Source organism: Nomascus leucogenys, chromosome 18 (genome assembly GCF_006542625.1).
Source record: "Nomascus leucogenys isolate Asia chromosome 18, Asia_NLE_v1, whole genome shotgun sequence".
NCBI classification, from domain to species: Eukaryota; Metazoa; Chordata; class Mammalia; order Primates; family Hylobatidae; genus Nomascus; species Nomascus leucogenys.
In genome coordinates, this window is record NC_044398.1 from 30,106,259 (window position 1) to 30,393,480 (window position 287,222).

At 46.1% G+C, this 287,222-nt stretch overlaps 2 protein-coding genes and 1 pseudogene across 5 annotated transcripts; 2 read left to right on the top strand and 1 right to left on the bottom strand.

The window, feature by feature from the left end:
- The first annotated feature begins 11,475 nt into the window (after nucleotides 1-11,475).
- TSPAN14 (tetraspanin 14) lies at nucleotides 11,476-78,269 on the top strand. 3 transcript variants are annotated; one of them, XM_030797978.1, is made up of 10 exons: nucleotides 11,476-11,579; nucleotides 25,842-25,981; nucleotides 44,596-44,693; nucleotides 60,389-60,439; nucleotides 62,888-63,034; nucleotides 64,969-65,139; nucleotides 67,757-67,882; nucleotides 69,657-69,701; nucleotides 71,836-71,955; nucleotides 73,521-78,269. In XM_030797978.1, the coding sequence occupies exons 3-10, from the start codon at nucleotides 44,613-44,615 to the stop codon at nucleotides 73,590-73,592; spliced, it is 813 nt and encodes a 270-aa protein (XP_030653838.1). In that variant the 5' UTR covers nucleotides 11,476-11,579; nucleotides 25,842-25,981; nucleotides 44,596-44,612; the 3' UTR covers nucleotides 73,593-78,269. The 3 variants fall into 3 exon arrangements, with proteins under 3 accessions (XP_030653838.1, XP_030653837.1, XP_030653839.1); XM_030797979.1 differs by lacking the exon at nucleotides 11,476-11,579 and adding an exon at nucleotides 19,888-20,499; XM_030797977.1 differs by lacking the exon at nucleotides 25,842-25,981 and having other exon boundaries at nucleotides 73,521-77,394.
- A 12,842-nt stretch (nucleotides 78,270-91,111) lies between these two features.
- On the top strand, nucleotides 91,112-194,616 carry SH2D4B (SH2 domain containing 4B). Of its 2 annotated transcripts, none has more exons than XM_030797980.1 (7): nucleotides 91,112-91,725; nucleotides 120,179-120,341; nucleotides 121,456-121,603; nucleotides 136,081-136,228; nucleotides 151,063-151,279; nucleotides 156,940-157,064; nucleotides 192,066-194,616. In XM_030797980.1, the coding sequence occupies exons 1-7, from the start codon at nucleotides 91,542-91,544 to the stop codon at nucleotides 192,152-192,154; spliced, it is 1,074 nt and encodes a 357-aa protein (XP_030653840.1). In that variant the 5' UTR covers nucleotides 91,112-91,541; the 3' UTR covers nucleotides 192,155-194,616. The 2 variants fall into 2 exon arrangements, with proteins under 2 accessions (XP_030653840.1, XP_030653841.1); XM_030797981.1 differs by lacking the exon at nucleotides 91,112-91,725 and adding an exon at nucleotides 94,018-94,126 and having other exon boundaries at nucleotides 156,937-157,064.
- Nucleotides 194,617-262,741: 68,125 nt separating this feature from the next.
- Nucleotides 262,742-266,098, bottom strand: LOC100593608 (annotated as a pseudogene).
- Nucleotides 266,099-287,222: the final 21,124 nt, after the last annotated feature.

The window sequence follows — 287,222 nt, forward strand, 5'->3', positions numbered from 1 at the left end:
TATGTGGCTCTAAATTTGCTTCTTTATTATTTGCAGTTAGCAGCCTTAGCAGCAGGTGGCAAGACATTATGTGCCCAGATGTTGCTGTCCCATCCTGGGGACCTCAGAGTTGGCCATGCCACACCTTCCATTGGAGGCACCCAGACTCTCCACGGTCTGCACCACAAACCCCGATCCTGGGCACATCGACTGGACCAGGGGTGGACCCTGGACCCTAACTCAGGCCTCTGTGAACTAGCCAGGGATCTGTAAAACCTGTACAAAGTTTTTCCCTAGAAGGGGCACAGATGGTGACAGCTGACCGGCAGAAGGCAGGGAGGAGCCCTGAGGGGAAGCTGGCCAGAAGTTGCTGGCACCGTGGAGATAAATGAGATACCAACATCTCAGCGAGAATAGAGAGTGGGTGACATGGAGGCAGTACTAGATCCTGACCTCTGCTGGCCATTTCTCCTAAGGGCCTGGCTGTGAGGTTGTGCTGGGTGGCTTTCTACTTCCTGTGCTCAGACAGGCAAAGGAAAATAACTCGAAAGCTGTTCTGAGCCAAAGTGATGGCATGTGCCAAGTGCACAGGAAATGGAAGCTGGTCCAGAAATGTGTATGCAAGAAGTGAGGGGAGCAGGACTGAGTGGAGGGTGACATGGAGCTATGAGGCCTCAACTGATCCCACAGGAGCTCTGAGTTGGGATCACCCAGCAGATGCCCCGAAATGAGACAAGGGGGCTTTGTAACTCCCACCCATCACTCATTTAGTGGACATAGGCTGCACCCTGCACCAGGGATGGGGGTGGGGCAGAGCCCTGGCCGGGGGCAGCTTCCTTCTGCCAGGGGCAATTCCAAGTGAGTGATCTAATCTAACACAGTGGGTCCTGAAGTGTGATCTAGGTGGTCACAAACCAGAGGTGACAGGCTAGGTCACTGTGTGTGAGGCAGGCCTGTGGTCAGAATATGGTTGGAGCAGCCCACTCAGAGGCCAGGCCTGGTTAATCCCTGTAGAACAATGGAAGGAGCTGTGTTCATGAAATGAACCTCTAAGGGTTTGCAGGAGAAGGACTGATGGGATCAGATTTTCTTTACTGTGAGGGAGGGGGAACCGGAGCTCAGGAGAGGGATCTGGCCATAAAGATGGGTGGGGCCAGTGCACAGAGGATTCTTAAAGACACAGAGTGGCACAGAGGGCAGAGAGCCTGTGGAGATGAGAGGGGGAAGAAAGTGGTGTTAGATCTTCCCAGCATCTGGGAAAAGTAGCATTTGCAGGAAATGAGCAGGATCTGCAAAGAGACTGAGGAGGAGCTGCGTGCAGGACACGTGGTCCCGCGTGGGTAGAGGAAGAGAGCCAAGGGCTCCAGGAAAGAGAGAATCAGCAGTGCCAGACAAGGACTGAAAAGCCCTCCCTTCCTCCCCCAACACACAGAAAGACAGACAGACACACACCCCCGTGGTTTAATAAACTTGGAGTTTCCTCAGACTGCCTCTAGGTGGCAGTGTGTGCACGCGGCATCAGCTGCTGCGCAGCCCTCCCCTGGGACTACCAGATTCTCCCATGGAACCAACTAAAAGTCCCCAGAGCTGTGACAGGGACAGGGAGAGGTACCTGTGATGTTTGCAACATCCATCTGTTTTCTGCTGTGTGTCAGATGAGTCTAGGTGTGCCTCTCTCCCCTACTTTATAGTGGTAGGGGGAACTTTCAGTGGCTTTCCTAGCAGTGTCTGCGCCTAGAGGTCCCAGGGCCTTAGCCGGCTCTCAAATCTCTGGGTGTGAGATTGAGACAGACTGGGGACTCAGGTGTGGTCATAAAGCTGACAGTTCTGCTTCTACCACTTATCAGCTAGGTGATTCCCTCTGAGCCCCCTTTCCACATTTATGTTACTAAGTCAGAGCTTTGTGAAGGTCAGTTTGCATGACATTATTCCAGAAGTGACACTCTGTGCTGTCAAGTGGCTTTGACGTCTGCACAGATCCCACAGTTCCCTGGGTAGACATGAGCAGCTCTCCAGCCTGAGTGGACCCAGTTTTCAGGGGCAGAGTTGGGACTTAGCCCAGGCAGTCCAATTCCTGGTATTATACTTGCTCTTAACATCTAGGATCTGCTCCCTCCCTTGATGTCTTATTTGGCCACATCTGGGGTTTTCTTTGGCAAAACTTTCTTCTCCCATGTGGAGTCATTACAGTGTGGTCGATGCACAGGGCTGAAAGGGCCGTGGGATGTCACCTGTTGAACAACCTTTCTTTCTCTGCCACCTTCAGTTTATGAAATGGGACAACTGAGGGCAGAGAGACGATAGGACTCCTTGTCACCACCATCTGCTTAGACAGTCTTAAATGCCATAATTAAAGGGTGTTCCACTGTGTCTTGTCCTCACACATGGGCTCCTATCACAAATCTTAGTCCTAACTCTTTGCAAGGGACACCGCTGGCAGGCAGAGGTCCCATGGCTGAGGGTGTAGATGCAAATAAGAGTAGGAGCCTCCTAGAAGTTTGTAGATTCCTTAAAATAGATTGTTCTGGAACAAATAGGCCAAGTATGGAATGACAGGCCAAGAAATAAATTTCCTTTCTGTTCTCTTTTCCCCAAGGCTCCCTGACCTCTTTCTTCAAGAAAGGCAACACCAGTGCAAAACTAAGCTTGAAGTAAAAGTTCTACCAAAGATGTTGGCGCTGCCTGCACTCCAAGTCCTGCCATATACTGATGGAGTGACCCATCTTCCCACTAGCTTCTTGGTTCTGACTTCCTCACCCTCAGGGCCACTGGTTTCTCCGTTTCTTCCATCTCAATCACCTGGTCCCATGGATACACGCCTCTGTCTGACCACAGCCTTGTGTCACCATATCTCCCTTCTTCACATGCTGAGGGCCCTCCAGCCCCAGCCTCATCTTCTTTCCCCCTATCTACTAGCCCCTCCAGCTGTCACTTCTCTCCCCTAGTAGCCAAGACTCAGGATACAACACCTCAACTGCTTTATTTCCAACCTTCTTGAATCCTTTGCACCATTGTTTTTCTATCATGCTCTCCTGGCAAACCCCAAATTTTGATCAATCCTGCTGTCTGTGCTCTCTGCACTTGCACTTACTCCAGCAGCTGAGTACTGATGAAAAAGGTCATGTAATCTGAGATGTGTGTCACTCTCACTCTGGGTCTCCATTTGCAGCTGGGCTTGCAACCCCTCCCCAAACATTCCTGCTTGCCCCTGCTCAGAGGTGTCTCTCATTCTCTCCTAGGTTTCTCTGAAATCCTTGGATCCCACCCAACACCCACTTACCTTCAGCAGGTGCCCATTCTGTCTACTTCCAGAGAAAGTGGACCCCTTCCTTTAGGAAGCCCCACCAAACCCACAAACATCTGCCTCCTCACCCAGCTTGTCTTCCTGCTTCCTGTCTCTACGAAGGTCCTGCTGTCCTCCAGTTTGGGGCTCTCCTCTTGTTCTCAACACCAATCCTTCCCACGTTCTCCAGCAAGCATTTTCTCTCTTCTTTCAGACTCTCCTATCTCCCCTCTTCTCTTGCCTTCTCCCTTCATCATTTAAACATATTTGAGTCTCTCCTTTGTTTTTCTTGTTATTTTCTTTTAATAGAAACAGGGCCATCCTGGCTGACACGGTGAAACCCCGTCTCTACTAAAAATACAAAAAAAAAATCAGCCGGGCGAGGTGGCGGGCGCCTATAGTCCCAGCTACGCGGGAGGCTGAGGCAGGAGAATGGCGTGAACCCGGGAGGCGGAGCTTGCAGTGAGCCGAGATCGCGCCACAGCACTCCAGCTTGGGTGACAGCGAGACTCCGTTTCAAAAAAAAAAAGAAAAAAAAGAAACAGGGTTTCACTATGTTGCCCAGGCTCACCTGGAGCTCCTGGACTGAAGCGATTCTCCCACCTGGGCCTCCCAAAGTGCTGGTATTACAAGCATGAGCCATCGTGCCTGGCCCAAGTCTCTCCTTTCTTAAACAAACACCCTCCTGCAACTGCTTATCCTCATGATCTTCCAGTTAACAACCTCTAATTTTCCAGTTGCTGTTCAGCCCACTGTTAACTGTCTTTGACCCAATTCTCCACTGAAACAGTTCTCTGAAGCTCTCAATCCCATGGTTGCTCTTCAGCCTTGTTTCACTGGCCCTCTGCAGCCCTGGAAACTAGACCACTCCCCTCTTCTTGAAACACTTGTTGCCCCTGGACTTCCATCCATTCCACCCTCTTGGCTTTCCTCCTACCTCACTGGACAGTCTTCCTCAGGCTGTTTTGTCCCTCTGCTCTCTCATTTTCCAAAGATTCTGTCCTTGGTCCTTTTCTCATCTCCCAGTACCAAAATAATCTCCTCTACTCTGATGATTTCAATTATCACATGCTGCTTCCTCAATATCGATTCTCCCTTCTTTCTTTAAAACAGGAGTTAATTTTTTAAACATTTCCCAACCTCCTTTGGAGTTAGGGTTTGTCATGTGACTGTACTCGGCGAGTGAGGCGTAAGCAGTAGTCTGGGGATTTCTGGGTAAGTTTTAGGTGTTGCTCCTTTATTCTTTTTGCTCTTTGTTCTGTCTGGAAGCTGGAGCTGGGGCAGCCATTGTATGACCACAAGCCAACTCTGCCCCATAAGGAGAGCCAGACAGACCAACAGAGAGGAGCTGGGACCTGATGACATTGTGGGGCTGCTGACCAGCCTTGCTCTGCTTACCTTTAGACTTCTGGTTGTGTCAGAGGTTTTTCCTACAACTACAGCAAGAAAGCCGAATGCAGTTAAGGCAATGTAGTTGTGTTGCTGTTTTCTCTCCCCTCCCTCCCTCTCTTCCTCCCTCCCTCCTTTCCTTCCTTTCCTCCTCCCTCCCTCTTTTCCCTCCTTTCCCTCTTTCTCTTTCTCCTCTGGTTTTTTATTTTTTTTCCTAAAGAGATGGGGTTTTGTTATGTTGCACAGATTAGTCTCAAACTCCTGGGTTCGAGTGATCCTCCTGCCTCAGCCTTTCAAAGTGTTGGGATTACAGGTGTGAGCCACCGCACCTGGCCTTGGGTTATTGTTAGAAAAGCTAAACACAATTCCATATGGATACAACTTCGAAATTGATAACTTCTGTTTAGCTGTCTCTCTTAACTCCATACAGCAAATTGCACCTCTCCACCCTACCCAGGAACACTTCAAATGGAAGAGGTCTAAGTCATCACCTCTCACCAAACATACTATACATCCACACAGGGTCTCTTGTGTTCCTTCTCAGTGAATAGCGCCACTGCCCATGCAGCCAGAATATGATGTCTCTTTATTCCTCATTCTCCCATGCAATTAGTCACTTGTCAGTTCTAGCTCCTAAATATATCTTGATTCTGTCCACCTCTTTCTATTTCCTCATCATTTCTTTCCTAGCCATTTTTTATTCCAATCTTGCTCCCTCCCACCTTCCCTTCCCACTCCAGCCTTAGGGATCTTTCTAAAGCACAGATTTAACAATGTCACTATTCTGCCTAAAACCTGCCCAAGGCCTAAAGAATACTTGGTATACAAGACTGCTAAAAATGATGATGTTGGCCCTGCACACACCACTACCCCTTCTTCTGCATAGGCCTTGCCCTACTGATCACAGGCCTGGGCATGTGACCCAGACCTAGTCCAGTTACGTACAGTATCTCATCTCCCTCACCACGCTGGGTGTGTCAGAGTTTGTTTGGCTCTCTCAAGCCACTCCATATTGCTGTAAGAATGGGTCTAGGAGTGAACATGTGACCAGAGCTGACCCAGTTAGGATCCCTTTCTTTTCTTTTCTTTTTTTTTTTTGAGACGGAGTCTTCCTCTGTTGCCCAGGCTGGAGCGCAATGGCACAATCTCAGCTCACTGCAACCTCCATCTCCCCTGTTCAAGCACGATTCTCTCACCTCTGCCTCCTGAGTAGCTGGAACTACAGGCACGTGCCACCACGCCCAGCTAATTTTCCTACTTTTAGTAGAGACGAGGTTTCACCATGTTGGTCAGGCTGGTCTGAAACTCCTCACCTCAAGTGATCCGCCCGCCTCAGCCTTCCAAAATGCTGGGATTACAGGCGTGAGCCACTATGCCCAGCTGATCCTTTCTTGAGATTTGTTCATACCAACTTAAGAGCGTAGACTTACTCAGTCACATACCTGACATGGCAAACTCTGAGAACTAGGAGAAACAGAGGGTAGGGACCCTGGTCTGGGACGCTGTCAGGATCAGCCCCGTTTTATGTCACTCTGGTTTCAAGTTCTTCTTTCAATTCTGTAAGCGATCTGAGGCTCCTTCCAGTATCTCCCCTTTGATGACCTAAGCTAGTCTGAGTGGGGTTCTCATTTCCAACCAAAATGTCCTGACTAATCCTTGGTAGTCTGGTCCTAATAAGATCTTTCCTGGGTAACAGAGTTCTTTACAGCTTACCCAGTGTTTTTCGAAGTTTTACAAACTTTACCTCTGGATTTTTATTACAAGCTTGTGAGGTGGGTTTTAGCATTACCTTGACTTTACAGATAAGAACAGCAGGGCTCAGGGATGTAAAGTGGTTTGCTCAAGATCATGCTGAGAACTAGGAGAGCTTGGACACCAACTCCCTCTTTGTTCAATCTCACCGACCTGCCCATTGACCTGTAAACACACACAGAGGCTGCACAGTGGAGCCCAGGGTGGGCAAGTGCAGCACTGGGGACCGACACAGACGGCTATAGAAGAAGTCAGGGGAAGACAAAGGACAAGCTCTACCACTTAAAATTTTATCTGTGGCAGCTTCAGGTCCAGGAAAAAGAGGAGAAACTCTCAGCTTCTTTCTTTTTTTTTAGACGGAGTCTCGCTCTGTCGCCCAGGCTGGAGTGCAGTGGTGCAATCTCGGCTCACTGCAAGCTCCGCCTCCCGGGTTCACGCCATTCTCCTGCCTCAGTCTCTCCGAGTAGCTGGGACTACAGGCGCCCGCCACCACGCCCGGCTTTTTTTTTTTTTTTTTTTTTGTATTTTTAGTAGAGACGGGGTTTCACCGTGGTCTCGATCTCCTGACCTCATGATCCGCCCGCCTCGGCCTCCCAAAGTGCTGGGATTACAAGCGTGAGCCACCACGCCCGGCCTCAGCTTCTTTCTTTTCCTCCTTCCTGTACTGTTTTTTGTTCCCACAGTCCATACGTTAGGCTTGCAGTCTGCACTACAATTCAGTTATATGCTTGGCAATTATGGTTCTAGGTGCTAGCCAGAAAAGTAAACCACTGGTTACAATACAACCCTTTTATGAGTTGGGGCTGTCTATATTGAATTTTTTATTTTTTAATAAAGGAGAATAAAATAGACCTGTTTTGCATTTTGTGTCTCTGAGGCTCTCTCAAGCCACTCCATGTTGCTGTAAGAATGGGTCAGATAGGCCAGCCGTGGTGGCTCACGCCTGTAATCCCAGCACTTTGGGAGGCCAAGGTGGGCAGATCACGAGGTCAGGAGTTCAAGACCAGCCTGGCCAACATAGCGAAATCCCACCTTTAATAAAAATACAAAAATTAGCTGGGTGTGGTGGCATGTGCCTGTAGTCCCATGAATCCAGGAGGCAGAGGTTGCAGTGAGCCCACGCCATTGCACTCCAGCCTGGGTGACATAGTGAGACTCCGTCTCAAAAGAAAAAAAAAAAGAATGGGTCAGATAAAGTTTTGTGGGTCTCTGCTGCAGCCGGGAACGGCAGGTGAGTGTCAGATGTGACTGTCTGGGGCATGGCAGGGAAGGCCACGCTGGCTTTGTGGGTATTCCCACCACACTTTTCATAGCCTGCAGCAGTGTGGCCAACTGTTTGAGAAAGGACACGTCTCCCAGATGCTGCTCAGGCCAGCAAGATCTCCAAAACCACTCAGTCCATGGTTTGCAGCAGAAATCACCAGGTGCGAGTAATCATCTTCCCAATCCCAGCCTTTACTAGAAACCTCTCCTCAGCTTCCACACTCCTCTCCTTAATAATGGTGGAGGTGTCCATCTGTAGGAGGTGACCCTCATTAGTGCCCATACCCTATCTCCTTTCACCTGCTCTTCCTATCATGGCTCCTGCCTTCTTCTTAGATCATTCCTATCAGTGTGCAAGCCTGCTTCAGTGACTCCCATATTTTAACAAACCCCTCTTTACTCTAACAAATGTTATAATTAGATGTGGCTACATGTGCCATAAAATAGAGGCTTAAACAAGACAGAAATGTCCTTCTCCCGCTGAGGCAGGAGAATGGCATGAACCCGGGAGGCAGAGCTTGCAGTGAGCTGGGATCGCGCCACTGCACTCCAGCCTGGGAGACAGAGCGAGACTCCATCTCAAAAAAAAAAAAAAAAAAAAAAAAAAAAGAAAAAAGAAATGTCTTTCTCCCATAAAGAAAGTCAAGAGGTAGTAGTCCAAATGTGTGGTGGCTCCCTACACATTAGCATCCACATTTATTCTCACTTCCACTAACATCCTCAACACTTTGGCTTCCACTTAAGATCCAATGTGGATGCTTGAGCTCCAGCTATCTATTAATATATCCTAGTGGGCAGGAAAGAGTAAAGCACATGACTTCCCTTTAAAGCCAGTTTTGAATTTGCACATGGACTCCTACACTTACTTCCTATTGGGAGGAATGAAGTGTAGCTGCAAGGGAGGCTGAGAAACTTGCCTTTATTCTGGGAAGCGATGTGGCCAGACAGAATTAGAAATTCTATCGTGAAGGGAAGAGAGAATTACTACTAGGGGCATCTAGCAATCTCTACCAAAGCATCCTATGCTTCCATATCCTTTCTAGATCCCTCCCAGTTCTCCATTCCCTGTCAGACAAGTTGTGCAAACATGGTAGCTCCACTACAGCGTGGCTTCCACCACTACTCCAGGAACACTGCCCTTATCATGTTCACCAATTGCCTTCATGTTGCCAGAGCCAACAGGTCCCAGTCCTCATCTTACCTGATCTCTAAGCAGTATCTAACACAGCTGACAACTGCTTTCTGGAAACATTTTTTCAGTCTCTGGGATACTCCTGATTCTCCTTCTGCCTCCCCAGCCTCTTTTTCAGTCTTCTTGCCTGCTTTGGTTCCCCTGGGTCCCTCCTGAACTCTCTCCTCTTCTGCATCTACTCCCTCACCCTGTGTGTCCTTCTCAGATCCCATGGCCTTGAGCATCTTTATGCTGATGTATCCCAAAGCCCCTCTCCAGCCCTGGCCTCTCTTCTGAGCGCCTGCCTAGTGATGAGATAATCCCAGTGGTTCTCTAACAGGAATCTTAAGCTCCATGTGGCTTGAACAGAATTCCTGATGTAACTCCCTGAGATGTGGTTGGTGCTTTTTGATCCAATAAATGAAGCACTGTCCACCCACTTACCCCAGCCAGAAACTTGAGTTATCTTTGGTTTCACCATTTCCTGCCCCCATGTCCTTCCTATCAATGTGTCCTGTTAAGTCCAAAATAGTATCTCTCAGCTACTCATCTTAGCATGACCACCACTTTGGTTCAAACCACCATCATCTTTGGCCTGGATTGTGGCAAACCTAATTGGCTCCCTGCTTTTATTTTTGCCTGACACCCACACACAGCCTTAAATCAGAACATGTTAGTCTTCGGCATAAAACTCTTCCAAGGCTCAACAAAGTCTCCATTCTTTGACACAGCCCACAGGCCCTGCATGCTCTGGCCCCCGCCCACCTTCCCACTCCATCCTGGGCCTCTTCCCCTAGGCTTAAAACTTCAGCCACACTGATTTTCTTTCAGCTCCTTGACCCATCCAGAACTCACCCTGAAAAGGCACCTATTGCTCTCAGCGAGGAATGTCTCTGCCCAACTTTTCCCAAGGCTAACTCCTTACTCTTTTGACTTCAATTTCAGCATCACCTCCTCACTTTCCCTGACTGCTTCATCTAAGGTAGCTTTTATTCTCTATTCTAGCCCCTTGTTTTTGTCCCAGCCTTTACTTCAACTTGTGATTATGTATTTGTCTTCTCCACTAAAAATTAGCTTTATTGGGCAAAAGGCCTCAGCTGTCTTGTTCACTGAAGTCTCCCACCATGCACACAGGCCCTGGCATATATTAGGCACTCAATCACGCACTCACTATCTGCTGAATGAATGGACAGGTTCCCAGGGAGGTTCCAGAGCTGCCTGGGGTGTCACAGACAGGTTGCATCCCCCTTAATTAAACAAACAAATAAAATTAGCCAGGCACAGTGGCTCATGCCTGTAATTCCAGCACTCTGGGAGGCAGAGGCGGAAGGATTGCTTAAGCCCAGGAATTTGAGACCATCACTGGCAACAAAGCAAGATCTCGTCTCTACAAAAAAAAAAAAAATATATATATATATATATTAGCTAGGTGTAGTGGCCTGCACCTGTGGTCCCAGCTACTTGGGGAAGCTGAGGCGGGAGGTCGAGGCTGCAGTGAGCCACGGTCATGCCACTGCACTCCAGCCTGGGTGACAAAGCGATACCTTAGCTCAAAGAACAACCCAAACAAACCTGGGAATGGACTGAACAGTCTCCATTTCAAGATTCCCTCCTTCCATTGGAATTAACCTGTTGGTTGCTTGTACTGGCATGTGACAACCAGTCTTAGACCAGTTTTAATAGATCCCTGTTTGGTGTTACCCAACAGAGCAGACCACTCGGCCCTCAGCCACCGAATAAGTTTAAGAAATAGAGGTGTGGCATGCTTCATTCTACAGGTAGGGAGGCTGAGGCTGGGGAGCGGCCCCTGGCTATCCCTGGAAACCCCTCTACCCCACAAGAATCGTCCCAGCCATCTTTTAGCGTAAAGGTGAGGAACAAATCTCAGCCACGATCCAAAGAGGGGCGCCACCCCTGGCTGTCCCTGGAAACCCCCCTACCCCACAAGAATCGTCCCAGCCACCTCTTTAGCGTAAAGGTTAGGAAGAAATCTCAGCCACGATCCAAAGAAAGCTTGGTATTTTTAGCACCAAGGCCAGAAGGAGCGTGTCCTTACTCCTTGGTTTACAAAGAAATAAAAACCTTTTCTCCTTCCTTCTTTTGAAGACTACCCCCGCCCCCAGGCTCCAAAGCCGTGCAGGAACGCCTCTTATCTCCACCACAGCCATTTTCCTACTCCTTCGCCCGCTCTCCACGGTCATCCCGTGTATCCCTCGAGACGCCGCCTCCCACAGCTCGTGCTTCTCCCAGGTTCGGCTCCGACAAGGCCAGAGTGGCGTCTGCGCAGCGCAACGGCTCAGAGCGCTCCCGGCGGCTACAAGTGCCCGGCCCCGGGCCAGGCCCGGCCTGCGCCGCGCACCCACTGGGAGGGCGCAGACCCGGGCCGCCCCAAGCCTCCGGCACCGCCCAGAGCGGGACAAAGGGGCGGGCCGGCGACCCGGCCTCGCGGTCCCCGGTGCCGCGCGGACCGGGAGGCGGGTTGCGGTGGGGGAGGGGCGAGGCGGCGGGGGGAGGGGCGGGGCCAGGGCGGGCCCAGGCGCGCGGGGCCGCACCGGGCGGCGCAGGGAAGCGGCGCCCCTTCCTCGGCAGCCGGCAGGCGCCGCGCCTCCGGCCCCGCCCCTCCGCGCCCCGCCCCCGCCGCTCGGACGGCCCGAGTCGCGCCCTCCCGCCCCGCGCCGCCGAACTTGCTCTAACTTCCTCGGCCGAGCCGGGCCGCGCCGCCGCTGCAGCCGCCGCGCGCGGGTGAGTAGAGCGCGGAGACTCGGCTGGGGCGTCGGGCCCTGCCCGTTTCTTTGTCTGAGGCCGACTTCCCCGAGCGTTCTCCGGGGGCGAGGGCTGCTCCCTAGGTCCCTGTTTGGCCCCTCAGCCTCCCTCCCCGCCTGCCCAGGAGCGGCCCCGCGGGCGGCGCTGGCTTTGTCTGCGAAGATTGCTCGCTAGAGGTTGGAGGCCTCGGCCCGGACCCCGCTGAGCCGAACTCCGGCGCCCGGCGGACGAGAGCCGCGGCGGTCCCGGGGCCGGCACTCCTGGTTCGGTAGCCCTCGCCCCATCCGCGCGCCCCGGCGAGTGCGTGCCCGTGCCGGGCGGGGTGAGGGCGACGGGAGCCTGGACGGCTGCTGCCGCTCGGAGCTCTGCCTCTCGTCCCCAGCAGCGAGCTCGAAGATGGGCCACCCTTTCGGCTCAGTCACCCACCCTCGGTCCCCCGGAGCTCGGGTCCGGGGTGGGGGTGGGCGCAGGCCGGGGCGGGCCTCCCCTTCCTCCTGCCCCGCAGTGGTTGTGCTCAGTCTCCCACGCCGCCGTGGGTCCCACTCTGCCCGGCTTGGGTTTGAGACGGCCGGAGTTTGAGTAGGCGGTGACCCAGCTTCTCCGCGTTAGTCGTGTGGGGTTGTGTTTGGGAGCAAAGCCTGACGCCTGACCTAGCTGGAGTTCTGGTAGAGTGAGGTTTGTGGCTGCGGAGTGTGCTGGTCCCGGGCTGCTGCTGCTTCTCCACCCCTAGGGGTGGGGTGCGGGTGGGTAGGAAGTGCCTGTGTGAGGGTGTGTGGAGGGACTTTGGCCCTGGGACCGCAGGAGCACTTGTCTTGGGGACTTAAAGTTGATCTCTGGCGAGAAGCAGTCCGTGCTAGGGGGAGTCGGGGGAAGTCGTGGGCCCGGGTACTGGCCTGGATCTGGGCGGAGAGCAGTGGTGAGTGCGGCGGTGTCACACACTCGTTGGCTGTCCTGGCGCTGCTATCCAGGAGGTCAGGCGGTCTTGGGCGGCTGTGCAGAGCATTGTATTGGAGCTTCTGCAGGTGTACTCTTGGCAGTGGTCTGCTCTCCAGGGGATCTTCCTCCCTTCCGAGAGGGGGTTGCTCTTGGGCTAGTGAGTGGCCTGCCAGATCCTCGTCCCTTGACCTTGAAGTCCAGAAGCAGTTAGTGCCTGCTGAGTGCTGCGGCCACCCTTCTCTATTTGTGAAGGGAAACCTGGGGACAGGCCATCGGAGCACCCCTATGTCCTTGCCACATTTCAGCCAGCCGAGTGGTTGGTGGGGGCGGCCTTCCTTCCAGGGATCTTCCTGGGCCCTGGCATCCCCAGAATGCCCAGACTCTACCATCATGGCCCTGTATGCCCTTCTATCCCCTTAGCTGCCGGTGTGATCATAGCCTCAAATTGCTGGGCTCAAGTGATCCTCCCACCTCAGCCTCCCAAAGCACAGGGATTACAGGTGTGAGCCACCACGCACAGTCTGATCCCACCCCGATCCCTAACGTTATAGTGACAGGACCTGGAAACCTAGGGCCACCAGATGTATTTTCCCTTTCCTTCTCATTGTGTTGCACCCCAACTTCAGTTGGGGACTTTCTGGATATATCCATCCCCACATCTCTGAACTCCACTGCTTGGACCACCTAATGTCATCCTCAGTTTACTTAACAAAGCATGGTTGAGATTTCTGTGGGGTGCGAGGCATTGTTGCAGGCACTATTCCGAGTCTGGAAAGTCCCTCACCAGCTATAAACTTGGTGTGGTCTTAGAACCCAGGCTGGACGTGGCATTAGGTGCTCAGTAGTGTTTATTGATCTGAGCTTGATCTCAGTGTAGCAGGATCATTCAGGGAGACGGGGGGGTCTGAGCCCATGGGTGCTTCTGAAGGTTTGTGGCTGCCCCAGGAAGAAAGGGCATGGAGCTGCAGAATGGTTGGCTGCTCAGGGAAGTGTCCCCTTCACCAGCTGGGCAGCTGTGCTAGTCTCTGAGGACTGGTGAAGGTCCTTCTCATGTAGGAAGTGGCAGGATGAAGTGGGAGAGGAGATGGCTTTGTCCTGAAGGTTGTGGCGGCAGTGAAGTGAAGTTCCCACGGAGGCCGGGGAGCAGGAAAGCCCTGGGTTCTGGAACTATTTCCTGAGGCCTCACTCTAGGCCACCATGTGCTCAAGAATTTGACCCATTTAACTTCAACTGAGGTAGAATTCCTTTTAGCAGTGCCTGCAAGGTGGCATTGTGCCAGGCCTGGGAAACCTTTGCTGGTTTAAAATTTAGTGAAGGACAAGATTATTTCATAGTGATACTAATAGTGAGTTTATTGAGACTTACACACTAGAAGCTTGATTTGTAATAACTTATTTAATCCTTGAAAACAACGGTGATGGCCAGCCGTGATGGCTCATGCCTGTAATCCCAGCACTTTGGGAGGCTGAGGTGGGTGGATCACCTGAGGTCAAGAGTTCAAGACCAGCCTGACCAACATGGTGAAACCCTGTCTTTACGAAAAATACAAAATTAGCTGGGCGTGGTGGCACATGCCTATAATCCCAGCTACTTGGGAGGCTGAGGCAGGAGAATTGCTTGAATCTGGGAGGTGGAGGTTGCAGTGAGCCGAGATCGCGCTGTTGCACTCCAGCCTGGGCGACAAGAACAAAACTCCATCTCAAAAAAAAAAAAAAGAAGAAAACAACCGTGATGTCAACAGCTCCATTTTACAGATGAGGAAACTGTGGTCCCGAGAGGTCACAGAGTAACTTGCTTGAGGTCTCAATATGAGCTGGGTTTTCTAATTTCTTTTTTTTTTTTTTTTGGATACGGAGTCTTACTCTGTCGCCCAGGCTAGAGTGCAGTGGTGCGATCTCGGCTCACTGCAACCTCAGCTTCCCAAGTAGCTTGGACTACAGGTGCGTGCCACCACACCCAGCTAATTTTTGTATTTTTAGTAGAGACGGGGTTTCACCATGTTGGGCAGGCTGGTCTCGAGCTCCTGACCTCAAGTGATCTGCCTGCCTCGGCCTCCCAAAGTGCTGGGATTACAGGCGTGAGCCACTGTGCCTGGCCAGGTTTTCTCATTTCTAATTTAGACAATATGTTCCTCTCAGAGGTGATTAAAACGGATTCATATACCAAACAAGTCTGGCCCACAGTGGAACTAATGAGTGTTTTCAGTGAAGGTGCCCTTGTATCCCTGCCTGTGAACACATCTCATCTGTCCAGCACAGCCTGGGCACATAGCAGGTACCCTGGAACCCCCGCTGATTGGTGATGTAGCTTCTGTCTCCCTAAGGCCAGGGAATGGGAAGACCAGCACTGCCACATGCAGAAGATTGGGGAGCCACTGCTTGTATTTGTCTGGATAGATCATGTTTTGCTGTGGTAACAGCAATCCCCAGGTCTCAGAGGCTTAAAGCAACAGAGGTTTATTTCTTGTTCACACTGCATATTCATCACTTATCTGCTTTATGTCGTCCTCACTGGGGGGACCCATGGTGATCAGTGGGAACACCCCTGGTGGCTTGGACAGAGGGACAGAGAACATGATGATCCTTGTTTCCTGCCACTGAGTCCTGGTGGCCTTTAACACGCCTATGGGAAGGGGATTAGGCTCCTGCTGCCTGTCTCTGCCCTGCCTTGTCAGTCCTTGGACATCTTGCATGTTCCATCCCCTACCTGGATGTGGCCTGTAGGGGCAGCCACCTATCCTAGAAGCAGGAGCAGGTAGCGATACCCAAGCAGGCCTGGTCCTCCCCACCTTTGTGGGACTCAGGGATTGAGCTTGCAGGCATAGGGGTGTGGAAAGCAGTAGTGGTGAGGTGACTGAAGATGGACTCCCACTGGGGATGGGATTGAGTGTGGGGCCAGATCCCTGGTCTGTAGAAGGGAGTAGGAACCCTCTGTTAGTTACATTTTCCCCCTCAGGCCACCTTAGCAGGATTTTGAAGAGTCAGCCACACTGTGGCTCTTGATTTTGTGCCTGGTCACCTGCTTGGTCTCTGGTGATTTCCCTCGGGGCCAGCAGACACTGTTGGAGGTGGTGAGGCGTCAGGTTCTTCTGCCTCATGGTTAACTCACTCTCCTTAGGCATATTTCCACCTTTTCCAGGGCCTCCGTTTTTCTGCCAGTGGATTGAGAGGTGGTGGTGGTCTCCAGCAGGGGTCTCACTCTTGGCAGGCCATCAGAGTACCCAGGGAGCTGCGTAGAATGAAGTTTTGAGAGTCTTTGGTCTAGGTGAATGCCAGCGTTTCAGTTTGCTTATCTTCCATTATAGCAGTGTCCTCTCTAACTGTGAATCAGGGAGGTTATTCATAATATCTCCACATCCATTTTCTCCCTTAATTGCGTATGCTTTTGGTTTAGACAGGGCAAGTAGCCATGTTGGTGGAGCACAGGCCCTGGCAGGGGGGCAGTGTCCAGTGCCTCTCTCGATTAAACGTGAAGATGTGAAGATGAATAACACTGTCCAGCTTGCACAGTGGACGGCGGTGAGGCAAGCTTTCAAGTTGCACCTACTTTCTAGTTGAGTGACCTATACAAGTCTTTGATTTTTTTTTTTTTTCTCTTCCTGGAAAAAAAAAGTTGTCTACTTTTCCCATCTGTAAAGTGAGAAGATTCAAGTCTGCCTTTCTTGTCTCACGGGGTTGCAGTGAAGCATTAGTACAATGAGAAGCAAGATCCAAAGTCCCTGAGTTAGGCCTGACACTGGTGTGAGACAGCTGCCATCTCTGGCGGCACTCAGCAAGTGCTCACCAGCAGCTGATTCTGGAAACCTCACTTCCTCTGCTCTTGGGCTTGGTGGGGTTGGGTAGGGTTGGGTGGGGCTGTGGTTTTCTTTTAGGAGGCAGCAGGCCAGGCCTGGAGACCAGAGCTTAAGTGGGCCTGGGCAGGCTGGGGTTGAAACTCTTCACCCCTTGCGGTCTGTTCTGCCTCCCAACTGAGCAGCCAGGGAGAAGGCCTAGAGCCTGTGCCTTTCAGCTAGATAGCTGGAGGAACTGGCTCCTCCCTTCTTAGGCTGTGCTGGCCTGAGCTGGGAGCCTGAGAGCTGGGGCAGTTGTCTCTAAAGTGGCTTCTGGGATTCTGGTAAGAGGTGAGCTCCTGGTGCTGCCTCAGAGTCTTTGTGTTTCCTGGCATTTAGGAGAGCTGGAGTTGGGCTGTCCTGCATGGGTAAGGTTTGGGGAGGGACCGGAACAAGGGGCTAGTGAACCTTCTCTGGGTTTTTCCTGCCTGACTATGCGTCCCAGCTGTTGAGCCTGTGCTCCTGTATACTGCACGGCGTTGAGAGGAGTTTGGAGCCCTAACATCCAGGAGAGAGGCCCCACAGCAGTGGAAGGAAATGGGTCTCTCCCGAATCTCTTTTGTTTGTACCTCAAGGTCTGAGTGGTGATCCTGGGGATGCTGTGGGACTCTCAGCAGTAGGAGTGTGTCTGTCCCCAATCTGGGTGCCCACCAGCTGTGCTCAGGGTCCTCTCCTGTGTTCCTGGGCCAGGCAGACAGGGTCTTTTTCTGGGGCTTGGTAGGGGATGCCAGCCACAGCCCCACACCAAGTAATTTACACACCCTGGGTGAGGGGTGGGAACAATGGGTCCAGGAAGACTTAGGGAGCTGGTGAAAGAAAAACTTACTCTGGCACTTGTTAAACTGGTAAGGTAGACTGTATTCAGGACTATTACAATAGGTGTAGGAATTATCGCAATGGATTTTGCAGTAGGGGGGAAAGAGTGGGCCAACTCCAAATACAACAAAGAAAAGTGGGAACTTATAGCCAAGGAGTGGAGTGTGGGGGCTCCTGAAAATTTCTAAGAGGGTAGGGAAATTTTTACTAAACTTAGCTAACTGAATTCTTGCTGCAGGCAGGCCAGGGTGATCAGGTTTTACCTGGGAGATAGTAGAGGATGAGAAATACGATCAGATATCCAGGGTGATTAGATACTGAGGGTGGGGGATTCTGGTTAACAGGATTTTTGCTAAAACTAAGCTGTTAGAGAGAATGGAGCTAGGAGCCCTAGGTCAGGACCAGGTGAGTAGAGAGCTCAGAGGAATAAAGTTTGGTCAGGGACAGAATCTCTGTCAGTATCCCGTGGCTGGCAGTGTCCTGTCCATTCTTCTTGCACTGGCCTGTCCCTCAGGAGACAGGTGTGAGTGTTCCTGAGCTTGGGCCAGTGCAAGAATAGGGGACAGGTTTCTCTCCTTGTAGGTGTCCCTTCTTGTAAGTGTAGGTGTCCCTTCTTGTAAGTGTCACTCTCTTTTTTCCCAGAAACCTTGGTCCTTTTCAGCATCTGCTGGCCCCTTGTCCCGTGGCTCCCTTGCTCTTGGTCTGCTGGATTTCCCCTCTGCACCCAGGAAATCGCATGGACCTGGGTCCTTAATTCCCTTCAGCCCACCAATTTTGCTGTTTATAACAGCTATCCCCCTCTAGCCTTCTATTGCCAAATCTGTTGGCTGTCAGACCACAGCCATGTTACTTTGGACTATTTTTTTTGCCCCCTGAAACTGAGCTCCTGCTGCAATTTGTATTTCCTGCTCTCGCTGTCCTGGGCAAACCAGTCTGACAACTTTGTGGTTCTCACTCCCGCCTCCATCAGCCTGGGGATTGACTGTCCCATTTGTCTGAGCTGGGCAGAGGGAGGTGCTGTGGGGGATGGATCTCTTCCACTTGCCTGGACTGCACACTCCTGTGGCCTTCTAGCTGGAGCTCCTGGGCATTTTGCCTATGGGAGCTTCACCAGCTTCCTTCTGTCTGAGGCCTTCAGGTCCCTGCCTCCAGCCTACCTTGTTCCTCCTTCTCCGTGAGTGAGGCTCCTCCTTTTCTCTGTGGCCCTCCTGTCTACTTGATCAGACTCTGCCTCTCTTGAGGGCCGGCTCCCTCCAGCCTCCCCTGCACAGGTGACCCTGTTTGGCCTGCCTCCTTTTCTTGAGGCTGATCTTGTCTCAACAGTCAGCTTTTCAGGAACCAGGCCCTTGCTGTTGTAAGGAAAACCTGTCGGCTGTGGATGGGGCCTTCCCTCCTTCCTAGAGGCTCTGTAGCTAGCTTCCACCCTTGCAGTGGAACAGTGGTGGTGACAGAACCCTGCTGTCTGCAGCCATCCTACCTGCCACAGTCATTGTGTTTTGTAACTCTAGTAGTTTCCTGTGAAATACAAGTGATGGTATAAATGTAGATAGGTTTTTGAGGGGGGCATGCCAAAATCAGAGTTGGTGGTAGTGGCGGGGGATTTATTCCCAAGGGCTCTGGGATGCTAAGTGTGTGAGCGAAGAGGAACAAGTGGCATGTGCCCAGGATGGGGTGGGGAGGGCAGGTTTAGTAGAGGGCTCCTCTGGCGTAGCGTAGCCCTGACGCTCCCCTCCATGGCATGACTGATGAGGTGGCAAAGGCAGGTGCCAGGATTTGGTGCGTTGAGGATTAGTGCCTGAGTTGGGCTCTGCTCACTCCTGCAGAAAGACCGTTGGAGAGGGGCTGGTCTTGGTTTCACAGAGGATTGTGGGATTACAGGCAAGACCTGCTGAGGGCTTGCACTGAGCCACCTGAGAGGAGCAGAATGAGATATGAGGGCTTCAGGTGCCAGTTTGATTCTCACTGTTGTGAGATCTCATTTGTGCCTTTTTTTTTTTCTTCAGACAGGGTCTCACTCTGTTGCCCAGGCTGGAGTGCAGTGGCCCTATCACAGCTCACTGAAGCCTCCACCTTCCTGGCTCAAGTGATCCTCCCGCCTCAGCCTCCTGAGTAGCAGGGACCACAGGCATGCAGCACCACACCCAGCTAATTTAAAGAATTTTTTGTAGAGATTGGATCTTGCTATGTTGCCTAGGCTGGTGTCAAACTCCTGGGCACATCATTTGTGCTTCTTAATTCAGGGGCTACTTATTGAACATATTTAGCAGTCTTCAGAAAGCATCTTATTCTGTAAGGGGAACCAAATATACCCATTCCCCCCCTCTGGCCTTCTTTCCCTGTGGTCTGGGCAGTCATTAGGAGGTGTTTATTTCTGTCTGCTCTGGTGGCCTAGGGGGTAGGAATGGGGTGGGATGGGATGGGATGTGATGGGGTGGGGTGGGGTGGGGTGGGGTGGAGGAGTTATTCTACATAGATAGAGTTCTGTTTGTGAACCACTCCCTGCCATCCACATCTCTCACTCAAATGGTCTGGCCAGTCCTGGTTCTAATGGTCATTGTGTCATTCCCCTCAGCAGCAGGAAAGGCTGAAATGGTTTTTGTATTGTTCCTTAGGGGGAAAAATCACGTGGAGGAAGTATATCAGTGCTTCTGAGTGCAGAGTATTTATTGACACGTCAGTTAAAGGAAGCTTTTAAACAACATATATGTATTCCTTTAGTGAGGAATAAATCTACAAGTGCATCTCACAGCTCCATTTTGCAGCTTCCATTTCCTGGAAGGTACATGGAGTTTAGTGGTTAGGGAATGGGGTTTTGAGTTGGGATTTTGGAGAAACTGTTTTTAGCCTGTCCTTGGAATTGGGCCAGGCCTAGAAATCTGTTGAAATAGCTTTCTTTAGTTGCTGAAACTGGGATGTGTTCATAGCACTAGGACCTCGAGCTCCACTGATGACTGAGTGGGGAGGGCTCAGAGAAGGGTCCCTGTGGATGCCCGGGATGCCTGGGTTTCAGCCCCGTCTCCTGCATCGCCTACATTGCCTGAACCTTAGGGTCTTACAGTTTTATCATGAAGTGGGCTTGGCAGCAGATGGTCTGGTTTGTTTTGTGCCTTTGTCAGAATCTGCTCTTGCTCTTCTTAGGAAAACTTTCTATTTCGAGACTTGGGGTGGAGTCGTAAGCAGGGAGCCCTATGAGTTGGTGAGTCTGTATCCCTGAAGCTGCCACTGCCTGACCCCCTCCTTCCCCTTGATTCCTTTCCCCTCCCCGTTACTCTGCCTTTTTCTAGGGAAACATCAGAATCTGCCTGCAGACAGCTACAGGTAAAATTGCGTGTCCAGCCACAAACTTTAGGCGTTTTAAATATTAATGTAGGTTTAACATTTTTATTTACAAAAATGTATACATGATGAAAAACACATAACAAAGATACACGGTGAAAACTCCTATTTCTATCCCTGACCCCTTCAGTTCTGCTCCCCTGAGGCCGCTGTCACCAGATGTTCAGTGCCTAGTCAAGCGTGTCTGTATTCCTCTCTTGTTTATTACCCCAGTGGTATACTAATTATGCTGTTTTGCACTTCCTGATTTTTACTCTAAAAATTTATCCCAGGATTGTTCCATTTTAGCACACATAGTTTAGTCCGTTCTTTTTAACAGCAGCGCGTGATTCTGCTGTACAGTGAATGATGACTCACTTTACCAGCCCTCTATTGATGGATTTTGAGGTTGCTTTCAGTGTTTTGTTTCTATAGGCTAAGCTGCAGGAGTGTCTTATGCATGCTGTAGGTCTGTAGTGGAAATGACTAGATGTGGAGTTACTGCATTAGGTGTGTAAAAGGAAAAGAAACATGCGGTTTGATTGCGAAAGGGGGAATGAAACTTTACGAAGTTTTCTTTTGGAGGGATCTTGGCCTTCTACAGAGACAAGAGCTAGAGAAACTACTGGGAAGGCATGAGGGGTGCCAGTGTGTTGGTTCCCACCCAAGTCCATCTTTGGTTCAGTTCAGGCCAGCCTGTCTCCATGAGCTCCATATTTACAGCCCTTGGCTGGCCCTCTGGGTCATGCGGCCTGTGCCCCTAAAAGTGTGAGGAGTCAGCCAGAGCGAGCTGGGGTGTAGGGACGGGGGGAGCAGGCTTCCCATAGTGGGTTCCAGCAGCCTCATGACTCTGCAGGACCTATGTGGGGTGAGAAGGGGGAGCGTTGGTTGCAACAAGCTGGAGCTGGCATCAGCTTTTAGGGGAGCAGATTTTCTCGCAGTGTCAGGGGTTGGTGTGAGGATCGGCCTCCTGCTCTGGCCTCCCTTGGCCTTTTGCTGCTCTGCAGACCTCCCTGTTCAGGCGACCTCCCTGTTCAGGCCGTCTTGGGCCTGATTGCCACCCTGTGATTTTAAAAGCCTGCGTAAAAGGCACCTGGTGAAAATAATAGATGGGTTTTGTGTTTTGAGCGGGCGCTTCCTTTCAGAACAGAAACGGGGTACGGTTCTTCCTGGGATGGGTGGGGAAGGAGGGACAGTCGTGAGAGCATGTTGGAGGTGCCCACTCCGTGTTGGGAGCTCTCTGGTTGTTTCCCTGTGTGGCTCTCACTGCCCCATGTCAAGGCAGGGTGGGAAGCAGGGAGACTTCAGGGCTGGCTGGCAGATAGACCTCCTAAATAGACCCTGACCTGGTGGGTCTGAGGCCTGTGTCCCTGCCATGGCTCTCCCACCCTTCTTCTCAGAGAACTTCTCACCATTGCAGTTACATGCAGTCCCCGTGAGAAGGCCAGAGCTTCCCATGTGCAGCTCATTGTCTGGGCCAGGGTCCTTGGTAGCACAGAGGTTTCTATTGTGGCCTGGTGGCAGTGAGGGCTGACCTGTAGGGCTGAGGAGGCGGGACCTGGGGCCTCACAGTGGAGCTATTCAGGGGCTCTGCCCTGGTTTCCTGCTGCTTTCCATTGTAGATTTTTTTGGGGGAAGGGTGGGAGGGGACTAGAGAAGGAGGAGAGTGGGAGAGGGAGTGGTCAGTGCAGCTATTGTTGCTGATAGCAGGAGCCCATTATGCTTAATAGAGGTCCATTTGCAGACAGCCTTGAGCTACTCCAAGGCCCATCATGTGTTCTCAGATTCTAGTTTCTGCCCCTGTCAAGATCCCCCTTTGCCCTTCTCAAGTCCCTGTGCTTGCCTGGAACACCTCTGGGTAAGAGTTCTGAGCAGCTGGGCAAGGAGCAGCTTGTGCCAGGCTTGTCGGCCACCTGCCCACTGCTTTGGGGAGTGAGTTCTGCCGAGTCTTCCCGGCCCAGCTGTGCCCTTGGGTGGGGGCCAGGCACGTGCCTGGGTTGCTATTAGTCTCCCAGGCCCCCCACTTGCTTTGTGCCTCAGTGCTCAGCCCAGTGCCCCCTGTTCCTCACGCGAGCACTCAGCTGCTGAAAAGCCTGTGTGCTGGCAGCTCAGCCTGCAGCCACCCCCACTGCAGGAGCCACAGCCATTTTCCTTTGTTCTGCCATCTCCAGGCTCTTGAATCTCAGGCTGGCAGTGGGCAGCAGGCAGCCAGCACACAGCGCTGGCGGGGTGGAAGCCCTTGTGACATGAATCTGCCCACTGAGCCAAAGGCATGGCAGCCCCCTGGCTGCACCCCTAATTCCTCTGGCTGTACCCCTATCTCCCAGCCATGCTGAGAGAAGCACAGAGTATCCCCTCTTACTGGATCAGAAAGATAGTGACACCTATCTTTCTGATAGGTGGGAAGCATAGTTCCCACCTACAGTGGGAACAGAGAGAGGTCTCACCTGTTTTGGGCCACCGAGGTGCACACTAAAGAGAGAGAGAGTTAGCCTCCGGGTCTTTGGCAGAAAAAGCCACTCTCAGGCACAAAGGATGCTCGTTCTTAATCTCCTGGTCTTTGTTGAAAACAGAGGCAGGATTGGTTAAGAATATTTTTTATTTTGGTCCCTATGGTTGTGAGGACTTTTCTCTAACTGAGGGGAACTGTCCCCTGCTCCTTCACATCTGAATCTCTCCCTTCTGTCCCCCACCACTTTTTGGTGGGCAAAATGAGAGCATTCTCTCTGGGGGTACAATTTCAGCTATGTGTGGGGTTGCAGGCAGGGTGAAGGCCACTCTCACCCGCTGTCTGACTTCTCTATCTGAGGTGTGCCCGCCCCAACCCATACTGTCTCCTTCCTAACCACAGACAGAATCTGTGAGGCACCTGCCTTTGAAATAGAGTTGTTTTGTATAGAACTCATAACTCCCACTAGTTTTCATGTGTTTAGCATTATATCTTACCCTTTCAAAACCCATCTTGGCTGTCTTATTTGATTCTCTTATCAGCCAAGTCTTACAAATCAGGAAGCAAGCCTCAGCCCCAGATAGGGTTGCACCTTGGAGTGTCCTCATTTTATTTTTTGACATGGAATCTTGCTCTGTTGCCCAGGCTGGAGTGCAGTGACATGAATATGGTTTCGTGTAGCCCCCACCTCCCAGGCTCAAGTGATCTTCCTGCCTCAGCTTTCCCAGTAGCTGAAACCATAGGCATGCACCACCATGCTTGACTGATTTTTAAAAATTTTTCATAGAGATGAACTCTTGCAATGGTTGCCTTGGCTGGTCTTGAACTCATCTCCTGGGTTCAAGCTGTCCGTCCGCCTCGGACTCCCAAAGTGCTAGGATTACAGGTGTGAGCCACAGCACCCAGCCCTCATTTTAGCAAATGTAGCACCTACAAGACTCAAAGTAAAAAGAGCTGGTGCGCATCGTGAAAGGCATTGAAACACAGATGCCACTTTGGTGGGGGGTGGGGTATGTTAACAGAAAAACCAAAGTCTCTAAAATATTTTAAAGAGGTTTATTCCGATCCAGTGAGTGTCTGCGGCCTGGGAAAAGCACGGTCTCAAGAGTTGCGGGGAAAGGGTGCTCGAGGCCATCGGATTACAGTTTTGTTTTATACATTTTAAGGAGGCAAAAGTTACAGGCAAAGGCATAAGTCAGTACATGAAAGATATGCATTAGTTAAGCCCAAAAAGGTGGGATATCATGAAACAGGCTTACAGGTCATAGGTGGGTTCAGAGATTCTTTAATTTGTAATTCGTTAAAGGAGTAAAGCTTTGTTCAAAAATTTAGAGTCAGCAGAAAGGACTGGTAAGATAAGGAAGTCTGTTAACCAATGCACACTGGGTTAGAGCTGTGGGGTGAGTGACTTAACCCTTGTCTGGCATGGCCTTCGGTCCTCTTTATATTTCGGTATCTTATTGTCACAAAGAGCCTTGTTTCTTAGTCTTATAATCTCTATTTTAATATTAATGATGGTCAGTTTTTCTGTCTAAATCTCAAAAGGAAGGAGGTATGTAATGAGGCCTTTCCAACCTCCTCCTTGTTGTGGCCAAGAGCTGTTTTTCAGGTTTCTCTGGGGTCCTCGTGGCCAAGAGGGTCTGTTTAGTTGGTTATGGGGCTTAGAATTTTATTTTTAGTTTACAGGTTGTTGGACCCAAACAAGACTGGGAAAGTCACGATCGAGGCAGCTCAGTATTCTTTCTGGGAAAAACACAATGGATGTAGAGGCTGGGGTTTGAATTCTGGCTTACTGGGCGACCTTGGTGGGTCACTTGCTGGGGTGTAGATTCTTACTAGAAAATGGAAGTGTTGCTCAGAGGAACTTTGGGAACATTTTAGCTGTAACCCTTGGAATTCTATTAATTTAACTCCAAAATGGTTCTATTAATCTAACTCCAGTACCTGGAATCTCTCTTGCCAACTCAGGATCCTTTGGAAGAAAATGTCATCAGATGGAATTAACAAAGGGCCCCTCTTTTCCTGGGCATTTCTTCCTCAGGTTCTTGAGGGGTGGTGATGATCACCTCAAAAGATGCCTGTAGTTTTCAAATGGAAACCGAGCCACCCTGAGCCCAAACACACACTCCCAGTTCTCAGGCGCTGCGTATGGCCTCTGGAGCTCACTGATGAGTAGTCTTACCTTGAACCTCGCCTTGGCTTTTCTTGGAAATGGCACATTACTTTTGTTTATTAGTGTAGCCCCTCTGTTGTGAAGTGGAATCCAGGGAGAGGGAAGTAAAGCTTTTAATTTTACCTCTTGCCAAAGTGAGGCCAAGCTCTTAAATGTAAAAACAAACTTGTTAAAAGTAAAAACGAAAACAATATCCCCATTCCTCTTCTTTGGGGGTGGAGACTGGGTTTAAATTTTGCCTCTATTTTGTCAACAGGTTCTGGGAGACAAAATGTTCTTTTCCTGGTGACCTTTCAGGCTGGGTTTCTGCCCTTTATGTGCCTTTCCTGGCCCAGCCTCCATCCTCTGGGCCCACCAGCCCTAACCAGCACTGCCTACCAGGCCCCCCTGTGCCTGCTGCCTGTCTGACTTCCCCCCATTGTCTTCGGGGCCAGCCTGTGTCCCTGCTCTAGGCTGTGTTTCTGCCGGGCACGACACAGGAGGGCGGTGGTCTTGGCGGAGGCAGGTCTCTATCATTTGGTTAGAGTAGCTTTTATAGCTGAGAAATGGGAATAAAAATAATCTGTGAAGATCCAGTGGGATGCAACAAAATCCCGAACAAATCCCAAAATTAAAGCATTCCTCCAGGGAAGCTGATTGCATCCTTGTAAATCAAGCACAATAAAGATGGGTGGCTTTCTTCCCATGACTTGCTTTAATGGTTGTTTTCCTTCTCTGTGTCAGTGTTACATCCTTACTATTCAAAGTGCCATCCACAGACCTGCTGATGGGCAGAATAGGCATCACCTGGGAGCTTGCTGAGCTATAGAATCTTGGGGGCCTCCATCCAGATCAGCTGGATCAGAATTTGCATTGTTAACAAGGTAACCCAAGTGATTTGAATGCTTTTTCAATTTTTTTTTTTTTTTTTTTTTTTTTTTTTTTTTGGTGAGATAGGGTCTGACTGTACACCCAGTGGTACAATTAAGGCTCGCTACACCCTTGACCTCCTGGGTTCAAGCGATCTGCCAAAGTGCTGGGATTACAGGCCCAAGCCGCCGTGCCCGGCCTGAATGCACTTTCATGTTTGAGAAGCACAGCCTCAGCCAGCCGCACTGTCATGCCTGCGCCTTCGCTTTGTTAGCCTGTTTCGTCTTTACCCACTTGCTTTCCTGAAAGTTGCTGACTTTAAACAGGTTTGGCAGCCCCTGCTCTGCAGTCCTTCCCCTCTGGGTGTGCAGTGTACAGCAGTTATTCCTTGGTGCCGGGGATGTCTTGGAAATGGAGCTAGTTCGAGAAAGCCCCCTTGGTCCAGAGCCCTGCTGGTGAGGTTATCTTTGGGACATGGGGGTGGGGGTGGGGACGGGGGGTGTAACTGGAGCCCTCCTGGGTGAAAGGACAGCCCTAAGCCTTCCTGGCCATCTGGTGCCACTTGCCCCGCCCTGTTCCAGCTGGAGAACAGGATCAGAATCAGGTTGTAAATATCGTTTGCTTTTGGAAGAAACACAAAGCATTTTCTATAAAGATGTTTTGGTGTATATTGCAGATAAATAAATAATCCAGAAGAGGGACTGTAAATTTGTATTTTGTAGTAGTTTTGCAGCAGAAAACAGTTTGAGGTGCTCTCCTGATTTCACTTTATGCCTGCACATCCCCTGCATTCTGGCGAAGGTTGGGGCTTTGTGGGGAAGAGCTTGCGTCCCTGGGAATGAGACCCTGACTGTCCTGCTCAGCTACCCAAGGGGCCCCTTGCCTTTCTGGCTCTGGTTTAGGGGATGATCTGCTTTCTCCTGACTCTTGATTTCCTCTCAACCTTTTCCAGCAGTTTCTCACCATTGATTTGCAGTTTAAAAAATTCTGTCCCCTTGACATTCACAAGGCACACTTCGTTTTATTTTTCCCCACTGGGCTTCACTTTTCATGGCTTCTTTGGAAAGGATTTTTGTTTGTTTGTTTTGTTTTAGCTCTGTAAATCTTTTTCCCCCAGGCTGGGGGAGCCAGGCCCTGGGGTGGGCTGGAAAGTGTCCCACCCTAGACTCAGAAGTTTTCCGGATTGCCATCCTTTGAGGTGGGTTTTTTTGTCTTAAAACACAGTACAGTTGTCCCTTGGTGTCCTGTTTCCAAGGGAGATTAGTTTTAGCCCCCATACTTAGTAGTATTTGCATATAACCTATGTACTTCCCCCCATATACTTTAAGTCATCTCTAGATTACTTATAATAACTAATACAATGTAAATGCTATGTAAGTATTATATAATTTAAAGCATTTGTAATTTTTTTTTTTCTTTTTGAGAGAGAGTCTTGCTCTGTTGCCCAGGCTGGAGAGCAATGGCACGTTCTCAGCTCACTGAAACCTCCACCTCCCAGATTCAAGCAATTCTCCTGTCTCAGCCTCCTGAGTAGCTGAGACTACAGGTGTGTGCCACCAGGCCCGCTAATTTTTCTATTTTTATTAGAGACTGGGTTTCACCATATTGGTCAGGCTGGTCTTGAACTCCTGACCTGAGGTGATCCACCTGCCTCCCAAAGTGTTGGGATTACAGGTGTGAACCGCTGTGCCCAGCCTTTCCTGAATATTTTTGGTCCTGGTTACTTGAATCTGAGGATGTGGAACCTGTGGATATATGGAAGACTGACAGTATATTCTAGCTGACTGTGCAATTTTGTATAAAAAGATTTTTAAGCATCTTACAGCCATAATCTTTATGCCTTTCAGGCATGGAAACATAGAGAATGAGGAGTAAATATAATTCTAAACTCTCTTATGTAGTTTCTTTGTGACCTGTACAAAGAGAACACTTCAAATCTACATTAGGCATGTAGGTCAAATCGCTGCAGCCTACTGGAGCAGCTCCTGTAACAGCCAGCTTTTAAAGACTAAGTTATTGGAGCAAAGTTTATTTCTCCCCAAGAATGGGCCACTCATCACTTGGAACATCTGTGGTGTTCAGGAGTGGCTCCCACCCCAATGGTGTCAGCCCTGCAAGGATGACCATGCTGGTTTTGTCTTGGTATCATCTGCAGGACCCAGCCTGGAGCCGGGGATACACTGAAGGCTCTGTTAATAATCTTCATTGGAGGGTCAGTCTCGGGGTGAGACAGTTGCCTGCTGCCAGGATGCGTTGCAGTGTGTCCCTCCCTATCTTCGGGCACAGCTCTCGATCCCAAACTGGGGAGCTTCTAGATGTGCTGCCCTCATCTAGTACACATTTAAACTAGCTGCTTTAGGGAGGATTTCCTGACCAGCTTGCCACCACCACCACCTCCTCCTCTCTGCCCTCCAGCACCTACTTGACTGCATTTAGTGAAGGGAGTCATGTTCTGAGTCCCCTGAGTCAGGCACAGGTCCCACTCTGAGTTGGTGTTTGTCTCCACGGCCTCATTCTCGTTGTCTTGCATGCAGCAGTGCCCTGAACATGTAGAAACAAGTCTTTAGGTGCTTGTCTCCCACAGCAAAAGCCTTTTCACCCCATGGGCTTGGCAGGCGAGCCTGTGCACTGATGGATTGCTGGGTGGGTTGCTTCAACCTTGCTGATCTAGGGAGGCCACAGGGCCCAGCCCAGTCCTCCTGAGGTGTGGAGGCACAGCACCTTGGACCCCGTGGGTTCTTGTTCACATTGGGAATACTAGTGTAGACTGGGCCCAGACTCTCCACGTTTGTTTGCAACTAGCTGAGGAAGAGGCTCTGATGTGCTCTTACCAGGGGCATGTAAAAGGATTCTGTGTATAGACATTTCATGTAGACTTAGATTTTCAGAAGCAGGCCTGTCATGATGATCAGGGTATGGATATAGGACACATGCACTATGCCTGCCTTGGCCTAGCATCCTCCCGTGAGTGGGCAGCTTCACCTTCAATGGCAGAGGGAAGTAGGTTGGGACATCAACTGGGAAGCCAAGGTGCCAGACCTCCTTTTGCCTCGCCATTTGAGAAGTGGGGGTGGGGTGGGTGGCAGGTGTAGGGTGAGTGGCAGGTGTGGGTGACCAGGCCCTGCCTCACCTGGGTGGGCAGGTGTTGCCCTGAGGCTGCTGGTGCAGTTGAATGAGCTGCCTGATGAATCATTCTGAAAATCTCTAATGGATGCTGGGCGTGGTGGCTCATGCCTGTGATCCTAGCACTTTGGGAGCCTGAGGCAGTAGGATGGCTTAAGCAGGAGTTTGAGACCAGCCTGGGCAACATAGGGAGACCCCATCTCCCTGTGTAGCTGGGACTGCAGGTGTGCACTGAGGTAGGAGGATCACTTGAGCCCAGGAGGTCAAGGCTGCAGTGAGCCGTGATGGTGCCACTGCACTCCAGCCTGGGTCACAGAGTGAGGCCCTGTCTCAAAAACGTAAAAGTGAAAATCTCCAATGGGGCCCAAGGTCTGAATGTTTTGTTTGCTGTTTTTTTTTTTCTCCAAGAAGGACCACAAACTCTATGTTTCAGTTACTTGAAGCCAGTTATTTTGTAGTATCTGCCTTAATTTAAGTTAGTTTGTTGTTTCCTCATGGTTAGATGCAAGTTTTGCAGTTTTGTCAGGAATACTGCAGAAATGGTGAGTCCTAGGTGCATCCCCTTGGGAGGCACATGTTGTGGGTCTGAGTCATTACCGGTGATATTAACAATGATCGCTTGCTTATGGTGATGTCTGCTGGGTTTCTCCCCTCTAAGTTACTATTTTCTTCTTTGTAAGTGTCCTGTGGGGAGATACTTTGAGACTATGCAAATACAGTGTGCTATTTCATGTCAAACTCATGACTGGTTTTAGGAGCCATTGCAGATTCTGGGCACAGTCGGTCGTTTCTGTCATAGGTATTGAATGCGATGATTTAATTCCATAATTCCTCCTACATTTATCGTTTAACTATATGGAACTGCTGTAGCTATGTATCGTTGTGCTACACATAACTTTTCCTTCTCTCCTGTTTATCTCTGTGTGTGTATTAGAATGGGCTCATGAATTCTTATTTTGTTCAATGAGTTAAAATCCATTGTTATTATTGTTTATTTTGCTGCTCAGATTGTTCCAGATTTGGCCAGTGGGGGCTTTGCTTTTTCAAGCTGCTGTGAATGACAGCTCTTCAAAACATGCATTTCCAGGCCTATCACAGTTCTGTTGAACTAGTTGCCATAAGATTCTGGAGGCAGCTCCTTGAGCCATTCTGCTGTCCTGTGGAGTGTGGCATCAGTCGCACTAGGCCCATGGTTTTTAGTGTGCACCTTGTGAAGCCTTCCTTTCCCCCAGCCACCTGAAGATAAAAGTGTCCTGCTCTGCCTGCCTCCATGTTGGGTTTCTGGGTCAGAGTTTCTTTGAACAAAGCCTTCTGTAGCTTAAAAAATAATAAAAATAGTAAGCTTAGAAGTCACTGGACTAGGTGACCTCCATTCCAGGCCCAGTGCTTCTCCCACTGAGGCCTCCCCTGACTCACATCCACCCACTCTGCTGCTTTCCTGATGACAGCACTGAGGTAGACAGAGGCCTCCTCTCACCAGGTTAACGAGGAGGCCCCTCGGTGTCCTGAAACTCGGCAGGTTTTGGGTTGTGGGTTTTTGGTGGTGGAAATTCACAGTGCTTCAGTTGCTAAGATCAGGGTTTTTACAAGATGCCAGGCACTGAGACCCTCAGACCCGTTGGAGAGCCTGGTGGAGCTCAGAGCTGGGGCCCAGCCTCTCCTGCACCTCCACGTGGAGGCCATCCAGGGCTGGCGGTCAGGGACTTGATGGCCTTGGAAGCCGGGGGCCCACCTTCCCCACCCTGTGCCAGGGCAGTGTTTGTCACCCTGCGATAAAGGAGGGGATCCAGCCCCCCCGACATTGTGTAGCTGTGTAGTGACTTCCCACAGTAAAGAGTCAAACTTCTTCACTCCAGTGAGTGGTTGCTGTCACCATGGTGGGTTTTTTTTTTCTAATTAAAGTTTTTTTTTTCATTTTTGATATAATCCACAGGTTCACATGCCACGGTGTCTGATTTTGCAGTGTTTCTGGTGGCCCCTGGATGTGGCATTTGGGTTAATGAGGGAATGGGTCAGGGATGTACATGAACAGTTCTGGCTCTAAGGGGTGAGTCAGAGAGAGCTGAGCCCCTCCTTCTATCCTCAGAGGGTGAGATTCTTGTGGGCAGCTGAGCAGCCTGCCCTGGCCTGCCTTAGTGATTCTCTCTCCTACTGGGGCCCATTCCCTTTCATATTCGCCTGCCCCCTCCTAGGCTTCTCTCCCTGGGTCTGCCTGTTCCTTTGGCCTGTGAATGTTCCCCAGCACCTAGCGGGCTCTAGAGACCCCCTTCTCAGATGGTAGGAATGTCCAGGCCCCAGGTGCTACTGGAGGGGCAGCAGAAACTCCACCTTCCTTGGGGGATGTGGCTGCCCTTCCTTGGGATGGGCCTGTGATCAGGTCAGAGGCCAGTTCTGGGAGCCTCAAAGGCCAGGTGGTGTTGAAGGATTGGCTTTGGAGAATGAGAGGGAAGGAGAGATAGCAAGGATAATTTGGGGGCATGGGGTGTAGCTCCGGATATGGGTGGTGGGTGTTGTCATTGTCAGCTGGGTCCTTAGAAAAAGAGGGGCCAGAGGAGGGGTGGGGTTGAAGGTAGAGAGCCGGGTAAGAGACCTTCAGACCTTCCCTGTAAGGTCATGAGGAACTGACCTGTGCCCTCAGGAGGGGAGGGGAGGGGAGTGGAGGGGAGGGGAGGTATTGGAGTGTGAGGAGTTTAGGAAAGCTCCTGAGTGTCTGAGTGGGTGAAGGCTGAGGGATTCCGGGTGGGGCCCCTTGGTCCATGCTCTGTCTGGTATTTGTGCCTGGTGCTTATGTGGAAAGATGCAGATCTCTGGAACCATCAGCAGAGTAGTGTTGGAGGCTTGTGAGGCATGTGATTATCCCATAGGAGGGGCAAACACTCCAGGGACATCACTCTCGGGAAGCCTGGGGAGCTCACAGTGCCTTTGTGCAGGGTCAGGCCACATGGTTTGAGCCAGACCTTCCCAACACTCAGTTCACTTTTCTCCACTGTCATGTCATCCGGCTTCCTTCCCTTGGGGCTTCTCTCCCCTCTTCCTCCCTCATGACCCCTTATTTGTATATAAAAAATGAGCCTGTTGTCTCAGAGCTTCTCAAATTTTCATCTTATTCAGGATCTTAGTGAAATGCAGATTGAAGGGAATTGAGATTCCACATTTCCAGCAAGCTCCTGAAATGGGCATCGTCCAAACAAGGCAAGGCAGAATCGGGGGATGCTAAAGAACTGGAGGTAGAGGACACCCCATTGGAGGGGTGCAGGCGGCCATCTTCCCCCTCTGAAGGTCCCTGTGGGAGGAGCCAAGGGCCTGGCTTCTTTGCGGCTGCCAAGCACTGGCCGGAGTTTAATCTGGATCCAAGGCTCACAAACAGCTGGTTCTTAAGGGAGTGCCAGTGTTGCAGTGATGTTTGATAGAGCTAATCTGGCAATACGAGAGATAATGAGCTTTTCTGTAAATCTAATAAAAGTTTTGGGCTGAGCGTGATGGCTCATGCCTGTAATCCCAGCACTTTGGGAGACTGCAGAGGGAGGATCTCTTGAGCCAGGGGTTTGAGACTAGCCTGGGCAACATAGTGAAACCCTATTTCTACAAAAAATTAAAAAATTAACTTGATGTGGTGGTACACACCTGTGGTCCCAGCTACTTGGGAGGCTGAGGTAGGAGGACCACATGAAGCTGGGAGTTTAAGACCCTGTCTCTAAAAAGAGAAAAAAAGTTTTAAGTTAAAGGTCCACTCTGTTCTGAGTTGATGTTCTTTTTCTGCCCCCTTTCCCCATCCTTTGTTGTTGTTGTTGTTGAGACAGAGTCTCGCTCACTGCAACTTCCGCTTCCTGGGTTCAAGCAGTTCTCTGCCTCAGCCTCCCAAGTAGCTAGGATTACAGGCACCTGACACCACACCCAGCTAATTTTTGTATTTTTAGTAGAGACAGGGTTTCACCATCTTGGCCAGGCCGGTCTTGGACTCCTGACCTTGTGATCCACCTGCCTTGGCCTCCCAAAGTGCTGGGATTACAGGCGTGAGCCATGTAAAAAGGATGGCCTCCCCATCCTTTTTATACAGTCATCCCTCCACTGTCCAAGGGGGTTTGGTTCCAGGACATACCCCCTCCACGATGCCGAAATCCATAGATGCTCAAGTCCCTAATATAAAATGGTGTAGTATTTGCATATAACCTTCACACATTCTTCCCTAAACTTTAAACCATCTCCAGATTACATAAAAATATCTAATACAATGTAAAGGCTGGCTGGGTGCGGGGGCTCACGCTTATAATACAAGCATGTTGGGAGGCTGAGGCGGGCAAATTGCCTGAGCCCAGGAGTTCGAGTCCAGCCTGCGTGACATAGTGAGACCCTGTCTCTTAAAAAAAATTTAAAAATCAGCTGGGCATGGTAACACACTCCTGTAGTCCCAGCTACTTGAGAGGCTGAGGCAGGATTGCTTGAGCCTGGGAGGTCAAGGCTGCAGTGAGCCAAGTTTGCACCATTGCACTCGAGCCTGTCTCAAAACCAAAAGTAAATGCTGTGAATATAGTTGTTTTACTGTTTTTTTTTTGTTTGTTTTGTTTTTTGAGACGGAGTCTCACTCTGTCTCCCAGGCTGGAGTACAGTGGCGAGATCTCTGCTCACTGCAAGCTCCACCTCCCGGGTTCACGCCATTCTCCTGTCTCAGCCTCTTGAGTAGCTGGGACTACAGGCACCCGCTACCACACCCGGCTAATTTTTTGTATTTTTAGTAGAGACGGGGTTTCACCGTGTTAGCCAGGATGGTCTCCATCTCCTGACCTCGTGATCCACCCGCCTCGGCCTCCCAAAGTCCTGGGATTACAGGCAGTTTTACTGTATTTTTTACTTGTATCATTTTTTGTGTTTTTTAAAAAAATATTTTTCAAATATTTTTCATTCCCAGTTGGCTAAATCCATGGATACAGAACTGTGGTTGCAGAAGGCTGACTGTATTAAATCTCACAATTTCTGTAGGTTAGAGGTCCAGGCCCAGCATAGCTCAACTTATTCCCTCCTTAGGGTCTCAGAAAGCCCAAATCAAATTGTTGGCAGGGCTGTGCTCCTCTCTGAAGGCTCTGGGAAGAATCCATTTCCAGGCTCATTCAGGTTTTCAGCAGAGTGCAGTTTCTTGCTACGGTAGGACTGAGTCCTTGCTGACTGTCAGCCAGGGCTACTCTTAGCTCTTAGAGTCTCTCACTGGTCCTCGCATGTGGCCCCTGTACTCAGATCCAGCAACAGTGCAGCAAATCCTGCTGCTGCTTCTCTGCCTTCCTCTTCTGCCCTCAACTGGGAGGGAGCTCTGTTTTAAGGGCTCATGTAATTACATTGGATAGCTCAGATGATCCCCCTATGTTAAGATCAGTTGATTAGTAACCTTAATTACATGTGCCAAGTCTCTTTTGCCCTTTCTTTTATGTAATAATAGACTATACTTCCTGATTTTTTCACTTTGCTAAATAAAAAGGTGGCAATTAAAAATACTTTGAAATCTTCCTAGAGGTCTTCTGGGTAAAAAAGAGTGGTTTGAGTAGACACATCTAATTTTGCTTTCTCCCAAAACCCCACATAAGATAAAGGGAGTTGTAAAAAAGAAACTGATGCATGAGGACAGGGAGAATGAGAAAGAAAACAACAGCAAGAAAAATTTTGCAAGCAAAGAGTACATGAATGATTCAGTTTAAAATGTAGGAGTGGATGGCATGAGATTTTTTTGTGGGGGCGGGGGAATGTGGGCATCAGAGGTTGCTGAGTAGGAGAATAGTTTGAAAGCAGCTGATGCAGTTATATCCTTCCATCCCTTTCCTTCCATCATGATGCTGGGTGATGGCCTCCGACTTTAGCTGCATGTTGCACATTTCTGCAGAAGGAAAAACCAAGGGCCCAGGAGCCTCCAGGTATTCTTGGGAGTTAATATAGAGACCACCTCCATTCTCTAGTCCTCTAACCCCTTTTAGCTTCTAGAACATTGACAGCCAGGCCCTTATAGATGAAAAGGGGCCTCAATGTTTAGTCTAACCAGCCTAAGATGGGAAAAAAATACAAATGATGCCGACAACAGGGATTTCCCAGCAAATGGCCCAACCAGATCATCCTAGACAGAAACTTAGCTGCCCAAGGACTCAGAGCTTCCAGCTAGTTCCTGAGTCATTCACTCTTAGTCATGCGGACTGCCAGGGATTACTAGATGGCTAAAGAAAGTGCCTAATATGAAGGAAAGCAAAACAAATGAAAAAAAGCAATTTGAAAGGAAGTCTATTTAGAGAAAAGAACATTTTGAAAAAAATTCTTGTACCCATGAAATAAGAACAGGATACAGTAAAAAGGAACAGTTAGAAAACAAAGTTATCAGAAAATTTTTAAAAAATAAGGGCAGAGCAAAAATATCAGTAGTAGTATTAGAAAATAAAGTTCAGGGAGTCTTTCAGAAAATAGAGCAAACAGATGAGGAGATGAATAATAAATAAGGCAGAAAAGGTAAGAAAATTAAAGGCATCAGCCAGGCTTCCCACATCAATTGACAGGAGCTAACCGAAAGGGAAAACAGAGAAGAATGCAAGTGTCAAAATCATTGAGGAAAATATTGCCTGAAATAGGTTATTAGCTTCTCTATGGAGGGGCCTATGGAATGTTGAGCCAAGTAGATGAAGGCAGACCCAGACTAGTACCCTCAAATGTCAATATGCTTGGGAGAAAGGGATGATGCTACAAGTTACACAGAGAAAGAAACAGGTCAAATACCAAGATCAGAAATCTGAGTGGTTTTGGGCTTCTCAATACATCTGAATATAGGAGGTGGGGGGAGTGATGCCTTCATCATGCTCAGTGAAATTGATCCCCAGCCTAGAACTCTGCACACAGCCAAACTCATTCAAGAGTGAAGGTATCCTGTAATCCCAGCACTTTGGGAGGCCGAGGCAGGCGGATCACTTGAGACCAGGAGTTCGAGACCAGCCTGGCCAACATGGCAAAACCCTGTTTCCATTAAGAATATAAAAATTAGCTGGGCATGGTGGTGCATGCCTGTATCCCAGCTACTCCAGAGGCTGAGGCAGGAGAATCTCTGGAACCCAGAAGGCAGAGGTTGCAGTGAGCTGAGGTTGTGCCAGGGCACTCCAGCCAGGGTGAAGGAGTGAGACTGTGTCTCAAAAAAAAGAGTGAAGGTAGAAAAAAGAAGTTTCAGACATACTGGATGTGAAAAACTTGCCTTTCACATTGAAGAAACCCATGAAGGTGAACAAAGAGTAGATCTTCTTTAGGGTGTATCCCAAGAGATGTAAAGGGAATTCTGTGCACTGGTCCAGATGGAAGGATCTCCGGAGGCCCCAGGAGGATTTCTTTTTGAAGAAGAAATAGAAATAAAACATCAGATGTGAAAAAACTCACTGAGGGTAGATTTAGACAACTGATATTAAGTTTTTGGTTAAATATTGATAAATTCATAGAAAATTAAGCAAACAAAACAAGAAGTTGTACAGGAAAAGAAATGAAATCATGTGTTACGTTGCTCACTCTAATAGCTCACATGGTCATAATAAGGTCAACTATGAAAATTACTCCAGCCAGCACTGCAGTTTAATTAGTGGAGAGGTGAGGGGTGGCTTGCAGGGAGAGGGATTTATGGGGAGTAAAGGGTTAAGTCCTCCTCTTCCAAGATAGAAAGCGGATACATAATATGTAAAACTGAAAAGCTGGGGAATTGTAATACAAAATGGCGCGATTTCGGCTCACCACAACCTCCGCCTCCTGGGTTCAAATGATTCTCCTGCCTCTGCCTCCCAATTAACTGGGATTACAGGCATGGGCCACCGCGCCTGGCTAACTTTTTTTTTTGAGATGGAGTCTCGCTCTGTCACCCAGGCTGGAGTGCAGTGGCAGCGATATGGCTCACTGCAAGCTCTGCCTCCTGGGTTCATGCCATTCTCCTGCCTCAGCCTCCTGAGTAGCTGGGACTACAGGCACCTGCCACCATGCCCGGCTAATTGTTTGTATTTTTAGTAGAGATGGGATTTCACTGTTAGCCAGGATGGTCTCGATCTCCTGACCACGTGATCCTCCCACCTCGGCCTTCCAAAGTGCTGGGATTACAGGCGTGAGCCACCGCGCCCAGCCTATATGCAGACATTTCTAAGAGATAGTTGGGTGTAAACATCAAGAGTCAGCTAGAAGTTGGAAGTGTCACCTAGAAAGGGAAAACCTGACTTAAGGGCTGGGATCTGCTGTTTTCTCAACACGGTTTTTACAGTAGTTGATTCTTATGCAGTTATGATTTTGAAAAATGAAAAGAGAAAAGCAAATCTACAATGCACAGCATGTGATAAGGGGACATATTTCACAAAACTCATTTTTATTTTTTTGAGATGGAGTCTCACTCTGTGGCTCAGGCACAGAGTGCACTGGTGCAATCTCGGCTCACTGCAACCTCTGCTTCCCAGGTTCAAGCAATTCTCCTGCCTCAGCCTCCTGAGTAGCTGGGGTTACAGGCACCTGCCACCATGCCTGGCTAATTTTTTGTATTTTTAGTAGAGACGGGGTTTCACCATGTTGACTAGGCTGGTCTCAAACTCATGACCTCAAGTGATCCACCTGCCTCAGCCTCCCAGAGTGCTGGGATTATAGGCATGAGCCACTGTGCCCAGCCTCCACAAAACTCATTTTAGTTGTGCATGTGAGTGTGCATATGCACTGGATTGACTTTTGTTAAATATATTTCCTACTATGGGTCGTGATAAGATTTGAAAACCCTTGTTGAGTGGTTTCTCATTGTCAGTTCACTTTTCTTTTCCTTTTTTTTTTTTTTTGAGACAGAGTTTCACTCTTGTTGCCCAGGCTGAAGTGCAATGGCGCGATCTTGGCTCACTGCAACCCCCACCTCTCTGGTTCAAGCGATTCTCCTGCCTCAGCTTCCCGAGTAGCTGGTATTACAGGTGTGAGCCACCACACCTAGCTAATTTTGTATTTTTAGTAGAGATGGGGTTTCACCATGTTGGTCAGGCTGGTCTCAAACTCCTGACCTCAGGTGATCCACCTGTCTCGGCCTCCCAAAGTGCTGGGATTATAGGCGTGAGCCACTTTGCCAGGCCAACCAGTTCACTTTTCACACTTCTGAATTGTTGAGATATTTTACAGTTGAGAATGTGTTACTTTTTTAATTTAAAAAAGGGCAGGAGGGAGGAATGTTAAAGGTGAGTACAACACTGTAGCCGAGGAGCCCTGTTTATGATGACTGCCAGCCTTATCATATTGTAGCCAGCATTCTCCTCCCCAGCAGGGGCACCTCCAACCAGCAGTGGCCCCATTTTCATTTATAATACAAAGGTGGTAATGGTAAGTGTGATGCTGGAAACCTTTTTTGGAAAATCACTTGTAAGTCCACCACCACCACATGCAGCCATTTTCATGCTCTTACCATTCCACTTTGGCCTTTAAACACATGCTTACAATTGTCTCATAATCGCAAACCATGAGGTTCATGTTTCACTTAATGCATATTTTTCTGGAGGCAAATTCTTAGTCATTAGTTTATTGATTAAGGGTGTGACCTTTTTTTTGGGTGGTAAATGTAACCATATTGCTACCAAATGGTAGTAACCGTTTCATCTGCTGCCAACAAGGAATAAATGTGTTTGCCACAATAGTGGTGGCAATTTTGTTAAATTAAAAAGTGTAAAGTAGGCCGGGTGTGGTGGCTTATGCCTGTAATTCCAGCACTTTGGGAGGCTGAGGTGGGCGGATCACCCAAGGTCAGTAGTTCGAGATCAGCCTGGCCAACGTGGTGAAACTCCTGTCTCTACTAAAAATACAAAAATTAGTTGGACATGGTGGTGGTCACCTGTAATCTCAGCTACTCAGTAGGCTGAGGCAGGATAATCACTTGAACCCGGGAGGCGGAGGTTGCAGTGAGCCGAGATCGCACCATTGCACTCCAGCCTGGGCAACAAGAGCGAAACTCCGTCTCAAAAAAAAAAGAAAAAGTGTAAAATAGGCCAGGCATGGTGACTCACACCTGTAATCTCAGCACTTTGGAAGGCCGAGGTGGGCGAATTGCTTTGAGCTCAGGAGTTCAAGACCAGCCTGGGCAACATGATGAAACCCTGTTTCTACAAAAATTAGCCAGGCCTGGTGGCATGCACCTGTGGTCCCAGCTACTCCAGAGGCTGAGGCTGGAGAATCACTTGAACCAGGGAGGCGGAGGTTGCAGTGAGCTGAGTGCACCATTGCATTCCAGCTTGGGCAACAGAGTGGGACTTGTTTAAAAAAAAAAAGTATAAAATAGTATGTCTGGATTGTCTTTAAGTTTTATTTCTAGTGACATTGAATATTTTTCCTTTTTAAAAAAAATTTTTTTAAAGACTGGGTCTTGCTCTGTCACCCAGACTGGAGTGCAGTGGTGTGATCACTGCTCATCACAGCCTTGACCTCCCAGGCTCAAGTGATCCTCCTGCCTCAGCCTCCCAAGTAGCTGGGACGTCAGACACCACACCCAGCTAATTTTTGTACTTTTTGTAGAGATGGTGTTTGGCCTTGTTGCGCAGGCTTATTTTTCCATTTGTTATGTTATTCTTCCCTTTGTTATGTTACTCTTTCCTTTGTGTATAATGTTCATATCCTTTGTTCATTTGTGTACAACAGGAGTCTTTTTGAAGTATGGGTCTCTATAGGTTGCAGATATTTACTGTGTCATAATTTTTTCAGCTGCAGGTAACATTTGTGTTTCCTTTTTTATTTTAATGTTACTTTTAATCATGGGGATTTTTTAGATTTGTTATCTGTTCAGGCTTGGTAGTCTTGTGCTTTGAATTATTTTTTCCTGTCACCTCAAAAGTTGAAGGAGGGTAAAATGGACTTGAAAACCCTGTTCTCTGGGTGTGGTGTGTGCGTGTATGTGCGTATGCCCTTTAAATCTGTAAGTTGTTATTTGATTATTATTTAACTCCCCTCAAGTTGCTAACCAGTTATCTCACTACTGTTAAACAATTCTCCCTTTGCCCCGTTTTGAGAAGTTGTTTTTTTTTTTTTTTTTTTGAGACAGAGTCTCACTCTGTCCTCCAGGCTGGAGTGCAGTGGCGCAATGATCTCAGATCACTGCAAGCTCTGCCTCCCGGGTTCACGCCATTCTCCTGCCTCAGCCTCCCAAGTAGCTGGGACTACAGACGCCTGCCACACGCCCGGCTAATTTTTCGTATTTTTAGTAGAGACAGGGTTTCACCGTGTTAGCCAGGATGGTCTCCATCTCCTGATCTCGTGATCCGCCCGCCTCGGCCTCCCAAAATGCTGGGATTACAGGCGTGAGCCACCGTGCCCAGGCAGAGAAGTTGGTATTTTGATAAACATGTGCCTCCCTCCTGCCACACTGATGCTTTATTTTCTATCACGTTCTTAGAGTTGAGACAGTATGAGATCTTAATTTTTTTTTTTATGCACACAAAATAGCTTTTGGAGATTATTCTCTGCTGGAATGGTACTTAACATTTGTGAAAAGTTTACCCATCTCTACTTTTAGGGAGGTTCTTAGTCGTGCGTGTGTGTGTGTGTGTGTGTGTAAGATAAATGGTGTTCGTGTTCTTTGTGGATGCATCTTCTCATAGAGGGCTAACTTCTGCCTTCCTTCAGTATGATGTGGTTTAGCAAATGAGGTGAGATGCTAGGGACCATGGTCATTTTGGGAATCATTTTAGGTCAGATCTGGGTTCTAGTTTCAGCACTACTGCCTTTATCAACCTTCCTGCATTTTTGTGTAAATGCCCTAGTAGCTCCATTGGTGGCTCAGGAGCACTCAGTCCTTTTTTCCTCTCTTGGGGTTCTGAAGCCTCCAAGTCACATCTGTTGTGCAGCTCCATCATTACCCCTCTACAGATAGAAGGCCACCTTACACTGTGTAGGAGGATATGGCTTAGGCTGGAGTCCAAATGAGTCTCCCATTTACCTTCCTCAGCTTAAACTATGTGGAGACCAGGATCTGCCAGCCCCACAGAGGGTCAGGACCTGCTTTCCAACCCGCTGGCCAACACAGCAGAGAGGGACAGAGTGAGAGGTGCCTTCCCTCCCTGTCCCGAGGTTAGGTGGGTGGCAGGGGTGGGGAAGGGCGGGGTGGAGAAGGAAAACTGAAATGTTTCTTTTCAACAGTTAATTGCAATAGTTTCCTCTTCTGTGGATTGAGGATGGGGGAAAAAGTGTCACTGGGACAGCCCTACCCCTAGACCTCATGGGGTTATCCTGGGTTGGCCAAAAACGGCATAATACTGGCGGTGCATGTGCTCTGGGTTGTAAGTGGCACGAGCATCAGGATACGTTGTTTGAGCGTGGCACACCTCTTCTTGGATGAGGGGGGTTTCTTCCTAGTTATTCCGCAGTGTGGCCCTGGCTAGTGTAGTTTCGAGTGTTGATGTTACCAGGGGGGATGTGAGGACTTGGAGTTTAGGACATGGCTGTGAGAGTCTCTGATGGGTGTAGGTGTGGACCCCAGGATCTGAAGGCAGAATTGTTTTCTGGTTGGTCATGCGTGTTGGGTGGAAGGTGAAGCAGCAGATGGTGAGGGAACCCAGGCGCCCCGTGGATAATCCTTGCTCCAGAGCGCTGGCCTCCCTGCCAACTGCATCCCCATGAAGTGTTCCCTGTAGCCTTTCCATGTTCTGTACACTTAATGGGTGCGAGCTGCAGGAGACCAGGGACCGTCAGGTTGAGATTCCCTGTGTTGCCACAGGACAGTCATTTTGCAGGGGAGCAGAGATGAGCCACCAACACTGTGGAAAGCACACAGACACGTTTGCTAATGAGCTGGTTTCTTTGTGGAGCTTTCATCAAGGAGGAAGGGGGAAGTTTGGCTTTCCTTACTGCTTCTGGAGAGTTCTTTACAGGGTTGGGTTAAATGAGGTCAAAGGAGCACTCTATAGGATCCCAAGGCATTGGATTCCATGGCTCACAGCAGCCCTCCTTAGTTCCTGAGGCACAGCTCCCTGGAGGGCACAGCTTTCTACTTTCCAGGCTCCTCTAGGAACCATGAGGAAGAGAGGTGGCAGGATTGTCTTGTCCATAAAAAAAAAAGAATAGAGTTTCTACCGCTTAGAACATTTTTCTGAATTGACAGTTCTCTGTGATAAATGTACTTGAGTTTTAGGTTAAAAATTTTTTTTCATCCTATATGCATTAATCCAGACGTGGATTTATGGTTGGGTAGCCCAACGCTCCCCTGAAGGGAAAAAAAAAGAACAATTAAAAAAGCCAAACCATCGGCTGGGTGTGGTGGCTCATGCAGGTAATCTCAGCAATTTGGAAGGCCCTGGCGGTTGGATTGCTTGAGGCCAGGAGTTTGAGACTAGCCTGGGCAACATAACATAGTGAGACTCCTATCTCTACCTACACAAAAAATTAACAAACCAACCCAGGGCTTTGGGACCCTGTAATCTGAAACAAGCTGGTGAATGTTAGCTATAGCTACTGTTAAGTTAGTTGCCTACAAGGAGCCCCTCTCTGCGAATCCGTGTGCTGCACCACAGCTCAACAGGCCCGTCTACCTTTGTAAGATCCCCAAGGGGACTGCTGCAGCCCTCGGTGCCTAAGCTGATACCTGATCTGCTGGGCATGGGTCTGCTGGCATGTCAGTATCACAGTGGGGGTGGGGGACTTGTCGGAAATGCAGATTCAGGGCTCCAACGCAGACCTCCTTACCAGAACCTTGTGTTGGGGGCTGGGATCTGTACCTAAAATAAGTGATTCTGATGCTGCCAGCCAGGCCCCTCATGCCAGTGACGTTAGGGGCAGGTCACTAAGAGCCCCACTTTAGTTGAGGATGTTGAGGTCCCGAGAGAGCAGGGACTTGCATGGGCTGAGGTCACGTTGCTGAAGGAAGGCGCCTGTGTCTCGACCTGAGAGCTCCTTTTCTCCCTGCAGCCACTCTGTGTGGCCCAGACAGTGTTCAGGCCTTGTGTGTATGCTTGTGTCCTGTAGAGTTCTTGGGCAACAAGTGGTTGTGTTCACACTCATTCTTGGAGGCAAGTTTTATGGACGTGCTCTTGTGATGGTGGGGCGGTGGTGGGGGGGGGGAGGTGGGGATGGGGCAGCTGGATAGCTGTCTGCCTGTCGTTGTCCACAGCTGGTTTCTGAGGTCAGACAGAAGGAGGGGCCGGTGGGTGAGTGGTGGTGTCTAGGCTGTGCCTGTCAATTCCACACCGTGGGAGAGGTGGAGCGGTCACAGGTTCCCTTTCCAGAGGAGTGTGGTTTCATGTCCCGTCTTGGCACTTCTTGCTCAGAACATTGCAGACTAGCAGCCAGCCTGCCGTGGCTGCCTTACAGGAAGGGGTTTTGCAAGTAGCCACTCCGTGGAAACTGGTTTCTCACTGGCGGATGTGGGTGGGTCGCCTCCTCACCTCTAGGGTGGCCTTGTCTGCTTTCGTCTTGGGCTGTGTTACTCTCCTCACCTGGGAAGTGGGGGGTGAGCAGGGGGCTGGCATGGGACCACTGCCCTATGGGCCTCTGATCCTGTCCCTATCTGTGCACTTGAGGCACTCCCTCCTTCCTCGCTGTTCAGCCACTGCATTGGGGGCAGGGGACCGTGGAGGACTTAGGGGTCCACCTGGATTGCCACTGGGGTTCAAAAAGGAAAGCAGTAAAGGTAGGCCAGGCCCTCAGAAAAGTCCCTCAGAAATAGCACCCTCCTGCGGTAGGATCTCTGAGGTTGCTTTGAGGGTTAGACACAGATAAAAAACAGTGGCCCCACCCTTCACTCTGTAGTTCACAGGGTCTTCCCACATAGGCTGTGTAGTCCAAGCTTCATTACAGCCCTGGAGGACAAAGCTTATGGCTATAGTCTGGGATAAGGTGGAGTAGGGGGTGGGTGACAGGGGAGGGAGGAAGCAGGGGGATGGCTGCTGGCTGCAGTGGCCTTCCTCACCTCTGAGGGCTGAGCTTCAGAGGTTTTCAGAAAACGTTGCATGAATGAGTATGGAGCCCTCATCTTGGCTTTTCTTCACTGGGCACAGTTGGATCATGTCCAGACCTGCCTGCACGTTCATGTCCCAAACGTGGCTCTTTGTGGTCAAGCCCGTTTCTTCTGTTGGCTCTGGTGGGTGGAAAGAACTGTGAAGTCCCCTGTCCTTGGTTCCAATCCTGGGCTGTCATTGCTCTCTTGTCCTTGGGCAAGTCATGTGACCTTTCTGAATGGTTTCCTCAACCATGAAGTGGAAAAAAATCAATTCCCAATCGAGAGGTGATGAGATCAATATTTGGGAAGGCTCCAAGCAGAATTTCTGGTACTTAGAAGACACTTAAAAAGCATCTTTCTTCCTTTCAAAAATCTCCCTTATCCTTTCGTTTGTTTTTGGAGAGCTGATTTAACCTGAGTTTTGCATTACCTATACCTGGCCTTGGTATCAGGCCTGTTCTTGGACCGGTAAAGGGTCATGAGAGAAAATGATCAGGAGCTTTCTAGAATCCGCATATGAGCAGGTTTGGGGGAGAGGTTTTAACGCTGAGCCTACCATCTCACTAGTCACACATCTCTCCGCAGATTCGGCTTCTCAGAAGATGCACTATTATAGATACTCTAACGCCAAGGTCAGCTGCTGGTACAAGTACCTCCTTTTCAGCTACAACATCATCTTCTGGGTAAGTGGATGAGAGCGGCCACATTCCCTTGTTTAGTCCTTCATTCAGTAAATTATGGTTTTCCACACACTCTTGATTTGCCAGACACTATGTAAGGCTCTGGGATAAGGTGGTGGGCAGGGTCAGTGACCCCTACCCTCACAGAAGCAGTTGCAACTGTGGAGATGGGGGAAGGCCAAAGGCCGAGGTGATTGAAAGCCAGAGTCAGGCCAACCCAGCCTTGGGGGTTCAGGAAGCCTTGGGGCTCTGGCCCAGATGCCTGTCTGTCTCCCCTACCTGCCTCCTGTTCCGATCCTGGGAGTGCCCCAATGAGACATCAGCAGCAAGGTACTTTGTGTGCATCTGCCTACGGGCCAGGCCCTGCTTTAGGTTCTGGGAGGTGATAACAGACAAGGGCAATAAAGTCCTATCTTTGTAGTGCTTATGTGTAACCAAGAGCCATGTTAGCCTCCTGAGCAACAGGACAGTGAGGGAGAAGCTCCTTGGCTAGGGTGGCCAGGGAAAGGCGTTCTGTGGAGGTGACTTGCGGGCTGAGAACTTGAGTACTAATGAAGAGGTGGCCAAGCAGGGGTCTGGGGTAGAATGCTGCAGACAGACAGAATGGCAGCTGCAAAGGGCCTGAGGCAGGAATGAGCTTTGTGTCTGCAAAGGACAAACAGAAGGCCATGTGGCTGGAGCTGAGTAAGTGGGAGAAGGGACACAGGTGGGGACAGAGGCATGCAGGAGCCAGGTCACAAAGGATCGTATGGGTCTCAATAAATAGTTGGAATTATTTTCTACTGCTTTAAATAATTATTGGAAGGCTTGTAAGTTGGGTAGTGTGATCTGATTTTGGAGTGACTGCAGAGTGAGGGGATGGATGGTGGTACCAGGTGCTGAGATGGGATTTGGGGTAGAAGGGGTACATTTAAGTTATCTCATAGCCAGCCTCAGGGAGATACTATTTCCTTTGTTGTTGACTGTCCTGGAGATGGAAGTCTTGGCCAGCCACCATCAGAGGAAGGGCTGGACCAGATGAGAGCATGGAAGATGGGTGTGTTGACTGAGAAGAGGAGAGGTCTGAATATTGAGCCCTAGGATGCTGGGGGTTGGGTCGAGGAAGAAAACCCACTCCCAAGTTGGCTGAGAGCGAGTGGCCCGTGGTAAAGGGAAGACAAGGAGATTGTGTGTTGTAGAAGCCTTTAAAGTAGAAAGGCACAGTCAGCTATGGTGCAGGGAGGTGAAGAAGGATGAGTAATGGCTTAGACAAAGTGGAGGTTGTTGATGATGTTGACAGGACCACTGTGAACTCTGGGTAGGGGATCGGGGTGGGTGGATAGAAACCCAGCTGGAGTTGGCTGAGGAGCCAATGGGAAGTAAAGAAGTGAAGGGGATGACTCTTGACAGTTCTTCCAAGGATGCTTGCCTTAAAGAGGAGAAGAAAAACTTGAACACTGGCTAGAGATGGTCAAGGGGTTAAGGGAGATATAGCATGTGTTTATTGCCAGTGGGATTGGTCCAGGGAGAGGCAGACATTGATTCTGTGCAGGAGGGCCTGGGGACATGATCATGCACAGAGGCTTTGAAAACCATTAAACATAGTTTATGAATATCTGTGTGGGGGCAGGTGGAGAAAGAAGGACAGAATGAGTGACCATGATGTCACATTTTGCTTCTACTGCAGATTTGGCATCTCATATGGGGATTGGAACTCTTGAAAACAAGGCAGACTTACTAAGCCTTCTCAGCCTTGTAAGCTTGATTTTACAGCCTCATCTCCTGGTGATTTATCTTAGTATGTTTGGAGATTTTCTGTCCTAGAGAAATAAGGTAGAATTCAATGGCTTGGTCTTTTAGCCCACATCTTTTCCTGTGGTCTGATAACTTTGCACCAACAACTGCATCATTGTCCCTGGAGTAGGGCATTGCTGGATATTTGATGTGGTACCTCTGGGTCCCTCTTAATGCGGGAGTCCGTGCTCCATCCTTATGATGTATGGCTTCTCAGAGCAGCATTGTTCCCTGTCTGGAGAGCCCTTTGGCCTTACCTGGTGTTTCCCTCCACCATCCTGCACCCCCAGGCAAATATATGGTGGAGGGTCGCTGGGCTAGGCAGGCAGTCTGACACTTGGGCACTTGGACACCCCGTTGCTCCTCTCTGTGGGTATGCTGCTTGGCCTTCTGCCTTAACCTCCGACTCTCATCTTGATTTCTGCAGCTAGAGCAACACTCTCCCACTACTGCTGTGGCTGAGGGCCCTGGTATTTTCATTTCTTCAGAGGGTTTCAGGAGAGAGTTTTTGACATCAGGGAGCTCTACTAACTTGCCCAGTAACACGTTTGCAGCTCTATATTCCAGTAGTGGAGTGCATGAATCCAGCATGGTAGCAAGTCTGCTTGGTGATTGAAGGGTGCTGCAGTGTTTTTGGGCTTTTGCAGATTTGGCAATGTATGTGTTGAAAGTTAATCATTTTTCAGTTAGTGTGCATTGGGGCAGAACAGGAAGGAACAAACAGGAACAGTCAGGAAGACCAAGCATGAGAGAGCTTGGTTGGGAAATAAGAGTGGGAGGCCAAGTGCCTTGCTTAGGGGGAAGCTGCTGGACCCTCTTCACTGGATTCCTGGTAGTGATGTGCAGTCTTCATTTGCACTGGAGCTGGCAATGTGGGGTGAGGCCTGAGACGGGCACACAGACCTCTGGGAAGCTCACGGTGTAGCAGGAGGGTGCCAGGCTGGCTCTGGGCACCCAGGGCCTCCCTAAGCTGAGTGACCTAGCTAAGTCTCAGTGTTTTCCTTGTGACGTAGCAGTCTCAGCTGCCTAGTGTCCGCCTCAGGTTGCTGAAAATGTATAAAGTGGAATGCCTAGGCCCTTACCTCTCCAGATAAGTTTTCTTTTTTTAAAAAATGGAGAAAATATAAAAGTGGGATGATAAAATGAACTCCATGTTCCCACCATCTAGCTTATTTGATTTGTATCCCCCTGCTCAACCCTTTGGATTATTTTGAAGCAAAGCCCAGGTAGATGATTTTGCAGTGTTTTTATTTGTATTTTGTTTAATGAATTAACAGTGAGCAGTGGTGCAGAAGGATTGCATGTGCTGATGGTGGACACTGGGCTCAGCAGGCAAGTTTGAATGTGCAGAAGGCAACTTGTTGCTTCTGTGACCAATCCTAGGTGTTGGGACAAATAGGAGGTTTTATTTAGTAGTTTGCCCTCACTTAGAATTATTTTCACAGGCCGGGCGCTGTGGCTCACACCTGTAATCCCAGCACTTTGGGAGGCCGAGGTGGGCAGATCACGAGGTCAGGAGATCGAGACCATCCTGGCTAACATGGTGAAACCCCGTTTCTACTAAAAATACAAAAAATTAGCCAGGCGTGGTGGCGGGCACCTGTAGCCCCAGCTACTCGGGAGGCTGAGGCAGGAGAATGGCATGAACCCAGGAGGCGGAGCTTGCAATGAGCCAAGATCACGCCACTGCACTCCAGCCTGGGTGACAGAGCGAGACTCTGTCTCAAAAAAAAAAAAAAAAAAGAATTATTTTCACAATAGCATTCTTTATAGATAACTACCCTTTGGTCGCTAATAGATTTTTTTAAGCTCTCTTTCTGACTTCGGGACCAAGGTTTTCCAGGGATTGTTAAAACCTGCTTGGGATAAGAAATGTGGATGCCACTGATATTTGCATGTCTGTTCTGCACCTCTTGGTTTACAGAGTGAGAATGGAATGGGCTTCATGAGGTTCTTATCACAAGGATAAGAAAATGTGCTTCCATGCCATATAGCTTTTTGAGAGCGCTAGTGTTTTTTACTTACTAAAAAAATCATTCTTTGGTTGTGCTAGACCTGTTTTTAGTGCAAAAATCTCACTTTGACTTAGGAAATGCAAATCAAAACCACAATGAGATACCACTTCACACCCATTGGGATGGCTATTATTTTAAAAAATGGAAAATAGCAGATGTTGATGAGGATGTGGAGAAATTGAAACCTTTGTGCACTGTTAGTGAAAATGTAAAATGGTGCAATTGCTATGGTAAACAGTATGGTAGTGCCACAAAAGTTAAAAATAGAATTACCATATGATCCAACAATTCCACTTCTGGGTATAACCAATAGAGCTGAAAGCAGGATCTCGAAGAGATATTTGTACACCTACGTGCACATTCATAGCAACATTATTTACAGTTGCCAAAAGGTAGAAACAGCGAAAGTGTCCATTGATGATTGAGTGGATAAACAAAATGTGATATACAGATGTGAAAGAGCTTAAAAAGGAAGGCGATTCTGTCCCATGCTACAGCATGGGTAAACCTTGAGGACATTATGCTGAGTGAGATAAGCTAGATGCAAAAAGACAAATACTGTATGATTCCACTTATATGAGGTGCCCACAGTAGTCAGAATCATAGAGACAGGAAGTAGAATGTTGGTTGCTAGGAGCCTGGGAAGGGAAGATTGGGGAGTTGTTGGTTAGTGGGTACAGAAGATCTCACTTTGACATGCAAAGGAAGGGAAGCTGGGAGAGATGTACACTGGAGGAGTGGCATCTGGCTCGTCTTTGTTCATTTATACCCCCCACCAGTTCCACAAAGCACTTGGGCTTTTCTAAGTTTGCCGAGTGAATCCTCTAGAGGGATGATTCAGATAATGTCTGCAACTCCAGGGTTGGTTTCCAACACAAGCATTGGCTTTAATCTGCATGCAGAGGTTGGATGAAGTCCTTGCCTGGATCTGCTTCAGAGATGGATTAAAAGTGAAGAACTGAGACCCTTTCTGAATAGACTGTAGGCATGTTTTACACAGGAGAGTCCTTTGCTTGTCTTTAGTTAAAAAAAATTTTTTTTAATGACATTCTGCCATTGGCTTTCTCAGTGACTTGGGTCTATTTTAGCCTACCCTTGTAAAATGTGTGAATTCGCCTCCGTGCAGCCTGTTTCTGAGTGAGATGAGAGCCATGGACATCTGTGCTCTGTGACCAGCATGGCTTGAGGCCTCTTCCTTCAAAGTCACAGATGCCTCCTTTGAGTAGGGTGAACATGTAATCTGTGGTTCAACTTTTGAGAGTGAGAATTTTGAGAGAGTCTTGAGAATTTTGCCAGAACAACAGGTGTACCCCAGGCCTGTCCTGCGCAAACCTGGGCATGTGGCCACCCTGCACAAGAAAGGGAAGACAAGCCCAAGGTGGAAAGATCAGCTCTCTTCCCTTACCCCTGTGTAGGGCATCTTTGCAGGTGGGGTCTTATTCTCTTCCTCCGACTTCTATTACGCTCGTCTTCATAGAGGACTTGCCACCTCCCAGGATAGTCTGCTGTTTCTGGGCTCTTCTGACTGATGGAGAATTGCCCTCATTCAAGCTGAACTCTGCGCCTTTGGTATCAGACCCCAAGGCCTGATCCCTAGATCTTCAGGCAAATGATTTCTTCACTTCCATCTCAGTAATGCAGTCAAAAGGGAAAAGTCTAGTGTTTTAATAATGTATATAGTGTATTTTTGTTTTCACTGCTGGGAAGATGTCCCTTTTTCTCTTCGTAGTATTTAATCAACTTTTGTAATTTCATGGAAATTCATAAAGGCTAAACAAGGCATCCCAGGTTTACTGCATTTCCTCTTCCATGCCCCAGCGTCCTGTCTGCAGGCACACAGTTTCATATCCTGTGAGTAGTATCCTTGCAGTCTTGAGATACGCATTTTCACATCAGCATCTACTAATATAGAACATCTACTAATATAGAATATTCCAGGTTGCAACATTATCTTTCCAATTGTATTTTTAGAAATTCCTATATTGGACATTTAGGTTGTTTCCAATTTTTTTGCTCTCCTAGATAAGGATGCAGTGATTAGTTTATGTAATACACATTCTTCTCTTTAGGGAAGGGAGGGAAATTATTCGCTGAGATAGATTCCCAGGAGAGATTAATTGGGTCACAAGGTATGTACCTTGTTTTGACCTGCCTGAACATACAGTCAAAATCACATCCCCAGAACGACTGCCCCAATTCATAAGAAATTGACTGTCTTTTGGCACTGTGTGTGTGTGTGTGTGTGTGTGTGTGTGTGTGTGTGTGTGCGTGTGTATTTCGTCATTTAGGCTTGCCAAGGCAGTGGGCAGGGATTGCTTAATGAGAAACTCCACTAGAACTTAAGGAGTGGTCTGTGGTGCTGATGCCTGCATGGCCTCAGCCCCTGATTTCCCCAACTTAGGCAAGTGTGAGGCTGGGACCACCAGTTGGGATTACTGAGGAAGGGATGTTCAAGGTGCTCTGAGATTATTGCCTAGCACACAGGACTGTTAAATGCTTGCACGTACTTTCAAGTCTTAAGTAGCTTGATGTACTTGTATAGCTCTGCCTTCTTGACTGGTAAATAATCAGCATGGCATAGTCTACAGGAGTGATTTTTCTTGTTTGTACTTGTTTTCTTTAATGGAAATCCTTTTTATAATGATCACTTCTATTGATGTCTGATTTAGATAGAATAACATTCATTTTAACTGTACAGTTCAGTGACAGCTGTACATGCCACATGATCACCACCATCACAATGAAGATATAAAACATTCCCATCACCAGAAACTTTCCTTGTGCCCCTACAGTCATGCCCACCCCACCCTACCCCTTCCCTGGGTGATGGTTGTTCTGCCTCCTGTTGCTATAAATTAAACTCTTTGGTATCTGACTTTTTTTAGTTAGGTGGTAGTGTCTCTGTTGTTTTTCTGTTTTTAATCACTTTTTAAAAATCTTTTGAAATTATTTTTTATTTTTTAATTGTACAATATACGTAACAGACAATTTGTCACTGAAACCATTTTAAGTATATAGTTCATTGGCATTAAGTACATTCACATTCACCTTGATTGCTGTTCTTATTTTTATTATTTCTTCCTTTCTACTTGGGATTATTTTGCTTTTTCTTAGCTACTTAAACTGGAAGATTAGATCACTGATTTTTAGATCTTTTTTTCCTAATATAAGTATTTGAAGCTGTACATTTTCTGCATCCCACACATTTTGATATGTTTTCACTTGATTTGGTAAAAATACTTTGCATATGCATACTCTATGAACTGTGTCTCCTCCCACCTCCAGGCTGACTTCAAGAGTTTCTCCTTTTATTCTGGATTATAGCAATTTTATACATGCTGGTATAGTTGTCTTTGTGTTTATTCTGTTTGGGGTTCATTGGGCCTTTGAGATTTGTGGGTTTATAGTTTTCATCAGATTTGGAATATTTTAGCCATTATATTTTCAAATGCGTGCCCTTTTTCTCCCCTTCCTGTCCCATTTCCCTAGGACATTGTTTATTTAGGTCACAGAGGCTCGGTTTAGTTTTTTATTTTGTTGAGTGTTTTACCCTTCTCCTTTAGTTTCCATGGCTTTGTCTTCAGCTTTACTGATCTTTTCTTCCATAGTGTCTCATTGGCTGTTAAACCCATCTAGTGAAGTCTTCAATTCTAATATTGTAGTTTCTATTTCTGGTAGTTACATTTAGGTCTTTTTTATGTCTCCAATTTATTTCCTTATCATATTTATATTTTCCTTTAAATTCCTGAACGTATTTGCAATACTTGTTTTGAAGTTGTTGCAATTTCATCTTCTTTGTCATTCTTGTGTCTTCTATTTACTGAATTTTTCCTCTTGTAGCTCACTTCTTTCCTTTTCTTGCCTATCTAGTAACTTTCGATTGGATGTTATAGTTTTTCTACTAAGTATTCTTCCCTAACAGTATTAAGTCTTTTGTGTCTGACATCTTTCATTTAATATCATATGTGAGATTCATTCATGCAGTTGTACGTAGTTGTAGGTCATTTATTCTTGTTGTGTAATATTCTATTGTGGGGATATATCATTTGTGTTATTTACAGTTTTAGGCTATTAAGACCTGTTACAGTGATATAAAAACATACCAGTGTTGGAGACCTGAGTATAGGGTATCCCAGGCTTTGTGTGGCTGAGCAGGATGAAATCCCATCTTTCCTCTCCAGGTCCAGATGGTTTTAGTGTGATAGTTTGTTTTTGTTTTTTTTTTTTGAGACGGAGTCTCGCTCTGTCACCCAGGCTGGAGTGCAGTGGCGCGATCTCGGCTCACTGCAAGCTCTGCCTCCCGGGTTCACGCCATTCTCCTGCCTCAGCCTCTCGGAGTAGCTGGGACTACAGGCGCCCGCCACCACGCCCAGCTAATTTTTTTGTATTTTTAGTAGAGACGGGGTTTCACCATGGTCTTGATCTCCTGACCTCGTGATCTGCCCGCCTCAGCCTCCCAAAGTGCTGGGATTACAAGCGTGAGCCACCGCGCCCGGCCAACCAGTGTGATAGTTTAGAGCTGAGCTTTTCAGACTGTGGCTTGCAGGCCAAACCTGGCCTTCCGCCTGTTTTTACACATACAATTTTATTGGAACACAGCCACACCCATTCATTTATGTATTATCTATGGCTGCTTTCCCATTATAACAGCAGAGTTGAGTAATTGCTACGGGGATCATCCAGCACACAAAGCTGAAAATATTTACTATTTGGCCCTTTACAGAAATGCTGACCACTGCCTTAGTATCTTGATTTTCTACCCACTGTTAATCACTGTGAACTGTGCCAAAGTTAGGTTGGGGGGTTCCCTCTCTCCTGGGGGTACTGCCTGTCACCTCCCTTGAATGGCTGTGCTCCCTCCGCCTTCCTTCCTTTCCAGGGCCTTGACTCAGGTTCCTGGGCGGGGCTCAGTGGGGGTCAACTCTCTTTTATCTGGCAACGCAGAGACAGCTGTGGAAGCTGCCCCTGGAGCCCTCTGCACAGTCCTTCCCCACACTGGGGCCCTCACATGGGTTTGCTGGCTCTGCTGGGAGGGCACATGTGTTGCCTTTTCTCAGAACCACCCTTCCGGCAGGAGGAAAAGCTGGGGTGTGATAGCTATGTGACCCCATGCAAGGCACCTCCTGCTCTGGGCTGTTTCACTTTGTCATAAGGAAGCCGAGCCCTAGCATCCCTTCTGGCTCCCAGACCTTCCGAACTCCCACTGACAGACAAGTGGCTTGGTTCAGACTTTCAACACAGGACAGATAACTGCAGCTCCTCCCTTGGCCCACTGGGCTCTCAGGGCCAGGTTGGGTCTGGGGTCTGCACCCTCTGGTCCTTTTTGGCCTCAAATTCAATTGAATCGTCAGCATTTCAAGTGGCCACAAGTATCTCTGTTGTTTCCTGAATGCCCCAAGCCTGGATTCAGGATTTCTTATTCTGGAGAGTGCCAGGACCCTGGGGTTTCCGTCTGGTGTAATTTATAATGGCAAAACTTAGCCAGTGGGAGGTGCATGGGTCCTTGCTGCTTATTTTGCTGATTGGCAGACTGAGGCCCAGGAGAGGGATGACTTCCTCGAGGCCCTGACTCTGTGAGTTAGGGACAAAGCTGAGACTCAGTCCTGGCTTCCTCCACTCTCTGCTGTTTTCTTTCCATCATTCTTTCCTACCTCACTTGAAAAGCCTCCAGAAGGCCCTATTTCCCTAAGCTCTGCTTCACTGTTGTCTCCAGAAGCCCAGTAAAACAGGTGCCTCTGGAAAGGACTTTGTCTTAGGACAGAGGCTGGTGCTGGAAGTAATTGGGGGTGGGGTACAGAACACCAGTGTCAAGAGAAGGAGACTCATTGTCTTCAGGACAGCAGATGCTTGTGGGATATCCTTGAATGCCCCTCACATCTTTGCTCTGTCTGCCCTGCAGGACAGCATGGCCACCTTGAGACTGGCTCTGTGCCTGGAGTAGGCATGTCATGTAGGATCTTCCTTTAATCTTTACAACCTTCCTGTGACCTAGGAAAGATCATCCCTGTTTTGTAGAGAACATAGGCTCAGAGAAGGTCTCGGACTCACATGAGGCCCTGTCACTAGGTAGCTGCAAAGCAGAGACTGGACCCAGGGCCGGCTTTGTTCAGGGGAAGAGGCTCCATGAATGTCAGCCTGAGTCAGCGCGTGGATTGTGCAAGACCCGGAGGCCAGCAGGGCAGAGCCTGAGAGCATCGCCTGCTGCTGGTGGTTCGCCTTGATCTTGCTGAGGAAAGGCCTCTGGGGCCTGCAGGAGTTGCCAAGTACTTTTATACACGCTTAAATGAAATCTTGCAAGGAGCCAAGGGCATTAAATCATGGGTGAGAGGCTGCCTTTGACCTGCTTGGAGCTGCAGCTTTCTCCTCCAGTTCAGCAGGGCCTGGCCGGGTGTCACTTCCTTTGTGACTTGATTGTGCTTGGGTAAAGTACCACATGCTTGCTCATGTGGTAAGTGGGTTTCTTGTGTCTGGACTCTGGCTGGACCAGCCCAGAGTGCCCCAAGAGGACCTCCTGCCTTTCGCAGGGACATTTGCCTAAGGTGAAAGGTCAATATTTAATCTTCACAGGGACCCACAGAGAGGCCCTGCTGCCTTGTCCACCTGCCCTGGTTGGGACACAGAGTGGTCTCACCACCTGACAGTGTGGGTCATTTGGCTTTAGAGCTGCACAACCCCAAAGCCCCCCTGTGGAATTCCTACATCCCCAGGCCCTTGTGTGAGTGCCCCTGTGTGGAAGGCAGCGGCTCTGTGGGTGGTAAGATAATGTGTTGCCAGGGTCAGAGGCATCCAGGTTTAGTTCTTAAGTCTGCCACCAACTAGCCGTGTGACCTTGGGCAAAGGACCAAATTGCTCTACGTTTGAGCTTTCCCATCTGAAAAATGAGGGTAACTGAGCCAGAGTTATGGGATATGGAGGGATAGCCTTAAGTCCATTAAGTGTTTAATGCAGCGCACAGCTCCCAGGAAAGGGCAGCTATTCACAGTGACCATAGCAGTCTAGGTGCTCGCTGGTCCAGCAGACAGAAGGCTGGCCTCTCCTCAAGCTGGGCCGGAGCTGGGCCCCATTCTTCAGTAGGTAATTCAATTAGGTCATAGGAGGGAGACAAAGAAGGTCACTTGAGGCTGGAGGACACTCAGCTGAACCCTCACTCCCAGAAGATTGGCAGCCAGGGCTCACAGCAGCCAGGGCTCACCTGGCCTGGCCCCATGGACCATCAGCTGCAGAGTTCCAGGGAAGGGTTCCGTGGGGTGAAGCGGGCCAATGACCCGGTTCATTCATGGGACTGTTATGTGAGCTCTCAGGCAGGTCACTTCCCCTGTCTAGTCCTCCCTCAATCTCCTGGTCTCTGAAACCAGGTTTGTTGGTACTCAGAGTTCCTGTCCTGGGCCACTGTTCATTGAACCCATGATCTGACATGTGATCCCCAAGTTCCTGTCTTTCCGATGTGAGTTAACTTTAGTTCTTCCTTTAAAACAGAATGGAAAACAACACAAGGCCTTATTCTTTTTTTTTTTTTTTTTTGAGACGAAGTTTTGCTCTTGCTGCCCAGGCTGGAGTGCAGTGGCGCGATCTTGGCTCACCTCAACCTCCACCTCACAGGTTCAAGTGATTCTCCTGCCTCAGCCTCCTGAGTAGCTGGGATTATAGGCATGCACGACCACGCTCGGCTAATTTTGTGTTTTTAGTAGAGATGGGGGTTTCTCCATGTTGGTGAGGCCAGTCTCAAACTCCTGACCTCAGGTGATCCGCCCGCCTCGGCCTCCCAAAGTGCTGGGATTTCAGGCATGAGCTACCACGCCTGGCCAAGCCCTTATTCTTAGAGCTGAGAGAAGGAGAACTGAACACAGTGGTGGGGAGCTGGCTTCCCCAGCAAACAGAGAGTCAGCCAGGGCTTTCCCTGGGGGCCTTGAGAAGAACAGCAAGTGAGGGAGGGTGTGTGGTCTGTGGGCCATATGCAGAGCAGTAAGCGGCCCTACAGCGGCCCTGCGTTTGGGGAAGGGGCGATTGGAACAGAGGTGAGCAGGAGCGGGCCTACCTTTGCATGGGCACTGTGCCCCTGAGGGTGGGGATATGAATTGCTCTTGAGTTCGAGGGTCTTTTTTGAGAACTTGTGCAGACCAAAATTCCTTTTGTGAAACCAGTCACCTCTTCCTATTGTATCTATTTAGTCACTATTTAGTCACCTAGGAGAACAACTAAAACAGCACCTCAGCACGAATTCACAGAAACCTATTAATATAGATGGAACTGAGGCTGTTTTTTTCTTTTTTTTTTTTTTTTTTTCTTTTTTTTGGGAGACCTGTTCTTACTCTGTCACCACCCAGGCTGGAGTGCAGTGGTGCAATCTCAGCTTACTGCAGCCTTAACCTCCCAAGTTCAAGCATTCCTCCCACCTCAGCCTCCCTGGTAGCTGGGAATACAGGCATTTTTTTTTTTACAGCTAATTGTTTTTAAAAACTTTTTTTTTTTTAGAGATATGGGGGTCTTGCTATGTTGCCCGGGCTGGTCTTGAACTCCTGGGCTCAAGCAATCCTCCTGCCTCAGCCTCCCAAACTGCTGTGAGCCACTGTTCTCAGCCTGAGGCTGGTATTAATGTGGGAAACGATACCCTTAGAAGTCAGACTTAGTAGTCAAAGTGAGAGAAGGCGTGAGCTGTGAAGTGCAGTGTGGAGGAGAGAGGGGAGCTCCAGCAGTGGTTTTGTTGAGTGTCTTTAAGGCAGACTTTTCTCACCTGTCCCATGTGGCACCGCAGGATGAGCGGACTGTCATGGAAAGCTGTTAGGCAGGGGCTGGAAGGTCTGTTGGGAATGCTGGATGGGGCATCGGCCTCTGGGCTTGTTCTGCTCTGACCATAGTCGAATGCCCCTGTATAGAGCTTGACCCATGCACCTGGGCCAGGCTGAGCTTTTCTTGGCCCACATTTGCTCTGAATGCCTTTGGATTGAATCACACCCAGAAGTGTGCCTGGGGGTAGCTAGAAGGACCCAGGCAAGCACTGTCCTGGTCTTGGGTCCTGGGGAGTCACTCATGCCTGCTCTGTGCCTACTGTGGGCCAAGCCCTCCTCGTTGTTGGGCTGCAACTCTGAACAAAACAGATAACATCTCTGGCCTCAGAAGGGCTTAGCTGGGGAGACACAATAGAGATACAGCCCCTGTGGTCTGGGATCAGTGCCGTGAAGAAAATCAACAGAGGAGGTCACACGTGGAAGATGGGGAGCAGTTCCACTCAGGGTGGTAAAAGGAGGCCTTGAACGCAGTGAGGGAGGAGCCAGGAATGGATATGGAGGAAGAGCATTCCAGGCTGAGGGAACAGTGTCCAGGCTCTGAGGCAGGGGTGATTTTGATGACTTCAAGAAACAGAAGAATGTCAGGGTGGCCCAGGGAGTGGCGTTGGAGCAGGGAGGTGGGAAGGAGATGCTGTGGGAGATGTGCGTGAAGCCTGGCTGCAGAGGCCCTTGGGGGCCATGGGAGAGACCGTGCATTTTCTTCTAGGTCTGCGTGGGAAGTCACTGCAGAGTTTCGAGGAGGGGAGTTCCCAGCTCTGTATTTTTGAAGGATCAGTCTCGTTGCTTGGACCAGTGAGGAGCCCCGTGGGATCCAGACCCAAGTGGGTGGAGCTGGGGCAGGTGGGAGCAGAGACTCAAGGAAAGCTGGTCGAATGCACTGTGTATTTGGAGGCAGAACCAGCAGAGGGTCCTCTGGGTTGAGTGTAGGGCAAAAGAGAAAGAAGGCACCAAGCCTGGGGTCTGGGTTTTCTCTCTTACACTTGCTGAGTGGACAGTGGTGCCACTGAATGAGATGGAGAAGAGTTGGGGGGAGCTGGGTTGGGGTTGGGGGACCTAGGCTGCGTAGTGGGGCACAGTAAGAGTGAAATATTGTTAGCTGTCTTAGGAGGACAAGTAAAGTAGACATTAGGGTATTTGACCGGGGGCATGGCCAGGACTGGACATCTGAGTGTGTCGCTCAGCAGTGTTTAGATGGTGTTTAAGCCTTGTGAATTATGAGATCATCGAGAGGGCTCAGGGCAGGGTGAAGGAGCTAGGACTGTGAGTGAGGCCCACCAGCGTCTAGAGGGGTCTGAAGGAGGAAGAGGAGGAGGAGCAGGGAGGAAGGCAGTCAGGGGCATATGCTTGGGGTCCCCCAAGCAGGGTGTGTCAGTGGAGTGGTTGGAGGAGGAGAGAATGACCAGCTGTGACCAATGAGGTCAGATACCATGAGGAAAAGTCTTGGCCTCCAGCTTTGGCAAGAGGGAGGCAGGTCCCTGGGGGCCTTTAATAAGATGGGTGGGGATGGAGCCTGCAGGATTCGGCAGGTGGTGACCAGTCGCCTTCAGGCTTGCTCAGCATGTCAGTGTAAGAACCTGGGGAGGGAAAGGAAGCGGTCATGCATTCCATCAGGAAAACCCTTCCCAGCTAGTCAGTTCAAGGGGAGGACCGAGAAGCGGGAAATGGGTGTGGTGTGGTAGAAAGGGCTAGGGAAGAACCCAGGGAGCTCTGCCCTCTTGGCTTGGTGCTGTAGCCAGTACTTGAGACGGTATCTGGCACTCGGGATGTACTCTGGGAATATTTGTTGAATGAATGAGTGAGGAGTGAATGAATGAACTGAGACTTATGATTCAGCCCTTCTCCCCCCTGCCTGGCATTTTGGTCTTGGCCCTCCCTGGGCCCCAGTGCTCTGCTTTTGTAAAATGGAGGGATTGGTTCTTGGTGGAGGTTCTTTACTTAGTGTTCACAGACCATTGTGGGAGCCAGCAGTGGGAAGCTGTGACCCCTCTAAAATTTCCTACAAAATACTGGGCATGTGTGCATTTTCTGAAAGTGATCTGTGATCCAGAAGAGGTTGGATCACAGACCACTTTCAGGTTCGGTGAGACTTCCTGGGGCTTTCCTTGAGCGCTTTCTTTCCATTCTAGCCCCTGGGGCTAGTTATTGAGTAAAATATGCAGAAGTGGCTCAAGGCTTGAGATTCCTGGTAGTCATAGAGAAGCATGGTCCTGTTATCTATCATGAGATGGTGATAAATGGCAGTGAAATGCCAGTGTGGTGTAAAGTAGTCACAGAAAAACAGGAGGCAGCTTTATTAGCAGAGCCCACGTTGTGTTTTGTTCTATATGGAAAAGCCCTCCCTGGTTCAGGAACCTGTGTGATGTATTTGGGTGGGCCCCTTTCTGTTGTGGTGCACATAGGGTGTGGGTTCCTGCAGGTGGGAAGTTGGGGTTGGGGGTGCTTCTCCTCTGGGGCGAGCTCATTGCTTACAGCAGGCCTATTTTCATTCTCTAGCTAAAAACCCAGCCTTTCCTGAGCATAGATGCACCCCCTGCTCAGTATAGATACAGTGGGGAGGAGGCTCAGCCCTGGCCAGTGAATGGTCTGGGCCGCTGGGTAGCTGCTTATCTGTGCCTGGAGTCTATCTCCAGGGCTGGAGAGCTGGGGTGTGTGGCAGAGATGCTGGGCTGTTTTCACCCCATCCTCACCCTGTGGTGGTGCCTGGTCCTATGCAGCCTCATCCTGCATTGGGAACCTCTGAGGGGACCTGGGTCAGTCCTCCCAAGGGGTGATGTCTTCGTATACACCAGATAGTGACTGAAATGAGTTCAAGGTTGCAGAAAGGGGAAGAAGCGGCACAGCCTGATGTCTGTGACCCATAGTCTCTCCAGGGTGGAGTCTGCTCTGAGATCTTTTCCTCTTCCCTCCCTGGGGCATAGGGTCATCTGAGGTTGAAAGAGTTTGTCCAGATATTCAGGAAGGTAGGTTCAGGTTATCTGTCATCTGCAGGGCCTGAGGGGCCATGTGGGATGTGAGCTAGGAGCATGCCCTACCTGGCAGTGTGGACTTTGCTCTATGAAGCATGTTCACAGTGCTGGTTTCCAACCTAACTTCCTTCTCTGTCTCTTTCCTCTGCCCCGCTTAGTTGGCTGGAGTTGTCTTCCTTGGAGTCGGGCTTTGGGCATGGAGCGAAAAGGTAGGTGTAACTGTCACAGGACACTTCAGCTTCAGCCAAAACCAGATTCGTTGGACTTCATTTTCCTTCCTCCAATCTGTTCCCTGACAACAGGCATTTCTTCTGCAGTGTCAAGGTGTATAGTTGTCAATCTTTACAGACACAGCTCTTGCGTACTCTGCCCACATGATAGTGTTGGCTGCTGGAGGCATGGGCTGGGCTGGTTGGGTTTTGAGCCCTGTGGATGTGGAGAGCTCAGCTTTTGTCTGCAGCTGTGCCCAGAGCAGGCTTGGGGCAATCCAGCTTCCTGACCCTGTCTGTGCCTCTGGGAGCAAGCAGGCAGGACCCTGAACACAGGCATGCTTATTGTTGAAGCCCATAACATTCCAGGATGAGAAAAAGCAGGGAGCGGGGCTGGGTGACGTGCCCCCAGGGTGCCCTGTGGGGCAGGGGTGGGCCTTTAAAAAGCACCTCTGGGCCTCCTTGCCCAGCCTCAAGAGGAGAGGGGAGGAGTGGAGACCTGGCTCCTACTGTCGGGAAGGACATGGGGCAGTTGCAGCTCCAGGAAGGGGATGAGACTGGATATGGGCAGGGTGGGGCTGTGCTGCTGCTTGTTGCCCCGTGGCAGGGGTGCTGGGGAGGCGGTGAGGGCTGAAAAGGGCCAGGGAGGGAAGAGAGGAGGGGAGGGAAGCAGTAAGGTGGAGCAGGCCTGGCCAGAAAGAGCCAGGACTAAAGCTTCCTCTAGCGTCTTGGGCCCAGGCCTTCTTCCTTCAGTGGAACCTCCCTTCGCTTCCAGCAGGAGGAGGCAGGAGAACCTAGGTCTACAGGCTTTCCTGCCATGGTCTTAGGAACTGGATAAGGCCCACCTTCAGGTTTGGGCACCTTCAAAGTGGCCTGTGAACCCCTGAAGGGCAAGAGCTGGGTTACGATGTCCCTTTGCCCCAGTGACCCAGAAGCAGGTTCAATGTGTGCCTCACAGCACCACCGTGTGGCTGCCCCTGGGACTGCAGCCGCCTAACTGGGTGTGGCCCTGAGTGTGGAGCTGGCTACTACAATTCCTTTGAATCTGTCGATGTAAAATAATTAAAAAGGCCAGAACCTAGTTTAGAGAGAGTTTATTCAAGCACACATGTTGAGGACAGGCCTACCCAGGAAGCACAAATTCCAAAGAATGGAAGTCAGCCTTCCTGTTCGAAGTGTAGGAGCTTGGGATCATTTATCTAGCCAAAGCCAGACAGAGGCTTTGTTGCCCAGGCTGGAGCGCAGTGGCTGGATCTTGGCTCACTGCAACCTCCGCCTCCCGGGCTCAAGAGATTCTTGTGCCTCACCCTCCCAAATAGCTGGGATTACAGGCATGTGCCACCATGCCTGGCTAATTTTTGTATTTGTAGGTAGAGATGGGGTTTTGCCATGTTGGCCAGGCAGGTCTTGAACTCCTGGCCTCAAGTGATCTTCCCTCCTCGGCCTCCCAAAGTGCTGGGATTACAGACGTGAGCCGCAATGCCCAGACACCTACGTATGTCTTGATGCTTAGTCACAATGTTCTGATTAGTTGAGGCGGTCTTTTTCTTTCAGGAAAGGTATGTTTAACATTCCACACTGAAGATGTAATTGTCCCTAGGTCTTAGATGGTATCTGATCTGAGTTAGTAAAGAACAATGAAGGAGGCAGTTAAACCATAACAAAGATCAGTGACTGGAAGTGGGGCTGTGGTCTCTCCAGTCCCTTAGTTCAACCATAATCTAAGAAACAGAATTGCAGACATGCTACATGACTCAGTCTGTAGGGCTTAGCTTCCCCCTTGGCGTTTTACAAACCCTATGGAACTGCTCTGCCCATTGTGTGACTGTCTGTGTTTATATTTAAATCGAAATTGAATATAAATTAAAATTCAGTCCTTCTGTCTCACTAGCCACATTTTAAGCGCTCCACGACACCTATGGCCAGACGGTGGGGGTATAGTCTAAAACACCTCCATTGGTGTAGAAACTTCTATGGACAGCACTGCTTTGGCCTGCCCTTGGGCGTGTTTTCTACAAGAGTGTTCATATTGAGGCTGTTTTCATCTCAGGACAGTAGTGTTCTTCATTAATTAGGTGCCAAATTGGGGGACCAACAACGTTAGCCAGCTGGGTGACCAGTTTGACCACGGGCCACAGGGCCCCGTTTCCCTCCAGGCCTGGAATAGTCACCCCACAGGCTGCAGAAGAAGCCTGGTGGCTGCCTAGGAGGAACTCGCAGCGTAGGTGGAGGCCAGGAACACTTTCTGGGACCTGAGGTGGGCAGGGATCTCCTGATCAGAGGGGCCCCTAAGGGCATGGATGGGGCCGGACACTGGCCTGGCTGTCAACAAGAAGACTGAGCCTGGGGAGGCAAGTCCCTGTTTTCAGTACCACCTGCACCCCCCAGGGCAGCATCCTTGACTCCCCTTCTGGGCCATTGCTGCCCTGCTTTCTCTGTCTCTTTCAGGGTGTGCTGTCCGACCTCACCAAAGTGACCCGGATGCATGGAATCGACCCTGTGGTGCTGGTCCTGATGGTGGGCGTGGTGATGTTCACCCTGGGGTTCGCCGGCTGTGTGGGGGCTCTGCGGGAGAATATCTGCCTGCTCAACTTTGTGAGTGGCCACAGAGACAAGAGTGGGATAGGATGGAATGGGGTGCAGGCTCTGCTGGGCAGGATTATATGTTACCTGGTCAGAGCAGGTGGCAGCTCTTAGGAGTCTCCCCCAGGCCCCTGCCTGGGAGCAGGATGCAGCCCTTTGCACTCTACTGTCTAGAGAAGCTGGTTCCTCCCGACAGGAGAATTAGGTCTCCTCTGGCTTTTAGCCCTGGGTGGGAGGAGCCAGCTGCCTATAGGCCAGCTCTACTCCCCTCTCCTTTGCCTTTTATCTTCCTTCAGAGGTTCTGAAAGAATTGTTTGTTTGCTACTGTCCTTTGCCCTTCCTGGCTAAGATCAAAATATGTTGCAAGTAACTTTAAATCATTTCCCTCCTCCAAGGATGTGTGAGTCTGTTGGATGTACAAGTCAGAATCCCAAATTTCCTGGCAGAACTGCAGATTACTAAGAGTTTAGTTTTATATTTAAATACAAATTCATTTTTAGATTTATTCAGTTAAATAACACCTGGTGGGGAAAACACATTATCATATTTTGCAGTATATTGTTTGTTGACTTGATTAGCTCAAGCTTTCTTTTCCCCGGACGTAATTTTAAAAGCAGCTATGGGCTTTTTTTCCTAATTTTTTTCTCTGGGAAAAAAAAAAAGCTATGTTTAGCATCTTGCTTTTATGTGAACAGAGATTACGTTTTGGCAGGCCTTGTGTGCATGCATGTGTTTCCTTTTTCTTTTTCTTTTCTTTTCTTTTTTTTTTTTTTTTTTGAGACCGAGTCTCGCTCTGTCGCCCAGACTGGACTGGAGTGCAGTGGCGTGATCTCGGCTCACTGCAAGCTCTGCCTCCCAGGTTCACACCATTCTCTTGCCTCAGCCTCCCGAGTAACTGGGACTACAGGCGCCTGCTACCATGCCCGGCTAATTTTTTTTTGTATTCTTAGTAGAGACGGGGTTTCACCGTGTTAGCCAGGATGGTCTCGATCTCCTGACCTCGTGATCCTCCCGCCTTGGCCTCCCAAAGTGCTGGGATTACAGGTGTGAGCCACCGCACCCGGCCATGTGTATGCTTTTTCTTACTTTGAAAGATTACTCCAAATTTGCCGGTTGTGGCAAGCTGCTTAGTGTCTTATATGGCCAGTGATAATGTCTGCAAGAGCACAGACTGCAGGCTGGGAGTCTGCCCTGATGGGATGTGGACCTGTGGCTGCACTGGCCCCTTGCAGAATGCCACCACTGCTTGTGGCCAGGGGCAGCTGAGAGCTTCTGGAGGGGTCTTTATGCTGACGATCATGTACTTTCATGCAGAGTTGGTACAGATAACATTGGCACTTCCGGAATTGTAAAGAGCCCTGCAGGGAACTCACATGTCCTGCATGAACTGTGTGACCTCAGGCAAGCTATGTACCTAGTGACATAGCCATAGTTTCCTCATCCCTAAAGTGAGGTAACAGATACGTAGGCACTTGATGGTTTTGTGTCTGTAGTGGGGAGTCATCAGATAGTGTCTTGGGCACAGTGTCTGTCCTAAAGGAGCCGACACCCCAGGATGCCACCCTGGAGGGTCCAGGTGGAACTGCTGGAGTAGGACAGCCATTCATTCCTGTGATAGGGTTTCCTCCTTGTCCAGGGAGGAGGGCTGCTTCATAGCAAATGATTGACACATTGGCTTGGAGCTTTCTCACACTTTTTCACTCATTTGAGTGTTATCAGCAATGCAGTGACATGGGTAGGGATAAATAGCCCCTTTTTACAGATGAAGCGAAGTTGCGCAGTCACCCAGCTTACTAAGTGTGGGGTTATGGGGCCCCGATGTGGGACTCTCAGGTGCAGAGCCCACGCTCTGCTGAGGATGGTGGTTCTGGATCAGGTGGGGTTATGTGTGTGGGGGTGCAGGCTGGTGGGGTGGTGACTCATGCTCCCGTCCCCTTCCCCTGCAGTTCTGTGGCACCATCGTGCTCATCTTCTTCCTGGAGCTGGCTGTGGCGGTGCTGGCCTTCCTGTTCCAGGACTGGGTGAGGGACCGGTTCCGGGAGTTCTTCGAGAGCAACATCAAGTCCTACCGGGACGATATCGACCTGCAGAACCTCATCGACTCCCTTCAGAAAGCTGTAAGCACCACCCCAGCGGGCCCCTGATAGAGCACGCACCTCCCTGTGCTACCCGGAGCTGAGTCTAGCGGGGGCACCAGGCCTTCTCTGTGGGTTTTCTGCCTGCAGCTTGGCAGACAGCAGGGAGGCCGTGGAACAAGCCACCCCACCTCTGGTCTGTTCCACTTTGCTGGCTTGTGGTTGCCTGGTGGGCCAGTCCTTTCCCATTGGGATTGGGCAGGCAAGTCCAGCTGCACCGGAGGCCACCCACCCCCGTGCCTGGCCCTCCTCTTTCGGCCCTAGATCTTTCCAATCCTGTCCAATAGCCACACCAGCTGCAATCCTCCTTAGGCACTGCATACCATGAGGCACAGCTTCTTCCGCCCGGCTCATGACTCACCGTCTGATGCTATTCCTATCCCCTTCCTCCCCGGGACCTTTTCCCCTTCCTCCCTGGGACCTTTTCCCCTTCCTGTTTAAGAAGCCAGGGCTGCCTGGAGGAAGCTTGGTCAGATCTAGTGGAATGTGACCTCCCTGGAATATGTGCCCAGGGGTTTGTCTAAGCAGTCCCAGGCTGTGGCCTTTACTCCATCTGGTCCCCATCCCTCTTATCTGTCTCATGTGTGGCTTCACCTGGAGGCTTGGACCACAGCTGTCACAGCCCCCTGGGGAGGAACCCACTCCTTGGCCATGTCAGCCTGTGCAGTGCAAGGTTCTTGTTTGATCTGTGTGCTGACAGAAAGCCCAGCTTCCTTAAGAACTTTTCATGTGGAACACTTTGGTTTTGAGAAGAAAATAAATCAGAAACCATTAAAAATCTATGATTCACTCTCATTATTAAACAAAACTTGTTCACCTTTGTTTCATGTATTACGGGATCCAGCAAAACCCATTTATGGGACCAAAGACCCTGCCTGTATTGTTATTACTAATGGGTATTAGTCTGTGAAAGTCACCAAATCCCAGCCATGTTTTGATACCTCTCCTTTCTTTTCTGTTCAGTGCCACCGTCCTCTTTTCATTTTCACATAGTCTTGGCTTGCTGGTCTCAGCATGCTAGGTTGTGGTTCATCCCTGCATTGCCTTAAAAACATAGTTTTCTCCATTGACTTCTTTTCTTTTAAAAAGAAGACTTCTGGCCGGGTGCGGTGGCTCATGCCTGTAATCCCAGCACTTTGGGAGGCTGAGGCGGGTGGATCACAAGGTCAGGAGATCGAGACCATCCTGGCTAACACGGTGAAACCCCATCTCTACTAAAAATACAAAAATTAGCCGGGCGTGGTGGTGGGCACCTGTAGTCCCAGCTACTCGGGAGGCTGAGGCAGGAGAATGGTGTGAACCTGGGAGGCAGAGCTGGCAGTGAGCCGAGATCACGCCACTGCAGTCCAGCCTGGTCAACAGAGCGAGACTCCGTCTCAAAAAAAAGATAAAATAAATAAATTAAAAAAAAAAAAAAAACTTCCCAGGGGAGGGATTCAGTAAATTACAGAGCTTCCTTGGAGTGAAGTTTCAGGTAATCACTAAAGCAAGTGAACAGTGGTGGTGTGGGGGAGACAATTTTACCTGAGAAGTAAGCAAAACAAAACAACCAACCAGAAATCACTGTTGTCATTTGTTGTGATTATTGCCATAACTATGTCAGCTGTAAGGGCAAATGCAGAAAAGTTATTCAGGGGAAGAGACACTGTCAACTTCACAATGATGCTTTCAGTGTTTGGATTTTACAAATTTTTTAGTCAAATAAGGATTTTCTTTGTAGCCACACCAGATGATAGGAAGGGGAGGGCAGAGTCCCCAGGTGTGGGGCAGAGCTTTGATTGTGTTACCTTTCACCCTCATCAGACCTCTTTCCTCAGAAGCAGACACTTAGCAGCTGTTTTTTGTAAAGGGGTGAAAAGGGGAATTCGCTTGCAAGTTTCTCAGGGAGGAAGAACACTGCACACTAGGAAGTGTTCTCTTGTGGCAAGTAGAGGACCACACCAAGGTGCCGAGGGGGCTACAAAGGAGAGGAGGCCACTCTCCTATCCTCTGAGGAGACTGGAAGGAGGCATCTCCTTTGAGGAGGCTGGGAAGAAGGGCAAGCTCCCTGCTAAGGAGGGCCAAGGCTGGGTATGTTGTGCCCGGCAATGGGGCCAGATGGCTCCACTGAGCCAGCCATGTGGGTTGGACAGAGGAGGCACCATGGCCTGGAGATACCTTCACTGCTATTTCCTTTTTGTTTTTATTATTTTCTTTAACACATCAAAAGGGCAGGTCCTTTGTCTCTCTCTCTCTCTCTCTCTCTCTCTCTCCTCTTTTTTCTTTCTCTCTTTCCTTTTTTTCTGATTGGGGGTGGGGATCCTGCTGTGTTGCCTAGACTTGTTTCCAACTCCTGGGCTCAAACCATTCTCCCACCTCAACTTCCCGAGTCGCTGAGGTTATAGGCCTGAGCTACTACGCCTGGCTGTTTTCTTCTTACAGGGCCGCCTGGGTTGCCAGCTTAGCATCTCTGCACATGGGAGGTAGGGAGCGGGCCTTGATTTCTCTGCATGGTAGATGCCGGCAGACTTAGCCTGGCATCACTATGAATGATGCCCTATGCTGGGCAGCCATGGCCCTGTCTTGGAGCCCTTAACAATTCTGGCTTTTGTGGTTGCAGAACCAGTGCTGTGGCGCATATGGCCCTGAAGACTGGGACCTCAACGTCTACTTCAATTGCAGTGGTGCCAGCTACAGCCGAGAGAAGTGTGGGGTCCCCTTCTCCTGCTGCGTGCCAGATCCTGCGGTGAGTGGGCTTGTGCTGGGGTGCAGGGAGCCCACCCTTCCTGAAGCCCAGCAGCTTTCCTGACTCCTCCAGTGCTCTGGGATACTTCTCTGTCATGGAGGTCTGAGGAGTGGGTGTGCTGTCTCCACGCCCTCCTCAAGGGTGCCTCAGCTCTGAAATCCGATAGGTATACATTCTAGGAACACTGGTTGCATGATCCACCCTGGCCTTGGTGTTCTGGGTGAGGCAGGAGAAAAACAGTATTATTTCTACCTGGAGGGCTGTCACGCGTGGTAGCTGGCCAAGAGCTGTGAGTGAAATAAGGCCCACTTAGCCCTCTTCACTGTCCTTTTTCTGGAGCAGATTCCTAGAACTCAGCAGTGCACGGGGGCTGTGGGTACACATCATTAACTGGGGAACAGTAATGGAGAATTATTTTTCTTTTTTCTTTCTTTTCTTTTCTGTCTGTCTATCTTTCTTTCTTTCATTTTTGAGACAAGGTCTTGCTGTGTTGCCCAGGCTGGAGTGTAGTGGCATGATCTTGGCTCACTGGAACCTGTCTCCTGGGTTCAGGCGATTCTCCTGCCTCAGCCTCCTGAGTAGCTGGGATTACAGGTGCGCGCCACCACACCCGGCTAATTATTTTCTGTCTTTTTGTTGTTGTTGTTGTTGTTATTTGGTTTTATTTTAGAGACAGTGTCTCACTCTGTCACTCAGGCTGGAGTGCAGTGGTGCGATCTCAGCTCACTGTACAACCACTGCTTCCCTGGGCTCAAGCAATTCTCTGGCCTCAGCCTCCCAAGTAGCTGGGACCACAGGCTTGAGCACCACATCTGGCTAATTTTTGTATTTTTTGTAGAGATGGGGTTTCACCATGTTGCCCAGGCTGGTCTTGAACTCCTGGGCTCAAAGCGATCTGCCCATCTTAGCCTCCCAAAGTGCTGGGATTACAGGTGTGGGCCACTGCGCCTGTCCTGTCCTTTCTTTACCTATTGGCATTCCCAATCCAAGGCCAACGTCCTTGAGTTCCAGAAGCTGGGTTCTTGGGGTGACCTGTGAAGGAGCTCTGAATTTTGCCTCAACTGAGCCTGAGTAGAACTGGGCCAGTTGCCAGCTCTCGGTGCAGTTATGCAAAGCCTGGTCCTGGGTTACGGGCTTTGAGAAGGCAGAGCATCACCACTATTATATGGGCAAGTTCTGCAGCCCAGGAGAGGCTCAGATTTGCTGAAGCTGCACAGCTCTTCTGAGGTCTCCACTGCGACTGTGAAATGTACCAGTCTTGTAAGTGTTGCGTTTAGCACGTATAGTTCTTACCTCCAAGTATAGGTCTTACCTCCTAGCAAACTGTGGCCCCCAGGCCAAATCTGGCCTGCTATTTTTCCATGACCTGTGAGTTAAGAATGCATTCAGATATTTTTAAATGGTTGGAAATAAATCAAAAGAAGAATAATATTTTGTGGTACATGAAAATTATATGAAATTCAAATTTCAGTGTCCATAAAGTTTTCTTGAAATACAGCCATTCCTGTTTGTTTACAGACTGTCAGTGCTGGCTATCATGCAACAAAAGCGGAATTGAGTCTGTGTCTGAAATACTCCCTCTCTAGCCCTTCACAGAGAAAGTTTGCCACCCTGTCCTGGCCTGAAGGATTAGTTGGTGGCGTGATTGAAGGACATGAGCTGTAATGGAATTTGCACAAATGTTTGCTAGTGTTTGGTTGTGACTTTACTAGAGCCTTTCACCACCAGCTTCTTGAGACACCAAAAGCAACTAATTTTTCTGCTTTTTTTGCAGCAAAAAGTTGTGAACACACAGTGTGGATATGATGTCAGGATTCAGGTGAGAACTCCCATGTATACAACTTGAAGAGTTCTTTAGGTTTTATTCCCTATGGTTCAACATTCTGATTTAGCACAAGTGCAAATTGAAGTGGGAAAACTCGGGTCAGTGAAGCTCCTGATGCCACCTAAGCTGAGCATGGGCACAGGGTCACACACACTGCTTCCTGAGCTGGCGGCAGGACTCCTGGGAACAGTAATGGTGATTCTAAGCCTTGCGAGCTGCAGTCCCAACAACTAGGAGTTGCTACATTTAAAGAGGTGGGATGGAAGTTTCGAGGGACAAAGACTGCATTTTTAGGAGGCTCCTTGGCATCCCAGAAGACGTCTCTCGTTAAGGGGACAGCTGCAGGAGTGTATGTGCCTTGGTCTGGCCTCTGTGTGGAGGCAGCGGTGACAAAGAGGGAGGCAGGCCTGGGGCAGGGGCGAGGCTCTGTCTTCCAGGACTTCCTTTAGGCTGTAGGGAGTATGCTCTTGGATGCAAAGAGAAGGAAGAACCTACCCCACTCCAGTCCTTGTTCTAGTGGTCTTTGGTGATATGAATGACTGCTGTTCTAAAAGGGAGGAGTCTCGAGGAATCTACAGAGACCCCTCCTGTTAGCCGTGGATACGAGGGATGTGTCCCTACAGCTTGGGGAACTGTCCTCCTTTAGGGACCTGCATTTCACAGGGAGAAACTGCTGTAAACTGAATGTGTGTCTCTCCAAAATTCATATGTTGGAACTTAAACTCCAATGTGATGGTATTTAAGAGGTGGGGTCTTGGGGAGGGGATTGGGTCATGAGGGCAGAGTCCTTATGAGTGGGGTGAGTGACCTTATGAAAGAGGCCCAGAGAGCTTATTTGTCACTCCACTGTGTGAAGACACAGTGAGAGGGCGCCATCCATGAACCAGAAAGTGGGCCCTCATCTGACATCGAATTTGCCAGTGCCCTGATCTTGAACTTCCCAGCCTCTAGGACTGTGAGAAATAAATTTCTGTTGTTTATAAGCCACCTAATCTATAGTATTTTATTCTAGTTGCCTGAATGGACTAAGATAAGAACCTATATCAACATCAGCTTCCCTAATTAAGATATTTTTTGCCACTTATATTAATTTGCTAAGGCTGCTGTCACAACATACCACAGACAGAAATTTAAGCCACAGCAGACATTCATTTTCTCACAGTTTGGAGGCTAGAAGTCCAAGGTCAAGGTGCTGGCGAGGTGGGTGCCTTCAGAGGGCTGTGATGGAAGGGTCTGTTCCAGGCCTCTCTCCTGGCTGCAGGTGGCTGTCCTCTCCCTGTGTCCTCACGTGGGCTCCCCTCTGTGCATGTCTGTGTGTCCTGATCTCCTCTTAGCAGGATGCTCTTCGTATTGGATTAGGGGGCACCCTGATGGCCTCATTTTAGCATAGTTACCTCTGTAAAGAGCCTGTCTCCAAATACAATCACCTTCTGAGGTCCTGGGGGTTAGGACTTCAGTGTATGGAATTTGAGGACACAATTTAGCCCCTAACACCTCTTAACGTTAGGGGCTAATGCTCCATCATGTTGCCATGGAGGAGGCTGATAGGTGTGAGGGGGCTGGGGCCGATTGCCCTGTGTGGGGTGGGCAGGGCTGGGGTGTGTGCTGGGATGGTTACTGACACCCCACCGGGGTCAGCACTGGAGGGAGCCGGTTGGCTGGTGACTGTTGCCTGCTGGCTCTGTCTCCTGGAGCTGAGCTTACTGGTGGGATGCCCGCTCCGAGAAGCACCATTCTTCCCTTCTTAGGAGACTCTGGACCCCCTTCTCCAGGTTTCTCTCCCTTTAAAGGCACATTTTCCTCCAAGCCTTCAAGCCCCTTCTCTTTCTCCAGATGTGGACGATGGGGAAGGGTATCTTGAGAAAGTTGGTCTTTAAATCTCTGGAGACCTGAAGGGAAATAGCCAGGGAGCCTTTGGTCAGACAGGTGGTGCGATGGCACAGTGCCCAGCGAGGGGCAGAGGCTGAGAGGAGCCGACGAGCATCTCCTGGAGAGTCCTTCTTGCATGCCTCCTGGATCCCTCGTTCCCACCCTGCTTTGCCCTGCTCCTTGCCGGAGCTCGCTAGGGGATCAGGATGGAGACATCATGTGTGCCAAAGGCTCAGACCCTTGTGGTGTTTTCCTGCAGCTGAAGAGCAAGTGGGATGAGTCCATCTTCACAAAAGGCTGCATCCAGGCGCTGGAAAGCTGGCTCCCGCGGAACATTTACATTGTGGCTGGCGTCTTCATCGCCATCTCGCTGTTGCAGGTGTGTCCCAGGAGCCTATAGGATTGGCAGGTGGCCTTCTTTCATTTGAGGTTGGGCCCTTAACATAGAGTGCATGGGTCCAGTTTGGGTATGGTATTAAGGAACCTTGCAGAAGAAAAAAAAGGATTCAACTGGATGTCCAAGGCTGAGAGAGTGTATGTGTGTAAATGTATTGGGGAGGAGAATGGTGGCTTCCACAAATGCTACCTATAGGGGGGCCCTCTGGGTGGGGGCAGGCTGGGAGGGGCTTGTGGCCCTGCGCAGGTCCTATTGGCAGCCCTCTCCAGAGGGCCCGGTGGGCTGCAGAAGGGTCACTGCCTATCTGGAGGTAGGTCAGGAGTGTGCTCGGGGTGGGCCATCAAGTGCTGCAGATGGGGAGGTGAAACTCTTGGTCACCTGGGGCCTGAGGGTGGCCTGAGGCTCACGTGTGTGCGCTCGCCCCAGGACCTCTCCTCCTGTCTCTGGCGCCTGGGCTGGAGTTGTCAGGTATCTTCCCTGTCCATGAGACATCCTCTGAGGCCTGCTGCCGTTTGTGGCATCCTTTCCCCTCCCAGGCTGTGCTTGTTCATTTGAACCAGGTTTCACATGTGGGAGGATGTTGGTGGCCGAGCGGGCAGTGAGGCCTGGGGTGACTGGGCTGGTTGGTGACTGCCAGGAGAAGTGGCAGAGAAAGTCAAGAATTCAGTGATCAGAGAAACCAGAAGTCTTTCCAGTGCTGTTCAGGGCTTCCAAGAAGCTGCAGCTTCTGGGTCCACTGATGCAGTTCTTGTGTGGAAAATAACACCATTTAGAAAGTGTTTGACTCTGTTTTTGCCTTGAAGAGGGTGACTGAGGTGGACCCAGGGCCACCAGCCACCCACACATGCCTTCCTCCTTCAAGGAAGACAAGAAATAGGAGGAAGCAACTGGAAAAGGAAAGAAAAAAGTTATTTGCAAAATAGGCAAGGGAAGAATCAGACTTTAGAAGGACTGACTAGTCAAATTTAGAACCACACAAGAGTTTAAAGGGAAAAAAAGCCATTTCCAGAGGTCACCAAGTTCATGTTCATCTGTAGAACATCAGTCTCCTCTCACGATTTCCCTGCTCACCAAGGTTGGGATGGATCTTCAGACATTAGCACAGCAAAAATTGGGGATGGCCTTGGTTTTATTATGGAATCGATGTTTACAGGAAACATTCAAGATTTATTATTTTGAGAATCAGAACCAGTCAGGGTGACCCTGTTATTTTTGGTTTAACCCAGGGACAGGCGTGTCCTGCCCCATGGCTTGTGACGTACTTAATCATGTTGGAGGCAGGACGGAGTGTCTGTTTTGCTTGTGGTGTCTGTGGTTTGCCTCTTCTAGGCTCTGGGGATGTAACAGACTAGACCCCAGGACCCCCTTTTTGCAGGAGGGGTGGCTGTGCTGTGCCACTCACTCCGCGGTGCTGTCTCTACGTCCTCAGTTGCAGCTGGGGGGTGAGGAGAGGCGTGCAGTGGGAGCTCCCAACCTCACCCTCTGCTCCCTGCCCTCTGCCGTTGGGCCCCAGCAATGGCCGCTGACTCTGCTGGTGTTGGTTTCAGATATTTGGCATCTTCCTGGCGAGGACCCTGATCTCAGACATCGAGGCAGTGAAGGCCGGCCATCACTTCTGAGGAGCAGAGTTGAGGGAGCCGAGCTGAGCCACGCTGGGAGGCCAGAGCCTTTCTCTGCCATCAGCCCTACGTCCAGAGGGAGAGGAGCCGACACCCCCAGAGCCAGTGCCCCATCTTCAGCATCAGCGTGACGTGACCTCTCTGTTTCTGCTTGCTGGTGCTGAAGACCAAGGGTCCCCCTTGTTACCTGCCCAGACTTGTGACTGTATCCCTCTGGAGTCTACCCAGAGACAGAGAATGTGTCTTTATGTGGGAGTGGTGACTCTGAAAGACAGAGAGGGCTCCTGTGGCTGCCAGGAGGGCTTGACTCAGTCCCCCTGCAGCTCAAGCACGTCTGCAGGACACCCTGGTCCCCTCTCCACTGGCATCCAGACATCTGCTTTGGGTCATCCACATCTGTGGGTGGGCTGTGGGTAGAGGGACCCACAGGCGTGGACAGGGCATCTCTCTCCATCAGGCGAAGCAGCACTGGGGCCTTCCCGTAACGGGAGGCGGACGTGGCCCCGCTGGGCCTCTGAGTGCCAGCGCAGTCTGCGGGGACATGCACATATCAGGGGTTGTTTGCAGGATCCTCAGCCATGTTCAAGTGAAGTAAGCCTGAGCCAGTGCGTGGACTGGTGCCACGGGAGTGCCTTGTCCACTGTCCCCCTGTGTCCACCAGCTGTTCTCTTGGCGCCAGAACTGCCTCTGGTCTTGACAGCATTAAGCCCTGATGGCGCCGGTGGGGTGGTGGGCATGGTTCTTCACTGAGAGCCGGCTCTCCTTTTCTTAAAGTGTGTAAATAGTTTATTTATAGGGGTAAGAATGTTCTCACAACATTTCACTTCCTCTTCCTCTCCTCCAGCATTCTCCTCTGAGCAGCCTTAGATAGTGTCCATGGCTGGAGTCCTTTGAGTCCCCTTGAGTGTCTTAAGAACCCAGCCCACAACAGCCTCTCTTTCCCCTCCACATACTGCAGCCTCCCTCCATGCATCCCACATACAAGCACTCCCCCACTCCCCAGCGTGGCCTCACTGTCTTCTGGTCTTGGTGCTACTGAAATTGTCACCCAGAATTTGAATCCTGACACTCCCCACTGCAAGCCCAGGGAGCCCCAGCCCAAGATGGACAGCCTGAAACCGTTGGCCAGGGCTCCTCTTGTGGCCATGTACCTAGGGCTGGCTGGCCTGCCATTTGCCTCTCCCCGGAGACAGCCGTTCTTCTGCAGCCACGCCCCGTGCCTAGCCACAACCCCAGGCTGCAGCTGCTCAGAAGCTCCGGGCGTTTTATTTCTGGTGACTGCCCCTAATGGGATATCGGTGATCACTGGTCCACCCTTCCTGTCAGGGCTTTTCTGGGGCTGCTCTTGGAAATGAAGTCTTCTTAAGTACTAAATAACTCCCCTGGGGATAGCTGGGGCATTTGTCTAGCTGGGCTACTTTCTAACACTTTGCCATAGTTCGGACCACTTCTCATCGTTCAGGGATCGAGTGCAACCTTCGGTTACTTGCCGGAGTGTACATTCTAGTGTGGTGTATACTGGTGGCTGTTTGTTGATTATTATATTATCCTTTTTTTTTTTTTTTTTTTTTTAAACAATTCTCTGTAGACTAGGAGAAGAAGAATGCTTGTGTTTTTCGGAAGTGTGATGCTTCTCTTTGACTGCCAAACTGTTTTATGGAATATATCTTTATATTAATGCTGTTTTGGTCATTTTTGTTTGGGGTCACTATTGAGATATTGCTAAGCATCTCAGTGGTAAACGCGGCTGCCAGAGGAACCAAAGGATAGGGTATGTAGACCTTACAGAAGGGTGGATGGTAAAGGCAGTCCATCATCAGCACAATCTGACTTACATTTCATTGAGTGATTTTTTTTTTTTTTTTTTTTTTTTTTTTTAAGATTTTGTATGGCAGCACTTTCAGTTACCCTTGTGTGCCGGCCACAGCCAGCACAAGTTGGCTTGTGGTTTATCCCCCGCTATAAGTGATAGCTGGAGAAACTTCCAACTCCATAGGTCTAGAGGAAACATTGTTTTAGGTTATTTCTGTCCACCCCTGGGCGATACTATTTATTGATCCAAGCAGAAGAGCTTGGGGACACTGAGTAGAAGTGGGGACACGGGATTGAAGCCTGGGCATTGACGCTGCACGAGCTGTGTGTCCTGGGTTTGCCAGCCTTTCTGTGAAGGGGATTGGTGGCAGTGCCCACCTCACTAGATGCCTCTGACCCAGCCTCCCCTGGGGGAGTGGGTGGCCGCAGACCCTCCCTGCCAGAGCTCCTGGAAGGCTCCTGCAGGCCTGACCCATCTATTCCTGTAGACCTGGTTTAGGATGAAGTCTCGGTGCGACTTTTGCAGAGTTGGGTTTGTCTTTCAACTATAGACCCTTCTGGCTGTTCTCAGCCATATCATGTGACTCTGAATAGTTGGATGAGGAATGGAAAGAAAGCAAGGATGAGAGCCGGGCACGTGGCTCTCATCACAGAGGCACAGGGCAGGCCTCCTGTGCGCTCCCCACCCAGCATTGGCCTGTCCTGAATCCCCACCTTCCCTGGTTGGAGGCCAGCTGTGGCGTTTGCACCCTCTTCTCACCTCATCATGCACATGCTCACTTTAAAGCCTTGGGGTCTTGCCTGTACCCCCTCCTCAACACTGGTCCACCCCCTCTCAGGATCTTGCCACGTTATTTTTCCTGTCCCCTCTTCCTGTCGCTGGCCTTCCTTTCCCCATCCTAAAAACTTGCCGAGACCCTATGGCTCCCTCCCTTTCTTTCCCAGGCAGCTTCTTATCTGGGCTGTCTGTACCTCTTCTTTTCCACCACCCACCATGCCCCACGTAGCTGAAAGCTGCTTATCCCAATTGTCAATCCTGGCCTTCCTTCGGCCTCTGTAGCACCAGACACTGCACCTCCTGAATGTCCTCTGCTTCTCTGCTTCAGAGGCCCAGGCTCGCCAGTTCTCTGACCTCTCCCATATGTCTGCTCAGGACTCTGCTGCAGCTGTCCTCACCGGCCTCCAGGGAATCCCACTTCCCACAGGGCAGGGCTGTGGGCTGGGCTGAAAAACCATCTGCATGGTCCACAAGAAACCTGGCACTGGGTTTCCCCATGAATAACAATGAAAACTAATGGTTGCAGAACCTTCCTGGAACATGGAATTTCTCTGGGAGATTCCATGCAGAGGCCACTGGGGAAGTGACAGGCACGCATGTGAGTGTAGGTGGCTGCAGTGTTAGAAGGCTCCCAGCAGAGTAGAGAGGGTCTCAGTCTCATCAGGGAACCCACCTGATGGCTTCTCAGCCAACAGTCTCAGAGGAACAGACTGCAGAGAAAGGAGGGAGGCAGCAGTGGTCCCAGCACCTGAGGCATCCTGCTGTCATGGGAAGGTCTCCGCCCAAATGTCAGATGTATCAGCCTGTCACCCACTGGTCCAGAACTTTCAGCTGTACTGGTGGGGGGTGGGTGGTGGAGTGCTGAATGACCTTCACAGGTGGGCCGTTCCAACTCTAGGGTCATACGGGTGTCGGTCCACAGAACCAGTTTTTAGGTTGTGTGCCCGGGGCTATGGGAACCTGTCCCCCATGATGGATCTTGGTAGAGACACTTCCCTCTGTCATCGTGCCCAGGAGGATGCTGCAGGTGACTACCTGCAGCCCTGTTCTCATTCATCTGGATGCCCTCCAGAAATCTGGGGAGCCATACACCTTTAGAGCCTTTTTAGCTCCTTATCAAGTTGGCAAGGCTTGGCCATTCCTGTTCAAGGCTGCATCAAAGGCACGTTCACCATCCTGGCTAACACAGTGAAACCCCATCTCTACTAAAAATACAAAAAAATTAGCCGGGCTTGGTGGCAGGCGCCTGTAGTCCCAGCTACTCGGGAGGCTGAGGCAGGAGAATGGTGTGAACCCAGGAGGCGGAGCTTGCAGTGAGCCGAGATCACGCCACTGCACTCCAGCCTAGGCTCAAAAAAGAAAAAAAAAAAAAAGGCACGTTCATTCTCAAATGCTTTTGGCGTCTCCAGGGTGCCTCAGGAAAACATGAAGTGGGCATTGTAGAACTTGGGGCTACTGTGTAACTTTGGAAGAAAAAGTTAAGGGTACTTTTAAGTGGATACCGTTTTGATGAAATTGCCAACTTCAGGGAGCCCAGCTTTGGAGAAGGAGGACGTGAGTATTCCTTACAAGGCTCCGAAACAATTCTTTCTTCACTCAGCTTTCTTTCTGTGCTCTGCATCTTATATTCCAGCAGGGTCTTCCAATGCATGGTTTAATAACTACCACAACTGGCTGGGTGCAGTGGCTCATGCCTGTAATCCCAGAACTTTGGGAGGCTAAGGCGGGCAGATCACTTGAGGCCAGGAGTTCGAGACCAGCCTGGACAACATGGTGATACCCAGTTTCTATTAAAAATACAAAAATTAGTCGGGCATGGTGGTGTGCACCTGTAGTCTCAGCTGCTCGGGAGGCTGAGGAAGGAGAATCATTTGAACCCGGGAGGCGGAGGTTGCAGCGAGCCAAGATCGAGCCACTGCACTCCAGCCTGGGTGACAGGAGACGCCATCTCAAAAAATAAAATTAAAAAAAAAACTACCACAATAAATTATCACCTTGAACTGTAATTTTGACACCTCAAACAACTTTTAAACTAGTCTTTTTAAAAAGTACACTTAAATAAAAATCTGAACATAAGAGAATGTAAAGTGAAAAGTGAAAGTATGTTTTCTGTTCCCCAGAGGTAACTACTATTAGGAATCCTTCCTGAAAATGTCCATGCATATACTCAGGTCATCACACCCATGGAATCATTTTACATAGTATTTTATGAGTGTTACTTAATATACTGATCCACAGTGCATTTTCACGGTCACGCCGTCAGTTGTAGGAGTGTGCCAAGAACAGATGGGCCTTGCCTTTGTACCAGAGGAGTCCATTTACAGTTGCAGGTAATAGAAAACCCAATTCAAACTGGCCTAAACAATGAGGGGAGGTTTTGGCTCCCGAAACTGGAAAGTCCAAAGGTGGGGTGAGTTTCAGGGTTGGGTTGATCCAAGTGGCTCAGTGACATCAACAGGATCTTGTTTCCATTTCTCTGCCTTCCACAGCGTCCCCTTCATCTATGGTGGAGGGAAGGAGTCTACCACAGACAAACCCCGAGCCTCCCCCGATGGGTGGTGTGGTGGTGAAGCCAGCAAGAGAAGGGACTCCTGGACACACCCCTCCTCATGCTTCATCCCACTGAAACCATGCGGCTGTGAAATGCAGCATCCTCCAGGAGGGGGACAAAGGCTGGGGATGCTGTCAGCTATTGCCATCGTGCTTCTGTGGATGAGTGTTACAGTTTTTTGCAGGGTTTTGCACTTGGACATATATATAAAAGTACAGAGTTTTGTTACTGGAATTACTTCTTACCGTGTGTAAGAAAAAAATGTTGTTTTTAGAGGAGTTCTCCTGGGAGGTGGAATCACATTTTAATAAGTAGGTGCTCAGGGCTGGGGTGTACTTGTTGCCTGACCACTGCTGGTGTGTGTGGGTGTAAGGTGACAAAACCTCCTATCCCCGTGAGGTTGTTTCAAGGATTAAATGAGATGGGTAAAGCATCTAACAAAGATCCAGATTATTTAGTATGCATCCCCTGAATTATTGCTAACATAATTTTAATGATTGGGGAATTTTATCTGTGGCTGCCAGTCCCTTTGAGAGAGCTGCCTGGGTCACATGTCAGCTCAAGCTTTGAACCATGCTGAAACAAAACGATCCACTTTCCTGTCCCTTTAGGAACAAGGCTTCGAGGTCTGTGGCAAGCCTCAGCAGGCATTTGGAGTTCAAGGTTTGTTCTCTTTCTGTGCCATAGAGGTGGGGAGGCAAGGTAGGGTGTTGCTTCTTGCCTGGAGTGCAGCTCCTACCAGAAACCAACACAACCGAAGTTGCCCGCGAGCCCCCAGAAGCAGCAGCGTGGCCATCAACTGCCAAGGGGCCAGGGTAGGCCACAGAGGCCCGGGGCCCAGGAGGAATGGTCTGTGGGGAGAAGGGATTATTGTGAACATCAATGCTGGGGATAATGTGCCCTGAAGACAGCAGGATATCACGTTTGGACGGTTGGTGGACCCCATCTGGTCCCACTCATAAGGAGAACAGAGGCCCTGGGGTGTGCTGGGACTTGCTTGAGGCCTCAGACTGGGACTGGGTGCTTCTCCGCACCTCCTATGAGGGAGGGTGTCCGTCTCTGTGAGGACAGCTCAGCAGGGCCGGGAAGCGGGGCAGTGCTGGGGGGCAGTGCTGGGGGACATGTGTGAGACTAGCATGTGTGGGCCTTGCTCGGCTTGCCCTGGTGCCTGAGAAAAACCTGGTATTTGAAAATACACATGGACTGCTGGAAGGTCAGGAAATCCCAGGGTTTTGTTCTGAGGCAGTGGAAGCGTTACCACGAGCCTGTGTTGGCCTCTCTCCTCATTCCACCTGCAGCCAATTCAGCCACACTGCGTTTGCACGGAACCCAGGGTTGCAGGCCACGTGTGTAGATGCTGATTTAGGCCCAAGCACTCAGCTGTCAGCAGGAAGGACCATAGTGTTTTCTTCTAGTTTTAGATTTGCACTCGTTCTGTGTTTTAAAGTCACAGCTGTGATCCAATATGGGAAGAAGTGAAGTGGCCTCTAGGAGGGACTGAGCACCCTGTCCTTGGAGGTAAGCAAGCCCAGGCTACACCCTTCCTGTCTGGGATGATATGGCTGGGGTGGGCTTTGTGCTGCGTGGACCATGGCAAGGCTTTCCATCTCTGAGAGGTAGTGGTCCTTCCTGTGCCTTCTGTTAAAGATAATTTTTTTTTAAAAAGGCATGACTCATAAATATTACATGTACACCTGTCAAAGATTTTATTTAACTCAGTAATTGAGAGTGCTGCTAAGATTAACAGCCAGTTCAAAAGAGAAATCACAATGAACCATAAATCTATATGGAGTAAAAGAATGTTGAAACTGGCTGCGGTTTTTTTTTTTTTTTTTTTTTTTTTGAGGAGAAAGGTCAGTTGAATCTTATTCGTATATATTATATGCACATCCATAGACAAGAATTATTTTGCATTAACTCTACAACTTAGTTGTAAAAATAGCTCAAAGGCAGTGAAAGACTAGAATCAGATAACTGGAAGGGTGTGCCCTAAGTAATGCATAGTTCTGTCTTCTTTCCTTCCTTCCTTCCTTCTTTCCTTCCTTTCTTTTCTTTTTCTTTCTTTCTCTTTCTTCCTTCCTTCTTTCTTTTCTTTTCTTTTTTCTTTTCTTTCTTTCTTTCTCTCTTTTCTTTTCTTTTTTTTTTTTGAGACAGAGTTTCCCTCTTGTCACACAGGCTAGAGCGTAGTGGTGCAATCTTGGCTCATTGCAACCTCTGCCTTCCGGGTTCAAGTGATTCTCCTGACTCAGCCTCCTGAGTAGCTGGGATTACAGGCGCATGCCACCACACCTGGCTAATTTTTGTATTTTTAGTAGATACAGGGTTTCACTGTATTGGCCAGGTTGGTCTCGTACTCCTGACCTCAGGTGATCCACCCTCCTTGGCCTCCCAAAGTGTTGGGATTACAGGCGTCAGCCACCATGCCTGGCCCCAATGCATAGTTTTTTACTGAAGACAACCAGAATCTCTGTTGCTTATTCCAAATTTCCTTCCACCACTTGTCCATCCAGCAGAGCCACTTTTAAAATAGGACGCAGGCAGAAATTTAAAGGAGTCAATATCTCATGGTGAAAAGTGAATCCTGAGGGTTAGAGCATCCGCCAGGTGCCCTAGGTAAGGGCCAGCCACTCGGGGAGGCAGCCCGGGGCACTCACTGTCCTCTCAGTAGTAAATGAATCACTCAGGCCATGTCTGCTACCCAGAGAGCCTGAGTGTTCTCAAATGCTTGTTCTGCCTCTCCATCCACTCCTGCAGACACCTCAGTGGCTGCATCCAAAACGGCTGAACTTTGCTTCTCTTTCTCCAACCCCCAATTCCACCCACATCCAAAACTGCTCTGCCCTCTATTCCCATCTCAGCTGAGGGTACTACCATCCACCCTGTGGCCAAATCCAGGAATGTGTGTATCACCTGGGCTCTGAGGATGACATCAGCTCTTCTAAGTCAACAGAATGTCGGGTCTATTCTAAAAGTCTCATCTGACAAGGAGATCTTTAAGGCTTTACTCCCTGGGATAACTATCATGATGGATTTCAGGGTCATTCTGTCTTTTTCTTCGGAATGTAATGATTCCTGGGACTCGCCTTGTTTGCAACATGTGCATTCAAATATCTTTTCAACATAACTGTGTTCTTAATTGTGTTTACTTCCCTTCTCTGTGAATCTCAGTGATTCCTGGAAGCTGTGGTTGGTGGGGGATGGGGTGGGAGGACTTTGGTAGTATAAAAGAGAACCTGCAATGAATGTTCTAAGAAACTGGAGTGTTGGGGTCCTCCAGCCCTTGGCTGGTAAACTCTCCACTCCTTTCTCTTTGCAACACAATTCTCATAACTGGCAAAGGTGTGCATTTAAAATTTGTGACTGTATTCTGAATTTTTTTTTCCCTGTACAACTCCCCCTTCCCCCCTGCAAGCCTGTATCAGGAGAGGTGTCAGCTGCCTTGGAGGCGGTGAGACATGTGGGTGTTCACTGTGGCCCTCAGGGGTGAGGCTGGCACTGGGGCATCTGGGGCCAGAAGTCCTCCTTTAGTCCCAAGTCTCTGCCACTCAAGTGCATCAGTGAGAGGTCCTCATAGAAAATCTACTGTGGGCACAAAGCTGCCAGGCTGATGGGGGTGGGGAGCAAACAAACACCCTTTTCCCCTTTTACATCAGAGGAAACAGACTCAGACTAAGGAACTTGCCTGCTGCCAGACAGCTGGGAGGTGGTAGAACCAGGCTTACAGCCCAGGGTTTCCACTCCAGGAACTCTTCTCCCTCCCTCTGATGACACTAACTCGCAGGCCATGATCAGTGAGCAACGATGCAGGCAGGCACTAACGAGGCACAGCAGGAAGGCAGCTCAGTGCCCATGATGGCCAGGAACTGGGTACCATTTCCTCAGCAAAATGGGATAGTAGCTCCCACACTGCAGCTACATGCTTGGGCAGTGGTTCACAAGGCCAACAACCACAGCATCACCCCAGACCAGCTGCTAGCAGCTGCAGCATTACCCCCAGCACTTTATTAAAATGCAAATTCAGGCCAGGTGCGGTGGCTCGGGCCTGTAATCCCAGTACTTTGGGAAGCCAGGGCGGGTGGGTCACCTGAGGTCAGGAGTTCAAGACCAGCCTGGCCAACGTAGTGAAACCCTGTCTCCACTAAAAATACAAAAAATGATCCGGGCATGGTGGTGGGCGCCTGTAATCCCAGCTTCCCAGGAGACTGAGGCAGGAGAATCGCTTGAACCGGGAGGCAGAGGTTGCAGTGAGCCAAGATTGTGCCATTACACTCCAGCCTAGGCAACAAGAGCGAAACTCTGTTTCAATAAATAAATAAAAATGCAAATTGTATGCCCCTTCCTTCAGGCCTATGGGATCAGAAACTGAGATGGGGCCCAACAAAATGTTTTAACCAGCTCTTGGGTGGTTGCAGAAGGATAGAGCCAGAATAGACTGACCACTATAACAAACATCACCTATACTTGGGAGGCTTTGAAAAATGTTTATTTAGCCGGGCACGGTGGCTCATGCCTGTAATCCCAACACTTTGGGAGGCTGAGGCAGGCGGATCACGAGGTCAGGAGATTGAGACCAGCCTGGCTAACACAGTGAAACCCCGTCTCTACTAAACATACAAAAAATTAGCCCGGTGTGGTGGCAGGCGCCTGTAGTCCCAGCTACTCGGGAGGCTGAGGCAGTAGAATTTCTTGAACCCAGGAGGCGGAGCTTGCAGTGAGCCGAGATCACACCACTGCACTCTAGCCTGGGTGACAGAGTGAGACTCCATCTCAAAAAAAAAAAAAAAAAAAAGTTTATTTTATTGCTCATGCCACAGTCTCTGGGAGTTGCTGGGAACTAGGGTGGGGAATTCTCTGCTCCACACAGTCTTTCATGGACCCAGGCTCCTTTCCTGTTGTGGGTCCAGCCTCCTGTAGCTGTTGGAGGCATCTCTAGTCAGCTGGTGGTTGGGGAAGAGGTGAAGATCAGGGAGGGAAGATGGAGAGTACCCTGCTTGTGCTCACATTCTGCTGGCCAGAACTCACAAGCCACCTGAAATGACGCGAAGGTCTAGTTGTGTGTGTAGGAGAAGGAAGAGAGGCCAGATATTGGAAGACAGCAGTGGTCTGTGCCCCAGGTCCCATGGTTTAGGGAAGTGAACCTTGGCACTAGATTTCCTGGCTTTCTAAATCTCCCTTTATAGGGAACTTAAGACCCAGTCTGTGGTGGGTGGATTTGCCTGGTTCACAGCCTCTGGTCAACCTTCTTTCTGCTCCACAGGGTGACCTGGAGATTGTGGGCTCCTTGGCACACTGGGTGGGGATGTGGGCTCCATGGGGCCAGAGGTGTGTGTGCTCTGTGTTCAGATTAAGGGACAGACGGCACATGAATTCCTTCAGTGCCCTCCAGATTTGGTCACTGGGGAGGGGTAGGCTGAGCAGTAGCTCTCGGGTCTGTAGCAGTGTGACCCTGGAAGGACTGTCAAGCTGAAAACAACAGCCTGGGGTGTGGGGAGGGGAGGAGGGATGGGGGTGGGAGGGCAGGGGCTACTCAGGGTTCCACGAGACCTGTGTTTAAGTCCTGGACCCATCATTAGCAGCTATGTGAACTTGTGCCTCACTCTCCTCAGATATGAACTTGAGATAGTGAAATTACCTTCCTCATAATACTGTTCTAAGAATTGAATGAGGAAAGGTTTACAATTCGGCCCTGGTTGTTCCACTGGGGAGGGAACAGAGATTGGCGGCACAGGGCTCCCCTGGCCTGGGGGAGTCTGGCTCACTCAAGTTCTCAGCCACTTGCAGGGCAAGGACCCTGCTTCTCCTTGCTCCAGGTCCGAATGGTCTCAAGCCCAGTGGGCAGGGCCTGTGGTGTGGATGGACTTGTTTGCAGTGAGTGAGGCAGCAGGCAGAGCTGGCAGGCTGTGTGGTCTTTAGTGGGTACCAGGGGACCTGGGAGGGCCTTGTGGGAGGCTGTCCACAGTGTGAGCCAGTTTGCCATCTGGGGTCCTGGAGTTCCCTCCTGCCCTTTGAGTTAAAAAGAGTCAGTCTTGGGCTGAGACTTAATTGCACTAGTGCTAAGTGACCTTGTGTCAGGGGAAATCGGATGGGGCAAAGTGTTTTCTAATTAGCAGGACTCACTGACCTTTCCTTCACTGTCAGCAGCTTCTCACAGGGAGGCAGAGCAAGGGGGGCTGGAGCCCCGCATCTCTCTAATGGAGCCTATGTCCAACAAGGAGGTGGATGGCTGGATTCGGGGCCCTGGGAGGACTTCATGTGGGAAGCAGACCTCAGGAAGGGCCCTTAGTGATGGTGTGGCCCAGGGTTCTCACCTCCTTAGTCTCCTGTCCTGTCCATCTCCGCAGCATCCTAGGCAAAAGAAGCGGAGAAACACTCAAGCCACTGGGGTGGTTAGGACAACTGGTGGCAATTGTTTAAAACCTTAACTAAAACAAGGTTAAGCAAAAGGAGTTTACAGGCTCTCATAGATGGGAAGGATGTGGGAGGGTCATAGACTGAGAGGAACCAGGGCTGTGGCTGCTGGAAGGAGCCTCACCACCGCCGGTGTGCTTGCTCCCTGTCGTCGGCATCTCTCCTTCTCTCTGCACACCAGCAGCTCTCTCTTAGGGCACGCAGACCTTTCCTCTGCAGGGAAACACGAGTGCCAGCAGCCCCGAGTTAGTGACTATCATAGAAACTCAGTGTATTTCTCTCTTGTTTATCATTCCGAGACCTGAGTCACAGGCCTGTCCAGCACTCAAGACTTTTTCTTTTCTCTATTTTTTGAGACGGATTCTTGCTCTGTCCCCCAGGCTGGAGTGCAGTGGCCTGATCTCGGGTGCAAGTGATTCTCCTGCCTCAACCTCCTGAGTAGCTGGGACTACAGATGTGGTGACATCCAGCTAATTTTTGTATTTTTAGTAGAGACGGAGTTTCACTATGTTGCCAGGCTGGTCTTGAACTCCTGACCTCCCGCCCGTCTCAGCCTCCCAAAGTGCTGGGATTACAGGCATGAGCCACCACGCCTGGCCAAGATTTTTTCTTTTAAACCTGGAGTACAGAGATGCTCACTAGGCAGACGGAATCAGCCACCACAGCCTACTCCCTCAGCCAGTATTACTTTGACTCACTAAGTTAGTGAGGAACCAGGCCCCAGTTTAAGAAGCAGAACTCACACTGTCATCTGCTGTGCGCCTGGCTGGCTCATGCATACGTTGTCTGTCTAATGTGGACCAAAGCCCCGTGGCACACCCTGCTGGTTACCCCCAGTGGTTACCCCGGCACAGAGGAGGAAAGGGAGTCGCGGGAGGGAGAAGGACTTCCCTGGGAGGTCTCTGGGCTGGCAAGTTGGGTGACCCAGGTCCAGTTGACTGCAAGCCTGGGCTCTGCTGTTGTAATCACAAATGTGTGTGTGTGTACAGTTGTTTACAATGTCAGCGTGGGTGTCCTTGTTTGTTAGAGATACATGCCACTGATCCCATCATGAGGAAAATCCTAAGCCCTCCCCATGATTTTTGCCAGTTTCCGGGGACTCATGCTCCCGGCAGCCCATGTGTCCCCAACTCCTGTGTCCTTTAGGGACCTCTGTTGAGCCCTGCCTCTATTCTGGCAGAATTAGAGAAAATTCATTAAAAAAACAATAAAGTTTAAATTCATTTAAAAAAATAATAAAAAATTCTCACAGCACGAGTTTTGATGAGATTCGGGGCAAGGTGGGCCACAACCTCGGGTTGTATGGCCACCTCCCCCTCTTCTTCCCCTGTTGTCTGTGTAGCTCAGAAACCCCAATTTCCTGGCCTGTGTTATGTGGAGGAGCTGAGCTCACCCCCCACAGCTTCATCTCCAAACCTAGCAAGGATCCTGCCCAGATCAGGAGCTCTTCCTTTTAATAGAACTTATTTACTCTCCTTAGAAAGCAGTGGGGGTGGACCGATTCTTTTTCCTGATGCAGATATGTAAAACTGGGACCTTGCTACACATAATGTTTTCAACCTGTCTTCCCTCTTACCAACGAACACGTCACTAGCACCATCTATGCCAATACATTTCTCAACATCAATTTCAGTGGCTGTATTACATTTTATCCTACGGATGTGCTCTCGTTTATAATCTAAACCCCTTTTATTGAACACATCAGTTATTCTGAAATTTTCAGTGTTATGATGGATGTTGCAGTAATTATTCTTATATATGCACAGAACCCCCAGAGGACATGACTGCTGAAGGGTATGCTGGCAGGATCACAGGTGAGGCTCTAGCAAATTGTCCCAGCTTCATTGACTGAGCTTTCATCCTCTTTGCACTACTTTGAGCTGCCATTTTGATCATATAATAATGATTTAGTAGAGCTCTTTTTTGGTTCAACCTACCTGTTCTCGTATCAGAACTGAAATGTTTAATTTTATAAATTTAAGTAGTGGCACAATATAGAGTTCACTATTCCTCAATATTTTCAAGGCTGTTTCTTATCTGTTCATTCTTTTGGTCAACTTGGGAATCATTTTATCAAGTCTGTCTCTGCTTCCCAATTTCCTTTCAAAATGATATTCAATGTATACATTAACTTGAGTTACATTTTGCTGCATAATACTTGAGTTACATTTTGAGTATTATGTATTACTCATAATACATATTGAGTTACATTTTGCTGCATAATACATTATCCCCAAGTTTAACACCTTAAAGCAGCACATATATATCTCATACCCTTCTGAGGGTCAGGAATCTAGGAGCAGCTTAGCTGGGTGACTGTGGCTCCAGGTCTCTCACGAGGCTGCAGTGAAACTGTTGGCCAGGGCTAGAGGATCCCTTCCAACCTCACTCCATGGCTGTTGGTGGGAGGCTTCAGTTCTCCACCTGGTTCTCACAATATAATTTCCCCCAGAGTGAGTTATCAGAGAGAGTGTGCAACCAGTAATCTGTCTGTTAGAACATGTCACTTCTGGCATATTCGATTGGTCACTCAGACCAACCCTAATACATGTGAGAGTGACTATGCAAGGGTGTGAGTTCCAGGAGGAGAGCATCATTGGAACCATCTTGGAGACTGGCTAATACACAGATTAATGGCACATCTGACAATATGGCATCTTTCTGAGTGTCAGTGTGGTGTGTTCCTATATGAACTTAATGCTATTAAACTTAATTAAATTCTAGGTATGCTCTCAGCGAAGATTTTTACTTTTTTCATTACAGGTTCCCTCACTGTTAAATTCATTCCAAGTATTTCATACATGCTGTTCCTATTATGAAAGGATCTTTTCTTTTTTTTCACATGGCATTTTCTAAGTAGTTGTTGCACTCATGTAGGAGATGCTATTGATTTTGACACCCATAATTTTTCAGTGGAGACAAGGCAGAAACTACTCCAGACTCTCACCTTCTGTTGCTGATCCTTACGTGGTGGCTGTGCCAGGCTCAGCCGCGCTGAGATGACAGGGCTGTCTGGCCCTCATTGGTCATATGGACTTCAGATTTAAAAGGATTTTATGTAGAAGCAGAGTGCCTGATAGGACTCTCCGGGACCCCCATTTCTGCCCTGCTTGGCTCCCACTGGCAAGGCTGGCTCAGTTCCTATCACCTTCTCCTGGACTTTGGCCAGAGTCCACTGGCTGTTTCCCCTACCTCCTGCTCTCCCAGTGCCGTCTCCACACCAGTGCCAGAGCTGCTTTTAAGAGATGCCTCAAAGCCCGCTTCCAGCTTAGGAACCCCAGGGAACATGGATGGTTTCTCCCTTGCCACTTCCTAGCCTTCCTGGCATAGGCAGGTCTGGTTTGCCTGCAGGTCCCTCTCTGGGTTGGGTCCCTGCTCCGTAGATGCTGAGCCTGCAGAAGTCCATTCTTTTATATCACATTTGAAAACCTTTGAAATGCATTATAGTTCAGTCATATGAATTATGTAAGTGTATCCTACTCATTGTATAAAACAACACAGAATTTTCTAGAGTGTCATTTTTCTCCCCATTCCAAGAAAAAGCTAAGAAGCAATGCTAAACAATTTAGGCGTGTGATCTTCCGTATTCTTCCCTTTGTCTCCACAAAAGTAATTGGACATACGGAATTTTAAAAATGGATTACCGTGTGCACAGTATTCTGCATGGCGTCTTTTCATTTTATCAACGGTGGCCACTTCCCTCGCCAAAACAGACAGTCAACTTCATTGTGACAGGAGTAGAGCTCCATGCTGGGCAACCCACCCCCGTGGAGGGACACTCAGGTGGTTTCCAGTCACTTGCACAACATTGTTGCGTGCGTGGGCCTCCCGGGCCCGGAAGAAACTGCGTTCGCGTGCAACATTAACACCCCACATGGGCTGGTGAAAAATGAAAGCAAAATAAGACCCGTTGAAAGGCGGCAGAAAACCTGTGTGACTACTCCGTGGCTCCCCTGCCTGGTTTCCAGCCGCGGACTCTGCTCTTCGGCGCGACCCTTGCTCCTGGGGTCCTCTGGGGTCCTCCCGCACCCAGGCCACGCACACCCAGGTTGCGAAGCCGAGTGCCTCCCCGTGCGGCCGCCAGGGAACGCCCCAGGCCGGGCCGAGCCCCCCGCCCCCACCCCGCCAGGCCCAGGAGAATTGACAGGCGCGCGGGCCCCCGAAGCAGGTCTTCCCGGAAACCGGACCTCGCCGGCTCCCTGGCTGCCATCCGCGGCTGGGTGACGCTCACATCCCCGCGATTCGGTGTCTCTTGGCCTCCTGCCCCACTGACCTGGGAGTGCCAGGGATCACCCCGCCCCTAGCGAGATCTCCTCTATCGCACAAAATGGGCGCTAGCGGGGGTCATTCTAGTCCGGCCGCGTCACCCTCCCCAGGATCCTACAGGGTGGCACCATCACCGTTCTCGCCCGCCTCCAGCCGTCCATTCCTGCTGCTCCCTACAGCGTTGTCCCTGCCCCGTGCCCTCTTGTGGTCGTAGTTATCTGGCGGCCCGGGAAAGACAAAAAGAAACTGCCCGCAGGAGCCCAGACCCTGGGGGCCTTCCTCCCCTTGTCTCCTCTTTGGACTCGGGGGTCGCCCACCAGCCACGGCGAGGGGGAGAAAGAGAATAGATGGGCAGATGCTAGGGAAGACCCCCGGTCTCAGAAACTGAGGGGAGCCAGGACTCCCGGTGGGGGAGTCAGTGCAAACCCTGAGGTGGGAGAGGAGGGCGGATGGGAGTCCAGGGCCACAGCTCTGCAAGGGACAGGCGAGTCCTGTGGCGGCTCTAGGAAGGTCTGGTCACACGGGGACCAGCCAGCTGGACCCGGGTGGGGAGGGGTGGGGCACCTGACTCCACTCCTGTGACCTGGACATTGCCTAGCTGAGCAGGAGCTTTAACCCTGTGGGCTTACAGCTCATCTGAACCTGCTTAGTCCATCTTCCTGTTATGTTAACCTTGCAGAGGGGGAAGAGTGCCAGCTCTCCACCCCCCCTTCCATCACTCTTGGGTACCTGATCCACCTTCCACCCTCATGGGCAAGGAAGGGGACAGGAAGGTCACCAATCCAGCCAAGCCACAGTGCCAAATCCTGTTGGTTCATTTGTTTTCCCCTGGTTGGGTTATGTTTTCAAACCATCAACAGATTCATAGTTGCTAGTGGATGTCAAATTTCAAAATGGGGGAGTCCCAATACGGTGACTTGTCCGTTAGGAAGCCATAGGCAAGCCACTTACTTTCTCTGAGCTTCAATGTCCTTGTCCCAATAAGAAGGCATCTGTGATTAGCTCTGAGCACATATTTAGGGTGAGCTTTCACCCTAAAGATCTCAGCAACAGCAGCTTCTACTCACCTTCACACACCAAAGAGAGGGTGGTTTCCCTCCCAGCAGAAGGCAACATCCCGCCATTCCAGTGTGCTTCTGATCAGGGCACAGAGAAGATCCAGTTTCATCTTCTTTCTTTTTGGTCAACTCCAGGCATCTGCAACAAACAAGATTAACAACAACCATTAAAATTGGCCCCTGGAGAGTTTATCTGCCAGCCACGTATGGCTGCAGGATCTCATTATATATAGGCCAAAGAGAAAGGATGTCTGCTTCCTTTCTGTCCTGGAATTCCATGATAAAATCCCCTCCAGTTGTCTCTACTGATTCTATTTTGTTTTCTTTCTTGGCTATAACACAGATAGGAGGGAAAATCCTTCCTTCCCCAAGGCAGAGTTTTAAACGCATCACCTCAGAATGCCAAATGTTCTGGAAAGGAAGAAAGTTGGCAGCGAAGGAACCCGCAGAGAGAGGGGCTGAGAGGGCTGAGGGGCCCAGCAGCTCCTGGCAGGCTCCTCTGGTCTCTGTTTGAAATTGGCTGAAAAGACATGGAATTTAGTAGGCAAGTCTGCCTCCCTCTCCTCCTCTTATCTGCAGAGGAGAGATCGGTTCCCAGCTGGCCGGGGCAGTGTCATCGATACAGCTGGTGTCATTGTTACCTTCCACTAACAGATCACTCGACACCTACCGGCCCAGGCAGGGCTGGGACTGGGCATTTCCTGGCTGAGCTGGAGGCTTGGGCCTTTCCCATTGTCTCAGAACCCCAGGTGAAGCCAAGACATAGGCTCTGCTGGGATGCCATGCTTGGTGACCCAGGAGAAGGACTAGATTGCTCCTGGTGGTTGCTCCCCCTTGCAGAGTCCCAGCTGCCCCTTTGGGTCCTGTTGCCTGGCCTCTTTTGCTGTCCTGGGTAGAGGAGATGAGTTTGTCGCTGGCTGCAAGCTGAGGCCAGCTGACAATGCTGCACAGAGAAGGAGCACCGAGAGTGGCTCCGGATTGAGGAGCCTGTAGTGCAGAGCAGCCCCTCGGGCATTCTGCCTGGCCCTGCTTCCCTGGCCGGCTGCCCTTCTTCTGCTTGCATCCCAGGTGGCATCATGCTGCAGCAGATCCTGCATGACATGTACATCGACCCCGAGCTCCTTGCTGAGCTCAGCGATGTGCAGAAGCACATCCTCTTCTACAAGATGCGGGAGGAGCAGCTGAGGCGCTGGAAGGAGCGGGAGACTTGGGAGGCCCTGGCCCAAGATGAGGGTCTCAGGCCTCCAAAGACCAAGCGAGGTACGTGGCTGGGAGTCATGGAGGGGTGGGCCACCAGTCCCCCAGGAGGTAGAAAAGTTAGCAGGGCCAGGCTGTGCCCTTCTTCAAGATGGGCACTGGGGTGATGAGGGCTGGGGGCTTGAAACCCTTGTCTTGTGGGCATCAGGTCCCATGAGCCTGTGCTTTTGTCTTTTGGCCAGGACCTTAGGGCTTCGAGGCTGCTGCAGAGGCTGTCCAGGGGCCCTTATTGGGGTGGGGGAGTTGGACTTGCTTTGTCTTGTTGTGGAAGGCCCGAGTTCTGGGAAGACACCATTGAGACTTCAGATTGTGCGCCAACGTGGTTGGCAATGGTAGGGTGAACGAGGGCATATTTGTGACCCTTGCCATTGGTTCTGGGCCAGAGTGTGGTGTAGATACGCAGTTCCTCTCTCCTTGGCATGCATGGCACACCAGTTCTTGGCTAGGGCCCCTTCTGTGGACTGTGCCTTTTCCTCCAGATCCTCCGGCAGGAGGATGCTGTGGGTTGTCCCTGGAGCCCCACTGGGCATCTGGAGAGAGGGCATCAGGGAACGTCCCACACAATGAATGACCATCCCCAAATGGTCGTAGCAACTGCAGATGAGAAGCAAGGGCCTAGCCTACATTTCAGGTGTTTTGTATGCAAAGTCACGTGCCAGTCAGTCCTATGGGCTGGTACACCTGTGGGTGAAGGAAATCATTCGGGGACCCCTGGGCCAGAAACTGGCAGGCTGCTGAGGCTTGGCTTGGCACAGGACTCAATCCTGCCAGGGATGGTAGTTTCTGTGGATGCTGCGTGCACTTTATAGTTTGCAAGGCTTATGTGCCTTCACCCTTCGAAGTTTTCAGTCCAGGACAAAGTCCTGTTTCAGGGCTGAGCACACAGCTCCCTTGGTGATCTGGCTTTTCTCCATGCCAGGCTCACTGCTGGCCAGTCCCCACCAGGTGCCACAGGCCACACTCGCATTATCTGGACATGCTTGCTCTTGTCTCTGGTCTTCACATGAGTGGATCTCACTGTTGGGAATGTCCTTCTGCCTTCATCCACCTGACGGACTCCATCAGGAGTGGCCCCCTGCCCTGGAATGTTCAGGGATGCTCTTGCATAGGGCAGTACTTGCTCCTCTCTGGCTGCCTGGCATGTAGGACCCACCCCTGCCCTGGCACTTGCCACCCTGTCATTGTCATTCCTCATCTGCTTGCCTGGCTCTCCGGTGGGCTCAAAGGCACTGGCCCATGAGGGCTTACTCCACTCTGTCTTCCTCCCCTGGGCCCAGCACAGAGCTGGCACACAGTGTTAAATCCTTGTTTTGAACAAGACACAGCAGGACCCTGCCAGGGAGGTTGGGGCAGAGCTGTGACTTGGCTGCAGGTGGCTGGTGCCAAAGCTGGGGCCTTCCAGGCTGGGCTGCGCTGGCAGCTGCATCACTAACTGGTGAAATGACAAGCCACCTTGCCAGCCCCACCCGGCCTCAGCCCTGGGGACTGGTGATGCCTGCGTGATGACTCTTCTGTGAGGGAGACAGATGCCTAAAAATTTAACTGCAAAAATATTTGTACAGAGATTTGTCACACATTAACAACTCCATTTTCATGTATAAATTATACATTAAACTCATCTGAGTTTCTGATGCAGAAGGTCCTTTTTCTGGTAATTAATTTTCTGATTTATAAAGAATGGAAAAGCAGGAAAGCACGCCGAGGAACCTGTGTATCCCAGGTCAGGATCCCGCTTGGATCCTGGCTCTTTGCTTCGGTCCTGCCTTTTAGAACTGTCTGGGCATGCCACTGGGAGCCTGGGGGCTGGCCCTGCCCAGGAGCCCAAAGGGCTTTCGGCTGGGGTGTCCAGGATATACAGAATCTGCTTCATGTCCTGGGGTCGTGATGAAGGGTGGCAACAACCTGTGAGCTTTATGTTGACTGGTTGCCTACCCAGCCCTTGCTGCGGGGTGTCAGGGCAAGCTCCCTGATTTCATTTCAGATAAGGAAGGTGAGGCTCAGAGAAGTGATGCGCTACATCCAAGGTCACCCAGCTGCTACATCTCATGACTTGGACCTGGGGTCTGGTAACTGATTTTTTTCCCATTCATTCACTTCCAAACTCGGGACTCCAATTAAACAAGTGAGCTGTGCACACATTCACTTGTTCACTCATTCACCAATTCATTCACTTATCCAGCATTATACATGCTGATTTCGGTGAATGGGACAGTGCTTGTCCTGGAGATGGTGGGTAGATGGATCATAGGGAACATAGCCGCCTCGAGTGCCAACGGTGAGGCTTGGTGCAAAGCAGCCGTGCCGTGTCCCAGGGCGGGAAGTGTGCGGGGACGGGCTCCACAGAGGAATCTTCTCTTCCTTCCCTTGATGTTGCCAGAGGACTCAGGAGGCTCTCCAGATGCTGGTGAGACCCCAGCCCCAGTTGATGTCCAGGCTGTTGAAACTGTCTTGAGAAAGAACTCGGGAATGAGTCAGAATGACAGGAAAGGCAAGAAACTGTTAGTGAGAACCGAAAGTACACACTTGAGAGAGAAGCGCGGGTGTGCTCATGAGAACGTGTCACACCCAGCAGAGTCTGGGTTTCTAATGTTATGGGTGTTTCTTTAATTAGGGGATGGAACAATTATTAGGTGTTCTGGAAGAGGAGGAGATTTCAGGGAACCCCCTGGGTTACTGTCTTCTTTCTCCCTTCTTTGGGTTTGCCCAGAAGAGCCATGGACAAGTCACCCTGAGCGGGATTTCAGCTGTTTTTACTCTCTTCCTTTGGGTTTTCTGTTATCTTGTTGTTTCTTTGTCTTGTTCTTGTTTTAGCTGTTGTTTGGGTTTTTCCATGCTCCTGTGACCACCCAGTGCTATTCTTGTCTCATTGACAGGCATCCTCTTTCCTGGTCCCCTCCCCACACATTTGTTCTGAAGGAAGCACCTGCTATAGCCCTGCTGAGCTGTTTGCTGGCCCCTTGGGATCCCTGAGCGTGACTTGGCTCAGACCTGGTCAGCCTAGAGTGACACCGGGCCTCCTCCGGGCCATCGTCCCCAGTGCTCTAAAGCCTCCCCTCTCCCCTCTTTTCTGGGAACATTCCTCGCTCCTGGCAAGCCTGGCTTTGCCATCCCTTAGGCTCAAGCAACACTCCCCGTGGCCCTACAGAGAGGCAGGCAGGACAAGGTGTGCCTTGTGCCTAAGAACCTCACAGCCCCGAAGTTGTGCCTGGTGAGGGCGCGAGTAAACACTGGTGACACGAATCATTCTCATTTACAGAACCTAGGAGGTTTTCTTGATTCTGAGATCCACATTTGGAACCCACAGAAGTAAGCTAGGGTGAAAGCTTAGAGGTGGACTGTGAAAGGTAGGAAGAAGAGGAGATGAGGGCACGGCTGGACACATCACTCCTCTGAGCACATGGCATTTCTTTTCTGTTTTCACTTTACGCTTTGGCAAGAACCCTCTGATGTTCTGTGCTGTTGTGGATGGTGTGGACCCCTCAGCTTGGTAGGTTTTTTTTATCTAACATCATGTTTATTGTTCTATCACATTTCTGACAAAGTTCGTTGTCCAATATATTGAGTATATTGAGACTCAGAGAAAGCATGTTATCACATTATGTCCCAGCAAGACTTAAGTCAAACCCCTCTAGCATGGCCACGACCTGTGAAAGCTCATTCTCTCCTCATTCTCCTTGGCCACCACAGGAACGCACACCCTGTCTTAGGAATTATGAACTTCACAACCCTGTGGACTCCTCTCTGCTTACTCAGTCATCCCAGTTTCTCGGGGCCAGAGCTGGATGTGACCTGGGGACACAGGACTCAGGACACACTACTGACCCAGGAAGCTTCCCTGTTTGGACCTGTCAGTTCTATCTTTTTTTTTTTTTTTTTTTTTTTTTTCAGATGGAATCTCACTCTATTGCTCAGGCTGGAGTGCAGTGGTGTGATCTCGGCTCACTGCTACTTGTGCCTCCTGGGTTGAAGCGATTCTCCTGTCTCAGCCTCCCAAGTAGCTGGGATTACAGGCACCCACCACCACAACCAGCTAATTTTTGTATTTAATAGAGACATGATTTCATCATGTTGGCCAGGCTGGTCTTGAACTCTTAACCTCAGGTGATCTGCCCGCCTCGGCCTCCCAAAATGCTGGGATTACAGGCACAAGCCACTGTGCCTGGCCCTGTCAGTTTTATCTTGATTGACAGTTTCTGCTACTGTTAAATTGGTTCCTCTGTGACCACCTCTCATCCTTCTGGATGCTTTTGCCTGGGAGCCAGACGTCTTTCCCTCCCGCTCTTCCCAATCTCCTGTTTGTGAATCAAGCCTGCACACTCAGGAAGCTGCTTCTTTCCTTTAGGTTTCCTACCAGGCAGCCAGCCTTCCTATGCCTGCTCACTGTCCTGCCCTCATTCCAGCCAGCAGAGTGCTCTGAGCCCAGTGGGGTTCCAGCCTCCACTGCCTCCATTCTCCACAGCTGGGCTCAGGATGTGCTCCCAGATGCAGCCCTGACCTGAGCCCTAAGAGACTCACCGTCTTTAGCATCCTCTTTATTTCTCAGCATCAAATCACTCCCACTGCCCTCATGGGAGTTGTATGACACCATCCTTTCACTAGGCATCTGGCTTTCCTGTTTCCTGGGCCCATCCAGTAACCATAGCAACCTTGCCTGCTGGGCTTGGGCCCTCTTGGTCTCCATGTGTCCTCTTTCCAGGCATGGAAGTCCCGACCTTGCATGCCAGCCCTGCCTGGACCCCTGCACAGAGCCCTGCACCTGCCTGCAGACATTCCCATGGTGGCCCTGATCTCAGCACAGTCCCTGCCTGCCCTGCCTCAAGCTCATCCTTACAATTCCTTCCCACAGCAGCTGCAGACCTTCGGACACATGAATTAGCTCACGTATCCCCCTGCCTCTATGGCTTTCATGGCACTCATGAAAGGCACAGGCCTTTGCTGGCACCTGCCCACCTCTTCAAGCTAATTTCCACCATGTGCGTCCCTCTGCGTGGAATGCCCTTTCCCCAGATCCTCATGAGGCTCTTCTGGGTCATCATTCATCTCTCGGTTGAATGCAGAGTTCTTCACTGGCCACTCACTCGCAATGAGCCCCATCCCAATCTCTCTCTTTCAACACCTGCCTACTTTTCTTCCTAGCACTTAGCATGTCTGCAAGTGTATTTAAAAAAATTATGGTAAAATACACATAACACGAAATTTACCATTTTAGCCATTTAAAGTGTGTAATTCAGTGACATTTAGTACATTCAAAATGTTGTCCAACTATCACCACTGTCTAGTTCCAGAACATTTTTCTCATTTCAAAAACAAACCGTGTAGCCATGAGTGGTCACTTCCTATCCCCTCTTCTGCTCAGGACCTGGCCACCACTGATCTGCTTTCTGTCTCCGCGAATTTGCCTCTTCCTCCTCTTCCTTCTTCTTCTCTCTCTTCCTCTTCTTCCTTTCCTCCTCCTTCTCCTTCTTTTGCTTCTTCTCCTCCTCTCCTCTTTCTCTTACTTTCTCTCCTCTTTCTTCTTCTCCTTTCTCTCCTCCTGTCCCTTTTCTTCTCCTTTTTCTCCTCCCTCTCTTCTCCCTTTTCTTCTTCCTCTCCTCTTTTCTTTTCTCCTCCTCTTCTCCCCTTTCTTCTTCTTCCTCTCCTCTTGCTCCATGTATCTGTTTGCTTGTTTACGGTCTATCTCCTCCATTAGCCTGAAAGTGCCTTGAGTCCGTGGATGTTGCTTGCATTGTTACAGTTTCTATCCCAGCATCAAGAACAAGATCTGGGGCAGAGTTGGGGTGTGCATGGGTGAGTAGCGGCTAAGGTGCTTACATGTGTGCTGTGACAGAGGGGTTTGACTGGGGACACAGATGCTAAAGGATTGCTTTTTTGAGTGAAAGGCTGTGTGCTGCACAATGTGACCCCTCCACCCCACTACACATCTAAAATCCTCACTAAAAGTATAGAAATCAGAATATATGTGTGTTTTGGGATTTGTTGTAGAGGCTGATATACAATAATGTATGTATAAGTAATGACAAATCTGTCACCTTTTCACTTTTACTTATAACTCATTCCATTTTTTTTTTTATGTTTTCTCTCTTTTTTCTTTTTTTTTTTTTTTTTTTTTTTTTTTTTTTGAGACAAGGTCTTGCTCTGTCATCCAGGCTGCAGTGCAGTGGTGCAATCTCAGCTCACTGCAACCTCTGCCTGCCAGGTTCAAGTGATCCTCGCACCTCAGCCTCCCGAGTAGCTGGGACTACAGGCGTGTGCCACCATGCACGGCTAATTTTTGTGTTTTTTGTAGAGATAGGGTCTCAGCATGTTGCCTAGACTGCTCTCAAACTTCTGGGCTCTAGCAATCCACCAGCCTTGGCCTCCTAAAGTGCTGGGATTATAGGTGTGAGCCACTGCGCTGGACACTCATTCAATTTACATTTCTTGTTTTAGGATTTGAACTTGGGTTTTAGCCTGACCAATGCTACTTTTTTTCTTTGCATTTACTTGGTGTATATTTGCCTGTATCTCCCACCACAGCCTTTTGATGCCATTTTGTTTTAGGAGACTCTCTTGGAAAATGTATATTAAATAGCATACGGTATTTTTTTTTTTTTTGATATGGAGTCTCGCTCTTTCACCCAGGCCGGACTGCAGTGGCTCTATCTCGGCTCACTGCAAGCTCTGCCTCCTGGGTTCATGCCATTCTCCTGCCTCAGCCTCCCAAGTAGCTGGATCTACAGGCGCCCGCCACCACGCCCGGCTAATTTTTTTTGTATTTTTAGTAGAGACGGGGTTTCACTGTGTTAGCCAGGATGGTCTCGATCTCCTGACCTTGTGATCCGTCCGCCTTGGCCTCCCAAAGTGCTGGGATTACAGGCGTGAGCCACTGCGCCCGGCCAGCATACGGTATTTTAAAACTTACTTTCATAAACGTATTCAAGCCCATTATCTTTATCAGGAATGAAACATGATCTACTGACGATGAGAAACATAAGCCTATTTTTATATTCTTCCCCATGATTGTGTTGGTGTAATCAAGGATGGTAACATCAGATTTTAGTTGATTTTGTTTACATTATGTATTTCATCTCTCAAGATTTATTGTTTATGCTCTAGTAGAGATTTTATAATGAAATCCCAATAACAATAGTTACTTGGATGTTAACTCCACTTTATCTGGTTTCATTGCTCCCTACATGTTTTCCCTCTGAGGGGCAGTGATAAATGCTTTATTTCCCCTTTGCCCCACTGTACAAGTGATTTGTCCAGTCAAGCAGCGTACCCCTCACTGTTGGGATGCTTAGCACATTACACTGAAATCACTAAACACCATGGAAATTCTTGCTTAAAGCTGCCTTGCGCCCCATCCCTATTCTTGTTGTCATAATATGTTCTTGGGACACCACTGATTTCGGCATGCTGATTTTCCTCAACCTCCTTCTTCAGTGTTTTTTGTTAGTTCCCACAACTTTTTGGTTGATTCCCTTGGACTATCTAGGGAGCCATGCTGCACAGGAACACTGGGAAGTCAGAGCTAGCCACATCACTGCCTAGCCAACCTCAGTTTTTCTGGAGTCTCAGCAATGGGGGTTGACTTAGAGAGTGAGGGCTTTCCTGTGTGTCTCAGATCATCAACCCTTGTGCAGTTTACACATTTACTTTTACTTTTTAGGATATAGTGGAGGAAATTTAGTTTTTCCAATGAAGAGTCACTCTTGATCCTTGGGATGCTGATAAGCTTTTCAGATGAATGATGTAAAGATGAGGCATCATGGTGGGTGCAGGAAGAGCACACAGAGAATTGCTGTGATCTGCTTGTAACTGTCCGCACAGCCTGTGGCCTGGGATTCCCTGATTGTGATTGTGTGGCTAAACGTAGGGCTCCCTCCTGAGCCAGGCAGTGGAACAAAGGCTAGGGATCTCTGAGAGCTGTGATGGGACTTGATGTGTGCGTGTGTGTGTGTGTGTGTGTGTGTGTTTGGCTTGTGTTCTGCTGGTGTTTGGGGCCTGGAGAGAGAGCTGGGGCCAGATCTTTCTGTTCCATCTGCCTGGATTGTGAGATCCGGTATGGCCCTGCCATGCAGTGGGTGCTCCACCCAGGTTTGTGGCCTTGACATTGATGGAGCCTCACTTTCTGGCTCCCACCCTCCTGTTCTGCCTCCATACAGTGGCCAGAAAGGTGAGACAGCTGCGCAGATGAGTGAGCTCCTCAGGGTTGTAGTCTCAGCATCCCCCACTGGAGCTCAGACCCTTCATCTGTAATGGGCGCGGTCTTTACTGAAACCACCTCCCTCCAGGGGAGGTTGTGGGGATTAAGTGAGCCATGTGCAAAGTGCCTGAAGTCCACCCGGTGTGCACAGCACCTGCCGAGGGCTTCTGGTTCCTTTGCAGCCTGCCACCTTGCTCTTGTTTCCTTCCTGCCTTCCTCGGGCCCAGCAGTGAGGTTCTTAGTGAGGCAGGTCCACCTGCAAAGGCCACCAGGGCCCACTGCTCCCCATCTTTAGCACCAGTGCTTTCTGAAGCTGCAAAACCTCGACTTACCAGATGGGCAGTGAGAGGAGCCAGAGCAGAGGCTGCTGTGCGCAGGCATGGGGTCACCCATAGTCACCAGTGGTGATGGCGCTTGGTACCCGGCAGGCATGGGCATCCCCAGGGGTGAGGGTGGTTTTTGTGGCTGTGGGGAAAGATTAATATGTGGGGCTCTTAATTGTCAGCTTTGAGTAATCTGTGTCCACAAGGAAAGAACTTGCAGCCTTAGTCAGCTAAGGGCTTTTGGTGGGGAGTGGGGGGCGGGGAAAAGAGGTCCCTGGAAGCTAAGGAGGATGGGATGGGTCGGGTGGCAGAGCAAGAAGTAAAGGCAGCTGCATTCTATAATATGAAGGAGAACTCCTCCAGATGGAGGGCCTGTCAGGCCTGTGCTGGGCCTTTTAAGGGCCTCAGCTTATCTGACCCCTCAGTGACCTGGAAGACGCACCCCTATGCATTTCATAAAATCTAAGAGTGCTTGATTGAAAGACACACCATTGGCTGGGCACAGCGGCTCACACCTGTAATCCCAGTGCTTTGGGAGCTGAGGCGGGCGGATCACGAGGTCAGGAGATCGAGACCATCCTGGCTAACATGGTGAAACCCCGTCTCTACTAAAAGTACAAAAAATTAGCTGGGCATGGTGGCAGGCGCCTATAGTCCCAGCTACTCAGGAGGCTGAGGCAGGAGAATGGCGTGAACCTGGGAGGTGGAGCTTGCAGTGAGCCCAGATCACGGCACTGCACTCCAGCCTGGGCGACAGAGCAAGACTCCGTCTCAAAAAAAAAAAAGACACATCATTATTTTATGTCCTACTAAGAAAGCTGTAAATTAAACTATGATACACCCATGGTTGTAAGTACATCCTGATTTAAGAAATGTAAAAATAGGTGTCTTTGAATCAATGAAATAAGGTATTATCTCCATTTTAGTTGAGCAAGTGGAATCTCAGAGAGGTTTAGCAACCTGCTCTAAAAAACAAGTAGGAGTTGGAATTAGAATCTGATCCTAGGCCTGTTCTTCCTGCCACAACATAGGAAGCTTCCTCCACACTGCTTCTGCCATGACGAAAAAGGTATATTGCAGGTGGTTAAAGATCAACACAAAAAAAGGAGAAACAAAATTATCAAAGTAATAAAAGAAAATATGAGAATCTATTGGGGGAGAGTGAAGCCTTTCTTAGAATAAAGCACAACAAGGAAAAGAAAAAGAAAAAGAAACATGACTTGATTTTTATTTTATTTTATTTTATTTTTTTTTTTGAGACAGAGTCTCACTCTGTCACCCAGGCTGGAGTGCAGTGGCGTGATTTCGGCTCACTGCAAGCTCCGCCTCCTGGGCTCATGCCATTCTCCTGCCTCAGCCTCCTGAGTAGCTGGGACTACAGGCGCCCACCACCATGCCTGGCTAATATTTTTTGTATTTGTGGTAGAGAGGGGTTTCACCGTGTTAGACAGGATGGTCTCGATCTCCCGACCTTGTGATCCGCCCACTTCGGCCTCCCAAAGTGCCAGGATTACAGGTATGAGCTACTGCGCCTGGCCAATATGACTTGATTTTAAAAAATCTTAATAAAAGATGGCAAACTTAAAAAAAGAATGAAACTGGATTTAAATAGAAAAATATTTGCAACATACATAACAGGCAAAGGATTAGTATCCAGAAAACAAAATGAAGTGCTCCAAATCAACTAGCAAAAGACAACCAATATAAAAATGAAGAAAAAAATGAACAAGCAATTGCAGGAGGGAAATTTCAAATCACAATGAAGATGGGAAAATACATTTGACTTCACTAATAAACCACCTCCACTCAAATTAAAGCAATCAGATTAGCAAGAGTTAGAAGAGTCTAAGAGTAGCCATGTTAATGAGGACCCGGGGAAAGAGATTCTCTCCCACGCCACAAGTGGTGAGACACACAGTGGGACCGAGTGCCTGTCCCTTTCTAGTGCTTCTGCAGGTTCCTGAAGAGCTTGGGCAGATGGGGATGGGGTGGCGGTGTCTTAGTCCAGGATGCTATAAGAAATTATCACACACTGAGTAGTTTAAACAACAAACATTTCTCACAGCCCTGGACTCTGGATGTGTGAGGTCAGGGAGCCAGCATGGTCAGGGGTCTGATGAGAGCCCTCTTCCTGGATGCCGATGGCTGACTTCTCCTGTATCCTTACATGGTGGAAAGAAAGTGTGCTAGCTCTCTGGCCTTTTCTTATAAAGGCACTAATCCCATTCATGAAAGTTCCATTTTGTTGACCTAATTACCTCTTGCCCTAATTACCTTCCAAAGGCCATACCTCCTAATACCATTACACTGGGACTAGGGTTTCCATGTATGAATTGCAGGGGTACACAAACATTCAGAATTTCAGACCATTGTTAGAGAACAGAGGCTTATGACCAGGGTCACACAGCTGGTCAGTGATCAGTGGACCAGCAGGGAGCCTGAGTTTTGGTGCAGTTTCCCTTTCCTTCCCTTCTCCCAGCTGCTGCCAAAAGCCCAGGGACTGTTTGAACAGCGCTGACTTTTGCTCTACTTTGCATGGAGGGAGGTGCCTCTCCTGCGCTGTTTCAGGGCTCCAGATGGGGGATGCTGACCTGAGCTGCCCTGGCCTCCTCTCTGTCCCCTGGGATTCTTTTCTGTCCCCTCATTTCAGGATGCTAATGCTGTCCCTTCCCTGCTTCCCCATGTCTGCACCTCCCTGCTTCCACTTCCAGACTGGAGGACAGCAGGGGCAGCTCCTGAGAAAGGCCACCAGCTGCTTATCTCGGCACTCCCTGTAACCCAACCCCAGCTCTCACTCCAGCTCAGAGGAGCTGGGTGGAAGTAGCAGGTTGTAGGCGTCTACCTGTCCCTCTGCCATCTGTCCGAGTGGCTAGCATTACTGCTTTCCAGGTTTTTCTCACCTAAGAATCAGCAAAGCTTCCTATGGTTTTCCCATTTGGAAACAGATTTTGCCTTAGATGTTGGGGTCTAAATTCTTTGGGTTCATTTTCATGCGTATTTACCCCATGTCGTGTTAGAATTACATAATACTAGGCTTTAGGCTTTTTTCTTTCTTTCCTTTCTTTCCTTCCCTCCCTCTCTCTCTCCCTCTCTCTCCCTCCTTCCTTCCTTCCTTCCTTCCTTCCTTCCTTCCTTCCTTCCTTCCTTCCTTCCTTTCTTTCTCTCTCTCTCTCTTTCCTTCCTTCCTTCCTTCCTTCCTTCCTTCCTTCCTTCCTTCCTTCCTTCCTTTCTTCCTTCTGCTCTTGCTGCCCAGGCTGGAGTACAATGGCACAATCTTGGCTCACTGCAACCTCCACCTCCCGGATTCAAGTGTATCTCTTGCTTCAGCCTCCCAAGTAGCTGGGATTACAGATGCCCACCACCACGCCTGGCTAATTTTTTGTATTTTTAGTAGAGACGGGGTTACACCATGTTGGCCAGGCTGGTCTTGAACTCCTGACCCCAGGTGATCCGCCCACCATGGCCTCCCAAAGTATTGGCCCGGCCGGCATCATTTATTTCTATCCTAGTATTTCGCTGGTGTGCTTTTTTTCTGGGCACCATGATGGGGTTCTCACCCTCAAAACTGTGAGATGCTAAAGATTTAGGATGTCCTGTCCCTTGTCCCCAGGACATGTGCAGCTCCCTCATTTTACAGATTAAGTGATTTGGATCCCAGAGATTTTAAGGAACAGGACTGACAGCAGGGTCTGGGCTCCTCGCTGGCACATTGATTCCGCTATGTCTCTGTATTGAACGAATTGCAGACAGGGAGTAGGGGTTGGAGGTGGGGCGTTGTGGATTTCACAATGATAGTTACACCAAATCCTACTACACGTGGGGCATCATGGCCCTGGTGGGAGCTGTTCTTGGGTTTGTTCTTGTTCTAGCAAGAGTGGGTCCAGGCTTCACAGGAGGTGTGTCCTTGAGCTGGAGTAGAGAGGGCACCATGTCACAGTTACAAGGTTGGAGGGAGTGATGGTGGTGGCTTAGTGTAACCAGCCCCATGTCTGTGTTGCTCATACACAGCAAAGACAGTGCTGAATACAACATCAAACAGCCTGGCACTATTGGCAGCAGCCCCTGTGCCCACAGAGTGCTGGACTTTTGCCTTTTTTATGCCAGAGACATGTATGATGGTAAGAGTGTCTGGGTTCCAATTTTGGCTACCCGCTTTCTAACTGTGGCTGTTTCCCACTTATTAATTTGATTTTGGTAAGATACTCATGACTCTCTGAGCCTCAGTTTCCTCTTGCCTAAACTGGAGATGATGATAAGTTCTGCATCCCAGATTTGTAAGGAAGACGAAATGATGGTCCCAGTGAAGCAGAGTATGTCGTAAGTACTTGATAAACATTAGCAGAGCACATTCCTCCTGTGCTTAGTGGAGTTCTAGAAGAACTTTTCCAGAAGACTGAAGTTCCAGAAGATTAAAGTTTACAGCTTAGAACAAAAGGCATCTGTGTTAAGAGAACACATCGCTGTTGGAGCAGCCGCTTCCTCGCAGGATTCTCTGAGAGGGGCCGTATCCTCAGCATGGGTCCTGACTTTAGGAGCTGGTGCTGTAGGCACAGAGGGGGACATCTGCACTGTATCTTGTGGTCCATAGTGTCTCCTGGTTTCTTACTGTTTTGAAGTTCTGATTCAATTTCTTTATAACCAGCTAGCATTAGCAAATGTGTCAGTTCAGGTTCTCCAGAGAAACAGAACCAGTACGTGTGTGTGTGTGTGCTTACATAATTATTTTAGTTTGTTTTAAGGAACTGGTTCATGTGATTGTGGGAGCTGTCAAGTCTGAAATCTGTAGGACAGCCCAGCAAGCTGGAAACTCAAGCAGGATTTCTATGTTACAGTCTTGAGGCAGAATTTCATCTTCTTGGGGAAATCTCCATTTTTTTTGCTCTTAAGGCTTTTAACTGATTGGGTGAGGCTCACCCACATGTGGAAGGTAATCTGCTTTATCTAAAGTCAACTGATTGTAAATACTAATCACATCCATAAAATGGCCGGGCACGGTGGCTTACACCTGTAATCTGAGCACTTTGGGAGGCCGAGGCAGGTGGATCACAAGGTCAGGAGATCAAGACTATCCTGGTTAACACGGTAAAACCCCGTCTCTACTAAAAATAGAAAAAATTAGCCGGGCGTAGTGGTGGGTACCTGTAGTCCCAGCTACTCGGGAGGCTGAGGCAGGAGAATGGCGTGAACCCAGGAGGCGGAGGTTGCAGTGAGCTGAGATTGTGCCACTGCACTCCAGCCTGTGTGACAAGGCGAGTCTCAAAAAAAAAAAAAAAATCCATAAAATAACTTTACAGTAAAACCTAAGCAGCTAGGCACTATAGCCTACTTAAGTTGACATAAAATTCACCATCACAGCATGTAATTAATTCCACTCACATGTAGCAAGCACCTACTGTGTGCAGTGTGCTTCCGCTATGAGAGATGCCAGGGTTTTGCTCATCAGACTCCTGCAATCTAGCTGGGTGGCCAGGCTTTTCAATAAGGACATCCTTTAGGAGGATTCTTCCAAATACTCTCCAAGAAAACAAGAACAGCAAGTACGGTCTAGAACCAGGAAGCTGTCTGCAGCCAGAGTTGTTTCTCTCCCCGCCTACTGTTCACATTTCTTTCTGTGCACTTGCTTCTGCAGACCAGGTTCCAACGCTGTCCATCTGCAAACACAGCCCCCTAATGCTGTCCCGGGTCTGAATCCATGTGGCCTTCCATCTCCAAGATCCATTATTGTCTTTAAACTGAGAGGCTTCATGCCTCTCAGTTTGAATTCCATTCAGTGGGAGTCTGATTGGCCTAGCTCTGGTGCATACCTGTGAGTAAAGAAGCTGGGGTCATGGAGAAGGAGGGATTGCTGTTGCTTTTCAGTTGAATGTAGTGGGTAAATTGCTAATATCTCTGCTGAGAGTGAACTGTTTTGTCCTAGTTGGCCTGAAGTTTTCCTAGTTTTAAAACTGAAAGTCCTGCATCTGAGGAAGGCCCTCAGTTCCAAGCAAACTGGTACTATTGGTCACCCTACCTCTGCTATGTTAAACACACCCACGTGAAAGCTTCAGAAGAAAATGTGGGTTTAAGAACAGGCGTGTTCGTGCCATATTAGTGCAGAGGAGGAAGGTAAGAGAAGGAAAATCTCCCTAGGTTATTTCTGGATGCAGAGACCTTGCAGCTGGGTTGTGAAGGAAAACCAGGTAAGACAATGTGGTGAACATTTATGGCTTGGGCTTTCCAGCATCGTTAAGTAGAAAGTGCCTTTCTATTTGCAGGGAAATCTGAGTATGTATATAGATATGACCTTTCTCACTCCTTGACAGCTACAATGTGGACATACATATGGTGCAAATTAAGAGTCAAGTTCTTTTTTTTTTTGCACATGAATGTCTAATTTTTCTAGTACTATTTGTTGAAAAAAATCCTTTCTCCATTGCATTACCTTGGCACTGTTGAAAAGCAATTGACTATGTACGTGTGGGACTATTTCTGGACTCTCCATACTATTTCATTGATTGTGTATGTCTACTCTTACACAAATACCACATTGGCTGTTGCTTTATGATAAATCTTCAAACAGTACCTTTATAGTAATCTTAAAACAAATTGCATGAGTCATTCATCTTTGTTCTTTTCAACATTGTTTTGACTATTCTAGGTCCTTTGCTTTTACACATAAGTTTTAGAATTAGCTTGTCAGTTTCTATAAAAAGCTTTCTGGAAATCTGTAGATCAACTTGGGATGAGTTGGCATATTAACACTATTGAGTTTTTCAATCCATGAAAAAGATGTATTGCTCCATTTATTTAGGTCGTCAATTTCTTTCAGCAATGTTTTGTAGATTAGATCACACATTTTTTAAATATATCTTAATATTTCATGTTTTCTGATGCTATTGTAAATGGCACCTTAAAATTTAACTTTTAATTATTTGTTGCTAAAATACAGAAATACAATGGATTTTTGTGTATTAACCTTATAGCTTGTGACCTTGCTAAAAATCACTGATTAATTTGAATATCTTTTTTTTGGTAGATTCTTTGAGATTTTATAGGTAAATGATTATGTCATAGGCAAATGAAGACAAATTAAGTTTTCTCTTCAATATTCACAAACTTTACTTCATTTTCTTGCCTTCTTGTACTGATTAGGGTCTTCAGTCTAATGTTAAATAGATATGGAGAGAGCTAACAACCTTGCCTGTCCCCAGTCTTAGAGGGAAGTATTCAATCTTTGGTCATTAAGTATGATGTTAACTGTAGGTTTTCATAGATGCATTTATCAGAGTGAGGAACTACCCTCTATTTCTAGTTTGCTGAGAATCTTTAGTAGGAATGGGTATTGAATTTGTCAAATGTTTTTCTGTAACTATTGAGATGATCATAATTTGTTCTTTTTTAGTCTGCTGATAGGATTATTTTGATTGATTTTTGAATGTTGAACCAACCTTAAATTCCTGATAAAATCATATTTGGTCATGATAATTTCTCCTTTTTGTATTTCTGAATTTAATATATCCTTTATATATTTCTGAATTTAATTTGCTAATACTTTAAGATTTTAAAAAATCTGTGTGATAGATATTGTTCTGTACTTTTCTTGAAATGTGTTTAGTTTAGTATCAGAGTAATGTCAACCTAAAGAAATGTGTTAGAATATATTCTCTCCTCTTCCATTTTCTAGAAGTGTTTGTATACATTTGGTATTATTTCTTCCTTAAATGTTTGATGGAATTTACCAGTAATGTCTTTCATTGTGGGCAGATTTTAACATATAAATTCAAGTTCTATAGTGGACATAGAGTTTATTCAGGGTGTATGTTTCTTCTTTAGTGAACTGTTGTATATTTTGCATCTTTCAAATAATTTGCTTATTTTATCTAAGTTTTCAACTTATTGACATAAAGTTGCTCATAAAATTCCCTTGTCTATAGGATCTTTAGTGATGACCTCTCTTTCATGCCTGAAAGTTGTGTCTTCTCTCTTACTACCTTGATTAGTTGGCTGAGAAATTTATCAATTTTGCTAATGGCTTCAAAAACTAATTTTCGTTTGTTTTATTGTGGTTTCTTTTTGTTTCTCTGTTTTCCATTTTATCAGTTTCTACCATTATCTTTATTATTTCTTTCTTACTTTTACTTTTGGATTTAATTTGTTCTTATTTTCAAGTTTCTTAGTGTGGAAGCTTAGACCATTGATTTGCAACATTTCTTTCTGAATATAAGCATTTGATGCTATAAATGTCTTTCAGTGCCCTGCATTAACTACATCACATGAATTTTTACATGTTATTTAAAATATTTCTTCAATTAAAATATTTTATAATTCACCTTGTGATTTTTTTTAATCCATGGGCTACTTAGAATTGTGTTGTTTAGTTTCTGAATATTTGAAAGAAATTTTTTCAAGTATCTTTTTGTCATTGATTTCTAGATTGATTCCGTTGTGGTCAGAGAACATAACACACATGATTTCAAACATTTTATGCTTGATTTTTTTTTTCAATAGCTGAGAATCCTATCTATCTATCTTGGTGAATGTTCTGTATGTACTTGAAAGGGAAAGTATTCAGCTGTCATGTGAAGTGTTCCATAAATGTCAGTTAAGTTGGTTGATAATGCTGTTTAGATCTTCTATAGCTTAATTTTTCGTACTTATCCTATTAATCACCAGAGGAAACTTTTTAAAAAGCAGCTTTATTGAGATGTTATTAATATGCCATATAATAATCATGCATTTATTTATTTATTTATTTATTGAGACAGAGTCTCACTTTGTCACCCAGGCTGGAGTGCAGTGGTTCAGTCTTGGGTCACTGCAACCTCCATCTTCTGGGCTCAAGTGATTCTCCCACCTCAGCCTCTCAATTGCTGGGACTACAGGTGCGTACCACCACATACCCAGCTAATTTTTTTTTTTTTTTTTTTGGTAGAGACAGGGATTTGCCATGTGCTCAAGGCTGGTCTTATGTGGTCAAGGCTGGTCTTGAACTCCTGGGCTCGAGCAATCTGTCCAACTTGGCTTTCCAGAGTGCTAGGATTACAGGTGTGAGCCACTGCACCCAGCCTTAAGTCGTGCGCTGAAAGCATACAATTTAATAGTTTTTAGTATGTTCATAGATGTGTGCAACCATTTGTTGCTTGTACTTTTGCTGTCATATTTAAGAAACCCCTGTTTCTGAGGTCATGAAGGTCTAACCTGAGCATGAAGATTTATGCTTATATTTATGTATTTTCAAAGTTATTAAGATAGAGTAGCACACAATATTCTTTTATAATCACTTCTTGTTTTATATTGTCTTTTCATTTCTAATGGTATATATTTTGGTTTTATTTAATTTTTACTTAGGTATGCCAGGCAGTTTCTTATTTTATTACGTTTTCCAAAGAACAAATGTTTAGTTGTATTTATACTATATATGCTTTGTATTTTACTAATCTTAGCTTTTGTCTTCATTTGTTCCTTCTTCCTCCTCTCTTTTATCTTATTTTATTGTTCTTTTTCTAATATCTTAGATTGAAAATTAGTTTATTCACATTATGTCTTTTTTACAATGCTTTTAAAATTTCTCATTATAAAACATTTGAATGAACAGGCACAATAGAAAATAATATTATAGATACCCATGGGCCCATAGTATATTTATCAAATGTTAATGTTAGCATCTTATTTGTTTTTATTTAAACAATTCAGATTCAGTTGAGACTTACTTTGGTGCCTTTCTACAATCTTGCTCCCCATCTTTTATGCAACCCTTATTGCAAATTCAATGTTTATCATGCTTATATCTGTTTCTTACTGTAATATAGACTTTGTCCATAAGCAGTATGTTGCTTAATCATTATGTAAATGGCATTATATGATTATACTATGATAACCTGAATTTAATTTTGTGGTCCTGCATTTTTTTTTTTTTTGAGACAGGGTCTCACTCTGTCACTCAGCCTATAGTGTAGTGGTATGATCATGGCTCACTGTAGCCTTGACCTCCTGGCTCAAAGGATCCTCCTGCCTAAGCCTCCCGAGTAGTTGGAACTACAGGCATGTACCACCACGTCTGGCTAATTTTTTTACATTTTGCAGGAATGGGGTCTCACTGTGTTCCTAGGCTGGTCTCAAACTCCTGGGCTCAAGTGATCCTCCTACCTTTGTCCCCCCAAAGTGGTTCTGCATTTTTAAAAGAGCTGTAACTATGTCGTTGAAATCTATTTTCTTACTATATAGTACTGTATTTTAAAAATATACATTTTTTTTTTTTTTTTTTGAGACGGAGTCTGGCTCTGTCCACCAGGCTGGAGTGCAATGGCGTGATCTCAGCTCACTGCAAGCTCCACCTCCCGGGTTCACGCTATTCTCCTGCCTCAGCCTCCTGAGTAGCTGGGACTACAGGCGCCCGCCACCTCGCCTGGCTAATTTTTTGTGTGTTTAGTAGAGATGGGGTTTCACCGTGTTAGCCAGGATGGTCTCGATCTCCTGACCTCATGATCCACCCACCTTGGCCTCCCAAAGTGCTGGGATTACAGGCGTGAGCCACCGCGCCCGCCTGCACCTTTTTTTTATTTTTATTTTTTAAAATAAGGCTATTCATCATTTTTCAATTCATGTATAGGAATTATTTGTATATTCTTAGATTTTTTTTTTTTGAGACAGAGTCTTGTTTCATCACCCAGGCTTGGGTACAATGGCATGATTATAGCTCACTGCAGCCTTGAACTCCTGGGGCTCAAGCCATCCTCCAGCCTCAGCCTTCCAAGTAGCTGGGACTATAGGTGCACACCGCCACACCTGACTAATTTTTTTTGCTTTTTGTAGAGACAAGCGGTCTTGCTTTGAGACCCAGGCTGGTCTTGAACTCCTGGCTTTGAGCAATTCTCCTGCCTTAGACTCTCAAAATGCTGGAATTATATGCCTGAACCACCGTTCCTGGCCAAGTTTTTTTCTTTTTTTTAGGATTTTGTAAGAAAATTAAGCTCTGATTTTCTGGCGGTGATTCTCAAAGTGTTGTTCATGAATTCCTGGGGTCTGTGAGGCTTTTCCTGGAGGTCTTCAAGGTCAACACTATTTTCACAATAACACTAAGAGGTTATTTACTTTCTTTTTTCTTTACATTTGTACTAATAATGCAAAATCAATAATGAGTGAATCTTTGGTGGTAGTCATTGTATTTTGCACCATCACATGCTCACAATAAAATCAATGATGGTTTTCATTCCTTGGTGAAACAGTAAACTTCATATTGTGTGACAAAATGGGAAGTATGCATGAAGCGTTTCTGTTGCAAACTGATGTATGATGAGTGTCTTGAGAAAAGCATGTGTGATTGTTCAAGTTACTTGCTGAACTAGCCTCTTTATTTGTGGAACACCATTTTTACTTGAAGGAACACTGACAGACAAGCTATATATGTTTTTTTCAGACTTGGGTATTTGAAAATAAAGTGAATCTGTCACTTCAAGGAAAACAACTGATAGAATTCATGCCAATGATAAAAATTCAGCTTTAAAGCAAAAATTAAAATTTTTGGAAAACTTGTGTCTACCACAATGGGCTTATTAGTTTCCAAATACATAATGACTTTTCTTGTAAGATTCATGGTGATATTTACAAATGTGTAATATTCTCCAAAGAACCAATATTCTCCAAAGAACCAATGAGTAATGTTGCAAAATTATGTGTGGGTAAAAGATTCATTCAAAATGAAAAATAAACCAATGGATTTTCAACTTATTTTGCTTTTTAAATATTAAACTTTTTATTTTGAATTAACTTTAGACTTACAGAAGAGTTGCAAAGTAGTTCAGAGAATTCCCATATACCCAGCTTCCTTTTATGGTAACATGTTATATCACTAAGGTGCCCTGATCAAAATTAAGAAATCAACATGGCTAATAAATATTAATACAACAAAATACAATGAATTCATTGATATGGTTTCAGATGCCACATTGCAACTAACATTTAAGAAACTACGACTTGTTTGAGTTTTGATGTACTATCAGAGATTATCTGAAAAAAATGATTAATTCCCTTTTCTATTTTCCAACTACATAACTGGATGAAGTCCAATTTTTCAAAATATACTTCAACCAAAATTACATTTTGCAACAGACTGAATGCAGGAGCAGATATGAGTAATCCACCTGCTTTGTATTAAGCTGGGCATTGAATAGATTTGCAAAAATGTAAAGCAAGGCCACTCTTCCAATTACACACACACACACACACACACACACATAAATTCCAAAATCTCCTAATCCCCCTCCCTGCCCACAGCCCCCATCCCCTAGTAACAACTTAAAAAAATTCCACATGTAAGTGAGAAAATGTGGTATTTGTCTTTCTGTGCCTGGCTCATTTCACCTAACATAATATCCTCCAGGTTCATCCATGTTGTCGCAAATGACAGAATTACCTTCTAAGGCTGAATAATACTCCACTGTGTACAAGTAAGTCCTCACTTAACATCACTGATAGATTCTTGGAAACTGTGACTTTAAGTGAAATGACGAATAACAAAATCAATTTTTTCTTATGAACGTTTTAACAAAATGGCATTGAACGAAATGACATTATTTAAAAGACTGGCTGTATGTTGTTTTGCTTACAGTTGCAATTTCCAAGAACCTATCAATGACATTATGTGAGGACTTAATGAATATGTACCGCATTTTCTCTGTCCATTTATCTGTTTATAATCACTTAGGTTGATTCCATATCTTGGCTATTGTGCATAATGCTGCAGTGAACATGGGAGTTCAGATAACTCTTCAGCATACGGATTTCATTTCCTCTGGATATTTATCTAGTAGTGGGATCACTGGATCATAGGATACTTCTATTTGTAATTTTTTTCAGGAACCTTCATACTATTTTCCACAATAGCTGTACTAATTTATGCTCCCACCAACAGTGTAAAAGGCTCCCTTTTCTCAACATCCTCTTCCACATTTGTTATCTTTCATCTTTTTGATAATAGCCATTCTTACAGGTGTGAGGTGATATCTCAGTGTGGTTTTAATTTGCATTTCTCTGATGACCTGTGATGCTGAACATTTTTTCATATACCTGTTGGCTATTCGTATGCCTTCCTTTGAGAAAGATCTATTCTAGTCTTTTGCCCATTTTTTAAATTGCGTTGTTTTCTTCTGTTGAGTTGTTTGAGTCCTTATATATTTTGAATATTAACCCTTTATCAGATGTATGGTTTGCAAATATTTTCTTCCATTCTGTGGATTGTCTCTTTACTCTGTTGTTTCCTTGGCTGTGCAGAAGCTTTGTAGTTTGACGTTATCCCATTTGTCTATTTTTGCTGTTGTTGCATGTGCTTTTGGGTTTATATCCAAAAAATAATTGTCCAGATCAATGCCATGGTGTTTTTACTCTGTTTTCCAATTAAATGTTTGTTTTAGAATACATCATTATTTTTCATTAAATATTCATGCAGCGTATGTTAATATATGATGATTTACCATTTTTTGAAATAAATAAATATTTAAAATTTTCTCCGTTTTAACTAGGGGAAATATTGATAGATGTAACCCACAACAACGGAAGCTCTTTGTGATACTCAGTATTTTTAAAGAATGTAAAGGGGCTCTAAGAGCTAATTATTTGATAACTTGTCCTAAAGGATGCATTATTATGTGCTGAGTTAACTCTCCCACAAGGCATATAGGTTGGTACTATCTATATATCATCCTTAGGAAAATTGAGAAAAGTCATCATTCAAATTATGTTTCATAGGGCTTATTTCTCATACAGAACCCCAGTTGAGAAAAATTGTACTGGATTTCCATACATTGGTACATATAAAATATGTTGAACTGCAATTAGTAGCTAAGCCCTCTATAGATTTAGCTGTTACTATTATTTTATTAATAGTTGTGATCATTTGATGGTTACAGGTATTTAAATGTTTTCTCTTATTTGGTGTTTTGATTTTTAATTGTCTTTAGATGTGTTTCTTGTGTGTAGAAATTTTAAACTTTAATCTGTATTCAAATTTATCAACACTGCATCTTGCAGCTTATTCTTTTTATGTCTTGTAGAACAAATTCTTCTCTTTCCCAAAATTATAATGATATGCTTTTATATCTTCCTCTAAATGTTTTCAAGTTTCCAAGTCTTCCTTTTCACACGCTCAGGAAACCACTCATGTCAAGATCACCAGTGACCTCCATGTTGCTGGATCCAGCGTCCAATTCTCAGCCCTCACCTCATCTACCCATTAGCCGCACTTGCAAGGTTCCTTTCTCCTTGCTTCTTGAAATTCTTTCTCCACTTGGCTTGGGATACTGCACTCACAGGTTATTCTCCTGCCTCACAGGCCTCTCTCTCCAGGTCTCCTTTGGGTCCTCCTCCTCTTGAAGTATTGGAGTTTCTCTCCTGGGACAATGTCCTTGGGTGTCTTCCGTTTTCTACCAATTCTCACTCTCTAGCTGATCCCATCCATTTCCTTGGCTTTAAATATCATCTATACACTGATTACTCAAAAAGTTTATTTCTTAGTCCCATCCTTTCCCCTGAATCCTATTTTATTCAACTGCCTGTTGAGTGTCTAATAAGCATGTCAAACTTAATTTGGCCAAAACAGAATCTTGATATCTCTAGCCTCTTTCTTCCACGTTCTCCATTTCAGTAACATAACCATTAATGTTGTGGCTTAAGCCAAAACATTCATTCTATTGTTAAAAGGAAAACTTCAGCTGAATTAAATTATAGTAATTTAATTGAGGAATGAATGATTTGCCAATTGGGCAGCACTCAGAAGCACAGCAGATATAGAGAGACTCCAGGGATGCCTCGTGGTCAGAACAAATTTATAGACAAAAAAGGGACATTGCAAGTGAGGTACAGAAACAGATGGATTGGTCACAGGTTGGCATTTGCCTTATTTGAGCACAGTTTGAACACTCAGCAGTCTATAAGTGGCTGAAGTATGGCCGCTGGGATTGGCCAAGGCTCCCCTGTTGTTACAGGCTCATACTCCTAAGTTAGGGTTTCAGTCTTGTATACCTATTAAGTTAGGTTACGGTTCATCCACAAGGACTCAGATAGAGAACAACAGAGTCCTTCTCAGGCCATATTTAGTTTGCTTTCACACTATCTAACTTTATTTTTGTACCCATTAACCATCCCCTGTACCCCCCACCCCCAGCCCTACTACCCTTCCCAGCCTCTGGTAACCATCATTCTACCCTCTATCTCAATGAAGAACTTTATTTCTTTTCCTTTTTTTTTTCTTTTAAAGAGACATGTTCTTGCCCTCTTACCCAGGCTGGAGTGAGTGCAGTGGTGTAATCATAGCTCCCTGCAGTCTCCAGCTCCTGGGCTCAAGGGATCTTCCTGCCTCAGCCTCCCTACTAGCTGGGACTAGAGGCATGCACCACCACACCCAACCGAAGAACTTTATTTCTTAAAGTTCCTTACTTTTCTCAGATGACAAGAAATCGGGAGATGTGCTGCAATGGTTAATACTAGTTTAGCTGCTTGATAAGATCACCAAGGATCCCTTCCCTTCTTTTGCCTCCCCATCCTTAGCATGTGGCTTTTATCCTCATGGTTGCAAAAGTTTTCCAGTGGCTCCAGGAATCACTGCTTCATTCCTGGCAGGAAGAAGAAGGTCGGGTAAAAGAGTGAAGAGTGGCCGGGCCTGGTGGCTCACGCCTGTAATCCCAGCACTTTGGGAGGTGGAGGCGGGCGGATCACGAGGTCAGGAGATCAAGACCATCCTGGCTAACATGGTCTCTACTAAAAATACCAAAAAATTAGCCAGGCGTGGTGTTGGGCGCCTATAATCCCAGCTACTCGGGAGGCTGAGGCAGGAGGATGGCGTGAACTCGGGAAGCGGAGCTTGCAGTTAGCCGAGATCGCGCCACTGCACTCCAGCCTGGGCGACAGAGCGAGACTCCATCTCCAAAAAAAAAAAAAGCATGAAGAGGGAAGGGGTTTCTTCTAAGAAGACTTATCCAATTTGTTTGGAGAAGAAGAGCCCTTCACTGGAACGTCTGCCTACATCTTCTTTGTCAGAAATGGGGACATCTTGTCACTCATAGATGAATCACATGCCAATGAGAATAATATTACCTGATGGGATTAGATCAATTTTTTTTTTCTTTTGAGAACGAGTCTCACTCTATCTCCCAGGCTGGAGTGCAGTGGCGTGATCTTGGCTCACTGCAACCTCTGCCTCCTAGGTTGAAGCGACTCTCCCACCTCAGCCTCCCTAGTAGCTGGGATTACAGGCATGCACCACCATGCCCAGCTAATTTTTGTAGTTTTAGTACAGATGGGGTTTCATCATATTGGCCAAGCTGGTCTCGAACTCCTGACCTCAGGTGATCTGTCCACCTTAGCCTTCCAAAGTGCTGGGATTACACGTGTGAGCCACTGCGCCCTGCCAGATCAATTGTTATTTGTCCTTTGAGGCTGGGGTCAAAACTCACCTTTCCTAAAAGAGGGGGAATCTCTGCTGCTCCCTGAACAACTTGGAGTTCTGTGGTGAGGCAAGCGTGGAGGGTGGGTAGTTAATTGGCAGTGTCTGTTGTAATAGCTACCCATTTTTTGTTGCTTTATCTTTTCCCCTTGCTTAGCAGGATTGGTAATCCTCTTATCATTATTTTTACCCAATATTAATTTGAAAGTTTTATAATTCTAAGCAGTGGTTGCCTCTCTCTTTCTATCAGTCACAATTAAATCGGTGTTTCTTTACTATATATTGCTTGTAACATACTTAAAAATAGCAATGCACTCCTATATATATCTGGAGAATTACTGCTGCCTTGCGCATGTAGAAAAACCTGAAATTTCAGTAGATTAATATGATGAAGGTTTATTACTTAACTATTTCACGGTTTGATGTGGGTTGGGTATTTCTTCTGTGTGGCTTGCTTTCAAACATTGGATCATGGATCAGGCTTCTTTTTTTTCCGTGAAATTCCACCATGTATTTCCAGCTGGGTGGACAAGAGTGAAAATGTGGAAAAGGCACACCAGCTGCTAACCACCTTAGCCTGAAAATGGCACAAATCCCTTCCCTGACATTCCGTGGACTAGAATTCGATCACATGGCCCCACAGAACTGAAGGGAAGTTGAGGAATGTAGTCAGTCATCTGTGGGCTGAGGAAGAGACATAGGGTGGTGGACATTGCATTGTCACTGTCCTAAATTGTCATTCTGGCCATCCACACATTTCATTCTTCTCCTTCATCTAAAATACACTCACCACCTCTTACAAGGGGCACCTTCAGGTCCCAGCCAGTCACTGCATCCAGCTGAAAGTCCACTGTCTCTGGGGTTCTGCACTGGTCTCTATCAGGTCTGAATGTGCTGCGAAGACATATCATTTAAACACTTGTCACCCCTAAGGCACTATATACAGTGCTGGAGCAGGGTCAGATACCCACTAAGGAAATGCCACCTGGAAAAGTGGAGAACGTGAGAGCCACAGTCTCCAGTCTATAGCATTTCTGAAGTCCTACAGGTCAGGACCATGAAGTTTCCCTGCCTTGCAGTGAAGAGAATTCCTTGAGTGAACACTGACTTCAGCCTGGACGAGGCTTTTTGTCTATGATTCCCCTTGGCCTCCTCTGAAGTGAGTGTTGAGGATCACACCCTCTAGACCAGTGAAGCCTTTGAAACCTGCCTGCTGGTCATCAAACTTGGATGTCCAAGGGCCATTTAAGTCATGAACAACCAAAGATTTTTTAATCCAGACTCAAAAACTTAGGTGGCTTCTGTTTGCTTCCATGTCCCAGTAACGACATCTAAAATTCTTTTCTAGACATATTTCTCAACTCGACATTCTTCCTTTGCCCCTTCACCTCTGTGCCTCTCTGTTTCACCCGAAGGACATCTTCCTTGAAGCTTTTTCTAAAAATAAGTGTGAGAGATCACACTTTTTTTTTTTTTTTTTTTTTTTTGAGACAGAGTCTTGCTCTGTCGCCCAGGATGGAGTGCAGTGGCACAATGAGAGATCACATTCTTAATGTGGCTATGTTAGTCTGGTTTCTCTGAGGAGTAGAGACAGGATGAGATTCATCATGCAAGGGTTTTATTAAGGGAAATGTCTGGGAGAGAAAAAGGGCAGGGAGCTGGAGGAGGCTGAGGGAGTCATTGCAAGCTTGACCTTGAGTGAAGGAGAGGGCAAGGGACAGTGGGCGGAGGTGTTGCAGGCAGCTGTGCAGTCCAGGGAAAGCAATCTTTCGGCAAGGAGGTGGGTGTCTCCTGGGAATGAGCCTAGCATCCTCAGTGAAAGGCTAACAGCAGCCTCTGGGAAGCAGGGCCTTGGGCAAACGCAAGGGCACAGGAGCTGCGGGGCTTGGTGAGTGATGCTCCCTGTGGTTGAAGGTGGATGGAGCACATCCTCATGGTCACCATAAGAACTTCACAGAGCCTGACCTGCAGGTGCTGTGTGCCCTTCGTCACTTTATTCACCTTAGAAGTTTTCCTGTGCTCTGTCATGCAAAAGCTTTAAAAATCCCATCTCTTGCAATGTCGGTCCTGGTATATGATGAGATGCTTTTTCAATCCTACAACATCTCAAATTTCTGTATTTATTCTATTCCCTTTCATTTCAGCTTGCAAAGCACTCAGTTCTTTCTTGAATTCATTTCTTTTAACACCTTGCCAAACACAGTCACTAGCAACCAACACTTATTCCTAATGTTCTATTTTTCAACCTCCTCCCTTAGAATGAAAAAGTTCAGAAAGCATGGGGTCTGCCTTTGAAGTTACAGTGTCTAGCTTTTTAACGGAATGTTTTGCTGCTGCATAACATGGATCTCTAGCCTGTTAAACATCGCTCACCACCCAACTGCTAAGGCAGTGACACAGTTTATATTTCTGTTTCAGCAGCACCCTGCTCTGGGATACATTTTCATTTTAATCCTGTAATAGGTGGAATCTGCTGCAATAGGCAAACTGAGAAATCTCAGTGGCTGAATTTAACACAGGTTTATTTCTTGCTAGTGTTACGATCTGTTGTGGGCCAGGGAGACTCAGGGCCCCAGGCCGCTTCATCTCACACCACTGCCTGATTCCTTGTTTCTAGCCAGTGGACATGAGGGAGAGAGTGCAGAGCAGGCCCACCACCTCCTAACTGCCTTGGCCCGGGAGTGACACAAGTTTCTTCCTTCAGAGAGTGCTGCAGTGTCCCTTGATGTTTTTGTAGCAAAGTCCAAAGCTTATACTGCTCACAACACAACAGCCAATAAGTTGAGAGACAAGGTGTTGAGGCAAGGAAAGCAACTTTATTTCGGAGACGCAGCAAACCGAGAAGATGGCAACTAGTGTCCTAAAGAACCTCCTAAGCTAATGTGAATTTTGGGTTTCTTTTACGTTAAGGGAAGGGGGAAGAGGCGGGGGGTTGAGATCAAAGGGTGAGCAATGACTGTGGACATCTGGGTGGCAGCGAGGGTCAACTTCTTTGTCCTTGGTCAGGTCACAATGCTCTTATAAATTTTTAACATGACATTGTTACTTGTGTGTACACCCTCTTTGTCTCCTGGGGGGTTCGTTTTGGGGAGGGGCTATTGTCATCCTTGCTTTACAGTTAAACTATACACTCAATTCCTCCCATTGTTAGCGCGGCCTATGTGCGGAGGTAAGCAAAAGCAGTTAACCTAAAAGATATCACTGCAGGGGCCAGGAGGTTAGGAGTAAGTTGGAGCTAGTCATGCTTGGCCTCCTTTTCACTATACATTCTCTCTGCTGGAGATGGAAGGAGAGCTCAGTCTTGGACGCCCACCCCTGCAGGCTGGTGTGGCTGTTGCGTTTCTCCCTAGAGGAATAAAGAGTGGGAGATGGTTGTGGGCCTGCCCCCAGGCCAGTGTCTCTCTGGCATTCTTTTTGTAGATGACAATGTTCTGTAGAGTGATGTGATGGTTGTGTACCACTGGGCAGCTTAGGTCATTCCTTATCGATTGGAAATCAAACTTGTTTCTTCTTCCTTCTTCTATTATGAAGCAGCGAGTGACAAGCACATCCAATGGCTCCTAGGGGCAGATGGCGAGGTCTGGGTCTGGATCATGGGAGAAGGCCCTGGTGACAAGCCCTACGAAGAGATCTCTGAGGAGCTGATTGCAGAGAGGGCGCGGCTACAGGCACAGAGGGAAGCTGAGGAGCTCTGGTGAGGGGTGCTATGGGGTGTTGGGTGGGGCCTGGGCATGGAAGCTATGCTTAGCCCCATGCATGGCTAATTTTTCTATTTTTAGTAGAGACAGAGTTCCATCATGTTGGCCAGGCTGGTCTCAAACTCCTGACCTCAGGTGATCCACCTGCCTGGGCCTCCCAAAGTGTTGGGATTACAGGCGTGAGCCACCACGCCCAGCCTTAATGATGGTATTTTAATTGAAAAATTCTAAAATCATGTAAACAACACTGAAAACTATATAAAATAAAGAACAACTCACACCCACCACCTAACGTAACCATAGTGAATGTTTAGTTAATACATGCTTTGTAAATTGTTTTATTCAGACCTTGACAAATTGACTTACAGATCCAAAATGCTGCTTAAGATTACTATATGGTACAAATATTTATTATATGATATGAGAAACCCAACTTATTGGTCTTATTGATGGACATTTGGGTTGTTTACCATTTTTTATATTATAAAAATAATCTGACAGGCATCTTTTACATGCATCTTTATTTTATTTACTTATGAATTTATTTATTTATCATTTTGCTTTGTTTTTTTGAGACAGGGTCTCACTCTGTTTCCCAGGCTGGAGTGCAGTGTCATAATCAAGGTTCACTGCAGCCTTGATCTCCTGGGCTCAAGTGATCCTCCCGCCTCAGCCTCCTGAGTATCTGGGACACAGGTGCATGCCACCAGACATGGCTAATTTTTCAAATTTTTAGTAGAGACGGTGTCACACTATGTTGCCCAGGCTGGTCTTGAACTCCTGGCCTCAAGCGATCCTCCTGCCACTGCCTCCCAAAATGCTGGGATTACAGGCATGCACCACCATGCTTAACCTAAATGTATCCTTGTACGCTTGAGTGAGCGTAGAAAATCTAGGAAATGGGGTTTCTAGCATAGTTTTCCTGGCTTCCAGAACAATTGTGCCGATTTACACTCCCATGCGTGAGAATGCCTATTTCTCCCTGTCTTTGCCAACACTGAATTCTGATAGACCAAGGAAAAATTGCTCATTGTTTTTATTTCAAGTTCTATTGTTAGGTGGTCCTTCAGTTTTTCACACAAGCTTATACCTGTGGTGCTCTCTTGGTAGGAGACAAAAGGAGGCAGAGATCACCAAGAAGTTCCGGGATGCTCTGGCCAATGAGAAAGCCCGGATCTTGGCGGAGAAGTGGAAAGTGGAGATGGAAGACCGCAAGGCTGCCAAAGTCCTGGAGGAACGCATCCACGAGGAATTCAAGGTGGGCCAGCGCATGGGGCCCCTGCGTGCGGCCACCTGATTAGCCCCTGAGACCACTGGGGCTGGCCTCTTGTTTGGATCAATCCTTGGCCATTGGTTGGCACTGGGTGCTTTATGAGAACAGAAATCTGTCATGTCTGAGCAGGAAGGAACTTGACACACCATTTGGGCCAATCCACTTCTGTTTCTTTTTTCTTTTTTTTTTTTTTTGAGACGGAGTCTCGCTCGTCGCCCAGGCTGGAGTGCAGTGGCGCAATCTTGGCGCACTGCAAGCTCCGCCTCCCGGGTTCACGCCATTCTCCTGCCTCAGCCTCCGGAGTAGCTGGGACTACAGGTGCCCACCACCATGCCTGGCTAATTTTTTGTATTTTTAGTAGAGACGGGGTTTCACCGTGTTAGCCAGGATGGTCTTGATCTCCTGACCTCGTGATCCGCCCGCCTCGGCCTCCCAAAGTGCTGGGATTACAGGTGTGAGCCACTGCACCCGACCAATGTTGGCCTTTTCATGTATGTTGCAAATATATATATATATATATATATATATATATATATTTTTTTTTTTTTTTTTTTTTTTTTTTTTTTTTTGAGACGGAGTCTCGCTCTGTCTCCCAGGCTGGAGTGCAGTGGTGCGATCTCAGCTCACTGCAAGCTCCGCCTCCTGGGTTCATGCCATTCTCCTGCCTCAGCCTCCTGAGTAGCTGGGACTACAGGCGCCCGCCACCATGCCCGGCTAATTTTTTTTTGTATTTTTTAGTAGAGACGGGGTTTCATGTTAGCCAGGATGGTTTCGATCTCCTGACCTCGTGATCCGCCCACCTCGGCCTCCCAAAGTGCTGGGATTACAGGCATGAGCCACCGTGCCCGGCCTATGTTGCAAATATTTTTATCAGTGTTGTTTTTTTCTTAAATTTGGTTTCAGTATTTTCAGATGTACATAGGATTAAACTTTTAATTGGCTAAATCTGTCAGTCTGTTTTTCTTCATTATTTGCTTCATGCTTAGAAGGATCTGTGACATCACAAGCTTATAAAAATCCACATTGTTTATATGTCTTTCCTGATTTTACTTCTCTCCAACTAGTTTTCCTTCACTTTGGAGGGTGGTGTAATAGAGGGCTCTTACTTTATTTCCTTCCAAATGGGAGCCAGTAGTCCCCATATTATTTATTATGTAATCTGTCTTTTCCCTTCTCATTTGACTTGCTGCCTTGATTGGATTCTTACTTGTTACTTACTTGTGGGCCTTTTTGTGGACTTTTCTTCTCTGATTTATTATTCCTGAGCCATACTTAATTGTTTAATTATTGTAGCTTTAAAATAAATTTTAACATCTGTTAAGGTAACAACCCTATCATTACTCTTCATTTCCAAAATGTCCTTGGCTAATCTCACCCATTTTTTTTTCTGCCAGGGAAACTTGAATTATTTTGTCATTATCTCCCACCCTCTTAACAACAAAGACCTCAGTGATTTTCATTAGAATTGCATCAATTTATAGCTGTCTTTGTGAAAAACGGACATTTTTACAATATTGAATCATTGAATCTTCTTGTTCAGAAATGTGATATGTTATTCAAAGGTTCTTTTTGTTGTTGTTAATTTTTTTAAATACCTTTAAAAGTGCTGACCACCTAGTCCCAAACTTTCTCAATAACTTTTATCTATATACCTATATGCTTCTAGTTTTTGGAACTTGGTAAAATTTATTTTCTTCAAATGCTCCACATTTGTTTTTTCTTTTTATTTGAGATAGGGTCTCACTCTGTTGCCCAGGCTGGAGTACAGTGGCACAATCTCAGCTCACTGTAACCCCCGTCTCCTGGGCTTAAGTGATCCTCCCTCCTCAGCCTCCCAAGTAGCTGGAACTGCAGGCATGTGCCACCACACCCAACTGATTTTTGTATTTTTTGTAGAGACAGGATTTCACCATGTTGCCCAGCTGGTCTTGAACTCCTGAGCTCAAGCCAACCACCTACCTTGGCCTCCCAAAGTGCTGGGATTACAGGCATGAGCCAGCATGCCTGGCCTCTTGTGAGTTTTTAAATGGAGTATAATGTGGAAAACAGTATTTGGAAACAATATTTACCCTCCACACATTTTATTTTTTTAAAATTTCAAACGTGAAGAAAAGTCGAAAGAAAAAATAAAATGAATACTCATATATTCTCCATTTAAATTCACCAATTATTAACATTTTACCACATTTGCCTTCTCTCTCTGGCAAATGTGGTAAAATGTTAATAATTGGTGAATTTAAATGGAGGATATTTATATGCTCACTCAAACTCATATACACTTTGTTGTTGCTATTGTTTTACTAAATAATTTTAAAGGAAGTCATGGATGACGATATTCTAACCCAGGGGTTGGCAAACTATTTTCTGTAAAGGGCCAGATAGTAAATATTTTTAGGCTTTGGGAGCCAACTGTCTGTCACACAACTACTCAACTCTGCTGTTGTAGCACAATAGCAGCTACTGACAATTTAGAAACAAAAGGATGTGGGCTGGGCACGATGGCTCACACCTGTAATCCCAGCACTTTGGGCGGCTGAGGCGGGTGGATCACTTGAGGTCAGGAGTTCGAGACCAGCCTGGCCAACATGGTGAAACTACTAACAATGCAAAATACTAAAAAATACAAAAATTAGCCAGGCCTGCAATCCCAGCTACTCAGGAGGCTGAGGCAGGAGAATCGCTTGAACCCAGGAGGCAGAGGTTGCAGCAAGTGGAGATTGAGCCACTGCACTCCAGCCTGGGAGCCTTAGTTTGCGGATTCCTGATCAAAACCTAAGAAGTTCAGCATGCATCTCCCATGAAGAAGGGCATTTCCCTCCACAGCCACAAAAATCATTATCACACCTATTGAAATGAACAATTACTCCATTATAGTATTTCAAATCCAACCCACAGTGGAGAGATACTTAGTTTATGTTGCTGGGTTTTGCATATGATTATTTAAGTCTGCTTGGGAAGAAAACCAATTCTTTTTATCTCTCTCCTAACCGTGAAAGCACCTGCTCTAATTTCTGGCCTTCCTCTTTCCCACATGGGGGCTGAGCTCCAGATACTGGAAGAGTGGCTCTGGGGAGCTGGAGTCCTGGGGCTCAGCTCACAAGGAGATCATGAAGGGATTAAGGTATGAGTGGAAGTTTTTTGGTCAATGGTCTCCTTGAGAACCTCAGTGATAGAATGGGTGAGAAATTGTGGGATGTTCTATGCTGGGGCTCATGAAGGATCACTAGGGCCATTTGGCCAGACTCTCAGGTTCACTGAGGGTCTCAACCACAGGCTGTGGATGTTATTGCCAAGGAAGGTTATGATTATTATGTGTTTGTTTTGGTTCAAATATTAATTTGATAAATGTGAATGTTTAAACTTTATTAGAAATAGTAATCCTGATTTGGTAAGTCTTCATTTTGAAGAGCCTCAGAAATGCCTTGGAGAGGCTCATTAGGGCAGTATCTGTTAGCAACATTAGAACAAGTACTGTGCAGTTGAATGGTCCAGGTTCATGAGCTGAGATATCTTCTGTTCGCTCTGCCTGTAAGTGCACTGCCCTTTTGCTGTGTGGAACTCTTCATCACAGGAAATAGTTAAGCCTAGGCTAAAACATGATCTGAAAGGTTTCCGTGGTAGGTTAAATGGGATTTGCGGCAAATTGTTTGCCCCTCCTCCCATTGAGAGGTAGGATCTATTCCCCCTCCCCTTTTGGCTTCGCTAGCCTTATGACTAGCTGTGATGTGTAGAATGCAGTAGTAATGACTGATATAACTTTTTAATTTTTTAATCCGAGATGGAGTCTCACTCTGTTGCCCAAGCTGGAGTGCAGTGACATGATCTTGGCTCACTGAAACTTCTGCCTCCTGGGTTCAAGTGATTCTCCTGCTTCAGCCTCCCAGGTAGCTGGGATTACAGGTGCACGCCACCACACACAGCTATTTTTTGTATTTTTAGTAGAGACAGGTTTCACCATGTTAGCCAAGTTGGTCTCAAACTCCTGACCTCAAGTGATCTGCCTGCCTCAGCCTCCCAAAGAGTTGGGATTACAGGCATGAGCCACTGCACCTGGACTGATACAACTTTTGAGGAAAGACTATAAGAGAGCTGAAGTTTCTACTTTTCCCTCTCTTGCGATGCTCATTTTTGGAAGCTGTCCTATAAGAATCCCTACTACCCTACACTACACACTGTAAGGAAACCCAAGTTAGCCATGCAGAGAGGAAGAGGCTACATGGAGGGGCACTGATGCACCAGACACATGAGCGAAGCCTTGGTTCTGCCAGCCCATCCCAGTGAATGACCCCAACCAAGTGATTGACCTCAATTGATACCGCGTGGTGCAGAAGAGCCACCCAGCCAAGCCCTTCCTGAATTATTAACCTGCAGAATCATACACAAATAAAATGGTAGTTGTTTTAGACCACTGAATTTTCTTTTTTTTTTTTTTGAGATGGAGTGTCGCTGTGTTGCCCAGGATGAAATGCGGTGGCACAATCTCGGCTCACTGCAAGCTCCACCTCCCAGGTTCATGCCACTCTCCTGCCTCAGCCTCCCGAGTAGCTGGGACTAAAGGTGCCCGCCACCACGCCTGGCTAATTTTTTATATTTTTAGTAGAGACGGGGTTTCACCATGTTAGCCAGGATGGTCTTGATCTCCTGACCTTGCGATCCACCCGCCTCAGCCTCCCAAAGTGCTGGGATTACAGGTGTGAGCCACAGAGCCTGGCCCTTTTTTTTGTATTTTTAGTAGAGATAGGGTTTCACCGTGTTAGCCAGGATGGTCTCGATCTCCTGACCTCGTGATCTGCCTGCCTCGGCCTCCCAAAGTGCTGAGATTACAGGTGTGAGCCACCACGCCCGGCCTTAGACCACTGAATTTTCTGGTAATTTGTTACTCAGCAGTAGACAACCAAAAACAGCTTCACCAAGGGATTTATGCATTGGGTTAGAGATTGGCTTAGATACTTTTTTTTCTTTCTTTTTTTTTTTTTTTTTTGAGACAGGGTCAGGCTGTGTCACCCAGGCCAGAGTGCAGTGGCACAATTTCAGCTCACTGCAACCTCCGTCTCTCGGACTCTAGCCATCGTCCCACTTCAGCCTCCCAAGTAGCTGGGACTACAGGGATGCACCACCACGCCTGGCTAATTTTTGTATTTTTTGTAGCGATGGGGTTTTGCCATGTTGCCCAGGCTCATCTGGAATTTCTGAGCTCAAGCAATCCACCCATCTCAACTTTCCAAAGTGAGATAATTTTTATTTTGTCTGTCAACGGTAGGGTTCTAACATTCTGAGTCTTGCTTGTAGGAATGTACCAACAACCTTCATTTAATACTTTCTTTTTTCCTGAGAACCTAAGGGGAGGCTGTTTGTTGTGGGGGAGGAGGGGAGAAATAAACTACCAGCTCTCAAAAGCTTACAGGGTGCCAGGGGAGAGAGAGACAACTCCATGAGCAACTCTTATTCCCAACCACACCCCGGGGAGTATAATGGAGGGCAGAGGAGTAACTTTAGAGGTCTAGGCATGAGCAAGCACAAGAAATGGAAAGGAGAGCTGTAGAATGATGAATGGTCTGCTGGAAGGAGGGATAAAAAGTTCATGATGTATGGAGCCAGACATAAGCCTGGAAAGGAGGTAGGGTGTGGAGCTCTTAAATGCTACATTAAGGGGGTGGACTTTCCTCTGTGGGCAAAGCAGGATCTTGATACAAAGAAGGATGTGGTCAGATCAACTTTTAGGAGCACAACTGATGGCAATGATGTGATTCAAGTGATGAGTTTTCAGGCAAGGAGACTAGTTAGGAGATTTTTGCAATTGTCAAGGCCAATGAGCGAGGGTCTGGACAGAGCCTATGACAACGAGGAAGGAGAGAAGGGGATGGATATAGCAAAATGGTGGTGGTGAAATCAATAGGGCTTGGCATCAATTAGATGTTGGGATGAGGGAAAGCAAAGAGCAAAGGCATCCAAGTCCCAGGCTGGGAGATGGGGAGATGGCAGCACCCTCCCACCATGGGGAGCTGGGGAGGGTGTGTAGGTTTGCAGGAAAGAGAAAGTGCTTAGATTGACTGCATTGAGGGATTTTTCACCCCACAGAGAAGGGAGATAGGTGGAGGCTGGAGGAGAGGTGAGAGCTTGGGTGAAAAGCCTGGTGATGGAGAGAGATGGGCTGGGCTCACTTTCGGCAGCTCATGTTGAGGATGTAGGCAGGTTCTGCTAATTCTCCAGGTCATGGAAAAGGTAATAATGACAACTGCATTCTGAAAATGGAAAAAAAAAATCCCAGAATCTTTATATTGGGTTACAGAGGGAACTCTGAAGATGGAGACAGCCGGAAACCGGTATTTAAAAACCATTCTGCTGTGGCTGGTGCCATTTGAATGTAATTTACATGCATATAAAAGTGTTCCTTTAGAAAAAAGGAGATCCTGAGGCCAGATAAAATTTGGATTTATTTCCCCCGTGCTTTCTTAACTCCTAAAATTGCTTCTGGACATTTCTCCTTCTGTTCAAGACCACAGAACACGGCTCAATAAACATCCTGTGCTCTTCTTCCACCCGGGGTCCTATGACCCTCCTTCTCTGCTTGCAATCTCCCTCCCTCCTCCCTCCCTCTTCCCGGTTTTACTCTTAATGAACAGACACGGTTGATTCTGTTCAGTTGTTTATTAATTTTTTTCCATTTTCTATTCAAGGCCACTCCCTTTTTTTTCTCCTTTAAGTTTGGAGTTCATTTTGGCCACTTAATGAACTCCTATACAACTTTAGAAACGATTACTGCTTTATTTCCAATAAGATTAGAAGTGGTGGGAAAATTTTCTACTTCTCAATTTTCTCTTGAAAATTTTAGACTTTACCAGAACTTCTCTAGGCAGGGCTGACGCCAACAAAACAACATGATGTGGTGTGCCCTGTCCCTCCCGGGGATCATCACAAACCCTGTCTTCTCTTTACCTGTTTGATAACTCATTCGCTTCTCTGGTCAGCATTTATGGAGCACCTGATATCTGCTATGTCCTGTGCTGTGAGCTGGCAATGGAGGAATGAAGAGCGTAGGTTTGGTTCTGCCTTTTTGGAGTGCGTCAGCTCACTGTGGTGTTATTGGGGCCAGACTAACAACAAAAATGAGGATGCCTTCGTCACCTGAAAAAGGATGAGGTTCATAAATTTGGAAAGGGGAGCTTTATATCTCATAAAGGGTTGCAGCCTGCAGGTGGCTATTTTGACAGGCTGGGAAGCCCAGCTTCTGGTCAGAAGCTGGTAGCAGGCACTTTGAGGCAGGGACGAATGAGACAGGAGTTTAGGCTGACCAGGTTAGCTGAGTCTACATATTACAATTAGACCCTATACATCAAAAGGCAAAGCAGAGGGCGTGAAGGCCCTTAGGGTACATTCTCTGTAGACTGGCCAGAACTGCTCTGTGGTCGGTGGTCTCTTATCAGGAAGGAAGGCTGGTCAGTTGTTGTGTCAAAACCATGAAAAGGGAGGGGCAGCATCAGGCTGTTGGTTGATATCAGTCTTTCAAAAGGGCTGGTTTCTGTTTAATCCTTAGGGAAGAAAGCCTAATGGTGGTTACCGAGGCAAGTCTGATCTCCTCTCCCATCATGGCTGGGAACTCAGTTTTTAAAGTTTCTCACAGGTCCCCTTGGCCAAGAAAAAGTCTGTTCAGTTGCTTAGGAGGCCTAGGATTTTAAAAAATTTTTCATCTTCCAGAAAAGGCATTTGTCTTGATGACATTTTCCACAGGACTGTGGCAGACCCTGGCCTCTGTGGGTTCCTGTGGTGTGCTGTTACTGATGGGTTATGAGGAGAAGGGAGATTGAATAAGCTGGACAGCTCAGAGGGCTTTGGGCAGCCAGAGCAAGGCGATTAATTCCTAGGCAGAAGGGGAGTGTTTGCGTATCTGGCCTTTTGGCTGCTAAACCTCAGAAAAATGGGCTTTTCTTTCAGTGGTATCAGATGGGTCAGAGAATTCTGATAGCTGCAACAGCAATGAGAATTTTTAGGCAATTTCAGCTTTCAGCGTTATTTTAGCAAGACCACATGTAATGCAACAGTAGTTGCAAAATGTTTTCCTTTGTCGTCCCCATCCTTGTGAAGAGCTTGCCTTTTTATCACAGTAAATGGCCAGTCATTTTCCTCTGAGATGGGCGGTTGTGTAGGCCTCTGGTTCCCTGGGTGGTGTCCTACTCTCCAGGTGAAGAAGAACTGATTGAACGTGGCCCTATAATTTAACTTGCTGCTTCCTGTTAGTCACAGCCAGTTGAAGTAGGAACATTGCATTGTAATCTGAGGTGGTTAAGGGCCACTTATCCGCCATAGGCCAGTCAGACACTTATCCACTGTGTGCCAGTCATTTCCTGGGCTCCAATCTCCTTGTTACGGGCTGAATTATGTCCCCGCTAAAATCCCTATGTTGAAGTCCTAATCCCCGGGACCTCAGAATGTAACTATATTTGGAGATGAGGTCTTTACACAGGTAATTAAGTTAAAATGAGATCGAGTGGGTTAGACCCTACTCCAATATGACTGCTGTCCTTATGAAAAGGGAGATTTGGACGCAGACGGGCACACACTCAGAGCGAAGGCTGTGAGTGACACAGCAAGAAGGCAGCCAGCCAAGGAGAGGGCCTCAGCATGAAGCCAACCCTGCCACACCTTGACTTTGGATTGTAGCCTCCATGATTGAGGAAACAGAGTTCTGTCATTTAAGCCTCATCAATCTGTGGTACTTCGTTATGGCGGCCTGAGCAAATTGATACACTCCTTATCTGCACAAGGAAGTGGCAGCACGCAGTTGACGTCCCTCTGGCTCTGACAGGCCTTGACTGTATTCTCCCTGAGACCTGCTCCTGCCTGGAAGACCCCAGTGGGTCAAGGGTGGGTCCTTTGGTATACTTCAATAGATCAACAAGCAGATAAAAGGAGATAACTGTGCATTTTTACTCCTTCGTTTTAAAAATGACAAGATTTTTGTTCCTTCTGACCTGACATAGACTGGAGACGTTTCTCCAATTCAATGATTAATTTTTTAATGCTAAAAGTAGACAAAATTCTGACTTCCTGATGACCCACTCTCTAAGAGTTGGGAATTAAGGGCTAAAGAAGGTAAGTGACTTCTTCTAATTGTTCATCAAATACTTTTTCATCTGTTTTTTTCCAGGCTACCACCTCCCTCCCTCTGGCCAGAAGAAGAGGGAAAGTTGAAAGGGAAACGTTGGGGTGTTGGGGTATCAGGCAGACTGAAGGGAGCAGGAGGGAAATGGGGAGATTAAGGAAAGGTCTGAACTCTGAATGGTGGGACCTGCAGCCAGGGTTGCCCTAGGGTGTACAAAGTTGGCAAATATTTCTTTGTGCAGTCTTTGTTTATATTAAAAATCCGAGTTACATAAAATCAGCCTTTTAGCACTATGCTGGTGACCCAATCTCATGTGATCCTGTGCTAAAAATACTGTGCTGGCAAAAGGGGTTCATCTGGTTGCTAGGCTACCCTTCTGGAACCAGGACCCCCGCACTGGGGTCCAGGATGACTTCATAAATAGGAATCCTGGAGTTCCTTGGGACATCTGCTCAATCCCTTGATGAGGGATAGAGAGCACCCTGAAGGGAAGGAACAGGGAGTTGGGCTCATGTAGAACCTATTCTGGGCCTGGGGCACTTTACCTGGACAAAACCACCTGCCCTTACCATTCCTGGGGGGACTAACTATTTCTGGCCAGTCCTGAGGGGAGACTTGAGGAGGAAATTTACAAGAAGGTGCTTTAAAGCATGGGTTTCTGTGAAGCATGGGGCTCAGGCCAGGGGCCTGCTTGCTGCAGGCAGTCCTGCCTGCAGCCTGCTCCCCTCCAATTCCTGGAATGCTGGGGATGATACCACCCAGGAAGGACAGAGGAGAAGACACTGAATAATCTCAGAGAAAGGGCCTCTAGATACTTACATCTGAGGGTCCTGCAGCATGGCTGGTTCCTCCTACGATTGCCCTAGAGCAAAGTCCTCCTCACAATGAAGCCTGGAGCATCCTCTCTGAGTTTCCTATTCAGATATTTACTTTTCTCTTGAATATGAATAGTCAGGGAACATCAGACAGCCGAGGAAAACCTTTCACATGTGTGACAGGCACCAAATCAAACAAACTTAAAAAAAACACACTCGCACACAGAGGAAACAGACCTAAATCAGAGTACGTGGGAAGAAAAAGCCCTAAAATCCTCAGAGAAATGAGTTATTGCATTCATAAAACAAGTGCTAGATGCAATGAAGAGAAAAGAACAACCAAAGAGTAAGAATGAGAGCTTGGAAATTACACATGTGATAGCTGAAATAAAAAATTCAGTAGAAGGTTTGGAAGATAAAGTCGATGAAATCAACCAGGAAGTAGAAGAAAAAAGACAACAGATGGAGCCGAGCGCGGTGGCTCATGCCTGTAATCCCAGCACTTTAGGAGGCTGAGGCGAGTGGATCACCTGAGGTCGGGAGTTCGAGGCCAGCCTGGCCAACATGGTGAAAGCCCGTCTCCACTAAAAATTCAAAAATTAGCCAGGTGTGGTGGCATGCGCGCCTGTAATTCCAGCTACTCGGGAGGCTAAGGCATGAGAATTGCTTGAACCTGGGAGGTAGAGGTTACAGTGAGCCAAAATCGTGCCACTGCACTCCAGCCTGGGCGACAGTGAGACTCTGTCTCAAAAAAAGAAAAAAAAAAGACAGATGGAAAGCAAGAGAGGAAAATGATAAGGCAGTTAGAAGATCAACTCAAGAAGACCATTATTTGACAAATAGGAGCTCTATAAGGAAAAACAAGAAATTAGAAGAGAAGAAATTATCAAAGAAATGCTAAGCAAAGATGTATTAGACTGGAAAGATAAGAGACTACAGACTGAAAGTACCCCCAAGTGCCCAACACAATCAATGCAAGAAAATCCACACCAAGGCACATCATATTAAAAAGTTCAGAACATTGGTGTTAAAGAGACCCCAGGGGCTTCCAGAGAGAAAAATAAATGCCTTGTGCAGAAGAATGAGAATCAGAGTGGTAATTCTGGATGATAGAAGACAAAGAAGTCTTTAAAATTCTGCAGGAAAATGATTTTTAATCAAATTCTGTGCTCAGCTAAATTGGCAGTTGTGTGTAAATGTGGCATATAGACATTTTCAGACAAGACTCAGAAAATGTCTCTATGCATTCTTAGCTGAGAAGTGTTGAATATTGCTGCAAAATGGTGGAGTGGTCAAGAAAGAACAGGGGCTCCAACTCAAGGAAGGTTGAGAGGTGTGTCATTGGTGGGTGGATGGAGAGGAGGCTTAGGTGGTAACCACTGCAGATGGGAGAAGAAAAGATGGCACCCGGGGTGGTGTGTCCTTTGGAAAAAGATAACTTTTGTATTGTCTTTTATAAGAAAAAACACTTGGTTAAACACAGAGAATGATTTACTACATCTGGGAAAACTTTGGGAAAATTCAATATTCAGCTTCGAGATGTATTAACCCAGGAAAAACCAGAAAAAATGACTGGAAAGTAAAGGCTTCCATACCTATCATATTTTACTGAATTTAAGTTACCTTTAATAGCAAAACATATCATTATTTAAGAGAAAAAAAGTGTTGCTTATTAAAAAGCAAGCTGTAAGTTGTAAAACACATCCAAATTTCAGAGATGTTACAAGGTTAAAAAAATGTACTTCTTGGAATTGATGAAAATAGCACCCTATTTGGCTTTGCAGCAAACTATTTTGATGCTGATTATTGATTTAACTACAAATTATGAGGCAAATTTATTGTGAGGCTGAGGGGAGAAAAAGTATGGAGTATGGATGTTCATCTGTGGGAAATATAAGTGCTAAATATGCATGTGCCAAAAAAGAAAGGCAAGATTTAACATCTAGATTGATAACTTGATAAATCAAGGAGTAGCAGCATTAATCAGACATATGGACATAGCCAAACAAAGGAACAACTAACATAGTTGAAAATGGTGGCCTCCAGGCATTGGTTTAAGGTTGGTTGGATTGGGTTCTGGTGGTTATTTAGACACTGCTGATTTTCATTAGGAGCCTGTGGTCCATAATGCATGTTTAACACATACATGTTACTTTGATGTAAACAAAGGTGGAAGAAAATACACACAGATACAACATTTTTAGAGCTCAGGAGTGGGACAGAAATGGGAAATTTAGGGCCCCCAAATCTACTCACTCTTTAAGAGACTTTATCCAGACTTAAGGTTAAGACATAATCATACCCTGCTTCACTGGCTTTCACGAAGAGACCAGACACCTCTCCATGTGTCTTCCCTCCCTCTTCCTCCAAAATGAAAGTACACCTAAGGATGGCACAGACTCCTCTTTTTCTTTCTTTGTTTTTTTTTTTTTTTTTGAGATGGAGCGTCGCCCAGGCTAGAGTGCAATGGTGTGATCTCAGCTCACTGCAACCTCCACCTCCTGGGTTCAAGCGATTCTCCTACCTCAGCCTCCTGAGTAGCTCAGATTACAGGTGCATGCCACCATGCCCGACTAATTTTTTTATTTCTTAGTAGAGACAGGGTTTCACCATGTTGGCCAGCTGGTCTCAAACTCCTGACCTCAGGTGATCCGCCCACCTTGGCCTCCCAAAGTGCTGGGATTACAGGCGTGAGCCACCGCGCCCACCCAGGATGGCACAGAGTCCTCTTACCTCTGCAGTGAGATGTGGAGTTTACACATTGTTCCACATACTTTTTTCTTTCTTTCTTTGTTTTTTTTTTTTGAGACGGAATCTCGCTCTGTCGCCCAGGCTGGAGTGCAGTGGCGCAATCTCGGCTCACTGCAAGCTCTGCCTCTCGGGTTCACGCCATTCTCCTGCCTCAGCCTCTCAGAGTAGCTGGGACTACAGGCGCCCGCCACCACACCCGGCTAATTTTTTGTATTTTTTTAGTAGAGACGGGGTTTCACCGTGCTCTCGATCTCCTGACCTCGTGATCCGCCTGCCTCGGCCTCCCAAAGTGCTGGGATTACAAGCGTGAGCCACCGCGCCCGGCCTTTTTTTTTTTTTGAGATGCCCAGGCTGGAGTGCAGTGGCGCGATCTTGGCTCACTGCAAACTCTGCCTCCTGGGTTCAAGCCATTCTCGTGCCTCCTGAGTAACTCTTGTTTTTTTTTTTTTTTTTCTTTCTTTCTTTCTTTCTTTGAGATGGAGTTTTGCTCTTGTTGCCCAGGCTGGAGTGCAATAGTGCGATCTCAGCTCACTGCAACCCCCTCCTCCCGGTTCAAGCGATTCTCTTGCCTCAGCCTCCCTAGTAGCTGGGATTACAAGCCACCACGCTGGGCTAATTTTGTATTTTTAGTAGAGACGGGGTTTCTCCATGTTGGTCAAGCTGGTCTCGAACTTCTGACCTCAGGTGATCTGCCCGCCTCTGCCTCCCAAAGTGCTGGGATTACAGGCATGAGCCACCGGGCCCAGCCTTTTTTTTCTTTTTTAACTTTTATTTTAGATTCCAGAGGTGCATGTGCAGGTTTGTTACAAGGGTATATTGTGTGATGCTGAAGTATGGGTTACGATTGAACCCGTGACCCAGGTAGTGAGCATAGTACCCAACAGGCACTTTTTCAGTCATTCCTCCTCTCCCTTTCTCTCACTTGCAGTAATCCCCAGTGTCTGTCATTCCCGTCTTTATGTCCATGAGTACCCAGTGTTTAGCTTCCACTTATAAGTGAGAACATGCAGTGTTTGGTTTTCTGTTTCTGTGTTAGTTCACTTACTATAATGGCCTCCAGATGCACCTATGTTACTGCAGAGGACGTAACTTCATTCTGTTTTATGGCTGTGTAGTATTCTGTGTTATTCCAACTGTTTCAACCCATTTTCTCCTCACGACCACCTTGTCAGTTAAGTTAGGTGGCACGATCACCACCACTTTATTACTAAAACACCAGGGTTCCATCCAGGTCCTGCTGCTTGCGGCACAGAAAGTCAATCACCTAGATAATGAGTATTGCCGAGGAAGAAGGCTTTAATCAGGTGCTGCAGCCCAGGAGATGGGAGCTCAGCCTCAAATCCATCTCCAACTCCTTGACTGACTAAAACTAGGGGTTTATGTAGCAGGTAAGAAATGTAACAATGTGTAAGAAAACAATCTAGGGAGGAGTTAGGAAGCAATCTTCTCATTGAGGGGTCAGGCATCCCATAGTCTGGTTGTGGTTATCTGGTGAGTTTCAGTGATTTGATACTTTTTGAGAGGCCTGAGGGATCCTTTCCTGAGGAAGCAATTCGAATAAAACAAATACAAGTTTTAAGCTTTAAGACCAGAAGGGATAATTTATGTGTTTATCCAAAAACAACTGTCTATGGGACTACTGGGTAATTTCAATTTCATACATGTAGGGACTGAGGCTGGAGAGGCCACTGCTGCACTCTCAGCCCGATCCACTGCAGAATCCCAGAGGTTATTTCTTTCTTGTTTTTCTGAAGTGTTGTGGTCTTCTCGTGTTGTTCTGTCCCATGACATTTTAGAGGAAAGAGGAAGAGGAGAGGAAGCGAGGAGAAGAGCAGATTCGCCTCCAGGAAGAGCAGAGGGCGAAGGAGCTCTACTGGACCCTGAAGCAGGCTCAGCTGCATTGCCAAGCCAGTGAGAAAGAGGAGCAAGAGTGGGAAGAACAGTGTGAGTAGAGCTTGTGCCTCAGGCAGGGAGACCAGTCCTGCCTCCCCACCCACCTCCTCCCACTGCTGATTTGCTCAGTCGTCATTTCCATTCACTCTCTCACCCCATCAGCCTTTACTCGGGCCCGGCCATGTGCTCAGTCCTACTAAGAATTTAGAGGGTAAGTTAGGCTTCATCCTTGAAGAGCTTACCTGCAATGTCTGTTGGGGATATTTCTTTTTCTTTCTTTTTTTTTTTTGTTCTTTTTTGAGACGGAGTCTTGCTCTGTCACCCAGGCTGGAGTGCAACCGTGCGATCTCGGCTCACTGCAATTTCCGTCTCCCAGGTTCAAGTGATTCTCCTGCCTCAGCCTCCCAAGTAGCTGGGATTACAGGCGCCCGCCACCACGCCCAGCTAATTTTCGTATTTTTAGTAGAGATGTGGTTTCACCAGGTTGGCCAGGCTGGTCTCAAACTCCTGACCTCAGGTAACCCACCCGCCTCGGCCTCCCAAAGTGCTGGGATTACAGGCTTGAGCCACCACTCCCGGCCGGGGATATTTCTTGTATTAAAAAATAAAAGCCTAGCCTGGGCAATATAGTGAGATCCTGTCTCTACAAAAAAATAATAAGTATTAGCTGGGATTGGTGGTGGCATGTGCCTGTAGTCCCAGCTACTCAGGAGGCTGAGGTGGGAGGATCGCTTGAGCCCAGGAAGTTGAGGCTGCAGTGAGCCATGATTGTGCCACAGCACTGCAGCCTGGGTAACAGAGTGAGACCTTGTCTCACATTCTACCTTTACTGAGTTGCCAATAATTTCCTGGCTCTGTGCTAAGCCCTAGGGATCCAGGGATGAGGAATCATGGTCCTCATCCTGTAGAAACTCATCAACAAGAGCCGCAGACAGATACATAGACTAAGGGCTTGGAGGGAGGATGTAGCACATACAACATGGTTGTCCTGGTGGGTCTCCAGAAGAGGTGTCATGAAGTGAGGCTTGCTGGTGACACAGGAATAAGCAAGTCAAAAAGGCTGGGAAGGGCACTGTAGGTAGAGGCTCCAGCATGGGCAAAGGCTTGGTGACAAAGGAGCACGGCATGCCTGGGAAGTGTGGGGTGGTGAGAGTTTGGGGAGTGTCAGGTTGGGGAGAAGCTAGGTGGGGAAGGGAAGGTGGAACTAAGTTTGGAGGGCGGTGCTTCCCTATATGCCTGGGATTTATTTGGGTATGGTAAGACATGCAGGCCCAGAAATGACACTTGTAAAGAAAGACGTTTTTACTCACAGGTCCCTAGAGACAGGAGGCACGGCAGACCATGCAGGGCCACATGGGGAAGCCCCAGGGTGGGTCAGGAGGCAGAGGGAGTGGGGGAAAACATGGACAAAAGTGTTTACTGTGATTTCCTGGGGAAAGGTAAGGAGAGGCAGGCTAGGCAGGCTTAGGATTGGCCAGTGTAAATAACTAAAGTGAGCTCTTGGGTGTAGGGCCTGTCTCTAATTTTGCATCATCTGGCTGTGGGGGTGATTAAGGCAGGGAGACAGTGGCTCAGAGTGTGAAAGTCCAACAAGGGAGGTAGTTGTGGGATGGGCTTCCGATTGAATGGTTTGCATATGAAGGTGCACTTGCAGGCAAGCCCTTTACTGTCCCTAGGAATTGGCTGTTCCTGGGAGGGGCAATCTCTCCAGAATCAGAAAGGCCTCAGATGTCAAAAAATCAAAAAATACAGAAAATGAAAAGGCATGATTAATACACGTGGACAATGGGAAACTTCCAAAGGCGAGTGACACGATCTGGCAGAGTTTTGGGAAGAGAGCAAGGAGGAGGCTGTTGTGATGGTACACTTGAGTGATGATTGCAACTGGGGCCATACGGGGAGAGCAGAGATGTGAGGTGTCTTCTACTGGCCAGCCTTCTGGTCCTCAACATGTCTTAATCTTATGCCAGATTCATTAAATAGACTTAAAAATGGAGATACCACTTATATACCACAAAATTCAGCCTTTTAAAGTGTACAATTTAGTGGTTTTTAGTATACTCAAAAAGTTGTGCAATCATCGCCACTATCTAATTCCAGATTATTTCTGTCACTTCAAAAAGAAACTGTACCGATTAGTAGTTACTCCTTCCCCAACCATATCCCTGGAAGTTACTCATCAATTTCTGTCTCTAGATTTGCCTATGATGGACGTGATACAACATGAATGGACCTTGAAAACATTGTGCTAAGTGAAGTCAGACACCAAAAGCCACATAATGTTTTGGTGTCTGATTTCACTTAGCACAATGTTTTCAAGGTCCATTCACGTTGTAACAGATATCATTCCTTCCTTCCGTTTCATGGTTGAATAATATACTAATGTACGCATATACCACATTGTTGTTTGTCCACTTAACAGTTGATGAACATTTGGGTTGTTTTCACTTTTTGGCTATTTTGAATAATGTTGCTATGAACATTTGTGTACAAGTTTTTGTGTGAACATACATTTTCAGTTCTTTTGAGTATTACCTATATGCCTAGGAGTGGAGTTTCTGGGTCATATGGTATCTTAGTTTTCTATTTCTATAACTGAATATCTGAGACTGAGTGACTTACAAAGGAAATAAATCTATTTCTTATAATTCTGGAGGCTTGGAAGTCTGGGGTTGAGGGGCTGCATCTGGTAAGGGCCTTCTTGCTAGTGGCGACTCTTCAGAGTCCTGAGGCAGTGGAGGGCATCACATGGCGATAGATGGAAGGTACACTAAGAGCCAAACTGGCTTTTTTTTTTTTTTTTTTTTTTTTTTGAGTCGGAGTCTTGCTCTGTCACCCAGGCTGGAGTGCAGTGGCATGATCTCAGCTCACTGCAACCTCTGCCTCCTGGGCTCAAGCGATTCTCTTGCCTCAGCCTCCCTAGTAGCTGGGATTACAGGTGCGTGCCACCACACCCAGCTAATTTATGTAATTTTAGTAGAGACAGGGTTTCATCATGTTGGTCAGCCTGGTCTGGAACTCCTGACCTCAGGTGATCCACCTGCCTTGGCCTTCCAAAGTGCTGGGATTACAGGTGTGAGCCACCATGCCCGGCCCAAACTGGCTTTTATACAGGCTTGCTCTCTTGATAGCTAACCAACTCCCATGATAACCCATTAACCCATTAATACATTAATCTGTGAAAGGATTAATCCATTCTTGAAGGCAGGGTCCTCATGATCCAATCATCTCTTAAAGGTCTTACCTCTTAACTGCCACACTGTTTTCCAAAGTGACTGAACCATTTTATATCCTTGCCAGCAATGTATGAGGGATCTAATTCCTTGACATCCTTGCCAACGCTTTTAATTTTTTGTTTTTTATTATAAAAGCCTTTCTAGTGTGTGTGAAGTGACATCTCATCATGGTTTTGATTTGCATTTCCCTAATGACTAATGATGTTGAACATTTTAAAAATGTGCTTTATGGCTGTTTATGTATCATCTTTGGAGAAATGTCTGTTCCAATTCTTTACCCATTTTTGAATTTTTGTTGTTGTTGAGTTGCAAGAGTTCATTATATATTTTGGATATTAATTTCTTATCAGAGATATGGTTTGCAAATATTTTCTCCCATTCTTTGGGTTGTTTTTTCACTTTCTTGATAGTCCTTTGAAGCACAAAAATTTTAATTTTGATGAAGTTCAATTTATCCATTTTTTTGGCTGTTTATGATTTGGGTCTTATCTAAGAAACCATTGCCTAATCCAAGGAAGGTCACACTGGCTTACACCTATCTTTGTTCTAAGAGATTTATAGGTTTAGCCCTTACATTTAGGTCTTTGATCCATTTTGATTTAATTTTTGTGTGAGGTAGGGTTCTTACTTAATTCTTTTTCATATGGCCCTCCAAGTTGTCCAAGCACCATTTGTTGAAAAGCCTATTCTTTGTCCATTGGATGGTATTGGAACTCTTGTTGAAAATCAATTCACCAAAAATATGTCTGTTTCTGTACTCTCTGTCTCTCTCTGTCTCTTTTTTTTTTTTTTTTTTTTTTTTTTTTGTGACGGAGTCTCACTCTGTCACCCAGGCTGGAGTACAGTGGTGTGATCTCAGCTCACTGCAAGCTCTGCCCCTCGGGCTCAAATGTCTATGCTCCCACTTCAGCCTCCTGAGTAGCTGGACCACAGGCATGCATCACCACGCCTGGTTTTTTTTTTCGTATTTTTATTAGAGACACGGTCTTGCCATGTTGCCCAGTCTGGTCTCGAACTCCTGAGCTCAAGCGATCTGCCTGCTTTGGCCTCTCTAAGCGCTGGGATTACAGGTGTCAGCCACCATGCCTGGCCTGTTTCTGTACCCTCAAACCTGTTCCATTGATTTATATGTCTGTTTCTTATGCCAGTACGACATAGTCTTGATTACCGTAGCTTTGTTGTACATTTTGAAATTGGGCAGTATGAGACCTCCATGTTTGTTCTTCTTTTTCAGGATTATTTTGGCTATTCTGAGTCCTTTATATTTCCATTTCCATTTTAGAATCAGCTTGTCAATTGTTGCAATAAAGGTAACTGGAATTTTGATAGTGATTACATGAAATCTGTAGATCAATTTGGAGAATATTGCCATCTTAACAATATTTAGTCTTCCAATTCATGATCACAGAATGTCTTTCCATTTATCTAAGTCCTTAAAAATCTCTTTCAATAATATTTTATAGCTTTCAATGTAGAAGCCTTGCCCTTGTTTTGCTAAGTTTATTCCTAATGGCTTATTCTTTCTGATGCTATTGTAAATAGAATAGTTTTCTTAGTTTCATTTTTGGATTGTTTATTGCTAGTGCATAGAAATGCAATTGACTTTTGTATATTGATCTTGTATCTGTAACCTTACTAACCTTGTTTATTAGCTGGAATGTATCTTTTTGTATATTCCTTATGATTTTCTACATTTTCTACATGCAAGATAATTTCATGTGCAGATAGAGATAGTTTTACTTCTTACTTTCCAGTTTGGATTCCTTTTATTTTGTTTTCTTACCTAATTGCTCTGGCTAGAACTTCCATACTATGTTGAATGGAAGTAGCAAAAGGCATCCCTCTCTTGTTTCTCATCTTAGAGGTAAATTTTTAGTCTTTCACTATTTTGTTTTGTTTTGTTGTTTGAGACAAGGTCTCACTTTGTCACTCAGGCTGGAGTGCAGTGGCATTATCTCAGCTCTCTGCAGCCTCAACTGCCTAGGCTCAAGTGACCCTCCTACCTCAGTCTCCTGAGTAGCTGGGACTACAGATGCACCACATCTGGCTAATTTATATATATATTTTTTTAGCGACAGGTTTTTGCCATGTTGCCCAGGCTGATCTTAAAACTCCTGAGCTTAAGAAGTCTGTCCACCTCGACCTCTCAAAGTTCTGGGATTATAGATGTTAGCCACCATTTAATATGATGTTAGCTGTGGGTTTTCATACATAACCTTGGGTTCAGGAAGTTCCATGCTTTCTTAGATTGTTGGGTGTTTTTATGATGAAAGGGTGTTGGATTTTATCAAATGCTTGTTCTGCATCTGTTGAGATGATCATATGTTTTTTGTTCTTTATTCTATTAACATGGTGCATTCCATGGCTGAGTTTCATATACTGAACTAGTCTCACATTTCTGGGATAAATCCCACTTCTTTATAGCATATAATCCTGTCTATATGTTGCTAAATTCCATTTGCTGCTATTTTGTTGAGGATTTTGCATCTGTATTCATAAGAGATATTGGTCTGCAGTTTTATTTTCTTTGATGTTTTTGTCTGGTTGTGGTATCAGGGTAATACTAGCCTCAAAGCACAAGTTGGAAAGTGTTCATTCCTCTTCTATTTCTCATGATGAATTTGTAAAGAGGATTTAATATTTCTTGAAATATTTAGTATAACTCACTAGTGAAGACATCTAGTCCTCAGGTTTCTTTATGGGAATTTTTTTTTTATTACGAATTTAGTCTCTTCACTTGTTATGAACCTTTTTCTCTTGAATAAATGCTGCCTGAATTCCTGTAATCCTTTGGTTAATTTCTAACAATATGAGAAAGTTGGTTCTGAGGATTTTCCAGTGTTTTTATTGTTTTATGGAAGAGAGGATTTTCAGAGGTCCTTAATTCACCTTTTCCACTGATACCTTTTTAAGCTGACATATAATTAATTTGGTGCCAGTCCTAAAACACACAGAACTTCTGGGACAAATTTGGGGCCATATCTGGGCAGTTGGGAAGGTGGATGGGTGGAAAGTATTTAATTTTGTGTTGAGACTTTTTTTATTCCAAGTGACCTAGCATGTAATCAAATGCTGGAAAAGGAATAAACCAAACAGAATCTAAAAAAAAATTAAAAAAATTAAAAAATTTAATTTTTATTTTGTACAATTTTTGCACCATGAGGCAGTTGCAATTTTTAAGACACCAGTGTTCCTTCTGCTTCTCAGCATTGATGTCTCAATCAGATTTTCCTAGGTCTCTTGGGCCCTGGCAGACCGAGGGCTGTGTGCCCAGGCCCAGAGCAGAGATTATCCTGTATGCAGATGCCTCAGAGTAGCAATGCCAGCACAGTGCAGTGCAAGCCTCATCTCTCAACCAGGTCTTCTGTTTCTCTCTCCTAGGGACTTACTGTTGTATTTACAAAAGAGCTTGAAAACTGGGCTGTCTTTGCTCTCCAAGCTCCCTTATGGCTGCTGTTTTCACATATGTTTATGCTGAAGCCCACTGGGTAAAGAAGGTGTGAGCAGCTGGCCTGGGTGAGGAGAGTGAGGGGGCCCATGGCCCCTGGTCCCCTGAATCTTCCCCGCATCCTGTGGCTTCAGGGACCCCTCTGTGAAACCCTTTGGGCTGTGTGTAATATATTTTCAACACTATTGCCCTGGCCTAGTGGCTGCCTTTAGCTTGAGATTTTTTTTTTCTATTAAGGAAAGTTCCCTTCCTACCTGAGTGACTGCTGCACTCAGAGGCTCTTTGAATCAATGAAAGCCTAAGAGATTGTGCTATTCAGATAGAGTCGAATCTCAGGCCCACTCCAGCAGTGTAAGCAGGGGACAGACTCCTCTGTTCTCTCCTTCTGGAGCACCAGAGTGGCAAGTCCACCCAGTTCTTCAATCCCTCCTTAATAGCGTTGTTCAGGGAGTAGTCCTATCATTGGTTTGTGGGAGATGGAAAATGATTGGTTCCCTCTATTTGGAACGAGAATGGAATCACATTATGGAATGCCTGTGTATGCAGTTGAAATTACAGTGGGGTTTTGCTTTTAAGTCTCCATTCCTTGTTACTTGGGTATTGGTATGTCCTTGGGCTGGGCAGGGAAATGTGGAAGGGGTCTGTTTGTATTCAGGACCATGCCTCCTTTTTTCTGTTGACCACTTCCAGCCTTGGAACCTGGGTTTCACTGTTACCAGTTACTTCTTCCTTTTAGAGTTAAAATTATACAAATGCAACATTGTGGTCAAAGCTCATTTTTTATCTGGGGCGGCCTCCTAGGCGATACCTCAGGGGCATATGCTCAGGAGAGAATGTTCCCCTTGCTCATTGATAACGTCTGGGCAGCTGCTGTTGAACTATTTCATGCCCATTCACACATGGGTTGGAGTTGTTTTAAGAATTGCCAAATACTGCTAAAAACTGTGCCCTCACTAAATTCAGCTGAATGCCCCAAACCCTGAGAGTTCACAAAGCCTTAGGACATTCATTGCTCATGAGCCGAGAACAGCCTCCTAGCAGAGCACTGGCATTTCTATTGTACTGATAAGGAATCTCAGGCTCAGACTCAGTAGGGAGGTCGGGGCATCAGGCGCAAATGAAGGCTTTTCTTTTTCCTTATCTTGGCCTAGTGTTCTGGCCTGCAGGTTAGGTATCTCCAAAAGCAGCCTGTAGGAGGGATGTTTTTGGTCATTGGCCTCACAGGCCTCCAGGGGCCCATGCACAGGTAGTTCCTCATGGGTTCTGTCCTGTGGAGTTACTGCTGGGCATTCCAAGGACTGCCGAGGGGTGGCTGAGGTTGCGGGAACACTAAGCAGTCATTACACTCTATAACAAGTTTGTTTGAAATAACAGAATAAAGGCAGATGGAGGCTCTATCTTTACTGAAGTTCAGTGCTGGTGGTAGCTCAACATTGATCATACCCTCAGAACGTTTCCCTGCAATGCTTCCTCCTGCCGCTTGGGGGAGATGCTTGTCATCTGCACCCAGTAAGACTGAGGAGCAACAGTATACGCTTGGCCTTCGGTATCCTTGGGTTCTGCATCTGCAGATTCACTCAACCTCTGACAGAAAATATTTGGGAAAAAAACAATAAAAATAACATAACAATAAAAATAAAAATATAATATAGCAACTATTTACATAGCATTCATATTGTATTAAGTATGATAAGTAGTGTAGAGCTGATTTTAAAGCATATGGGAGGGTGTGCATAGGCTATACACAATCACTACACCATTTTATAAAAGGGGCTTTGAGCATTCGCAGATTTTGGTATTCATGAGAGATGGGGAGTGGAGGAGGGGTTTCCTTGAACCAATCCCCTGAGGATGCCAAGGGACAATTGTACATCAATTGAGCTCCTACTGTATGCCAACCATTGTATTAGACATATTTCCTCCCCTCAAAAATCTCAGCCTGAAAGAAGAGGCTTACATGCCCGAGTTACAGTTCAATAGGTAGGTGTGCCAACATAGGTTTGTATAAAATACATGGGGAGGCCGGGCACAAAGACTCATGCCTGTAATGCTAGGACTTTGGGAGGCTGAGGCGGGCGGATCACCTGAAGTCAGGAGTTCGAGACCAGCCTGGCCAACATAGTGAAACTCCATCTCTACTAAAAATACAAAAATTAGCCAGGCGTGGCGGTGTGCATCTGTAATCCCAGCTACTCGGGAGTCTGAGGCAGGAGAATCTCTTGAACCCGGGAGGTGGATGTTGCAGTGAGCTGAGATCGCGCCATTGTGCTCCACCCTGGGCAACAGAGCGAGACTCTATCTTAAAAATAAATAAAATAAAATAAAATACACGGGGAGAGAGTGAATCCCTTTCAGAAGGGAGAGCATTTGGAAAGGCCCTGCAGAGGAAATGGCATTTGGTTCAGGGAAAATGGGTGGGTGAAGAAGGTGGGACAGGGTGTCATAGCAGAGGGAACTGTGTTGAGCAAAGCAAGATCATTGTGTGTATAAGTCATGGCACATGTTGCAGTGTGGTGGCAGCCTGGGGTTCCGGTGATGAAAAATGAGCCTTGAAAGATAAGATGAGAAAGAGTTAAAAAAAAACGTTCACTTAAATTCAGGATGAAAGAGGAGGTAGGTGGAAAGAGGAGGCAGAGCAAAGATCTGACAAAAAATCGTGAACCATTACAAAGTTGTCACCCGAGGATACTGCAGTGTGTGGGAAGGAGCACTGGACTGGGAGTCCTGTCCTAGCTCTGCCCACCTACTAGTGTGACCTTGAGCAAGCTCTTGCTCAGTTGCTCAGTTTCCTCATTTGGAAAATGGGGTTAATCATGTTGAGCTGAGGCCTGTTGGGAGGGTGAAATGAGAGAGAGGAAGTAACAGTGCTTTTTAAGTTGTAAAGGTCTGTGTTCATGAAGTGCTCTTCTTTTTTAGCTACACAATGGGATGGAAAGTTAAGAGCAGGGCTGGTTTCTCATTAGGGATGGAGAATGGAAATCGTCTGGCCCAGGAGCTGCTTGATTGCTCATTAATGTACTGCGTGGCAACTGAAAATGGGGAAGCCTCTGAAAAACAGAAAAGATGTGATCATTCAGGCCCTGTGGTTTTAGTTCCTTATCTTAGCCTTTCTTAAAGAATGATGAGTTAAACTCCAGAGCCTGTCATTCATATCCAACAAAACCATTCTGCACTCAATTAATTTAATATGAAAGATATAGTGGGCCATTAATCTATGGGGGAGCTGCAGTTTTTGATAAAACACCCAAATTAAATTCTCCAAGTTAGAAAAAAGGGAAATTATCCCATTTAGTATCACTTGAATACCATTAGTTATTCAGTTCAACAGAGAATTCAGTCAGTTATTCAGCAGAGCTCTGGCTTCTGAGACTCTCTGAATACATCAGGCACAGAAATTCATTTCATAGTTTTTCAACTGTGAACTTGTAGGAGTGTGGAGTTAGATAACATCTAGTTGCCCAGAGATTTAGAGATGAGCTAGCCTGACTTGAGAAATGATATTATTTGTAAAAACTGGACGTTTATCATTGCTGCTGTTACTAGGTTAGAAATGTAAACAAGACTTCGGAGTCGTCAGAGGGACTTGTGTTCACCTGTGGCTCCTTGACCTGTGTCATTCTGGTTGTGGCCTTTAACCAACAATCTGCACACTGGTTGTCTCACTTCTTGCCAGGTTGTTGACACAGCAGAGTGGGAAACGTGGGCTCAGGCCCAGGTCGGGGTCCAGTGATGTGGGTTCCATTCCCTTTCCTCTTAAAAAGGAGTGTGCACCAGAGTCGGGGCCAGTGATCCTAAAATACTGTAGTATTTTATACTGAGACAGGTGGAGCCAGAAGGGGCTTGTGGGGGTAGAGTCTGGGCTGGGAGTGGAGTGGGCACAGCAGAATTTTGGGCTGGGAGGGCAGCTGAAGGAGAAGACAGAAGAAGGGCTTTCTCTGTCCCTTGATGGGATGGGACATCGTGCAGTTTCTCCTTGGACATAACTGGCTTGAAGCTCTCCTTAAACTCTAGGTGCCACATATTTTTGGTATTATAACTTAGAATAATGCTAGCCTGAGCTCCCATGTGGCCGATTAGTGTCCTGCTTAGGGTCCTCTCTCCTCTTGAATTATATCAGGAATCCCTGGGGGCTTTATGGTTCCCCAAAGCTGAGTCATTACAACATTCACATGGGCGGGCAGTGCTCTGGTCTTAAGGAACTCCTGCAGTGGCTCCTGGAGGCCACAGGGGGTCACTGTTGGCAGCCATCAGGCATTGCCCACAGGGTTCAGGACCACAAGGATGGTTGGCTGCCGACCTCAGAAGCCTTAGATAAGGGTTGAGAGAGCCCTTTCCCTTGGCCCAAGTTTAGCTGTTGTCGAACTTTGCTTACCTCATCTTGAGTGCCAAACCCATTCTTCCACCAAGGGACCATGGCTCCAGCAGGCCGAGTCACAAAAGGCCTGTGTGATACCCTTCAGCATCTCAGCTGCCTGTTTTCCCTCCCCAGGGGTCAGAGGCTTTTCCTACTCATGCTTGTTTTTTCCATTCTCTGACAGGAGCCCCTGACTGCACACATCCCCTCCGCTCACACATCACTTCCCCACCTCCACTCAGGGACGGACCCTTTCTAAAGGTGCCATTTCAGCCTCTTTATCTCACAGCAAACATGACAATAACAGATAATATTTAATAAACCTAGCTCATGGCAGGGCTTTCCAAGCCCGCCCTGTACTGTCCCATTTACATCTCAAAGCAACCCAGTCAGGCCCCCACTTCATAGACAAGGAAAGAAGGTGTAGATAAGGTAATTCAGGTTGCCAAAGGTCACACGGAGCAGAATTTAAACACATCCACTTTCACATACAATTCAAAGCTTTACTGATGCCTTTCCCCATATTATAGGATTATTCATTAATTTTCAGAGACATTGTTCTATTCACCCAAGGGATTACTACAAATTAATGTTGCTTTGAAGCATGGAGTTTCTTTGCAGGATGTAGCCAGATCATCTGAATTCTATAGGACACTGAGCTTTTTCTGTCTGGACAGGGGAGTAGGGTGGGCCTGAGATGACCCGGTTGGTCTGAGTTGGTCTGTTGAACACAGCTGCACAGAGGCAGGTTTGTAGCTTGGTGGGAGCACGGTGGAGCTACAGGGCAGAGTGGTGTGTGTGTGTGTGTGTGTGTGTGTGTGTGCTGGGGAAGGAGCCCACTGAACTGAGAAAGTAAGGAAAGTAGGCAGGGCACTTCTCAGGGGCTTACCTGGCAGGCCAAGGTGTTTGTATTTTATTCTGTGTGCAGTGGGAGCCACTGAAGACTTTTGAGGAAGAGAATGGTAAGATCAGAGCTGGGCTTTAGGAGAATGGGTTTAGTCTTTGTGTGACAAATGGCTCAAGGCCCCACCTGTCTGAATTCCAAAAACCCGGCTCCCTAGTCTGCATACAATTTCCTTCTGCAACCTGCCTGCCTGTCTGTCACTGAATGTCACTGTCTCTCAGGGGCTGTAATCTTCCAAAAGTCACGGTCCTTGTAGGGTACAAGCTTCTAGTTTTTAGTTTGCAGTCAAATGTCTGCAAAGCCCATCCCGGGGCATCCTGACCTTGTTGGAGCCTTTCGTCACAATACAAGGCAGGTATCATGGTGTTCTTAGGGTCTGGAACTTACAGACCTCCCTTTTGAGTTTTAGAAGCTGCAACATACAGATGTCTTCTCACCCACTTGGCAGACACAAGGCCCTTCCTTGAGGAACACAAAAAGATGGAAGCCAGAGAGAGGGGTGTCTTGGAGTCTTGTAACATAAGGAGTGACAAACCACCGAAACCTCAGTTTTCTCTCTGGAATGGCCTCTTCCCTTTTCTTTCTCTGGAAAACTCTTACTGATCTTCCCCTACCCAGTCAAATTATTTCCTGTGATGGCTGCTGGCTCCCTAGCAGAATGCGAGGCTGCTGCCCCTAAACTCTGACAATACTTTATTGGTCTCTTTTTTAAATGATGCTCACTACTTTCTTCATTATGCTAGAGATATTTGTTGGTCTTATTTTCCCAGCTTGCCTCTGAGTGCCTTGAAAGAAGGATTTGCTTCACTATTATCTTTGTATCCAACTCAGGGCCTAGTGCAGTGTGAAATACTTAATTGAGTTCAATCAGTCATACAAAAATATGTATCGCCTGCTGACTGTGTTCTTGGCACTAGAATACAGCAATGAATAGACCAAAGCAAACTCTCCTGCCCTCATGGAGTTCACAGCCTAGTGGATATTCTGTATGGGAAACCCATGGGGGCACTTCCATAAATACCTTCTGAGGGACAGACTTCATGCTGCCTTCCTCAGATCTGGGAGATGTTCTGTTCCCAGAAAGCGTTCTTTGACAACTTGTGAAGTAGAAATGCTTTCTTTCAGGAACAGGGCTACTGACCTTTATCCTGCGAATACTAACAGTGCAGTTCTTGGTAGGTGCCTGCTATGCATGTCTTGAGTGGCACTGGAGTAGAAACAGACTAAGATTTTACTCTGAGAAGAGAAGGTGACCCACTGGGGCTGGGGCATTAGCCTGGTGCAGTTAGAAGAACAAGGCCAGCAAGAGTTTTTTTTGCAAAATAGTTGGATTTTAGAGGCAGATAGGGGCCTGCCAAGATGCAATGAGACTACAAAATAATTGGTTTTAATTCCAGAATTTGCCTCTAATGGGTTTTGTTCCCATTCCGGCATTTTCCAGGTCCCAGACCTCCCTTTTGAGATTTAAAAGCACATATATCTTTTCAAGGCCACTTGGCTGAGACAGGGCCGTTCCTTGAGGAGCACAAAAAGATGGAAGAGGTCATGCATGGTGGTTCACTCTTATAACCCCAGTACTTTGGGGAGGCCGAGGTGGGAGGATTGCTTTAGCACAAGAGTTCAAGACCAGGCTGGGCAACATAGTGAAGCCCTGTCTCTACAAAAAATTAAAAATCTTAGATGGGCATGGTGGCACACACCTGTAGTCTCAGCTACTCAGGAGGCTGAGGTGGGAGGATTGCTTGAGCCTAGGAGGTCGAGGTTGCAGTGAGCTGTGATCGCACCACTGCACTCCAGCCTGGGTGACAGAGTGAGACCTTATTTCAAAAAAATGAATATATACACGTCTATTAATATATGTATATGTGAAGACAGAGGGCTAGACAGCGGGGTGTCTTGGAGTCTTGTAAGCTGTTAGAGTTAGCAAAAGATCCTCTTCCTCCTCCCTGCCCATACACTCATCTACCAGCTCTCAAGGTCATGGGAAACCAAGAAGGGGCTCCAGAACTGGGACACTAGTGTTTCCAACAACTCATCTTGTGGTAGCAGGAAGGAAGGTTCCTGGCCTGGTCCATTAACCCAGTCGGGCAAATTGCTGTCCTTCCTTGAGCCTCAGTTTCCACATGAATAACATGAAGAGGTTGGGCCAGATGGTCTTTAAATGCTCCTTTGTTTTTTAGTAGGAAAGAGCTCTGGTGTCAGATTACACAGGGTTTTAAATCGAAGGTAGCTGCTTGAGTGGTGGGGCCATGGGGTGGAAAGAACTGTGTGGGTTTTAGAGCCAGGCACACCTGGGTTTCTGTCCAGGCTCTGCTCCTTATTAGCTGATTTACTTTGGGCAAGTTACTTAACCTCTCAGAGGCTGGTTTCCTCACCCATAAAGCAGAAATAGTGATGTTCCCTGCCTGGGTGGTTGGGGGAAGTCCTTTAGTGAGATAATGCGGGGAAGGCACCAAGCCCAGGGCTTGGCACTGTCAACGTGGGTGACGGTGGTGGTGTCGGGGGATGCTGGCCACCTTGACGGGTGAGCTGAGTGGGCAGAGGATTTGAGGAGCTGCTCTGAGCAGGGCACTCCCAGGAAGAAATACATAGGGAGATGTAAATTTCCACCCCAAGGTGGCTTGGCCATTCTGGAATGGCATCACAGGAACAACCAGACAACCCTAAACTGTCAGGGTATCTTTACCTCTGTAGGGACAGGCTTGCCCTAGGGCTGCTGCTAGGGCTGGGCGGGGCCTGCTCTGTCATTCTGGGTTCTGAGCTTCCTTGCAGCCAGGTGAATCCTGAGTTTCCTGGACTATTAGGTTGGTGCGAAAGTCATCGCGATTTTTTGCCACTACATTGCAATTACTTTTGCACCAACTGAATACTTCCTGTCCCAACTGGCGCAGTGCACCGCCTGGGCTGCGGATCTGGGCTAATGCGCTGTCTTCCTCTTTCCAGTGCGCAGGTCCAAGGCGGCTGATGAGGAGAGGAGCCGCCGAGCCCAGCGCGCCCGGGACGAGTACCGACGCCACTCGCTCCGTGCTATCCAGAAGGGCACGGTCGCCGGCCTCAGCTCCATGTTCCGGGAGCTTGGCCAGAGCCACGAGCAGGAGGCAAGACTCTACCACCACCTCCCCGGCCCCGGTCCGCCGCAGTCCCTCGCCCTGCCGGTCAGGTGGGTCGAGGCTCCGCGTTGGTGTGGTTGGGGCAAGGGCCTTGGATTAGGGCATGGGACACCGGGGTCCCAGTCCCAGTTCTGCCCCAGATTTGCTATGTAGTTTGAAGCTAGCATTTCCCCTCTGGACCTCAGCCCTAGTCTAGGGTAGGAGAGGGAGGAGAGATGTGGAAGTTGGAGATTTGTAATAACTTTGGAGTTCTGGGAGCTTTGACCTTTTTAAGGTCAAGGATTCCTTTGAGAATCGGAAGAAAGCTGTGTACCTTCTTCCCCCTCAAATATGCATATATAAAGATCTAGAATGTTTGCATACAATTTAAGACTCTAAGGGCCCCAGGCTAAGAACCTGTAATGAGACCTCAGATGGGTAAAGCATGGCCGGGCAGCCTGGACACCAGGGCTTGCTGCCTCTCGGAGCCCCAGGCAAGCCCGTTTTTCTCCAATTGGAATAGTAGGTTTGCAGTTTAGCATGGTTGGTTGCAGGCGGGTCCTCACACACATTTGTGTCCCCTGAGGGTTTGTTTGGCAAGGGCACTTAGGTGAGTGTCCGAAATTGTCAGGACCAAAGCTTAGGAGGTTGCAGGGAGCCTCTCTTCCTTCTACCTGCCCCCACCTTAGGCCACCCCAAGGTTTGGCCTCTCTCCTCTTGGGTGCCCCCCTTCCCTCATCATTGTTGAACAACCACTGTCCCCAAGAGGGCCAGAGGCTGGGTGGTGAGCACCTGCCGGCTCCTTTAACCTCAGGTAATTTGCAGAAGAGTCCAGTCACCCCCAGATAATGAAGGGGTGTCTGAGTTTTGCTTTGCCTCTGCCTGCAGTCTAGGGACAGTTGATGATGTCTCCACTTCTTCCCCTCCCCTCTTCCCACCCTTTCCTTTCTTGTCAAGTATAAGATTCCCAAACCAGAAGGTTTAAAAAGGTATATTGAGAAATGGCTGACTCCCTCTCTCCCTTCATCTACTCCATTACCTCTTCTTCCAGAGGTCACTACTGTTCTTAGTTTTTTTTTCTTTTTTTTCTTTTTTTGAGACAGAGTCTTGCTCTGTTGTCCAGGCTAGAGTGCAGTAGCGTGATCTCAGCCCACTGCAAGCTCCGCCTCCCAGGTTCACTCCGTTCTCCTGCCTCAGCCTCCCAAGTAGCTGGGACTATAGGTGCCCGCCACCACACCTGGATAATTTTTTGTATTTTTAGTAGAGATGGGGTTTCACTGTGTTAGCCAGGATGGTCTCGATCTCTTGACCTCGTGATCCGCCCACCTCGACCTCCCAAAGTGCTGGGATTACAGGTGTGAGCCACTGCGTCCGGCTCTGTTCTTCGTCTTTTATGTATCCACTCACTTTGTTTTTGCAATTACCATCATGAAAGGCCTTATTCCTCCTCTTTTTTTTTTTTTTTTTTGTAGAAAAGTTTGCATTTTATGCATGGGGTTCTGCACTTTGATTGCTCTCCCCTCATTTAACTAGTTTTTAGAAGGCTTTTCATATCAATTCTTATATTGTCTATTTAGGCTTTTTTTTTTTTAAAAGGTGCATAGTATTCTATATGATGTGCTGTAAATGATCTTTTTATTGTGTTGTCTTTTCTTTATTGATTTCTAAGAACTCCTTACATATTAGAGGAGAGGATTCTTTTGTCTGTGATGAACATTTTTTTTCTCAGTTTGGCACTTATTTTTTGATTTTCATGATGAAATTTTTCGTCATGCAGGAATTCTTGATTGTTACAAGGTCAAATTTTCTTTTATATCTTCTTTTTTTTTTTGAGATGGAGTCTTACTCTGTCTCCCAGGCTGGAGTGCAATGGCACTATCTTGGGTCACTCACTGCAACCTCCGCCTCCCAGGTTCAAGTGATTCTCCTGCCTCAGCCTCCTGAGTACTTGAGATTACGGGTGCGTGCCACCACACCCGGCTAATTTTTGTATTTTTAGTAGAGACAGGATTTCACCACATTGGTCAGGCTGGTCTCGAACTCCTGACCTCAGGTGATCCACCTGCCTCGGCCTCCCAAAGTCCTGGGATTACAGGCGTGAGCCACCACACCCGACCTCTTTTATATTTTCTAAATTTGGGGGCATAGTTAGAAAAGCCATCTTCTCATCTATGCTTTTTAAAAGAAACCTAGAATTTGTCCCTCAGGCCCATTTGATGGAGCCACATGGACCATGGTGCAACCTGGCTCTAGGCTGGCTGTGTGCAGCCAATAGGGGAGCAGTGGCCTCACTCCAGAGTGAGCCTCAAAGGGGACAAGCAGCTGTGCACACAGGGCAGCAAGCCCAGGCAGGGAGAGGGCCCTCCTACCAGCCTCTCTCCTGTAGCCGCCCCATGGGATAGGTGCTCATGGCCTCACTGCTCTGTGGCGCCTGTCAGCACAACTCGTCTGTTTGTGCTAAGGGCAGATGCATGCCGCTGATGGGAGGAGAGGTTCAGATTCAGGAGTGAGGCTTTGGGCCAAGTGGCCTCCTGGAATATACATCTAGTATTTATACTCTTTTTTTTTTTTTTTTTTTTTTTTTTTAGTTTTGAGTATTTATTATCCTTATTTTAATAAAATTTATTTAATTGTACATTTATTAGATTTAACTTTTTTTAAAAAAATATTTGAGACTTAGTCTTGCTCTGTCACCCAGGCTGGAGTGCAGTGGTGGTCCGATCCTGGCTCACTGCAACCTCTGCCTCCCAGGTTCAAGTGATCCTTCTGCCTCAGCCTCCCACGTAGCTAGGATTACAGGCGTGTGCCACTACACCCGGCTAATTTTTTGTATTTTTAGTAGAGATAGGTTTTCACCATGTTGGCCAGGCTGGTGTTGAACTCCTGACCTCAGGTGATCCGCCCACCTCGGCCTCCCAAAGTGCTGGGATTACAGCCATGAGTCACTGTGCCTGGCCTATTACATTTAACTTTTAATGATGGCTGTGTTTAACAACTGGCTTAGAAAATTCCTGAAAATTTAACAGTTAGCTCTTGTGGACCAGTATACAATCTGCTCACATATCTTTTTACCCAGGCCCTACTCTTTACTGCTGGTATGACTTTGGCTAGTAATTTCAGTGCTAGTATCTATACTAAGGAAATTATCTGCAAATTGGAAAAAGCGCAAAGATGATTATCATAGCATTATTAATAATGGCAAAAAGTCAGAAGCAATGTAATTGTTTACAGTGAATTTTGGTTAAGTCAATTCACTGTAATGTTTTCTGAAAATAAAAGTGACTCCTTTGAAGGGTTTATAAGGGAAAATGCCATAGATTAGCTGAAAAAGAAAAAAGAAGTGAAAACTGTCTAATTTATATGGAATGATCAAAATTTTAAGGTATATAAATGTAGCATTTATATTCTGGGGGAGTCAGATCCCCTGCTTAGAAACTCTCTGCTTAGAAACGAATTCAAATCGACTGCTTAGAAACAGAGGGACCAGAGTGAGTGAATTTATTTTTTGCTGTTATGTATAACTTCCTATTGCCTTCTAAGGAAAGCGAGTCCTAGAAACTAGAGGAGTTTTTCCCCACCGAGCACAGCTATTTCTGGGGGGATGCAAATGTGGAGGAAGAGGCTGGGTGAAGCAGGCTGCCCTGCACTGCTTAATGAAGAAGAAAGACATCTGAGGTTACTGAGAAGGAAAAGTGTGAGAACTGGGAACACAGGCTGGCTGGCTGTAGGGCTGTAGGGGGTAAAGGAAAGCCCAGAGTGGCAGCGAGTGGGAAAACAGGGACTGGAGGCCAACTCCACAGATGACGGCTGTAAGCCATGCAATGTAACCTCACCCTCTGTCCTTCCGACATCTTTTCCCAAATCTACAGTGTTCACTATTGTGTGTGTCCATGCGTGTGCATGTGTGAGTGTATTCAGTTTAGGGTGAGTAAAGAAATACCCCATGGATTTATTCTGGGCTTGTAAGGAGGTATGCTGAGCACAGTGTCAAAGTGAGGGCACAGGGCAAATACGGAGACCACATGAGAGGACAGCTGACATCGATTTTATAAAAAACAAGGATAACCGTGAATTCTAAATGCCAGTACTATTAGGTGGATGACAACAACAAAATAAGAATTTACCAGGCTCCTGTCACTCAGTTGGAAATGGCGAAGAGGCTTTGGTTGTTCAAGGTGGGCTGTTGCCTTCTTCCTCAGATGCTGTATTGTTCTTATTATTTTGAGACAGAGTCTTGCTCTGTTGCCCAGGCTGGAGTGCAGTGGCACGATCTCAGCTCACTGCAACCTCCGCCTTGTGGGTTCAAGCGATTCTCCTGCCTCAGCCTCTTGAGTATCTGGGAATACAAGTGTCTGCCATCATGCCCGGCTAATTTTTGTTGTTTTAGTAGAGATGGGGTTTCACCACAACTCCTGCGCTTTTGTAAGGCAGAACCAGGACAGTGAACAGAGAGAGAAACCGGAGAACCTCAATTTGCTCTGGAAATGGCTGAGATTTCCTGCCCAGGAAATAGAAAGTATGGCAGAGGAAACGGAGGCGGAAGGAAACAAAACCGCACATTGGTAACTATGGTTGGAATGGGTGAGGGACTGAAGGCACGGAGGGCGGGAGGAGGAGGGGCACGGGAAGAGTTTAGACGAGGGAGTGGACCAGGCCAGACTGGTCTCGGCCTCCCAAAGTGCTGGGGTTACAGGCGTGAGCCACCACGCCCGGCGTAGATGCTGTATTTTTGTGCCATGATTTCGTGCACCATGGTGTTACTGCATTGTACTTCACCACACAGTTGTGGGTGCCTGTCACGTGTCTTGTGCTGCCAGCTCTTACTACGCTTTCAGTGTAGCCCGAGTGCAGTGGGGTCTCATGTGTCCCAGTCTACGTACGCATGTGTCTGAACCGCAGTTCAGACACGAAAGCAATGATGATCTTGGCTCACCTGTGAGAAAACTTTAAAACGTATCTACTCCCTCGTCTAAACTCTTCCCGTGGCCCTCCTCCTCCCGCCCTCCGTGCCTTCAGTCCCTCACCCATGCCAGCCGTAGTTACCAACTTGTGGTTTTGTTTCCTTCTGCCTCTGTTTCCTCTGCCATACTTTTTATTTTCTGGGCAGGGAATCTCAGCCATTTCCTGAGCAAATTGAGGTTCTCTGGCTTCTCTCTCTGTTCTCTGTCCTGGTTCTCCCTTACAAAAGCGCAGGAGTTGTGGCAAAGGCAGGCGTCCCCTCAGAGGGCGGGGAGGGAGAGGTAAGGAGGGGACAAGACCCAGAATTCTTTCTGAGAGAGAGAAGGGGATGGGACACACTCATTTACTTTCCGTCAGGAGCCTCCTTCATCCATGCTGGTATTTATGCCCTGGCCATGCTCAAGGGAAAATAAGCCTTTTCTTTCCCTCAGACACCCCCTCCTAGCCTCTTTTCATTCCCACCTGTGTGGCTGTTTTTTGAAGCAATCGGTAACAGTTTTCTTTTAAATAAATAATAACAGATGGTATATTATAATCTGCAAAATGCCTTCGAGTACCTGGGCTGTTTTAATCCTCTTTGTAGGCATGGATGTGGGCACCATGCTTATTCATTCTCTCATGGCCCTCCCCTGCCCCTTCTTCCACCCCCCCTTCCTCCTCCTTCTTTTACCTTCCTCTCCCTTCCTCTTTCCTTCCCTTCTGCCTTCCTCTCCCTCCGCTCTTTCTCCCTCCGTGACTCTTCTGCCCTCCCGCCTTTCTTTCTCTTCAGCAGGACCTGGGAGCGCCCGCTGCGCCCAGTCTCCAGAGATGTCATCGTCCGCTGGTTTAAGGAGGAGCAGCTGCCTCGCCGAGCTGGCTTCGAGAGGAACACCAAGTTCATCGCCCCCTGGTTCCATGGTAGGACCATTTTTCTGGGCCCTGTGCCAGAAGATTTCCACATCTTTGCCACTCTCTGGGGTTGGGGAGGGGTGCTGAGGACAGTTATAATCAGGGGGCAGAGGACTTTAAGCAATCTCCATTTTGCCCCTCTCCCAGTGGGAGTCCAGGAGGCTGCAGGCCCCAGGGATGCTGAATGGGCCTCCCAACTCTTCTGGGAAGGGATGAGCATGGCTCTCGCCCACTGCTGTCACCTCGCAGCCTCTGTAGCCACCAAGGGCTCCTCAGAGGCATCTTCTTTGTGGTCATAAGATAGCTCTGAGTGTTGCATGAGCTCCTGGTGGCTAGGACCCCCATCCCTGGATCCTGGCCACAGCCTGTCATTCTGTAGGCTCTGGGTACATACTTGTTGATCAGATGACAGATGGCTGAATGAAGAGGTCACCCAAACATAGACTGTTAGGGCAGGGTGGCTCCTTGAAAGTCCCTCCTTGTTCACCTTGTTTCCAATGCTTTGGCCTTTTTCCTGTTCCTCAAACAAGCCATCCTGTTTCCCATCTCAGACCCTTTGTGCTTGCCGTGGCTCTGCTCATGTTTTCTGTCTTTCAGCAGCTCTTTGCATGGCTGACACATTCTCATTTTCCATCTCAAACATCCCCTCCTCAGAAAGGCCTTTCCTGAACTCCTTACCTACAGCAGCCTTCCCCAGTGTCCCTCAGCTCACCCTGCTCATTTCCTGGACAGAGTGTGCCCAGTTGGTATTTATCAGATTTACTTATTGTCTGTCCTCCCACCTGAATGTCAGCCTGTGAGGTTAAGGAGCTTGTTTGTTTTCCCTGTGCCTGGCTCAGTAAGTATCCATGGGAAGAATGGATGAAGGTTGGGAAGAAAATGTCCGGATTGGGATTAGATCCCAGGCTTTCCAGTTCCAAAGAACAGCCCTTGCTTCTCTGCATTGAAAATCCAGAGCCACACATGTGAGGGTCAGATTAGCCTTCCCAGCTGGTCTTATGCTTGGTGAGGTCAGGGGCCTATGTCTTAGGCATCTCCGTATTGGACCCTCACCCCTGCCTCCCACCCGGGGACCAAGTACAGAAATACCTCCAAGACGAGCTTGCCGTCTTCCTCTGTTGCCAGTGCTGTTGAGCTCTCCAACCCAATGAATAGCATCCGTGTCATGTTGGTCAGATTGGATATGCCTCAGTCACAAGTGCTTCTGAAGTCTCAGTGACTCCCACCAGTCAAGGTTTATTTCTTACACATGTTACGTGACCTTTGGGAGTTGGTTACAGACTTCAGTCTGCGCCTCAGCCTGAAGGAGCTGCCTCTATTGAAAACGCTGATGGTCAGTCAGGCGCGGTGGCTCACGCCTGTAATCCTAGCACTTTGGGAGGCTGAGGTGGGAGGATCACTTCCTGGCCAGCCTGGCCAACATGATGAAACCTTGTCTCTACTAAACCTTGTCTCTACTAAAAATATTTTTAAAAATTAGCCAGGTGTGGTGGCAGGCCCCTGTAATCCCAGGCACTCAGGAGGCTGAGGCAGGAGAATTGCTTGAATCTGGGAGGCAGAGGTTGCAGAGAGCCGAGATTGCGACATTGCACTCCAGCCTGGGCAACCAGAGAGACTCAGTCTCAAAAAAAAAAAAAAAAAAAAAGAAAGAAAACATTGATGATCTCATGACAGAGGGAAACAAGAGACTTGGAGAACCACACATTGGCTCCTAAAGCTTTTGCAGGAAACTGACACGTGAAGTTGTTGCTCACATTCTGTTAGCCAGAGCCAATGTGGCGTCCATGGTACAGTGGATAGTTTCGAAGGATAATCTAGTCTGTTATGACCACCATCCACTTTCAGACCTCTTTCTTCTCCCAGGTCACCACACATCTGGCAGAAGGTTGGACTGGCTCCTTAGGGCTCAGAGAGAAGACAGCACTCATGGCTGACTGAGCCATATGTCCCTGGAGCTGGTGCTGGGGATTCTTTGCTTCTCCCTTCTGTCCCAGTTATGTGTCCCTGTAGCCCCGGTAGAACTTCCATTTAAGTCACCACTGCGCTTTTTGTTCAGAGGTTACTGTGGTCATGGAAGTGCAGCACTGGCATCTTAGGGAGCTACGGAGTGTAACTCAGGAGTGGCACGTGGGTGAGAGTGGGCAGCTGTGCCGGGTGCTCCGACTGCCTTTGGTAGCCAGTGGAGAAGGTGCGACCGAGGTGCTCAAATTTATTTTTAGCTTTGTTGTCTTTTTTGACTTTTTTTTTTTTAAAAGGTAACTTTTATATTGTCACAGAACAAACAGAACCAAGATTTAAGTCTCACAATTTATGTAGCTAATTTCATGTTCTTCTGACAGTTCTACCATAAAGCATGCAGAAAAGTTGCTGTTACACAGGCTGGAGCTATTTTGTGACGGAATTATCATTGATCTGTGACAGAAGGGAAGAAAAAGGCTCACATATGGAGGGTGGCCAAGTAACTTTGCTTAGAAAGGACTGTGTCGTATTCTAAGATTATATCCTTTCCTCAGTTTTAGTGTTAAAATGTCCTATCTTTTATGAATTGATGGGATAGTAAGTCATGGTTATTTTTATATATTGCCTTTGCTTGAAAAAGTAAAAAGTTAGCAGCCCGGGACCTCCCCTACTCGTGCTTTTTTTTTTTCCAACTTTACTCACTCATAAAATCCCAAAGTCTGGAATGGTGAGTGTGTTCCCCCTTCTCTTTCAATATAGGAATTCCCTGACGGAGGGGCTAGGACTTCCTCTGTACCAATTCCTACAGAGGCAGGTGGCCTGCACCAGTCTAATTTAATTGTTAAGGAGTTTTTGCTGCAGGTTGGCAGGGGACTCGGCTCTCGCTGGGCTTGGTTGGGCGTCTCAGCTGGGGCAACTCTGCACCACGGATCTCTTATGCTCTTCTGGGACCAGTGGGCCAGCTCAGGCGTGCCCTTCCCATGGTGACAGGACAGACGTCAGAGAGCAACTGGAAGCATGCCAGGCTCTTGAGCCCTAGTCTTAGAGCCAGCACCTTGTCACTTTGCCTTATACCTCACAGAGCTGAGGAATGGGAAAATATATTCTGTCTTTTTCTTACGAGGAACTGCAGAGTCCTATGTCAAAGGGTGTGGCAACAGAGAGGGAAGAAGAATTTGAGCCAATAACGTAATCTGTCAGGATCCCAATACAAATCTTTTCTTTCCCGAATAAAAGAGTCTTAGTTAATTTAGTTAGATTTCAGATGCAGGTTAAACATGACTACTCGAATGATATCCTTCCCTTTCCTCAAACACGTGTGGATTTGTGCCAGTGTTATCCAAACAGCAAGTAGACAAAGAATCTGAAGACATGGGGTCCATTCTAGAACTTAGCAGCTCTGAGACCTTGGATGTGTCCTTTAAATTCCCCATCTGTGAAATTGGCATTGTAACATCTACTTCACAGGACACTTAGGAAGATTGAGCCAACAGGAGTGCTTTGTCCACCATAAAAAGCCATGCCAGTGTGTTTCCTGATGTTTCCTGGGGTCTGGGGTCAACCACCAGAGGCTCTACCTCCTTTGGGAAATCAGGTTTGGGGAAATGGGCTCAGAGTGCAGAGTGAGAGGGGACTGGGAACAGGCTTTTCTCTGGGACCGCAGGGTTCTGGGTAAAGTCTCCTGGGTTACAAAGAGTGATAGTAATTCCTTGTTTCTCCTTTGTTTATAGTTATGTTCCAGGAATTTTGAGACAGATTTGTAGTTATATCAAACTACTTGTGAGAAATGCTAGTACATATAAGCTTGGCTGTGGGGAAAAAATGTATTTTCGAAATTCAACATGTATCTAAAATTATTAAGAATGTTCTCTGTCTGAACATTGGCTCAGTCAGAACAAATTCCGTTTCCTGAGCTTTACTTCTACAAAAACAGTCGCAATGTGGTCTATGATTTATTCTCTGGGTGACAACCCATTGGCTGCCTTGCTGCTTGCCCTTAGGGCTTGGCACAGAATGGGACTACCCGGTGGGTGACGTCATTGGCATTGGTAAATTATCTCCATGTGACCCTGCTCAGGTGCTGGGAGTAGATCTCAAGCATGGCCTCACCTGGGCTTGGGTGGGCCTTTGGCTGTCCTCTGTGGGGTGTTATTGGCATGCTTCTTCGTGAGCAAGCACAAAGGGGGGACCCCACCTGGGAGGAGGCACTCCCCAGCCATGTAGACAGTGCAGGGATCCCAGCAGTGAGGGGCAGCTTTCCTGTGAGACGCGAGAGCTCCAAAGTAGAATGGACACTTCTTCCCACCTGCTTCCACTGTGACCTCAGAATACATTCAGAGAAGAACGCTGAAGGTCACAGAGCTGCTAGGTTCCAGAATGGGCCCCACATCTTCAGACTCCTCCGGATTGCTGTTTGGATGACAGCACACAAACAAAACATTGCTGTGTTTGAGGGAAGGGAAGGAAATATAAATCACAGAAGTCATTTTAATGATTACTTCGGGAATGTTTATCTTGGAAAGGAGAAGCTGTAGGGAGGAATGGGTAGAGGAACAGAACCACCCCCTCAGTCTCTGGAGTTCTGTCTTGAGAAAGGGGGATTGCTAAAAAGGTCAAAACTGGGCTCCAGGTGTGTGAGGCTGTTTTTGTGTTGCTGTAAACAAATACCCAAGGCTGGGTAATTTATAAAGAAAAGTGGTTTAATTGACTCACAGTTCTGCAGGCTGCACAGGAAGTAGCACCAGCATCTGCTTGGCTTCCGGGGAGGCCTCAGGGAGCTTTTACTCATGGCAGAAGGTGAAGCTGGAGCAGGCATGTCACGTGGCGAGAGTGGGAGGAAGGTGGGTAGTGGCAGGTGCCATACACTTAACCAGATCTCATGAGAACTCACTCACTGTGGTGAGGACAGCACCAAGCCATGAGGAATCTGCCCCCATGACCCAAGCACCTCTCACCAGGCCCTACCTCCAACACTGGGGATCATGTTTCAACATGAGATTTGGGTGAGACAAATATCCAAACCATATCCCTGGGGATGGATGGGGATTCTGAAGAAACACATTTCACTTTAGTAGAAGAAAGAGCATTTTTGATGGCTGCAGCTTGCTGTTGGGCAGTCTTGATGGCGAGTGAACCCCCCAGAATGGGGAGTGGAGGGCCTTGACAACCTCTGCTCCTGACCTCTGCCATGCAATGTGGTTCTGAGGGCAACACTGCTGATATTGCTCCAGGGCCCTGCCCCTGCCAAGCCACTGAAGTTTGCTCAGGTTGTCATGAATGTTGGAAAGGTTGGCCGGGGCCTGGGGCTGGCCACAGGGTAGGTGCCTGGGAGTCTGTGGGCTGAGGACTAAGGATGTTCTCCACCCTGTGACTGTCGGACTTCACCTTGCTCATTTCTCTGTTGATGTTGTGTTGATGGTATAGAAACTGAGGTATAAGCAATGGTGATCCCCCCCTGGGTAACCCTCCTGGGAGCCCTGTGGATGAGGGGCAAACCCACAGGCTGTCCTGCAGGGAGGAAACCCCCAGAGAGGTGGAAAGAACTGTGCCCTGGGAGGCGGCAGCTGAGTGGGAATGGAGTTGGGGCTTGGCCCCTCTGACTGCATGCACTGGGAGGGAGGTCACATCTCTGAGCTGTATGGAGCAGGAAGGGGTTGGACAGGCTGGCTGCTGCTGACCTTTGCCATCCTCGGGCTTGATGCTGCCACGCAGTCCTGCATCCCATGGCACTGCCAATTACTGCAAGAGCTGGTCATGGTTAGCCCTTTACAGGTGACCCCACTGAGGACCAGAGAGCTTGAGAAACTATCCCACATTTGTCCAGCAGTCAGCAGGGGAGCTGGGATGAAAAACCAGGTTTCTGGCTCTTAGTTTTACCTATTCCATTCTGGCTGTCTCTTTGCATATACTGCCATCCAGGGTTGGAAACTGGGACAGAAAAGTGCCCTCTCTGTATTTACAATCCCTTACTGTATATTCGGTGAACTTCTTTTAGGCTCGGCCTGCGTTCTTTATTTTAAATCTCACCCCTCCTCATTCCTGACCTTGGCAATCAGAGCTGGCACTGGTTTCCTGACCCAGCTTGAGGGAAAATCTGGGGATGCCCTGTTTGGTCTTTGGGATTACTCCCAGGAACTAGAATTTCTGGAGCTAAGAGGGAGAGAGTGTGCCAGTCCAAACCCCTGTTCTTGGCTTCCAGGATTAGTGGGAAGACAGGAAATGCTGGTGAAGATTTGGAATCTGCTGAGAGGGGGCAGTTAGGATGGGGTTCTTGGGATCTTGGCAGTGTGGACCCAGGCACTAAAATTCATGTTTAGCAAGGAATTGCTGAAGAAACCAGAAGTGGAGAAAATAATAACACCCACTACATAGTAGTGTTGTGAGGATTATATGTATCAACATTTTAAAAGTGTTTAGAACATGGTGTCATGGAATAAATGCTTTGGTTTGTTATATGGAATAGACAAACATGGTGGCACATCAGGAACCGAGGCACGTGCAAGGTGGTTCATCTCTTTATGGCGTACTAAGTTATGTCACTGCTATCACTCAGAGATAAAGAAAAAGACCTGTGAACAAAAGAAAGATGACACTGATTTAGCCTTCCAAAAAAAGTGCAAGTCTGAATTTTCTTCTATTATGAGTATGATACCCATCTTGAAATATTTTTTAAAAGTCATTAGGTGTAACGCAGGGGCCATTTGGAAGGTTGGTTAGCATGTCACAATCCATCATGGCAAGCGAGATTGCTAATTTTCTTCTCTTGGGCAGAATTTGGAATGGAAATTTTCTACCAACTCTGACCTCAAATGCAAAACTTTCTAAAGGAGAAAAAGAAGTAGGTTAGTTGACCCACTTTCCTCTTAAGTTCGTGCTTTAGCGGTTCCAATTAAAAAATAAAGGAATATTTTCCTTCTTGTTTTTTTTCAAGGGTGCACTGGCTATCTAGTCTCAAAAAGAGACTACAAAGAAGAATTAGACTATTTTTGCTTTAGGAAAGCGTAGATGGTAATGGTGTTCCTGAAATTTTAACCCTTTCCTATCAGCTGTCTGTAGTTCTGGTGTCCACTTTACTTCCAAGCCTTGCATCCTGTATGGGGCTGTGTCTGTCTGGTGCACGAAGGTACCTTTTGGATCAGTGGCATCCCTGGGCAAAGGACATCTGACCTTTTACTTCTTGTCAGATGTACGTTGGCTGGTATCTATGGGATGTGGTGGTTGGCCTCACCTGTGGGATTACACTGGCTTTTTGTGTTTTAACTAGTAATTTGGGAACACTTACTTTGTGCTGGCATTGTGTCCAGTAAACCTTGAACATCCAGTATTTCACTTACTTCCCAAACAACTCTCTGGACTGGGTAATAATGGTAGCCATTACGTACATAGTGCTTACAGTATGCTGGACCCTCTTCTAAACATTTCTCATATGTTCATTTATTTAGTCCTATGTGACATCACCATGCACTTGCTGCTAGCATTAGCCCCATTTCACAAATGAGGAAGCTGAAGCACAGAGAGGTGAAATCAGTTTCCCCTGGTTATATTTTTAGTAAGTTGGGGAGGTGGGATTCAAACTCAGGTGATCTGGGTTCAGAATCAATGCTCTTACCTGTGATGCAGTGCAGCCTTGCTGCCATCTCACAGCTGAGGTGAAGGTTCAGTAGCTGCTCCAGGGCACACGGTGCTCTGGGGAGTCAGTTCCTTTCTAGTCCAGGTGGTCTCCTTGAGGGTGGAGAGGTGGCCATTTTCTTTAGGAGGTGCCCAGCCATCTCTGGGCTGTGGAGCCAACACTGCCCTGCCTTACTGCTAACCAGGAAAGTGTCTGCTCCTCCTGAGGCCGGTGCCACCCTCCTATAGAATTCCTGAAGAATGCCATCTGGGCTCCCATATAGTCTGCAAAGTCCTTATGCAATTAGGGTAAAACAGGGAATTGTGTGTTTCAGATTGTTGAGTTACCTAGACAGGGGCAAGAGAAGACAGACTCCCTGAGTAAAGGCATGTAAATAATTCATTTGTTGATTATTACTGTCAAGTTTGTGTTGAGTGCTAAGTACAGGGTGTGTGGTGATGAACAAAACTGGTGCCTTCCCAACCCTCATGGAACTTACATTCACTTGTGAGAAACAACAACAAAAAATTCAAACTGATGTAACCTAACAGAGAATTTTGAGCTCATAAGACTGAAAAACCCACAGATAGGTCTAGCTTCAGGCTTTGCTTGATCCAGGGAGCTTAGGCTTTTCAGCAACCAGACTCTCTCCATCTCTCAGCTCTGTTGTTTTCTGTGTTGTTTTCATTACCAAGCAATGCATCAGCCTAAGGTTGCATGCCTGCATTCTCCCAGGCTCAAATCCAGCAGAAGAAAGGGCCTGCTTGTCTCTCAACAGCCCCAGTATTAGTCCCAATAGTCTGCTTTGTTGGGTCTGGGTTGGTCACATGTTCACTTCTGGACCAGTCACTGTGGTCAGGCAGGTGATCTGCCTTGATTAGCTAGCCCTGGGTCATATGATCATGCCTAGAGTAGGTGGGTGGAGAACACCCTATTGGAACTGCATAGACTGAGGGTACGTGTCTTCCCGAAAGGTCACAGTTCCCTTGCCAGAAGACAGCCACTGAATGATACTGGGCAGGCAAGACCAATCTGTGTCCACCACAGAGGGAAAAATAACCTGGCTTCTGCTCTAGCGAAGCTGTCAGTCTAGTCAGTGAGACTGACATTAAACAATGATGCCATAAATGTATATATCCAGTGGAGGTCAGTATTATACAGGATCTTGCCGTAGCCAGTTTCAGAAGTCATTTTACCGGGTGATACCGCTCTCTCATGAACAGCAGCATTGGTGATTAGAACCTGGCAGGTCAGCTTGGAGCAGGCATTCGTAGGCATGGATATTGCCTCTTGTGCATAAATATATCTGGGACCAAGAAACTCGTCCAGTGAAACCCTTGTGTGAGCAGTTAGCCATGGTTAAATTTCATTTGGCGTTATAAAAAAAATGAAGGCATTTGAGCTCATTCATCACAATCTCTGTGGCTTTAGGATGCTTCGAGATACTGTTGAGAATGAAGAGCTTAATAATTCCAGCCTCCTTAATGATACTGTCTGGAAAGTATGGTGGTAAGAAAGGAAAGTCACAAAAATGAATGAGAAATAGCTAAGTGGTAATGGAGGTATTGTCAGCCGTTGAGGCGTAGCTGCAGTGAAAGCTTTAAGAAATGTGCATGTCAGATAAATTGAGATCCATAAAAAGTGAAACATCGTGGCTGGCCTGCCTGCGTTTCTTTCTTTTGAGGGTGAAGTCCTAACTCAGAAATAAAAAGAGCTCATTTGGTTACTCAGGTTCAATTCTGAGCTAATAATTTCAGGGAATGGAATGGAGGTGGAGGGGCTGGGAACAGAACTCCGGGTTGGCCTTGAGGATTTGCTAACATACGGGTTTATGGCTCTATTATTGCAGGGTGTCTTCTGAAAGTATATTTACAATGCCCTTCCTTTCCCAGGGTGCTGCTGATTAGTGCCCATGGAATAAATATTGTAATAGTGAACATGAAGTTGTTGGCGCTATATGAGAACATCTGTATGGAATTCAGGGAGACGAATAGGGAGGCCCCACTGAGGTGGGGCCAGCAGGGCTGCAGTGGCCTGGCTGTGATAGTCAGTGCTGGCACAGAAAGGGTGAAAGCAAGCCTGGACTTGTTTGTCAGGCCAGTGTTCCTCCGCTCTTCTGAATTCCCTGCCTTCTTATCTTTACTCACTGCAGCCTGTAACCATGGGAGAGAGGGTGGCTACCCTGAAGGATCTCTGTCCCTGTGTCACAGCCCTGTCCTGTTCTACAGAGGCCCAGCCGGGAGTGCTATGGTCAGTATGGCAGCCTCAGGTGCTTGGGCCTGGAGGAGCTCTGGACACCTGCAGATGGGCCCAAATGTGTCTCTCCTGAAGTCTCCATCAAGGCCCCCAATCTAAATGCTGGGCTTCTGCCTCAGTTCCCTTAATTATAACTCTGTTCACTTCTGCCACTGACTCTTGGACTTTGTGGCTTAGGCCAAGGCCTGGTTGCAGCAGCCACTGTGGTCCTATCATCCATTATCCTTCTGGGATTGTTTCACTTAATATGGCCAATAACTGTGGGTGATACTAATGCAATTCCATCTGACCACTTAGGAGAGATTTACTTGTTCAAGATCAGGTCATAATGGCAGAGAGATGATTGGAAATTGCTTTGTTTGGCTTTAGCACCAGCTTTCAACATGATAGTATACTTAATCTCTTAGTCCTTGGGGATGGATCTACCCAAACTGAAAAGACTCTGTCCTGGAGTCTGGGCACACTTCCGTTTTGCAGATGTTTGCAGCCACTCCTTACCCTCCACATCAGGCTTCTTTGGGCCTTGCTTCTTGAACTGTGGTCAGCCTTAAAATTGGTTAGGGCTTGGAAATGATATCTTGGCTCATTCAAAACAGCAGTCTGCTGAGAGACTTCAGTAGGCTTTGTGGCAGGAACAGGTTATACAAATCCACACCTTGCCCACACATTCTCCAGGTCATCGTGCATGGAAGGCTGATATGGTTGGGCTCTGTGTTCCCACCCAAATCTCATGTTGAATTGTAATTCCCAATGTTGGGAGAGGGACCTGGTGGGAGGTGATTGGATCATGGGGTCGGTTCCCCCCTTGCTGTTCTCATGATAATGAGTGAGTTCTCAAGAGATCTGGTTGTTTAAAAGTGTGTGGTACCTTCGTTTTCACTCTCTCCTGCCCCCAAGTGAAGATGTGCTTGCTTCCCCTTCACCCTTCCGCCATGATTATAAGTTTCCTGAGGCCTCCCAGCCATGAAGGTCATGGAAAATGGCCATGCTTCCTGTACAGCCTGTGGAATTGTGAGTCAATTAAACCTCTTTTCTTCACAAATTACCCATTCTCAGGTAGTCTTTATAGTAGTGCGAGAACAGATCAATACAAAGGCTCTGGATGTAGAATCTGGATGTGGGTTGTACCTGGGGAGGACAGGTTGCTTACTGTCTAATAAGAGTACAAGCCTTGTGAATATGACTGACTTAAAAGAATGCTGCACCCCTATCCCGGCTCTGCCATTTATTAGCTACGAGACCTTGGCAAGTAACTCAGTCTCTCTTAGCCTGATTTTTCACTCTACGAAAATGGGGAAAATAAAAGTATCTACCTCAAAGGATCATTACAAGGATTGAATGAGCTAGGGCTTATCAAGCTCTCAGCACAGTGGTTAACATAATGCCAGGATTCCATAAATGCCAGTTATGGGATTGTAATTCTAATTACTCAGTGATTTATTCAACACTCTTTATTGAGGGCCTAAGTTCCAGACACTGCTCTGGACTGAAAATATAGTAGGGGAAAAACCCACAAAATTCTTGTTCTCATAGATCTTATGTTTGCAAAATTTTGATAATTTTTAAGTAAACTCTTATGGAAGCCATGTTTCTTGCATCAATTATACCATACACTACAGTTTTCTTGTTCTATAACTTTTCTTTTTATTCAGTTATCAACATTTTTAAGAGATTAATGGTCTATGTCCGTGTAAGTGGTTCTCAACAGGGTGACTGTGCCACCAGGGGACATTTGACAATATCTGAAGTCACATTTGATTATCATAACTGGGAGTTGCTTTTGGCATCTAGCGGGTAAAGGCCAGAGATGCTGCTAAACATCCTGCAGTGCACAAGGCAGCCCCCCCGGACAGGCAAAATGTCAGCAGTGTTGAGAAACTATGTCTGTATTTTTATCTACATCTCCTTCAGACTTAAATTTTTTTCTAGGAGGAAGTGCAACAGATGGAGCTTCTTATTTACTTGTTTTTATAAGTGATCTCATCTTACTTTGGGCCTACATTTCCTGTTGACGACTAAAAATAAATAACTTAAAATTTCCCATTAAAGATAATCCTATCTCTGGTGTAAGAGTCTCAGTTTAACTGTGATTTTCTAGCAAATATTCAGTCATTTTAAGCTCAGAGTTCTGCTTCTCCTTGCTTGATGGGTCTCTCCAATGTCATTTCCCTTCGTCAAATGTTGTCTGGGTATAGGGAGAGCTCACAGCCTTGGGAGGATGCCAAAGAAAGGCCCTGGTCAGTGGCTCATCCATGGGCCTTGTCCTGTTTTAGCACATCTACTGCTGATGGTCCACAGCTGGTGGAAGGATGGTCTGATCTCCAGCACAGCGGGGGTCTGAGGGTCCCCTTCCCTGCACTGATCATCCCCTAAACATGACCTGGCCCTACCTTGACTCTTTCTGAGGTCTCTTTGCTATATAGCTGGGATTACAGGTGTGCACTACCACACCTGGCTAATTTTTGTATTTTTAGTAGAGATGGGGTTTCACCATGTTGATCAGGCTGGTCTCAATCTCGTGACCTCATGATCCTCCCACCTCAGCCTCCCAAAGTGCTGGGATTACAGTTGTGAGCCACCGCGCCCAGCTGAATCTTGCCTCTTTTCTTGTGGCCACTTGGGGAGCTGGACCATTTTTAATTATTTCTACCTTTTAAGAAGTCCTAAGTGCTGAGAGTTGAGTTCATCAGCCATCCTTCCCCTGCCCACCCCCATGGCCTATTATCATCAGAAGACACAGGCTATTTCTTATTAATTTACTTATTCTCCTTCATTTTCATTCCCTTTCCTCTCCAATAAGCAGCCATTCTGATAGGCTTCACATGTATCTGTTGAAAGGGTTCTTATATATACATTGTGTATATATCACCTACAGGGAAGTTGTTCTGCTCCTTACTTACTTTTCCACATGATGATGTCATATGTGATTTGACCTTGATGATTTTCTGTGGCTAAGTTTTACATGAAATTAGTTTTCCTGAATTTTTCTAGTTAAACAAGGGCCAGGAATGTATTTCTAACTCCATGGAGCTGCTGCTTGTGTAGTTTTTGTGTAGTGTTCCAAAACAGGGCAGCTTGCTTTCTGTTCTCCAGGCTCTGTCCCTTCCCCATGGGAATATACTTTCTGTTTCTTTCCTCTATTTGCCTGTATTTTGCTCAATTTTGATTTCACTCACAGTGGTGGCAGGTGGCCCTGGAGGGTCTCACGGTGGGCTCCTTGCACTCACCCAGGGTTGGGGAGGGCAGAGCTCTCCCTAGTTTCAGCTGCTACTCTCAGTTGGTGGTCTCCTGCTTTCCAGTGAATTTTGTTGACTGCTCTTGCATCCATTAGCCACCCTCATTGTTTATTTCTTCTTTCTCCTGTATAGACATTGGTATCATGAAGGTCTTGTGTTAGTGGTTTATTCCTACCACCATTTGTATTTGGGGTTTTCTCGGCCCATTTGAGCTGTTATAGCAAAATACCTGAGACTGGATAATTTTATTTATTTATCTATTTATTTATTTATTTATTTGTTTATTTTTTGAGATGGAGTCTCACTCTGTCACCCAGGTTGGAGTGCAGTGGCGTGATCTCAGCTTACTGCAACCTCCTCTCCTGGGTTCAAGCGATTCTCCTGCTTCAGCCTCCCGAGTAGCTGGGATTACAGGCATGTGCCACCACACCTGGCTAATTTTTGTATGTTTAGTAGAGATGGAGTTTTGCCATGTTGGCCAGGTTTGTCTCGAACTCCTGACCTCAGGCAATCCGCCTGCCTCGGCCTCCCAGAGTGCTGGGATTACAGGCGTGAGCCACCGTGCCTGGTCAAAACTGAATAATTGATAAAGAACAGAAATTTATTGCCTTACAGTTCTGGAGGCTGGGAAGTCCAAGATCAAGGCATAGGCAGGTTTGGTGTCTGTGAGGTCTCAGTCCTTGCTTTGAAGATGGCACCTTGAATGCTGTGTTCCTTCACAGCATAAAGGTAGAAGAGAATGAACCTGCTGCTTCATAAGGAGCCTAATTCCACCCATGAGCCCTCCATCCTCACTACTTAATTATCTCCTAAAGACCCCTTCTGTTAACACTATTATGTTGGTGATTAAATGTCAACATTTGAATTTTTATGGACACAGACCATAGTAAGGCTCGTGGGGACATCTCATGACCTAATTTTATTATAAACCTAGTCTATGGACTTCTGGTTTTGTTCTTTAGTTGCACTGCCTGTTCTTATTTGGAGATTTGGAGAGATTTTAAAATGATGTTGCCCCTGCAGCCATCTTCCCAGAATCTACTCCCCTTACCCCATACTTACCTATATTTACATGAATTGTGTGGTGCTTTAAATATCATTTGTGTTTACTTATCTCACTGAGCACCATGCCATTAGATGCATGCTGTGTGTGGCTCTGTTGTATTATTTCCAACTGCTGCACAGTACTCCACTGGGTGTATCCACCTAATTTCACTGATCTACTCCCCAAGTCATGGAAACCCAGATTGCCTACAATTAATCGTTGACTTCCTTGCACTGGATCCTTATGGACCTATGCAGTGTCTTTCAGCAGTGGAGTTGTTGGGCTGGAGGGTGCATGTGTACTTATTTAACTAGGGGGGCTGATGGCTCTCCAGAAGGTTGATCTAGTTTCTACTCCCCCAGCCATATATGAGGGTTGCTCTACCTGTGCACTCCAAATCCCACTCTAGAATGTGGCAGAACTCCTGGATCCCCTCCATTCCTCACTGGAACTTGGTGAGGCTGGGAATCACCATCTTTAGACTTCTCTCTCTACGCATACCGTTTCTGCTTAGCTGTGGCTACATTATGCAGGCACAGGGTAATTGCTAGACTCTTCAACAGAAACTGGGGTACAGGACATCCTGCTTTCAGCTACCTTCTCAGACTTTCTGGGGTGTGGGTTGCAGAAGAGGGATTAAGGACAGCTCCTCCTGTTCTTCTCTGCCTCTTCCCAGCTCTAGCCTAGAAAAAGCTCTTTCCTTCTCTTTCCTGTGTGGCAGGGACTTTCATAGGACCTATCCTATATCCCCTCTAGAATAGGTCTATAAAACTCTATGTTCAGATCTCCAAGTATTGCTCTGAATATAGAGGGAGTTTCTAGAATGTGAGAGTCACTTTTTATATCTCTGCCATTCCTGGCTTGCAAGACTACTGACTTTCTAGCCCAGAGTCTCAAACCTGGCTACATATTGGAATCAACTGAGAATATTTTCAACCAAATTGATGTAACCCAAATGAATTAACCAAACTCGCTCTAAGTGGGACCTGGGCATCAGCCAAGGCTGAGAACCATACTTCAGGGACACAAGACAACCAGCATGGAAATTGAAAACTGATTAGTGACTCTGTTGTTCTAGGTGGTAACCTGCCCTGCCTCCAAAGGACATTGACCAATTTTGAATGAATGCCATAGCAGTAATGTGTGAGAAGCTGCAGAACAACAATATTAAAATATTTTTAATATTAAGTATTGAATATTTACCATATATGTATATACATATGTGAAGGGCATAAAGAAAGCTTAAGTGGGAACAGCACCAAATCCTAAAGCCCTCACCTGTGTGCTTCTCTCCATTGTAACCTCTCTTTAACAGATATGATCCCTATGCTGAATATTTTGTCCATTATTTCTTTGCTTCATTTATTGCTATATATTAATCTCCAAATGTTTAGCATTGTGAGCTTTTCAACCTAATATAAATGGAGTCATAGCGTATTTATTTTTCAGCTATTTGCTTTCCTCATGCTTCATTGAAAACATTTTTTTTTCTCATTCCATTTTTCCACCTCTATTATTTGGAGATTTTACCATTCTCAATGTCTATCTTCCAGTGGTTAATTTAGACGATTTAATATGTACACTTAGCAGATTCTAAAGTTAATGTGGCTATCTCTTGGTTTCTTTGGGGGATTGGTTCCAGGAACCCCTGTGGATACCAAGATATGCAGATGCTTAAGTTCTTTATGTAAAATGGCATAACATTTGCATATAACATATGCACATCCTCCTACACTTTAAATTATTTCTAGATGACTTATAATACCTAATATGATGTAAATGCTATGTAAATGGTTGTAATGTATTCTTTTTATTTGTATTTTTAAAATTGTTTTCTTGTTTTTTATTCATTTTTGGTTTTGAATTTTTTTTTTTTTTTTTTTTTTTTTAAGACAGAGTCTCACTCTGTTGCCCAGGCAGGGGTGCAGTGGCGTGATCTCGGCTCACTGCAGTCTCTACCTCCCGGGTTCAAGCAATTCTCCTGCCTCAGCCTCCCGAGTAGCTGGGACAACAGGCCTGCACCACCATGCTTGGCTAATTTTTGTATTTTTTTTGCAAAGATGGGGTTTCACCATGTTGGTCAGGCTGGTCTCAATCTCCTGACCTCAAGTGATCTGCCCACCTCAGCCTCCCAAAGTGCTGGGATTACAGATGTGAGCCACCATGCCCGGCCTGTTTTTGAATATTTTTGATCTGTACTTGGTTGAATCTGCAGATGCAGAGCCCACAGACATGAAGGGCTGACTCTATATATCTTTACCCTCTCTCTAAACAGAATTTTGAAACTCCTACTCTCTACTGCTAAGATATTGTCTAGTATTATAGTTCTATCTTTTTCAAAACCTCAAATTATCCATTATTATTATTGTCTTGTAAGTCAACTTTTTTAGATTGACCTACAGTATCTGTGCTCATCGTTTGTTCTGGTATCTTGGATTTTCTACCCAGGATAATTTTTTTTTTCTTCCTGAAGTACATCCTTTAGAATTTCCTTTAGAAATCAACCAGCTCAACTTATTTTCTGAAGATTTTTTATTTTGTCCTTTTCCTTGAAAGTTAGTTTCATTAAACACAGTTATTTTTCTCTCAGCATACTGAAACTTTTATTCCATTGTTCTCTGGCTTTTATGGTTGCAACTGAGAAGTCTGCTGTAAGGCTAATTATTCTTTGTAGTGATTTGCATTTTCTCTCTGGTTGACAAAAGAAGAATTGAATATCTTTGCATAGTTTTATAGTATGTGTCTGTGATAATTGTTAGCTATTCACTCTTAAAATATTGCCTCCTCTCCTCTCCTGTGGGACTCGGATTCTGTATATGTTAGACTTCCCATTCCATCTGCCATGTGTCTTAACCTCCTGAGATTTAGATTAAGCTTCTCTCATGTTAGATTTATATAGATGCCCCATGGATGTGTCATTCCTGGTCTTCACTCTGACTTTTCACTCATCTTGTCCCTTCTCTCCCTCACACCTCATTACTACTCCTCCCTGCTTACACAGAATCTACCCAGCCTTCAAGACCCGCCTCACATTCCCCATTCAGTGCCTCCACAGAGCCTTCTCTGATTTCTCAACCTCTTCCTTCTTGTTTATTTCACAGCATTTACCATCCTTTGCATGAGACAACATTGTATAGAACAGAGAGAGCTCCGGACTTGGAGTCCGAGGACCTGAGTTCAGATCTGCCTCCACCACTTAATAGATTCTCTGTGACTATTAAGCTCTGTGACTTTGGGTGAATCCTTTCTTTTCCTGACATTCAGTGTCCTCAGTTGTGAACTGGTGATGACAGGGTTGGTAGGAAGACCAAAGGAGAAGGGTCACAGAGGCCCCAGATGGTGCCCAGTGCTGGCTGTGACATAAGTGTCTCACAGGAGCCTCAGTCTGTCTTTTAACCTCTATGCCTCAAAATGGAAGCCATTTCTGGGAGGGCAGGGGTCAGAGAGCCAGATATCAATGGTACACTGTGAAATGTAGCCATGAAGCAATTCTTAAGTGAGGAAGCCCTCACTGAGCTGAAATCCTTGGCTCTGAACCATAATCCTTCAATCCATTTTCCACACTTGAACATTCTTGTATCTTTCTTCTGTATAGGAAACATCAGTGGCTGTCCACTGCCCTCAGAATTAATCCTTTCAATGGTATGGAGAGCCCTTTGGAGCTTGACTGCTGCCTATCATACACCTCTGGCCACTGCCCAGCTCCCATCTTAGCCCTCCCTCCAGCCACAAAGAGCCACATGCTAATGACTTTTGCAATCTTCTCTCCTTGCCTTGCCCCCTCTTGTCCCTTTCTGGACTCAGTCTAACCATCACTTCTGCCGCTGGGCTCCAGAACTGGGTGGGGTGCCTCCGCTAGGTGCAGTCACAGTGCCTAAGCCAACAGCTTATGTGGCCTTTATCACCATTGCTCACAGTTAGCCTTGTATTTTTTTTTGAGACGGAGTCTCGCTCTGTGGCCCAGGCTGGAGTGCAGTGGTGCAATCTCGGCTCACTGCAAGCTCCGCCTCCCGGGTTCACGCCATTCTCCTGCCTCAGCCTCTCCGAGTAGCTGGGACTACAGGCGCCCGCCACCACGCCCGGCTAATTTTTTTTTTGTATTTTTAGTAGAGACAGGGTTTCATCATGGTCTCGATCTCCTGACCTCGTGATCCGCCCGCCTCGGCCTCCCAAAGTGCTGGGATTACAAGCGTGAGCCACCGTGCCCGGCCAGTCTTGTATTTTTATATTAAAAAATTCCCATCAATCTTCATATCTGTCCAGAGTCAGAGCTTCTAGAAGGCAAGAACTGTGTCTCATTCACTGCTGACTCCCAGGTGCCCAATTTGGGGCCCGGCTTCTAGATGGTGCTTCATACATATTTATTAAAGGGAGGAAGGAGAAAAGGAAGGAAGCAGGGAGAGAAAATGTTCCTGGAAACTATAGGAAAAACAATGTTTACCATTGTCTGGGAATGAGAACTGGCTCATAATCAATCTTCAGTTGCATTCTCCAATATTCATTCTAAAATTGTCACCCTGGAGCGTTGGCTGGTTAGGATGCATCCCTTAGCCTGGCCCAGTCATTAGCAGAGTGAGGAAGTTTCAAGGATTGGGACAGTATGCTAGCTCCCCAGCTGGAAGGGATGAGGTAGGGCCTTCCCCTGTTTCCTCAGCCAGGAGGTTGTAGAGTGCTCAGAAGAAGCAGAGGTGGGTGATGATTCATGCTTATTTCCCAGACACTCTGCAGTTGGCTGAGAGGCAATCCAGGGGGAGAGAGAGATGAGAGGGTGATATGGTTTTGCTGTGTCCCCACCCAAATTTCATCTTGAATTCCCATGCGTTCAGGAGTGACCCAGTGGGAGGTAACTGAGTAATGGCAGCAGGTCTTTCCTGTGCTATTCTCGTGACAGCAAATAAGTCTCATGAGATCTGATGGTATTATAAGGGGGAGGTTCCCTACAGAAGCTTCTCTCTTTGCCTGCTGCTATCCACGTAAGATGTGAGTTGCTCCTCCTTGCCTTCCGCCATGATTGTGAGGCTTCCCCAGCCATGTGGAACTGTAAGTTCGATAAACTTTTTAAAATTGCCTAGTCTCAAGTATGTCTTTATCAGGAGCGTGAAAACGGACTTATACAGAGGGCAAAGCAAATGGAGAAGGAAAACATAGCTTCTCCTTGCAAGCATCCTACACTAATTCTCTTAAGGGGTTGGGTTTTCTATGGAACGCTGTTTGCTATCCTGAACTATGAGGTTATATTACCTTTGATTTTGTGCCAAATTGCAATTTTGATTTCTAGGCAAATGTATTAGGCCATTGTTGCATTGCTATAAAGAAATACCCAGCTGGGCGCAGTGGCTCATGCCTGTAGTCCCAGCACTTTGGGAGGCTGAGGCGGGTGGATCATGAGGTCAGGAGTTTGAGACCAGCTTGACCAACATGGTGAAAGCCCGTCTCTACTAAAAATACAAAAATTAGCCAGGCATGGTGCTGCATGCCTGTAATCCCAGCTACTCAGGAGCCTGAGGCAGGAGAATTGCTTGAATCTGGGAGGTGGAGGTTGCAGTGAGCCGAGATCGTGCCACTGCACCCCAGCCTGGGTGACAGAGTGAGACTCTATCTCAAAAAAAAAAAAAAAAAAAGAAATACCCAAGACTGGGTAACTTACTAATATATAGAAAAGAGGTTTAATAGACTCCCAGTTCTATAGGCTGTGCAGGAAGTATGGCCCTAGCATCTGCTTGGCTTCCAGTGAGGCCTCAGGAAGCTTCCAATCCATGATGGAAGGCAAAGGGGAAGCCAGCATATCACACGGCGAGAGGGTGTGCAAGAGAGAGAGAGTGAGGGGGAAGATCTTACAGACTTTTAAACAACCAGATCTCACAAGAACTCACTCACTATCCTGAGGTAATCCTGATGCTAATCAAGGGGATGGTGCTAAACCATTCATGAGAAATCACCTCCCACTAGCCCCACCTCCAACACTGCAGATTACAATTCAACATGAGATTTAGAGGGGACAAACATCCAAACTATATCAGCAATATCAAAGAGGAGGCAGAATTCACAGAGACCTGGACAGTCTCCCAGAAATGGCCCAGCTAAGTTTATGGTGCAGGCTGGGGCCCCTTAGAAGGAAGTCACCTTCAGCAGCCCATGTTTGAGAGAATTGAGTGTGTGTGTGTCAGGGGTTGTTGGGGGGACACAGCCTGACAGTCCTATGACCACTGCAGCTACCAGCACCAGACAGTCTGCAGCACTAACACATGGGTAGAATATTTAGTGCATCCAATGCAGCTAGTTATATTGTATTAGATATTTATTGTGATTTTTTAAGCACTGTGCTAAACATATTCATGCATTAACTTATTAATTCTCAAACAGCCTTAAGATGTAGCTGTTAATATCACTACCACTTAATAGATGAGGACATCAAACTCGGTTTCAGAGAGGTCGAACTCACCTGCTCTCAAGGCCACCCATGGAACAAGTCTCTAGGCTATGATTTGTGTCTGTGCTCTTGATCACTGCTGCAGAATCCCTGCCAATGTCCCAGGCATGGAGGATGTAAAGATGAGGTGTCTGTGTCTGTCAGGTCTTCTGTGAAGCAGAAGAGGAAAGATTGATTGGAGGAAATGCCTGTGAAGGACAAAGGGGGAGGGTGCTGGAGAAGGTGGAGAGTCTTCAGAACATGGTACACATCTGACACCTGTGGAGGGAGAGAGGGGAGAAGGATGATTGGTAAGTGAGCCTGCTCCTGGAGTACAGCTCAGAGAAAAATCTTGGCCAGGCTGATCGAGAGCCCCAGAGCAAAGACTGCCTGCTAGAGGAGTCCTGCCTTGGATACGAATGGTGGCTCTAGTACCCCTGTGCCCTGCCCTTGGCTAGAAGCATCCTGGGGAGAACATGACCCCATGGACGATCCTGAAAGGCACGATGCTGCTCCCAGCAACAGGTCTCTGTCTTGGAGGGAGGCCTGGGCAGCTTGCTCCTATGGCAGCCAATGGCCCCAGCCTTGAGTGGCTTACAGCCTATTTATAATCTACTGTGAGGTTTTGGCAGGATGTCGTGAAAACCCAAATGTGGGATATCCAAGACAGTCTCCTGGGAGATAAAGGATTTCCTGATCAGCTGAGCAGGTTGCACACTGAACTGGGGGACCTGAGGGGTGAGGATAGTTGGGGAGAACAGAAGATTGATATGCAGGCACTGCCTTTCCCAATCAAGCTGTAAGCTTTGTGGTTTTGGCTCAGAGAGGCACATTTTTCTAATTCAGTTACTCAGGTCATCTTTTCCTAACTTGCACAAAGGTAGAGTGTAGGCTGCCCATAGCCCATGATTCTGGGGAGAGAAGAGGATGAGGCTTTCAATGAGGAGTCAGGGTCAGCTGGAGTGAAGGAGGCTGGGATGTGGCCTCAGTCCAAGTTCGGCTTGGGGGAGCAGCCAGTACCGAACAGTGCGATGAGCCCAGAGGGGTAGGATGAGGCGGGGCATAGAGCCTGCTCTCTGCTGTGCCTGCGCCTGGGCTCTGCTGGAAGTCAGGGGAAGCTGCTCAAGGGTTTTAGGTGGGTGAGACACATGACGTCGTCACTTTGGTATTACTGGTCATTTTGGCATGTTAAAAGTCAAGTCCCCAAAATAACATGTGTTGGCAAATGTTGGAGGAAAGAGACCCCTTGCACATTCTCTTCAAGCATGAAAATACTTACAAATTAAAATAGAAGTACCCCATAATCTCAGCAACCCCATTACTGGGTATTTATTCAAAGGATATGAAATCAGTATGTCGAAGAGATATCTATACTGCCATGTTGATTGTAGCATTATTCACAATAGGCAAGATAGGGAATCAATGGAAGTATTTGTTTATTTATTAATTTATTTTTGAAATAGGGCCTTGCTCTGTTGTCCAGGCTAGAGTGTAGTGGCATGATCATAGCTCACTGCAGCCTTGAATTCCTGGGCTCATGTGATTCTCTCACCTCAGCCTCCTGAGTAGCTGGGACCACAGGCATGTGCCACCATGCCCAACTAATTTTTTGTATTTTTGTAGATTCAGGGCCTTGCTATGTTGCCCAGGCTGGTTTTGAATTCCTGGGCTCAAGCGAACCTCCCACCTTGGCCCCCTAAAGTGCTGGTATTATAGGCATGAGCCACCACACCAGGCCCAACCTAAGTGTCTATTAACAGTTGAATGGATAAAGAGATGTGGTGTATGTGCACAATGGAATAGTATTTGGCCTTTAAAAAGAGTGAAATCATGTCATTTGTGACAACATGGATGAACCTAGAGGATATTATGCTAAGTGAAATAAGTCAGGCACAGAAAGACAAATACCTTATGATCTCACTTATATGTGGAATCTAAAAACATTGAACTTCCAGAAGCAGAAAGTGGAATGGTGGTTACCAGGGGCTGGGAGAGGCAGGCACTGGGGAGATGTTGGTCAAAGGACATAAAATTTCATTTAGACAGGAGGAATAAGTTCAAGAGATCTATTGTACAGCATGTTAACTACAATTAATGATATATTGTATACTTGAAAATTGCCAAGAGAGTTTTTGTTTGTTTATTTGAGACAGGGTCTTGCTCTGTTACCCAGGCTAGAGTACAGTAGCATGATCACAGATCACTGCAGCCTTGAACTCCTGGGTGCAAATGATCCTCTTGCCTCAGTCTTCCAAGTAGGTGTAGCATCGTCATGCCCAAGTTATTTTTAAATTTTTTTGTGGAGATAGTTGTCTCCACAAAAAGTGTGGAGACAACATGGGCTATGTTGCCTAGGCTGGTCTTGAACTACTGGGCTCAGGTGATCCTCCCACCTCAGTCTCCCAAAGTGCTGAGATTACAGGTGTGAGCTACTGTACCCAGCCAAGAGGGTAGATTTTTAAGTGTTCTCACCACAGAAAATATGTGAGGTAAAGCGTACGTTAATCTTAAGTAGATTGATTTAGCCATCCCACAGTGCATACATATATCAAAATGTCATGTACACCATAAATATATATAGTTTTTATTCATCAATGAAAAAGTAATAAACGTTACAATAAAGATACTTGTTTAAAATAAAAAAAAGTAGAATCGTATTTAATTTGACTGTAGTCTCCCACCCTAGTAACACTCCCCTCCTCCCCAACCCTAGCCCCGCTACCATATCAGCTTGAGGTGCTTGGAGTGGGGATGAGGGTGACATCTTCTGGTCCTTCTTCCTCCTAGGCCCTGGCCCCACCTCTGGCCCCCCTTACTTATCTCCCTGCTGCAGCCTCTTTTAGGGCCCAGGTGTTCTGGTGTTGGGGCAGGGAGGTAGGTGAAGGACAGTGCCAAGTTTTGAGGGATCCTGGACTTTCCCTTCCGGTCCTCTTTTGGCTGTCCCTACTTTTTTGCATGAAGCCCCCAAGGCCTTCTGGGGGGAAGCAGCGGGGTGCATCCTCCCTCTTGCATGGGCCAGTGTTTATTTTTCAGGTGCCCTGTGGCGAAAGGGCTCCTCACTTCGTTCCTTGTCTTACTCTTCCTCCTTTTCTGCTTCTAGAGCTTTGCTGGGGAGGGGTGGCTGGCTTGGATGCCTCTTGCTGTAAATCCTGGGCAAGGAGGAAATAGGTGGCCCCTGGTTGCGCCAATTGTCTTTAAAGGGTGGAGCATTTGGGAATGTGGTTGCCTCTGTGTCCTCTGCCTTGGGCACAAGGGAAGTCTTGAGTGTGCCCTGTGAGGCAGGAGAGTGATGGGAGGGGAGCCTGACTGCGGCTCGCTTGGGAGTGGCTTCGGGGATTGGGGAGAAGTCACAGGTGTGCAGAGCCTCTCAGGGTCATGGAGATGGGCAGCCCAGCCACTCTATCCCCATGCCTATCACTGACAGTGTGGAAAGGGTAAGTCCATGGGTGAGCAAAGGGAGAATGTGTTGCAATTCACCTCTCCTCCAGAATAACAGATGCTAACAGGGTCCAGCAGCTCCACAGCTATTCTCCATGTATGAAATGAGTTTGAGTACTTTATTCAACTTGAAAGTCATAACATACCTTTTAAGTATTTGGGTTATGATCATCTAAATGTCAAAGGACACTGGAGACCTTGAGGGCTTGGCTGAAAATTCCATAGCCAGGTTGGCAGAGGTCAGGGGTGGGGGTAATCCAGGTCTTCTGGCTTCCCCTCCTCTTCCCACCTACTTGCCTCTGGAACCTGTTCTACATCACCCCTCCTATATCACCCAGATGACAGCAGCTCCCTGAGAGCATTTCAGGGGATTGCTACCAGCATATCAACGACTCCAAGGCCAACCAGAATTCCACATTGTGATGGAACTGCATTGTGTAGGACTGCAAGTCCTTAGAAAGTTTTGATCTTTGAGCTGAAGTGAAGCTTGATTCTATGCCCCTATTAAGAAACGTTTTGCCTGGTGTCCACAGGTATTTGGAAGAAGTCTTTTTACTTTTTAAGGGAAAACCCTATTTTTAGGTGCTTATTTATGGTACTAGAGAAATAAGTGAGTTAGTCATCAACAGCCATTCTGGACTAGTCTTTAAAGCAGGCCTCTTAAGGATTTTCACAAGCCTGCTGACTTATATTTATAATCAATAATGCTATAATCACAGCTCACTACTAATTCCTTGCTTACCCAATTAATCAAAAGCACTGTGGCTCAATGTGGAGGAAAGCATGCTCAACTTAGGTCCTAGTAGAAACTCTGCCCCCAGGCTCACGGCGGGTGGCGCTGGGCCAGGATGCCCTCTCTGTGGAAAGAGGCATGTGCTTGGCTAGCCCTTGAGGCTCTTTCCTTCCTGGCACCCTGGAGTGTGTGGATGGCATGTGCACTGAGCCACAGGGTGAGGGGCAGGGAGGAGTGGAGAATCGTGGGGGAGGCAGTTGCAGAACCGGCTGTGTTTTTGTTTTTTTCTTCTATTTTAAATCAGGAATTATTAGCCGAGAAGATGCAGAAGATCTCCTGGAGAACATGACTGAGGGAGCATTCCTGGTCCGGGTCAGTGAGAAAATCTGGGGTTACACCCTCTCCTACCGCCTGCAGAAAGGGTTCAAACACTTTCTTGTGGATGCCTCTGGGGATTTTTACAGCTTCCTGGGAGTGGACCCCAATCGCCATGCAACGCTCACGGATCTCGTTGATTTCCATAAGGTATCCCTCACAGGGATACTAATGGGGGGGGAGGGGGAACTGGTGGAAATTCGAGCTGAAGAGAGAGCTAGAGCAGGAGAAGCAAGGCTGCTGGCTCTGGGCAGTGGGGCTGGAGGGTCTCAGAGATGTAGAGCATCAGGGCAGAAGAGACCAGAGGTTGTCCACACTGGGCCTTAGGGCCCACTGTTCTGCTCTCTGCTTCACTCTCTGGGGCATGCGGGCACCTCTCACCCTGGTCCTCAGGCCTCTTCTCACCTTGGGTACCTGAGTGCTCCCTCCTGTTAACACAAGGACTGGATGATCATCCCTTTCTCCAAGCCTGGGTCTCATCTCCAACTCATTCCCAAGAATGTCTCTCACGAGGAACTCCAAGCCAGGCCTCTAGCAGCTTCTGAGAGTTAGCTGAAGTGCAGTAGGCAACCCTGTGGTTAGAGAAGCTTTTCTAGTGGTGGAGTTACCATGTCTCTTATTTGAACTCCAGCTTAACCACTTAGTACATGTGTGACCTTGAGCCCGCACCTTAGTCTTACCAAGTGTCAGCGTCCTACTCAGGCAAATGGATGTAAATAATACTTAGCTTGGACCCTGTGAGCATTAAATTAAGTCAAGTACGTAGCAGCGCTTCGTGACTGTGAAGTGCTTACGGAAAGTCTTGTTTCTTGGCATTCTTTTTGTTATTTGTCCTCCTGCCATGGACCCTATATTGGGAAAGATGTTGTCTTCCAGGCAGTGTATGTAGTAAGAAGCAACGTTTATGTTCGTGTGGCGGTTGGCATCATTAGTAACTGGGAGAAAGCCAGAGATGGAACTCAGTGACCTGGAAGGGCAGGACGAAGGATTCCGAGGGGCAGAGTGGTGGTAGCTCAGGTGTCCGACATCTAACCAAGCTTTGTGGGTATAGATGGTTTCACAGAATGACTTGACGGTCTCACTGGGGTTTTGCTATAATAGGGACTCTTAGGTTTGTATTGCTCTCTCTTTATCTCTTCATGGAGGTCCCTAGAACTTCAGGGACAGCCCTTGACCTTATGAATAATACACATGGAGAATCACCCATTCACAGATACTCAGGCACTGATTGTGGAGTACTGCCTGGAAACTGGACTAACCAGGATCAAGGTCAATTTCTCCGTGTTGGGAAGAGCCTTCTAACAGAGGAAAGCAAAAGAGAGGGGATGTGAGGACATTGGCATGTTCTCTGTGTCAAGCACTGAACCTATTGCTCTACATCCATGCTCTTATTTAATCTTACCAATAGATCTGTGAGGGAGGCATCTTTTTATTTATTTATTTATTTTTTTTATTATACTTTAAGTTCTAGGGTACATGTGCACAACATGCAGGTTTGTTACACAGGTATACATGTGCTATGTTGGTTTGCTGCACCCATTAACTTGTCATTTACATTAGGTATTTCTCCTAATGCTATCCCTCCCCCTGCCCTCCACCCCACAACAGGCCCCGGTGTGTGATGTTCCCTGTCCTGTGTCCAAGTGTTCTCATTGTTCACTTCCCACCTGTGAGTGAGAACATGTGGTGTTTGGTTTTCTGTCCTTGTGATAGTTTGCTGAGAATGATGGTTTCCAGCTTCATCCATGTCCCTGCAAAGGACAGGAACTCATCCTTTTTTATGGCTGCATAGTATTCCATGGTGTATATGTGCCACATTTTCTTAATTCAGTCTATCATTGATGGACATTCTGGTTGGTTCCAAGTCTTTGCTATTGTGACTAGTGCTGCAATAAACATATGTGTGCATGTGTCTTTATAGTAGCATGATTTATAATCCTTTGGGTATATACTCAGTAATGGGATCGCTGGGTCAAATGGTATTTCTAGTTCTAGATCCCTGAGGAATTGCCACACTGTTTTCCACAAAGGTTGAACTAGTTTACACTTCCACCAACAGTGTAAAAGTGTTGCTATTTCTCCACATCCTCTCCAGCACCTGTTGTTTCCTGACTTTTTAATGATTGCCATTCTAACTGGCATGAGATGGTATCTCATTGTGGTTTTGATTTGCATTTCTCTGATGACCAGTGATGATGAACATTTTTTCATGTGTCTGTTGGCTGCATAGATGTCTTCTTTTGAGAAGGGTCTGTTCGTATCCTTTGCCCAATTTTTGATGGGATTGTTTGGTTTTTTTCTTGTAAATTTGTTTAAGTTCTTTGTAGATTCTGGATATTAGCCCTTTGTCAGATGGGTAGATTGCAAAAATTTTCTCCCATTCTGTAGGTTGCCTGTTTACTCTGATGGTAGTTTCTTTCGCTATGCAGAAGCTGTTTAGTTTAATTAGATCCCATTTGTCTATTTTGGCTTTTGTTGCCATTGCTTTTGGTGTTTTAGTCATGAAGTCCTTGCCCATGCCTATGTCCTGAAAGGTATTGCCTAGGCTTTCTTCTAGGGTTTTTTTTTTTTTTTTTTTTTTTTTTTTTGAGACGGAGTCTCGCTCTGTTGCCCAGGCTGGAGTGCAGTGCGCAATCTCAGCTCACTGCAAGCTCCACCTCCTGGGTTCATGCCATTCTTCTGCCTCAGCCTCTCCAAGTAGCTGGGACTACAGGCGCCCACCACCATACCCAGCTAATTTTTTGTATTTTTAGCAGAGACGGGGTTTCACCATGGTCTCGATCTCCTGACCTTGTGATCCGCCCGCCTCGGCCTCCCAAAGTGCTGGGATTATAAGCGTGAGCCACCGCGCCCGGCCTCTTCTAGGGTTTTTAATGGTTTTAGGTCTAATGTTTAAGTCTTTAATCCATCTTGAATTAATTTTTGTATAAGGTATAAGGAAGGGATCCAGTTTCAGCTTTCTATGTATGGCTAGCCAGTTTTCCCAGCACCATTTATTAAATAGGGAATCCTTTCCCCATTTCTTGTTTTTGTCAGGTTTGTCAAAGATCAGATGGTTGTAGATATGCGGCATTATTTCTGACACCTCTGTTCTGCTCCATTGGTCTATATCTCTGTTTTGGTACCAGTACCATGCTGTTTTGGTTACTGTAGCCTTGTAGTATAGTTTGAAGTCAGGTAGCATGATGCCTCCAGCTTTGTTCTTTTGCTTAGGATTGTCTTGGCAATGCAGGCTTTTTTTTTGGTTCCATATGAACTTTAAAGTCGTTTTTTCCAATTCTGTGAAGAAAGTCATTGGTAGCTTGATGGGGATGGCATTGAATCTATAAATTACCTTGGGCAGTATGGCCATTTTCATGATATTGATTCTTTCCATCCATGAGCATGGAATGTTCTTCCATTTGTGTCCTCTTTTATTTTGTTGAGCAGTGGTTTTTAGTTCTCTTTGAAGAGGTCCTTCACATCCCTTGTAAGTTGGATTCCTAGGTATTTTATTTTCTTTGTAGCAATTGTGAATGGGAGTTCACTCATGATTTGGCTCTCTCTTTTGTCAGTTGTTGGTGTATAGGAATGCTTGTGATTTTTGCACATTGATTTTGTATCTTGAGACTTTGCTGAAGTTGCTTATCAGCTTAAGGAGATTTTGGGCTGAGATGATGGGGTTTTCTAAATATACAATCATGTCATCAGCAAACAGGAACAATTTGACTTCCTCTTTTCCTAATTGAATACCCTTTATTTCTTTCTTTTGCCTGATTGCCCTGGCCAGAACTTCCAACACTATGTTGAATAGTAGTGGTGAGAGAGGGCATTCCTGTTTTGTGCCAGTTTTCAAAGGGAATGCTTCCAGTTTTTGCCCATTCAATATGATATTGGCTGTGGGTTTGCCATAAATAGCTCTTATTATTTTGAGATACGTTCCATCAGTACCTAGTTTATTGAGAGTTTTTAGCATGAAGGGCTGCTGAATTTTGTCAAAGGCCTCTTCTGCACCTATTGAGATAATCATGTGGTTTTTGTCATTGGTTCTGTTTATGTGATGGATTACATTTATTGATTTGCATATGTTGAACCAGCCTTGCATCCCAGGGATGAAGCCGACTTGAACGTGGTGGATAAGCTTTTTGATGTGCTGCTGGGTTCTGTTTGCCAGTATTTTATTGAGGATTTTCACATCGATGTTCATCAGGGATATTGGTCTAAAATTCTCTTTTTTTGTTGTGTCTCTGCCAGGCTTTGGTATCAGGATGACGTTGGCCTCATAAAATGAGTTAGAGAGGATTCCCTCTTTTTCTGTTGATTGGAATAGTTTCAGAAGGAATGGAACCAGCTCCACTTTGTACCTCTGGTAGAATTCAGCTGTGAATCCATATGGTCCTGGACTTTTTTTGGTTGGTAGGCTATTAATTATTGCTTCAATTTCAGAACCTGTTATTGGTCTATTTGGTGATTCAACTTCCTGGTTTAGTCTTGGGAGGGTGTATGTGTCCAGGAATTTGTCCATTTCTTCTAGATTTTCTAGTTTATTTGCGTAGAGGTGTTTGTAGTATTCTCTGATGGTAGTTTGTATTTCTGTTGGATTGGTGGTGATATCCCCTTTATCATTTTTTATTGCATCTATTTGATTCTTCTCTCTTTTCTTCTTTATTAGTCCTGCTAGTGGTCTATCAATGTTGTTGATCTTTTCAAAAAACCAGCTCCTGGATTCATTGATTTTTTGAAGGGTTTTTTGTGTCTCTATCTCCTTTAGTTCTGCTCTGATCTTGGTTATTTCTTGCATTCTGCTAGCTTTTGAATTTGTTTGCTCTTGCTTCTCTAGTTCTTTCAGTTGTGATATTAATGTGTTGATTTTATATCTTTCCTGCTTTCTCTTGTGGGCATTTAGTGCTATAAATTTCCCTCTACACACTGCTTTAAATGTGTCCCAGAGATTCTGGCACGTTGTGTCTTTGTTCTCATTGGTTTCAAAGAAGAACTTTATTTCTGCCTTCATTTAGTTATTTACCCAGTAGTCATTCAAGAGCAGGTTGTTCACTTTCCATGTAGTTGTGCAGTTTTGAGTGAGTTTCTTAGTCTTGAGTTCTAATTTGATTGCACTGTGGTCTGAGAGACAGTTTGTTGTGATTTCTGTTCTTTTACATTTGCTGATGAGTGCTTTACTTCCAACTATGTGGTCAATTTTGGAACATGTGTGATGTGGTGCTGAGAAGAATGTATATTCTGTTGATTTTGGGGTGGAGAGTTCTGTAGATGTCTATTAGTTCTGCTTGGTGCAGAGCTGAGTTCAAGTCCTGGATATCCTTGTTAACCTTCTGTCTCATTGATCTGTCTAATATTGACAGTGGGGTGTTAAAGTCTCCCATTATTATTGTGTGGGAGTCTTAAGTCTCTTTGTAGGTCTCCAAGGACTTGCTTTATCTGGGTGCTCCTGTACTGGGTGCATATAAATTTAGGATAGTTAGCTCTTCTTGTTGAATTGATCCCTTTACCATTATGTAATGGCCTTCTTTGTCTCTTTTGATCTTTGTTGGTTTAAAGTCTGTTTTATCAGAGACTAGGATTGCAACCCCTGCTTTTTTTTGCTTTTCATTTGCTTGGTAGATCTTCCTCCATCCCTTTATTTTGAGCCTATATGTCTCTGCATGTGAGATGGGTTTCCTGAATACAGCACACTGATGGTTCTTGACTCTTTATCCAATTTGCCAGTCTGTGTCTTTTAATTGGGGGCACTTAGCCCATTTACATTTAAGGTTAATATTGTTATGTGTGAATTCGATCCTGTCATTATGATGTTCGCTGGTTATTTTGCCTGTTAGTTGATGCAGTTTCTTCCTAGCATCAATGGTCTTTACAATTAGGGATGCTTTTGCAGTGGTTGGTACTGGTTGTTCCTTCCCACGTTTAGTGCTTCCTTCAGGAGCTCTTGTAAGGCAGGCCTGGTGGTGACAAAATCTCAGCATTTGCTTGTGTGTAAAGTATTTTATTTCTCCTTCACTTATGAAGCTTAGTTTGGCTGGATATGCAATTCTTGGTTGAAAATTCTTCTCTTTAAAAATGTTGAATATTGACCCCCACTCTCTTCTGGCTTGTAGAGTTTCTGCGGAGAGATCTGCTGTTAGTCTGATGGGCTTCCCTTTGAGGGTAACCCGACCTTCCTCTCTGGCTGCCCTTAACATTTTTTCCTTCATTTCAACCTTGGTGAATCTGACAATTATGTGTCTTGGGGTTGCTCTTCACGAGGAGTATCTTTGTGGTATTCTCTGTATTTCCTGAATTTGAATGTTGGCCTGCCTTGCTAGGTTGGGGAAGTTCTGGATGATATCCTGCAGAGTGTTTTCCAACTTGGTTCCATTCTCCTCGTCACTTTTAGGTACACCAATCAAACGCAGATTTGGTCTTCTCACGTAGTCCCATATTTCTTGGAGGGTTTGTTCATTTCTTTTTATTCTTTTTTCTCTAAATTTCTCTTCTCGCTTTATTTCATTAATTTGATCTTCTATCACTGATACCCTTTCTTCCACTTGATCAAATTGGCTACTGAAGCTTGTGTATGCATCACATAGTTCTTGTGTCATGGGTTTCAGCTCCATCAGGTCATTTAAGGTTTCCTCTACACTGTTTATTCTAGTTAGCCATTCATCTAATCTTTTTTCAAGGCTTTTAGCTTCCTTGCGATGGGTTTGAACATCCTTTGGCTCAGAGAAGTTTGTTATTACCGACCTTCTGAAGCCTACTTCTGTCAGCTCATCAAAGTCATTCTTCCTCCAGCTTTGTTCTCTTGCTGGTGAGGAGCTGTGATCCTTTAGAGGAGAAGAGATGCTCTGGTTTTTAGAATTTTCAGGTTTTCTGCTGTGGTTTCTCCCCATCTTTGTGGTTTTATCTACCTTTGGTCTTTGATATTGGTGACCTACAGATGGGGTTTTGGTGTGGATGTCGTTTTTGTTGATGTTGATGCTATTCCTTTCTGTTTGTTAGTTTTCCTTCTAACAGTCAGGTCCCTCAGCTGCAGGTCTGTTGGAGTTTGCTGGAGGTCCACTTCAGACCCTCTTTGCCTGGGTATCACCAGCAGAGGCTGCAGAACAGCAAATATTGCAGAACAGCAAATATTGCTGCCTGATCCTTCCTCTCGAAGTTTCATCCCAGAGGGGCACTTGCCTGTATGAGGTGTCAGTCGGCCCCTACTGGGAGGTGTCTTCCAGTTAGGCTATACAGGGGTCAGGGATCCACTTGAGGAGGCAGTCTGTCTGTTCTCAGAGCTCAAACACCATGCTGGGAGAACCACTACTCTTTTCAGAGCTGTCAGACAGGGACGTTTAAGTGCAGAAGTTTCTGCTGCCTTTTGTTCAGCTATGCCCTGCCCACAGAGGTGGAGTCTACAGAGGCAGCAGGCCTTGATGAGCTGCGGTGGGCTCCACCCAGTTCCAGCTTCCCCATCCACTTTGTTTACCTACTCAAGCCTCAGCAATGGCAGACGCCTGAGGGAGGCATCTTAACCCCATTCCACAGATTAGGAAACCAGGGCTAAGTTTTCATGGTTAGGACCAGGAGTTAAGCCTCAGGCTGTCTGCCTCTAAAGAATGTACTTTTTCCACTAAACCATATTGTTTGCTTTTCCTAGAAGCTGCTTTAGCAATGATGAGCTCCTTGTCCCTGGAAGTGTTTCAAGCAAAGGATAAATGCCCCTCACTCAGGACAGATTCCAGAGAAAGGCTTGACCAGAGATCTCTGAAGATCTTTATTCTCTTCCAAATCAAAATCTTTGAGACTCACAATTCATTTCTAACACTAAGGAGAGATAACATTTATGACAATGTGGACATCTGGTGGCCAACTTCTATAAGTTAAAATTTTAATTACACAATTAATTCATGATTACATTCTAAGAAAAATCAAATACAATACAAAGTGAAAGCCTCATTCATTTCAAGTCTCTATTTCCGTCCTCTACTTTATCAATTTGCCATGTATCTTATCTAAGTATCTCCTGAGCAGTAACATAAAAACTTATGTACGTAAGGAAATATATAGTTTTGTTATTTTTCACATAAGTTGCATAGTCTTTTTTGAGACAAGGTCTTACTCTGTTGCTTAGGCTGGGGTGCAGTGGTGTGATCATAGCTCACTGTAACCTCAAGATCCTGGGCTCAAGTGATCCTCCCACCTCAGCGTCCCTAGTAGCTGGGACTATAGGCACGCACCACCACACCCAGCCCAAGTTGCATATTTCCTTACATATAAATGAGTGACTTGATTTTTTAACATGCTTACTAAATAATTGAATGCAGTTTTAAAAAGCATGGTCCCTAGAATGAGGCTGCTGAGTTTTAAATTCTAACTTACGTGTTTGACTTTGGACAACTATTTAGCTTTTGCACCTTAGTTTCTGCCTTAGTAAAGTGGGTTTAATAGTAGCACTCAACTCTTAAGGTCACTGTAAGGTTTTAATGAAACATCACTATGTGAAGTGCTGAAACAATATACCTGACACTTGTAATTTCAGGACATGCTGGCTGTCATTCAAATATATCTATGAGCTCTTCTGTGTTAATCCGTATACCAAACCTTGTAAATGCCATGTGGTATTCCATGGTATGGATGCATATTACAGTTTAATTACTCATTCTCCTTTTCATGGCCACTTCTCTGGCTTCCGATTTTTCATGATCTTGAACAGTGCTGTAGAGACTTCCCTGTGTGTGTCACTATGGATACATGTGCAGTATTTCTCTAGGATGGGTCCTGGAACTGGAATTGCTGGAGAGAAGAGTATGCACATTTTAATTAGAAAAGATCTGCCAGATTGCCCTCCAAAAATGTGGCGCCAGTTCAGTCTCCTGCCAAAACTATATGAGGCTGTTTCCCTGCACTGCTGCCAACACTGGGGCCTATCAATCATTTCATTTTTCTCCATCAGATGGGCAGACACTGAATCTACTGTGGTTTAGTTTGCATTTGTCTGATTACCACTGATGCAGAGGATCTTTTCACACATTTCATGGCCACTTGGATTTCTTCTGTGAGTCATCCTTTCATATTCTTTGTCCATTTTTCTATTAGGATATCTCTTTCTTTTTGATGTGACATTTCTTTCAGCTGCTGAATTGCTCTTTAGTTATGAGCATTCTGCTTTTCAGTTCTTCTACTGAAATTTTTTCCTTTTAATTTAAATGGTCATGCTTTTGGTTTCCAGGTTCTTTAAGTGGTTCTTTTTTTTTTTTTTTAAATAATGCCCATTCTCGTTTCATGGATGACTTATTTCTTATTCTGCTGAGGAGAGATTAATGCACATCTCTTAAAGCCTCTTCTGTTTGCTTTATAGACTTGATATTTTCCTGGAAATCATTTCTGTTGTTGAGTTCAGCCTCTTTCTTTTATGGTTATAATTTTGCTTAAATGCCTATAAATTTTAGGCTATGAAACGATCTTCCAACTTTAAATTTTCTGTCTATCATGAGTGGATACAGTTTTGTTTCCCAAATCCAGTGTCTTCATGCTGTAGGGGTTGGAGTTGACTGTGAGTGGCTCATCTTTTGGGCATGGGACTGTCTGAACTTTTTGGGTCTCTTGGGGCTTCCAAGGAACTGTGTGCATCTCCTCATTCCCCAGCCTGCTTGAGGCAAACACCTACTGGAGTCCCTCAACTCCTCCTCGCCTTGCTGTAACTGGTGTCCCACATTGACTCCTCTGACAAGCCCCTCCTGCATGTCTTTTGTTTTTCAAGGATTCTTCAATATGTTTCACTTTGTTGATGGCATTCCTTTTTATTTTCCAGTACTTTTTATGAATTTATTTCTTTTTAAAGGCAGATTTTTTTCCTGTCATTTCTAGAAATCTGAGAGAAGACAAATGCATATTCTTAGTTTCTTTGTCTTGAACCACTCTCTCTCTCTCTCATAGATGTGTATTTCTCTATCTTGATTATAAGTGGATTTTCCTTTTTTTCCCTTTTAGGAGGAAATTATCACTGTTTCAGGAGGAGAGTTACTTCAGGAACCCTGCGGACAGAGGGACAGCCCACCAGACTACCATCTGTTGTTTGAATAATTTTTTTCCTTATCAGTTGGATTCGTTTTGGCATCCTGTTTTTGAACTCAGTTTAAGAACTTCTCAACTCACATCCTATGGCCTTCTGGAAGATCCACCACTATCCAGAGGAAAAAGTAGATTAATATGTCTCAAGGGATATGACATCTATGGCATAGGGCTACTGGTCTCATCCCAGTGATCAGAACAGAAATTGCTAATAGCTCATGCAACTCTTTCATGAAGAGCTTGGCTATGACCTTAGAAGAAAAAGCCTGTTTGTCATGGCTTCCGTAAACTGAGCTCTTACAGTGCGTGGACCATGTTTTAATAATCCAAAATAATTCCAGTGCCGAACCCTGAATTTAACATATGGTAGACGTTCAGTAAATGTTTGTTGAATGAATGGATGTCTTCTAAAAGTTTTTCAACACAAATTAGCAGTGGTTTCTTGTAAATTATTTCCTACTCGCCACTCTATAAAATCATGGCAATAATAGAAGATTATGAAGGATTTCTATGGAGGACATAAATGCTGCATCTTTCATAATCTCCATTATTACCCTCATTGATATTATCATTGGAATTATTTAAGGCAAGCCCCAGTTTCCAGGGCAGCTGATTGACACTGTCCTGCCTTCCTTATTTAACCTCTTCTTTTGCCACTTGCCTCTATCTTTGAATCGTATTTTGGCCCTGGTTTTGCAATGGTTTTATGTAATCCTACAGATGTCTTCAAGACCTGGGGTGAGTTACAACTGCAAGAATGGTTTTTTAGAAATCTGATGAGGCCTCTGCTCTCTGGGATGTGGCCCTCTTTATGCAGGTTACTCCAATGATTAGCTCTGTCCTCATTGTCCTTTTAATTCCCTTGTCAACTTAATCTCAGTATGTTCCTTATATTAACAAGAAGACTCACCCAATAACTCCTCAATAACTCTCAGTGATGGTATCTATTGGTGCATACTTGTGTTCCACAATTATGGCCATATACACAGAGGTAGTATATGATGAAGAGAAGATTACAGTCTTTACAGTCAAGAAGACTTGGGTTCATATCCTCATCCTGGAACTTACTAGCATTATAATGCCTTGCAGCATTGTGTTTGGTGAGAAGAAAAGAATGAATGGACTCTAGGGATGTTAGGGAACGATTTACTTTACTTGATGGCTGTATCAAACATCTATGCCCCACTTCTTCTTTTGCCTCACCTATTCCTTAGATTCTTGGTCACTTCTCTACCACAGGCCACTGGCACTATAACCAGTTTTGCATGGGTTCTGCTCTTCCTCCCTATGTTGATCAGTGTCATGTGAGCATAAGCCAATGGTAGCTTGCCACATGCCCCATCTCCCGTTGCTGCAGAGGCATAAGACAGAAGAGATGGGAAGTGAATGCCCCATGTGGTGAATCTGGGATGAATGGGAGTCACAGGCTGGTAGATCGCTTTTTCCCCCTTCTTCCTCCTGGAGGAACTATTCTGAGAGGCATCTGTTTGTATGGTCTTTTAGAAGACAGCTACGCAAGATCAAGCAACCAGTCCTGATGAAACCAAGTGGTGGCCGGATCAGTATACACCCCGCTGCCCCTGTTTTTTTCTTCTTCTCTGCCTTGCCCTGCTCTCTCCTGTTGCTCTGGGATTGCACTTCTCAATGAAGTAGCAGCTCATAAGCTTTTGCCACAGGCTCTGCCTTTTGGGGAATCCAGGATAAGAACCCATCATACAGAAGTGTTCAATAATATCAATTTTGCAACTCAGCTCCATGGCTTCCCCCAGTCTGCCTGTCTCACTACATGCATAAAGAGAAATGATGGAAGGAACCTGCTTTCTGAACTCTAATGTGCTTTCATTGATTATCATTAAAATTATCATTAAAATTGCCTTATTTCTATGGACCCAGAGGAACGATGTTTTAGTTTTGGCTCTCTGACTTACCAACTATGTGACTTTGTCCAAGTCATTTAACTTCAGTAAACCTCGGTATGACTGAAAAGGGAATTTTCTGTATGGCCGTCACTAGGTTTTTTTGCGGGTTAGTTAAATGATAAACATGAAAGCTCTGTCCAAATGAAAAAGGTATTGCTAACAACAACAACTTAGTGCTTAGCCCGTGATGTGTCAGGGGATATGATGTGATGATTTTCAAGGTGTTGGAAGAAACTTCTGTTCCAAGAACTACCAGCAGCTTTGAAAGCAGACCAAGATGGGTTGAGACCCTGAATCCCTGGGCTGTTGTTCCTGTCACCCCTAATTAATATGTGAGAGACAACAGCTGGGTTTTCCATCCCTAACACATTTATTTCATTTTATTTGGGGCCTGCAATTTCTGCATGTCTCATATATTTTAGGTTTTACCTTTTTACCTGGCTTTAAAATAAATCCCTTGTAAGTTGTCCTGCAAATGAAATTACTGTCTGGAAAACTGTAATTTCATCTTGAGAGTTTTATTATGCTAATAAATGTCAGGATTCTCAAATAAAGGAATTGCCTTTTTTTTTCCCTGAGCCCTACAAATATAATAAAAAACAGTTGGTCAGCTCCAAGACTCAGCAAAGGAAAAATTTACAATCTATAACTAGAAAGAGAAGTTGTAAAAAAAAACACTATGCAACTTAATGGAAAATAAATTTCAAGGAATGAAAGGATAACTTGGAGTACAGATTTGGGGAGATCCTTGTGTGGCAGAAGTATTTTTAGGGACCATCTAAGGGGCAAGAGCTGAGAGGTTATGGAGAGTGTTCCCCAGGAGGGGAACATGGGCTTGAAGACCTGGGAGCCTGGGGCATTTGTCCCCCTCTTGTCCTTTTGATCATTATTCTCAGAACTAAATTGCGATCCTAGATGAATTTCTATATTCTTTGGACTACAGTTTCTTCTGTCAAATTAGGTGAACATTGCCTATTTCAGAGGGTGGCTGTGAAAATAACAGAAGATTTTGTTATAGTAATGACAAATATTGTTTTAAGCCGTGTGTGTGTGTGTGTGTGTGTGTGTGTGCGCGTGCGCATGCATGCGTGAACTCTCACAGCCATGCTTAAGGGAGAAAATGCGATCATCTTTATCTTGTACATGGGGAAACTGAGGCACAGAGAGGTTCAGAACATTCCCAATTGCTTGGGAAGCACAGGGATTGACCACAGTCACGTATCAGTCTGAGTGGACCTTAAACTGCGTAAACAAACACATGATGGTTGTTAAAAATGCAGGTTCTCCTTCAGCGGATCTGGGATTGGGCATGAGGTTCTGTATTTCTGACAAGCTCCTGGGTGTTGCTGATGCTGCCAGACTATGGGTTATACTTGGAGAAGCCAGCCTTGAAAGCAGGGGTTGGCAAATTATAGCCGCAGGCCAAATTCAGCCTGCTGCTCGTGTTTCTACAGCCTGAGAGATAAAAATGGTTTTTACATTTTTAAATGGTTGGAAAAAATTAAGAAGAATATTTTATGACCTGTGAAAATTACATTAAATTCAAATTTCAGCTTCATAAATAAAGGTTTATTGGGATTCAGCAATACTTATTGGTTTACATATTGTCTTTGGCTGCATATGGCCTATAAGGCCTTAAATATTTACTCTCTGGCCCTTTACAGAAAAAATTATGACGCATCCGTTAGGAATTATTTTGCTTTCTTTCTCTGCTTTATCTAAATCTACTCTTTTAACACCATCGTTTATGCTTCAGAGAAATCTAAGTGAATGTATTAAATTTTCTAGTAGTGTTCCATTTTAATTTTGAATCTCATCTCTAGAAAAAGATTCTCTTCCTTGTGAAAGGATTCTAACCAAATGTTAAGTGAGTAGTATCACAATTATGTAGATATTTAACATGGGCATATGATCATTTACCTTCTAGATTTATTATATTTCCTACACATAACTATGTATTTATGTTTTGCCCTTCAGTCTGTGAGGTCCTGGAAATCAGGTGATGCCATATTTATCTGAGTTCTTTAGGGTTCCCGGAATAGTTGATATGGAATTACATCTGTTACGTATTAGGAACAGACAGATTGTGCCCATTTCAAAGACCCACTTTAACCTTTAGGGGACCCCTATGATAGAAAAGTCCGTGGTGAGAATTTTGGCAGCTTTGGGTTGGAATCTCGAATCTTGTACTGCTTTCAGTTGTTAAGACGAATAAACAAACAAGCAAACAACTAAATGAGATTGAGAAAGTAAAAAACAGCTCTGCCGACAGCTAGTCTGAGATGGGGAACTGAGAATTAAAACAGAAATCACATCTTGCAAATCTGCTCTGTGACTTGCAAAACAGTTAAACCGAGCCAAGCCACAACATACAGGAGAAAGTGTCTAAACTCAAACTCTTCTAACCAGCACATGCAGACCCATATTTTTTAGAGAGGACATCAGACAAATTGATCTAACAGTCATTCCACATGACTTTTTAAAAAAAATTGTGGTAAAATATACATAATATAAAATTTACCATTTTAACCATTTTTAAGTATACGGTTCAGTGGCACTGAGTCCATTCACATTGTTAGACAACTGCCACCACCATCCATCCACAGAAAACTTTTCATCTTACAAAAATGAAACTCTGTACCCATTAAACATAACTCCCCATTCTCCCCTCCTCCAAACTCCTGGCAATCACCATTCTTCTTTCTGTCTTTATGGGTTTGACTATTCTAGGTACCTCACATAAGAGGAATAATACAGAATTTGTCTTTTTTGTGTCTGGTTTATTTCACTTAGCATAATGTCTTCAAGGTTCATCCATGTGTAGCATGTGTCAGAATTTCCTTTTTAAGGCTGAATAATATTCCATGGTATGTATATATCACATTTTATTTATCCATTCAACTGTCAATGGACGCTTGGATTGGTTCCATCTTTTGGCTATTATGAATAATGTGGCTATGAACATGGGTGTACGTCTCATAACTTTTGCGTTCTGTAGATAAAATTACTGACTGTTCCAGCAACTCCCTAGTTTCCAGATTCTGACCAATCCCTGCCAAGAACCTTTAACTCCAGCTCCCCAGTCTTAGTGAGTACGCTTTCCTAACTTTTACCTTTTCGCGTTCCATGATTCCTCTTGCATATGTGCTCTCTTGCTGCAACAAGCTAATAACCTTAACTTTGGCTGCGTGTGTATTGCTAGTAGGCTTTAGCTGATAGGCTTTAAGAAGACATTATCTGTGAAGCGTGCTGTCCGTAATAGACACTCAGTAAGACTCCATGCCTTCTCTTGGCTGACCATGCTGAATAGCAGCTGTGAAAGCCCTTCTGTGAGTGGAGTCTTCTGTCCATTTATATCCTTATCTCAAGATGAGCTCACGGTCTTGCTGGGCTTATGAGCTTATTCCAGGAGACTGTGTGAAGTGGCGTGAGGTGACAGAGGCAGAGACAGACTCAATAATGGCTGTGTCAGCTGCTCTTCTGAAGGGAACTGTCTTACCCTGGAGGCACCGAGTGTCGGAGGTCGCTCAGTCATAGGTACCCCCTAGAGAGACGCTGAGGAGGAGGAGGCTGGGGGAGCACTCATCCCTTGTAGAATGAGGAGGCTAGCAGAGCTTGTTCATAGTGGACCTATGACCCATTTGCCAAGAGGCCTCTGCTGTTTGTGGACATCTCCTCCTGCTTCCCCACCCCCAGGTAGGAGGAGACAATAGAGTATAGAAGGAAGAGTAATTCTTGGGGGTCATCAATATGAATCTGAATTTAAATGGCAGAGGAAGAAGGGAAGACGCTTCCAGGAAGAAGAAACAACTGGCATCAGCAAAGATCTGGAGTCATGAAACTGTGTGTCTATGTGTGTGTGTACGAATGTAGGCCTGAAATGGGTTGTTTTTTTTTTCTTCTTTTTTTTTTTGGAGATGGAGGGTCGCTCTGCTGCCCGGGCTGGAGTGCAGTGATTGTGACCTTGGGTCACTGCAACCTCTGCCTCCTAGGTTCAAGTGATTCTCCTGCCTCAGCCTCCTGAGTAGCTGGGATTACAGGCACCCGCCACTCAGCTGGCTAATTTTTTGTATTTTTTAGTAACGATGGGGTTTCACCATGGTGGACAGGCTAGTCTTGAACTCCTGGCCTGAAGTGATCCACCCGCCTTGGCCTCCCAAAGTGCTGGGATTACAGGTGTGAGCCACCACGCCTGGCCTGAAATGGGCTTTCTATACAGTATATGCATGCCTGATTGCAGAAGCTAAACATTTGCACAACCAAATTCTTCCTACGGGAGACATTCTGTCCAGATTCTCAGCCATGAGCCAAGGGTTTTGGACACTTCTGCAACCTATCGGGCAACAGCAATTTGTACTAATAACTTGGTTATTGGCCAAAAATTTAGCCTAGACCCTCCGTAACTTGGTTTGTTCCTCATCTGCCTTTTCCTGACTCTTTTAATCAATATTGTATGTTGTTAACTACCTTTTATGTCCTTATGCTCACAAGCCTCTGGTTAATTTCCCGCTTATTCTTACATCTTCATGGGTTTTTATATTTGGCTTATTCAGATTGGTTGCAATTACTGCTTTTCATTCTGTCATTAACAATTCTTTTTTTCTTGGGCAGCTGCTGGGCAATTTGATAAGGCGGGGGAACCCAGCCCCTTATGTTGGGCACATGTGTGCTTTTCAGCCTTGTATTTCTTTTTTTCTTTTTAAAATTTTAAAATATTTTTATATTTTTTAAAAATATGTATTTTTATTTTTATTTTTATTTTAGACAGGGTCTAGCTCTGTTACCCAGGCTGAGTGCAGTGGTGTGATCTCAGCTCACTGCAGCCTCAACCTCCCAGGCTTAAGTGATCCTTCCACCTCAGCCTCCTGAGTAGTTTAGACTATAGGTGTGCACCACCACAACCAGCTAATTTTTGTGTTTTTTGTAGAGATGGGTTTCACCATGTTTGCCAGGCTGGGGTCAAACTCTTGAGTGAGCTCAAGCAATCTGCTCGCCTCGGCCTCCCAAAGTGCTAGGATTACAGGTGTGAGCCACTGTGCCCGACCCAGCTTCATATTTCAAATGGTAGCTGGTTGTTGAATAGAACCACAGAAAGTTATTTGGGATAATTATGCCTCTTCCCTTATTTCTAGTTTCTAATTTGTGGAAAGTTGGAAAAACTTATGGCAAAGAAACAGAACAACCAAAATATTATACCATAATTTAAAAAATTAGTATTCTAATATATAACTAAATTCATTTAAAAAAAATCTGTGAGCTAATAGCCCAGAGTCTTAATCTAGCACACTATTTTAGGAATTAATCAGATACCTCCCTGAGTCTACCTAACAAGATATCATTTTCTGTGAACAACTGAGCAATTTGTTCAAGAGGCATGGAATCCCTGAGCAAATGGGCCATTGGAAAACTAATTAATGATGTTCTGCGTTAGAATCATTCTTAATTTTATAAGCAGATACTAACTCATAGCTGAAACAGAAATGTAAAACCATTTTCAGAACAACTTAACCTTTATTACTTAGTACCTACCAAGGGAGGAATGCTGTGTGTTAAAAGCATTTACCTGACACATACATAGAAACAATGAGGCCCAGGCTAGTGGATAGAACACACATAGCTGTTAAAGAGAAAATGTCAGTATTCACAATGGAGATTTATGTTCTCAATTAAGCAATTCAATTATTGGTCTAAGGGAGATACCATTACTCCACACAATTTAAAAAGCCCGTGAACATTAATTTTTAACTAATTGTACTCAAAAGTACAATGGTGACTCAGAGGAGAAGTTAGAGACACATTTCATAGACCTTTGCAAGCTTCTTCTCTTGTCACTGTTTCTTTTCTTCGGGTGGAATCATTCTTTGGTTCCACTGAATAGTAATTTGTCTTTTTCCACAGACCCCTGAGGATGGCTGGGAAAAGAAGATCCAGGAACTGCTGGTGTCTGTACTAGTTACAGTCCTGATAGGAAAGAGGAGGGGACCTAAAAAAAGGGTTGCTTAAGGAGAGTTCATTTAGAAAGGTGGGGTACAGGAGAGTCACAGTGGGAAACCTAGTGACCCAGGGCTTAGTAGCACCCCAGCCTTTACCCACTTGGCCCATAACAACAAAGGAGGGAACAGTTTAGATGAGAAGAGAGACGCACACAGAGTTGGCCATTTTGGAAGGGCAGGGCGGGACTGTGTCCAGGGACAAAGCCAGCCTGAGCCAACCTTGCAGTGAGGCAGCCAGGCAATAAATAAGTACCTAAACCTCACCCTCTTCCCTCCTTCTGATCTCTGCTGGGCTCTCATTGGCTGAAGCAGCCTAAGGCCATAGGTTAGGAACTCTTGGTGTAATCTATACAGGTCAGCAGAGAAGGAAAAACAGTACATCTTGTTGGCAGGTGGGGGGCAGGGGGCGGCGAGCTTAGTCCTACGGTGATTCTGTAAGAAATGCAAAAAACCCCAGTTGTTCCTACTCATATAGAACACATAGCATGAAACACTTGACCTCTGATCAACAAAAGGTGTGGGATGTTTTTCCCCACCAACAACCAATTCTCCAGCAGACACCTGCTGGATATCTTATATTTTATTCAATTCTGACACTGCCTGGAATTAGAGTCAGACTCTGCAGGTTAGGGCTCAGCCCCACAATACTGCCTCCACTGCAGAGATGCCAGTCACAAGCCCCCAGGTTGTTGCCTGTACTTCAGACCAACCAGCTATAAGTCAGGGTTTCTATGACGCTGTCCTTGGGTTAAGCTCATAGACCTCAGGGAAACACTTCCTACTAGTTTATCATAAAGTACCTGATGAACAGCCAGATGGAAGAGATGCACAGAGTAAGATATGTGGGAAGGGGCATGGAGATTCCCTGCCCTCTCTGGGCGCTCCACCCTCCAGGTACCTCCATGTGTTCCTCACTCCAGGAGCTCTTTGAACCTTGTCCTGTTGGATTTTTATGGAGGCTTCATTAGATAGGCATGAATTGATTACATCATTGGCCGTTGGTGATCAACTCAATATTTAACCCCTCTGCCTCCCCGGAAGTTGAGAGGTTGGACTGAAATTTCCAACCCTCTAATCACATGGTGGGTTCTGCTGGCAACCAGCCCCCATGCTGAGGCTATCCAGGAACCCACCTAGAGTTAGAACAAAAGGTACTCCTATCATCCAGGAAATTACAAAGGTCTTTGGAGCTCTGTGTCAGGAACCCTCATCAGAGACCAAATATTAGAGAAAAGATTCTCCTAGCATCGCTGTCTACGAAGGTTTAGGAGCACTGTCTCAGGAACTGGGGGCAGAGACCAAAATATATTTCTTATTATATCATAATATCACAGCGTCCCAACTTGTCTTGCCAAACTTGAGTCCTCTCAGATACTCCGTGGTTGTGTCTCTACCTATTCTCCTGTTTCATCCACCATAGTCACCTTCCCAGGTCTCCTCAGAACATCAGTTAATGTGCCTTTTTCTCTTGCTTTGAAGGCAGAAGCCATAGCTCACACCAAACCTCCAGCATTTAAACTTTGCTGTGGAGTCTATGTGACCCCACCACGAGGTGACCCTCACCTTTCCCTCCATACCTGGGGAGACAGACATGGCAGTGGTCACTGAACTCTGGGATGACATGCTACCTCATCCTTTATGACACCCTTTGATATGTTGCTTTTCATCCATTTCTTTGTATCCCATTTGGTTTCATTTTTAGCAATGAACTCATTCTTGGTACATTTCTGTTCTAGCTGTGATAATTTGAATAGTCTCTAATTAAAGGTTGATTCCATTTCTTCCAGCTTCCCCCACTCTCCCTATGGAGTGAGTAGAGTCTTTCCTTTTTGGTGTCTCCAAAGACAAAGTAAACAACAGACTTGTGAGATTCCTCAGAAAAGGACACAATTGAAGTCAGCACACTCTGAGCTCTCTTGTCTTGGCCTCCCTAGTGGTTCTTTAATTGAACCTGTAGTTCATGGTCCCTGTCTGAGTCCATCCAGGCTGGAAGTTGGGGCCCTGCTGCTAGGAGAACATGTAGGCTTTGGGTTTCACCTACCAGAAAGCTCTCCAGTTTCTCCATGTAGTTGTTTTATGGTTTCTGCAGGAGTAGGGGATAGCCATTCAAAATGACTGTTGTCATTTCCTAACTGGCTAATTGGAGCACGAGATGAAACTACTAAGGTGATTTCTGGCAAATTAGAAGGGACAGGTGAAGTTTAACTATAGTTGGGGTTTCAGGCTGAGTCTGATATGGCTGCATTTGAAACTTTGCAAGAACAGAAGGATAGAAAACAATCTTGCAAAGAGGTAAAAGATCTTCAGTTGCCTGCTTATGTCTGTGTAGCTGGTACATTGCAGGATTACATGCCAGGTGTGACATTGCAGGATTACATGCCAGGTGTGACATTGCAGGATTACATGCCAGGTGTGAACAGGAAGATCTAAAGCAGTTTCCAGTTATACTAACATTAGAATAATCCAAACAAACAAACAAACAACAATATTCTGACTCAAGAGATGCTGATACCATTGATGTGGGGTGGGCCTCTGCATTGGTGGGGCACTGGGTAGTGAGAATAGGGTGATATCTTTGTGAGGATTATGGCATTTAATCATCATAACTATGGAAGCTGTGCAAGAAATGCAACTTTGATTTTTGAACCAAATTTATACCAATTTCTCATTTTACTGAAAATAAAATTTGGTTATTTCAGGTTAACGACAGCCAATTCGTTAACCCCTCTTCTTCCTAAAGTGGATTTACTGCAATGGGGGGACTCACAACTTATCCTGGCATGTGATGGGGCTGGCTAGGTGTCTGCCTTTCAAGAGATGTTCTATCCTACTTACCATCCACTTGGGTTCTGTCCTGCTTCCCTGATGAACCCTGGAAGAGGGTTCCCCCTATAGCTCTCAGCCATAGGATTCACACAGTACCAGCCCATAGACTCGTCGCAGCTTCAAAACCCTCCAGGTGTGCTCTCTTTCAAAGACATCCGGGAAAGGGCTTGTCTTCTTTCTGGACTGTTTCCATCCAGATGTATGGGGACTGCCTTGGGAGAACAGGTACCTTGGGTACCTCCATGTGGGCTTCCCTCCTCTGCTTTGATGTGGGGGATTTGGGAAGGCTTGCTGTCTATCCTCAGACCCCAGCCAAGCTGGGTGTGCATGCCCTTCTCAGGGCTCAGCCTGCGGGGCTCCAGGTGCAGGCTCCTTTTGGCACTGTACAGCCGAATATAACTATCTTGTTCTCTTCTCCAGTTCTTTTTCATTTGCCAACTTGGAGGGTCTCTTTCTAGCCGAAGAGTTGCAGTGGGCAAGGGTGAACTGGTTTCTTCTAATTTGTGGTCTTCTAAACAGGTCACTTACACTTGGACTATAGCCTTTGAACTTAAAGCCCAGCTGTGCATTGGTAATTGTGAAACTGGGCAATGGGTACTTGGGGGTTCATGACACTTACTTCTACTTGTGTATATGTTAGAAATTTCCTATGGTTAAAAAAAGGTTTGAGAAAAATTTCAAAAAGGTAAGAATTTGATCCACAGGTTCTCTAGTTTCCTTGTAAAAACACTCCTGATGCGTGCTTCATGCCTAGATTTCTGAACGGGGGAGGTCTTGGGCAAAAATTAGAAAGTATGCGTGTGTCCGTGTTTGTGTTTGTGTGTGTCTCTGTCTCCATGTCTGTGTGTATCTGTCTCTGTGTGTATCTGTGTCTGTGTGTCTCTGTCTCTGTATCTGTGTCTGTCTGCCTGTGTGTATATATCTGTGTGTGTGTGTGCTGTGTGTATGTGTGCTTGTGTGCATATCTGTGGCTGTGTGTATATGTATATATGTCTGTGTGTGTCAGTGTGCCTGTGTGTGTCGTGTGTCTGTGTATGTATCTGTGTCTGTGTGTATCTGTGTGTCTGTGTGTCTGTGTATCTCTGTATGTGTCTGTGTATGCATCTGTGTCTGTGTATATCTGTGTCTGTGTATCTCTGTATGTGTTTGTGTGTGTATCTGTGTGTTTGTGTATCTGTATGTCTGTGTCTGTGTATTTGTGTATTTGTGTGTGTCTCTGAGTGTCTGTGTGTATCTGTGTGTCTATCTGTGCCTGTGTGTATGTCTGTGTGTCTCTTTTTGTGTATCTGTGCCTGTGTGTATGTCTGTGTGTGTGTGTGTTCTTTGTGTATATCTGTGTGTCAGTGTGTGTTCTCTGTGTGTGCCTGTGTATCTGTGTAGGTGTGTCTGTATGTGTGTTTGTGTGTGTATCTGTGCCTGTGTGTTTGTATCTGTATGTGTCGATGTGTGTGTATCTGTGTGTATGTCTGTGTATCTGTGCCTGTGTGTATGTCTGTGTGTCTTTATCTGTTTATGTGTCTGTGCCTGTGTGTATGTCTATGTGTCTCTATGTGTTTGTGTATCTGTGCCTGTGTATATGTCTCTATGTATGTGTGTGTCTCTGTATGTATCTGTGTGTGTGTCCTCTGTGTGTTTCTCTGTATATCTGTGTGTGTTCTCTGTGTGTGTCTGTAACTCTGTGTGTGTGATTCTGCGTGTGTCTGTGTCTGTGTGGGTGTTTCTGTGTGTGCTGTGTCTGTGTGTGTCTGTGTGTGTGTCTGTGTCTGTGTGAGTGTCTGTGTATGTGTGTCTGTATGAGTGTCTCCGTGTGTGTGTGTCTGTGTCTGTGTGCCTGTGTCTGTGTCTCAATGTGTGTCTGTGTGTGTGTGTGTGTGTGTGTGTGTGTGTGTGCGCGTGCACCAGAACAGGCCCAGTGATGCACCAGACAAGGCCCCTCCTCTTCCTGTCGCCACCCAGCCTGTCCCCTGGCCCTGCCTTGCCCTTGCTGACAGCCTAGGGTCCTGGGGAATTGTTCTGAGTCCCTCAAGTCCCTGATTTAGTCCTTGGCCTGCAGGGCTGTCCCTAGCACTGCACTGGCTCTGGTGTTTCTCATCCCCTCTTCTCAGGCCCCTCCAGGAGCCCTGCCTGCTCTCGCCTCCCACCCTTTCTGTGTCCTTATAGCACCGTCCCCTCTCCCACTGTGACCGTGGGCTGTCTGTGTTCTGGAGGGCCAGAGCCCTTTGGAAAGCATCTTGACCCCTTGGCTTGATTGCCAGTCAAGGACCCAAAACATTCAGAGCTTGGTGGCACCTCCTCACAAGGCCTGCTCTCCACGAGCCTCTGGGGTTTTCAGCTCTCAGTTTCTCTGAGTGTCCTTTGCAGCCATCACTGCACTTTGTGAAATCATGATGTGTTAATGCATTGAAAGTAATAAGAGCCCTTGGAAAGAGCAAACTGAGGATGGAAGACCTCAGCCCGTGGCCATGGCCCTGCTGGTATTGAGCCTTCCTCTGAGAGGCAGCTTGTGCCCAAAGTGAGTAGGACACCTTGCTGATCACCCACAGTGCCAGGATATGAGGACCTGCTAGTGGCATCAGTAGCAGGGTGCTACTGGACAGGTTACTACCAGGTTCCTTCTAGGCTAGACTGCCGCTAGACGTCACCTAGACGGCTTCTGTGCCTGCCTCTTCTGACACCATCCTGCCAGGTGTGTATCCTCTGGCTCTCTGACATCAGCCTCATCCTGGCCACAGGCTCTGGAAATGTGCTGTACCTGATCTCTCTGTCAGGCTCTTCACGTGTTGGGGCCTCCCCAAGAGTCCTTGGCGCAGTCCTCTGCCTGGCGAGCCACACTGGAAACCTCTAATGCCTCCAGCCGGGTGCTCTATCACGTGGGATCTGACCCACCAACCTGCATCCGCCTCTCCGGCATTGCTGGCTGCTCAAGTGGCCAGGCCCAGGTCTTGTGGTCTCCAGGCAGCAGGGGCTGGGGATTTTGTTGATAGTAGTGTATTAGGGTTCTCCAGAGAACCAGAACCAATGGGGGTGTGTGTAAAGATATGCACTCATGTGTACAGAGAGATACACCTATACAAGAGATTTCCTTATGCAATTGACTCACGTGACTATGGAAGCTAACCCAGCGTGGGCCGTCAGGCTGGAGTGTGTCTTTCTGTGTATGTTCTCTATATGTATCTCTGTCTGTGTATGTCTTTCTGTGTGTGTATCTGTGTGTGTGTGTCTCTGTGTGTGTCTGTGTGTGTCTGTGTGAGTGTGACTGTGTCTGTGTGTCTCTGTGTGTGCCTGTGTCTGTGTCTGTGTCTGTGTGTCTGTGTCTTTGTGTCTCTGTGTGTGTGTCTGTGTCTGTGTGTCTCCGTGTGTGTGTGTCTGTGTCTGTGTGAGCGTCTGTGTGTGTCTCTGTGTGTGTGTCTGTGTGTGTGTCTGTATCTGTGTGTCTCTGTATCTGTGTGTCTCCATGTGTGTGTCCGTGTCTATGTGTGTCTCTGTGTGTGTGTCTGTCTGTCTCTGTGTCTGTGTGTCTTTGTGTGAGTGTCTCCGTGTGTGTGTGTCTGTGTCTGTGTCTGTGTGTCTCTGTCTGTGTGTGTCTCTGTGTCTGTGTATCTCTGTGTGTGTGTGTTTGTGTCTGTGAGTGTCTCTGTGTCTGTGTGTGTGTCTGTGTGTCTGTGTCTATGTGTCTCCGTGTGTGTGTGTCTCTGTGTGTGTCTGTGTGTCTCCGTGTGTGTGTCTCTGTGTCTGTGTGTCTGTGTGTCTGTGTGTCTCCATATGTGTGTGTCTGTGTCTGTGAGTGTCTGTATGCCTGTGTGAGTGTCTCCGTGTGTGAGTGTCTCTGTGTCTGTGTGTGTCTGTGTGTCTCCGTGTGTGTCTCTGTGTGTGCGTGTCTGTGTGTGTGTGTCTGTGTGAGTGTCTCTGTGTGTGTCTCTGTGTGTGTCTCTGTGCGTGTCTGTGTGTGTGTGTGTCTGTGTGTGTGTATGCCTGTGTGTGTCTCCATGCCTGTGTGTGTCTCCATGTGTGAGTGTCTCTGTGTCTGTGTGTGTCTGTCTCCGTGTGTGTCTCTGTGTGTGTGTGTCTGTGCGTGTGTGTCTGTCTCTATGTGTGTCTCTGTGTGTGCGTGTCTGTGTGTGTGTCTGTGTGTCTCCGTGTGTGTGTGTGTCTATGTGTCTGTGTGTGTGTGTCTGTGTTTCTGTTTCTATGTGTGTGTTTCTGTGTGTGTGTCTGTGTGTCTGTGTTTCTATGTGTGTGTCTGTTTCTGTGTGTGTGTGTCTGTGTGTGTGTCTGTGTTTCTGTGTGTGTGTTTCTGTGTGTGTGTTTCTGTGTGTGTTTGTGTGTGTGTTTCTGTGTGTGTGTTTCTGTGTGTGTGTCTGAGTGTCTCTGTGTGTGTCTCTGTGTGTGCGTGTCTGTGTGTGTGTGTCTGTGTGTCTCCGTGTGTGTGTGTCTATGTGTCTGTGTGTGTGTGTCTGTGTTCTGTTTCTATGTGTGTGTGTGTCTGTGTTTCTATGTGTGTGTGTTTTTCTGTGTGTGTGTCTGTTTCTATGTGTGTGTGTTTCTGTGTGTGTGTGTCTGTGTTTATGTGTGTGTGTTTCTGTGTGTGTGTGTCTGTGTGTGTCTGTGTTCTGTGTGTGTGTTTCTGTGTGTGTGTGTGTGTTTCTGTGTGTGTGTGTGTGTGTGTGTCTGTGTCTGGAGATGCAGGGAGATGCTGATGTTGCAGTCCAGTCCGTAGGCCTCTGCTGCAGATTCCCTCTTGCTCCGGGGAAGTTAGTCTTTTGTTCTATCCAGGTCTTCACCTGAGCCAGTGAGGCCTACCCATGTGATGCAGGGTGATCTGTTTAACTCAAGGTCCATCTATTTAAATGTTAATCTCATCCAGAAACACCTGCACAGAAACATCCAGAATCAATTTTCACCACATTTCTCAGTACCAGGGCCCAGCTGAGTTGACACCTACAGTTCACCACTAGAGCAGTCCTCAACTCCAGAGGCCAATGCTGGTGGTAAGCACTGAACTACAGATGGCACGACTGGTCATGGTGACCTACAGGAGGGCCTTGCTTGGTGGACCCCTCTCTTGGTGGTCTGTCACACTCCTGGGGCCACCCTCTATGCCTCAGACTGAAAGGACTCAGAACATTTTAGCATCCCCAAACAGATCTTTGCCAAATCACTCCACTCTGCTTCTTCACTCTAAAATGGGAGTGGGAAATTGCCTCCGGGTTCTGTGCTTTCTCTGGGTTTGGCCAATTCTAAGGCATGGGACTAAAATTAGCCCTCCCTCCAGAGGCTGCCTGGATGAATTCCTCTGGCGCTGTCCCTGAAGGCGCATCTGTCAGTGGCTTATGAGTCTGTCCAGTCCTGCCTTCCACTTGCTGGCAGGCGCAGAGAAGTGAGCCACTGCAGCCACTCGCCTGTGTCCTTTGGGTGTTTTATGTGACTTCTGAAAGTCAATCGCATTAGCTCCAGCTTCAATCCTCTTCCCAGAGGGATGAGACGTTGTAGCGCTGCTGTGTCTCAGAAATGCAAAAGCGTGTTCACTGCTCTGGAGATGAGAGTTCGTTGAGCAGGGACAGGAGACTCCACCAGATCCTTTCTAATCACAGGGAGCCTCTGACCTCAGACACACTGGTCAGAACTTGTCAATAACGAAGAGAATGTAAACCCAGATAGGAATGCCCTTACCCTTGCCTGGTTTCCCACTGTTCGGGTCTGTCATTGTTCCGTTTGCTTCATTTTACACCCTGAAAAGCATATGCCCCACCTAGACAGCTTTTATTCACTTTTGGGACACTTTCTGGTGGCCTGCTAAGCTCCTGCCCAGTGCCGGGTGCTGGCAACATAGAGGTGGATTAGAAACACAGGCAGCGCTTGTGGGGTCTAGTGGGCTCATGGGAGCTGACAGCCTCATGGCTCTGCCCCATCCCCAGGAGGCTGTTTTGCCCTTGCTGCTACTGATACGGCACTTTCAATAGCCCACGCCTGCTGCTCCTCCTGAGAGGACTGTTCTAGGGCAATGGAGTCACTTTGCAAGGAGGTGTCTCAGAGTTTATGTTTCCACCCTCCTTCTCCAGCCCTGGCTGCCATGAAGACAGGCCATTCAGGTATGGGGTCTGGAAGCCCAGATACTTGCCTTGGGTTGGGACAATGCTGAGGCATAGCTTACCCTCTTGAGTTCCCCTGGGGGGTCAGTCTGAAGACACCTTCTGCTTCAGTTTTGCGTGAGATCATTCCCTGGCTTGGCTTCCTCCTCTTCTTGTCCTACCCACTTCCCCGTCCCCGGCTCCCTCACCATTTTCCCTGGGAGAACGTCCTTCATGAATCACATGTGCGTGACATGACTCCTCCTCTGAAGGTCGGCTTTGGGGAGGTTTGTCCTGAGGCAGTCATAGAAACTTAGAAAAATACGAAACCATGTGACTAAGTTTAAGCGATGCTGGGAGAACAGTTCAAGGACTCGTGTGTGTGACACAAAGAGGAAGGTGTGTCAGGGAAGGCTTGGTTCTACCGCGATGCTCATGGAGCATTGCTGATGGTGGCAGCGCGGGAGCAGGCTCAGCCTGCAGGGCCGTGGCATTGGCAGTGCATACACTGCTGGCTTCAGGTGCTTGGAGGTGGTGGCAGAGGGTTCATCCCTGCAGGGTTCTGCGCTGTAGTCTTGCTTGTGGTTCTGACTGTGCTTTTCTTCATCCCGTCCACCTATCTAGCTGCTTCCTCTAGCCTTTCCGGTAATACTGTGGGTTCTTTCTCTGCCTTCCTCTTTCTGTTGCAACAAAGAGCTCTGCCTAGTCCTCGAGTCACAAGTTTGGCGAGGATTGAGGAAGGGCGAAAGTGAGTGGCGTGTGAACAGGCACAGAGTTGTGAAAGGGCACCCTCCTGGGGAGCTGCAGGAGTTTGGCATTATTGGGGATGGAGTCGGGGTGAGCTGGAGAGGGCTGGCAGCCAATGCAGAAGGATCATATGCACTCTACTATGGAGATGGGACCTAGGTTGTTTCAGTCACTCTCTGCTTCAAAATGTCATCCAGATGTGGACATAGGCCTTCAACACTTACAGACCTAAACTCTTTGACTGTATAATACATTGCCCTCTGTTTTACTTACCAATGGACATTTCTGTAACATCTGCTGCCTCTAACTTCCTGGATCCATGGATACAGAGCTAACAGTAGAGAAAGGGTCTCCATTTATCTGAATTCCAAGCTCTCTCACACAAGAGGAGCCAAGGGAAGGGGGATGATCATTTTCAAAGCACTTCACATTCGGTTTCTAATCTGGATGTATTATCATCATCATCTCACTTTACAGATGAGGGAACTGAGGCTCAAATAACTTACCAAGCTTGTTGAGGTTGCTCAGTTACAGAATATTGATGCTAGTGCATGAACCCAGACCTTCCACCTCCACAGCATCCAGTCTTTCCCTATGTGCTCTTAGACGATTTATCTGCAGGTTGTGTTTCATTGTCTGCCTAGCACACATGTGAATTACAGCTCACCTCCAGTGTGGTGACAAGGCATCAATCTTATTTCTTCTGTGTCTTTCTAGTTTGGATGTGAGAGAAGATGTGCATTCATCAGGGATGACTGAAACCACTGCTAAGGATTCAGCTCTAAACTGACTGTAAGCCTCCGGGTTTGCAGCTAAAGGTGGGTCTAACCTTGGCTGCCAGGGACCAATAAATGAAACTATGACATCCATAAGTTTGAGATTCTGTGATTTACACTTTTGTGTAAATCAGTATGCATATCTAGTATCCACTGGCAGTGAGTTGCTGAAGCCATGGACCTATTGGGAAAAATCCCCATGATGGTGACAGTCATCACTTACTGAATGTCCACTACATGCCAGATACCACACGAGACGCCTTTATATGCTATCTATACAGTCCACACAAAAGTACAGTGAGGTAGGTGGGATCATGCCCATTTTCATATGTGGAATTCAAGGTTCAATATACTTAAGGACCTTGTCTGGAACCACACAGCTAGCAAGTGGAAAAATTGAGGTTCACACAATTTGGTCTGACTCCAAAGTCCGTGCACTTCATCTAGAATCTTGCTACTCCAAGTCTTGTGCTTGGACCAGCAGCATCGCCTGGGGGCTTGTTAGAAATGCAGGATCCTAGGCTCTCCCCTAGGCCTAGCTCACCAGAATCTGGATTTTCACCAGATTCCCAGGTGATGTCTATGCACGTGTAATTTCAAGGCACTGTTCTGGGCTGCACAGCCTCAGCCTCGTCCTTTCAAGATCTTGTGGATGGAATCCTGATTGCCATAGTCTCAACTGAGCATGAACACAACGACTCTCATGGAACCTTTCCTTTGCCCTCTAGTGTGGAGAGTTGTCCCATTTTAGTCCCCTATCTTACCTAAGGATCTTCAACCACTGGGGACTGACCCAAAATCAATCAATCAATCAATCTATCTATCTCTATCATCTATCTATCATCTATCTATCTATCTATCTATCTATCTATCTATCTAGCTATCATCATCTATCATCTATCATCTATCTGTAATATCTATCTATTGCCTGCCTATCTATCTATCTGTCATCTATCTATCATCTATCTATCTATCTATCTATCTATCTATCTATCTATCTATCTATCATCTATCTATCTATCATCTATCTATCATCATCTATCTATCTATATCTATCTATCTAATCTATCTCATCTATCTAAAAAGGAGGGGCGGCCAGGCCTGTGATACTGTGATATTCCGTTTGGCCAGCAGGGGGCACCCGCAGCATCTCCCACGGCAGCCTCTTGAGCAGCAGGAAGAAAGCTGGGGAGTTCAGCTTCCTACCTGTAAGGAGGGTGCGGTGGACGGATTAAGAATAACGCTGTGAAGGAAAAGCCTGGCTCTCAGTTTGCTCCGTGTGGAGCACCCGGCTTTGCAGAGCTGTGGCGTAGAGGTGGAGAAAAGCTTTTGTCAATGTGTGCGTTTCAGAGTAAGTGATGGATCTAATCCCTGGGAAAAGCCTATGCTCCTCTCTACCGGCTGCAAACCAGCCCTGGGAGGCAGGCGCGTGTGGTCGGGAGGCAGGGGCCTGGCTTCGAATTTTGGTTGTGCTAGTAACTCACAGCGGGACTTTGGGACTTGGTTCTTTTTCTCAGCCGTAGTTCCCTGGGCTGTCTGAAACATAAAGTTCATAAGATCACCTCGAAGGTCTTTTCAAGCATTAACAGTGTATGAAGTCATAATTAAAATGTCCTAGGAGAACGCTCTCTACTTAAAAGATTTTTTTTGTTAAATCAAACTGTGCAAAGCTAATTATTACTCCTTAGTTCGTCTATTTTATAATTTCATTTTTTTCTACTTATTTTCTTTTCTTTTTTTTTTTTTTTTTTTTGAGAAGGAGTCTCGCTCTTTCACCCAGGCTGGAGTGCAGTGGCGCGATCTTGGCTCACTGCAGGCTCCGTCCCCCGGGGTTCACGCCATTCTCCTGCCTCAGCCTCTCCGAGTAGCTGGGACTACAGGCGCCCGCCACCACGCCCGGCTAATTTTTTTTGTATTTTTAGTAGAGATGGGGTTTCACCGTGGTCTTGATCTCCTGACCTCGTGATCCGCCCGCCTCGGCCTCCCACAGTGCTGGGATTACAAGCGTGAGCCACCGCGCCCGGCCTACTTATTTTCTTTTTTTGGTGTAAAAGTGAACATTTATTTAAAATATGAAAAGAAAACACAAAACACAAATTGAACAAGCGCCAAATACCACAAACAGCCCCAAACCCAGAACGACGACATAATATTTTTTACAAAATAACTTCCTAACACATCTCTATAAGAACTTTCATCTTCCTATAGTTTTTTTTTTTTGGCTTCATATGCCGTAGTCATCTCTTCATATATTGCAATTTTATAATATTTTGCATATAAAAAAACATAAGCTAACCTTTTCTCTAACAGAGTTGATAAACTTTTGTTTTATTATTGATCGTTGTATGCGATTCTGAAGCCATACAACTTCAGATACTGACTACTCACTGTTTGTAGTGTTGCTACAGGATTGTACTTTTCAAACAGGAAATCTGAAAAATCATATTTCACCCAATTCCATCAACAAAGAAAAAAATGGTGCATTTACAACGGAATACTCTGTGTTCTTGAATATATTCTTTAGAGTCAAGAACTTCCACTTTGACTAAATGCCAGTGAGAATTTCAGATTGTGGAATTAATTATATATATTTGATGACTTAAAGACTTTTTCACAGATTTAACTTCTGGCTCTGTATATTCTAAGCCTTTTTTCTCCTTCATTCCCATTTACTTCTGGTGCCAGGTACAGTGGGACACGTTCCTAGGGCGACAGAACCCGTGGTCCTGTACCTGCAGGCGAGGGTGTCAGGTGAGTCGCCTGCGTTGGAGTTCTGGAAACCGTTCCCACGACAGGCTTTCTCCCTGCAAAGCTGTGCCGGGAACCAGGGGAAGTCCATCGTCACTGCTGAAGGATTTCAGCCTGCAGGGGGCAGTGCAGGCCATTGGCTGTGGCTGTGCCAGGCTTTGACTTTCCCCAGAAAAGGCTGCAGAGGGATGGGTGACTGGAAAATCCTCTTTCATGTGTAAGTTTTTTTCACCTCTCCTGAGCTGGTTCAAATCTCAGTGTCATTTCCCTCCTCTCTGATGTGTCTTTTGTTCCCATTCACTACTCTTCTTGCTACATTCTGAAAGTCTGGAACATTCCCAAAGTCTGCTTGGAACAGACATAGCTGCATCCTCTTACTTCAAACCACAAGTTGAGGATCAGCGTAAGAAAAGGAAGCTAATGTTTTGTTTACTCTATTCCTCTTGAGGATATTTCTCAGGTAGGTCTCCCTGCCTGTGAGTCTCCAGGTTTTTTTTTTTTTTTGAGACGAGGTCTCACTGTTGCCCAGGCTGGAGTACAGTGGTGCGATCTCAGCTCACTGCAGCCTCAACTTCCTGGGCTCAGGTGATCCTCCCACCTCAGTCCCTCTGAGTAGCTGGGACTACCAAGTACGTGCCACCATGCCCTGCTAACTTTTGTATTTCTTTTGGTAGAGATGGCCCAGGCTGGTCTCAAACTCTTGGGCTCAAGCAATCTGCCCGCCTCGGCCTTCCTAAGTACTGGGATTACAGGTGTGAGCCAACATGCCTGGCCAATTATCTAAGTTTTTATTTTATTTATTTTGTAAATTAAACCTCATAAAATGATGTAGTGAGCCAAACTCAGGATGAGGAAAAGTCTGTTAAAAGGGTAAACTGAGGCACAATAAAATTTTTTAGAGTTTATTTGAGCAAACAATGATTCATGAATTAGGCAGCTTCAAACCAGAAGTGGTTCTGGACAGCTCCACCGAGGGAGAGGCTTTCACAGGCACATGGAAGTAAAGCCAAGAAAATGTTTGATGGGTTACTTAGACAGTTGCCTTGTTTGGTCTATCCCACTGGAAAGTCCCTCATAACAATTGTTAAGTTTTTGGCTATTTCTGATTCGTTGAGCTTCAGTTTTGTTTTTCTTTAATGTAGGCATTTACAAGAAATAGCCCAAGTTAAATTTTGCTTGTATTTGCAAATCAAGCAAGGTTAAAGTCACTTATAAGGCCTAACTGGTTTTGTCTCTGCAGGCATTCTTCAGGCTTGGCCACCATTTTAATTTACTTGAACAACTTTACAGGACAGATGACTCCACTTTTTCATAAAAGAAATGGCATGGAAAAAAGGGGGTGAGGTGGGGCAGTAACTTTTAGGTGAAAAAAAAACTTAAGAGACAGATCACTGAGTGCAATGTGTGGACATTGTTTGGATCCTGAGTTAAACAAACCGACTATAAAAAGACCACCTGTGAAACATATCGGGGCATTTGTGCGTGGTCTAAAAATTAGTCGATACTGAGGAATTGTTAAGATGGTTGACTGTGATAATGTAATAGGTGATAGTTTGGATTATGCCCCAGCAAGTGGGTGTCACCCTCTACTCCCCTTCCTTAGCTGTAGGGGTGAGACAGGAAGGAGGCGGCAGATGCACAACCCCAGGGATTAGGTGACAAGGACCTTAGTTAAGGGGGTGGCAATAGGGTTAGTGGGAAGAGGACGGCCCACGAAACCATTTTTCTTTCTCCATCTTTCCCATCTTCTCTTCCTCACACAGTTACACATTTTCTTGCCCTTGGGCTCTCCTTAATCTATTGCCCCTTTTCAGGACGCCCTCTTTCACTCCTTCCTCTTCCATATTCCCTTAAGCCAGTCAGGACTCTGATCTTGCTGTCTCCACTGCAGCATGCTCTGTCCATTCCCTTCCCTGAATGTCCCCTGTATTCCCAGGCCATTGCTCACAGGTCAGCCCTGGGTCATTTGCTCATCTCTCCAGTTGGACAAGAGACTCTTTGAGGAAGGGCCAGAGCTAGGTCTGATGTCAACTTCACCCCCTACATCCTGTGTGCTCAGAAGAAGTTCACTGATTGAGAGGTCCACCAAGTTCACCAGGCAAACACAAGCTGTCTTGGAATATGTCTTTTCATTGACAGAGGGTGGCCCCAGCAGTGCCTGTGCCACCCGGAGGGGAATTTGGAGGCAGCGGGAGCACCAGGCAGCAACCTGCAGACCCCCTGGAGGGTAATAAGTGACAAGGCTTTATTTCATCTTGTCCCATCCCTGACCATGGTCCTTCAGAGAAGCTGCCTTGAATAATGAGGCAGGACTTTTGGCAAATTAGACCCCGGTGGGCTCCACTGCAGTGGTTGTCAACCCTGGCCACACGTTAGCACCATCTGGGAGGGCTTAAAACTCAAGCCTGATGGTGAGCTCTCTGTACCTCCTCCAGACTAATTAAAGACTAATTAAAACAATCTCTGGGGAGTGGGGGCCCAGGCATCCCACATTTTCAAACCTGTTGAGATGATAATGATTGTAGCTGAGGCCGAGAAGCACTGGGCTGTGGGAGTCTTTGCCCCACTACAGAGCTGGGATTTAATGGAGCCATTTACAAAGCTGCTGGCTGGTCCTTGTTGGCTGTGCCAACAGAGAGAACAAGCTCACAGTATTTTATTTCTATATAATACAGTCAGTAGTCCCAGTAGAAAGCAAGGGAAGGTTCTTAAAGCCATCTACTTCAGGAGAAAACTGGGGTGTGGGACTTGCTGCCAAGAGGAGAAATTCAGAGGGATGGGATAGAGGCCTGTTTGCAGAAGAAAGAGGGGCTGGACAAGTAGTTCAGAAGCATTCACATTCCTTGTTCTGGGATGGGATGGGCAAGGGGCAAGAATGTAGGAGGGAGGGAGCCTGATAAAGCATCACTACTCCTGGGAGTCACAGTATGAGGAAGAGCTCTTATGGCCCTGGGAGGATGGGGCTGCCTGGAGCCCAAGGTCCCAACCTATCACTTCCCAGGGAGGGTGAAAGTGTCCCTGTCCCTGGGGGTCCTCATGGAGGCCTCTGTATCATTGCCAGCCCTTGCCCAGAGGATGTGTCCTGTCAGGGGGAGGGTGTGGCATGGCTGGGAGCTGAGCAAGGCAGGTATAGGTGGCAGAGGGGCCATGGTAGGAGGAGAGAAGTACTAGCCAGCTTGGCCTCTCTCCCTCACAGCACTGCCCCGCTGTGTGACCGCTGAGTGGGGAAAAGGTATGAAGTACTTACATGATGCTTAAGGCACAAAAAGTAACACATTTTTTATTCTTTCTAAATGATACACAATCTAGCTCTGAGATTCAGCTCGTGAGGAAGCCAGGTCTGGTCGCTTCTGGCCTCTCCCTAAACAAGAGCTCTGAGGCTCATAGGATCCACGTTGACTGCCTCTTTCCTTTCCTTGCTCTGCCTGTTAAGGGCATGGCTTCCTTGAGAAGGCGGCCCTGAAGCCCCATGCAGCAGCCCTTTCCTCTGCCTGCAGCTCGGGCTAAAAAAGCTTTGTTCCTTTGTTCTGAGACCTTGCCATCCTTAGAGTGTTGGGCCTGAGAGGGGTTCTGGTTACAACTAGGAGCAGAAACCCAAACCCTTCCTCTCCTGCAACTGATCTGGAGGGACTGAAACAACAACTTTTCTTCAATCTGCAGCATTCAAAGCTGCAAACTCTTCACCTTTGACCAGCTGTTCCCGTTAGATTCACCTGGGGGACTTTAAGAACTGCTGACTGACTCTCACTTCTAGATTTCCTGATTTAATTGGTCTGGGTGCAGGCTGGGCATAGAGACTTAAAGTTCCAGGTGGTTCTGATCTGCAGCCAAGGTTGCGAGCTGCTGCCAGCCCAATTCCTCTTCATTAGGCGTAGAGAAGTTTCACGGACCCAGCTGTCTGCAGAAAGCAAGTGGTTAACATCAACACAGGATGCCAAGTCTCCCACCTACACAGATGTAGTGTCTTTAAAAACCTGTGCAGGCTGAAAACAGTGTCTAAAGGGTGGCCTTCAGTGACCAGCATGGCACCACTCGCCTGGGTTTTTGAAAACAAAAGTTTACTCACATACTCACCTAGCAAGTAAGGGAAGCCCATGCCTTTGGGACCAAAAGTTCTGGCTGTATTTGAGGAGGAATAAAACACAGCTGTTTCACATCCAGGTTATAGTACACTTCTAACAAATCATTCTACTACACTAGCTTACTTCTTTGTGCCCACTTTGAATGCCAGTTCCATACTGCCAGGGATTACATCTATGAGTTTTCTGCCATATCCCTACTTTACGGGACAGAGCCTGGCACTAAGGCAATTTTTGTCACAAGAACAGATGAATACCGGAACGGATGGATGGATGGAAGGGTAGATGGATAAATGGGTGGGTGGGTGGATGGATGGGTGGGTGGGTGGATGGAAGAACAAATGGATAGATGGGCGGGTGGATACAGGATGAGCATGTGGATGGATGATGCAGAATCACTGCCTCCTGAGACGCTCTAGAAAATCAGCCTCTCACTCAGGATTTGTATTAGTTTGTTCTCACACTGCTATAAAGAACTACCTGAGACTGGGTAATTTATAAAGAAAAGAGGTTTAGTTGACTCACAGTTCTGCATGGTTGGGGAGGCCTCAGGAAACTTACAATCATGGCGGAAGGCAAAGGGGAAGAAGCATGTCTTACCATGGTGGAGCAGGAGAGAGAGAGAGGAAGAGGGAGAGAGAAGGTGCTAAACACCTTTAAACAACCAGATCTTGTGAGAACTCTATCATAAGACAGCACTAGGGTGATGATGCTAAACCCTTAGAAACCACCCCCGTGATCCAATCACCTCCTACCAGGTCTCTCCCCCAGCACTGGGGATTACAGTTCCACCTGAGATTGGGGTGGGGACACAGAGCCAAACCATATCGGAGTTCTTTTCAAAAGCCAGAATTGGTGAGGGACGCCTGAAAGCAGAGCAACACGTCAATTCAATTTTTAAAAAGGTGAGAACTTCAGAGCCTAGGAAAGTTTCCTTTGAGCTATTCACATGGTCATCATTTAAGATTTTGTGAGTAGCGACCATATCGGCCTCTCTGTCTTGTGACACACACTCCCCATGATTGGGAAGAGAAAGAAAGCATGTTCTTAGGAAAGCCATCAACCTCACAGAGTGACCTTTCAGATACAATGATTTGAAAGAGAAGAAAAAAACGCTGCAGTAAAAAGATCTCTTTCTTTCATTCTTTTCCAGCTACCTTTATTCCTAAAGAGGATATCTTTTGAGTTGCCTTTTATTCCATCATTGTATAGGCCTTCTCTCTGCTACCTGTATGGAAGGGAATCCCTCAGGGCTGAGATATTTCTGAGCAGGTGGGGGGTGATGGGAGGATTCAAGGTGGCTGTTGTCAATTCCTGTCCTGACCTGGTTTCATTCCAGCTGTTCCTAATTGGCATGCAGGGCGTGCTGGCTTCTTCCATCTGTCTCTTCCTAGTGAGTGAGTAGAAGATAGGCCATGCCCCTGAAGTATGCAGCCTCCCATCTTCCAGGGACATTGGATCCAGGCCTGTCTGTAAGACCATGTCTTGAGTAGCTGCAGGTTCTTTGCTCGCCTTATGGAAGCTTTTGGATCTTGACGTCAGGCCTTGAGGACCGAGGGGTGAAGAGGAAGACAGGCCATGGCCTTAATTTTGCTCTCTCTTTGTTGAGTAAGAACTCCTCAGTCAGCAGTGTGTTCCACTACCCTGATCGGCTCTTACCTCTGACTCTTGCCTGGGCAGGAACTGAGCCCACCAAACCGTTTTTAGACGTTGCCGTGAACAGTAAGCCCATCTCCTGGAGGGGAGTCAGTGCTCTGCCCCGTTCCATGCAGCAGGTGCACGAGATGATGGCTGAAGTGTGCTCAGTATCCAGCCTGCCTAAGAGGAGCTGCTCAGCTGACGTGGCTCCTAACTCAACACGGACAGTGCTGCTAGAACCAGAAAGGATCCGGTGAATCAGCAAGGGGCAGCTTATTTTGAGGATGTGATCCTTCCTGGGGGAGTCCTGCTCCTGTCAGGCATGACATTCCAAGTACTTACAGATGACCTCCCAGAAACCAAGGGCAAAGACCAGACCTCTTGTTGGGCAAGGTTAAATTGTTCACTACACAACATCCAAATTGAGATGTCAAGTAGACTGTTGGGTATATGAGTCTGGAGTTCCATGGAAATGTCTGAGCTAGAACTAAAATGGTTGGAAGCCTTAGACAGGGTATTATTGAAATCCAGGGGTAGGTAGAGGAGGCTTGAAGACAAAGCCTGGACACTGTACCATTTAGAAGAGGCATAGAGAGCCTGAGTCAGCAAAGCACACTGAGTGGTAGCAGCCAGTGACTTAGGAGGAAACTAAACCCTTTCATGTCTTTGATATATATAGAGATAGATCATTATGGTACAATACCAGAATGGTTAAAGGTGTCAGAATCATAAGTACCAGAGAGTTTGAAAGGAAGAAATATTACAAGTGTTTAATGGAGCACTTAATATGCATTAAGACTTATGCTTGCATTGTGTACAAAACTTCAGCAGCTATCTACTCCTTTGAATTCTGCATTTTATAAAAATTACTAGCATTTAGTGAGTGCTTAATATAAGTTAGGATTGGTGTTCACATTATGCACAAGACTTTATGAGGTATCTTTTCTACTAAATTCTCCATATTACAGAAAAGGCGTTAAGTCTTAACAGGGTAAAGTAACTGGCCCAAGGCCAAATGAGATTTACTGCATGTCCATCTGACTCTAAAGCCCTTTGGTTAAGGACGAGGCAACACTGCCTCTCTGGGGCACTGAGGACTGAGGAAGGAATGAGAGGCCCTTGGAGGAGACAGAAGGCACTTTCTGTAGGGCTATTGGAAGCAGACGTAGAATTGCTCTATGCAGCAGCAGAAGGCAGCCCCAGGGCCATGCTAGAGCTACTGAGAAGATTTCATTTGGCACAGGGAAGCCTTTCTGATACCTGTGGCTCTGTGAGCCACACATAGGTAGTGGCATTCCTCACAGCAGTGTGTTCAGGGAGGCGTGGACAGTGTCTTCTTTCCAGTTCATCCTGCTGCTCCTTGTGTGTGACAGGCTGCTACTGGGGGCCAAGCTCTTTTTCTGAGCTTTCCTTATTTTTTTTTTTTTTCTGTGCTTTCTGGACCATTAAGTGTAATTCAAATACCACAATCCACTTACTTTTTTCACACCTTGCCTCCAAGGTTTATTTCCCATACCTTCAATTTTTTTTTCTTTTTTTTTTTTTTTTTTTCAGGCTGAGTGCCGCTCTGTCGCCCAGGCTGGAGTGCAATGGCGCTATCTTGGCTCTCTGCAAGCTCCGCCTCCCGGGTTCACGCTCCACCTCCCAGGTTCACGCCATTCTCCTGCCTCAGCCTCCCGAGTAGCTGGGACTACAGGCACCCGCCACTGCGCCCGGCTAATTTTTTTTTGTATTTTTAGTAGAGACAGGGTTTCACGTGTTAGCCAGGGTGGTCTCTATCTCCTCACCTTGTGATCCACCCGCCTCGGCCTCCCAAAGTGCTGGGATTACAGGCGTGAGCCACCGCACCCGGCCAATTTTCTTAAATGAAAATCAGCCAATCAATAAGCTGCAATTCAGTTCATGTCATGTGGCTGGTGCTATACAGGACTAAACTGGGCACTAAATGTGTGTCAGGTACTGTGCTAGGCACATTCCAACAACCCAATTAGGTAAGGATTACGATTCCCATTTAAAGGTGGGGAAACTTCGGAAAGGTGAAGTTGCAGAGCCAGGATTCAAACTTTAGCCGGCCTGGCTCCAACCCCCATATATAATAACTCTGACTTGACCATGGTGTTACACTTCTTGAGGTTGTCCAGGCTCATGTGCAAGCTGTCTTGTAAACCTTACTGGTTAATTAGAGGATTGCTGTGTTTCTCACCGTAAGCCATTAGCAGTAAATGAGTAAGTATTGAAGTTTTGGTGAAGGCTGAACATCAGAAAGCTTAGCTCAGCAATAACGTGGTTCTTCCTTGAATATCAGCTGTGAGCAATAGGGGCTGGACACTCACCCACGTCCATAGCTGCCAGTATTTATGCTGACCCAACACTTCGGCAGGGCTCAGCCTGGGACGTGGGTGCCTGTGGTAGGTGAGCAAGCACTAATTTCTACATAATTTGAATCTTCAGCTTCATGCTGTTTTTTTGGCTAATGATACTTTGTCACTAAGTCACTATAGAGTTTGCAAAGTGCATCCTCCATAATCTTATGTGATCTTATACCTGGAGGCACACAAGGTAGGTGCTGTTGTTCCTGTTTCATAGGTGAGGAAACTAAGATCCAGGGAGGCTGAGCAAAATGCCCCAAATTACAGTCAATTAAGGCAGAACAGGGACTCCCATCTGCTTTCTGCTGCCTTTCCAATGACCTACATCTGCCTACCAGCACCTGTGGGCCCAGGGAGAGGAGTCTAACCGCCTTCCAGAGTTGGAGAGGTAAGTATTGGAGGAGAAAAAGAAAAAAGACAACAGCTATTGTATTTTTCTATGGGAAGTGCTGTACAAAATTTGATTATCTCCAGATTCCAAGCCAAGCCTGGCAGCTGGGCTAGTACCTAATTCTTAGGCTTGCCCATGCATGGAGGAAAATGGGATACTGAAGACATATAAGGCATTATTGCTGCATTAATGAAAGCTCGCAGTGATTGCACTGTGAAATTTACCTGGCAGCTCAGCAGGGAAATTGCAGCTAATTAATTTTGCCTGACTTTATGGAAGCTTCCCATTTTTAATCTTCTCTCTGCTTTATGCCAGAACGTGAGTGAGGGGGATGTGGATGGAAATGTAATCTGTTACTTGCAAAGTAGCTTCTATGTGTAGCGGCCTGGCATTTACTCCATAGCCCACCCTCCATTTTCCAGCATAGACATTCTCTTCTCATGGGGCCTGGGCGGAAAGAAAGAGGGTTTCATTCAATTCCAGCAGAACTGCAGAAGAATTGAAAATAAGGAATTCAGAGAAGGAAGAAGGGGATTTAAGAGGCTGGCTGTGCAGATTTGATGGAGAAATTCAGAGCATTTTTTTGGAGCTGGAAATGTTCTCAGAAGTCATCTATTCGATCCTATCGATTCTAGCCCTTCCTTGTAAAGTGTGGCAATCTCTGAGTCAGTTTGGACTGTGACCCAGGAAATCGACCTGTAAGAGGTGAGCTTAGACAAGGGCCCATGGAGCGATTATTGTCCGGTGCTTGATAAGGCCTAAGGATTGGGGGCGACATCTGAAAATGATCTGTGGCTGTAAGGATGGAAAACAGCATCTGATCCGGGCAGGTCATTTAGATCTGAACTGAACCATGATTAACTATATCTAGATACTCTGGCTGGTGGAGGGACCCACATTGGGCTGATGTTGGGAATCCAGCCTGGGCTGCTGGACCTTCTTAGTCTTCAGGCTTAGGGAGTGGAGCAGCAAGGTTCCTCCAGCTGTGACTACATGTCCCCAAGGCATGCCAAAGCCCCTTTTGGGGAATCATAGAGAATGCATTGCAGATCAAAACCATGGGCCATCCCCAGGCCTAAGCCATTTTACAGAATTCTCTTTTCTTCTTTTGGTGGGCCCTGTCTTTTTTAATGTTCCCACCAGTCATTCTGTTCCGTAGCCTGGGTGAGTGGTACTGATATAGTTTGGATATTTGTCACCTCCAAATCTCATGTTGAAATTTGATCCCCAATGTTGGGGGTGGGCCTGGCGAGAGGTGTTTGGGTCATGGGGGTGGATCCCTCATAAATGGCTTGATGCCATCCTAGGGATAATGAATGAGTTCTCCGTTAGTTCTCGTGAGATCTGATTAAAAAGAGCCTGGTACTTCTTTCTCTCTGTTTCCACCTCTCACCAGATGATGCTCTCCCCTTTCCCTTCCACCATGTGGAAGTTTCCTGAAGTAGATGCCAGCACCGTGCTTCTTGTACAGCTTGCAGAACTGTGAACCAAATAAATCTCTTCTCTTTATAAATTACCCAGCCTCGGGTATGCCTTTATACTAGTGCAAATGGACTAAGACAGATAAGAAGTAGGCTTCCCAAGTCTCTCCATTCCTGCTGCCCTGGTCTCTGGTTTTGGCCTCCCTTAGGAATGATCTTCTCTAAGCATTTCTTCTAATCCCTCCCTCCCACCTCCACATTTCACAATTGCCAGAGCCACAGGTCCCTGGAGCACTTGAGTGTCCCTGTGTGAGCAGCCAGTACCACACAGGAGAGAACTTTGGCAGGAACACTGTGCACATCTGCAGCACAGCAGAAAGGTTACCAACTTGGCTGAGACTGGGCTTCAGCCATCTAGAGAAATGTGAAGGGGCACTAGCCTTGCCTCTTTCCTCCCAGGGCTCAGAGGTCAGGAGAAAGCATGTCACCTCAGGGAGAACATTCTGAACTACAGGGCTCCCTGTTCATGAAGCTTCTGGCTACTAAGGGCAACCCTGAGGGAGGCCAAAGGTTTTTACCCATTGGTGTGAATCCATGGGTGCAGGTACTAGGTGGAGAGAAGGGTATTCCAGGCACAGAGAAAGGCAGAGGCGGGTAAGAGCAGGACATATTTGGAGAAGTGACTGGTGTGCAGAACACAAAGGGGGTTATCAAGTTGATGAGTCTATAGTAGTTGGCAGGGGCAGCTCACAAAGGCGGTGCTTCTTGACAAGGGACTTGGATTTAGAAGTACAAGAACGACTGAAGATTTTCTTCTTATTAAATTTTAAAAATGTAATAACTTTATTTTACTTTTTTATTATATATTTTTAAGGTGTACAACATGTTGTTTCCACATGGTAAAATGGTTACTATAGTCAAATCAATGTATTCATCATCTCACATAATTACCCTTTTTTTGGTGTATGGCAAGAGCACCTAAAATCTATTCTTTAAGCCAAAATCCTGAACACATTAACTATAAAGTTGTCACGTTGATATTAGATCTCTACACGTGTTCATTCTACATGCCAATAACATTTTATTTAGGAGTAGTTTTTAGATTTACAGAAAAATTGCCAAGATAGAACAGAAAATCTCCATTTCCCCTGTGATATTGTGATCTGATTGGAAATATGTATAGGTATACCTCAGTTTATTGCATTTCACTTTGTTATGCTCTGCAAATATTGGGTTTTTTACAAATTGAAGTTTGTGGCAACCCTGTGTCAAACAAGTATATCAGTGTCATTTTTCAACAGCATGTGTTCACTTTGTGTCTCTGTGTCAAATTTGATAATTCTTGTAATATTTCAAACTTTTTTATTATTATTATACCTGTTTTGGTGATCTTTGCCTAGTGATCTTTAATGTAACCATTTTAATTGTTTTGGGATGCGATGAGCCATGTCCATATAAGATGGTGAACTTAATCCATAAATGTTGTATGTGTTCTGACTTCTACCTGCCAGCCATTGCCCCAGCTCTTTGCCTCTCCCTAGTCCTCCCTTTTCTCTGAGAGGCCAATTAGTAATCCTACAATGTCCTGTAAGTGTTCAAGTGAAATGATGAGTTGGACATCTCTCACTTTAAATCAAAAGCTAAAAATGATTAAGCTTAGTAAGGAGGGCTTGTCGAAAGCCAAGACAGCCTGAAAGCTAGGCCTCTTGCTCCAGACAGCCAAGCTGTGAATGCAAAGGAAAAGGTCTCAACGGGAATTAGAAGTGCTACTCCTGTAAAAAAACAAATGATAAGAAAGTGGAACAGGCTTATTGGTGATATGGAGAAAGTTCTAGTGATCTGAATAGAAGATCACACCAGCCACAACATTCTCTTAAGGCAAAGCCTAATCCAGTGCAAGGCTCTGACCCTCTTCAATTCTATAAAGGCTGAGAGAGGTGAAGAAGCTGCAGAAAAAAGATTCAAAGCTAGCAGAAGTTGGTTCATGAGGTTTAAGGAAAGAAGCCATCTCCATAACATGAAATACAAGATGAAGCAGCTAGTGCTGACATACAAGCTGCAGCAAGTTATCCAGAAGACCTAGCTGAAATCATTGATGAAGGTGGCTACCCTAAACAGATTTTCAATGTCCATAAAACAGCATTCTATTGGAAGAAGATGCCGTATACGACTTTTATAACTAGAAAGAAGTCAGTGCCTGGCTTCAAAGCTTCAAAGGACAGGCTGACTCTTGTTAGAGGCTAGTGCAGCTTGTGACCTTAAGTTGAAGCCAATGCTCATTTACCATTCTGAACGTCCTAGGGGCCTTAAGAATTATGCTAGAGCTACTCTGCGTGTGCTGTATCAATGGAACAACAAAGCCTGATGACAGCACATCTGTTTATATAATGTGGTTTACCAAGTATTTTAAGCCCACTATTGAGACCTACTGCTCAAAAAGAAAAGATTCCTTTCAAAATATTACTGCTTACTGACAATGCAAGTACTCACCCAAGATCTCTGATGGAGGTATACAAGGAGATGAATGTTTGTGTTCATGCCTGCTAACACAACATGCATTCTGTAGCCCATGGGTCAAGATGTAATTTTGACTTTAAAGTCTTATTATTTAAGAAATGCATTTCATAAGGCTATTATCATTACCATAGATGGTGATTCTTCTGATGGATCTGGGCAAAGTAAATTGAAAAACATCTAGAAAGAATTTACCATTCTAGATGCCATGTAGAACATTTGTGATTCATGGGAGGAAGTTAAAATATCAACAGGAGTTTGGAACAAGTTGCTTCCAACTCTCATAGGTGACTTGGAGGGGTTCAAGACTTCAGTGGAGGAAGTCACTGCAGATGTGGTGGAAACAGCAAGACAACTAGAATTAAAGTGGAGTCTGGGGATGTGACTGAATTGCTGCAAAACTTGAATGGTTGTGGAGTTGCTTGTTTTCGATGGACAAAGAAAGTGGTTTCCTGAGATGGAATCTCCTCCTGATGAAGATGCTGTGAATATTGTTGAAATGATAACAAAGGATTTAGAATGTAACATAAACGTAGTTGATAAAGCAGCAGCAGGGTTTGAGAGAATTGACTCCAATTTTGAAAGCAGTTCTACTCTGGGTAAAATGCTGTTAAACACATGGGCACATAGAAGGAAATGACACAAAAGCTGCGGCTTATCAGATGGTGGAGAGTTGGGGGAGGGAGAGGATCAGGAAAAATAACCAATAGGTACTAGTCTTAATACCTGGGTGACAAAATAATCTGTACAACAAACCCCCATGACACAAGTTTACTTATCTAACAAACCTGCACATGTACCCCTTAACTTAAAATAAAAGTTAAAAAAATGGTGTTGAACAGCATTACATGCTACAGAGAAACTTATAATGAAGGGAAGAATCACTTGATGTTGCAAACTTCATTGTTTTATTTTAAGAAATTGCTGCAGCCACCCCAGCCCTCAGCAACCACCTCACTAATGAGTCAGCAGCCATCAACGTGGAGGTAAGACCCCGACACCAGCAAAAAGATTATGACTTGCTGAAGGCTTATTAGCATTTTTTATCAATTAAAATATATATATATATATGTATTTTTTTTTTTAGGAGACAGTCTCGCTCTTGTTGCCCAGGCTGGAGTGCAATGGTGTGATCTCGCTCACTGCAACTCTGCTTCCCGGGTTCAAGAGATTCTCCTGCCTCAGCCTCCCGAGTAGCTGGGATTACAGGTGCGTGCCACCACACCCAGCTAATTTTTGTATTTTTAGTAGAGACGGGGTTTCACCATCTCTATTGGTCAGGCTGGTCTGGAACTCCTGACCTTGTGATCCGCCTGCCTTGGCTTCCCAAAGTGCTGGGATTACAGGCGTGAGCCACCGCATCCGGCCAATAAAATATTTTTATTTATTTTTATTTATTTATTTATTTATTTTGAGACGGAGTCCCACTCTGTTGCCCAGGCTGGAGTGCAGTGGCAGGATCTTGGCTCACTGCAAGCTCCGCCTCCTGGATTCATGCCATTCTCCTGCCTCAGGCTCCTGAGTAGCTGGGACTACAGGCGCCTGCCACCACGCCCAGCTAATTTTTTGTAGTTTTTAGTAGAGATGGGGTTTCACCATGTTAGCCAGGATGGTCTCGATCTCCTGACCTTGTGATCCGCCTGCCTCGGCCTCCCAAAGTGCTGGGATTACAGGCATGAGCCACTGCGCCCGGCCATAAAATATTTTTAAATTAAGGTATTATAAACCAAAAAAGTGTCTGAGACAGATATCAATCAAATTAGAGGTTTATTTAGCGAAGTTTGAAGGCATGCCTGGGCAAAAGAGACACAAGTTACAGTAAGATCTGTGGCCTGTGCTTTTTCTAAAGAAGGTCTTGAGGACTTCAATATTTTTTTTTTTTTTTTTAATTTTTTTGAGACAGTCTCACTCTGTTGCCAGGCTGGAGAGCAGTGGTGTGATCTCGGCTCACTGCAACCTCCGCTTCCCGGGGTCAAGCGATTCTCCTGCCTCAGCCTCCTGAGTAGCTGGGACTACAGGCGCACACCACCATGTCCAGCTAATTTTTGTATTTTTTGTAGAGACGGGGTTTCACCATGTTGTCCAGGATGGTCTTGATCTCTTGACCTCATGATCCACCTGCCTCAGCCTCCCAAAGTGCTGGGATTACAGGCCTGAGCCAAAGACTTCAATATTTAAAGGGGAAAGAGTGGCAGGAGGGAAAGGGGGGAAGAAAAAAACCAGAGGTTAGTTAGTGAGGTAAGTGGCCACATTTTTGTGAGGCTTTGATTAGCACTCACTGAATCCATGTTACATGTGAAAGGAGGGGGTGGAGGACCAGTCAATTTTGCATTTGTCTCAAACTCAGTAAATCTATATTTTACACAGGATAAAGTAAACAGAGTAGAGGAAGAAGTCAGATATGCATTTGTCTCAGGATGGGAGGAGGAGTGATTTCTAGTCTTGTCTTTTTCCATATTTGTGAAGACAAGCTGTTAATTTACATTGTCAGGGCGAGATTTGACAGAATTCTGTTTTTGGATCAAGATTTGGGGGCCTACAAAGAATCTCCTTGTGAGCAATTTGTGAGCGAGGCCACCTGGGGAGATAGGTGGCCTTCTTTTATTGCAGCTATCTGTTTAGGAAAAAAAGGAAGGTGGTTTCTGTATGACTCAGCTCCCGAGCTTAACTTTTCCCTTTGGCATGCTGAGTTTGGGGTCCCAAGATTTTATTTTTCTTTCACAGTCTGCACATTGACTTTTTTAGACATAATGCTATTGAATACTTTATAGACTATAGTATAGTATAAAAATAGCCCAGGTGTGGTGGCTCACCTGTAATCCAAGCACTTTGGGAGGCCAAGGTGGATGGATCACCTGAGGTCGGATGTTTGAGACCAGCATGGCCAATATGGTGAAACCCCATCTCTACTAAAAATACAAAAAAATAGCTGGGCGTGGTGGCGGGTGCCTATAATCCCAGCTACTTGGGAGACTGAGGCGGGAGAATTGCTTGAACCCGGGAGGCAGAGATTGCAGTGAGCCGAGATCATACCACTGCACTCCAGCCTGGGTGTGACAGAGTGAGACTCCATCTCAAAACAAATAAAAATAAATAAATAAATAAAAATAACTTTGATATGCACTGGGAAACCAAAAAATGTTTGTGACTCACTTAATTGTGATACTCACTTTATTGAGATAGTCTGGAATGGAACCCACAACATCTTTGAAGCATGCTTATATTTGGTCTTCCTTCTGGGTTGCTGATAGAGCTTCTAAAACCCTTGGAATTTCCTGACTGAAGTGTGAGGAAGATTTTTTTGTTATTCATTATAAGCCCTATTCAAACCTACCAGAGTCTATGCTAGTGAGGTGACTCTTGGTGAGCCCAGAGGGAGCCTCAGGATGGGACTGATTGCCAGAGGAAGCAACCATATGATTACAAGGTTGGACTTTTCAGCTCCACTCTCCAACCTCTAGGGAAGGGCAAGGGGCTGGAGGTTGGGTTTAATTATCAATGATTTAATCAATTATGCCTCCACAATGAAATCTCCATAAAACTCCTAAAACATACTGTTTGGAGAGTTTCTGGGTTGATGAGCGCACTGAGGTGCTGGAAGGGTAGTACACCTGGGAAGGGACTGGAAGCTCCATGCTCCTTCCCCCAGACCTTGCCCTATGCATCTCTTCCATTTAGCTGTTCTTGAGTTGTATAAACCAGGGGGCTGTAGGAACGAACCCAGCCCCAACTTTACAGCTGGTTGGTCAACATGGATGTGCACCACCCATGACTTGCAACTGGCATGTGAAATGAGGGAAGTCTCATGGGACTGCTCTCTTAATCTGTGGAATCTGCATTAACTTTGGGTAGACAGTATCAGAAATCAATTGAATTATAGGATAACCAGTTGGTATACAATGAGTTAGAGAATTGATTGGTGTGAGAAAAAGTCCACACAGTTGGTTTCAGAAGTGTTCTGTGGGTAGAAATTGATCATAGTAGTAGTAGCCCCAGACCCAGTTTCCCCTATTATTAACACTTAATATGTTATACTGTATGTTTGGTATATTGATCATAATAAAGCAATATTGATTTATTAACTTCAGTTATTATTATTAGCTGAAGTCTACACTTTATTCAGACTTCCTTAGTTTTTACCTAATGTCCCTTTTCTGTTCCAGGATCCCATCGGGGACACCTATTACATTTACTCATCATGTCTCCTTAGGCTCCACCTGGGAATGACAGTTCCTTAGGTTTTAAACAGGGCACTACATTGTAAGATTTGAGTTTTGGAAAACTCTGGGACTAGAATGATGATGGTTGGGTGCCCTCTCACACATGGGCCTCAGGGTATAAAGAATGACAGGTAGACTTGCTTGCTTCTGGGTCTCTTAGTCTGCTGGGGCAGGAGTCAAGGGAGGTGGGCTGTGCTGCCCACTGGGGCAGGGCCACAGTCTACCTTTTCCAGAAGCAATGTTAACAAATGTATTCCTTTTATCTAGATTTTATTAATGTATGAAATGACCTTTGCAAAAACTTTGACAGTGTGAGAAATTCAACACAGCAGAATCCATCTTGCATCTGACCTCATACGCTGTCCTTGCTCATTTCTTGATGTAGGCCAAGCTAACTGTGGGAGGAACTTTATTTATAGTTTAACTTTAAAACAAAGATGATAATAGCCTCTTCCTGAAACTAACCCCCTCTTTGCTCAGGGACTGAAACCACCTTTGTGAAACTAACAAATTGGCCACAAGGTTAGAATTATGATTCAGGATTTGTAACCTCCCCAATTGCTCCTATAGATAACATCAGTATTATAAAACCTAAAACTGGTGTTTGAGGTTATGTTTCAGACTTTGCATTTTGATGGACCAGCTGGCGCCACCTGGACTAGTAACCCATACCAAGAAACTAGGGGGTCTTGTGACTCCCATCCAGGAACTGATTCAGTGCAAGAAGACGGCTTCAATCATCAAGAAGATAGCTTTGACCCCCTATGATTTCATCCCTGACCCAACCAATCAGCATTCCCCATTCTGTAGCCTTCTGCCTGCCAGACTATACTTGAAAAAGCCTGGTCTCAGAATTCTTAGGGAAGTGGATTTGAGATTTATCTCCCATCCGTCCACTTGGCTGGCTCTGTGATAAGTATACTCTTTCTTTGGTGCAAAACCTGCTGTTCTTAGTGCATTGGCTTTCCGGGACAGCAGGCAAAAGGGCCTGTTGGGCTGTAACATATGTGGTTGTTTTATTTGTGGTCATTTAATCCATTTTGTGTCTGTAGATATTTCCTACTTCACTCTTTAGTTTATTCATTTTAATCTTCTCTTTTTTTCTTGATTAGTCTTGTCAGAGTTCTATGTCATTAATTTCCTCAAAGAACTAGCTGTTGGTTTTATGTAATGTCTACTTTTTTTTAGTTATTGGTTTCATTTGTTTTTGCTCTTATGTATATCATTTCTTCTTTATTCTTTGATTTTTTGTTATACCTTTTGCAACTTCTTAAATTGAATGTTTTCAGGGTCTTTTTATTTTGCTTGATAAATTTCTGAATATCTGAAAAGTTCTGCTTTAATTGTTCTCATGGATTTAGAAATGGAGTGTTTGTTACTGAGTTTTAAGTACTTATTAATTTAATTTTTGATTTTCTGAGCCCAAAAGTTATTTGTAATATGTAATCCTGTTTGCTGGTCAGAGGATTTTTGAACCTAACTTTTTGTTGGTAATTTCTTTTTTTTTTTTTTTTTTTTTTTGAGACAGAGTCTCACTCTGTTGCCCAGGCTGGAGTCCAGTGGTGCAATCTTGGCTCACTGCAACCTCTGTTGCCCGGGTTCAAGTGATTCTCGTGCCTCAGCCTCCCAAGTAGCTGGGACTACAGGGGCGTGCCACCATGCCCGGCTAATTTTTTTAATTTTTAATAGAGACAGAGTTTTGCCATGTTGGCCAGGCTGGTCTCGAACTCCTGACCTCAAGTAATCCACTTGCCTCGGCCTCTCAAAGTGCTGGGATTACAGGCATGAGCTACTGCGCCTGGCCCTTTGTTGGTAATTTCTGATGTCATTGTATTATAAGCAGAGAAGATACTCTCTGTGATAATAAGTCCTTAAAATTATTGAGACTTCCTTTGGTGTATGTATAACATTTAATTAAAAACGCATATTCTATATTTGCTGGGTATAGAATTCTCTATATTTAGTAATTCCATTATTCAGATATTCTATATTTTTACTTTTTTCCTGCTTTATCCATTTCTGAGAGGGGGTATTACATTCTCCATATAATTGTTGATTTATATGTTTCTTTCCATAGTCTGTGTGTTTTTCTTTACATATTTTGAAATTATATTGGAAGGTATGTAAATATTCATGGCTATATTTCTTTACTCTGCTATTCCTTTTGATCAACAGATAACACTTCTCTGTGTTTTGAATTTAAGTTCGTCAGATATTAAGATTGTTCCCTCAACTTTCTTTTGCTCCATATTTGCCTGGTGTATCTTTTCACAGTCTTTTATTTTTTAAGGTTTTCTCTATTCTTTGGTTGCAAATTTGTCTATCTAAGACAACGACTGTATTGGTGAGTATTGTTTTATTTAATCCAGTGTGAGAGTCTCATTTTAAATTGGTAAGTCTAACCTTGTAGAAAAAAAAAAATTCAAGACCTTCCAAACTTATTATGCAAAAGGGAAAAGTTAGGCCCTGAAAACTAAGTCGTGTAACGTGGCTGTTTTTCTTCTCTGGTGCATGACCATTGCTTCCTGGCCTTTTGTTGAGATGTTATCCATTAATGAGTTTCCCTCTTCTTTATCCAAACCTAGACTACATGACGTTGGGGATAGAGAACGTTGTGATTATTACCTCTTTAGAACAGAATGTAAGCAACCCCCTCAGAGAGTAATCAATAGTAGCCAATGAAATCTTGTATCTGTATGTTAGCTTTTGTATGAAAAATGTTGTAATTCTGTTCCATGCCTTTGTTTTTGCCTATATAAATGATCTTCATTTTCCTCCACTCTGGGAGCACTGATCAGCATTCTTTGGTGTAGGTGTGTCCCCAGAAAGCCGCCCTCACATTTCGCGCTTGAATAAACTCTTTTAACTAGATCCTGAGCCTTTTGATTATTTTCTATTGACAACCCATTTGGATTTTTAAAATTATTACCATTAGATTAGAACTTATTTATTTCTGCCATTTTATGTCATATTTTCCATTTGGTGTGTGCATTTTTTCTTTTTACTGTTTTTCATTGGGTAGGTTGAGTTTTATTGTGCTGATATAAAAGCCATATATTCTATTTTGCTCTTGTGGTTTCTTTCTCTTGTCTGATTGAATTGGCTCTCATCTCCAGGGTGTGTGTTACTGATAGTGGGCATCCTTGTATTGTATCTGATTGCAGTGTGAATGCCTCCAGACTTTCCCTGTTAATATGATGTATACTGTGGAGAATGTACTCTTTATATTATCAGAGTTAAGGATAAAACTCATTTACCCCCCTCCCCACATGGCTGCAATGCACAAGGAGTTTAATAGTCATTTACTTTCATGCTTTCTTACTTGCCAGGCCTTCTGAATGAGCACACATTTTCCTTTGCAGAAGCAGTGGTTTATCACATAATAACATTTGTAATAACATTAAATAAAATTGGCATTTTATTAATATTAAACATTTGTGGCAGAGAGAGTTGTTTACCCTAATATTCATTTCCATTTTATAAAAACCTTGATTTTCACCAGGGTACACATGGCTGCATGAAATAAAGACTACACTTCCCATATTCCCTTGCAGTTGGGTGAGGTCACATGATTAGATCCAGCCAATAGGATTAAGAGGAATTGTTATATAATACATTTCAGATGCTTTGCTCCTTCCACCTCCCCTCCCCTCCTTGCTGCTTATAATATGAATGTGACAGCTGGAGATTCATGTTGTATCATGAGCAGGAGGGCTGTCCCCTACAAATGGTGATAGATGATTCTGCAGATGCTATTCCAGCCCCGTCCTGCTTACATTGAAAGAAGAGAAACATAAACATCTATCTGGTTTAAGCCACTGTCATTTTGTGTCATGTTAGTTGCAGCTGAACTTAATCCCAACTAATGTAGTTAGGATTTTGGGGTGTTGTTCATTTCTTATTGCTCAACATTTTATGCTATGACTTTTTATGTTTTTATTTTGATTTAACATTTGGTCTGGGAAGCTAGTCTTTGGACTAGTCAGATATGAGCTTGAATTTTAGTTTTGTCAGTTATGAGCACAAAACTAGGAATATTTTCTATCTTTTTGCCTTAATTTCTTTATTTATAAATGGTTAATAGCATGATTGTTTTGAGATTAAATCTTTGTAGCAAGATGCCTGTTATATAATAGCAACTTGATGCATTTTTTTTTGCCATTCCTCTCTTTATGTACTCTCCGTGTTAAGGAATCATTCCCTAACCCTACAGAATAATATTACAAAATATTTCCCATAAAAATGATTCTGTTTTGGCATTGAGTGACTTATACCATGATTTCTGCCCCATTCGATAGCTTTTCTTGACCTTTTTCTTTTTGTTTTCCTGTGAGCCTCAGGGTACCATGTCTCACTTGCTAATGCCAAGGGTAAGAGTTATTATAGCTCATGATCTATTGCCATTAAATATCATTTTCAAGGAAGATAAAAAAATACATGCTTGAAGTCTTTAATAAGGGGGAAAGAATGAATTTCAAAAGTGTTCTGCAGTGAATTATTAGGTTGGTGCAAAAGTAATTGTGTTTTTGCCATTACTTTCAATGGTTGGTTTCAATAGTTTGGTTGAATTCAGTTCAGTTCATTTGGTGCGACCCACCCTCCAGCTATGTGTTCAAGAGAACAAGGCCTTTGCTCTCGAGTAGTTCTGTGGGATGTCATATGTTAAGTAAATAAGTTTGCTGAAGGCTGTAAAACATCCAGAGGAAGGCTGAGTGCTACGGGGAGAATGGAGGTGTTAGTAAGTGTGTCAACATCAGACTGTACCTCAAGAGGAGTTTCAAGAGGAGTGGAGATTTTCTAGGTAGGTGACTGGAAATGAACTAGGTAGGCCTGGGAAAGGACATTGAGTTGGGAGGACAGCAGACACCGAGGAATACAGGTGTGAAACTGCAGGACCTGCTTGGGTACCCAGGAGTGGCTCTGTATTGCCTGGTACAGTCAGCACAATGCCCACAGTGTGTGTGCAGTTCTAGGGAGGATTGATTGAAAGCGATGGACAGAGGTAGAGGGTAGGGGGTTTTCAGGGATGAGAGACTAAATTATCTAACTACCAAGGCAGCAGAGTTGAATGAGAATTGGGTTGTGCAGGGGGAAACCACAGACAGGCAGACCAGCTTGAAGCTGCTACAATCATTCGTGTGACAGATGACAAGGGCTGGAGTCAGGTGATGCCATCCAGGGATACAGGGAAGAGTGCATGTTTGAGACCTTAAGGAGACAAAATTGACAGCACTTGGCTACTGATTGGATATGGGATTTCAGGGCTACCTCCCACTGTCTGGAGTGGGTGACTTAATGAAGGATGAGGCCATCAACCGGGACACAGCATCCGGAAGGAAGGAGACAGTGAGGGAAGACAACAAGCTCCATTTTGGACATGTTAAGAGGATGCTGCCTTTTCAGAACCCTTTTCCTCACTACTCAGATCTTGTCCTGATTTTTTATAGGGTGCTTCATGAAACCAACTATCACTTACCTGCCACTGTTGAGGGGGCATTGTAGCAGCTCGATTTCAAACATTAGGTGATTTAGGAGAAGTATTTCTCCTAAAGTCTTAGAAGTCTTAGAAGAAAGTCCAGAGCAGAGAAGCGTGGGGGAAATGGCAGAGGATTTTAAAAAGGCAGATATGGTGCATTGCAATCCTGGCTGCTCAGATCCTAGGAAATTCGTACAGCAAGAGCAAATGAGTCTCAGCAGACAGAAACTAAGGAATCCTTGTGTTAGGGAAAGCATATAGGGACAGATAGAAGGAGGAGGCCATGGCTACAGCTCACACAGGAGAGAACTGAGAGATGCTGGGAGCACGGCCTGTGCCCAACCCCAGACCAGGCCAACCCTGGGAGCAGCAGGAGTGATTTCTCCTTGGGAACAGCCAGTGTGCACCATCCTTAGCCCAGGAACAATGACAGGGGGATTGACCACTCGGTGGGAAGAATGAGAGGTGGGAACATGAAGAGAAAGGCAAGGCAGTGCCTGGTGCCAGGGGGCATTCCTGTGCTCCCTAATGAGGCTCTGGCTCACTGTCCCCACAGCCAGCCTCACTGCACCACACGCTGACCTAAGGTTGGCCTCACCTGCCACTCTCATGCCAACTGAACAGACCCCTCTCTTGGCCAAAGGGATCCCAGAAAAATCGTAAAAACTGAGTTCCCAACCATGATGGAACAGGAGGTCAGAGGTGTCTCATTATACCCCCTCCCAAAACAACAGCATGAATGTTTATAGAGATCATAAGGCTGACACAATAGCCTCTGTGGCAATAAGAAACCAAATTATAAACAGGACCTACAGCCATGCCAGGCAAGGATTAAGTCACACACCCCTGCATTTAAAGAATAACTGCATTCTGACTGCCACAAGGGTTTTCTTTGTCTCTAGCAACTGAATAAGCACTAGCCTTGAGATAAGCAATGTTAAAACAATTGTAGCTCAGCCACTGACAGATACTAATTGACCCCCATTCCATAAGCTGTAACTACAGCTTTGACTGGACAAGAGACTGATTTTAGTAACTGTCTCCTGATATGAGACCACTGATCAAGGACTGGTTTTGGCCAGTTTACAGAAGCTGCACACTTGAGTGCCTTCGTGTCCCTTCTTCACCTTTTGACATGTAGGGCCTAATTGTAATACATTTAAATGTTAAGCCTCCACCCCAAAGTGATCATGTGATGCATGTAACCTGCATGCTTGTTCAGCACACATGTATCAGGACCCTCTTTGTGAATATTCATAGCTCCTTTTATAACCTGTTAAATATGTATGCTTGGCCAACCCCTCTGGCATAAATTCCTATTGCACTCTCCCCTCCCTTGAAGTACCTGCTTCTGGGCCCTGCTGGAGGCTACACTTCCCAGCTGGTTGGGATGGCCACCCTGCAAGCTATAACTCTTTATAAGAAAAATAAAGTTGGCTGGGCAAGGTGGCTCACGCCTGTAATCCCAGCACTTTGGGAGGCCGAGATGGGTGGATCACGAGGTCAGGAGATTGAGACCATCCTGGCTAACACAGTGAAACCCCGTCTCTACTAAAAATACAAAACAAAACAAAACAAAAAAAAAGTAGCCGGGCGTGGTGGCAGGCCCCTGTAGTCCCAGGTGCCTGGGACTACTCAGGAGGTTGAGGCAGGAGAATGGCGTGGACCCAGGAGACGGAGCTTGCAGTGAGCTGAGATCGCGCCACTGCACTCCAGCCTGGGCGACAGAGCAAGACTCCGTTTCAAAAAAAAAAAAAAAAAAAAGAAATAAAGTTATCCTTTCTAAATTTATAAATTGTGTGATTTTTCAATTGCCACTTCCCATGAGAAAGCACTACTTTGGCAGGAAAGTAAGACTTCAGGAAGGAAAATCAAGAAAGTTTATTTCACTTCCTATTGGAAAAATTAGGTAAAGTCCTAATTTGTAATGGGTGCCATTTGTGTTTTAATTAAGATTTTACATATGTGATTAATCAGTAGCCCTTGCAATTTCCAGCCAAACTCCTGGAATTTTGGCAATGTTAGGTGCCTTTATGATGTGGAGGGGCAGGCATGTGGAGTCAAGATGTCTGTGTTTCGGCTAATACATTTGTCCATTTAAAAACATCTTTGTTTTATTTTGTATTTTTTTGGTTTTTTTTTTGAGACAGAGTCTTGCTCTGTCACCCAGGCTGGAGTGCAGTGGCACCATCTTGGCTCACTGTGATCTTGACTTCTTGGGCTCAGGTGATCCTCCCGTCTCAGCCCTGCTGAGTAGCTGGGAACACAGATGTGTGCCACCATGCCCTGCTAATTTTTATGTACATATATAATTTTTTTTTTTTGGGTAGAGATGGGGTTTTGCCATATTGCCCAGGCTTGTCTCAAACTCCCGGGCTCAAGCAATCTGCCTGCCTTGGCTCCCCAAAGTGCTGGGGTAACAGGCGTGAGTCACCGTGCCCAGCCAAAACATTTTTTCTTTTTTTTTTCTTGTTTTATTTTTTTTTTATTATACTTTAAGTTTTAGGGTACATGTGCACAACGTGCAGGTTATTTACATATGTATACATGTGCCATGTTGGTGTGCTGCACCCATTAACTCGTCATTTAACATTAGGTGTATCTCCTAATGCTATCCCTCCCCCTTCCCCCCATCCCACAACAGGCCCCGGTGTGTGATGTTCCCCTCAAACATTTTTTTCTAAAAATTAAAATAATTCTGCTGGGAATTTACGTGACACTACATAGGGACAGCACAGAACAACTACACATAGTGCTCTGTTCAACTGGCCAGAAGTCTGAGAATTAAGGCACCCTTTGCTGCTCACTATTTAATTAGGAAGGTAATTTATTTATGAGGACTGCTTTAGCTCCAGTAACTTGAGGGCCGGTTTTCTAATGAGACAGTCACAGAATGTGATGTTTTCTACATGGAGGGGAGATGTGGTGAGGGGCAGAAGCATGGGTCACATAGACCTGAACTGGAATCCTGCCTCGGTCACTTATTTGCTGAGTGACTTTGGCAAGTTACTTGACCTTCCTGTATCTTGGTCACCTTGCTTACAAAGTGGAGGGGTAACATCTGCCTCGTGGGACTGCTGCAAGGATTAGATGAGACAAAGCATGTAAAACACATAGTAGGTGTTTAATCAAGGTGATGTCACCCTCCAAGAGAGGCTATATTACAAAAAGCACAGTGACTGGGAGCAGAGGACCTGGACTTAAGTGCCATGTCCAATCCTCCCAGCTCTGAGAAGCTCTGATCTCCTCTGAGTCTCACTTGCCTTATCTATGAAAGAGAGCTAATATAATTGTACTCTCTAATTACCTCTTGCAGATGCTATGAGGCCCCCAACTCACAATATTGTTGAAAGTCCTCTAAAAGCCACAAAGCCCTCTTAGTTATCAGGATAGAAGGATGTTTATGAATGGGCAAGAAGGAGAAGGGAAGGTATGTGTTTGTATATCGAGGGTTTGTGTGGGGAAGACATTCATTCAATATGAAATAATAAATAAAGTTGGTAGATATCACCGTGACAACTCTTGGAGGACAGGAAGCAAATCACAGACATCTTAGCTGGGAGGGCTTGTTCTCAAAGCTCATGTTGGAAAAGGATTGACTGGAAGGACCTTTAGAGAGATCAAAGTTTCCATAGAATGAGTGAAGCTGTAGTTAGAGAAGTACTTTCTGGATGCCCAGGCTGATGTGTTGTAACATGCGTCCAATGCATGTTGGAAAGAAACAAAGGTAAAGGATGAATCATCTCAATTCCTAAACACAGTTATAGTCTCATGGAGGAGACATGTACATTCCTGATGTAGGATGGGAGGAAACAGCTAGGTTCAGAAGAGAAGCCCAGAACAGGTGACATGAGTATTCAAAGGAGGATGACATGGCGTTTGGCTCAAGATATCAGTGAAGGGGTGGGCTTTGATCTGGGCATGGAGGGCTGGGCAGAATTGGATGAAGGAGATGAGGCAGAAGGTCATTTGGACACCAGTTCTAGATCCCTAGAGGGAGAACCCAATTGCCCCCACCCTCTGTGTCGTTTCTCCATGCTATTCCTGGCTATGAGGGAGGTGAGGTCCTGAAGGGAAGAGATGGCTGCAGGTGATGCCACTTCTTGTCCCTCTACTCAGTTCTTTAGAAAGACATCTCAGGTATACATCCCATCCTCGGGGCTATTCTAACAGGCTCTTTACACCTAGAAGCTGGTGATCTGGCTTCCACAGAGCCACCTAATTTATCTCCCAGAAGCATGACTCCATTTATGTTATGACCCTGCTCCAAAACCTTCAGTGATTCCCAGTTGACTCTGCAAAGTTTTGAAAACATCCCTGATGACAAGAATTTCTAAAATACCAGGACTTCTCCCCAGAAATTCCAAACCAGTGCATCTAGTTGGAGGCATAGGGATTGATTTCCTTAACAAGCACGCCAGGTGATAACTAGCCTCAAGCGTATGAGAGAAACCAATTATCCTGCAGAATAAATTCTAAAATCTTGAATTGAAGACTGGAGAATCCAGTAAAGTGGTCTGCAGATAAAGAATAAATGGATATTTAGGGAGAAGCAAAAATGCAAGAGAGGGGAAAGTCTCACCAATTTTCCACTTTTCACTAGACACCCTGTGTTCTTACAATAAACATTCTTTATTTTGCCTGAAAATACATGATCTTCTACAATGTGCAACCAAGAACTCATGACAAATAGAGGAAGGATTGCAAGAAGTCATCATTCTAGTGTGACGGGCACACAGACTGGTGAGTGCACTGTCACCTCCTATGACCCTGTCTCCTAGAGGGTAATTTGGCTCTGACACCCAATACTCTCTCCTTCCCTTTTCTGTCTTCACTCTGAACTTAAGCATAAGGAATTTAGAGTTTATCTGATTGTGGAATCAACTTGATCTAGTTCAAACTCATGTTTGTTGCCTGAATCTCAAGTCCTTGGGTGTCTCCCATCTCTGTTTGGAATAGAATTTCCCCCTAGAAATGAAGGGGAACTCACTACTTCCAATTTTAAAGCGTTCTAGCGGTTAAAACGTTATTCTCTTATCCTTTTCCATTGAACTCAGCTCTGCTCTCTAAAATGACCCACGATAATTCCATTGTCTTTTCCACATTATTTTTCAGCAATCTGAGTTCAGATATAATGTATGTTTAGTCTTCTCTTCCGTAAACGTCTGGATGTTTAAGCACAATTCCTCACATTATTTTGAGTTAGCTCGACTTCGGGTTGCTCTTCTTTGGGAATGCTCTAATTTGTCAGTTTTCCTCTTAAAGGAAACGTAGTCCTCCATATGAAGTCTGTTCAAGAAAGAGAAGCATCTCTCTTACTTTGGCATTGAAAGTTTGTTAAACTAAGTGTGTGTGTATGTGCACGTGATAGATCTATGTGACAGTAGTCAGTGAATCCTTTGATTTCACACTTGGTGAATGGTAACTTTGTAGCAGGCATATCACAGTGCCCTTCCAGTCAGTCAGAACCTTTGACCCTTTTCGCAGGTGCTGCCGACAAGCCAGGTCTGCCAGCAAATGTGCTCCATGTCTACAGACACAGTTAGCTCTTCAGAGGGACATCAGGGTGCTGAGTTTTCTTCTGGGAGATAGTTAAGTCTGGAATTAGGACAATCTCAGGTTAGAAGTCTGGCTCCTGGGTTCTGGTTTTGGCTCTGCCGTTGGCTCACACTGTGGCCTTGTCTCCACTTTCCTCTCACTGAGCCTCAGTGCTTCCTCCTCTATAACACAGGACGCCAGGAATGTAATATTGGCTCCCAGCCAACCTCTGGTTTGGTCTATGCAGAAGGCAGAGGTATGCTCAGAAAAATGTATCCATACCCCTAATTCCCATTGCTAATGGGGAGAGGTGGGGAAAGGGATGCTTAGGAACAGAAACAGTTTCTAGTAAAGCCCCTGTTTCCTGCAGCTCTACCCCTGACATATACCAGGAACCTGCAAGGCAGAGGGATGAGGCAGAGTGGAAAGGCCTGGACCCCAGACACCAAACATGTGTCCCCTTTCCTCACCATTAGGCAGATGCTTGGGACTGGTTATCCTGGCCAGGCAGTTGAAGAAATCCTCCATCCCCTAGCTCCCAAAGGAACATAATGTCAGAGAAGTTTCCTGAAATTGGAGGTAGAGCCCTTGGTCCCAGCAGCTGGGAGAGAAAGCTGGAGGGCAGAGAGCCAGACAGATCATGTTTTGACCTAGTCTGGGTTCCTCCTTTTTGAAGTTCTAATGTTGCCAAAGGGGATTTGATTTCCTATCCTGGGACCTGGGTGAACCTGGACCTCCTGGACAAGCCCAGGGTTAGGGCCAGATGAGCTTGGCCTGGGGCAAAGGCCAGCATGCACAGCATGTCCTGTGAGGCTGGAAGGACAATGCCAGTCCTAAATCCAAGGTGAGCCCATGGGACCAGAGACGGGGTTGAAGCCGGAGGTAGACATGTAGGATGCCAGAAAGGACCACATGCTAAGCACTGGGCAGGGCCCTCACCTGCCCCCAGTACCGCAGGAGCATAGTTCTTTGGCATGGGTGAGGCCAGTGGATATAAGGCTGTAGTTCATGGATGGATAAGTTGGGCACATGTAAAGTCTCATGGTTAAACATAGAGGCTCCTAGTTTCTGCCAGCTTCAGACATCATTTGGCAATTCAGAAAATAGGTACCTGTGACTTGCTGAGGCTGGCAATGGATCCATGGGGTAATGTTAGGGAGAGGACCTGGGGAAGGAACTTCAGGAATGCAGGGAACTCTCTTAGAAGGACACTGTTCTCCACCCACCATCCTTCCCAGCCTCCACCCCAACCCTCTGCCCAGGGCCAGTGATCTGTGGGATTTGTGGTATGTGCTGTCACCCTGGTGGAGGCGCAGATGGAGGGCAGCACCGTTTATTTTTTGGAAGCAGCAGAACTGCAAACCTTGTGTCATTTTAACAAAGAAGAAATGAAACAGCAGGCAATTAGGCAGGAATCTATCAATTAAGTGAGCCAGAAAAATGCTTTGCAATATTTTGATGATTCAACACTGTCAAACAAAAACAAAATAAAAAAAATAACCCCAAACAGACACCAGAAATCCCACAGAAATTGTTAAATGATCACTTGGTTTAAATGCATTTAAAATACATGGAAATGGAAAAAAGAGACAGAACCATTTGGTAGGGAAGACAGAATTAACAAAATGTGATGAACACCCTGTTTCTAAAAGGAATACATTTGCCTGGGTTCCCCTCTCATACTCTCCTCTCAACCCTCCTTGACCAACAAATTATTGTGACCATCCATACTCCCCAGCTTGGAAAATGTATTGAGCCTTTCCTGGAGTTAGGCACAAAGAAAACAGGCAAGGCACATTCCTTCCCTCTTGGGCTCTGACACCGAGTGTCTCTCCCCAGCAGGTCTTGAGGGCCAGCACCCTGGAAGTGTGTGAAAGAAGTCTTTTCAAGTCAGTAGGTAAGGAAGTAGAGTGTGTCTTGCCATGATCTGGCCTTGGAGTTGAATCTCAGCTTTGACATTCACAAGAAATGGAAACCGGGGGAAGATAGACAAGATTTTTAGAGGTTCTGTTTCCTCATTTGTAATCAGGGCAATGATTCCTACTTCATGAGGTCATTGCCCGGATTAAAGAAGATAATATATAAAAAGTTGGTGATGCAGAGCAGGTGCTAGACACTGCTATTTCTCTTTCCTCCTTAGAGCTTCAGACTTAAGATGACTGGCATCTCCAGGAGCATTTGCCATCTGACCTGCCATACAAGTGCACAATAGAGAGGGCCATTTGGCCACATGGTGGCTTATGGCCTTGCTGGATACCTGGCCCTGGAAGATTTCCTGATAGAAGCTCAAGTTGCTTTCTTTGGCAACATTTTCCTCATTTCCCCACAACAGATTTACTTTGAGAAGAAGCCTTTACAAGGAGCTCAAGGCCTCTCTTACTATATCTTTTTGTTCTCTCTGAGTGGAATGTGCATGTTGGTTTCTGCTTGCTTTGTATCTCTTCCTTGCCTTAAGTTCTTCAATTCTGGTGTACAACAAAGATATTCAATGCACAGTTTATTAGAGTATGTATGTATTCATTCAATTCATTCATTCTTCATTTTTCTATATCTATGTCTGGCTCACCAGACAGAGGCTAACATGGCACGTTTGCAGGGATGGGATATGGAGGATGGGGTGGGGGAGGCCTCAGGTGCTGGGGGTGCCCTCTGCTGGGATGATCGTCTACACCTGCAGTAAAGAGCAGCCCATGCCAAATGTGGCTCCCTGACTCCAGTAGGAACAGGATGCCCTTTCAGACATGTCTTCCTGTGGCCAGGCCCTCAGCCTCGGAGCAGGTGGGTTGAAGCTGGCCTTGGAGACAGGACAGTTTTCTTCAGCTGAGTTGAGGAAGGGCCCAGGCTGCATTGGGTAAACCACATGCGTGTCTGAGTGTGAAGGCCATTCTGAGATGTGTGCTGAGGCTGGTCTGGCCCAGCTGTGTGACAACCCAGTTACTATGATCATGAAAAATGGATTTATTCTCACGTGCAGTACCCACTGTGCATACATCCACATAACCACCTGCCCAGAGCCCCGCAACTGCAGAGCTGGTGAGCCACCAGTGGTCACTTCGACAGCACCGTCATAATACAAACGGGGAAGCTGAGACCCAGAGCGTGGAGTTCACAAGTCCAAGATCACTCCGAGAGCTGAAGGCAGGGCCTCACAGGCCCCTGCTGCCCCCTCTCCCATCATACTCAGTCCCGCTTCCTGGACACAACCTTTCTCAATTCTTTAGCTATTTCTTCTGCTGTTCATTCTTTGTTTCCCTGAATTACAAGTTTTGACTGCTGCTTCTTAACTTATCAGTTTTTGGCAATTATCTACTGACTTCTCGTCAGGTTGACGTGGACTCAGCTCGCCTATTTCCTGCCCCCATCTCATTTCAGTCTCCTCATCCACCCAGGTTCTCTCAACTTAATTAAAAACATTGTTCACTGCGGGTCAAGTTGGTGCTATAATTGCAGTTTCTTTCTTGTACATCTTTTCATTTTCCTAGAATTAAAAATTGCACATAGCTTTTTCATTTGCATAGTTTCTTTTTTTTTTTTTTTTTTGAGACGGAGTCTTGCTCTGTCATCCAGGCTGGAGTGCAGTGGCGCAATCTCGGCTCACTGCAAGCTCCGCCTCCCGGGTTCACGCCATTCTCCTGCCTCAGCCTCTCCGAGTAGCTGGGACTACAGGCGCCCGCCACCACGCCTGGCTAATTTTTTGTATTTTTTTTTTTTTGCGTAGAGTCGGGGTTTCACCGTGGTCTCGATCTCCTGACCTTGTGATCCGCCTGCCTCGGCCTCCCAAAGTGCTGGGATTACAAGCGTGAGCCACCGCACCCGGCCATTTGCATAGTTTCTGATGTGCCTGTTATTGTGTTTCCCTGCCATCAGATCTGTCGTAACCTTGGCAGATGGGTTTTCCCAAATGGGGAGCTGCATTTTCAACCGTGTCTTAGACCAGTTCTATTCCCAGGGTGTTCCGTCCTCACCAGTCTGGTTGGAGGCACAAATGGGGTTACACTGCCAGGAGCCGTCTGTAAGGCTTACACAGGCCTGGACCTCCTTCCTTAGTCCAGGCACTCCTGGGAGTTCCAGGGTGTCTCTCCCATGTGCTCACAAGCGACTCTGCTTCTGGTCATTTTCTGCTGTGTGGCTGCTTCTGCCAGAGCCTCCTGCTTCTCTGCTCTTTCCAGCTCTCACCATAATAGCCTCTCCTACCACGGGCTGTAGATTTCTGCCAGGTACCCTGCTTAGTGCTCAGAGGGCCTCCTGATGCTGGCCAGTACTGCAGTGCGCTGTAGCACGATGGGCTGGATGCCGCCTCTGCTGCTGGCTCCCAGGGCTATATGACACTGACACTGGGACTGGGCCCACCATTGCCCTGGATTGTAGGGACATTCCATGTCGGTTGGTCCGGGACAAGGCTTTCTCTTTGTGTTCCCATCCCCATCAATGTTGTCCAAGTCCCCACCGTTTGTTCACAGGGGTTTACACTGGTCTGAGGCTGTTGGCTGCAGGATGGGGTTGATGAGGGCGTTGCCCTCTAGCACAGCTTGTGCTTGGTCCCTTTCACTGGGCACCCCGATCCTTTTGCATCCCGGTCTTTCTTCCTCTCCCCACTGCAAAGACTTTTCTCCTTCCTCACTTTCCTCTTCTGTCCCTGTCACCAAATAAAAGCACCTGCCCTGGTAAAAACACATTGCAGGTCCTGTTTTACCTAGGTCAGTATCTGTGTCTTGGAGTCTTGTTTCAGCTTGGGGTGGCCCAGGGCACCCGTGAGAAGGGAGAGGAAGTACACAGAAAACAAATCCATTCATACTTGGAGTCTAACCTGCCTCCTCTAGGACAAACTAGGTGCTGCCCACACCTGGGTCTTTGAGTTTTTTTTTTTTTTTTTTTTGAGACGGAGTCTCGCTCTTTCACCCAGGCTGGAGTGCAGTGGCGCGATCTCGGCTCACTGCAGGCTCCGCCCCCCGGGGTTCACGCCATTCTCCTGCCTCAGCCTCCCGCGTAGCTGGGACTACAGGCGCCTGCCACCGCGCCCGGCTAATTTTTTGTATCTTTAGTAGAGATGGGGTTTCACCGTGTTAGCCAGGATGGTCTCGATCTCCTGACCTTGTGATCCGCCCACCTCGGCCTCCCAAAGTGCTGGGATTACAGGCGTGAGCCACCGCGCCCGGCCGGGTCTTTGAGTTTTTAAGGGAAAGGCTGCTGCTACCTGATTTAATTTTTGTTCCCTTTAGGAATTGGCTGGCCTGAGGACAGATTCCTTAGTGTTTTTGTGATCACTCCTCTTGGGTCCCTGGGCACCGTCTCTGTTCCTGGGTCAAGCTTGTTCTGCCTGATTCCCTCTCTGCCCAGCAGGAGCCCCTGTTCCTCTGTTCACTGTCTTTTCAAAATAGGTCTGGATGCAGCTTAGGCTCAAGCTGAGTGATAGGGTTTGGCTGTGTCTCCACCCAAAATCTCATCAGAGGTCAAGGGCGGGACCAGGTGGAGGTAATTGAATCATAGATGTGGTCTCCTCCGTGCTCTTCTCATCTCACGAGAGTCTGATGGTTTTATAAGCATCTGGCATTTCCCCTACTTGCCCTCATTCTGTTCTGCTGCCTCGTGAAGAAGGTGCCTGCCTCTTCTTTGCCTTCCGCCATGATTGTAAGTTTTCTGAGGCCTCTCCAGCAATGCAGAACTGTCAGTTAAGCCTCTTTTCTTTATAAATTACCCAGTCTCGGGTATTTCTTCATAGCAGTGTGAGAATAGACTAATGCACTGAGACCTGGCACTCTTGATTTAAATGAGATATGATTTTGAATGATTTTGGTATGTTTTAATGAAATTACACAATTTTCAATACAAAATGTATTAAAACTGAAAATATGATTGATTTTATAAATCTTTGGTAAACTGTATAAATAAGTTCACATTTCAGAACTGACTCCCCTCCCTCCCTTCTCTCCTTCCTTCCCTCTTTCCTTCCTTCCCTCCTTCCTTCCTCTTTTTATCCTTTTTAAAAAAAATTAATAGCATTTTGGTTCAGAGATATGGCCACTTTACCTGTAGAGGGACACCTGCAGCACCCATCCCGGTTGTGGCTTGATTGATCAGCCCTCCCTCTCCAGCTAGGAATCCACTGCAGCTGCGGAGTCTCTGCTCTTTGCCTCCAGAGAAGCTGCATCAAGCAGATGGATGGGCCCTTTCCAGCTTTAGAGGAAATTCCCTTCAGCAACCCCAGAGCAGTTTGAGAAACAAATGTTTCTGTTGTAAACATCTCACACAGTCATAAACTGCAGCCTCTCTTTAGAGCCCCACAGAGAAATGACCCTGCCCTTCCCTGACCCCTGCACTGTGGTTTATGAGTAGTTTTCTCTGCAAGGGGGAATTGGTGACTCTCAAGGATGAAGAGAAGCAGAAATCCAAGCAGGGACCTTGCAGGGGCCTCAGGCAGGTCCTGCCAGACTGTGCAATGTAGACGATTCAATTCCACTTGGTCCAATGACCAGCACCGTGCCTGGAACTGTGGTGAGAAGCCAGATGTGTGGGTTCATGCCAGGCTCTGCCCTCTGTGAGTGTTGAGTCCACATCCAGGCCCATGATTTTATTATAAAATCATGCTTCCTATCTGACCTCCATGTAGGCTAAAGTACTGTTTCATTGAGCAGCAACTGACTTTGTTATACTAAGATGATAGATTAGTTTGCCAGGGCTGCCATAACAAAACACCACAGACCAGGTGGTTTAAACAACAAATTAATTGTCTCATGGTTCTGGAGACTGGAAGTCTGTGATCAAGATGTCAGCAGGGTTGGTTTCTCCTGGGGCCTCTGTTGGCCTGCAGAAGGCTGCCTTCTCCCTGTGTCCTCACATGGTTCTCTCTGTGCACACACACCCCTGGTGTCTCTGTGTGCTCACATTTCCTCCTCTTTTAAGACACTAGTCAGATTGGATTAAGGCACAGCCTAATGGCCTCATTTTAACTTAATCACCTCTTTAAATGCCTCATCTCCACATATCCACATATTAAAACATATGAAACATGAATTCAGCCCATAACAGATAAGAAAGAATAGGCTTAGAGGGAACAAGGAGCAAAAAAGAGGAAAAAATAACATTTATTAAGTGAAATATAATAGACCTGGGCATTTCAGGTATTATATCTATGAATAAATATGTGTTAAATATGTGAATATTATTGATTTTACTCCTCTGAGAGTTAATATTATGTAGGAATTTGTTATTTTGCTGGGGATCTGATTTGAGTCTCACACTCTTTGAATCCCATGGGTAGGAGGGCTCAGGAACTGTCCAGAACCCTCATCTCAAAAGGGCTCAGTGCTTATGTACACCCTGTCCAGAGGAAATGGTATGTTCTAGCAACATCTGAGCACTTGAGAACATCTACAGACACCCGGGGCCACCATGCTGTGAGCCCAGCACCTGGCTCTATCTAGGCAGGTGTGCAATAACCTAGGTTGGCGCTTTCTCTTGTTCATAACAGCCCTGCACCATCCTGATAGATGGGGAAACTGAGGCTCAAAGAGTTTAAAGAATTAGCATCCCTAACCAAGGAGTGACATGAGGGTGACCCGGGAGAAGTCAGAGCCCTGAGAATCAGAACAAAGACAAGTAATGCAGATAAATGAACAATCCTGCTACTGAATGATCCTGTGAAATGTCCAGATGCGGAGACCAGTGCCCACGGCACAAGCTTTCTTTGGAAGGCGAGGATCTCCCCTTCCTGCTGGCCAGGGTTAGGGTTGGAGGAACTTGAGGGGGACCAGGGGAGGTGGCCTCAGGAAAGCCCAGGGTTGCTGGTGCCACCGCCAAAGAGGAGACTTTCGGTCTGTCCAGCAGGTGGCGCCGCGCAGCTGAGTATCCGAGGAGAGCAGGCTGAGGCTGGAAAAACCGTATGCCGGAGGCTTCTTCGCAAATTGCAGTCCCCAGTAGGGAACTCTGCACTGCTAGGGCTCCTGTCCAGCACGCCATCTTCTCTTCGGGGGAATGAGAAACAGGATGTTTGTCCTCACCTAGAAAACGGCCTCTACGCACACATCTGCTGGAGAGAATAAAGCTGCTGCGTGGCCCTGGGCTTGCTGGCAGGCAGGGGTGGCTGGTGGGCAAGGCTGGGGCCAGCCAGAATACTCTGCTCCAAAGCAGCCTGGAACTCTCCCTGGAACAGGGCGAAAGGCCCCCTAGTAGTCAAAAAAGGAAGATTCTCCCTGGAAACCTGGGCCTGTTCCCCAGCAGCTGGTCAGTTTCATTTGCTCCAAAGCTGCCCCTGAGATGTGGAAGTCTTGGGATAAACCAATTAATTGTAAACATTTTCTTAAATATTCCTGTTTGGACTTGAATTGGTATATGTAAGGTCTTTCCTGTCCTGATACTCATCCCTTTGTACGGTAGCATGTCAGCCATAGTGTGGCAGTTGCAAGTACAGGGGCTGGATCTGAATCTAGACACTTCCATGACTTGCTGTGTGATACGGTGAGTTTCTTAACCTCTCTGTGCCTCAGAGCCCTCTTCAGTAAGATGGGGATGGTAACAATTCTTATCTCATGGGTTTACCGTGAGGATTAACTTAATAAATATAAAGCATTTAGGGACAGCGTCTGACAGGCAGTTATTAGATCCAAGTGGTTGTTATTACCATCAGCTGAGCATACAGCAATTTTCTCAACTAGTTCACGTCACACTAACGCTGGGCATGCAGTAGGTTTCCAAGAATGCCAAATGGGATTTAAATGGGGGAAAGAGCTTCTAGCAGGGAGTGAGGAGTGGGGCAGCCTATATTGGTGGATGGAGGGCACCAACCAAGGGCCACAGGGATACCCATCCCCTTCCCAGAGAGAGAGCCGCTCTTTAAGCCACCAGGCCTGAAACTCCAGGCAATTTGGAAGGGCCGATGTGTGGGGGAGAAGAAAGGGAGAGATGTGAGTGCTGTGGCTTCAGCTAGGAGTGCCAGTGGCAGACTGGAGTACGCATCGGGATCCATGCATGGGAGATAGGAATAGAGTCTAGCTCCAAGGGAAGGACAGGCAGGAACCATGCCACCCAGGAGCACAGCCAACCACCAGCCTGGGCGGAAAACCAGGGACCAAAGGCCAGAGCTGGCCAGGAGTCAGGTCCCACACAGAGAGGGCAGGGAAAGAGGCTCAGCTGGACACTGAAGGCTCCAGTCCTGTACTCGCCCCTGAACACCTGATGGACTTGGGAAGAGCCATGGGCCAGGGCGGGGCTGACAGACACACTGCAGGAACCTCTCTGGGCTGCAGCTGCCACATAGGTAGGTGTCTCCTGGAGGCCCCATCTAAGGCCAAGGGTCACCCCTTTAATGGCCGGATCCTGAGCAAGGAGTAGGGAGGGGCTTGGCAGCCAGGCCAGCAGGTAGGTGAATTGGGGCAGTGACTTTTTGTCAGCCAGCTTGGAAGTATTTCATCAATTTCACAACCAGCATATCCGTGTCCATGTGCCCGGCTGGGCCCCAGCCCTAGTCTTTTCTCCACCCTGTAGTCACCTGATTTGCATTGGCCTGAGGGAGCTGAGATATGGGCAGCTGGGAAGGCTGGCACTGAATGACATCCGCATATTACTGCATTCCCACTGTGGTGGAATGTGTCTCCAGAAACGGCAGAGCCCCAGCAGTGAAGAGTGAGGAGCCCTCCACTAGACTGCCTGAATTTGAGTCATGATTCCACCTTCAAGATGCGTGACCTTGGGCAAGTGACTTGCCTTCTCTGTGTCTCAAATTCCTGCTTCCTGTTTTCTAAACTGAAAACAAAATTAGTACCTTTCTTACAAGATGCTATGAGAATTAACTGAGCAATGCGTGCAATACATTTAGAACAGTTATTTATACCTATAGTATTTAGAACTATTCAAAAAGCAGTAACTTTTTTCATTAAGCACACGTTAATTTTGCATCATCTTCCAAAGTACATAGTCCTGGCCTTAAGGCCACATATGTATTTGGGAGGGAACTGTGAACTCTGCCTCTGTGGAGTACGAGCAGATGAACTCGGGGATCAGAGAGGGAAGGGGTTGACCCAGGCCACAAGAATGATCAGTGGCAGAACAAGGGAGGATCCAGGCCTCCTGAGGCATGTCAGAGTCTTCATGGGTGTAATGCTTTGATATGGGCAACCCACTTTCTTTTCTTCGCTTCCTCCATCTAAGCTGATGCTTGGACTCTGATCTCCAGGGATGAGGAAGAACTGACAGTGGAAATAGCAAGTCTTTATGGATTTACTTTCCAAGGTCTTAGCCTCAAAGAAGAGAAGGGATTTGAGGCAGACGAGATGAGCAACTGGGACAAACCTGCAGGAAGGATTTCCCCTGAGACTAGAGGGATCTAAGGGGAAAGTGGGAGGACTGTATAGAACTTGGTTGTGGGCCAGCACCGGCTGCTGCTTGGTCCCCATGCCTGTGTTTTGTCATGAACTGCATTTCTGCAGGCCCAGCTCTCTCTGTGGCTATTTTTTGCTGCAGAGATTCAGGCCACGGAGGAGGCTTTTTGTCTGTACACCCTCAGCGATGAATGGCCACAGCAGCTGCCTGTTACAAACGCTTTCCTCTTTCTGAGCTGCTGGCGTGTGAAGGGTTTTATGGGCGGCCTTGCTTCAGATGGAAATAGAACAGCTCTGAACTTGCTACCTATTACCCAGAAGTCATTTTCTGTAAAGTTATTCCCTTTGTGGCACCGTCAACCTTGCACACCAGTAGCTGTCGAGGGTTTGGATATTTAACCATCTCGTGTTCACACGCACGTGGGTTTCGCCTGTGCCTCTGTGAGACCTCTGGCTAGTACCCGTGTGTGTTGGACCTCATGTGGCCTGTTCTCATTATTGGTATTGTCATTACACTTGAGGCTGCATGAGGGGCCGGGGTCCCAGTGCAGTCACCTCAGGACCCAGAGCTGACCTGAACAGAACTTCAGTTTTTCCTCCCCCAAGGGGACCCAGAGCTGACCTGAACAGAACTTCAGTTTTTCCTCCCCCAAGGGGACCCAGAGCTGACCTGAACAGAACTTCAGTCTTTCCTCCGGCAAGCCCATACCTTACTATTTGTCACCCATAACTCAGCATGCATATTTTAACCAGTTCATTTTGGAATCCTTAAGAGGGAAAGAACATGACAGCGCTGGACTGAACAGGAAGACAGGTCCCTGGTGGGATGGAGTGAGGGTGAGGGGTGAGGGTACACCAGGTCCCTGAGGAGCCTGGAGGGGAAGGGGGCAGGGCCACCAAAATCAGATTTCTTAGATTACACTGCAGAGGCGACCGAGGGGTCTCCCAACACTTTACAGGGAAGTAGGAAAAATCCAGGCTGTAAAACTTTCTTTCAAATCATTTTGTAGGTTACTTTCCGTCTCTGTTTGTTTTCAAGTGCATAACAGTGATCAGTTCCTTGCTCAACCTTCCTTTATCTGTCATCTTAGGATCAAGGTTGGCTGGGGGGCTGGTGTGTCAGTTAACAGGCCACATGCACAGAGCTGCCTGCCTGGCGCTGGGCCCCAGGTAGCTCCATTCTCAAAGACTTTGGACAGAAGCCCTGCGCAGAAGATGGTGCTGATACCATTGGAATGGTCCTGCTCCCCAGCCACAGAAATGAGGTGGAGGAGGTATGGGGAGGAAAGATACTGTCAAGTTCCTGTTGGTTGCTGTAGCAACATTCTGAAATGACTGGAGATCAATTGCAACAGTCTAAATTTTATTTGCTTTTATTTTCTCTTTGGGAGTAGCATCAAGGCTAAAAATAAGAACAGCAGAAACCCACTGCTGGGCTGGTTGGTGCAGCTCCGGTGGCTTCCCGAGTCTGGAAGGTCCACGGCAGAGAACAGAGAAACGGGGGTCTTTCAAGCCAGTGTGGTGAGAGGCAGGATGCGAAAGAGCCATGTGGAGTTGGTGGGGGCACCCCTGCCAAGCTAGTTAGCCTGTTTTGTAGCCTTGTAATTTGGAAACCCAGACTTGCTGAGGAACGAAAAGTCAATAGCGCTATCCACACACACTGAGCTTCCGACTACTTTAACTTCCATAAAGAGGCATGGAGGAAATACCGAGTTAGAGGTGAGGCGCAGAAATTCTGCTGTGGTGGAGTTCTTGTGGGCCAGAAGGTGGCTCCTTCGGGGTAGCCTTTTAGCATTTGTTAGCTGCTGTTTCTTTCATTTCTTTTAATTTTTGAATATGCAAATTCCCCAGCATATACAGATGTAAGGAGAATAGTATTCTGTACACTGGAGCCAGCTCATTTAGGATGCTTGGAAAAAAAAAGTGGAAGACCAAAGTCTCTGCATCTAGGCAGAGAAAAAATGCTCCAGCTTTGATGGAGTTATTTCTGACACACTGTGAGATCTCCTGGTTCATCCCAGTGCTACTGCACTAAAATCCTGAGTTAACCTTTAAAAAGAAGAAAGTCCTGCTGCTTGCGACAACATGGATGAACCTGGAGGGCATTATGTTAAGTGAAATAAGCCAGACACAGAAAGACAAATACTGCATAATCTCACTTACAGGTAGAATCTGAAATAGTCGAACTCATAGAGTCAGGGAGTAGAATGGTGGTTGGGAGGTGGGGAAAATGGAGAGGCGTTGGTTAATGAGAATGAACTTTCAGTTTTGCAAGATGAATAAATTCTGGAGATTTCGTGTACTGCACGGAGACTGTAGTTCACAATACTGTATTGTATACCTAAAATTTACCAACAGTATAGACCTTAAGTGTTATCACACACACACACACACACACACACACACACACACGGTAACTATGGGAGGTGATGGACAAGTTAATTAGTTTGATTGTGGTAATCATTTCACAATGGAGATGTGTATCAAAATATCAAGTTGTATATCTAGACACAATTTTTATTTGCCAATTATACCTCAATAAAAACTCTAAAAAACATGAAAAGGGGTCATCTATTTACCACAATTAGAAGAAAAATCAGCTTTTGAGAAAAGGCTACCTTGGGCAGAGGAGATAGCAGGGCATGAGGAGGCCATGGATGGAGGCTTGGACCCTGGTGGCAGCTGGAGTGGAGAGAGGTGGAAGAAGTTTTGAAATATTCTGAAGTCATTGCTGGCAGGATTTACTGGGAGATTAGATATAGTTTGTGATGAGATTTATATATAATATTAGAAGAATGATGTTATGTAACTAGCATGACCATTAAGATATAAATAATAACTATATAGTATGAACCTATAATTTATTCAAATATTGAATCCCTCTCATTTTACCACACTTTGCATTTTTTTTTTAGACTGAATCTTGCTCTTTCGCCCAGGCTGGAGTGAAATGGCGCAATTGCAGCTCACTGCAACCTCCACCTTCTGGGTCCAAGCGATTCTCCTGCCTCAGCCTCCCAAGTAGCTGGGATTACAGGCATCTGCCACCACGCCCAGCTAAGTTTTGTATTTTTAGTAGAGACAAGGTTTTGTCATGTTGGCCAGGCTGGTCTCTAACTCCTGAGCTCAGGTGATCCGCCTGCCTCAGCCTCCCAAAGTGCTGGGATTACAGGCGTGAGCCACCGTGCCTGGCCTCACACTCTGCATTTTACAAAATGTTTTCTTTTGTATATCAGCTCACTGAGTCCTCAAGCCCCCCACCCCCACCCAGAAAAAGGTTACATAGTCGTTTGAACTTTCAGCATGAGACAACTGAAGCTCAGAAAGATGACAGTTTCCTCAAGGTGACTTAACCCCTTTCCAATTCATTTTTGGGGATCTTGTTGCGTGGCAGAGGTAACGGTCAGATGTGAAGCCTGAGGCCACATTTGCCTGTCATTGTCTTCTCCCAGTCTCCCCGCTAGAGAACCAGGGCTTCTGAATACAGCCTCTGTCTGACTGTCTTTGGGCACGGTGCTCACAACACTGTTATAAGAGAAGTTTCCCTGCTCTCTTAACTCTCCCTGGTGCAATACTGGAGGGATCAGAAATGGTAACCATTTATTAAAAAGTAAAAAAAAAAAAAGATAGTGGTGAGGATGAGGAGGAAAGGGAACACTTATACATGGTTGGTGGGAATGTAAATCAGTACAATCTTTATGGAAAACAGTGTGGAGATTTCTCAAAGAACTGAAAATAGAACTACCATTTGATCCTTAAATCTCACTGCTGGGTATTTACCCAAAGGAAAAGAAATAATTATATCACAAAGACACCTGCACTTGTATGTTTATCATAGCTATATTCACAGTAGCAAAGATATGGAATCAACCTAAGTGTCCATCTGGATGACTGGATAAGGAAAATGTGGTATATATACACAAAATGTGGTGTATATACACCATGGAATACTATACAGCCATGAAAAAGAATGAAATCATGTCTTGCAGCAACATGGATGGAACTGGAGGGCATTATCTTAAATGAAACAACTCAGAAAGTCAAATACCAATGTCCTCCCTTATAAGTGGGAGCTAAATAATGTGTACATGATATACACACACATAGATTTACAGATATATGTAAAGAAATAGCCACAGAATGTTGGGTGGGGGATAGTTGAAGCAAGATACACCGTAAGTTGGTGAGGTGATAATTGTGAGTGATGGGTTTATTATACTATTCTCTTTACATTTGTATAGGCTGAGAAATTTCTGTATTCAAAAATTAAATGAAAAGAAATAGCAGCTAACAAGTTAGAAAATAGGAGAGTGAGAAGAGAGAAGCTTTGTACCAGCAAGAAACCCTAGAAGAGGAAGAGGATAAGTCTTATTTTCAAATTAAGATTGTAGTGTTGATTATTATATAGAGCCAGACCTTCTAGTTTCTCAATCAAGACTGAGCTTTGTGATTTTAAATGACTTTATAATAACCAGAAATGACCAGGAACATCCTGAGAATTTATCTTGGGGGCAGGTGAAAAATTAATCTTACTAGGCAAATTTAAAGGGTATTAGACAATTTTAGCTAGGGAAAGCAATAACTATTTTATATAGTGTGGTCTAGATTTAGATTTAGTGTGGATTCAAAACTTGCTACCATTCTCTGTGAGCTACAACCTTTTTATTTTTGAGACGGAGTCTCGCTCTGTCACCATGCTGGAGTGCAGTGGCATGATCTCGGCTCACTGTAGCCTCTGCCTCCCAGGTTCAAGTGACGCTCCTGCCTCAGCCTCCCAAGTAGCTGGGACTACAGGCACGCGCCACCACGCCCAGCTAATTTTTCTATTTTTAGTAGAGACGGGGTTTCACCATGTTGGCCAGGATGGTCTCGATCTCCTGACCTTGCAATCCGCCTACCTCAGCCTCCCAAAGTGCTGGGATTATAGGCGTGAGCCACCGTGCCGAACCTCTGCTAGCTACAACCTTGACTAGTTGAGCCCCATGTTACTTCTACCTCTTTCAGCTTCCATTTTCTCGTCTGTACAATGTCTATGATGATGACTGCAGAAGGTCATTGTGTTAGAGATGACACAAAATGCTTTGCATAACAAGTTGTAGATGCTATTAATATGGTTATGTTATTTTAACAGTTACATAGCAATGGGAACAGTGTGAACAAATGCTTATTCGTATATGCTGCATGCACACATGCAGGGCCAGGGAGGAGCTTGGAGGATGTGGAAGACAGTCTATAACAGGGAGGGAGAGAGTCCAAGATGCATCCCTCCTGCTTATACGATGTTACAATTACATGAAAAAAAAAATACAGGGGTTTGGAGACAAAGTTTATCTGAATGTATCTCGTGAGCTGTGTCTATTCAACTAGCAGGTTACTCTTAAGGGACCAGCAATAAACCCCTGGAAATGTTAAGGGCCTGTGGTCATGTCTTTGGGCCAGTGTCCCATGCAGCAGCCCAGGCAGTGGTGTGAGCTGTATCTGCAGCTCTGGGGAGGGTGAGGGAGGCTAAGTCCCTGGGGCTGTGAGGAGGAACAGCCTGGCCATGCCTGAGAAGAGACAAGCCTCTCCGTTCATTATCCCCGCTGGGCAGCTACAGTTCTATTCTAACTGACGTGTGGTCTTAAGGTCGTCATGTCTTCTCTCAATCCTCAATTTCCTCATCTGTAAAGTGGGAGAAGAATGGAAGGATGTCAGTGGTGGTCTTCACAGTACAGCAGAGCCCAGGCGAGCACAGCACAGAGCAACAAAGCTGAACTTAAATCTCTAAGATCTGTTTCCTGTGTCCTTGGTGAGGACACTTTTTTTCTTACTTGAAATGGCAAGAGATTCAACAGCTATGCATTGATTTGCACCCTCCTCCACCCCTGACATCCTGCCACCAGCAGAAACGATGATGAATATCAGATTATGCTGACCTAAGGAATGATTATATTTCTTATTCAGTAGAAGTCTTTTCCTTTTGAATTTTATTAATAATGGGATTAGCAATGAAATAGCTCCATTGGACATTTTAATGTATTTTTTATTACAAAAGTGATAGAAACACATTGTAGAGAATTTTTAAAATGAGAAAGAGGAATGGGATAAGTGGAATGGGGAAGGGAGGAATGAAACAACAGATACAAATCACTCAAGAACACTTATATGCTTGACTCCTTCCTGTTTTATGTGGATTCTCATTTAATCTTCTCCACATCCCTATGGAGAAATGCTATTAATTTTGCAGCTGAGAACACTGCGACACAGAGAGGTTAAGTCACTTTCTCAGAATCACACAGCTCTAGGCAGCCTGATTCACCACCAGCCAACACTGTTTACCAGATACTGCATTCCCACATCAGTTAGATTGAGTTCTGTTCTTTCATGCATGATTTGCAAATTTGTAATTTTGATTTTGATTTCTTTTTAAATTTAGCCCAAGAATTTTCTTAATTTTTAAGAATTCTATTTTTATAATATTTTAATTGTTAATTTCTAATACAATTGAATCATGATTAGACTGTAGCTTGTAAATCTGAATTTTTGAATTTGACAGACATTTTTGGCTGAAGATATGATCAGTGTTGTAAAGGTTCTCATCTATATGAAGAGTCCATTAATATAAGCAATAAATGTTCATATCCTTACTCAAATCCTCATTCCTTTGGTCAACTTGAGCTATAAAATTTTAAAGAAGTATATTTATATTTTAAATTCAAGTTGCATCTTATTCAAATTGTATTTACAGGAGGTTTTGATATGGTTGCTATGTTATTTGGTATAAAGTACATGTGGCTGTTATAATCTCATCATGGATTGAATCTTGTATCACACCATCTATCCTGCTAAATGCTTTGGACTTTAAATTGGGATTTGCTGACATTGAGATTATTGCTATTGTTTGTCATTTGCTTGCTGATTTTCATTTGCTGGTATTCTGTCTCCCCCATTTTCAATGTTTGTCACCCTGCACTAGAGGTATTTCTTGTGAATAGCAAAGAATACGGTGCTGTTATTTAATGCAGTCTAAGAGTCCACTTTTTGATCTAGAAATTCTGGATGACTTGGGATAGCCTTGATTTTATTCATTTCATTTCATTTTATTTAAAGTTTGCCATTTATTTTGTTTTACTGTTTCCTGTTTTTCTCAGTCTTTAAATCTGCTGGCTGGATAAAATTTATTTTTATTCTCCTATTCCCTTTTTTTTTGAGAGGGAGTTTCGCTTTTGTTGCCCAGGCTGGAGTGCAATGGTGCGATCTCAGCTCACTGCAAACTCCACCTCCTAGCTTCAAGCGATTCTCCTGCCTCAGCCTCCCGAGTAGCTGGGATTATAGGCATGCGCCACCACGCCTGGCTAATTTTGTAGTTTTAGTAGAGAGGGTGCTTCTCCATGTTGGTCAGGCTGGTCTCGAACTCCTGACCTCAGGTGATCTTCCTGCCTCAGCCTCCCAAAGTGTTGGGATTATAGGCATGAGCCACCATGCCTGGCCTATTCCCCTGTTTTAATTGGGAAGTTCTGATATGCCTTTATGTTCTCTACTACTTTTTCTGTCATATATTTGAAAAGAAATATTAATTTTCTTTGCCTCTAATGTTTTACTTTCCTACTCCTCCCCTTCGCCTCCTACTTCTTTTCTCCAACAACTGGATTTATTTTAGTCACTTTAGTAATATAAAATTACAGTTTTACGTAACACTTCCCCATACCCTATGTATCCTTTGTTTTAAGACCTTTCCTCAGAAAGCTTGCTGACAGCTTGCTGCCTGTGAGAGCATCCTATTCTGTGACTCATAGACATAGAGAGAAATGGAGGTCTATTCCTCAATTGCTATCTTTTTTTTGTTATTGGGAGAAAAGCTGAGTGTTGGGAGAGAATCTGAGGCAGGGCTTGCATGTCTGCTAGACTTGCTGGCTCCTTGCTTCTGGCACTCCCATTATTTCAAGTAGCCATATGTTTCTCATTCACTTGATACACTTTTTCCTTTCAACCCCCACATCCTCACCACCTGTTTCTTTGTTTGAGCACCAATAAATAGCGTGGGCTCCCAGCGTTTGGGGCCTTCGCAGCCTCCATGCTCTCGATGGCTCTCTGGTCCCACTTTCTCTCTCATACTGTCTTCTCTCTCATTCCTTTGACTCTGCTGGACTTCGTCACCCCCATGACCTGGTGTTGGGTCTGATCACCACAACTTTTTTTTTTTTTTTTTGAGACAGAGTCTTTCTCTGCCACCCAGGCTGGAGTGCAGTGGCATGCTATTGGCTCACTACAACCTCCACCTCCTAAGTTCAAACGATTCTCCTGCCTCAGCCTCTTGAGTAGCTGGGATTACAGGCGTGTGCCACCACACGCAGCTAATTTTTTGTATTTTTAGTGGAGATGGGGTTTCACTATATTAGCTAGCCTGGTCTCAAACTCCTGGCTAAAGTGATCCGCCCGCCTTGGCCTCCCAAAGTGCTGGGATTACAGGCTTGTGCCAACACGTCCAACTAATTTTTGTATTTTTAGTAGAGACGGGGTTTCACCATATTGGCCAGGTTGGTCTCAAACTCCTGGCCTCAAATGATCCGCCCGCCTTGAAGGCCTTCCAAATTGCTGGGATTACAGACTTGTGTCAACATGCCCAGCTAATTTTTGTATTTTTAGTAGAGACAGGGTTTCGCCATGTTGGTTAGGCTGGTCATGAACTCCTGACCTCAAGCGATCTGCCTGCCTCGGCCTCCCAAAGTGCTGGCATTACAGGTGTGAGTCACAGTGCTGACCTGCACATTCTAGTTTAAATTCCACAATTGTTTAATTTTAGTTCCATATTTAAATAGATTAATCACCACTAATCTTTTATCACAACTTTTCATATCTGGTTTTTCATTTTGATCATTTGTTGGGAATTGAATCCATTATCAGGTAGTTTTTGCAAGAAAGACTCAGAGTAATATATATGCAACATTTCGCATAATTCCAGGCAGTAATCATTGTTAAATGTTATTTAATAATAATTAGAATATTATAATAATGATAATTTTCATTTTTTTGAGAATAGTTTACTTATTCATCTGCTCTTTGTTTTTCTTTTTAAATTGATGTTCCTTTGTTCCTCACAGAATAAAATCATTACCTCCTCTTTTTCTCTGAAGGTATATTTACGAAGCATTTCTTTTCTCATCTGCCTTTTAATTTTGGTTTCTTTAGCTATGCAAAAACTTTAATTGTATGTAATTAAATCTGATGATCTATTCTTTGTGATTTTTTCTATTCTAAATTTACATACTTGATATTCAATTTTACAGTCTTATTTTTCTATAATTGGAATTTAATATCTTAATTTGTAGCTCTGTAATACATTTAGAAATTTATTTAAAATATGATTTAAGGAGAAACTCAAAAGTTATTTTTTCCAAATTTATAACCAACACAAAATTTTGGCAATTTCTTTCCTTTCTGTATTTGTTGAATCTTAAATTTTAACACCCATACACCCACCCACCCACCCACACATGCACACTGTCTGTCTCTTGGCTGGTTTTTGTTTTCTTTTTAGCTGCTTATTCTTCTATCTTGATCTTACACTTTTGTAATATAGGGCCTATTCCCTGCCCTGCAGCCCACATTGATCGTCTCATCTAGATAGTTCTCTAAATCAGCTTATCCCAAGCTGTTTCTTGTGTTTCAGTGAAGTCCCTGCAACATATACTGCAAAAATCCTGCCCTATCTCTTCAACAAACTTAAGAGCAAATCAAACTTCTACTTGCCATGTTTACCCCCAGAACCCTGGAAGTGGTTCTGTCTGAAAGCTCTGTGTGTATGGCACTTGCCTCACTTTCCAAGGTTGGGAGACCAGTTGACCCCTCATTTATGCAAATTGATTCTCTATTCTCCTCTGAGAACAATTTTTTCCACCAGAGGTCTTAAGCATCTCCAGATTGAATAGTGCTACAAAGGGGTTTCTTACACCGTTACACTGGCACAGTGAACGTAAACTCTCCACACACATGACAAACTAAGAGGGCCACTTTGGGCAGGATCCGTAGGACAGACATACTGTTTCTACTGTTATAGTGCTTTGTAGTTTGTTGTGTTAAATTATCTTTTTTATAATGCAGCTTCTCCCAACATACTGTAAGTTGAGGGAGGGCAGGAAACAGTGCTGAGCACAGAATCAATCACAAGGTTGAGGTTTAATTACTATTAGAGAATAATGAACTCTTAAGCCACCCTCTCCTTCAAACCAGTCTATTGAACAGCCAGGCAAATGAACAACCACCACACAATCAAGCAGGTGCAGTGACAAAATTGTCAAGGCGATCTCCCAAGTTGACATAAATCAGTTGTGTTCGTATGCCATCGTGTTGTGTCAGTTATTGGATCTAGATTCTGTGGCAAATTCACACATAAATCAGACACAATTTCCTTCCTCAAGGAACTCAGAATCTCTGAGGATAAATGACACATTAGCTTAAATATAATTTAAAGGGGAAAACTGATTAGTGCCACACAATCTGTGTATCAGGACAGAGAAGAAAGGAAGAGAAGGATCATTTTTTTCCCGTTAACCTTTGGGGATAAGAAACACCATAATTTTGGTCTTATTAAAGGCTGCCCCACGATTAATATTTCCATCTAGGAAGCAATTAAGGAATTATTATCCAGGGAGATTGTGACAAAAGGAATTAAGCCATTGCCAGCTCTGTTCAGGCAGAGTAAGGCTTAGCTTTGAGTATTGAAAATTAGGTCTATTTAGATGAAAAGCTTACATTTTGTCTTTAACTTTTTGCTCAGGTGCTGTAGAAGAACCACTGAGTGGATAAGTAAAAAATTATCTAGAACTGCTCAGCAAATACAATCTACAGTGCTAAATGGAATACATTATAATCATGGCATGATAATCAGAAGAATAATAATTTAACACATGTAGTAAGCTCCAAGGGGCAACAACTGTTTGAATCTGTTAAAGTACTAGCATTTTGAGATATAAAACTACATTTCCATGTTGTAGGAAGTACTTAATTATTTCCAACTGTTATTGAAATAGTGGGGAAATCATCTTGCCTCCGTACCGTAATCACAGTGTTCACAAGTGCATTTAATTATACACATTTTATCAGGAAATTTTGCAAACCCAGTTATTTTTTAAGGTGTTAAATGGGAAGGGTTTCTATAATGTGCATAAAACAACTTAAAAAATACACAAGCTATCACCTAAAAATAGGTATGTTTTCCATATCTATAGATTTATAGAGGAGTAGAAGAGGGAAAGACCCTGTCTTTTCTCAGGAGAAAATAGTGTGCCAGAGACCAGTTGTCTTGCCCAAAAACGTAGGGCCAGGAGCAAAACCTGTGTTTTATCTTCTGTGTAGTGCTTGGAATCCTATATGTTGCTGTCTTTGGCAGACCTTTTTCTGGAAGGAACGAGCTTTTTATCTTCCCGTTTGAGAGATAGAGACACTGAGGTGTTGCATCGTGAAACAACATAGCTTAGCCGTGTGGGTGGTGAGTGGTGGGTTCCTGACCAGGATTAGAGTCGACTTGCTATGTGCTTAGTTGACTTGGTATGTTCTGCCACCCCCTGCGTGGCACCTGGCTCAGAGCTGGGCTCCTCCAGCGACACCGTCCTCTGCGGTAAGTTCAGGGTTTTCTAGCTGCTCCCTCTTCACACCGTCGAAGAGGTTGCAGCTCCTCCTGGAACCATTAAGGGCTATCAGGAAGAGGCCTGGAAGTTCCTGTGGATGAAGTTAGGGCAGTTTTATTACCAGAATCTGCTTCGAGTTAGCAAGTGTTTATCAAGCACTTGCTCTAGAAGCTGGAAAGAATGAATAAAACAAGAAGCTTTCTTCAAAGAGCTTATAGTCCTGGAGAGAGAGCGGCCAGAGGGAATAAACAGGAGAGGGTATTGTAAGTCCTTGGCGCTGGGAGGTGGCTTTGGAATGACAGGCGTCTCATTTCACATTGCAGATGAAAAGTTTCTTTCCTCTGAATGTCTGAATTTCCACAGATGCCAGTGCAGTTACAGTCTACTCATTCCTTGAACCCACCAGCTTCAAAAGACTTGTCTATGCTAGTCATTTCTTTTAGCTCTTTTCAGAAATGTTCCACGTGATTAATGTTACATTAAAAAACCTCCGCTTTGGCTATGTTTTGCCATAGATTTCACATGGCTGAAACTGTCAGTAGGTCATGCTGCATGATAAATTAGCCACTGTGGGGACATTGTCATATTTCCTCCCTGCAATGTCATTGCTCAAAATTACACCTGAGATGGACAACAGAGCCCTGGGTACAGAGGATTCTCCCGATGTGATTCACAGACCCTTGACAGGCAGCAGGTACCAGTGGAGCTCCTCATAGAAGACTGATTCTCCTCCTCAGCAGATGCTGACAGTGGGTCTCTACATCGCTGCAGGCTTACAGGTTTCTTTTCACCACTGTTTATGATGCCTGTTTCTCTTTTTCTAGGTGGTACACTTGAACACTGTGCGAAGACACTGCCTTCATCATTTCTTGGGAAGTCTTGAATTACCCCGAGGTGAGACATGGCATTTGACTAAGTGAGCCACAGGCCCTCATCACCACCTCCGGGGGGATGCGACTCCGCCGGGGAGGGTGTGAGTGTGGGGGGTCAGGACAGCCTTCCCCTGGGCTGGCCTGGGTGCTCACCGCTTCCACCTTTTATCGTGAATGCACTGAGTTTTCATCCCCTCCTGCTCATAGGACTTCTCCAAAGTGGGAACAACGCAAACCACTAGGTTTCTGCTCAGGAAACTACAATCACTGCTGCTTCTCCTTGAGGCTGTGCGCAGGGCACCTTGGGGAGAGTTTGGTGGTTTGCATATTCTCTGATCAAATTTGCCTGGTTTGTTCCCACATGGCCTGTTATAGTGTGTGTGGTGGCTTAACCCTAAAGGACAACCTTATTTTTATATCTTCTGGTGTTAGAAGTGTGCATACCTTGAGAGGAAAAGCAGCTGCTGTTTCCTTTACGTTTTCATGGCAATTGATAGGGAAGGCTGGAGGAGATCTGAAGCCAGTCTCTAATTCTTGCTCACCCCGGCAGGGGGAAACCATCAGACAGGCGTGGCTGACTGAGCAGTGTTCCTTCAGGTCCAGCAGGACTTCTGTTTTCAGGTTATCCAAGTTGCAGGGTGTCATCCTTGTGGCTCTTGGCCTGTGGTTGACCACACTGGTCTGGACCTTTGCTGCCTGTGGGTCTTTATGATTTACGGAAGATGCTCTGACTCTGTGTGTCATTTCACCCAGAGTTCATGTTCTTGCCCACGTTCTGGCTTTGGAGGGAGGCCCTTTCTGCTCACACACTCACCCATGAGCTGGCCTCACGACCACTGCCTTGCTCCTTGGTGTGGCTCTGAACATGCCTGCTTTCTTTGTCCAGCCACCAGCCAATTCTGCTAGATTCTGGGGATAGTGCCTTCTTTACTCCACAGGGTGATGGGGGAGATTCTCTCTCAGCAAGGGCAACTGTCTGATTAAGATGGGACTGAAAACAGACCTGTTTGAGTAGAACCCAGGCTTCCATGACAGTCCACGTGCCACCACCCCATGAAATATCAGTGAATGACTACATCTGCTCCTTGGCGGAAGAAGTCAGTATTATATTGGTTACTACTACTTGGCCAGTCTTGAGTGGGTTGCACATCAATAAGGTAGATGATTAGAATATGAATAATTGCTGGCATTTGGTTTTGGCTAAATGGAAAAGCCCCATGGTTGTCCCTAGATGGGCTGCCTCAGTGGGGAGTGGGCCTCCTCCATGCTGACCTGAATTGCACCTGTTGGAGATGCTGGAGGGGCAGCCTTTGCTCCCTTCCTGGTGGAGAGGGGGTAGACAGGCTTTGTCTTTCCTCAGTGGGTGCTGATGGTGGTCAGTATCCGGCAGAGCATGACTGCGTCTTCGTTTCCATGGATACTACTCTGGTCCAAACCGCCTCTATTTCTGGGACTACTGCGTGGCCCTCCTCACTGATTTCTCTGCACCTACCTGGCCTTGCATCTTTCTGTACATTTTCCACTCTGTAGCTGGCATTCTGTGAATAAGGCCACATCACTTAGACTTCAGCAGCTTCCCACTGCACTGAGAATGAGGTCCAAACATCTTACTGTGGCCTCTGAGGATTTACAAGATCTGGCCCAGCTTACCCGCATCCTGGTCTCAAACCACCCTCCCCCTGTTCATGAGCACTGGCCCTTCCCTGTCTCAGGCCTTCAGCACTGGCAGCTCCCTCTGCGTGGAGAGTTCTTCACATGTTTAGGTCTGTCTCATTCTGCAGATTTGCTCAAATGTCCTTTCTTCGGATAAACTTTTCTTCTTCTAAATGTGAATATACTTTAGTCATTTTTGTTTGTAATGGAAACTCTGGAAATTCAAAATTAACACCTTTGCCCAGGAGCTCTTTATAGACACCAGAAAAAGTTTCAACCTTGTGCTCCACATGGTTCTGCTGTGCTTTGTCCAAATGAACTTTCCTGAGCTGAATGCTAGCCGGTTTCACACAGATTCTTTTGCTCCCAGTTTCACTTGGGAAGACCAAGTCTTCAAGGATTGCATCATGCGTGGCTGTTAGGGTGCAGCTCCTGGGATGCTTTTGCTTATTTTTTGTATCATTTTTTCAAGTCGGCATAGGCAGAGTTCTCCCCTGAGCAATAAAGACAGCATGCTTCCTACCGAACTTTTTCTCCAATTCACGTACTATCTGGACTTGAATTTTCTGGAAAGATTTCAGCTGAGGAACGGGAACAATGATTATAATAAGCTTCCTGACCACCATCAACTTCAGGTTTCTTGGCTGCTGTTATATTCAGCTCCCTGAGCTGAGCCTTGAGATCCAAGTTCATCTTCAGCTCCAGAAGACCCTGGAGATGCTGGACTTGAACTTGTCTGGCTTCTCGCCATTGGGCTTCATGATCTTGGTGCTTGAACCGAACATGGCCTTCTCCTTCTTAAATGCCAGCCTAGGAAGAGGCCCAAGTCTCACGAGAGCTCATAAATCAAATAAATCTTTCTTGACCGTTATCTATAGCATCCCTAACCTTAACTTGCCCTGGTACCCTCTATAACATCACCCTTTATATGCTCATCAGAGCACTCATTTTCTGAAATGATCTTTGTTGTTCATGTTGATTAGACCTTCGGAAAAATATACTATTGAATAGAGCTCCCTACAAAGCTCTAGGTGTGTGAATATTTGGCCAAAACTTCTAGAGTCATTTCAAAGCCACACATGGCCAGGAATATGACAATGGAAAGAAGCTTGTCTAAAACATTGTTTCCATATATTTTGAGGTTTGGTGATCTCTTGCAGGCCACAGTCTGTTTCCTCATCGGTAGTCAGAACAGTAGGAAATGAACCGTACATGCTCTTATGATCTTTTCTGCTCTGAATTTTGATGATTTTGACATATGATCCACTGTCTTTTGGGGATCCCTATCTTCTCAGATTCTAAAATGGGAATAATGGCACACAGATATTTATGACATTCCCATAGATGTGTATTTATGAGATAGCTGTATTGTATTAACTAATCTTTAATTTTTTTTTTCTCAGTAAAATGATTTCTCTGATTTAGTTTTACTTCTGAGTTGGTTTTTAGTCTGGAAGCAAACATTCACAGTTTTGTAAGAGACTTGTATGTGGGGAGCATGCACAGTGCATTCATGAGTTGCGAGCTAGGCCTTAAAGCGTGTGTGGCAGGGTTCCATCTGGTCACGTATGGAGAGGGGGCTGTCCTTCCCCTCTTGTCGTCTTGCAGGCCCAGACCTGTAGGGGCAGGAAGTTAATTATCACCTCCTAGGATGCTTGGAATCTCCTCTCGTCTTAGAAGGACTATCCTTTTGCTGGTCCTCAGAAAGAAAGAGACCCACACGGAGAATTATTTCCTTAGCTCCGAGCCTCTCTGTGTATACATGTGCCTGTCACACTTGAACTTTGATCATGAGACTCATGCAGAATTCAATGTAGAGAGAAGTGCTGGCTGAGGAGGTGCCAAAGCCCCCCTACTTGGTGATGATAATGAATGTGGGCAGCCACTCTGTGCTGAGTCACTGTGGGAGTCCGGTGGGCTTTGGCCAAGGCTGCTGCATGGAGCTGCCTCCCACCGTTGCCTCCCACAGTTGGCAAGATCAGACTGTCCAGAGGGCAGCGGATGTCAGACATGAAAACACTCCTCTCTGCCGGGGCTGCCTCTCGTCCCACCAGGCAATCTGCTGAGAGGAGGTGGGGGGGGGGAAGGCCTAACCCATGCAGTCTGAACCCCGGGAGAGTGTGAGGGAGGTTACCTGACAAGATGGGAAATGTGCCATACTTTTCAGGACAAATTGAAGTCCCTTTCTCAGCTTGCTTGGAAACTCACACTTGTAGGGGCTGGCCCTGTGCTGTGCGCTGTGCCTAGTGATCCATATTCTCTATGTCATTTAGTCTTGACAGCATCATGTGAGGCAGGACTTTTTTTTTCTACAAAAGAAGGGGCTCTTGAATTTTAAAACAGTTGGTACCCGGAAGCAAGATGTTTTACAGCAAAGTTTTCTTTGCTGTATAACAAACCATCTCAAAACTTAGTGACATAAAAACCACCATCATTTTATTATGCTCACAGATTCTGTGGGTTAGGAGTCTGGGGAGGGCACAGTGAGGATGGCTTGTCTCTGTGCCAACAAGGACTCCCATGACTGTAGGTGACTTGAGTGGGGGCTGATCCCTGAAGTGGGATGTTTGGAAGGCTGGGTTCAGCTTGGACTGTTGCCCAGAGCACCTACGTGTGTCCTCTATATGCAAATGTGGGCTTATCCCCACATGGTGGGACCATCAGAGACCAAGCATCCTGAGGACCAAGGCAGGAGTTGCAAGGCCTCTCCTGACCTAGCAAACCACCTTTAGGAGTACCACCTGACCTAGCAAGCCACCAAGTTAGGAGTCTCACCTTCCTCCTAACTCTATTGGTTAAAACAGCCGCAAGTTGGTCCCATTTCAAAGATAGGGGACACACAGACCCCATCTTTCAGCAGGATGAGTGTCAAATAATTTACGGCAGTGTTTTAAAACGGCCACTCAGGAATGGAATCCAGGTTCCCTGACCCTACAGCTATTGCTCTTCCCATTAGACACTATTACCTGGATGTAAGAGGCAGTATGCCCTGGGGGAGAGGTCTGCATGGAAATGGAGACTATGTCTTTAACATGGCTATATCACTAAGTCCCTGAGACTCTTTAAAAAAAACAACAAACCCAGCATGTAGCCGCATGGCTTGGGAGGCAGCTGCTGGAGTGGCAGCAGCCTGGGCAGCTTTGGATGACCTGTACACAGGTTTAGGTCTTCCTCTGCACCAAGGGGGATAGCCACAGCATCCCCTTGCTTACTGTAAGGATGCAGTGCCCAGGGGAGGTGAAAGCCTCAAGGACATTCCAGACTGCTCTGCGAACAGGAGGGAGGTCTCCGTGTCTACGAGGAAGCCCTGTGTCCACTGTTCTCAGACACACTCAGGGCCAGTATTCCAAATCCTGCTCATATCCCAGAAGCCTAACCAGGTCCCCCAGATGACATGCTGTTCCATCCACACTATATTGATTGTATTACACATTGTTCATCTGCCAATTCATCACATCCTGGAAAGAATAATAAACTTGGAATCACAATGTCCTTCTAAAGTCTTGGTGCCATGAAATACTGGGTCAGTAACTGTGGGCATATCACATAGCCTTCTACAACCTCTGTTTTCCACAAAACAGTGATCAGTGTATCTGTTTCTCAGAAAAGTTATGAAGACTGAGTTTGTATGTGTTTTCCAGTCCGATAAGCATAACATATACTAGATGTTTTTATTATTGCCATTTCTGCTAATACTTAGCAAGCAGAGTGTTTCACTCACAGCAAGCGCTTAATAAATATGTACACTTTAGTCTTGATTTACTCCAGACCCCAGATGAAGTTCACAGTAGAAGGAGATTGGAACTTTTATCTCCTGTTCCACTTGGGGACATATGTCACAGAAGTCCTTTTATATGAATTGGCTGTGCTGTGCTTTTTCTTACCCTGACAAGTTGGAAGAGGGATGGCAGGCTTTTGAAACTGACATAACCACAGCATTGATTAAGAAAAAATAACTGACTGTCAATTTAATTAAATAGCTAGGGATATGCAGCCCCAGTCTGAGGCTATTTGCTTCAGGGCAAAACTAGCATGGGAAGGGTGATCTGGGCCTGTGATCTGGTGGCTCCTCTTCCAGGAGATTTTGGAAGGTGAATAAATTTTCACAACTACTCACTTCATCCATCAGAGACTCAATTAAATTAATCTATGAAATACGTGGAAATAGTTCTTTCCACACCAAGCCTCTACAAAAAGGTTGACCAGAGCAAACTCGCAAGAGGCAAATCTTGGTGCAAGTCACATTTCTGAAAATTTTCGATCTGCTCTATTTTTATTGTAATCAATGGATCTGTGTTTTAAACAGCAGGCGTTTATTAGGTTCCCACTGTGTGCTCAGTGTTGCGTTAGAAGCTATGTGGACTGCAGAGTAGGAGAAGCTGTCCTTGCATTTATGACTTTTTTTGGTGTCTGTTCTGAGAAAATCTTTTAGTGTACAATACTGAATATTCATAAAAGGATTTTGTGCCAGACCAGACAGTGAGCCTGAGAGAAGCATCAGGGCTGGGCCAGGCCACTGGAGAAACAACACAGGCATCCGTGTTTGAGGTATATTTAGTTCTATTTCCTTCTAACTGGCTGTGCAATATGGAAATTGGCTGTGCAATATGGGCAAGTTGTTTAACCAATACCAATTTGATTCATATCTTTTGTACTAGTCAGTTCTCATGCTGTTAAAAAAGACATACATGAGACTGGGTAATTTATAAAGAAAAAGAGGTTTAATGAACTCACAGTTCCACAATACCTGGGGAAGCCTCACAGTCATGTCAGAAGGCAAAGGAGGAGAAAGTCATGACTTACATGGTAGCAGGCAAGAGAGTAGGTGTGGGGGAACTCCCCTTTATAAAACCGTCAGATTTCATGAGACTTATTCACTATCACGAGAACAGCATGGGAAAAACCCGCCCCCATGATTCAGTTACCTCCCACTGGGTCCCTCCCACAACACGTGGGGATTATTACAATTCAAGCTGAGATTTGGGTGGGGACACAAAGCTAAACCATATCACCTTTATAACAGGCCTCATACGGGACACTGTTGATAGAATCCAATGAGATCTAGAGAGTAAGGCTTCGAACTCACTGAACTCAGTAAATACTTGTTAGTCTCGTGTATAGAAGGTCGGGGGGATGGCGTTGGATGGGTTCTTTCAGTCTGGAGTGCAGTGGTGTGATCTTCGCTCTCTGCAAGCTCCACCTCCTGGGTTCATGCCTTCTCTTGCCTCAGCCTCCTGAGTACCTGGGACTACAGGAGCCCGCCACCACACCCGGCTAATTTTTTGTATTTTTAGTAGAGACGGGGTTTCACTGTGTTAGCCAGGATGGTCTCAATCTCCCGACCTCGTGATTTGCCCGCCTCAGCCTCCCAAAGTGCTGGGATTATAGGCGTGAGCCACCACACCCGGCCTTGGATGGGCTTTTGATGAACTATGTCTGCCTCAAGAACCACTCCCAAAACTTAGTGGTTTAAACAACAACCATGACTCTTGGGTTGACTGGGGCTCAGCAGGCCAGTTCCTTTGCACTTTGAAGATGGTGCTGGATACTTGTGCTGCTCCATGTGGTGTCTGGACTTCTGGGGCTTCTCCACATTGGCCTCTTTCTCTACGCTAGACTTTACAGTGGTCAGCCTGGCACTCCGAGAGGAAGAATTAGAAGTGGTCAGGCTTTCTTAGTGCCTGGGCTTGCAAGTCTCAGGATGGTGCTTCTCCGTATTTTACTGGTCAAAGCAGTCACAGGCCTAGCGAGAAATAAAGCTCAGATTCTACCTCCTGAAAGGAAGGCAGAGATGTTTGGGGGTAATCTTAGGCCCCTTGAAACCCCAGCTGCAGAGCCCTTCCCCAACAGCCTCTTAGTGTTTGGGAGACATGCAGGTCCCATTTTCTGTTATGATCATCCACATGCATTTTGGATAGAGGGAAGAAGACTCGTTGCTGTCAGGTAGGTGGGTGGGTCAGCCAGTTCTTTGATGTGTAGTCCTTCTCAGATCCAGTTCTTTGGTGTGTAGGCCTTCAAGTTTGACTTTGCTAGGTCAGGGCAGCTAGGGTTTTTTTTTTTTTTTTTTTTTTTTCCTAAGGTTCTCAAGGACTTATTTACATGAACAAATCTCACAGGGGAGTGATGTGTAACTTAGATTATTGATGTGTTTATTTACAATGGCACAGTTGCTTTTTCTTCAACAGAACATCTGGGAGGCTGAATTCTTCATCAGAGAACTTCAGTCATGGACTCAGGCAAGGGCATAGGGATTCTTGAGTAATATCTTATTCAACGTGGAAAACCATGACAGAGCTGGTCCAATTCAGGGTCTCCAACTTGGCTTTGGCATTTCCTTTCCAAGGACCATGTAGATCCTGCTTCTGCTTATACATTTTTTCCACCTACATTAATGCCATTGAGAAAAGTGCAGACACTGAGGAAGGTCTTGATCTGATCTGAATTCTATTCTTCCTGCTATGCCTTGAGAACTTTCAGATATTTGAGGGTGACTTGCAGAATGCTCATGTCTCCATGCAGCACTAGCTTCAATAGCATAATTAATTGCCACGTTCAGAGAGTGGGTGAGCCACGAAGGCTTTCTGTACATCGACTGTGGGGGAGACAGGCATGCCAACAATATGCCATGGCTCAGAGTGAGTGTGAGAAGTGCTTACACTGGACAGACACATTGCTAGGAGAACTTTCAGGAGCGCCACATTCATTTCAAGTAGTCAGAGCCAGGAGCTCTTCATGGAGGAGGTGGCTGGACAAGATTAGAGAGACTGGCTTTTCCAGGATTCTGGAAAAACATAAAGCAGGGCAGGGGAAAAGCGCATGGCATTTAGGGAATACTGGTGGATTAGTTTGAACTCTAAAGGGTCATAGATATGCAGGTTGGGATGACTAGTGTGATATACACTATGTCTTGTTTTGAATTCTCCAACTAAGGTGAACATTCCTTGAATGTCAAGGCATGTCTTATTCTGAAGTTTCTTGGCACTGACTTGTTATAAGATTAGGTAGTGAGGTGATGGACACTCAAGGGGAGAGAAGGACGGCAAGGTAGGTAGACTCATTGTCCCTAAGAGGATTCCACCAAATTCCTGAGACACTGAATTCAGTGAGATACAACACCCACAGATATGTTACCTTACAGGGTAAAAGGGACTTTCCAAATGGAATTAAGATGACTAATCATTGATTTTAAAATGGGAAGATTATCGTGGATCATCTAGGTAGACCCTGTGTAATCATGCAAGCCCTTAAAAGCAGAGGAAGAAGAGGAAGTCAGAGATTCAATGTTCAGGAAGCATTCAACATGACATGTTGGCTTGATTGAAGGGACCAGGTGTCAAGGAAATGGCAACCTTAGTTCTACAACCACAAGAAACTGAATTCTGCCAACGACTTGAATAAGGCTGGAAGTGGATTCTCCCTCAGAGCCTCCAGATAAGGTCCTAAGTTGGCCAACGCCTTGATTTTGGCCTTGTGAGACCCTGAGCAAAGAATCCAGCCACAGAATGCTGGACTTTGAGCTACAGAAACCTTGAGGTGATAAAAGTGTGTGTTTTTTAAAAGACACAGTGTATGCATTGTTTGGGTGGCATTGGGAAACTAACAGAAATGACACACTTTCTTCTCCTTATCAGCTTCAGCTCGAGGTTCTCCTTAGTCTTCCGTGGGGAGGCCAGTACCACAGGCGTGTCATTATTGTCTTGGTCTGGAAGAGATGGCCAATGGGCAGCAATTCATTTGGGATTTGGGCTCGACGCTGGGCTCCAGGCTGCTGGACTAGTCTGTGGAAGACACTTGAGAAATGGTTTCCACAGAAGGATACCTGGGCTGCCTTCTTTCCACCCTTGCCTCCTCAGGGGGCCTGAGCAGATATTGGCTTGTCCTGGCCTCCCTTTTTATCTCTTCTCCACCTCTTGGTCGACTCTGCCAAATTTCCTTCCCACAAAATGTCTTGATGATGAAGTGGGTTCTGTCACTCAAACCATCCTTAAAGCTCCCTTCCCTGATGACTGTCTTCACTCGGTGCTGGTCAGATTTTGGGAATTAGCACTAAACACTAATGTATACATGCAGTTATTCAGGCCTGGTAGATGGTATTTGCAATCTCCAAGAGGAAGTTTAACTCCAATTTTTAAAATTCATTACACAGGTATTGAATTTTATTTCTTCCTCTCTTTTGTTAACATTGAGAAGGTTTTTGTTGTTCTTCACCTGTTACAAAATAATCTCTTCGTCATTTGGTCAATTTACCCTTTAAGGCTCCAAGCCACCTCCTCTGTGGAGCATTTCTTGATTCCTTGCAGCATGGTCCTCATCCCCTCGTGTATTTGCACACACTGCGGCTGTCATCCTTATCAGACTCTACAGAGTGCTCTCACGAGGTGTTGCCTCCACTTCTGGACCATAGCTCCTCACATGTTGTGTTGCCACAGCACCCAGGATAATGTTCTGGGTGTCCAGGGGTTGCTCAGTAAAATGATGGGAAAGAAGCAATGAATGCAGAAGCAGCCTGATGAAAAACCAACAGATGGGACCTGCCAGATTGCAAAAAGCAGCTGGATGTAAGGCATAAAAACCAAGGCAGTTAATTAAAAACATTTTTATTTGACCTGATTAAAAAGAAGTTAAAGCTATGAGAAGTTTCTGCTGAGGAATTAGGGATATGAGTCAGGTGAGCAGTAACGTGAACTCTAGGGGGAAGAGAGGTAGAAGAGTCAGGAGTCCTTGGCTGGAGCCCTAGCACGGCCATCAGCCCACGGGGACCTTGGCCCTTGGGCTGTTGTCCACACAAGGCAATGAAGATTTGCATTCTTTTTTTTTGAGATGGAGTCTCACTCTGTTGCCTGGGCTGGAGTGCAATGGCACATCTCGGCTTACTGCAACCTTTGCCTCCTGGGTTCAAGCGATTCTCCTTCCTCAGCCTCCCGAGTAGTTGGGATTACAGGTGCCCACCACTATGCCCAGCTAATTTTTTGTATTTTTAGTAGAGATGGGTTTTAACCATGTTGGCCAGGCTGGACTCGAACTTCTGACCTTGTGATTTGCCCACCTCGGCCTCCCAAAGTGCTGGGATTACAGGGATGAGTGACCGTGCCTGGCCTAGGATTTGCATTTTTTGAGTACTTAGGGCTCTTCCCACAGGCATCTAATGTGCCTCCTAATATCAGGGACATCTGAATATCAGGAATCAATATATTCCCTGGAGGGTGAAAATATATATTCCTAATGGAGAACTTTCCTCCCAGACAAAAGGTTGCCTCTTGGTAGGCGGAGTAGTAGAAAGAGTCTTGGAATTCAGTTTCTACCATATGACCTTGGCCAATTTTCTAAGTCCCAGTTTCCTTGACAATTGGAGAAATTAACCTTTGCTTCATTGGTTTGTTGTGAAGATTAAATTATTTAACATATAGAGGACTTCCACTTTAAGATGGCCTCAGTCAATCAGCACTTGAGTTTTCTCCCAATTACTATGTGAATACTAAAGAAATTATACAAAAAGAGTAGCTGGGAAATTTCTCCCCAAATAATGTGATTGACTATGTTCCTGTTTCTGAAAATAAGAACATTTGGGAGAACTTTTCTAACTATAGTTCTGATGAAAGATTGATCCCTTGTCTCATGACCTCTCTTTTTCTTTTCTTTTCTTTTTTTTTTTTTTTTTTTTGAGACGGAGCTTTGCTCTCGTGGCCCAGGCTGGTATGCAATGGCATGATCCCGGCTCGCTGCAACCTCCGTCTCCCAGGTTCAAGCAGTTCTCCTGTCTCAGCCTCCTGAGTAGCTGGGATTACAGGTGCCTGCCACCATGCCTGGCTAATTTTTGTATATTTAGTGGAGACAGGGTTTCACCATGTTGGCCAGGCTAGTCTCAAACTCCTGACTTAGGTGATCCGCCCACCTTGGCCTCCCAAAGTGCTGGGATTACAGGCGTGAGCCACTGCGCCTGGCTGTGACCTCTCTTTTTCTTATCAATGCAGGTGACTTATAACATTGTTTCGTAATCTAGTATCAATCTACACCAAAACTACCCCAGAATTTTTAGCTTCTTTGTTGGCATGGTTCTGTCCACTGTCCTCTCCGAAAGGAGTGGTGCCAGTTGCTCGGGAATAGGTAGGAAGAACAACTACCCCTCTCCCCACTGTCTTCCCATGGGTCAGAGACAGAGTCTGTCCCAACCAGGAAACAGGCACCATGGGTCAGAGGCAGAGTCTGTCCCAACCAGGAAATAGGCACTTCCACAGGATCTCTACTGTTTCATTTAGAGTCCACAACTCTTATATACAACCGCACAGAGTGACTGGCTGTTGTGGATTGGATCTTAGGGACTGTTATTAAAAATGATGGAGAAAAGCTGAACCCTGGGAACAGGGAATGCTGGGGGCGGATAGTGGTTTAAAGGTTTTTATAAATTGCATTTGGTCAATGGAGAATCTTTAACTTATTCTCATCTTCACTAGAAATTACATCCTTTGCCTTAATGTTGTTACAGTGGGTAGCTAGTCAGACACTAACAGGGCAGGAGAGGGATCCCCACACCCCACCAGGAAAGTCAAGCAACCATCAGGTTATGGTCAGGTAGTTGTCATACTGCCTCTCTAAAATAATAGTTTGCAGCCAGTGCCAGGGAAAGTCAGTCTCCCAGTAGATAGGAAACACCTGAAACATGATCAGCAGCTTCCTCATAACATCTCAGGAGTTGGGCGAATGGCTCAATCATGTGCATTAAGAGGGAACATGGGCTGGGCACAGTGGCTCACCCCTGTAATCCCAGCACTTTGGGAGGCCAAGGCAGGTGGACCACAAGGTCAGGAGTTCAAGACCAGCCTGGCCAAGATGGTGAAACCTCATCTCTACTAAAAATACAAAAATTAGCCAGGTGTGGTGGTGGACACCTGTAATCCCAGCTACTTTGGAGGCTAAGGCAGAGAATTGCTTCAACCTGGGAGGCAGAGGTTGCAGTGAGCTGAGATCATGCCACTGCACTCCAACCTGGGTGACAGAGTGAGATGCTATCTCAAAAAAAAAAAAAAAAAGCAAAATGGTGGAGTATGACCTTCCAGGGACATTCCACTGGAAAAGGGAAGAATGCCTCCGGTGAGCATACATACAACTCCTGTAAACACACTGCACGTGCTCAGCTCCCAGGTGCTAGTAGGCCACCACGCATGCGGGCAGCTCACCCCAAGGGAAGAATCAAGGGAAAAGGGATGCAAGAAGCTGGGAGTATGCCAGCATATAAAACCCAAAGTCCAAGGTCAAACAGAGCACTAGTCCTCCAAGACGTCCACTTGGCTCTCTTCCAAGTATACTTTTCGTTCCTCCTCTAAAGCTTCTTAATACACTTTTACTCGTGCTCTAAAACTTGCTTCAGTCTCTTCTTCTGCCCCTCAGTTGAATTCTTTTCTGCTGAGGAGGCAAAAATTGAGGTTTCTGCAGACCCGTACAGATGCGTTGCCAGTAACTCGGATACCCGCTACCCTTAATGACGTTAGGCCATTTTGGTTCATCAGAGCAGTAGGAAGTAAACTTGTATTAGATGCTGGAATTTGGGGTTGGAGGTGAACGTCAGTCTTCCTTCTAGCTTTAACTCTGAAGGTATTCTTCCTGGCTATGACACTTTCTGGCTGTGCTCTCTTGGATAAGATATTCTGCATCTTGGAGTGCTCATTTCTAAAATAGAGATTGCAACATCCATGTCATAGGCCTGTTAGGGAGATTAAAGTAGTTCTCAATTCAGAGTATTTGGTTCTTAGTACCTAGTAAGGCCTCGATGAATATATTATTATCAATTATAATGATCCCATAACTGCATTGCTAAGGCAAGCATCCACCCTATTAACAAATACCAGGCTTAGCTAGAAAGAGCCATGTCTAAGGATGAAATAGCAGAAAAACAAAATAATCAAGAAACAGAATGAGGCCTTCCAAAGAATCCTGAAGCAAAAATTATTTCTAATTGAAACACATAAGACCATTTACCTAGCATGTGCATTTTAGAAAGCATGGCTTTCATGAGTCAGGAGTAGGCAAAGAGGCTAGATGCGGTGGCTCATGTCTATAATGCTAGCACTTTGGGAGGCCAAGGGGGGTGAATCACTTGATGTCAGGAGTTCGAAACCAGCCTGGTCAACATGGTGAAACCCCATCTCTACTAAAAATACAAAAAAAAAAAAAAAAAAATTAGCTGGGCGTGGTGTCAGGCGCCTATAATCCCAGCTGCTTGGGAGACTAAGGCAGGAGAATTGCATGAACCTGGGAGGTAAAGGTTGCAGTGAGCCGAGATCACACCACTGCATCCAAGCCTGGGTGATAGAGCAAGACTCTGTCTCAAAAAAAAAAGTAGGCAAAGAAAAGGAGATAAAGGAATTAGATGTAAAGTCAACAGATGAGATTGTAAGAAAGTGAATTAAACTCAAAAAAGACTTCCAGAAAAATGAAACAAATCAAGCTGTGCATCCGGTTATTGGCATAACCATGCAGAAAGGAAATATTCCAAGTGACACTAAAACACAGTGTTTTGACATCTCCAGTGGGTTATTCCCAAAGGACAAGAAGAACTGCCAAATATCTTCAATTTTACTCAGAATGCCTGTTGGTGGTAGTAGTGTTGACACTGATATTCTGAGACTGTTGTGTGTGTATCATGGGAATGAATCAAATGAGTGATCATGTTGTTGACATTGAGAATTGAGGGTTTCAGCATGGACGAAAGGAGGAAAAGATGTGAGATGGATGAGGTTAAATGAAAACTGTAACTCTGAATTTGAATTGTCACTGTGAACTGTATTTTACCTTAAAAATTTTCCTGTCAGTCCACTAAGAGACTGAGAGGTGGTGGCCAGCTTAGTGGCTGTGAGCATCCCCAGTGTGCAAATTGTGATCTCTAATGCAATTTGCCACTGAGAAGAACCAAGTCTTCTTGTAGAATTGGCTGATTCTAACTGTGAGGAAGGAAATGTTCAAGAAGAGCTTAAAATGACTTGTCATACTAGATAGCAAAGAAGCTATTAAATACCACTAGAGATGGGTTAAGGGACTTAGGAGACCACCAAAAGAACCTTCCAGAGGACAAAGATGGGACATATTTGTCTTCCAGAATGATAATAATTGCGATGAATTAAAACACTTTGAATAGGTTTCAATACAAGTGTTCATAATGATAACACATAATAAAAAACCTCATCAATTATTTTTGGAGGATGCTAGAGAATCATATTTTAAAATCTAGGAAATAAATTGAACATATTAAATATTTAGCCTGGTTTTTTTTTTTTTTTTTTTTTTTTTTTTTTTTAGATGGAGTCTCGCTCTGTCACCCAGGCTGGAGTGCAGTGGTGTGAACTCAGCTCACTGCAACCTCTGTCTCCCAGGTTCAAGTGATTCTCTTGCTTCAGCGCCCCGAGTGGCTGGGATTACAGGTGTGCATCACTGCACCTGGCTAATTTTTGTATTTTTAGTAGAGACAGAGTTTTGCCATGTTGGCCAGGCTGGTCTCAAACTCCTGACTTGAAATGATCTGCCTGCCTCGGCCTCTGAAAGTGTTGGGATTATAGGCGTGAGCCACTGTGCTTGGTCTATTCTGCCTTTCTTATACAATTTCTTTCTTTGAATAATGGATTGAGAGAAATTCTTCTCTATGTAGAAGAATTTCAGCTGATAAGCCACGAATGATAGAATTAGACTATTTTCAGGCTCTAAAGATATAATCCAGGTAGAGTCAGACAATGCTTATAAATGGTGATAATATCACAAAAAAGAGAGAGAACCAGACATTTATGTATGTTCTGATCAAAATAAACACCAATTTTCAGGAAATGCAGGGGACAAAGGAACATGTTAATGATACAATAGGGATGCAATCAGCAAAATCTAGAGTATAGGAAACTCTACATGACAAATGGCTGGTTTTTAAAGGAATGAAAACCAAACAACAACAACAAAAACAAAACACACAGAAAATCCAAGGAAAAAAGAGAAATGGAGGAAATCTACAAATTAAGAGAGATTTAAGAGACATCCACAAAGTTGATTTTCGTTTCAAACAAACTGTTTAAAAAACCTAATAAGACATTTGGAAAAATCTGAACACTGATTGTATGTGTTTATGCTAAGGAAGTTTTGTGAATTGTTTTGGGTCTGATTGTGAAATTCCAGATTTGTCTTCAAAAGAGTAATCATCTTTTACAGATAGAAACAATACTTACAGATGAAATGATAGGTCTACTTTTGTAAACATTTGAAACAGTTCATAGTAAAAAGATAATGGGGAAAAAAAGACTTCCAGGAAAATGAAGACTAAGCTCTGATTTTTTTATCTTGCCCAAATTCCTATCTAAGGGGTCTGGGGAATCATGCCCTACAAACCATAACTTCTCATCAGATGGGTTTTATTTAATCTTATATTATTGTGACTTACTTTCCAACCTGACTCTGGGATAACCTTAGGAGACAAGGAAGAAAATCAAAATATTTTACCCCAAAACATGTTTCTTTGCCATATCTTAAAATGGCCCTGCAAAGCTTTCCTTTGTGGGGGAAAATTTACAGCTGTAAACAATCTCTGTTAACATAGCTAGATCTTTTTCTTCCAGGCCCTCTCAATCCTAAAGAGATTAACTAAGAGTCAGTCTAGCACCTTTTATATTTAAAGGATCTGAATAGGGAAAACCATTTTGGTCCATCTGTTTTCTCTCCTAGGGGCCAGCCCACCCATATAAGGGCTTCAAAAGAAAGAAATTTGGTCTCAACAATCTTTTGTCTTAACCTGAACGTTTCCTATCATCCCAGGTCTTTAGACAAACTTAACCAGCTGGCAACCAGAAAATGTTTAAATTTACCTATGGTCTGGAAGCCCTGTCCCCTGCTTCCTGCTTTGAGTTGTTCTGCCTTTCTGGACCAAACCGATGTTTTTCTTAAATGTATTTGATTGATGTCTTATGCCTCCCTAAAATGTATAAAACCAAGCTGTACTCTGACCACGTTGGGCACATGTTCTCAGGACCTCTTGAGGGCTGTGTCATGGGCCATGGTCACTTATATTTGGCTCAGAATAAATCTCTTCAAATATTTTACAGAGTTTGACTGTTTCCATCAACAAAAATAAAAACACAAAGCCAAATTAAAGTTCGGTTGTAGACCATAAAGGATAGAAATGACACTGAAAAACAGTGATCAGTGATGCAGAGAACAGTTTTGGCAAGTTCCCCAACGATACAGAGGCAAATGGGTTTTCCTGACCTTGGTAGGAGCTTAAGATAAGGTTTTCTTTCCTCTCCAGGTCAACATTTCCACTTTACCCTACTCACAACCACAGCTAGAGCAAGGAGGAACTGTATGGGAAATACCACGTGACAATGATTTCATAGGGAGAGGCAGCTGGCTCACACTCACCATCATATTAGTAGAGCCAGACTAGAATCAAACTCTCAACTGTCCTTCTGGAAAAATAAAGTGCTAGAAAAATAGATCACTTTTCTGAGGACCTGCAAGCAAGATGATCACCAAATCTAGTCCTGGGAGACTGTGCCATCAGGAGCATCATGAAGTCTACATTTGTTCATTCTTCCACATTCCTTCTCCCATCTACCCATTGATACCTGGAATCTTTGGGATTTGAGAATATAATGTTATTTCCTGATGCACAAGATTTCAGCGTCTCCCTTTGCCGAAAAATACTGTGGCAAGTCACGTAAGGCAGTCAAACCCTGTCTAATTTTATAAATCCCATGTTCCCCAGGTTCCTCAACATTGGGTGCTTTTGTCCATTACTAGTGGCCCAGTCCTACCGATTCCTCCAGACTCAACTCAAATGTCCTCTCTTCCATGAAGACTTCCTTGATCTCCTTCCATATTTCCTGGGTTCTCTCTCACCTTCTGTGTCTATTTTCTCACTCTGTTTTGAAATTTTACAAAGCCTGATCTGTGTTTCTCAAATGGTATTGGCATGTTTCGCTTGGTGTTTATGTTGATGGATAATCTTTTCTACTAGGTTGGGGCTTTTGTGTTATATTATTGGATGTGTACTTCTAATAAGCAGTATATATGTGTGTGTATATGCACACATATTTGAAAAACAAATTATATGTTTTTTCTCTTGGCAAATTTAGTACATTTATACCTTGTATGATTACTGTTTACTTTTATTTTTATATCTAATTTTGTTTTTTTGCTTACCATACTTTCTTGTATTTATTTTTATCTGCTTTTCTCCTTTATCTGAACTGAAAAAAATTTGAAAATCCCTTGTAGTCGCTCTTCTGTTTGGTTAGTTAATATTGGTTATATTTCTTGTAATAGTTATTCTTAAAATTTTAACATATACTGTATATTTCTTATATATTTATGTAATTTACTATCTCTCTTCTCTGCCGAACACAAAAAAAACAGGAAAAGGCTTCAGCATACTTTATTACACACCGTTCTTAAATTCTGCCTCTTCTGTTGCTATTATCTAATACTTTGGGTCTGTGGGATATGGTGAGGTTTCTCTTCAAATAGCTTGATCAATCCTTTATTCTTTAATTCATAGTACCCCCGACCCCATTTTCCTTTTTCTTTTTTTTTCTTCCTTTCTGCCTTTGTTACATGCCGAGACACACCGCAGTACCAGGCGTTATCAGTACCAGCTCACATTCCTTTCCTTATTTGGAAAGAAGACTAGCTCTCCAGCTCATTGCAGACACCCCTCCCCCTTTCCCCTCTCTCCCTTATGTGCCCACCTTATCTAAAAAATGTTAAAATGTTCAGCCAACCAGGATTAGTTTAGATTGTATGGCCTGACCCTGGCCAATGGGGAAAGGGTACAGGGACCGGACTTGCATCAGGAATAAAGGCTGTCACGCCCCTTTGTTCAGGTGTGCTCTCATGGCGACTGGCCAAAGAGAAGCACCCCTCTGCGCAGAAGTAAAATTGCTTGGCTAAGAATCCTTTGTTTGAGTGTTCAATTTCCTTAGGATTTTGAACGTTATTCCCAACAATTCTGATGCCCAAATATGGGACTCAAATATTCTCCTTCGGGAAGGGGGTCTTCGGTCATCCCACCCAGGCGGGATGCATCCCACTGTCTAGTTACAGTGGCCCGAGGGTGAGGGAGATCAGGTCCCACGTGTTGTGACGAATAAATCTGGGTTCTCAGCAAAGTGGAGAGGAGAGGCTTGCAAGACCATGGCAATAAGAGGACCAGGTAATTCTTGTGCACAGAATAAGATAGGAGACTTCACAAAGGCGACAAAGTATTTCCTTGGTGGTTGGGATAATTTGGAGGTTGAAAGTGTGTGAATGGGGCTAACCATTATGGTTGTGTGGAGTGAGTGAGTCTTCTCTGTGGTTTTGTGCTGCCGTCTGTCGACTAGGGGCAGGAACAGTCAGAGTAGACAAAGAGAAAGAAGGGTGTAAGGAACCTCCAGAGCGGGTGAGCTGTAGGTTATGCAGGAAACCCCTAACAGGAGGGGCTAAGCCTCTAGAAAGGGGGAGGTAAGACACCTCTAACACAAGAGGTTGAACCTCCTCTTAAAGCCTCAGTGAGCCTCTGGAAAGAGGGGTAGACATCTTTAACAGGAGAGGTTGGAGCCCCCCATAACTCCTAAGATGGGGAATGTTTCAAGTAAGACAGGAAAACTAAAGAGTCAAGAGAGTAATGAAATTCCTTCTGATAGCCCCTTGAGGCTTATGCTAAAGTATTGGAAAGATAATGAGAAAACCAAGTATAAATGAAAATAGCAGATGATAAAATATTTTTGTTTTATTTGGGTTCAAGAACCCATCCTTAAACCCTCACTTTTCTGGCCAAAATTTGGGTCTAATGAGGAGCGAATTTGTCAGCTCTTAATCGAGCATGTTAATGATAAGAGCCCTGTCTCCCAGGAAGAAATTGATTACACCCTCTGCTGGTGGCAGGGACCTGTCCTCCTTTACCCTTTAGACTCCAGAGGGAGAAAGGCAGAAGCCAACCCCTCTGGAAGGGAAAGAGTTCCCATGTCTAGACAACCCACACCCACTAACACGTGGGACCCTCTAGATCATCTTCCTCCATTCAGTGTCCCCAATCCTGCCCCTCCGGGTCCCATTTCAGGTGCCTGCCCTGCTTGCATCACTCTTCTGGCAGCCCCCCCGTCCCACCCCTCCAGTTCTGTTTCCGTTTCAGGTCCCTCCCCTGTTTGCGTCCACTCTTCTGGTTGCCCCCAATCCCGCCCATCTGGCTCCCGTTTCCATTTCAGGTCCCTCCCCTGCTTGCATCACTCTTCCAGTTGTCCCCGATTCTGCTCCTCTGGGTTCCATCCCTCCCGCTGTGGTTTCGGGTTACTCCCCAGCCGTTTCAGGCCACTCCCTCACTTGTGTCACTTGCCCGTGTTCCGTTTCCCCAGCTGCTGCTGCAGATCCCTACTCCGCTTGTGGTGCCTCTACTCGTATTGTTCCTCCTCCCTATAATACCAACTTTGCAGAGTTACCATCTTGTGAGCCTGCCTCCCACCAACCTATTAAGTATCCCTCTTTAAAAGGGCTTCAATGTGAGATAGAACAATGTAAAAAAGATATTCAAAACTTTCATTTCCCTCCACACATAAAGAGCCAGATCCAACTTTCTTTCCTCTAAGAGAGGTACCACAAGGAGGGTGGGGGCTATTGGACTATTGGCTTTGTAAATGCTCCCTTGACTAGTTCAGAAGTCCGGAATTTAAAAAAGGAGCTTAAGCCATTACTGGATGACCCTTATGGAGTAGCAGATAAAACTGATCAATTTCTAGGGCCTCAGATATACACTGGGCCGAGTTGATGTCCATCTTGGGCACCCTCTTTTCAGGGGAAAAACGAAGTATGATTCAGAAGGCTGCTATGGCAGTTTGGGAACACGAACACCCTCCCGGTCAAAATGTTCCTCCTGCCCACTATAAATTTCCCACCCAAGACCCTCAGTGGGACAATAACAATGCAAATCACCAGGAGAACAGGCAGCACCTAAGGGAAATGATAATAGGAATTCGAGAATCAGTACCCCAAACTCAAAATCTTTCTAAAGCATTTGATATTCAACAGGAAAAAGATGAGGGACCTGCTAGATTCTTAAATAGATTGAGGGAGCAGATGAGACAATATGCAGGCCTTGATTTGGAAAACCCCCTTGGACAGGGAATGTTAAAACTTCGTTACTAAAAGTTGGCCAGACATTTCAAGAATTTTCCAAAGATAGAAAATTGGGAGGACTGTCCCCTGAGTGAACTGCTCAGGGAGGCTCAAAAAGTATATGTAAGAAGAGACAAGGAAAAACAAAAGATAAAACTTAGGTTATCTACCTTCCAACAGATGGCCCCAAATCCATATATCTCTAAGCAGGGCTTTCAAGGGGCCAGAGATTATAAGGGGCCTAAACCCTGCTTTAGAGGACCCAAGCGTCCATCTGGAGGGTTGAGGTCCTCATTTAATAAGCCCCCTAAGGGGTATGGGGAGCAAGGGCAGAGAATGCTAAGACTAAGAAGGAAGAAGGACAAGATAGATGCTACAGATGTGGAAGAACAGGCCACTTCAAGAGTGAATGTCCTGAACTAAAGAGAGAGAAACTTTCACACTCATGACTTTTGAAGAACAATAGGGGTGTCAGGGGCTCTGCCTCTTTTATTATGAGTCCCACGAGGAGCCCTTGATAAATTTGGAGGTGGGACCTAAACATGAATTTATCATCTTTTTAGTCCATTCAGGGGCTTCATGCTTCTCTGTTTGTTTCCCTCCAGCTGGTCTTACCTGCTCTTCAGAAGAACTTTTAGTCTCTGCGGTAAAAGGAGAAGGGTTTAAGGCAAAAATTTTAGAAAGCACAGAAGTCAGATATCAAGATCAATTTACTCATATTCAATTTTTATTCCTGAAGCAGGAACTAATATATTAGGAAGGGACTTAATGTTAAGGCTAGGTATAGGCCTTCAAGTGGGCCCTAAAGGATTCCTCACTTCACTACATTTACTCACTGCTGTGGATGAGAAATATATTCATCCTGATATCTGGTCAAAGGAAGGAAATAGAGGGAAACTCCAAATCCCTCCAATATATATCAAACTAAAAACTCCTGGAGAAATAGTAAGGAGAAAGCAATACCCCATTCCTTTAGAGGGCAGACTAGGGCTAAAGCCTGTAATTGAAGATCTCGTTAAAGATGGGCTTCTTGAACCCTGTATGTCTCCTTACCATACCCCAATCCTGCCTGTCAAGAAATCAGATGGGTCATATCGATTACTGCAAGACCTTAGAGCTATTAATCAAATAGTACAGACCACTCACCCCATTGTTTCTAACCCTTACACCATTCTTAGAAAAATTCTGTAAAGTCATTAGTGATTTACAGTGATAGATTTAAAGGATGCCTTCTGGGCATGCCCCTTGGCTGAGGATAGCTGCGATATATTTGCTTTTGAGTGGGAAGACTCCCATTTGGGGCAGAGACAACAATATCAATGGACAGTCTTGCCCCAAGGGTTCACAGACTCCCCCAACCTCTTTGGTCCAATCCTAGAACAAGTACTAGAGAAACTCACAGTCCCTAAGAAAATATTCCTGCTTTAGTACGTGGATGATCTTATATCTGGTAAAGATATAAAGGAAGTAGGTGACTTCTCTACACATATTCTCAATCACTTGCAATGTGAGGGATTGCAGGTCTCAAAAGGGAAACTTCAGTATGTAGAGCCTGAAGTTAAATACTTAGGTCACCTAATCAGCGCAGGTAGAAGAATAGGACCTGAAAGAGTGGAGGGAATTGTTTCCCCACCCCTGCCTCAAACTAAACAAGAACTCAGGAAATTTTTAGGACTAATTGGATATTGCCATTTATGGATTGACTCATATGCATTAAAAAGTAAATTTCTATATGAGAAAATTGCCCCATGGGAGCCTGATCGTCTCTTGTGGACTTCTGAGGAAATCCAGCAAATTGAGGAATTAAAAAAGATGCTCATAACCGCCCCTCTTCTAGCTCTACCCTCCCTAGAAAAGCCATTTCACCTTTTTGTTAATGTAAATAATGGGGCAGCTCTAGGAGTGCTTACCCAAAAGCATGGAGGCCATCGACAGCCCGTGGCCTTCTTGTCAAAGGTCTTAGACCCAGTCACTCATGGGTGGCCCCAATGTATCCAGTCCATTATGGCTTCAGCAGTATTAGTTGAAGAAAGTAGGAAGTTAGCCTTTGGAGGAAAATTAACAGTAAGCACGCCCCACTAAGTTAGAACTATTTTAAATCAGAAAGCAGGAAGGTGGATCACTGACTCAAGGATTTTGAAATATGAGGCTGTCCTACTGGAAAAAGATGGTTTAATATTAACTACTTAATTCAGCAGGCTTTTTAATGGGGGATCCAAACTTAAAAAGAGAGCACACATATTTAGATCTGATTGATTACCATATAAAAGTTTGACCAGACTTAGGAGAAACTCCCTTCAAGACAAGGCGGCACTTATTCATAGATGAGTCTTCACTGGTAATTGAAGGGAAAAGACATAATGGGTATTCAGTGATTGATGGAGAAATGCTTGAAGAAGTAGAATTGGGAACACTGCCTAATAATTGATCTGCCCCGACGTGTGAACTGTTTGCACTCAGCCAAGTTTTAGAACATTTATAAAACCAACAAGGTACTATCTATACTGACTCTAAGTATGCCTTTGGGGTGGCACACATATCTGGAAAAATTTGGATGGAGAGGGGTCTTATCAATAGTAGAGGCCAAGATGTAGTTCATAGAGAACTAATTGCTTGTGTCCTCAACAATCTCCAATTGCTGGAAGAGATAGCTATTGTACAGGGCATCAAAGGGACTTGTCTTTCACAAGTCGGGAAAATAATCTCACAGATCAGATAGCAAAGCAAGTTGCTGTTTCTTCCAGAATGCCTGTTTTTCATTTAACTTCATGCCTTCCTTCTCCTTCTTCCTTCTCC

Excerpts from the sequence above, each read along its gene's own strand:
- TSPAN14 (XM_030797978.1), top strand. The coding sequence starts at position 44,613 with ATGCACTATTATAGATACTCTAACGCCAAGGTCAGCTGCTGGTACAAG. Across the intron at positions 65,140-67,756 it reads TCGACTCCCTTCAGAAAGCT|AACCAGTGCTGTGGCGCATA; the intron begins GTAAGCACCACC and ends TTGTGGTTGCAG. Across the intron at positions 71,956-73,520 it reads TCGCCATCTCGCTGTTGCAG|ATATTTGGCATCTTCCTGGC; the intron begins GTGTGTCCCAGG and ends TGTTGGTTTCAG.
- SH2D4B (XM_030797980.1), top strand. The coding sequence starts at position 91,542 with ATGCTGCAGCAGATCCTGCATGACATGTACATCGACCCCGAGCTCCTT. Across the intron at positions 121,604-136,080 it reads GCATCCACGAGGAATTCAAG|AGGAAAGAGGAAGAGGAGAG; the intron begins GTGGGCCAGCGC and ends ATGACATTTTAG. Across the intron at positions 151,280-156,939 it reads TCCCTCGCCCTGCCGGTCAG|GACCTGGGAGCGCCCGCTGC; the intron begins GTGGGTCGAGGC and ends TCTCTTCAGCAG.